Source organism: Ranitomeya imitator, chromosome 2 (assembly GCF_032444005.1).
Source record: "Ranitomeya imitator isolate aRanImi1 chromosome 2, aRanImi1.pri, whole genome shotgun sequence".
Classification (NCBI taxonomy): Eukaryota; Metazoa; Chordata; class Amphibia; order Anura; family Dendrobatidae; genus Ranitomeya; species Ranitomeya imitator.
Genome location: NC_091283.1, coordinates 301,196,553 through 301,484,910, shown reverse-complemented (window position 1 = coordinate 301,484,910; position 288,358 = coordinate 301,196,553). Strand labels below are relative to the sequence as shown.

General features: G+C 48.7%; 1 protein-coding gene, 6 long non-coding RNA genes and 1 pseudogene across 7 annotated transcripts; 5 read left to right on the top strand and 3 right to left on the bottom strand.

Moving 5' to 3' along the window:
• Positions 1–65,180: 65,180 nt before the first annotated feature.
• Positions 65,181–67,729, bottom strand: LOC138667402 (uncharacterized). Its single transcript, XM_069755623.1, has 2 exons — positions 66,614–67,729; positions 65,181–66,114 (listed from the first exon to the last, which is right to left on the bottom strand). Exons 1-2 carry the CDS (start codon positions 67,055–67,057, stop codon positions 65,314–65,316), a joined length of 1,245 nt encoding a protein of 414 aa, XP_069611724.1. The 5' UTR covers positions 67,058–67,729; the 3' UTR covers positions 65,181–65,313.
• Positions 67,730–72,282: 4,553 nt separating this feature from the next.
• LOC138667401 (uncharacterized) lies at positions 72,283–75,074 on the bottom strand. The gene is made up of 2 exons (XR_011318743.1): positions 74,921–75,074; positions 72,283–72,789 (listed from the first exon to the last, which is right to left on the bottom strand). It is a non-coding gene; the product is annotated as an uncharacterized lncRNA (long non-coding RNA).
• A 7,026-nt stretch (positions 75,075–82,100) lies between these two features.
• Positions 82,101–86,930, bottom strand: LOC138663365 (uncharacterized). Its single transcript, XR_011318176.1, has 2 exons — positions 86,704–86,930; positions 82,101–83,221 (listed from the first exon to the last, which is right to left on the bottom strand). It is a non-coding gene; the product is annotated as an uncharacterized lncRNA (long non-coding RNA).
• Positions 86,924–176,962, top strand: LOC138663364 (zinc finger protein 585A-like; annotated as a pseudogene).
• Positions 138,606–140,047, top strand: LOC138667400 (uncharacterized). Its single transcript, XR_011318742.1, has 2 exons — positions 138,606–138,910; positions 139,711–140,047. It is a non-coding gene; the product is annotated as an uncharacterized lncRNA (long non-coding RNA).
• A 14,904-nt stretch (positions 176,963–191,866) lies between the features above and the next one.
• LOC138663360 (uncharacterized) lies at positions 191,867–264,716 on the top strand. Its single transcript, XR_011318173.1, has 4 exons — positions 191,867–192,063; positions 209,818–209,972; positions 211,452–211,549; positions 264,634–264,716. It is a non-coding gene; the product is annotated as an uncharacterized lncRNA (long non-coding RNA).
• LOC138663359 (uncharacterized) lies at positions 192,704–195,767 on the top strand. Its single transcript, XR_011318172.1, has 4 exons — positions 192,704–193,306; positions 195,017–195,106; positions 195,178–195,306; positions 195,385–195,767. It is a non-coding gene; the product is annotated as an uncharacterized lncRNA (long non-coding RNA).
• On the top strand, positions 195,771–201,164 carry LOC138663358 (uncharacterized). The gene is made up of 5 exons (XR_011318171.1): positions 195,771–196,306; positions 199,394–199,483; positions 199,572–199,772; positions 199,864–200,023; positions 200,127–201,164. It is a non-coding gene; the product is annotated as an uncharacterized lncRNA (long non-coding RNA).
• Positions 264,717–288,358: the final 23,642 nt, after the last annotated feature.

The window sequence follows — 288,358 nt, the reverse complement described above, 5'->3', positions numbered from 1 at the left end:
CGGCTCCATGTTACAGCCCCCCGGTCCTCTCCTTACACGGCTCCATGCTGCAGCCCCCCGGTCCTCTCCTCACACGGCTCCATGTTACAGCCCCCCGGTCCTCTCCTCACACGGCTCCACACTGCAGCCCCCGGTCCTCTCCTCACACGGCTGCATGCTGCAGCCCCCCGGTCCTCTCCTCACACGGCTCCACACTGCAGCCCCCGGTCCTCTCCTCACACGGCTGCATGCTGCAGCCCCCCGGTCCTCTCACACGGCTCCATGTTACAGCCCCCCGGTCCTCTCCTCACACGGCTCCATGCTGCAGCCCCCCGGTCCTCTCCTCACACGGCTCCATGTTACAGCCCCCCGGTCCTCTCCTCACACGGCTCCATGCTGCAGCCCCCCCGATCCTCTCCTCACACGGCTCCACAATGCAGCCCCCCGGTCCTCTCCTCACACGGCTGCACGCTGCAGCACACCTGTCCTCTCCACACTGCAGCCCCCCAGTCCTCTCCTTACACGGTTCCATGCTGCAGCCCCTTGGTCCTCTCCTCACACGGCTCCATGCTGCGGCTCCTCGGTCCTCTCCTCACAGGGCTCCATGCTGCAGCTCCTCGGTCCTCTCCTCAAAGGGCTCCATGCTGCAGCTCCTCGTTCCTCTCCTCACAGGGCTCCACGCTGCAGCCCCCCCGGTCCTCTCTTCACACGGCTCCATGCTGCGGCTCCTCGGTCCTCTCCTCACAGGGCTCCATGCTGCAGCTCCTCGGTCCTCTCCTCACAGGGCTCCATGCTGCAGCTCCTCGGTCCTCTCCTCACAGGGCTCCATGCTGCAGCTCCTCAGTCCTCTCCTCACAGGGCTCCATGCTGCAGCTCATCGGTCCTCTCCTCACAGGGCTCCATGCTGCAGCTCCTCGGTCCTCTCCTCACACGGCTCCATGCTGCAGCTCCTCAGTCCTCTCCTCACACGGCTCCATGCTGCAGACCCCCGGTCCTCTCCTCACACTGCAGACCCCCGATCCTCTCCTCACACGGCTCCACGCTGCAGCCCCCCCGGTCCTCTCCTCACATGGCACCACACTGCAGCCCCCCGGTCCCCTTTACACTGCAGCCCTAGGTCCTCTCCTCACACGGCTCCATGCTGCGGCTCCTCGGTCCTCTCCTCACACGGCTCCACAATGCAGACCCCCGATCCTCTCCTCACACGGCTCCACACTGCAGCCCCCCGGTCCTCTCCACACTGCAGCCCCCCGGTCCTCTCCTCACACGGCTCCACACTGCAGCCCCCCGGTCCTCTCCACACTGCAGCCCCCAGGTCCTCTCCTCACACGGCTCCACACTGCAGCCCCCCGGTCCTCTCTTCACACGGCTGCACGCTGCAGCACACCGGTCCTCTCCACACTGCAGCCCCCCTGTCCTCTCCTCACACGGCTCCACGCTGCAGCCCCCCGGTCCTCTCCTCACACGGTTCCATGCTGCAGCCCCTCGGTCCTCTCCTCACACGGCTCCATGCTGCGGCTCCTCGGTCCTCTCCTCACAGGGCTCCATGCTGCAGCTCCTCGGTCCTCTCCTCACAGTGCTCCATGCTGCAGCTCCTCGGTCCTCTCCTCACAGGGCTCCATGCTGCAGCTCCTCGGTCCTCTCCTCACAGGGCTCCATGCTGCAGCTCCTCGGTCCTCTCCTCACAGGGCTCCATGCTGCAGCCCCCCGGTCCTCTCCTCACACGGCTCCATGCTGCAGCCCCCGGTCCTCTCCTCACACGGCACCACACTGCAGCCCCCCGGTCCCCTTCACACTGCAGCCCCAGCCCTCTCCACATACGGCTTTACACTTCAGCCCCCGGTCCTTTCCTCACAAGGCTCCATGCTGCAGCCCCCCAGCCCTCTCCTCACACGGCTCCACACTGCAGCCCCCCGGTCCTCTCCTCACATGGCTCCATGCTGCAGCCCACCGGTCCTCTCCTCACACTGCTCCACACTGCAGCCCCCAGGTCCTCTCCTCATACAGCTGCACACTGCAGCCCCCCGGTCCTCTCCTCACACGGCTCCATGCTGCGGCTCCTCGATCCTCTCCTCACAGGGCTCCACGCTGCAGCTCCTCGTTCCTCTCTTCACACGGCTCCATGCTGCAGTTCCTCGTTCCACCGGTCCTCTCCACACTGCAGCCCCCCGGTCCTCTCCTCACACGGCTCCACACTGCAGCCCCCCTGTCCTCTCCTCACACGGCTCCACGCTGCAGCCCCCCGGTCCTCTCCTCACACGGTTCCATGCTGCAGCCCCTCGGTCCTCTCCTCACACGGCTCCATGCTGCGGCTCCTCGGTCCTCTCCTCACAGGGCTCCATGCTGCAGCTCCTCGGTACTCTCCTCACCTCCATGCTGCAGCCCCCCGGTCCTCTCCTCACACGGCTCCATGCTGCAGCCCCCCCGGTCCTCTCCTCACACGGCTCCACACTGCAGCCCCCCGGTCCTCTCCTCACACGGCTCCATGTTACAGCACCCCGGTCCTCTCCTCACACGGCTCCATGCTGCAGCCCCCTGGTCCTCTCCTCACACGGCACCACACTGCAGCCCCCCGGTCCCCTTCACACTGCAGCCTCCCGGTCCTCTCCTCACACGGCTCCATGCTGCAGCTCCTCGGTACTCTCCTCACCTCCATGCTGCAGCCCCCTGGTCCTCTCCTCACACGGCTCCATGCTGCAGCCCCCCCGGTCCTCTCCTCACACGGCTCCACACTGCAGCCCCCCGGTCCTCTCCTCACACGGCTCCATGCTGCAGCCCCCCGGTCCTCTCCTCACACGGCTCCATGTTACAGCCCCCCGGTCCTCTCCTCACACGGCTCCATGCTGCAGCCCCCCGGTCCTCTCCTCACAAGGCTCCATGTTACAGCCCCCCGGTCGTCTCCTCACACGGCTCCATGCTGCAGCCCCCCGGTCCTCTCCTCACACGGCTGCATGCTGCAGCCCCCGGTCGTCTCCTCACACGGCTCCATGCTGCAGCCCCCCGGTCCTATCCTCACACGGCTCCATGCTGCAGCCCCCCGGTCATCTCCTCACACGGCAACATGCTGCAGCCCCCCGGTCCTCTCCTCACACGGCAACATGCTGCAGCCCCCCGATCATCTCCTCACACGGCAACATGCTGCAGCCCCCCGGTCCTCTCCTCACACGGCAACATGCTGCAGCCCCCCGGTCCTCTCCTCACACTGCTCCATGCTGCAGCCCCCTGGTCCTCTACTCACCTCCATGCTGCACCCCCCGGTCCTCTCCTCACAGGGCTCCATGATGCTGCAGCTCCTCGGTCCTCTCCTCACCTCCATGCTGCAGCCCCCCGGTCCTCTCCTCACACGGCTCCATGCTGCAGCCCCCCGGTCCTCTCCTCACACGGCTCAATGCTGCCGCCCCCCGGTCATCTCCTCACACGGCTCCATGCTGCAGCCCCCCGGTCCTCTCCTCACACGGCTCCATGCTGCAGCCCCCCGGTCATCTCCTCACACGACACCACACTGCAGCCCCCCGGTCCTCTCCTCACACTGCTCCATGCTGCAGCCCCCCGGTCCTCTACTCACCTCCATGTTGCACCCCCCGGTCCTCTCCTCACAGGGCTCCATGCTGCAGCTCTTCGGTCCTCTCCTCACCTCCATGCTGCAGCCCCCCGGACCTCCTCCTCACACGGCTCCATGCTGCAGCCCCTCGGTCATCTCCTCACACAGCACCACACTGCAGCCCCCCGGTCCCCTTCACACTGCAGCCCCCGGTCCTCTCCTCACACGGCTCCATGCTGCAGCATCCCTGTCCTCTCCTCACACGGCTCCATGCTGCAGCCCCTCGGTCCTCTCCTCACACGGCTCCATGCTGCAGCCCCCGGTCATCTCCTCACACGGCTCCATGCTGCAGCCCCCCGGTCATCTCACACGACACCACACTGCAGCCCCCCGGTCCTCTCCTCACACTGCTCCATGCTGCAGCCCCCCGGTCCTCTACTCACCTCCATGCTGCACCCCCCGATCCTCTCCTCACAGGGCTCCATGCTGCAGCTCTTCGGTCCTCTCCTCACCTCCATGCTGCAGCCCCCCGGTCCTCTCCTCACACGGCTCCATGCTGCAGCCCCTCGGTCCTCTCCTCACACGGCTCCATGCTGCAGCCCCCCGGTCATCTCCTCACACAGCACCACACTACAGCCCCCCGGTCCCCTTCACACTGCAGCCCCCGGTCCTCTCCTCACAGGGCTCCATACTGCAGCTCCTCGGTCCGGTCCTCCCCTCACCTCCCCTCCATGCTGCAGCCCCCCGGTCCTCTCCTCACAGGGCTCCACGCTGCAGCCCCCCGGTCCTCTCCTCACACGGGTCCATGCTGCAGCCCCCCGGTCCTCTCCTCACAGGGCTCCACGCTGCAGCCCCCGGTCCTCTCCTCACACGGGTCCATGCTGCAGCTTCCCTGTCCTCTCCTCACACGGCTCCATGCTGCAGCCCCTCGGTCCTCTCCTCACACGGCTCCATGCTGCAGCCCCCCGGTCATCTCCTCACACGGCACCACACTGCAGCCCCCCGGTCCTCTTCACACTGCAGCGGGGGCTCCATGCTGCAGCTCCTCGGTCCTCTCCTCACACGGCTCCACGCTGCAGCCCCTCGGTCCTCTCCTCACACGGCTCCATGCTGCAGCATCCCGGTCCTCTCCTCACACGGCTCCATGCTGCAGCCCCCCGGTCCTCTCCAACCTGCAGCCCCCCAATCCTCTCCTCACATGGCTCCATGCTGCAGCCCCCCGGTCCTCTCTTCACAATGCTCCACACTGTAGCCCTCCGGTCCTCTCCTCACAAGGCTCCATGCTGCAGTCAGGAAAGAGAAGGAGATCCAGCTCAACAAAATAGTGAAAAATCCATAGTTTATTTCACTTAAAATATAGTGAAAGGACAAAACATCAGCATACAGAAAAATTAAAACCAAGGTCAATGCGTTTCCGGTGACTAAGCACCCTTAATCATGATACCTGGTACAAGACATGTCTATACTTTTATGCTAGTATCAGGTCATCACTCCGGTGTTGCAATTGGTAGAATTGTCTACCAATTGCAACACCGGAGTGATGACCGGATACTAGCATAAAAGTATAGACATGTCTTGTACCAGGTATCATGATTAAGGGTGCTTAGTCACCGGAAACGCGTTGACCTTGGTTTTAATTTTTCTGTATGCTGATGTTTTGTCCTTTCACTATATTTTAAGTGAAATAAACTGTGGATTTTTCACTATTTTGTTGAGCTGGATCTCATTCTCTTTCCTGTTCGTCCACGCCCTGACACAGCGGTTCCGTGCTCCGAGCTCCTGGGAATGTCGGTATGGTGAGCTGGATTTTGTTTTTCCTCCATGCTGCAGTCCCCAGGTCCTCTCCTCACACGGCTCCACGCTGCAGCCCCCCGGTCCTCTGCTCACACGGCTCCACACTGCAGCCCCCCGGTCCTCTCCACACTGCAGCCCCCCGGTCTACTCACTGCAGCCCCCCGGTCCTCTCCTCACACGGCTCCATGCTGCGGCTCCTCGGTCCTCTCCTCACAGGGCTCCACGCTGCAGCTCCTCGTTCCTCTCCTCACATGGCTCCACGCTGCAGCCCCCGGTCCTCTCCTCACACCGCTCCACGCTGCAGCTCCTCGTTCCTCTCCTCACACGGCTCCACGCTGCAGCCCCCCCGTTCCTCTCCTCACACGGCTCCACACTGCAGCCCCCCGGTCCTCTCCTCACACGGCTCCACGCTGCAACCCCCGGCCCTCTCCTCACACGGCTCCACACTGCAGCCCCCCGGTCCTTTCCTCACACGGCTCCATGCTGCAGCCCCCCGGTCCTCTCCTCACAAGGCTCCATGCTGCAGCCCCTCGGTCCTCTCCTCACACGGCTCCATGCTGCAGCCCCCCGGTCATCTCCTCACACGGCACCACACTGCAGCCCCCCGGTCCCCTTCACACTGCAGCCCCCGGTCCTCTCCTCAAAGGCTCCATGCTGCGGCTCCTCGGTCCTCTCCTCACAGGGCTCCATTCTGCAGCTCCTCGTTCCTCTCCTCACAGGGCTCCACGCTGCAGCTCCTCGGTCCTTTCCTCACAGGGCTCCACGCTGCAGCTCCTCGGTCCTCTCCTCACAGGGCTCCACGCTGCAGCTCCTCGGTCTTCTCCTCACACGGCTCCACGCTGCAGCCCCCCGGTCTTCTCACACGGCTCCACGCTGCAGCCCCCCGGTCCTCTCCTCACACGGCTCCACCGTCCTCTCCTCACACGGCTCCACACTGCAGCCCCCCGGTCATCTCCTCACGTGGCTCCACACTGCAGCCCCCCGGTCCTCTCCTCACACGGCTCCACACTGCAGCCCCCCGGTCCTCTCCTCACATGGCTCCATGCTGCAGCTCCTCGGTCCTCTCCTCACAAGGTTCCACGCTGCAGCCCCCCGGTCCTCTCCTCACACGGGTCCACGCTGCAGCTCCCCGGTTCTCTCCTCACACGGCTCCACACTGCAGCCCCCCGGTCCTCTCCTCACACAGCTCCACACAGCAGCCCATCGGTCCTCTCCTCACACGGCTCCACGCTGCAGCCCCCCCGGTCCTCTCCTCACAAGGCTCCATGCTGCAGCTCCTCGGTCCTCTCCTCACACAGCTCCACACTGCAGACCACCGGGCCTCTCCTCACACGGCTCCATGCTGCAGCCCCCTGGTCCTCTCCACACAAGGCTCCATGCTGCAGCCCCCTGGTCCTCTACACCCAAGGCTCCATGCTGCAGCCCCTCGGTCCTCTCCTCACACGGCTCCACACTGCAGCCCCCTGGTCCTCTCCAAACTGCACAGCCCCCACCGATCCTTTCCTCACACGGCTCCACGCTGCAGCCCCCTCGGTCCTCTCCTCACAAGGCTCCACACTGCAGCCCCCCGGTCCTCTCCTCACAAGGCTCCATGCTGCAGCCCCCCGGTCCTCTCCTCACAAGGCTCCATGCTGCAGCCCCCCGGTCCTCTCCTCACACGGCTCCATGCTGCAGCCCCCCCGCTCCTCTCCTCACATGGCTCCACGCTGCAGCCCCCCGGTCCTCTCCTCACACGGCTCCATGCTGCAGCCCACCGGTCCTCTCCTCACACTGCTCCATGCTGGAGCCCCCCGATCCTCTCCACATACGGCTCCACACTACAGCCCCCCTGTCCATTCCTCACAAGGCTCCATGCTGCAGCCCCCCGGCCCTCTCCTCACACGGCTCCACACTGCAGCCCCCCGGTCCTCTCCTCACACGGGTCCATGCTGCAGCCCCCCGGTCCTCTCCTCACAGGGCTCCACGCTGCAGCCCCCCGGTCCTCTCCTCACACGGGTCCATGCTGCAGCATCCCTGTCCTCTCCTCACACGGCTCCATGCTGCAGCCCCTCGGTCCTCTCCTCACACGGCTCCATGCTGCAGCCCCCCGGTCATCTCCTCACACGGCACCACACTGCAGCCCCCCGGTCCTCTTCACACTGCAGCGGGGGCTCCATGCTGCAGCTCCTCGGTCTGGTCCTCTGCTCGCCTCCATGCTGCAGCCCCCCGATCCTCTCCTCACAGGGCTCCATGCTGCAGCCCCCCGGTCCTCTCCTCACACGGCTCCACACTGCAGCCCCTCGGTCCTCTCCTCACACGGCTCCATGCTGCAGCATCCCGGTCCTCTCCTCACACGGCTCCATGCTGCAGCCCCCCGGTCCTCTCCAACCTGCAGCCCCCCGATCCTCTCCTCACATGGCTCCATGCTGCAGCCCCCCGGTCCTCTCTTCACAATGCTCCACACTGTAGCCCTCCGGTCCTCTCCTCACAAGGCTCTATGCTGCAGTCAGGAAAGAGAAGGAGATCCAGCTCAACGAAATAGTGAAAAATCCATAGTTTATTTCACTTAAAATATAGTGAAAGGACAAAACATCAGCATACAGAAAAATTAAAACCAAGGTCAACGCGTTTCCGGTGACTAAGCACCCTTAATCATGATACCTGGTACAAGACATGTCTATACTTTTATGCTAGTATCACGTCATCACTCCGGTGTTGCAATTGGTAGAATTGTCTACCAATTGCAACACCGGAGTGATGACCGGATACTAGCATAAAAGTATAGACATGTCTTGTACCAGGTATCATGATTAAGGGTGCTTAGTCACCGGAAACGCGTTGAACTTGGTTTTAATTTTTCTGTATGCTGATGTTTTGTCCTTTCACTATATTTTAAGTGAAATAAACTATGGATTTTTCACTATTTCGTTGAGCTGGATCTCATTCTCTTTCCTGTTCGTCCACGCCCTGACACAGCGGTTCCGTGCTCCGAGCTCCTGGGAATGTCGGTATGGTGAGCTGGATTTTGTTTTTCCTCCATGCTGCAGTCCCCCGGTCCTCTCCTCACACGGCTCCACGCTGCAGCCCCCCGGTCCTCTGCTCACACGGCTCCACACTGCAGCCCCCCGGTCCTCTCCACACTGCAGCCCCCCGGTCTACTCACTGCAGCCCCCCGGTCCTCTCCTCACACGGCTCCATGCTGCGGCTCCTCGGTCCTCTCCTCACAGGGCTCCACGCTGCAGCTCCTCGTTCCTCTCCTCACATGGCTCCACGCTGCAGCCCCCGGTCCTCTCCTCACACCGCTCCACGCTGCAGCTCCTCGTTCCTCTCCTCACACGGCTCCACGCTGCAGCCCCCCCGTTCCTCTCCTCACACGGCTCCACGCTGCAGCCCCCCGGTCCTCTCCTCACACGGCTCAACGCTGCGACCCCCGGTCCACTCCTCACACGGCTCCACACTGCAGCCCCCCGGTCCTTTCCTCACACGGCTCCATGCTGCAGCCCCCCGGTCCTCTCCCCACACGGCTCCATGCTGCAGCATCCCGGTCCTCTCCTCACAAGGCTCCATGCTGCAGCCCCTCGGTCCTCTCCTCACACGGCTCCATGCTGCAGCCCCCCGGTCATCTCCTCACACGGCACCACACTGCAGCCCCCCGGTCCCCTTCACACTGCAGCCCCCGGTCCTCTCCTCACAGGGCTCCATGCTGCGGCTCCTCGGTCCTCTCCTCACAGGGCTCCATTCTGCAGCTCCTCGTTCCTCTCCTCACAGGGCTCCACGCTGCAGCTCCTCGGTCCTTTCCTCACAGGGCTCCACGCTGCAGCTCCTCGGTCCTCTCCTCACAGGGCTCCACGCTGCAGCTCCTCGGTCCTCTCCTCACACGGCTCCACGCTGCAGCCCCCCGGTCTTCTCACACGGCTCCACGCTGCAGCCCCCCGGTCCTCTCCTCACACGGCTCCACCGTCCTCTCCTCACACGGCTCCACACTGCAGCCCCCCGGTCATCTCCTCACGCGGCTCCACACTGCAGCCCCCCGGTCCTCTCCTCACACGGCTCCACACTGCAGCCCCCCAGTCCTCTCCTCACATGGCTCCATGCTGCAGCTCCTCGGTCCTCTCCTCACAAGGCTCCACGCTGCAGCCCCCCGGTCCTCTCCTCACACGGGTCCACGCTGCAGCTCCCCGGTTCTCTCCTCACACGGCTCCACACTGCAGCCCCCCGGTCCTCTCCTCACACAGCTCCACACAGCAGCCCATCGGTCCTCTCCTCACACGGCTCCACGCTGCAGCCCCCCGGTCCTCTCCTCACAAGGCTCCATGCTGCAGCTCCTCGGTCCTCTCCTCACACAGCTCCAAACTGCAGACCACCGGGCCTCTCCTCACACGGCTCCATGCTGCAGCCCCCTGGTCCTCTCCACACAAGGCTCCATGCTGCAGCCCCCTGGTCCTCTCCACCCAAGGCTCCATGCTGCAGCCCCCCGGTCCTCTCCTCACACGGCTCCACACTGCAGCCCCCTGGTCCTCTCCAAACTGCACAGCCCCCACCGATCCTTTCCTCACACGGCTCCACGCTGCAGCCCCCCCGGTCCTCTCCTCACAAGGCTCCACACTGCAGCCCCCCGGTCCTCTCCTCACAAGGCTCCATGCTGCAGCCCCCCGGTCCTCTCCTCACAAGGCTCCATGCTGCAGCCCCCCGGTCCTCTCCTCACACGGCTCCATGCTGCAGCCCCCCCGGTCCTCTCCTCACATGGCTCCACGCTGCAGCCCCCCGGTCCTCTCCTCACACGGCTCCATGCTGCAGCCCACCGGTCCTCTCCTCACACTGCTCCATGCTGGAGCCCCCCGATCCTCTCCACATACGGCTCCACACTACAGCCCCCCTGTCCATTCCTCACAAGGCTCCATGCTGCAGCCCCCCGGCCCTCTCCTCACACGGCTCCACACTGCAGCCCCCCGGTCCTCTCCTCACACGGGTCCATGCTGCAGCCCCCCGGTCCTCTCTTCACAGGGCTCCACGCTGCAGCCCCCCGGTCCTCTCCTCACACGGGTCCATGCTGCAGCATCCCTGTCCTCTCCTCACACGGCTCCATGCTGCAGCCCCTCGGTCCTCTCCTCACACGGCTCCATGCTGCAGCCCCCCGGTCATCTCCTCACACGGCACCACACTGCAGCCCCCCGGTCCTCTTCACACTGCAGCGGGGGCTCCATGCTGCAGCTCCTCGGTCTGGTCCTCTGCTCGCCTCCATGCTGCAGCCCCCCGATCCTCTCCTCACAGGGCTCCATGCTGCAGCCCCCCGGTCCTCTCCTCACACGGCTCCACACTGCAGCCCCTCGGTCCTCTCCTCACACGGCTCCATGCTGCAGCATCCCGGTCCTCTCCTCACACGGCTCCATGCTGCAGCCCCCCGGTCCTCTCCAACCTGCAGCCCCCCGATCCTCTCCTCACATGGCTCCATGCTGCAGCCCCCCGGTCCTCTCTTCACAATGCTCCACACTGTAGCCCTCCGGTCCTCTCCTCACAAGGCTCTATGCTGCAGTCAGGAAAGAGAAGGAGATCCAGCTCAACGAAATAGTGAAAAATCCATAGTTTATTTCACTTAAAATATAGTGAAAGGACAAAACATCAGCATACAGAAAAATTAAAACCAAGGTCAACGCGTTTCCGGTGACTAAGCACCCTTAATCATGATACCTGGTACAAGACATGTCTATACTTTTATGCTAGTATCACGTCATCACTCCGGTGTTGCAATTGGTAGAATTGTCTACCAATTGCAACACCGGAGTGATGACCGGATACTAGCATAAAAGTATAGACATGTCTTGTACCAGGTATCATGATTAAGGGTGCTTAGTCACCGGAAACGCGTTGAACTTGGTTTTAATTTTTCTGTATGCTGATGTTTTGTCCTTTCACTATATTTTAAGTGAAATAAACTATGGATTTTTCACTATTTCGTTGAGCTGGATCTCATTCTCTTTCCTGTTCGTCCACGCCCTGACACAGCGGTTCCGTGCTCCGAGCTCCTGGGAATGTCGGTATGGTGAGCTGGATTTTGTTTTTCCTCCATGCTGCAGTCCCCCGGTCCTCTCCTCACACGGCTCCACGCTGCAGCCCCCCGGTCCTCTGCTCACACGGCTCCACACTGCAGCCCCCCGGTCCTCTCCACACTGCAGCCCCCCGGTCTACTCACTGCAGCCCCCCGGTCCTCTCCTCACACGGCTCCATGCTGCGGCTCCTCGGTCCTCTCCTCACAGGGCTCCACGCTGCAGCTCCTCGTTCCTCTCCTCACATGGCTCCACGCTGCAGCCCCCGGTCCTCTCCTCACACCGCTCCACGCTGCAGCTCCTCGTTCCTCTCCTCACACGGCTCCACGCTGCAGCCCCCCCGTTCCTCTCCTCACACGGCTCCACGCTGCAGCCCCCCGGTCCTCTCCTCACACGGCTCAACGCTGCGACCCCCGGTCCACTCCTCACACGGCTCCACACTGCAGCCCCCCGGTCCTTTCCTCACACGGCTCCATGCTGCAGCCCCCCGGTCCTCTCCCCACACGGCTCCATGCTGCAGCATCCCGGTCCTCTCCTCACAAGGCTCCATGCTGCAGCCCCTCGGTCCTCTCCTCACACGGCTCCATGCTGCAGCCCCCCGGTCATCTCCTCACATGGCACCACACTGCAGCCCCCCGGTCCCCTTCACACTGCAGCCCCCGGTCCTCTCCTCACAGGGCTCCATGCTGCGTCTCCTCGGTCCTCTCCTCACAGGGCTCCATTCTGCAGCTCCTCGTTCCTCTCCTCACAGGGCTCCACGCTGCAGCTCCTCGGTCCTTTCCTCACAGGGCTCCACGCTGCAGCTCCTCGGTCCTCTCCTCACAGGGCTCCACGCTGCAGCTCCTCGGTCCTCTCCTCACACGGCTCCACGCTGCAGCCCCCCGGTCTTCTCACACGGCTCCACGCTGCAGCCCCCCGGTCTTCTCACACGGCTCCACACTGCAGCCCCCCGGTCATCTCCTCACGCGGCTCCACACTGCAGCCCCCCGGTCCTCTCCTCACACGGCTCCACACTGCAGCCCCCCAGTCCTCTCCTCACATGGCTCCATGCTGCAGCTCCTCGTTCCTCTCCTCACAAGGCTCCACGCTGCAGCCCCCCGGTCCTCTCCTCACACGGGTCCACGCTGCAGCTCCCCGGTTCTCTCCTCACACGGCTCCACACTGCAGCCCCCCGGTCCTCTCCTCACACAGCTCCACACAGCAGCCCATCGGTCCTCTCCTCACACGGCTCCACGCTGCAGCCCCCCGGTCCTCTCCTCACAATTCTCCATGCTGCAGCTCCTCGGTCCTCTCCTCACACAGCTCCACACTGCAGACCACCGGGCCTCTCCTCACACGGCTCCATGCTGCAGCCCCCTGGTCCTCTCCACACAAGGCTCCATGCTGCAGCCCCCTGGTCCTCTCCACCCAAGGCTCCATGCTGCAGCCCCCCGGTCCTCTCCTCACACGGCTCCACACTGCAGCCCCCTGGTCCTCTCCAAACTGCACAGCCCCTCCCGATCCTCTCCTCACACGGCTCCACGCTGCAGCCCCCCGGTCCTCTCCTCACAAGGCTCCACACTGCAGCCCCCCGGTCCTCTCCTCACAAGGCTCCGTGCTGCAGCCCCCCGGTCCTCTCCTCACAAGGCTCCATGCTGCAGCCCCCCGGTCCTCTCCTCACACGGCTCCATGCTGCAGCCCCCCCGGTCCTCTCCTCACATGGCTCCACGCTGCAGCCCCCCGGTCCTCTCCTCACACGGCTCCATGCTGCAGCCCACCGGTCCTCTCCTCACACTGCTCCATGCTGGAGCCCCCCGATCCTCTCCACATACGGCTCCACACTACAGCCCCCCTGTCCATTCCTCACAAGGCTCCATGCTGCAGCCCCCCGGCCCTCTCCTCACACGGCTCCACACTGCAGCCCCCCGGTCCTCTCCTTACATGGCTCCATGATGCAGCCCACCGGTCCTCTCCTCACACGGCTCCACACTGCAGCCCCCAGGTCCTCTCCTCATACAGCTCCACACTGCAGCCCCCCTGTCCTCTCCTCACAGGGCTCCACGCTGCAGCTCCTCATTCCTCTCTTCACACGGCTCCATGCTGCAGCTCCTCGATCCTCCCCTCACAGGGCTCCACGCTGCAGCCCCCCCCGGTCCTCTCGTCACACGGCTCCACGCTGCAGCCCCCCACCGGTCCTCTCCTCACACGGCTCCACGCTGCAGCCCCCCGGTCCTCTCCTCACACGGCTCCACGCTGCGGCTCCTCTGTCCTCTCCTCACACGGCTCCACGCTGCGGCCCCCCGTCCTCTCCTCACACGGCTCCATGCTGCAGCCCCCCCCCCCCGGCCCTTTCCTCACACGGCTCCACGCTGCAGCCCTCCGGTCCTCTCCTCACATGGCTCCATGTTGCAGCTCCTCGGTCCTCTCCTCACACGGCAGCCCCCCGGTCCTCTCCTCACTGGGTTCCACACTTCAGCCCCCCGGTCCTCTCCTCACACGGCTCCACACTGCAGCCCCCCCGGTCCTCTCCAAACTGCAGCCCCCCGGTCCTCTCCTCACACGGCGCCTTGCTGCAGCCCCCCGGTCCTCTCCACACACGGTTCCATGCTGCAGCCCCCCCTCCTCTCCTCACACGGATCCATGCTGCAGCCCCCTGGTCCTCTCCTCACACGGCTCCACACTGCAGCCCCCCCCCCGGTCCTCTCCTAACTGCAGCTCCCCGGTCCTCTCCTCACACGGCTCCACACTACAGCCCCCCGGTCCTCTCCACATACAGCTCTACACTGCAGCCCCCCGGTCCTCTCCTCACACGGCACCACACTGCAGCCCCCCGATCCCCTTCACACTGCAGCCTCCCGGTCCTCTCCTCACAGGGCTCCATGCTGCAGCTCCTCGGTACTCTCCTCACCTCCATGCTGCAGCCCCCGGTCCTCTCCTCACACGGCTCCATGCTGCAGCCCCCCGGTCCTCTCCTCACACGGCTCCATGCTGCAGCCCCCCGGTCCTCTCCTCACACGGCTCCACACTGCAGCCCCCGGTCCTCTCCTCACACGGCTGCATGCTGCAGCCCCCCGGTCCTCTCACACGGCTCCATGTTACAGCCCCCCGGTCCTCTCCTCACACGGCTCCATGCTGCAGCCCCCCGGTCCTCTCCTCACACGGCTCCATGTTACAGCCCCCCGGTCCTCTCCTCACACGGCTCCATGCTGCAGCCCCCCGGTCCTCTCCTCACACGGCTCCATGCTGCAGCCCCCCGGTCCTCCCCTCACACGGCTCCATGCTGCAGCCCCCCGGTCCTCTCCTCACACGGCTGCATGCTGCAGCCCCCCGGTCATCTCCTAACACGGCACCACACTGAAGCCCCCCGGTCCTCTCCTCACAGGGCTCCATGCTGCAGCTCCTTGTTCCTCTCCTCACCTCCATGCTGCAGCCCCCCGGTCCTCTCCTCACACGGCTCCACACTGCAGCCCCCCCGGTCCTTTCCTCACACGGCTCCATGCTGCAGCCCCCCGGTCCTCTCCTCACACGGCTCCATGCTGCAGCCCCCCGGTCATCTCCTCACACGGCTCCATGCTGCAGCCCCCCGGTCCTCTCCTCACACGGCTCCATGCTGCAGCCCCCCGGTCATCTCCTCACACTGCTCCATGCTGCAGCCCCCCATCCTCTACTCACCTCCATGCTGCACCCCCCGGTCCTCTCCTCACAGGGCTCCATGCTGCAGCTCCTCGGTCCTCTCCTCACCTCCATGCTGCAGCCCCCCGGTCCTCTCCTCACACGGCTCCATGCTGCAGCCCCTCGGTCCTCTCCTCACACGGCTCCATGCTGCAATCCCCCGGTCATCTACTCACACGGCACCACACTGCAGCCCCCCGGTCCCCTTCACACTGCAGCCCCCGGTCCTCTCCTCACAGGGCTCCATGCTGCAGCTCCTCGGTCCGGTCCTCCCCTCACCTCCATGCTGCAGCCGCCCGGTCCTCTCCTCACAGGGCTCCATGCTGCAGCCCCTCGGTCCTCTCCTCACACGGCTCCATGCTGCAGCCCCCCGGTCATCTCCTCACACGGCACCACACTGCAGCCCCCCGGTCCCCTTCACACTGCAGCGGGGGCTCCATGCTGCAGCTCCTCGGTCTGGTCCTCTCCTCACCTCCATGCTGCAGCCCCCCGGTCCTCTCCTCACAGGGCTCCATGCTGCAGCCCCCCGGTCCTCTTCTCACACGGCTCCATGCTGCAGCCCCTCGGTCCTCTCCTCACACGGCTCCATGCTGCAGCATCCCGGTCCTCTCCTCACACGGCTCCACGCTGCAGCCCCCCGGTCCTCTCCTCACACGGCTCCACGCTGCAGCCCCCCGGTCCTCTCCTCACACGGCTCCATGCTGCAGCCCCCCGGTCCTCTCCAAACTGCATGCAGCCCCCCAATCCTCTCCTCACATGGCTCCATGCTGTAGCCCCCCGGTCCTCTCTTCACAATGCTCCACACTGCAGCCCTCCGGTCCTCTCCTCACAAGGCTCCATGCTGCAGTCCCCCGGTCCCCTCCTCACACGGCTCCACGCTTCAGCCCCCCCGGTCCTCTCCTCACACGGCTACACACTGCAGCCCCCCAGTCCTATCCACACTGCAGCCCCCCGGTCTACTCACTGCAGCCCCCCGGTCCTCTCCTCACACGGCTCCATGCTGCGGCTCCTCGGTCCTCTCCTCACAGGGCTCCACGCTGCAGCTCCTCGTTCCTCTCCTCACACGGCTCCACGCTGCAGCCCCCGGTCCTCTCCTTACACAGCTCCACGCTGCAGCTCCTCGTTCCTCTCCTCACACGGCTCCACGCTGCAGCCCCCCCGGTCCTCTCCTCACTGGGCTCCACACTTCAGCCCCCCGATCCTCTCCTCACACGGCTCCATGCTGCAGCACCCCGGTCCTCTCCTCACAGGGCTCCATGCTGCAGCTCCTTGGTCCTCTCCTCACCTCCATGCTGCAGGCCCCCGTCCTCTCCTCACAGGGCTCCATGCTGCAGCCCCCCGGTCCTCCCCTCACACGGCTGCATGCTGCATCCCCCCGGTCATCTCCTCACACGGCACCACACTGCAGCCCCCCGGTCCTCTCCTCACAGGGCTCCATGCTGCAGCTCCTTGGTCCTCTCCTCACCTCCATGCTGCAGCCCCCCGGTCCTCTCCTCACACGGCTCCACACTGCAGCCCCCCGGTCCTTTCCTCACACGGCTCCATGCTGCAGCCCCCCGGTCCTCTCCTCACACGGCTCCATGCTGCAGCCCCCCGGTCCTCTCCTCACACGGCTCCACACTGCAGCCCCCCCCCCGGTCCTCTCCTAACTGCAGCTCCCCGGTCCTCTCCTCACACGGCTCCACACTACAGCCCCCCGGTCCTCTCCACATACAGCTCTACACTGCAGCCCCCCGGTCCTCTCCTCACACGGCACCACACTGCAGCCCCCCGATCCCCTTCACACTGCAGCCTCCCGGTCCTCTCCTCACAGGGCTCCATGCTGCAGCTCCTCGGTACTCTCCTCACCTCCATGCTGCAGCCCCCGGTCCTCTCCTCACACGGCTCCATGCTGCAGCCCCCCGGTCCTCTCCTCACACGGCTCCATGCTGCAGCCCCCCGGTCCTCTCCTCACACGGCTCCACACTGCAGCCCCCGGTCCTCTCCTCACACGGCTGCATGCTGCAGCCCCCCGGTCCTCTCACACGGCTCCATGTTACAGCCCCCCGGTCCTCTCCTCACACGGCTCCATGCTGCAGCCCCCCGGTCCTCTCCTCACACGGCTCCATGTTACAGCCCCCCGGTCCTCTCCTCACACGGCTCCATGCTGCAGCCCCCCGGTCCTCTCCTCACACGGCTCCATGCTGCAGCCCCCCGGTCCTCCCCTCACACGGCTCCATGCTGCAGCCCCCCGGTCCTCTCCTCACACGGCTGCATGCTGCAGCCCCCCGGTCATCTCCTAACACGGCACCACACTGAAGCCCCCCGGTCCTCTCCTCACAGGGCTCCATGCTGCAGCTCCTTGTTCCTCTCCTCACCTCCATGCTGCAGCCCCCCGGTCCTCTCCTCACACGGCTCCACACTGCAGCCCCCCCGGTCCTTTCCTCACACGGCTCCATGCTGCAGCCCCCCGGTCCTCTCCTCACACGGCTCCATGCTGCAGCCCCCCGGTCATCTCCTCACACGGCTCCATGCTGCAGCCCCCCGGTCCTCTCCTCACACGGCTCCATGCTGCAGCCCCCCGGTCATCTCCTCACACTGCTCCATGCTGCAGCCCCCCATCCTCTACTCACCTCCATGCTGCACCCCCCGGTCCTCTCCTCACAGGGCTCCATGCTGCAGCTCCTCGGTCCTCTCCTCACCTCCATGCTGCAGCCCCCCGGTCCTCTCCTCACACGGCTCCATGCTGCAGCCCCTCGGTCCTCTCCTCACACGGCTCCATGCTGCAATCCCCCGGTCATCTACTCACACGGCACCACACTGCAGCCCCCCGGTCCCCTTCACACTGCAGCCCCCGGTCCTCTCCTCACAGGGCTCCATGCTGCAGCTCCTCGGTCCGGTCCTCCCCTCACCTCCATGCTGCAGCCGCCCGGTCCTCTCCTCACAGGGCTCCATGCTGCAGCCCCTCGGTCCTCTCCTCACACGGCTCCATGCTGCAGCCCCCCGGTCATCTCCTCACACGGCACCACACTGCAGCCCCCCGGTCCCCTTCACACTGCAGCGGGGGCTCCATGCTGCAGCTCCTCGGTCTGGTCCTCTCCTCACCTCCATGCTGCAGCCCCCCGGTCCTCTCCTCACAGGGCTCCATGCTGCAGCCCCCCGGTCCTCTTCTCACACGGCTCCACGCTGCAGCCCCTCGGTCCTCTCCTCACACGGCTCCATGCTGCAGCATCCCGGTCCTCTCCTCACACGGCTCCACGCTGCAGCCCCCCGGTCCTCTCCTCACACGGCTCCACGCTGCAGCCCCCCGGTCCTCTCCTCACACGGCTCCATGCTGCAGCCCCCCGGTCCTCTCCAAACTGCATGCAGCCCCCCAATCCTCTCCTCACATGGCTCCATGCTGTAGCCCCCCGGTCCTCTCTTCACAATGCTCCACACTGCAGCCCTCCGGTCCTCTCCTCACAAGGCTCCATGCTGCAGTCCCCCGGTCCCCTCCTCACACGGCTCCACGCTGCAGCCCCCCCGGTCCTCTCCTCACACGGCTACACACTGCAGCCCCCCAGTCCTATCCACACTGCAGCCCCCCGGTCTACTCACTGCAGCCCCCCGGTCCTCTCCTCACACGGCTCCATGCTGCGGCTCCTCGGTCCTCTCCTCACAGGGCTCCACGCTGCAGCTCCTCGTTCCTCTCCTCACACGGCTCCACGCTGCAGCCCCCGGTCCTCTCCTTACACAGCTCCACGCTGCAGCTCCTCGTTCCTCTCCTCACACGGCTCCACGCTGCAGCCCCCCCGGTCCTCTCCTCACTGGGCTCCACACTTCAGCCCCCCGATCCTCTCCTCACACGGCTCCATGCTGCAGCACCCCGGTCCTCTCCTCACAGGGCTCCATGCTGCAGCTCCTTGGTCCTCTCCTCACCTCCATGCTGCAGGCCCCCGTCCTCTCCTCACAGGGCTCCATGCTGCAGCCCCCCGGTCCTCCCCTCACACGGCTGCATGCTGCATCCCCCCGGTCATCTCCTCACACGGCACCACACTGCAGCCCCCCGGTCCTCTCCTCACAGGGCTCCATGCTGCAGCTCCTTGGTCCTCTCCTCACCTCCATGCTGCAGCCCCCCGGTCCTCTCCTCACACGGCTCCACACTGCAGCCCCCCGGTCCTTTCCTCACACGGCTCCATGCTGCAGCCCCCCGGTCCTCTCCTCACACGGCTCCATGCTGCAGCCCCCCGGTCCTCTCCTCACACGGCTCCATGCTGCAGCCCCCCGGTCATCTCCTCACAAGGCTCCACACTGCAGCCCCCCGGTCCTCTCCTCACATGGCTCCATGCTGCAGCCCACCGGTCCTCTCCTCACATGGCTCCACACTGCAGCCCCCAGGTCCTCTCCTCATACAGCTCCACACTGCAGCCCCCCGGTCCTCTCCTCACACGGCTCCATGCTGCGGCTCCTCGATCCTCTCCTCACAGGGCTCCACGCTGCAGCTCCTCGTTCCTCTCTTCACACGGCTCCATGCTGCAGTTCCTCGTTCCTCTCCTCACAGGGCTCCACGCTGCAGCCCCCCGGTCCTCTCCTCACATGGCTCCATGCTGCAGCTCCTCGGTCCTCTCCTCACACGGCAGCCCCCCGGTCCTCTCCTCACTGGGTTCCACACTTCAGCCCCCCGGTCCTCTCTTCACACGGCTCCACACTGCAGCCCCCCCCCGGTCTTCTCCAAACTGCAGCCCCCCGGTCCTCTCCTCACACGGCTCCATGCTGTAGCCCCCCGGTCCTCTCCTCACACGGCTCTACGCTGCAGCCCCCCGGTCCTCTCCACACACGGCTCCATGCTGCAGCCCCCCCTCCTCTCCTCACACGGATCCATGCTGCAGCCCCCTGGTCCTCTCCTCTCACGGCTCCACACTGCAGCCGCCCCCCCCCCCCCCCCCCCGGTCCTCTCCTAACTGCAGCTCCCCGGTCCTCTCCTCACACGGCTCCACACTACAGCCCCCCGGTCCTCTCCTCATACAGCTCTAAACTGCAGCCCCCCGGTCCTCTCCACACTGCAGCCCCCCGGTCCTCTCCTCACACGGCACCACACTGCAGCCCCCCGGTCCCCTTCACACTGCAGCCCCCGGTCCTCTCCTCACAGGGCTCCATGCTGCGGCTCCTCGGTCCTCTCCTCACAGGGCTCCATTCTGCAGCTCCTCGTTCCTCTCCTCACAGGGCTCCACGCTGCAGCTCCTCGGTCCTTTCCTCACAGGGCTCCACGCTGCAGCTCCTCGGTCCTCTCCTCACAGGGCTCCACGCTGCAGCTCCTCGGTCCTCTCCTCACACGGCTCCACGCTGCAGCCCCCCAGTCTTCTCACACGGCTCCACGCTGCAGCCCCCCGGTCCTCTCCTCACACGGCTCCACCGTCCTCTCCTCACACGGCTCCACACTGCAGCCCCCCGGTCATCTCCTCACGCGGCTCCACACTGCAGCCCCCCGGTCCTCTCCTCACACGGCTCCACACTGCAGCCCCCTGGTCCTCTCCTCACATGGCTCCATGCTGCAGCTCCTCGGTCCTCTCCTCACAAGGCTCCACGCTGCAGCCCCCCGGTCCTCTCCTCACACGGGTCCACGCTGCAGCTCCCCGGTTCTCTCCTCACACGGCTCCACACTGCAGCCCCCCGGTCCTCTCCTCACACAGCTCCACACAGCAGCCCATCGGTCCTCTCCTCACACGGCTCCACGCTGCAGCCCCCTGTCCTCTCCTCACAAGGCTCCATGCTGCAGCTCCTCGGTCCTCTCCTCACACAGCTCCACACTGCAGACCACCAGGCCTCTCCTCACACGGCTCCATGCTGCAGCCCCCTGGTCCTCTCCACACAAGGCTCCATGCTGCAGCCCCCTGGTCCTCTCCACCCAAGGCTCCACACTGCAGCCCCCCGGTCCTCTCCTCACAAGGCTCCATGCTGCAGCCCCCCGGTCCTCTCCTCACAAGGCTCCATGCTGCAGCCCCCCGGTCCTCTCCTCACACGGCTCCATGCTGCAGCCCCCCCGGTCCTCTCCTCACATGGCTCCACGCTGCAGCCCCCCGGTCCTCTCCTCACACGGCTCCATGCTGCAGCCCACCGGTCCTCTCCTCACACTGCTCCATGCTGGAGCCCCCCGATCCTCTCCACATACGGCTCCACACTACAGCCCCCCTGTCCATTCCTCACAAGGCTCCATGCTGCAGCCCCCCGGTCCTCTCCTCACACGGGTCCATGCTGCAGCCCCCCGGTCCTCTCCTCACAGGGCTCCACACTGCAGCCCCCCGGTCCTCTCCTCACACAGCTCCACACAGCAGCCCATCGGTCCTCTCCTCACACGGCTCCACGCTGCAGCCCCCCGGTCCTCTCCTCACAAGGCTCCATGCTGCAGCTCCTCGGTCCTCTCCTCACACAGCTCCACACTGCAGACCACCGGGCCTCTCCTCACACGGCTCCATGCTGCAGCCCCCTGGTCCTCTCCACACAAGGCTCCATGCTGCAGCCCCCTGGTCCTCTCCACCCAAGGCTCCATGCTGCAGCCCCCCGGTCCTCTCCTCACACGGCTCCACACTGCAGCCCCCTGGTCCTCTCCAAACTGCACAGCCCCTCCCGATCCTTTCCTCACACGGCTCCACGCTGCAGCCCCCCGGTCCTCTCCTCACAAGGCTCCACACTGCAGCCCCCCGGTCCTCTCCTCACAAGGCTCCATGCTGCAGCCCCCCGGTCCTCTCCTCACAAGGCTCCATGCTGCAGCCCCCCGGTCCTCTCCTCACACGGCTCCATGCTGCAGCCCCCCCGGTCCTCTCCTCACATGGCTCCACGCTGCAGCCCCCCGGTCCTCTCCTCACACGGCTCCATGCTGCAGCCCACCGGTCCTCTCCTCACACTGCTCCATGCTGGAGCCCCCCGATCCTCTCCACATACGGCTCCACACTACAGCCCCCCTGTCCATTCCTCACAAGGCTCCATGCTGCAGCCCCCCGGTCCTCTCCTCACACGGGTCCATGCTGCAGCCCCCCGGTCCTCTCCTCACAGGGCTCCACGCTGCAGCCCCCCGGTCCTCTCCTCACACGGGTCCATGCTGCAGCATCCCTGTCCTCTCCTCACACGGCTCCATGCTGCAGCCCCTCGGTCCTCTCCTCACACGGCTCCATGCTGCAGCCCCCCGGTCATCTCCTCACACGGCACCACACTGCAGCCCCCCGGTCCTCTTCACACTTCAGCGGGGGCTCCATGCTGCAGCTCCTCGGTCTGGTTCTCTCCTCGCCTCCATGCTGCAGCCCCCCGATCCTCTCCTCACAGGGCTCCATGCTGCAGCCCCCCGGTCCTCTCCTCACACGGCTCCACGCTGCAGCCCCTCGGTCGTCTCCTCACACGGCTCCATGCTGCAGCATCCCGGTCCTCTCCTCACACGGCTCCATGCTGCAGCCCCCCGGTCCTCTCCAACCTGCAGCCCCCCGATGCTCTCCTCACATGGCTCCATGCTGCAGCCCCCCGGTCCTCTCTTCACAATGCTCCACACTGTAGCCCTCCGGTCCTCTCCTCACAAGGCTCCATGCTGCAGTCAGGAAAGAGAAGGAGATCCAGCTCAACGAAATAGTGAAAAATCCATAGTTTATTTCACTTAAAATATAGTGAAAGGACAAAACATCAGCATACAGAAAAATTAAAACCAAGGTCAACGCGTTTCCGGTGACTAAGCACCCTTAATCATGATACCTGGTACAAGACATGTCTATACTTTTATGCTAGTATCAGGTCATCACTCCGGTGTTGCAATTGGTAGAATTGTCTACCAATTGCAACACCGGAGTGATGACCGGATACTAGCATAAAAGTATAGACATGTCTTGTACCAGGTATCATGATTAAGGGTGCTTAGTCACCGGAAACGCGTTGAACTTGGTTTTAATTTTTCTGTATGTTGATGTTTTGTCCTTTCACTATATTTTAAGTGAAATAAACTATGGATTTTTCACTATTTCGTTGAGCTGGATCTCATTCTCTTTCCTGTTCGTCCACGCCCTGACACAGCGGTTCCGTGCTCCGAGCTCCTGGGAATGTCGGTATGGTGAGCTGGATTTTGTTTTTCCTCCATGCTGCAGTCCCCCGGTCCTCTCCTCACACGGCTCCGCGCTGCAGCCCCCCGGTCCTCTGCTCCACACTGCAGCCCCCCGGTCCTCTCCACACTGCAGCCCCCCGGTCTACTCACTGCAGCCCCCCGGTCCTCTCCTCACACGGCTCCATGCTGCGGCTCCTCGGTCCTCTCCTCACAGGGCTCCACGCTGCAGCTCCTCGTTCCTCTCCTCACATGGCTCCACGCTGCAGCCCCCGGTCCTCTCCTCACACCGCTCCACGCTGCAGCTCCTCGTTCCTCTCCTCACACGGCTCCACGCTGCAGCCCCCCCGTTCCTCTCCTCACACGGCTCCACGCTGCAGCCCCCCGGTCCTCTCCTCACACGGCTCCACGCTGCGACCCCCGGTCCTCTCCTCACACGGCTCCACACTGCAGACCCCGGTCCTTTCCTCACAGGGCTCCATGCTGCAGCCCCCCGGTCCTCTCCCCACACGGCTCCATGCTGCAGCATCCCGGTCCTCTCCTCACAAGGCTCCATGCTGCAGCCCCTCGATCCTCTCCTCACACGGCTCCATGCTGCAGGCCCCCGGTCATCTCCTCACACGGCACCACACTGCAGCCCCCCGGTCCCCTTCACACTGCAGCCCCCGGTCCTCTCCTCACAGGGCTCCATGCTGCGGCTCCTTGGTCCTCTCCTCACAGGGCTCCACGCTGCAGCTCCTCGGTCCTTTCCTCACAGGGCTCCACGCTGCAGCTCCTCGGTCCTCTCCTCACAGGGCTCCACGCTGCAGCTCCTCGGTCCTTTCCTCACAGGGCTCCACGCTGCAGCTCCTCGGTCCTCTCCTCACAGGGCTCCACGCTGCAGCTCCTCGGTCCTTTCCTCACAGGGCTCCACGCTGCAGCTCCTCGGTCCTCTCCTCACAGGGCTCCACGCTGCAGCTCCTCGGTCCTCTCCTCACACGGCTCCACGCTGCAGCCCCCCGGTCTTCTCACACGGCTCCACGCTGCAGCCCCCCGGTCCTCTCCTCACACGGCTCCACCGTCCTCTCCTCACACGGCTCCACACTGCAGCCCCCCGGTCATCTCCTCACGCGGCTCCACACTGCAGCCCCCCGGTCCTCTCCTCACACGGCTCCACACTGCAGCCCCCCGGTCCTCTCCTCACATGGCTCCATGCTGCAGCTCCTCGGTCCTCTCCTCACAAGGCTCCACGCTGCAGCCCCCCGGTCCTCTCCTCACACGGGTCCACGCTGCAGCTCCCCGGTTCTCTCCTCACACGGCTCCACACTGCAGCCCCCCGGTCCTCTCCTCACACAGCTCCACACAGCAGCCCATCGGTCCTCTCCTCACACGGCTCCACGCTGCAGCCCCCCGGTCCTCTCCTCACAAGGCTCCATGCTGCAGCTCCTCGGTCCTCTCCTCACACAGCTCCACACTGCAGACCACCGGGCCTCTCCTCACACGGCTCCATGCTGCAGCCCCCTGGTCCTCTCCACACAAGGCTCCATGCTGCAGCCCCCTGGTCCTCTCCACCCAAGGCTCCATGCTGCAGCCCCCCGGTCCTCTCCTCACACGGCTCCACACTGCAGCCCCCTGGTCCTCTCCAAACTGCACAGCCCCTCCCGATCCTCTCCTCACACGGCTCCACGCTGCAGCCCCCCGGTCCTCTCCTCACAAGGCTCCACACTGCAGCCCCCCGGTCCTCTCCTCACAAGGCTCCATGCTGCAGCCCCCCGGTCCTCTCCTCACAAGGCTCCATGCTGCAGCCCCCCGGTCCTCTCCTCACACGGCTCCATGCTGCAGCCCCCCCGGTCCTCTCCTCACATGGCTCCACGCTGCAGCCCCCCGGTCCTCTCCTCACACGGCTCCATGCTGCAGCCCACCGGTCCTCTCCTCACACTGCTCCATGCTGGAGCCCCCCGATCCTCTCCACATACGGCTCCACACTACAGCCCCCCTGTCCATTCCTCACAAGGCTCCATGCTGCAGCCCCCCGGCCCTCTCCTCACACGGCTCCACACTGCAGCCCCCCGGTCCTCTCCTTACATGGCTCCATGCTGCAGCCCACCGGTCCTCTCCTCACACGGCTCCACACTGCAGCCCCCAGGTCCTCTCCTCATACAGCTCCACACTGCAGCCCCCCTGTCCTCTCCTCACAGGGCTCCACGCTGCAGCTCCTCGTTCCTCTCTTCACACGGCTCCATGCTGCAGCTCCTCGATCCTCCCCTCACAGGGCTCCACGCTGCAGCCCCCCCCGGTCCTCTCGTCACACGGCTCCACGCTGCAGCCCCCCACCGGTCCTCTCCTCACACGGCTCCACGCTGCAGCCCCCCGGTCCTCTCCTCACACGGCTCCACGCTGCGGCTCCTCTGTCCTCTCCTCACACGGCTCCACGCTGCGGCCCCCCGTCCTCTCCTCACACGGCTCCATGCTGCAGCCCCCCCCCCCCGGCCCTCTCCTCACACGGCTCCACGCTGCAGCCCCCTGGTCCTCTCCTCACATGGCTCCATGATGCAGCTCCTCGGTCCTCTCCTCACACGGCAGCCCCCCGGTCCTCTCCTCACTGGGTTCCACACTTCAGCCGCCCGGTCCTCTCCTCACTCGGCTCCACACTGCAGCCCCCCCGGTCCTCTCCAAACTGCAGCCCCCCGGTCCTCTCCTCACACGGCGCCTTGCTGCAGCCCCCCGGTCCTCTCCACACACGGTTCCATGCTGCAGCCCCCTTTCCTCTCCTCACACGGATCCATGCTGCAGCCCCCTGGTCCTCTCCTCACACGGCTCCACACTGCAGCCCCCCCCCCCCCGTCCTCTCCTAACTGCAGCTCCCCGGTCCTCTCCTCACACGGCTCCACACTACAGCCCCCCGGTCCTCTCCTCATACAGCTCTACACTGCAGCTCCCCGGTCCTCTCCTCACACGGCTCCACACTACAGCCCCCCGGTCCTCTCCTCACACGGCACCACACTGCAGCCCCCCGGTCCCCTTCACACTGCAGCCTCCCAGTCCTCTCCTCACAGGGCTCCATGCTGCAGCTCTTCGGTACTCTCCTCACCTCCATGCTGCAGCCCCCGGTCCTCTCCTCACACAGCTCCATGCTGCAGCCCCCCGGTCCTCTCCTCACACGGCTCCATGCTGCAGCCCCCCGGTCCTCTCCTCACACGGCTCCACACTGCAGCCCCCGGTCCTCTCCTCACACGGCTGCATGCTGCAGCCCCCCGGTCCTCTCACACGGCTCCATGTTACAGCCCCCCGGTCCTCTCCTCACACGGCTCCATGCTGCAGCCCCCCGGTCCTCTCCTCACACGGCTCCATGTTACAGCCCCCCGGTCCTCTCCTCACACGACTCCATGCTGCAGCCCCCCGGTCCTCTCCTCACACGGCTCCATGCTGCAACCCCCCGGTCCTCCGCTCACACGGCTGCATGCTGCAGCCCCCCAGTCCTCTCCTCACACGGCTCCATGCTGCAGCCCCCCGGTCCTCTCCTCACACGGCTGCATGCTGCAGCCCCCCGGTCATCTCCTCACACGGCACCACACTGCAGCCCCCCGGTCCTCTCCTCACAGGGCTCCATGCTGCAGCTCCTTGGTCCTCTCCTCACCTCCATGCTGCAGCCCCCCGGTCCTCTCCTCACACGGCTCCACACTGCAGCCCCCCCCCGGTCCTTTCCTCACACGGCTCCATGCTGCAGCCCCCCGGTCCTCTCCTCACACGGCTCCATGCTGCAGCCCCCCGGTCATCTCCTCACACGGCTCCATGCTGCAGCCCCCCGGTCCTCTCCTCACACGGCTCCATGCTGCAGCCCCCCAGTCATCTCCTCACACGACACCACACTGCAGCCCCCCGGTCCTCTCCTCACACTGCTCCATGCTGCAGCCCCCCATCCTCTACTCACCTCCATGCTGCACCCCCCGGTCCTCTCCTCACAGGGCTCCATGCTGCAGCTCCTCGGTCCTCTCCTCACCTCCATGCTGCAGCCCCCCGGTCCTCTCCTCACACGGCTCCATGCTGCAGCCCCTCGGTCCTCTCCTCACACGGCTCCATGCTGCAGCCCCCCGGTCATCTCCTCTCACGGCACCACACTGCAGCCCCCCGGTCCCCTTCACACTGCAGCCCCCGGTCCTCTCCTCACAGGGCTCCATGCTGCAGCTCCTCGGTCCGGTCCTCCCCTCACCTCCATGCTGCAGCCGCCCGGTCCTCTCCTCACAGGGCTCCATGCTGCAGCCCCTCGGTCCTCTCCTCACACGGCTCCATGCTGCAGCCCCCCGGTCATCTCCTCACACGGCACCACACTGCAGCCCCCCGGTCCCCTTCACACTGCAGCGGGGGCTCCATGCTGCAGCTCCTCGGTCTGGTCCTCTCCTCACCTCCATGCTGCAGCCCCCCGGTCCTCTCCTCACAGGGCTCCATGCTGCAGCCCCCCGGTCCTCTTCTCACACGGCTCCACGCTGCAGCCCCTCGGTCCTCTCCTCACACGGCTCCATGCTGCAGCATCCCGGTCCTCTCCTCACACGGCTCCACGCTGCAGCCCCCCGGTCCTCTCCTCACACGGCTCCACGCTGCAGCCCCCCGGTCCTCTCCTCACACGGCTCCATGCTGCAGCCCCCCGGTCCTCTCCAAACTGCAGCCCCCCAATCCTCTCCTCACATGGCTCCATGCTGTAGCCCCCCGGTCCTCTCTTCACAATGCTCCACACTGCAGCCCTCCGGTCCTCTCCTCACAAGGCTCCATGCTGCAGCCCTCCGGTCCTCTCCTCACAAGGCTCCACGCTGCAGCCCCCCCGGTCCTCTCCTCACACGGCTACACACTGCAGCCCCCCGGTCCTCTCCACACTGCAGCCCCCCGGTCTACTCACTGCAGCCCCCCGGTCCTCTCCTCACACGGCTCCATGCTGCGGCTCCTCGGTCCTCTCCTCACAGGGCTCCATGCTGCAGCTCCTCGTTACTCTCCTCACACGGCTCCACGCTGCAGCCCCCGGTCCTCTCCTTACACAGCTCCACGCTGCAGCTCCTCGTTCCTCTCCTCACACGGCTCCACGCTGCAGCCCCCCCGGTCCTCTCCTCACTGGGCTCCACACTTCAGCCCCCTGACCTCTCCTCACACGGCTCCATGCTGCAGCCCCCCGGTCCTCTCCTCACACGGCTCCACGCTGCAGCCCCCCGGTCCTCTCCTCACACGGCTCCATGCTGCAGCCCCCCGGTCCTCTCCTCACTGGGCTCCACACTTCAGCCCCCCGGTCCTCTCCTCACACGGCTCCATGCTGCAGCACCCCGGTCCTCTCCTCACAGGGCTCCATGCTGCAGCTCCTTGGTCCTCTCCTCACCTCCATGCTGCAGCCCCCCGTCCTCTCCTCACAGGGCTCCATGCTGCAGCCCCCCGGTCCTCCCCTCACACGGCTGCATGATGCAGCCCCCCGGTCCTCTCCTCACACAGCTCCATGCTGCAGCCCCCCGGTCATCTCCTCACACGGCTCCATGCTGCAGCCCCCCGGTCCTCTCCTCACACGGCTCCATGCTGCAGCCCCCCGGTCATCTCCTCACACGGCTCCACACTGCAGCCCCCCGGTCCTCTCCTCACATGGCTCCATGCTGCAGCCCACCGGTCCTCTCCTCACACGGCTCCACACTGCAGCCCCCAGGTCCTCTCCTCATACAGCTCCACAGTGCAGCCCCCCGGTCCTCTCCTCACACGGCTCCATGCTGCAGCTCCTCGATCCTCTCCTCACAGGGCTCCACGCTGCAGCTCCTCGTTCCTCTCTTCACACGGCTCCATGCTGCAGTTCCTCGTTCCTCTCCTCACAGGGCTCCACGCTGCAGCCCCCCGGTCCTCTCCTCACATGGCTCCATGCTGCAGCTCCTCGGTCCTCTCCTCACACGGCAGCCCCCCGGTCCTCTCCTCACTGGGTTCCACACTTCAGCCCCCCGGTCCTCTCCTCACACGGCTCCACACTGCAGCCCCCCCGGTCCTCTCCAAACTGCAGTCCCCCGGTCCTATCTTCACACGGCTCCATGCTGTAGCCCCCCGTCCTCTCCTCACACGGCTCTACGCTGCAGCCCCCCGGTCCTCTCCACACACGGCTCCATGCTGCAGCCCCCCCTCCTCTCCTCACACGGATCCATGCTGCAGCCCCCTGGTCCTCTCCTCACACGGCTCCACACTGCAGCCCCCCCCCCGGTCCTCTCCTAACTGCAGCTCCCCGGTCCTCTCCTCACACGGCTCCACACTACAGCCCCCCGGTCCTCTCCTCATACAGCTCTACACTGCAACCCCCCGGTCCTCTCCACACTGCAGCCCCCCGGTCCTCTCCTCACATGGCACCACACTGCAGCCCCCCGGTCCCCTTCACACTGCAGCCTCCCGGTCCTCTCCTCACAGGGCTCCATGCTGCAGCTCCTCGGTACTCTCCTCACCTCCATGCTGCAGCCCCCCGGTCCTCTCCTCACACGGCTCCATGCTGCAGCCCCCCGGTCCTCTCCTCACACGGCTCCACACTGCAGCCCCCCGGTCCTCTCCTCACACGGCTCCATGCTGCAGCCCCCTGGTCCTCTCCTCACACGGCTCCATGTTACAGCCTCCCGGTCCTCTCCTCACACGGCTCCATGCTGCAGCCCCCCGGTCTTCTCCTCACACGGCTGCATGCTGCAGCCCCCGGTCGTCTCCTCACACGGCTCCATGCTGCAGCCCCCCGGTCCTCTCCTCACACGGCTCCATGCTGCAGCCCCCCGGTCATCTCCTCACACGGCAACATGCTGCAGCCCCCCGGTCCTCTCCTCACACGGCAACATGCTGCAGCCCCCAGGTCATCTCCTCACACAGCACCACACTGCAGCCCCCCGGTCCTCTCCTCACACTGCTCCATGCTGCAGCCCCCGGTCCTCTACTCACCTCTGTGAAGAGCAGAACAAAAATGATTACCTCAATGAACAAAAATAAAAAAAAAGAATTTGTGATAAATATTGACCTGTCCATTCAAGGACATTTTAGCTATAGTATGAAATCCTGTTTTTCTTGTCTGTGGAATTGCCTTTGTACTGTTTGTTGTGAAACGGCCGCCCACGAAACTGTTTTCTTTTCTTTTCTTTCTTTCCTGTTTTGTCTCTTTGTTTAAACATGCAAAACTTGTATAACCACTAAACCTACTGAAACAGCTATATAAAGAAGGGATAGCACATTGAAGGCAGGCGTGCTTCAGAGACTTCCCAGTGATACACTATACAAGACGTGTCTTGTGTATTATTTCTGGTGATTCACCACTTCCAAAGGCTGCTCCGACTGAGTGTGATCCTGACATTTCCTGGCGCCTGAACAGGGACCCGAGGTCTGTGTATTCCTTCAAGAACACCGGCAGAATACGAACAAAAAGAGAATCTGGGATAATGGACGGCAGATGAACAAAAACCTGGCCAGGTAAGAGACACTGTTAGATCTCTTATATCTGCCCTGCACTGTCCGTAAGATTTTCTGTGTCGTGTTCTTTAGCGGGTAGTTCTAGTAGAGGAGGATACCTATAGCTCGGGTTCTTGAACTATTTAGGAATTGATCACCTCACGGAGTACGGCATTGAATGAGAGTGAATGTGAATAGAAGGTGTGTGGAAGTTGGGAATAGCCCTATAAGCCGCCCAGGGGGTTGAAACAGAAGAAGTGACTGTCCCACTGGGCAACGTGGTTGCGTCCTTTCGGGGAGACCTCCGCGCCTATGTTCAATCTCTGATCCTGTCTTTGACAAAAACCTGGTGACGGATAAGTGTATGATAGTATGAGCCCAGGACAGATAAATTAGCCTGGGACAAGAATACGTTGTATGTGATAGTATAAGCCCAGGACAGATAAATTAGCCTGGGACAAGATACGTTGTATGTTCTTTTTCTTTTTCTGTCTGGTTGCATTTGTGTTGTTTGCTATAGGTGTAGGAATCAGGATTTTCTTACATCAACACAGTTTAAACATCCTAGCTCCTTAGGAAGAAGGTAACGAGGTATTCTCATACCCAAACGCCACCTAGGGCAAGAAAAAGACATCCTAGCTCCTTAGGAAGAAGGTAACGAGGTATTCTCATACCCAAACGCCACCTAGGGCAAGAAAGCTCAGGATAAGAAAATGGGGAATAAGCAAACAAAGTCGGAACCAGAAGAATTAGATATCTATACTATCATAAAGGAGAGAAGTGGTGAAGATGCCACTAAGGGGCTGAAAAAGATTTTTAGTAAGTTTGGAGTTACTAGGGCAGAAGCTTTTAGTAGAAAACTATGGGAAGGAATTCAGGAAAGGAAAAAAGGCATAATCAGAGACAAGAAATGGATAGATCAGATCCAAGCATTGATTGATGTCTCTAGGGTAGCAGAAAATGAGGGATGGACATATAATCAACAGAGTAAAAAGTGGTGTATTAGACCCACAGGCTGTGGAGAAAAACAAAATGTGGAATCTAAAAATACCCCACCCCCATACCTTAACCCACATGCCCCATCTTTTCTCCAAACACCACCTCAAAGTTTAGCCGGACCAGGAGGATGGGTATGTCCGCACTGTGGACAACAAAATCCAGACTGGAGAAATGATTGCCTAGCCTGTGGTACACCTAGACATGGCGCTGTACTTGCCCCTGTTAGGGTAGTACCAAGACCCTTTAGGGAACCTGGTGCTGACGGAGTAATGGGAACTAGATATCACCAAACTCGACAATATTTCCCTTGGTCCCCCGCTGAAGGCATGTCTCTCTTGCATAACGCACCAGATCCCACCCAGTGTCCAGTTAGATTTGCACAATATATACAGCAAATTATGCAGACTCACGCTGGAGTTTGGGCAGATGGAGAAGAATTATGTAGAATGAAAATGACTCCTGGACTCTTCCAGGAGCTATTAGCAAATCTACAGGTACATAGGCCCCAAGCAGGAGATGGTGCCTTACAAACGATAGAATCAAGTACACAATTTGTAGATCACTTAATGGTTTTCATGAAGGAGAGACAGAGGCAGAGAGGAACAACGGGAGTGGTGGCTCAGAAATCTGGACAATCAGTAGACGAATATTATCTAAGTGTAGAAAATAATTTCAGAGATGAAGGCATGGATCTAACCGCTCCAGGAATGATGAGGTTAGTTACAAAAACCTTTATAGATGGATTGTCTCCAAAAGTGAAGGAAAAGCTTAAGGCCGCAACCCCTGATTGGAGAACCTTGGAAGACCCACACCTGGCTAGACAGAAAGCTGTAGGGATAGAAATGGACTTAAGAGAAAATTCTAAGCCAGTAAGAATTGCACAGGCTAATACTGGCTCTGCTAATCATAAGTTTACTTGTCATTACTGTAAGAAGCCAGGACATTTCCAAAGGGAATGTAGGAAGAGAAAAGCAGATATAGATTCAGGAACCTTTGTACCCAAAAATAGGATAAATAACCCAGTGCCTGATCAAACAGACAGCTCAGAATGACTGAAAGTTATGCAGGTCTCTCTTCCTTCTAGAAGACCAATAATACAAGTTGAAGTTGAGGGTAAAAATGTACCTTTTCTGATAGATACGGGAGCAACATCCTCCATTTTAAATCAGGACTTTTTACCATATCCTGACAATATATCCTCAAAGGTTACATATGCAGAAGGGTATGATGGTAAAATTCAGGGGCAAAAGGAGACACTGATGTAGGATTTTTATCAGTAGCTCCTATACTGTTAGAATCTGCCCCGGGAACCATATTACCTCAGCTTAGGCAATACCCCATCAGCGCCCAGCAAGAACAGGCGATTTCTCAACAAATTCAGGATTATGTGTTACAAGGTGTTTTGGTAGAAATCAGGTCACCCGCCAATACACCCTTATATCCTGTTAAAAAGAAAGTGTCCTCCAAAGAAACTATGGTGAAATATCGCATGGTGCACGACTTACGGGAAATCAATAAGGTTTTGGCACCGGTCACCCCTGTGGTACCGAATCCTCATACCTTACTGTCTCAAATTCCCAGCACTGCTGCATATTTTACGGTAATTGACTTATCAAACGCATTTTTTTCTGTGCCACTACATAAGAACTGTTGGCATTTGTTTGCCTTTACATTCAAGGGTAAACAATTAGCATGGACAAGATTGCCACAAGGTATGGTACACTCACCAACTTTGTACTCTGAAGCAATGCAGACCGTGCTAAAAAATTTCATCCCAGAACCAGGAGTAGTCATTCTACAGTATGTAGATGACTTACTTATTTGTTGCCCTGATGAACAGACGGCAGTTACCTCAACTGTTAATTTCTTAATTTTCCTAGCGCAAGAAGGCTGTAAAGTAAATAGACAGAAACTCCAGGCTTGTCAACAAACAGTCGTGTTTTTAGGTCACTGCATATCACAGGGCATCAGACACCTCACACCTCAACGTACGGAAGCCATACGTAACATGCTTGAACCCAGGAATCACAAACAGCTGCGTGCTTTCCTAAGTATTGTTTCACACTGTAGACAGTGGATCATACATGCAAGTCAACTCATGCAGCCTTTATATGACTGTATTGCCAACACACCATATTCACTCAGTGAAGAGGCTAAACAGTCATTTTCCTCTTTGAAAACAGCACTGGTATCAGCTCCGACTGAGTGTGATCCCGACATTTCCTGGCGCCCGAACAGGGACTTGAACCCTGGAGCCGCACCTTCTTGTGTAAGAGTAGTAGCCGCAATTTCACTGTTATTAGATAAAGCTTCTGAGATTGTTCTTGATCACCCACTTCTAGTTCAGACCACTCATGATGTACATGGCATTCTTAACCAGGTCCAACCTAAACATATTTCAATGGCCAGACACCTCCGTCTCCAATGTTCCCTACTACTGCCGCCCAACATTTCCTTTGCCAGGATTCAGACTCTTAATCTCGCGTCTTTGCTCCCTTTAGAGTCTGAGGGGGGTACCATACCTGAGGAAACTGCACTCTCCAACTCCTTTGAAACTGCACTCTCCAACTCCTTTGACCCATCAAAGTCAATGCATGATTGTGTACAATTAATGGAACAAGAGACTCAGGGCTTATGTAATGTACGTGACAAGCCACTCTGTAATGCTACATTTGAACTTTTCATAGATGGCAGTAGATATGCAGATATGAATGGACAATTTCATACAGGTTATGCGGTAGTAACTCAGCATGAAGTGCTGAAAGCAGAACCTCTCCCTGCTAATCAGTCTGCACAAGAAGCAGAACTTACGGCATTAGTTGAAGCTCTAAAAATAGCCAAAGATCAGACAGCAAACATATACACTGATTCTAGATATGCACATGGCATTATTTTCGATTTTGGCGTAATATGGAGAGCCAGAGGTTATATGACTGCTTCAGGCCAACCTGTTAAACATGCCTCCCTCATTAGACAGATTCTGGAGGCAGCACAAGAAACTAAAGAAATAGCGGTGATAAAGGTAGCTGCACATGTGAGACTCGACACCGAGGAAGCCAGGGGTAACGATAAAGCCGATAAGGCAGCAAAACAGGCAGCACGTAAACCCTTACATCATGCCCACACACTAGATAGCTCTGAAGATGATGAGGAAAGATTGAAGGAAGCTCAGAAACAGGTAGACGACGAAGAACGAGGGCAGTGGCAGAAAAAAGGGGCAGAAGATCAGCAAGGATTATGGAAAAAAGGAACTTTGTTGTGTTTACCCAGAGCCTGGTACCCCGCAGTGGCAAGTGACCTCCACCTACCCACGCATGTGTCGGCAAATGGTATGACGCTCAAGGTAAAAGAAAGGTGGTTGGCTCCAGGCTTTGGTAATTTTGCTCAGAACATGTGTGCTGCATGCGCTATATGCCTGGCACACAATCCAGGTCAGGCCATTAAAACCCCAACCAAGCATCATGTAAGACCACTGTATCCCTTTCAAAGACTCCAGATCGACTACATCCAACTTCCTAGGTACAATGGATACGAATATGTGCTTGTGTGTGTGGACATGTTCTCAGGGTGGCCAGAGGCTTATCCAGTTCGTAAAGCCTCAGCAAAAACTACTGCCATTAAAATAGCACATGAACTGATACCCCGTTACGGCATGCCTGAGGTGATCGAGTCAGATAGGGGTACCCATTTTACTGGGGAAATATTCCAGAATGTTATGAAAATGTTGGGAGTAGAAAACCAGTTTCACACTCCATATCATCCACAGAGTTCAGGTAAAGTGGAAAGATTAAATGGGACAATAAAATTAAAAATCCAGAAGGCCATGGCAGAAACAGGAAAGCCTTGGACCGAGTGTCTACCACTTGCCCTGTATTCCATCCGAAACACCCCAAGGGGGAAGGCTAAGCTGTCACATGAGATTCTTTTTGGTAGAGCAGCAAATTTGGGTTATTTTCCACAACAACTGATGTTGAATACTGAGACTTTAACTGCTTATGTACAAGAATTACAAAAACGTTTAACTAAAGTGCATTCGCAAGTTTTTGCTTCCCTTCCAGATCCAGAAAATCTCGAAGGAGGCCACAAGTTGGAACCTGGTGATCAAGTCTACGTGAAAAGACACACCAGAAAGACTCTGGAACCGAGATTTGACGGACCTTTCCAAGTCCTGTTAACAACTCCAACAGCAGTCAAGCTTGAAGGAAAGGCATCATGGATACATGCAAGCCATTGCAAAAAAGCAGTATAAGACTCATGATATTGATGTTAATAATGTTAACCTCAACGGAGGCATGGGAAAGACTGGGTACTGTAGCCCCTTGGGACAAAAACCCTCTTGGTGTATGCTTCAGAATGTATCTAGTTTTGTGGATTTGGCTCACAGATTGGTATTGCAGCACTCAGCTTTGTGGGATCTGCCTGAGGGTACATTTTGGATATGCGGAGAAGGAGCATATAAATGGCTTCCCGTAGGTATAAAGGGTACTTGTACATTAGGACGCCTAACCCCGGCTACTTTCATAATTTCAAATAAACAAGTGAATATGCAAGCCGTGCCCAAGCACACACTGTATAAAAGAGCTGCAGATAACTCACCACGTCCCTCGGGGAGGCCGCATATAGTACAAATGGGAATTCCCAACAAAATTGCTAGTACCATTTTTATTTATCCTATGTTAACACAAATGTGGGATAAATTAGTTAGAGCCACGGATTATCTAGATGATCAGATTTGGGATATATTGGACATATTAAATACAATAATAGTCACTAACCAACATACCCTGGTATTGGATTACCTAACTGCCTCACAAGGGGGTATGTGTCAAATCATCGGACCCACCTGCTGTCATTATATAGACCCGAATAGTACTATGAGTATGAGATTTAAATTAAAAGACGTACAACGACTCAGGGATCAGTATGACAAAGACAAATACCAAAATAAGGATAGCTGGTGGTCAGATACCTTTTCTTTTCTTAACCCGGCCAATTGGTTCAGAGGGATCGGTGGGTGGGTTACCGGGATTATGCAAAGCCTAATACATACAGTTATGGTTATTGTAATTATATATGTATTATTCAAGGTTGTACTCAAGGGTATCTCGGTATGCACAAATAAATTTTGTGTAATGGATGCGAGAATATAAAGTTTTTTTTTTTTGTAATATCACAAAAAGAATGACTAAAATGATCGACAAGGTTTTGAATGGAATATGTCAAAGGGGGGATTGTGGAGAGCAGAACAAAAATGATTACCTCAATGAACAAAAATAAAAAAAAAGAATTTGTGATAAATATTGACCTGTCCATTCAAGGACATTTTAGCTATAGTATGAAATCCTGTTTTTCTTGTCTGTGGAATTGCCTTTGTACTGTTTGTTGTGAAACTGCCGCCCACGAAACTGTTTTCTTTTCTTTTCTTTCTTTCCTGTTTTGTCTCTTTGTTTAAACATGCAAAACTTGTATAACCACTAAACCTACTGAAACAGCTATATAAAGAAGGGATAGCACATTGAAGGCAGGCGTGCTTCAGAGACTTCCCAGTGATACACTATACAAGACGTGTCTTGTGTATTATTTCTGGTGATTCACCACTTCCAAAGGCTGCTCCGACTGAGTGTGATCCCGACACCTCCATGCTGCACCCCTCGGTCCTCTCCTCACAGGGCTCCATGCTGCAGCTCCTCGGTCCTCTCCTCACCTCCATGCTGCAGCCCCCCGGTCCTCTCCTCACACGGCTCCATGCTGCAGCCCCCCGGTCCTCTCCTCACACGGCTCCATGCTGCAGCCCCCCGGTCATCTCCTCACACGGCTCCATGCTGCAGCCCCCCGGTCCTCTCCTCACACGGCTCCATGCTGCAGCCCCCCGGTCATCTCCTCACACGACACCACACTGCAGCCCCCCGGTCCTCTCCTCACACTGCTCCATGCTGCAGCCCCCCGGTCCTCTACTCACCTCCATGCTGCACCCACCGGTCCTCTCCTCACAGGGCTCCATGCTGCAGCTCTTCGGTCCTCTCCTCACCTCCATGCTGCAGCCCCCCGGTCCTCTCCTCACACGGCTCCATGCTGCAGCCCCTCGGTCCTCTCCTCACACGGCTCCATGCTGCAGCCCCCCGGTCATCTCCTCACACAGCACCACACTGCAGCCCCCCCGGTCCCCTTCACACTGCAGCCCCCGGTCCTCTCCTCACAGGGCTCCATGCTGCAGCTCCTCGGTCCGGTCCTCCCCTCACCTCCCCTCCATGCTGCAGCCCCCCGGTCCTCTCCTCACAGGGCTCCACGCTGCAGCCCCCCGGTCCTCTCCTCACACGGCTCCATGCTGCAGCATCCCTGTCCTCTCCTCACACGGCTCCATGCTGCAGCCCCTCGGTCCTCTCCTCACACGGCTCCATGCTGCAGCCCCCCAGTCATCTCCTCACACGGCACCACACTGCAGCCCCCGGTCCTCTTCACACTGCAGCGGGGGCTCCATGCTGCAGCTCCTCGGTCTGGTGCTCTCCTCACCTCCATGCTGCAGCCCCCCGATCCTCTCCTCACAGGGCTCCATGCTACAGCCCCCCGGGTCCTCTCCTCACAAGGCTCCACGCTGCAGCCCCTCGGTCCTCTCCTCACACGGCTCCATGCTGCAGCATCCCGGTCCTCTCCTCACACGGCTCCATGCTGCAGCCCCCCGGTCCTCTCCAAACTGCAGCCCCCCGATCGTCTCCTCACATGGCTCCATGCTGCAGCCCCCCGGTCCTCTCTTCACAATGCTCCACACTGCAGCCCTCCGGTCCTCTCCTCACAAGGCTCCATGCTGCAGTCAGGAAAGAGAAGGAGATCCAGCTCAACGAAATAGTGAAAAATCCATAGTTTATTTCACTTAAAATATAGTGAAAGGACAAAACATCAGCATACAGAAAAATTAAAACCAAGGTCAACGCGTTTCCGGTGACTAAGCACCCTTAATCATGATACCTGGTACAAGACATGTCTATACTTTTATGCTAGTATCCGGTCATCACTCCGGTGTTGCAATTGGTAGAATTGTCTACCAATTGCAACACTGGAGTGATGACCGGATACTAGCATAAAAGTATAGACATGTCTTGTACCAGGTATCATGATTAAGGGTGCTTAGTCACCGGAAACGCGATGACCTTGGTTTTAATTTTTCTGTATGCTGATGTTTTGTCCTTTCACTATATTTTAAGTGAAATAAACTATGGATTTTTCACTATTTCGTTGAGCTGGATCTCCTTCTCTTTCCTGTTCGTCCACGCCCTGACACAGCGGTTCTGTGCTCCGAGCTCCTGGGAATGTCGGTATGGTGAGCTGGATTTTGTTTTTCCTCCATGCTGCAGTCCCCCGGTCCTCTCCTCACACGGCTCCACGCTGCAGCCCCCCGGTCCTCTCCTCACACGGCACCACACTGCAGCCCCCCGGTCCTCTCCACACTGCAGCCCCCCGGTCTACTCACTGCAGCCCCCCGGTCCTCTCCTCACACGGCTAAATGCTGCGGCTCCTCGGTCCTCTCCTCACAAGGCTCCACGCTGCAGCTCCTCGTTCCTCTCCTCACATGGCTCCACGCTGCAGCCCCCGGTCCTCTCCTCACACAGCTCCACGCTGCAGCTCCTCGTTCCTCTCCTCACACGGCTCCACGCTGCAGCCCCCCCGTTCCTCTCCTCACACGGCTCCACGCTGCAGCCCCCCGGTCCTCTCCTCACACGGCTCCACGCTGCGACCCCCGGTCCTCTCCTCACACGGCTCCACACTGCAGCCCCCCGGTCCTCTCCTCACACGGCTGCATGCTGCAGCCCCCCAGTCCTCTCCTCACACGGCTCCATGCTGCAGCATCCCGGTCCTCTCCTCACAAGGCTCCATGCTGCAGCCCCTCGGTCCTCTCCTCACACGGCTCCATGCTGCAGCCCCCCGGTCATCTCCTCACATGGCACCACACTGCAGCCCCCCGGTCCCCTTCACACTGCAGCCCCCGGTCCTCTCCTCACAGGGCTCCATGCTGCGGCTCCTCGGTCCTCTCCTCACAGGGCTCCATGCTGCAGCTCCTCGTTCCTCTCCTCACAGGGCTCCACGCTGCAGCTCCTCGGTCCTTTCCTCGCTGGGCTCCACGCTGCAGCTCCTCGGTCCTCTCCTCACAGGGCTCCACGCTGCAGCTCCTCGGTCCTCTCCTCACACGGCTCCACGCTGCAGCCCCCCGGTCTTCTCACATGGCTCCACGCTGCAGCCCCCCGGTCCTCTCCTCACACGGCTCCACACTGCAGCCCCCCGGTCATCTCCTCACGCGGCTCCACACTGCAGCCCCCCGGTCCTCTCCTCACACGGCTCCACACTGCAGCCCCCCGGTCCTCTCCTCACATGGCTCCATGCTGCAGCTCCTCGGTCCTTTCCTCACAAGGCTCCACGCTGCAGCCCCCCGGTCCTCTCCTCACACGGGTCCACGCTGCAGCTCCCCGGTTCTCTCCTCACACGGCTCCACACTGCAGCCCCCTGGTCCTCTCCTCACACAGCTCCACAGAGCAGCCCATCGGTCCTCTCCTCACACGGCTCCACGCTGCAGCCCCCCGGTCCTCTCCTCACAAGGCTCCATGCTGCAGCTCCTCGGTCCTCTCCTCACACAGCTCCACACTGCAGCCCCCCGGGCCTCTCCTCACACTGCAGCCCCCCCAGTCCTCTCCTCACAGGGCTCCACACTTCAGCCCCCCGGTCCTCTCCTCACACGGCTCCACACTGCAGCCCCCGGTCCTCTCCAAACTGCAGCCCCCCCAAACCTCTCCTCACACGGCTCCGTGCTGCAGCCCCCCGGTCCTCTCCTCACACGGCTCCATGCTGCAGCCCCCTGGTCCTCTCCACACACGGCTCCACACTGCAGCCCCCTGGTCCTCTCCAAACTGCACAGCCCCCACCCGATCCTCTCCTCACACGGCTCCACGCTGCAGCCCCCCCGTCCTCTCCTCACACGGCTCCACACTGCAGCCCCCTGGTCCTCTCCAAACTGCACAGCCCCCCCCCTGATCCTCTCCTCACACGGCTCAACGCTGCAGTCCCCCGGTCCTCTCCTCACAAGGCTCCACACTGCAGCCCCCCGGTCCTCTCCTCACAAGGCTCCATGCTGCAGCCCCCCGGTCCTCTCCTCACAAGGCTCCATGCTGCAGCCCCCCGGTCCTCTCCTCACACGGCTCCATGCTGCAGCCCCCCCGGTCCTCTCCTCACACGGCTCCACGCTGCAGCCCCCCGGTCCTCTCCTCACACGGCTCCATGCTGCAGCCCACCGGTCCTCTCCTCACACTGCTCCATGCTGCAGCCCCCCGATCCTCTCCACATACGGCTCCACACTGCAGCCCCCCTGTCCATTCCTCACAAGGCTCCATGCTGCAGCCCCCCGGCCCTCTCCTCACACGGCTCCATACTGCAGCCCCCCGGTCCTCTCCTTACATGGCTCCATGCTGCAGCCCACCGGTCCTCTCCTCACACGGCTCCACACTGCAGCCCCCAGGTCCTCTCCTCATACAGCTCCACACTGCAGCCCCCCTGTCCTCTCCTCACAGGGCTCCACGCTGCAGCTCCTCGTTCCTCTCTTCACACGGCTCCATGCTGCAGCTCCTCGTTCCTCCCCTCACAGGGCTCCACGCTGCAGCCCACCCCGGTCCTCTCCTCACACGGCTCCATGCTGCAGCCCCCCACCGGTCCTCTCCTCACACGGCTCCACGCTGCAGCCCACCGGTCCTCTCCTCACACGGCTCCACGCTGCGGCTCCTCTGTCCTCTCCTCACACGGCTCCACGCTGCGGCCCCCCGTCCTCTCCTCACACGGCTCCATACTGCAGCCCCCCCCCCCCCCCCCCCCGGCCCTCTCCTCACACGGCTCCACGCTGCAGCCCACCGGTCCTTTCCTCACACGGCTCCACACTGCAGCCCCCAGGTCCTCTCCTCATACAGCTCCACACTGCAGCCCCCCGGTCCACTCCTCACAGGGCTCCATGCTGCAGCTCCTCGGTCCTCTCCTCACACGGCAGCCCCCCGGTCCTCTCCTCACTGGGTTCCACACTTCAGCCCCCCGGTCCTCTCCTCACACGGCTCCACACTGCAGCCCCCCGGGTCCTCTCCAAACTGCATCCCCCCGGTCCTCTCCTCACACGGCTCCATGCTGTAGCCCCCCGGTCCTCTCCTCACACGGCGCCTTGCTGCAGCCCCCCGGTCCTCTCCACACACGGTTCCATGCTGCAGCCCCCCCTCCTCTCCTCACACGGATCCATGCTGCAGCCCCCTGGTCCTCTCCTCACACGGCTCCACACTGCAGCCCCCCCCCCGGTCCTCTCCTAACTGCAGCTCCCCGGTCCTCTCCTCACACGGCTCCACACTACCGCCCTCCGGTCCTCTCCTCATACAGCTCTACACTGCAGCCCCCCGGTCCTCTCCTCACACGGCACCACACTGCAGCCCCCCGGTCCCCTTCACACTGCAGCCTCCCGGTCCTCTCCTCACAGGGCTCCATGCTGCAGCTCCTCGGTACTCTCCTCACCTCCATGCTGCAGCCCCCCGGTCCTCTCCTCACACGGCTCCATGCTGCAGCCCCCCGGTCCTCTCCTCACACGGCTCCACACTGCAGCCCCCGGTCCTCTCCTCACACGGCTGCATGCTGCAGCCCCCCGGTCCTCTCACACGGCTCCATGTTACAGCCCCCCGGTCCTCTCCTCACACGGCTCCATGTTGCAGCCCCCCGGTCCTCTCCTCACACGGCTCCATGTTACAGCCCCCCGGTCCTCTCCTCACACAGCTCCATGCTGCAGCCCCCCGGTCCTCTCCTCACACGGCTCCATGCTGCAGCCCCCCGGTCCTCTCCTCACACGGCAGCATGCTGCAGCCCCCCGGTCATCTCCTCACACGGCACCACACTGCAGCCCCCCGGTCCTCTCCTCACAGGGCTCCATGCTGCAGCTCCTTGGTCCTCTCCTCACCTCCATGCTGCAGCCCCCCGGTCCTCTCCTCACACGACTCCACACTGCAGCCCCCCGGTCCTTTCCTCACACGGCTCCATGCTGCAGCCCCCCGGTCCTCTCCTCACACGGCTCCATGCTGCAGCCCCCCGGTCATCTCCTCACACGGCTCCATGCTGCAGCCCCCCGGTCCTCTCCTCACACGGCTCCATGCTGCAGCCCCCCGGTCATCTCCTCACACGACACCACACTGCAGCCCCCCGGTCCTCTCCTCACACGGCTCCATGCTGCAGCCCCCCATCCTCTACTCACCTCCATGCTGCACCCCCCGGTCCTCTCCTCACATGCTGCAGCTCCTCGGTCCTCTCCTCACCTCCATGCTGCAGCCCCCCGGTCCTCTCCTCACACGGCTCCATGCTGCAGCCCCTCGGTCCCCTTCACATTGCAGCCCCCGGTCCTCTCCTCACAGGGCTCCATGCTGCAGCTCCTCGGTCCGGTCCTCCCCTCACCTCCATGCTGCAGCCGCCCGGTCCTCTCCTCACAGGGCTCCATGCTGCAGCCCCTCGGTCCTCTCCTCACACGGCTCCATGCTGCAGCCCCCCGGTCATCTCCTCACACGGCACCACACTGCAGCCCCCCGGTCCCCTTCACACTGCAGCGGGGGCTCCATGCTGCAGCTCATCGGTCTGGTCCTCTCCTCACCTCCATGCTGCAGCCCCCCGGTCCTCTCCTCACAGGGCTCCATGCTGCAGCCCCCCGGTCCTCTCCTCACACGGCTCCACGCTGCAGCCCCTCGGTTCTCTCCTCACACGGCTCCATGCTGCAGCATCCCGGTCCTCTCCTCACACGGCTCCACGCTGCAGCCCCCCGGTGTACTCCTCACACGGCTCCACGCTGCAGCCCCCCGGTCCTTTCCTCACACGGCTCCACGCTGCAGCCCCCCGGTGTTCTCCTCACACAGCTCCACAGAGCAGCCCATCGGTCCTCTCCTCACACGGCTCCACGCTGCAGCCCCCCGGTCCTCTCCTCACAAGGCTCCATGCTGCAGCTCCTCGGTCCTCTCCTCACACAGCTCCACACTGCAGCCCCCCGGGCCTCTCCTCACACTGCAGCCCCCCCAGTCCTCTCCTCACAGGGCTCCACACTTCAGCCCCCCGGTCCTCTCCTCACACGGCTCCACACTGCAGCCCCCGGTCCTCTCCAAACTGCAGCCCCCCGGTCCTCTCCTCACACGGCTCCGTGCTGCAGCCCCCCGGTCCTCTCCTCACACGGCTCCATGCTGCAGCCCCCTGGTCCTCTCCACACACGGCTCCACACTGCAGCCCCCTGGTCCTCTCCAAACTGCACAGCCCCTACCCGATCCTCTCCTCACACGGCTCCACGCTGCAGCCCCCCTGTCCTCTCCTCACACGGCTCCACACTGCAGCCCCCTGGTCCTCTCCAAACTGCACAGCCCCCCCCCCCCGATCCTCTCCTCACACGGCTCAACACTGCAGCCCCCCGGTCCTCTCCTTACAAGGCTCCACATTGCAGCCCCCCGGTCCTCTCCTCACAAGGCTCCATGCTGCAGCCCCCCGGTCCTCTCCTCACAAGGCTCCATGCTGCAGCCCCCCGGTCCTCTCCTCACACGGCTCCATGCTGCAGCCCCCCCCGGTCCTCTCCTCACACGGCTCCACGCTGCAGCCCCCCGGTCCTCTCCTCACACGGCTCCATGCTGCAGCCCACCGGTCCTCTCCTCACACTGCTCCATGCTGCAGCCCCCCGTCCTCTCCTCACACGGCTCCATACTGCAGCCCCCCCCCCCGGCCCTCTCCTCACACGGCTCCATGCTGCAGCCCACCGGTCCTCTCCTCACACGGCTCCACACTGCAGCCACCAGGTCCTCTCCTCATACAGCTCCACACTGCAGCCCCCCGGTCCACTCCTCACAGGGCTCCATGCTGCAGCTCCTCGGTCCTCTCCTCACACTGCAGCCCCCCGGGTCCTCTCCAAACTGCATCCCCCCGGTCCTCTCCTCACACGGCTCCATGCTGTAGCCCCCCGGTCCTCTCCTCACACGGCGCCTTGCTGCAGCCCCCCGGTCCTCTCCACAAACGGTTCCATGCTGCAGCCCCCCCTCCTCTCCTCACACGGATCCATGCTGCAGCCCCCTGGTCCTCTCCTCACACGGCTCCACACTGCAGCCCCCCCCCCGGTCCTCTCCTAACTGCAGCTCCCCGATCCTCTCCTCACACGGCTCCACACTACCGCCCTCCGGTCCTCTCCTCATACAGATCTACACTGCAGCCCCCCGGTCCTCTCCTCACACGGCACCACACTGCAGCCCCCCGGTCCCCTTCACACTGCAGCCTCCCGGTCCTCTCCTCACAGGGCTCCATGCTGCAGCTCCTCGGTACTCTCCTCACCTCCATGCTGCAGCCCCCCAGTCCTCTCCTCACACGGCTCCATACTGCAGCCCCCCGGTCCTCTCCTCACACGGCTCCATGCTGCAGCCCCCCGGTCCTCTCCTCACACGGCTCCACACTGCAGCCCCCGGTCCTCTCCTCACACGGCTGCATGCTGCAGCCCCCCGGTCCTCTCACACGGCTCCATGTTACAGCCCCCCGGTCCTCTCCTCACACGGCTCCATGCTGCAGCCCCCCGGTCCTCTCCTCAGACGGCTCCATGTTACAGCCCCCCGGTCCTCTCCTCACACAGCTCCATGCTGCAGCCCCCCGGTCCTCTCCTCACACGGCTCCATGCTGCAGCCCCCCGGTCCTCTCCTCACACGGCAGCATGCTGCAGCCCCCCGGTCATCTCCTCACACGGCACCACACTGCAGCCCCCCGGTCCTCTCCTCACAGGGCTCCATGCTGCAGCTCCTTGGTCCTCTCCTCACCTCCATGCTGCAGCCCCCCGGTCCTCTCCTCACACGACTCCACACTGCAGCCCCCCGGTCCTTTCCTCACACGGCTCCATGCTGCAGCCCCCCGGTCCTCTCGTCACACGGCTCCACGCTGCAGCCCCCCGGTCCTCTCCTCAAACGGCTCCACGCTGCAGCCCCCCGGTCCTCTCCTCAAACGGCTCCATGCTGCAGCCCCCCGTTCCTCTCCATGCTGCAGCTCATCGGTCTGGTCCTCTCCTCACCTCCATGCTGCAGCCCCCCGGTCCTCTCCTCACAGGGCTCCATGCTGCAGCCCCCCGGTCCTCTCCTCACACGGCTCCACGCTGCAGCATCCCGGTCCTCTCCTCACACGGCTCCACGCTGCAGCCCCCCGGTGTTCTCCTCACACGGCTCCACGCTGCAGCCCCCCGGTCCTCTCCTCAAACGGCTCCATGCTGCAGCCCCCCGTTCCTCTCCAAACTGCAGCCCCCCGATCCTCTCCTCACATGGCTCCATGCTGCAGCCCCCCGGTCCTCTCTTCACAATGCTCCACACTGCAGCCCTCCGGTCCTCTCCTCACAAGGCTCCATGCTGCAGTCCCCCGGTCCTCTCCTCACACGGCTCCACGCTGCAGCCCCCCGGTCCTCTCCTCACACGGCTGCACACTGCAGCCACCCGGTCCTCTCCACACTGCAGCCCCCCGGTCTACTCACTGCAGCCCCCCGGTCCTCTCCTCACACGGCTCCATGCTGCGGCTCCTCGGTCCTCTCCTCACAGGGCTCCACGCTGCAGCTCCTCGTTCCTCTCCTCACACGGCTCCACGCTGCAGCCCCCGGTCCTCTCCTCACACGGCTCCACGCTGCAGCCCCCCGGTCCTCTCCTCACACGGCTGCACACTGCAGCCACCCGGTCCTCTCCACACTGCAGCCCCCCGGTCTACTCACTGCAGCCCCCCGGTCCTCTCCTCACACGGCTCCATGCTGCGGCTCCTCGGTCCTCTCCTCACAGGGCTCCACGCTGCAGCTCCTCGTTCCTCTCCTCACACGGCTCCACGCTGCAGCCCCCGGTCCTCTCCTTACACAGCTCCACGCTGCAGCTCCTTGTTCCTCTCCTCACACGGTTCCACGCTGCAGCCCCCCTGTTCCTCTCCTCACACGGCTCCACGCTGCAGCCCCCCGGTCCTCTCCTCACACGGCTCCACGCTGCGACCCCCCGGTCCTCTCCTCACACGGCTCCATGCTGCAGCTCTTCGGACCTCTCCTCACACGGCTCCACGCTGCGGCCCCCCGGTCCTCACCTCACACGGCTCCACACTGCAGCCCCCCCCCCCCCCCCCGTCCTCTCCTCACACGGCTCCATGCTGCAGCCCCCCGGTCCTCTCCTCACACGGCTCCATGCTGCAGCACCCCGGTCCTCTCCTCACAGGGCTCCATGCTGCAGCTCCTTGGTCCTCTCCTCACCTCCATACTGCAGCCTCCCGTCCTCTCCTCACAGGGCTCCATGCTGCAGCCCCCCGGTCCTCCCCTCACACGGCTGCATGCTGCAGCCCCCCGGTCCTCTCCTCACACAGCTCCATGCTGCAGCCCCCCGGTCCTCTCCTCACACGGCTGCATGCTGCAGCCCCCCGGTCATCTCCTCACACGGCACCACACTGCAGCCCCTGGTCCTCTCCTCACAGGGCTCCATGCTGCAGCCCCCCGGTCCTCTCCTCACACGGCTCCACACTGCAGCCCCCCGGTCCTTTCCTGACACGGCTCCATGATGCAGCCCCCCGGTCCTCTCCTCACACGGCTCCATGCTGCAGCCCCCCGGTCATCTCCTCACACGGCTCCATGCTGCAGCCCCCCGGTCCTCTCCTCACACGGCTCCATGCTGCAGCCCCCCGGTCATCTCTTCACACGACACCACACTGCAGCCCCCCGGTCCTCTCCTCACACTGCTCCATGCTGCAGCCCCCCGATCCTCTACTCACCTCCATGCTGCACCCCCCGGTCCTCTCCTCACAGGGCTCCATGCTGCAGCTCCTCGGTCCTCTCCTCACCTCCATGCTGCAGCCCCCCGGTCCTCTCCTCACACGGCTCCATGCTGCAGCCCCTCGGTCCTCTCCTCACACGGCTCCATGCTGCAGCCCCCCCGGTCATCTCCTCACACGGCACCACACTGCGGCCCCCCGGTCCCCTTCACACTGCAGCCCCCGGTCCTCTCCTCACAGGGCTCCATGCTGCAGCTCCTCGGTCCGGTCCTCCCCTCACCTCCATGCTGCAGCCGCCCGGTCCTCTCCTCACAGGGCTCCATGCTGCAGCCCCTCGGTCCTCTCCTCACACGGCTCCATGCTGCAGCCCCCCCCGGTCATCTCCTCACACGGGACCACACTGCGGCCCCCCGGTCCCCTTCACACTGCAGCCCCCGGTCCTCTCCTCACAGGGCTCCATGCTGCAGCTCCTCGGTCCGGTCCTCCCCTCACCTCCATGCTGCAGCCACCCGGTCCTCTCCTCACAGGGCTCCATGCTGCAGCCCCTCGGTCCTCTCCTCACACGGCTCCATGCTGCAGCCCCCCGGTCCTCTCCTCACACGGCTCCACGTTGCAGCCCCTCGGTCCTCTCCTCACACGGCTCCATGCTGCAGCATCCCGGTCCTCTCCTCACACGGCTCCACGCTGCAGCCCCCCGGTCCTCTCACACGGCTCCATGTTACATCCCCCCGGTCCTCTCCTCACACGGCTCCATGCTGCAGCCCCCCGGTCCTCTCCTCACACGGCTCCATGTTACAGCCCCCCGGTCCTCTCCTCACACGGCTCCATGCTGCAGCCCCCCGGTCCTCTCCTCACACGGCTCCATGCTGCAGCCCCCCGGTCCTCCCCTCACACGGCTGCATGCTGCAGCCCCCCGGTCCTCTCCTCACACGGCTCCATGCTGCAGCCCCCCGGTCCTCTCCTCACACGGCTGCATGCTGCAGCCCCCCGGTCATCTCCTCACACGGCACCACACTGCAGCCCCCCGGTCCTCTCCTCACAGGGCTCCATGCTGCAGCTCCTTGGTCCTCTCCTCACCTCCATGCTGCAGCCCCCCGGTCCTCTCCTCACACGGCTCCACGCTGCAGCCCCCCGGTCCTTTCCTCACACGGCTCCATGCTGCAGCCCCCCGGTCCTCTCCTCACACGGCTCCATGCTGCAGCCCCCCATCCTCTACTCACCTCCATGCTGCACCCCCCGGTCCTCTCCTCACAGGGCTCCATGCTGCAGCTCCTCGGTCCTCTCCTCACCTCCATGCTGCAGCCCCCCGGTCCTCTCCTCACACGGCTCCATGCTGCAGCCCCTCGGTCCTCTCCTCACACGGCTCCATGCTGCAGCCCCCCGGTCATCTCCTCACACGGCACCACACTGCAGCCCCCCGGTCCCCTTCACACTGCAGCGGGGGCTCCATGCTGCAGCTCCTCGGTCTGGTCCTCTCCTCACCTCCATGCTGCAGCCCCCCGGTCCTCTCCTCACTGGGCTCCATGCTGCAGCCCCCCGGTGTTCTCCTCACACGGCTCCACGCTGCAGCCCCCCGGTCCTCTCCTCACACGGCTCCAAGCTGCAGCCCCCCGGTCCTCTCCAAACTGCATCCCCCCGATCCTCTCCTCACAGGGCTCCATGCTGCAGCCCCCCGGTCCTCTCTTCACAATGCTCCACACTGCAGCCCTCCGGTCCTCTCCTCACAAGGCTCCATGCTGCAGTCCCCCGGTCCTCTCCTCACACGGCTCCACGCTGCAGCCCCCCGGTCCTCTCCTCACACGGCTACACACTGCAGCCCCCCGGTCCTCTCCACACTGCAGCCCCCCGGTCTACTCACTGCAGCCCCCCGGTCCTCTCCTCACACGGCTCCATGCTGCGGCTCCACGCTGCAGCTCCTCGTTCCTCTCCTCACACGGCTCCACGCTGCAGCCCCCGGTCCTCTCCTTACACAGCTCCACGCTGCAGCTCCTCGTTCCTCTCCTCACACGGTTCCACGCTGCAGCCCCCCCGTTCCTCTCCTCACACGGCTCCACGCTGCAGCCCCCCGGTCCTCTCCTCACACGGCTACACACTGCAGCCCCCCGGTCCTCTCCACACTGCAGTCCCCCGGTCTACTCACTGCAGCCCCCCGGTCTTCTCCTCACACGGCTCCATGCTGCGGCTCCACGCTGCAGCTCCTCGTTCCTCTCCTCACACGGCTCCACGCTGCAGCCCCCGGTCCTCTCCTTACACAGCTCCACGCTGCAGCTCCTCGTTCCTCTCCTCACACGGCTCCACGCTGCAGCCCCCCGGTCCTCTCCTCACACGGCTCCACGCTGCGACCCCCCGGTCCTCTCCTCACACGGCTCCACACTGCAGCCCCCCCCCCCCGGTCCTCTCCTCACTGGGCTCCACACTTCAGCCCCCTGACCTCTCCTCACACGGCTCCATGCTGCAGCCCCCCGGTCCTCTCCTCACACGGCTCCATGCTGCAGCCCCCCGGTCCTCTCCTCACACGGCTCCATTCTGCAGCCCCCCGGTCCTCTCCTCACTGGGCTCCACACTTCAGCCCCCCGGTCCTCTCCTCACACGGCTACACACTGCAGCCCCCTCCCCCCCGGTCCTCTCCTCACTGGGCTCCACACTTCAGCCCCCTGACCTCTCCTCACACGGCTCCATGCTGCAGCCCCCCGGTCCTCTCCTCACACGGCTCCATGCTGCAGCCCCCCGGTCCTCTCCTCACACGGCTCCATGCTGCAGCCCCCCGGTCCTCTCCTCACACGGCTCCATTCTGCAGCCCCCCGGTCCTCTCCTCACTGGGCTCCACACTTCAGCCCCCCGGTCCTCTCCTCACACGGCTCCATGCGGCAGCACCCCGGTCCTCTCCTCACAGGGCTCCATGCTGCAGCTCCTTGGTCCTCTCCTCACCTCCATGCTGCAGCCTCCCGTCCTCTCCTCACAGGGCTCCATGCTGCAGCCCCCCGGTCCTCCCCTCACACGGCTCCATGCTGCAGCCCCCCGGTCCTCTCCTCACACGGCTGCATGCTGCAGCCCCCCGGTCATCTCCTCACACGGCACCACACTGCAGCCCCCCGGTCCTCTCCTCACAGGGCTCCATGCTGCAGCCCCTCGGTCCTCTCCTCACACGGCTCCACGCTGCAGCCCCTCGGTCCTCTCCTCACACGGCTCCATGCTGCAGCATCCCGGTCCTCTCCTCACACGGCTCCACGCTGCAGCCCCCCGTTCCTCTCCTCACACGGCTCCACGCTGCAGCCCCCCGGTCCTCTCCTCACACGGCTCCATGCTGCAGCCCCCCGGTCCTCTCCAAACTGCAGCCCCCCGATCCTCTCTTCACATGGCTCCATGCTGCAGCCCCCCGGTCCTCTCTTCACAATGCTCCACACTGCAGCCCTCCGGTCCTCTCCTCACAAGGCTCCATGCTGCAGTTCCCCGGTCCTCTCCTTACACAGCTCCACGCTGCAGCTCCTCGTTCCTCTCCTCACACGGTTCCACGCTGCAGCCCCCCCGTTCCTCTCCTCACACGGCTCCACGCTGCAGCCCCCCGGTCCTCTCCTCACACGGCTCCACGCTGCGACCCCCCGGTCCTCTCCTCACACGGCTCCATGCTGCAGCTCTTCGGACCTCTCCTCACACGGCTCCACACTGCAGCCCCCCCCCCCCGGTCCTCTCCTCACTGGGCTCCACACTTCAGCCCCCTGACCTCTCCTCACACGGCTCCATGCTGCAGCCCCCCGGTCCTCTCCTCACACGGCTCCACGCTGCAGGCCCCCGGTCCTCTCCTCACACGGCTCCATTCTGCAGCCCCCCGGTCCTCTCCTCACTGGGCTCCACACTTCAGCCCCCCAGTCCTCTCCTCACACGGCTCCATGCTGCAGCACCCCGGTCCTCTCCTCACAGGGCTCCATGCTGCAGCTCCTTGGTCCTCTCCTCACCTCCATGCTGCAGCCTCCCGTCCTCTCCTCACAGGGCTCCATGCTGCAGCCCCCCGGTCCTCCCCTCACACGGCTCCATGCTGCAGCCCCCCGGTCCTCTCCTCACACGGCTGCATGCTGCAGCCCCCGGTCATCTCCTCACACGGCACCACACTGCAGCCCCCCGGTCCTCTCCTCACAGGGCTCCATGCTGCAGCCCCCCGGTCCTCTCCTCACACGGCTCCACGCTGCAGCCCCTCGGTCCTCTCCTCACACGGCTCCATGCTGCAGCATCCCGGTCCTCTCCTCACACGGCTCCACGCTGCAGCCTCCCGGTCCTCTCCTCACACGGCTCCACGCTGCAGCCCCCCGGTCCTCTCCTCACACGGCTCCATGCTGCAGCCCCCCGGTCCTCTCCAAACTGCAGCCCCCCGATCCTCTCCTCACATGGCTCCATGCTCCAGCCCCCCGGTCCTCTCTTCACAATGCTCCACACTGCAGCCCTCCGGTCCTCTCCTCACAAGGCTCCATGCTGCAGTTCCCCGGTCCTCTCCTCAAACGGCTCCATGCTGCGGCTCCTCGGTCCTCTCCTCACAGGGCTCCACGCTGCAGCTCCTCGTTCCTCTCCTCACACGGCTCCACGCTGCAGCCCCCGGTCCTCTCCTTACACAGCTCCACGCTGCAGCTCCTCGTTCCTCTCCTCACACGGCTCCACGCTGCAGCCCCCCCGTTCCTCTCCTCACACGGCTCCACGCTGCAGCCCCCCGGTCCTCTCCTCACACGGCTCCATGCTGCGACCCCCCGATCCTCTCCTCACACGGCTCCATGCTGCAGCTCTTCGGTCCTCTCCTCACACGGCTCCACGCTGCGGCCCCCCGGTCCTCACCTCACACGGCTCCACACTGCAGCCCCCCCCCCCGGTCCTCTCCTCACTGGGCTCCACACTTCAGCCCCCTGTCCTCTCCTCACACGGCTCCATGCTGCAGCCCCCCTGTCCTCTCCTCATACGGCTCCACGCTGCAGCCCCCCGGTCCTCTCCTCACACGGCTCCATGCTGCAGCCCCCCGGTCCTCTCCTCACTGGGCTCCACACTTCAGCCCCCCGGTCCTCTCCTCACACGGCTCCATGCTGCAGCACCCCGGTCCTCTCCTCACACGGCTGCATGCTGCAGCCCCCCGGTCATCTCCTCACACGGCACCACACTGCAGCCCCCCGGTCCTCTCCTCACAGGGCTCCATGCTGCAGCTCCTTGGTCCTCTCCTCACCTCCATGCTGCAGCCCCCCGTCCTCTCCTCACACGGCTCCATGCTGCAGCCCCCCCGGTCCTCTCCTCACACGGCTCCATGCTGCAGCCCCCCGGTCATCTCCTCACACGGCAACATGCTGCAGCCCCCCGGTCCTCTCCTCACACGACAACATGCTGCAGCCCCCCGGTCATCTCCTCACACGGCTCCATGCTGCAGCCCCCCGGTCATCTCCTCACACGGCAACATGCTGCAGCCCCCCGGTCCTCTCCTCACACGACAACATGCTGCAGCCCCCCGGTCATCTCCTCACACGGCACCACACTACAGCCCCCCGGTCCTCTCCTCACACTGCTCCATGCTGCAGCCCCCCGGTCCTCTACTCACCTCCATGCTGCACCCCCCGGTCCTCTCCTCACAGGGCTCCATGCTGCAGCTCCTCGGTCCTCTCCTCACCTCCATGCTGCAGCCCCCCGGTCCTCTCCATACACGGCTCCATGCTGCAGCCCCTCGGTCCTCTCCTCACACGGCTCCATGCTGCAGCCCCCCGGTCATCTCCTCACACGGCACCACACTGCAGCCCCCGGTCCCCTTCACACTGCAGCCCCCGGTCCTCTCCCCACAGGGCTCCATGCTGCAGCTCCTCGGTCCGGTCCTCTCCTCACAGGGCTCCATGCTGCAGCCCCCCGGTCCTCTCCTCACAGGGCTCCATGCTGCAGCCCCCCGGTCCTCTCCTCACACGGCTCCACGCTGCAGCCCCTCGGTCCTCTCCTCACACGGCTCCATGCTGCAGCATCCCGGTCCTCTCCTCACACGGCTCCACGCAGCAGCCCCCCTGTCCTCTCCTCACACGGCTCCATGCTGCAGCCCCCCCGATCCTCTCCTCACAGGGCTCCATGCTGCAGCCCCCCGGTCCTCTCCTCACATGGCTCCACGCTGCAGCCCCCCGGTCCTCTTCTCACACGGCTCCACGCTGCAGCCCCCCGGTCCTCTCCTCACACGGCTCCAGGCTGCAGCCCCCCGGTCCTCTCCTCACACGTCTCCACGCTGCAGCCCCCCGGTCCTCTCCTCACACGGCTCCACGCTGCAGCCCCCTGGTCCTCTCCTCACACGGCTCCACGCTGCAGCCCCCCGGTCCTTTCCTCACACGGCTCCACGCTGCAGCCCCCCGGTCCTCTCCTCACACGGCTCCACGCTGCAGCCCCTCGGTCCTCTCCTCACACGGCTCCACGCTGCAGCCCCCCGGTCCTCCCCTCACACGGCTCCACACTGCAGCCCCTCGGTCCTCTCCTCACACGGCTCCATGCAGCAGCCCCCCGGTCCTCTCCTCACACGGCTCCATGCTGCAGCCCCCCGGTCCTCTCCTCACACGGCTCCATGCTGCGGCTCCTCGGTCCTCTCCTCACACGGCTCCATGCTGCAGCCCCCCGATCCTCTCCTCACACGGCTCCACGCTGCAGCCCCCCGGTCCTCTCCTCACACGGCTCCACGCTGCAGCTCCTCGTTCCTCTCCTCACACGGCTCCACACTGCAGCCCCCCGGTCCTCTCCTCACACGTCTCCACGCTGCAGCTCCTCGTTCCTCTCCTCACACGGCTCCACACTGCAGCCCCTCGGTCCTCTCCTCACACGGCTCCACGCTGCAGCCCCTCGGTCCTCTCCTCACACGGCTCCACGCTTCAGCCCCCCGGTCCTCTCCTCACACGGCTCCACACTGCAGCCCCTCGGTCCTCTCCTCACACGGCTCCACACTGCAGCCCCTCGGTCCTCTCCTCACACGGCTCCACACTGCAGCCCCTCGGTCCTCTCCTCACACGGCTCCACACTGCAGCCCCTCGGTCCTCTCCTCACACGGCTCCACACTTCAGCCCCCTGAGTCCTCTCCTCACACGGCTCCATGCTGCAGCCCCCTGGTCCTCTCCTCACACGGCTCCACACTTCAGTCCCTCGGTCCTCTCCTCACACTGGCTCCATGCTGCAGCCCCTCGGTCCTCTCCTCACACGGCTCCACACTTCAACCCCCCGGTCCTCTCCTCACACGGCTCCACACTGCAGCCCCCTGGTCCTCTCCTCACTGGGCTCCACACTTCAGCCCCCCAGTCCTCTCCTCACACGGCTCCATGCTGCAGCCCCTTGGTCCTCTCCTCACACGGCTCCATGCTGCAGCCCCTCGGTCCTCTCCTCACACGGCTCCATGCTGCAGCTCCTCGGTCCTCTCCTCACACGGCTCCATGCTGCAGCCCCTCGGTCCTCTCCTCACACGGCTCCACACTTCAGCCCCCCGGTCCTCTCCTCACACGGCTCCATGCTGCAGCCCCCTGGTCCTCTCCTCACACGGCTCCACACTTCAGTCCCTCGGTCCTCTCCTCACACTGGCTCCATGCTGCAGCCCCTCGGTCCTCTCCTCACACGGCTCCACACTTCAGCCCCCTGGTCCTCTCCTCACACGGCTCCACACTTCAGCCCCCCGGTCCTCTCCTCACACGGCTCCACACTGCAGCCCCCTGGTCCTCTCCTCACACGGCTCCACACTTCAGTCCCTCGGTCCTCTCCTCACACTGGCTCCATGCTGCAGCCCCTCGGTCCTCTCCTCACACGGCTCCACACTGCAGCCCCCTGGTCCTCTCCTCACTGGGCTCCACACTTCAGCTCCTCGGTCCTCTCCTCACACGGCTCCATGGTTCAGCCTCTCATTTCCCGCTGTCTTCTCCAGCAGCAGCTTCCTTCCTTGCTATCGGCTCATCAATAAAGGAGGCCCCGCCCCTTCCGGTGACATCACGATTTCAAAGAATCACTCCTCCCCCTCAAGTGGATGCTTTACTGAAACGGAAAGTACTTGCAAGCAGCATAATACAAAGAATAGCATCTTTGTATTATGCTGCTTGCAAGTACTTTCCGTTTCAGTAAAGCATCCACTATGTATTTCCTTTAAGTAGAGGGCTTTTCGGTCTCTTTCGTCCCGCTACATTTAGCCCAACTTGGGTCTCTCCCTAAGGTGGCTAGCATATATGTATCCTCCCCCTCAAGAAATGGTTGTGGCTAAATCCAAGTCGGCTAAAGGACCTGGTCCTTCTGTGCACTGGGATTTAGCTTTCTCACACTGAGCCGGCTATTTCCTAGTTGGCAGAGGGACCAGGTCCTTTAGCCGACTTGGTTTTAGCCTGCTCTATATAAGAATGCTAAATCCCAGTAGACAGAAGGACCCTTATTGTATATAGATAGATATATATGAATACTGTCATGTCATTTTTTTGTAGTAATATTGAGCCGCAGACTAAATATGACATCTGATCACACATTTATTTATATGTGACAATTATACGCAAGAATTTTCCCCTTAATTCCAGTGTGTACAATATTCTGCGCCAATCTCATCCGCGTCCCGTTTTATTTTCTGGTGATCATTTTTGTAGATCACACAACCACAGATTTTTTTCCATGCATGCACCTAGGAGTGTTTTAACCCTCGGGCGATTTTCCGTTTTTTAACATTTTTTTTCCTTCCCATTACTTATTTTTCAATCCACATCGCCGTTGGGATTTTTTTATTTTGGCGGGACGTTCTTATTGATCCCATTTTGGCACGGATACATGTTTTGATCACCTCTTATTTCATTTTATTGCAATGTTGCGGCGACAAAAAAAAACGTAATTATGGCGTTTTGAGTTTTTTTCTCGTTATGCCGTTTAATGATCAGATTATTTTATATTTTGATTGGTCAGACCTTTCTGAACACGCCAATTCCCTTTTTCTTTTTTTTTTTTTTTAATGGAGCAAAAGCGATATTTTTTTTCTTATATTTTTATGATATATGACGTAACTTGTAGATCACACAACCACAGATTTTTTCCATGCATGCACCTAGGAGTGATTTAACTCTCTGGCGATTTTCATTTTTTTTACATTTTTTTTCCTGCCCATAACTTATATTTCCATCCACATCGCCTTTGGGATTTTTTTTTTATTTTGGCGGGACGTTCTTATTGATACCATTTTGGCACGGATACCATGTTTTGATCACCTCTTATTTCATTTTATTGCAATGTTGCGGCAACCAAAAAAAGTCATTATGGCGTTTTCGAGTTTTTTTCTCGTTATGCCGCTTACTGATCAGATTATTTTACATTTTGATTGGTCAGACCTTTCTGAACACGTCAATTCCAAATTTATTTATTTTTTTAAATGGAGCAAAAGTGATATTTTTTTTCTTATATTTTATGATATATGACGTAACTACATCATGCGTTGTGAAGGGGTCAATACTATAACTACTGGCCAAATGGACCAGGTCCTTCTGCCGACTTGGATTTAGCCTGCTCTCTGTGAGAAAGCTAAATCCCAGTCGGCTAAAGGACCTGGTCCTTCTGTGCACTGGGATTTAGCTTTCTCACACTGAGCCGGCTATTTCCTAGTCGGCAGAGGGACCAGGTCCTTTAGCTGACTTGGATTTAGCCTGCTCTATATAAGAATGCTAAATCCCAGTAGACAGAAGGACCATTATTGTATATAGATATAGATGAATACTGTGATGTCATTTTTTGCAGTAATATTGAGCCGCAGACTAGATCTGACATCTGATTACACATTTATTTATATGTGACAATTATACGCAAGAATTTTCCCCTTAATCCCAGTGCGTACAATATTCTGCGCCAATCTCATCTGCGTCCCGTTTTATTTACTGGTGATCATTTTTGTAGATCACACAACCACAGATTTTTTCCATGCATGCACCTAGGAGTTTTTTAACCCTCGGGCGATTTTCCTTTTTTTCAAAAAATTTTTTCCTTCCCATAACTTATTTATTTTTCCATCCACATCGCCGTTGGGAATTTTTTTTATTTTGGCGGGACGTTGTTATTGATGCCATTTTGGCGCGGATACCATGTTTTGATCACCTCTTATTTCATTTTATTGCAATGTTGCGGCGACCAAAAAAAAGTCATTATGGTGTTTCGAGTTTTTTTCTCGTTATGCCGTTTACAGATTATTTTACATTTTGATTGGTCAGACCTTTCTGAACACGTCAATTCCAAATTTGTGTATTTTTTTAATTGAGCAAAAGCAATATTTTTTTTCTTATATTTCTATGATATATATAACTGCATCATGCGTTGTGACGGGGTTAATACTATAATTATTGGCCAAATGGACCAGGTCCTTCTGCCAACTTGAATTTAGCCTGCTCTCTGTGAGAAAGCTAAATCCCAGTCGACTAAAGGACCAGGTCCCTGTGAGTGTTTTAATCCTAGACCTAGCAGGCTAAAGGACCAGGTCCCTGTGAGTGTTTTAATACTAGACCTAGCAGGCTAAAGGACCAGGTCCCTGTGAATGTTTTAATACTAGACCTAGCAGGCTGATGGACCAGGTCCTTCTTTCAACTTGAATTTAGCCTGCTGTCTGTGAGAAAGCTAAATCGCAGTTGGCTAAAGAACCAGGTCCCTCTTAGTGTTTTAATACTATAGGAGGCTAAAGGACCAGGTCCTTCTTTCAACTTGGATTTAGCCTGCTCTCTGTGAGAAAGCTAAATCCCATTTGGCTAAGGCCTCTTTCACACTTCCTTTTCCTGCAAATGTGCTTGCAGGATGCATTTTTTTTGCCCATAAACTTGTATTAGCGACGGATCGCGACGGATTGCCCCACGTCGCGTCTGTCGTCCGACGGATCCGTCGTGTTTTGGCAGACCGTCGTCACAAAAAAGGTTCAATGTAACTTGTTTTTGTACGTCGCGTCCGCCATTTTTGACCGCGCATGCACGGCCGAAACTCCGCCCCCTCCTCCCCAGACTGCAGAATTGGCAGCGGATGCGTCGAAAAACTGCATCCGCTGCCCACGTCGTGCAAAACTTTCACAACGTCCATCGGTACGTCGGCCCGACGCATTGCGACGAAAGATGATCTACTAGATCTAGCAGGCTAAAGGACCAGGTCCTTCTGCCAACTTGGATTTAGCCTGCTCACTGTGAGAAAGCTAAATCCCGGTCGGCTAAAGGACCCAGGTCCCTGTGAGTGTTTTAATACTAGATCTAGCAGGTTAAAGGACCAGGTCCTTCTGCCAACTTGAATTTAGCCTGCTCTCTGTGAGAAAGCTAAATCCCGGTCGGCTAAAGGACCAGGTCCCTGTGGGTGTTTTAATACTAGATCTAGCAGGTTAAAGGACCAGGTCCTTCTGCCAACTTGAATTTAGCCTGGTCTCTGTGAGAAAGCTAAATCCCGGTCGGCTAAAGGACCAGGTCCCTGTGAGTGTTTTAATACTAGATCTAGCAGGCTAAAGGACCAGGTCCTTCTGCCAACTTGAATTTAGCCTGCTCTCTGTGAGAAAGCTAAATCCCGGTCGGCTAAAGGACCAGGTCCCTGTGAGTGTTTTAATACTAGACCTAGCAGGTTAAAGGACCAGGTCCTTCTTTCAACTTGGATTTATCCTGGTCTCTGTGAGAAAACTAAATCCCAGTTGGCTAAAGGACCAGGTCCTTGTGAGTGTTTTAATACTAGACCTAGCAAGCTAAAGGACCAGGTCCTTCTGCCAACTTGGATTTAGCCTGCTCTCTGTGAGAAAGCTAAATCCCATTTGGCTAAAGGTACCGTCACACTAAGCGACGCTGCAGCGATACCGACAACGATCCGGATCGCTGCAGCTTCGCTGTTTGGTCGCTGGAGAGCTGTCACACAGACAGCTCTCCAGCGACCAACTATGCCGGTAACCAGGGTAAACATCGGGTTACTAAGCGCAGGGCCGCGCTTAGTAACCCGATGTTTACCCTGGTTACCATCCTAAAAGTAAAAAAACAAACACTACATACTTACCTACCGCTGTCTGTCCTCGGCGCTCTGCTTCTCTAGTCTGGCTGTGAGCACAGCGGCCGGAAAGCAGAGCGGTGACGTCACCGCTCTGCTTTCCGGCTGCCCGGCGCTCACAGCCAGACCAGAGAAGCACAGCGCCGAGGACAGACAGCGGTAGGTAAGTATGTAGTGTTTGTTTTTTTACTTTAACGATGGTAACCAGGGTAAACATCGGGTTACTAAGCGCGGCCCTGCGCTTAGTAACCCGAGGTTTACCATGGTTACCAGCGAAGACATCGCTGAATCGGTGTCACACACACCGATTCAGCGATGTCAGCGGGAGAGCCAGCGACGAAATAAAGTTCTGGCCTTTCTTCCCCGACCAGCGACATCACAGCAGGGGCCTGATCGCTGCTGCGTGTCACACTGGACGATATCTCTAGCCAGGACGCTGCAACGTCACGGATCGCTAGCGATATCGTCTAGTGTGACGGTACCTTAAGGCCTCTTTCACACTTCCTTTTCTTGCAATCCGTCGCAATCCGTCATTTTGGGCAAAAACGGATCCTGCAAATGTGCTCGCAGGATGCGTTTTTTTACCACACGTCGCGTCCGTCATGCTACGGATCCGTCGTGTTTTGGCGGACCGTCGTCACAAAAAAGTTCAATGGAACGTGTTTTTATACGTCGCGTCCGCCATTTTCGACCGCGCATGCGCGTCCGAAACTCCGCCCCCTCCTCCCCAGACTGCAGAATGGGCAGCGGATGCGTCGAAAAACTGCATCCGCTGCCCAGGTCGTGCAAAACTTTCACAACGTCCGTCGGTACGTCGGCCCGACGCATTGCGACGAAAGATGATCTACTAGATATAGCAGGCTAAAAGACCAGGTCCTTCTGCCAACTTGAATTTAGCCTGCTCACTGTGAGAAAGCTAAATCCAAGTGGGATAAAGGACCAGGTCCCTTGAAGTGGTTTAATACTTAGGCTAGGGTCACATTGCGTTATGTTGTATTGCGGCGTTCGCGGTCCGTTCCTCGCTAGCGCACATCGGGGATCTGCGCTAGCGGGATCGGCTAATGCGATCCCTTTTGGGACATTGCGTTAGCGCAGTCCATAGCGCTATGCGCCAAAACGGACTGCCCTAACGCAATGTGACCCTAGCCTTAGTAAGCTAAAACACCAGGTCCTTCTGCCCACTTAGATTTAGCTTGCTGTATGTAACAAATTCTAGTGGGCAACGCAGTCCAACAGTGATTCACCATCTGATGCACTGTAATGATTCCACTGGTTCACTGTCGGACTTCCGTACTGTAGTGCCCCTGTGTCACGCAGGGGGCAGTCCGGCAATCCAACCTACTACAATGTTTCCGCCAGGTTATGCATATTGCCGGTCACTGTGCTCCTTGAGTTCACCTCAAGTGACAGTTGACAGCTCAGAGGGTTCTGTGATAACCGCAAACTGTAATCTCCAGTGACCTCACAGGTGGTGGCTTCCATGCCACCCTTAGGCCAGCGTCACCCTCGGCGTAAGACAATACGGTCCGTAATTTACGGCCGTAATACGCAGAAAAGTCCCCCAAATAGTGGTCCGTATCTCCTCCGTAGGCAGGGTGTGTCAGCGTATTTTGCGCATGGCATCCTCCGTATGTAATCCGTATGGCATCCGTACTGCGAGATTTTCTCGCAGGCTTGCAAAACCGACATATGGACATACAATGGATCCATGTGCTCAAAAAATCGTAACAACATATATACTGTCTATATATATATATATATATCTATAATATAATGCTGGGAGCGTCACTCTGTCCGAAGCCTATATAGACTGCGCAAGCGCAAGCGCCGGCGCAGTCTGGGCCTCACAGAGTGACGCTCCCGGGAGATCGCGGTATGCGTTAACACTGAACGCACACCGCGATCTCCACCGGAGAGTCGGACCGCCAGGAGGGTGAGTATCGGCTATATTCAGCTGCGCGCCACCATCTTCCCGGTCCTCGGCCTGTGATCTTCAGTTCAGAGGGCACGATGACGCGCTTAATGCGCACCGGCGCCGCCCTCTGACTGAACAGTCACAGCCAGAGGACCGGGAAGATGGCGGCGCGCAGCGGTGGAACGGAGGACAGGTGAATATTGTAAGTGCTGGGGGGCCTGAGCTGGCGGCGATACCAGCACCTGACCCCCACAGCGCGCCGGTGTCCCCGCCTGCTCAGGCCCCCCAGCACTCGGCGCCGAGCGGGTCAGAGGCAGCGGGGCCGAGCGGGTCAGAGGCAGCGGGGCCGAGCGGGTCAGAGCAGAGTGTGGCAGATGTAGCAGGCAGGGTGTGGCAAACGTAGCAGAGCAGAATGTGGCAGATGTAGCAGAGCTGAGTGTGGCAGATGTAGCAGAGCAGAGTGTGGCAGAAGTAGTAGAGCAGAGTGTGGCAGATGTAGCAGAGCTGAGTGTGGCAGGATGGGAGCAGCCCATGTCAGAATGGGGGCGCAGGATGGAGCAGCGCATGACAGGATGGGGACGCAGGATATTAATAGCCTGGAGAGGGTCCATGGTTATTGGCCCCCCTGGCTAAAAACATCTGCCCCCAGAAAAGGCACATCTGGAAGATGCGCCTATTCTGGCACTTGGCCACTCTCTTCCCATTCCCGTGTAGCAGTGGGATATGGGGTAATGAAGGGTTAATGTCACCTTGCTATTGTAAGGTGACATTAAGCCAGATTAATAATGGAGAGGCGTCAATTATGACACCTATCCATTATTAATCCAATTGTATGAAATGGTTAAAAAACACACACATTATTACAAAGTCTTTTAATGAAATACAAACACAGGTTGTTGGAATATTTTATTATCCTGGTAATCCACCTGAAGACCCTCGCTCTGTAACAAAGGAAAAATAAAAAAACAACAATATCTCATACCTTCCGATGATCTGTCACGTCCCACGATGTAAATCCATCTGAAGGGGTTAAAATATTTTACAGGCAGGAGCTCTGCTATAATGCAGCTGTGCTCCTGCCTGTAAAACCCCAGCGAATGAATGGAAAGTAGGTCAATGACCTGTAGTTACCTTCATTCGCGGTGATGCGCCCTCTGCTGGTTGTCCTCATAAAACCTCGAGGCTGGGAAAATATTCTGAAAAGTTCCCACGCTCGAGGTCATATGAGGGCAACCAGCAGAAGTGTCTATCAGCCATATCCTCCTTCTTCACCTCTCGCTTCCTAAAACTCAATGTAGACAATACCGAACTCATCATCTTTCCTCCATCTCGCGTATCCCCCCTACCTGATCTATCTATTATGGTAAGCGGCATCACGCTCTCTCCCACACCTGAAATCCGCTGCCTCGCGGATGGGAAAATATTCTGAAAAGTTCCCAGGCTCGAGTTCATATGAGGACATCCAGCAGAGGGCGCATCACCGCGACTCGAGGTAACTACAGGTCATTCCCCTACATTCCATTCATTCCCCGGGTTTTTACAGCCACGAGCACAGCTGCATTAGCAGAGCTCCTGGGTGTAAAATGATTTAACCCCTTCAGATGGATTTAAAGCGTGGGACAAAACTGAACGACGGAAGGTATGGAATATTGTTGTTTGTTTTGTTTAACTTTGTTTCAGGTGACAAGTGTCTTCAGGTGGATTAAGAGTATAATAAAATACTAAAACAACCTGTGTCTTTATTTCATTAAAATTCTTTGTAATAATGTGTGTGTGTTTTATTAACCATTTCGTACTATTGGATTAATAATGGATAGGTGTCATAATTGACGCCTCTCCATTATTAATCTGGCTTAATGTCACCTTACAATAGCAAGGTGACATTAACCCTTCATTACCCCATATCCCACCGCTACACGGGAGTGGGAAGAGAGAGGCTACATGCCATAATAGGTGCATCTTCCAGATGTGCCTTTTCTGGGGTGGCTGGGGGCAGATGTTTTTAGCTGGGGGGGGGGGCAATAACCATGGTCCCTCTCCAGGCTATTAATATCTGCCCTCAGTCACTGGCTTTCCCACTCTGGCGGAGAAAATTGCGTGGGAGCCCACAACAATGTTTTCCGCGATTTTACCCTTTAAAGGGACTCTGTCACCTGAATTTGGCGGGACTGGTTTTCGGTCATATGGGCGGAGTTTTCGGGTGTTTGATTCACCCTTTCCTTACCCGCTGGCTGCATGCTGGCTGCAATATTGGATTGAAGTTCATTCTCTGTCCTCCATAGTACACGCCTGCGCAAAGCAATCTTGCCTTGTGCAGGCGTGTACTATAGAGGATAGAGAATGAACTTCAATCCAATATTGCAGCCAGCATGCAGCCAGCGGGTAAGGAAAGGGTGAATCAAACACCCGAAAACTCCGCCCATATGACCCAAAACCAGTCCCGCCAAATTCAGGTGACAGGTTCCCTTTAATTTAATAGACAGAGCCCCCAAATTGTACACCAAGACACTTCTTACATTACTAAAGAGGAATATGTAATAAAAGAAGAGATATGAGATGGTTTACTGTATGTAACCATGTCTTATATCATGTCGGGTTGGGAAGAAGATAGGAAAATCCGGCAATTGAATTACCGGCTTTTCTGCTATCTAGCGCTGCATGGAATATTAATATATATATATATATATATATATATATATATATATATATATATACACAGGTCCTTCTCAAAAAATTAGCATATACTGTTAAATTTCATTATTTACCATAATGTAATGATTACAATTAAACTTTCATATATTATAGATTCATTATCCACCAACTGAAATTTGTCAGGTCTTTTATTGTTTTAATACTGATGATTTTGGCATACAACTCCTGATAACTCAAAAAACCTGTCTCAATAAATAAGCATATTTCACCCATCCAATCAAATAAAAGTGTTTTTTAATAACAAACAAAAAAACCATCAAATAATAATGTTCAGTTATGCACTCAATACTTGGTCGGGAATCCTTTGGCAGAAATGACTGCTTCAATGCGGCGTGGCATGGAGGCAATCAGCCTGTGACACTGCTGAGATGTTATGGAGGCCCAGGATGCTTCAATAGCGGTCTTAAGCTCATCCAGAGTGTTGGGTCTTGCGTCTCTCAACTTTCTCTTCACAATATCCCACAGATTCTCTATGGGGTTCAGGTCAGGAGAGTTGGCAGGCCAATTGAGCACAGTAATACCATGGTCAGTAAACCATTTACCAGTGGTTTTGGCACTGTGAGCAGGTGCCAGGTCGTGCTGAAAAATGAAATCTTCATCTCCATAAAGCATTTCAGCCGATGGAAGCATGAAGTGCTCCAAAATCTCCTGATAGCTAGCTGCATTGACCCTGCCCTTGATGAAACACAGTGGACCAACACCAGCAGCTGACATGGCACCCCACACCATCACTGACTGTGGGTACTTGACACTGGACTTCAGGCATTTTGGCATTTCCTTCTCCCCAGTCTTCCTCCAGACTCTGGCACCTTGATTTCCGAATGACATGCAAAATTTGCTTTCATCAGAAAAAAGTACTTGGTACCACTTAGCAACAGTCCAGTGCTGCTTCTCTGTAGCCCAGGTCAGGCGCCTCTGCCGCTGTTTATGGTTCAAAAGTGGCTTTACCTGGGGAATGCGGCACCTGTAGCCCATTTCCTGCACACGCCTGTGCACGGTGGCTCTGGATGTTTCCACACCAGACTCAGTCCACTGCTTCCTCAGGTTCCCCAAGGTCTGGAATCGGTCCTTCTCCACAATCTTCCTCAGGGTCCGGTCTCCTCTTCTCGTTGTACAGCGTTTTCTGCCACATTGTTTCCTTCCAACAGACTTACCATTGAGGTGCCTTGATACAGCACTCTGGGAACAGCCTATTTGTTGAGAAATTTCTTTCTGGGTCTTACCCTCTTGCTTGAGGGTGTCAATGATGGCCTTCTTGACATCTGTCAGGTCGCTAGTCTTTGTTTGTGTGCATGGCAGAGCTTGGAATGGAAGGAAGTCAACATTTGACTTTGGAATGCAATATAGACCGACCGCTATAACGTAGTATCTAAAATGAACAATCAACAATAACGGGAGAAATAAATACAATTTAATTTTATTACAGAAAAGACAGTGACCTACTCGCAAATTTACATTGTGGACACGAAAGCATAACATACATATTGTTGAGTAAACAGCAAAACAAAAAGAAATATTTTTTTTATACGGCGCGATCCTGCCAGGGTACAGCTCCAGAACCATTAAAGTACTGACAGTATTTTTCTCGACAGTCCCTTGCATCGTCTGCCTGTCTGCCAGATCCAAGTGCTTGAAGAGCTGTTAAATTATCAGGTTGTGTACGCCATTCCCCGGGCACAATATCTCCGGTTCTTGGGTCCACTGCATCAATAAACGAAGGAGGAGAATAGGAGCTCGTATCATGATGTCTCAGGAAATTATGGAGCACACAGCATGCCAAAACCACAAAGTCTATAGACGGCAGCTTCAAGTTGATAGCTGTGTGGAACACTCTAAACCGATTAGCCATAATCCCAAAGGCATTTTCAACCACACGACGGGCCCTCGACAACCGGTAATTATAGATTCGGCGCTCCGGTGTGAGTGTTCTCTGTGCAAATGGCTTCAGCAAATGTGGATGAAGAGGGAAAGCTTCGTCTGCGATGAAAACAAAATTGAGGTTTGCTTTTGTGTCTTCATTTACTGGCAACTGCAGTTGATTGTTCCTTAAGCTTTCCCCAAATGAAGTGTGTTCAAAAACTCCACCGTCGGAGACTCGACCATTCATGCCAACATCCACATCGACGAACTCATAGTTCGCATTGACAAGGGCCATGAGGATCACACTGAAATATCCTTTGTAGTTGAAAAAAAAGGATCCAGAGTTGGCTGGTTGCGTGATGCGCACATGCTTTCCATCTAATGCACCACCGCAGTTTGGAAACTGCCACAGCTGATCAAAATCGGAAGCAATCTTCTTCCAGTCCTCCGCCGTCTTGGGAAACTGCAAGATGAGAAGGAAACATGTACAAATTAGGTCAAATATATTGTTGTGCACATACACTCTCATGTGGACATTCTAGAGTGATTGACGCACAGTTTTGATTAGTATAACAAAGTTATAGTCAACAATCCAGAATATGCAGGCAGCCATTTTATCAGACGGCTTCACTGACTGAGAGGGGGTGCAAAACAATATATCAAAATAATATAACCTATTAAATTACGTTGGGAGCAGCAAATAAAAGAAGGGTGGCGCAGGATTGGAGCAGCACATGTCAGAATGGAGCCGCAAAATGGGAGCAGCACATGTCAGAATGGAGGCGCAGGATGGCGCAGGATCGCAGCAGCACATGTCAGAATGGGGGCGCAGGATGGGAGCAGCACATGATAGGATGTAGAACATATACCAATAGAAATGCGCGCAACCAGGGCGTGGAATGGGTTAAATAGCTAGTATAATATATCGACATAACACAACAGCCAAAATAATATAGTAGTACCTCCATATAATGCCTTAAGCTGTGCACAATGGCCTCGCATGTCTCCGGAATCACAACGCTCAGGAAAGGTCTGGAAACAGCTGCGGAAAACTGCAAATCCTGAAGAGACCTTCCTGTTGCCAGGAACCGCAGTGTCACCGCCAACCTTTCATCCACGGGCACGGCTGCACGCATCGGCGTATCACGCCTTTGTATGAGTGGCGTAACAGCAGACAGTATTATTTGGAAGGATTCCTCTGACATCCGAAGGTAGTTTCGGAAATCATGAGGGTTATTGTCACGTAACTCTCTTATGAGACCCATGTGTGACAATGTGGATCTTTTCTGCAGCCAGCTCCGGGTCCACATGCGACGTTTTCGTTTAGGACGTCTCTCCTCTTGGAGACGTGCTGCCTCAAACACCAGGGCAGCAGCAACAACAGAACTCTCATCGGAAGTGAGCATAGTTCCTAAAAATAAAACAAATGTACAATAAATACACGTGCTTACAAAACAATGTTTTGACCATTGATCTAATAACTATATATGTTACTACTGGCATTAAATGGGGCAGTCAACCATCTCGATCTGTAAAAGGATTAATTAATTGGGCCACGCTACAGCTGTGTACCTGAGGTTCTCTGGCCTACCCTACCCTACTCTCCATAAAGGAACAATCGACCACGCTCCAGCGTTTATCCCCGTTGAAGCGCAACATCTGCTACGCTGTAGCGTTATGCATACCTTTTGCGGTAAAAGTCTGTAGTTATAGTAGTTATAAAAGTACAGGGAATCCAGCGAATTTAGGAGTTCTGTATCCAGCACGTGCTACAGAGAGAAATGAATAGAGCGCTCGACAGCTCCGGTTTTATCCGCTTGGAACAATAGTCCTTTGTCTGTCGAATGAGCGCACAGTATTGTACCGCCCAATCAGCACACGGGAGGTGGAGAATTTTGCGCTCCTACGTAGCCAGCTCCTCCGCCCTTTACATCGTATACAATATCGTGCACACCTTTGTTACACCATGCGATCATGCCGCCACAGCGGGACACTAGACGACGAAAGAAAGTTTCAAACGATGTGCTACGACGTACGATTCACAGCGGGGTCCCTGATCGCAGGAGCGTGTCACACACTGCGATATCGTAACTATATCGCTCGAACGTCACGAATCGTGCCGTCGTACCCTTACCCATGATGGGGGTTTTGAGTAATGAACCAGGCAGGGAGTTTATAAAAGCCTCAGGTATCTTTTGCATGTGTTTAGAGTTAATTAGTTGATTCAGAAGATTAGGGTAATAGGTCGTTTAGAGAACCTTTTCTTGATATGCTAATTTATTGAGACAGGTTTTTTGGGTTATCAGGAGTTGTATGCCAAAATCATCAGTATTAAAACAATAAAAGACCTGACAAATTTCAGTTGGTGGATAATGAATCTATAATATATGAAAGTTTAATTGTAATCATTACATTATGGTAAATAATGAAATTTAACACTATATGCTAATTTTTTGAGAAGGACCTGTATGTGTGTGTTTGTGTCTCACTGACACATATATATATATATATATATATATATATCCCTATACTATGTATAGACATTTATTTTAGCTATTCTATTCTAACCTGTCAGTGTGATTTAACTGTACACCGCACTGAATTGCCGGCTTTTCTATAGAACACCGCTGCGTATTTCTCGCAAGTCACACTGTTTGTCCGTGTGTAATCCGTATTTTTCTCGCCCCCATAGACTTTCATTGGCGATTTTTTTTTTGCGCAATACGCTGACAAACGCAGCATGTTGCGATTTTCTACGGCCGTAAAATACCGTATAATACGGATCTATAAAATACGGCAGATAGGAGCTGGGCCATAGAGAATCATTGTACCGTGTGCAATCCGTATTTTCTACACCTCTCATACATCCGTAAAACTCGCTAGTGTGACGCCGGCCTAACTCTCGACTCTGCTCTGTCCATCAAACCGCATGTCCAAACTCTTGCCACCTCCTGTCGCCTCCAACTCAAACATATTGCCAGAATCCGTCCCTTCCTCTGCCCTCAATCTACTAAAACGCTTGTGCATGCCCTCATCATCTCTCGCCTCGACTACTGCAACACCCTCCTCTGTGGCCTCCCTGCTAACTCTCTTGCACCACTCCAGTCTGTCCTCAACTCTGCTGCCCGGCTAATCCACCTCTCTCCTCCCCTCTGCAAATCCCTCCACTGGCTCCCAATTCCCCAACGAATCCAGTTCAAACTACTAACACTGATCTACAAAGCCATCCACAACCTGCCCCCTCCCTATATCTCTGAACTATTCTCCCAATATCTTCCCTCACGTAATCTTCGATCCTCCCAAGACCTCCTACTCTCCTCCACACTTATTCATTCCTCACACAACTGCCTCCAAGATTTCTCCCCAATATCCCCCATCCTCTGGAATTCAACACCTCAACACTTCTGATTAGCCACCAGTGCCACCACCCTCGGATCCTTCAGACAGAACCTGAAAACCCATCTCTTCAGGAAAGCCTACAGCCTGCAGCCACCACCAAAGCTGCTGCACCCCGACCTTCTGTCTCTTCCCCATTATCCCATAGAACATAAATCCGCAAGGACAGGGTCCTCTCCCCTCTGTACCCGTCTGTCATTGTAAATTTGTTCACTGTAAATGATATCTATAACCCTGTATGTAACCCCTTTCTCATGTACAGCACCATGGAATTAATTATGCTATATAATAATAATTCATGCCAGGCTGCCCAGAGGCAAAGACAAACTGTCGTCTGTGGGAGGTGTATGGTCTATGTCCTTCCTGCCATGCTCCAGTGATGCCCGTGAGCTACTTTGAGTGCCACCCTGTTGTGTTCACGACATGGTGAAGTGTTGTTCCACAAAGCTACTCGCCCGTGCGTGCTGCAGCTGGAACTCCAGTATTGCTTCTGCTCGCACAGCCTCTACAGCGTATTCAACTTTTGAGTTCCACCTTGTTGATATGTCGCATATGAGGCGCTGATCGAGAAGGTAGAAGTGAAGCTGCAGCGCAGACCGTCGAGCAGCTGCAGGGTGTGAACGCCATAATCGTGCACAGATGACCTCTCACATATGGGTAATTTTTAAGAAAGATTTGCACCACTAAACTTGACACATGTGCCAGGCAAGGGATGTGGTCAAACCAGCTAGGCCTAGAGCTGCTACCAGATTTCGCCCGTTATTGCACACCACCAGGTCTGGATTTAGGTCCAGCAGCACCAACCACTCATCAGTCTCGTTTATTCCTTGTCCACAGCTCTTGCGCAGTATGGAACTTGTCCCCCAAAATGATGAGTTTGAGAACAGCCTACTGTCTTTTCCCCCTGGCTGTGTTGAAGTTGCAGGTGCTAGTCTTACTGCTAGGTGATGGAGTAAGTGGAGTAGGCCACATGGGCAGAGCAATGTCCAACAATAGATGTAGGACATGCGCTAGAACGCCTTCCTCCTCTGTCCCAGCTGCCACATTTACCCAGTGTGCAGATAGGGAGATGTAATGTCCCTGCCCATACTTACTGGTCCACGTATCGGTAGTTATCTGGACCTTGCCACTGATGGCGTTGCACAGTGCACACCTGATTTTGGCTGCAACGTGTGCTGGGCAGGGATGGCCAACTTGAAACATTAGTGGTGGATGAGAACCACGTACTTCGCAACAGCCACCACCATCATTTTTTTAAAATGTTTTTTCTCCATCAGCTGGAATGGCAGTGTTTCAAAGGCCAGGAATTGGTAAATGCTGTTATTCAGGACCAGGGCCTGTGGGCGGGTAGTGGGGTATTTCCTCTTTATGGGGTTTGGGTGATGGAGAGATGAACACTTCCATGGGACAGGGTGGAGATGCTTGGTGACACTGCTGGTGGTGGTGCTGTCACATCCTGTCTTTGCGGGTAGGCTGTTGTTCGTGAGCTGGATGAAGAGGTCAAGACCGCAGCAGAAGAGGGAGCAGGAGGAAAGCTCACATCTGTCATGTTTTTTAAGGTGTCTACTCTACTGCAGCTCGTACTTAGAACTCAGATGCAGGTGGTGCTCAGGTTAAGAAAATGTAAAAAAAAAAAAAAAAAAAAAAAAATCAGAAGAGACTGCATCATGACTTTGGACTGATACTGCCTGGCCGATTTGCAAGGGGGTGAGGTGGTAGAAAGATGCCCACGGTCCTCAGGTGAAAACTGCGCTTTCAGCAGTGGACCCATTGGAAAGAACTAGAGGCGCTCTCAGCCATCCAATCAAACACCGTCTGCACATGTTCTTGCCTCACTATCCATCCAGCGGTGCTCGTGCCTAGGATATGGTGCACAACATCCCGTGGACTGTATGCACCAGAGGAACGTGTTTCATGTAGACACGTAACGGGCCAGATCAACTATGTCACCTCCATCACAACCTTCATTTGATGCTCTCCTCATGTTACTCCCCCAACAATAATTCCCAGTAGAGAAGAGGCTGAATTAGGGCACTCTGAACCATGCTTCATTACTGGCAGCGTGCATCAGGTTATTACAGCATGCTGCACAAGGGTGGTAAATAAACAGTATATGGTAATTGTCTAAATTTTTCTATTAAAAAAAAATAATTAAATTTTAAAATTTGAGAATCATTAGTGGTTGATATCCTTTTAAAGGAGAAGTGTAACAATGATTGCAGCCAGCGTCTTGGGAGTCTCCTCTGGTCTTTATCAGGCTCAGTATAGGAGGAGGCTTACAGCAGTGGATACAGAAAGCGCTCCCACTCTCATCCAGAACGGATCCACGATTTGTTCCCACTTCTCATTGGTGTACTAGCCCAGTTTTTATTAATCTTACAGGACCATTTCAAGTTTTCCATATTACAGAATTGTATCTTTATAAATGTCGCACTGATGGGCCGTACGGCATCCTATGTTTTCTGCTCACACCCATCTGATCTCAGTCACATTGCAGCTGAATACAGATCTGCCCGGCCTGATAGAAGAACATTGCTCTGAGGGCAGCCGACATTTACAGGATTGCCCTCATATGATTTTTATGCTAACAAAAGCGAGATAAAATGTGAAGAGTCACATATTATACAGAACTGGCCATAAATAAGACAAGTGATGCAGAACTATCAATATGGGAGCGGGAAACAGTTGTGGCCATAAATATTGGGGCAGCTCATAGATGAGGAGGGTGAGGTTTTATTGTCCTGTGATTTAGGTCTGATCCAGGGTTGAGAAGTCTCCAGGAGGTCTGAGGGGAACATTCCTTAATTGATAGAGCAAGACAAATACATGCGACATATTCATTCCAGCTGTGTCACAGGTCGTCAGAATTTTGTAAACCATTAGTACAAAAAAATTAAAATGTGAATATTGCCTAACATTCCAGAGATACATTATTCTTCTAGAAAATGTCACAGCCAGTCCCATCAGTGGTGGCAGCAGCAGTGAAACCCTCATAGAAAACCAGCTTATGTCTGTTAAAGAAAAAACAATTATGGACTTAAAAAAAACAACATACAGCTAGTCCGGCTGTATGGGCTACATGGAAGTGCGGGTCCGGTCTACTGGTGAGGACGTCCCTACAGATCGTTTCCCCAATAACCTGCAATGTGTAACTCAGCCTGATACAGATCCAACTCCTTACCCTCCACTAATACCACCCAGCGCTTAAGAATTATAGAAATGAAAACTCAACTCATAGCTGTCAAACAAGTTTATTACAAGTCAAATAGTTAGAAATAAAGAAGAGATATATAAATATATGCATACATACAAATGAATAATAAAGAGATTAAGAAATCAAAACAATAAATTAAACATTAAAGACAGATTAATGACAAAAAAGCAAAACACATTTTGTACCAAAATCCCCTGTGCTTTAGCTGCAAAAATTGTATTGTGGTGCTTAAAAGGAACCTGTCACCCCCAAAATCAAGGGCCGACGGGGCCGGGGAGGCGGAGGGACCCGACGGGGCCGGGGAGGCGGAGGGACCCGACGGGGCCGGGGAGGCGGAGGGACCCGACGGGGCCGGGGAGGCGGAGGGACCCGACATTATCAGACACCCACAGTGTCATCACTTTGGGTCCTCACATGGATTGTGGGGGCACAAGCATTCCACTTGGTGAAGAGAAGTCCAGTGATGAAATGACATCTGCAGGGAGGTCACTGCTCTGGAGGACACAGGATGGGGTAAAGCCACAATACCTAGAATAAAACAGAAAAAATCATGCAGAAAACTCAAGTAGTGGCTGACACCAGTGGCCACCAGGCTAATACTGAACAGAATAGCGTGCGAGGAGAGAATAAAGCCCGGGATCTGGAGACATTATCACGCAGTTTTGCTCCCAGAGGTCATAGGTCAGTCATCAACCTGACGTCATGTGCGCCCAATAATATTAATAAGAAAGTTTTATGTAAAAAACAAAACAAAAAAAAAACAAAACACACAACAGGACCGACTCACCATCAGGCAGAGATTCTCATGTTAAGTAATATCAATCCCTCAGATCTCCATCATCATTCATCCCCTCCCCTGTTCGCCCGCTCACACTATTCTTCCCTACACACCCCCCACCGCAAGTGACATCACACACTGACCTGCACAGTACGTGACAACAGCCCCCCCACACCATGCAGACCCATGCAAATAACATCAGCCCCACTCAGCAGTAGACCCCCCTGCACACAGATCCCCCATGCATGCAACATGACCCCTTCCCAACAGAGACTCCAGCACACAGCCTCTCTTCCCCAGAGACGCCCAGCACGCAGCCCCCCTTCCCAACAGACACACAGCCCCGCTCGCAAGGAACATGACCCCCTTTTAACAGAGACCCCCAGCATGCAGTCACCCTTCCCCAGGCAGGCCCCTCCAGCACGCAGTCCCAGGCAAGCAACGTCACCCCTTCCCCAGGCAGGCCCCTCCAGCGTGCAGTCCCATGCAAGCATCACCCCCGTCCCCAGGCAGGCCCCTCCAGCGTGCAGTCCCACGCAAGCATCACCCCCGTCCCCAGGCAGGCCCCTCCAGTGTGCAGTCCCACGCAAGCATCACCCCTTTCGCCAGGCAGACCCCCAGCACGCAGTCTCACGCAAGCATCACCCCCTTCCCCAGGCAGACCCCCAGCACGCAGTCCCACGCAAGCATCACCCCTTCCCCCAGGCAGACCCCCAGCATGCAGTCTCACGCAAGCATCACCCCCTTCCCCAGGCAGACCCCCAGCACGCAGTCCCACGCAAGCAATGTCACCACCTTCCCTAGGTAGCGCCCCCAGCACGCAGTCCCACGCAAGCAATGTACCCCCTTCTCCAGGCAGACCATCAGCACGCAGTGCCATGCAAGCATCACCAGCTTCCCCAGGCAGACCACCAGCACACAGTCCCATGCAAGCACCATCTCCCCTGGCAGACCCCCCCCTTCCAGCATGCACATGCAGCCCCATGCAAACATCACCCCCTCCTCCCCAGACAGACCCCCTCCAGCATGCACATGCAGCTCCATGCAAGCCCCCCTCCAGCATGCGCATGCAGCCCCATCCAGCATGCACATGCAGCCCCATGCAAGCATCACCACCCCTTCTCCCCAGGCAGACCCCCATCCAGCGTGCACATGCAGCCCCATGCAAGTATTACCCCCTTCTCTCCAGGCAGACCCCCCCCCTCCACTATACACATGAAGCCCCATGCAAGCATCAAAACCCCTTCTCCCCAGGCAGACCCCCATCCAGTGTGCACATGCAGCCCCATGCAAGTATCACCCCTTTCTCTCCAGGCAGACCCCCCCTCCACTATACACATGCAGCCCCATGCAAGCAACATTACCCCCTTCTCCCCAGGCAGACCCCCGTCCAGCATGCACATGCAGTCCCACACACATGCAGCCCCATGCAACATCACCCCTTTCTCCCCAGGCAGACCCCCCGTCCAGCATGCACATGCAGCCCCATGCAAACATCACCCCCTTCTCCAGAGACAGCCCCCCTCCAGCATGCACATGCAGCCCCATGCAAGCCCCCCTCCAGCATGCACATGCAGCCCCATGCAAGCCCCCCTCCAGCATGCACATGCAGCCCCATGCAAGCCCCCTCCAGCATGCACATGCACCCCCATGCAAGCATCGCCACCCCTTCTCCCCAGGCAGACCCCCCCCTCCAGCGTGCACATGCAGCCCCACACAAGCATCACCCCCTTCTCTCCAGGCAGACCCCCGTTCAGCATGCACATGCAGCCCCATGCAAGCATCACCCCTTTCTCCCCAGGCAGACCCCCCGTCCAGCATGCACATGCAGCCCCATGCAAGCAACATCACCCCTTTCTCCCCAGGCAGACTCCCACTTACCTGATCTGTGACTATGGAGAACGACCCAAAATCCTCGAAATCCCGCCATGACATCCACAGCTTCCTCCTGTCTGCTCTGTTCTATGGAGGAAGAGGCAAATCCTGCTCAAAACACTCAAAATCCAAATCCTGCACGAAATCCCGCCATGACATCCACAGCTTCCTCATGGGTTGAGCCTAGAGTGTATGGGCTCTTTCCAGGTCACCTGACTTCAGCCCATACAGTGTAGCCGGCTCACTGTGAAGATGCTAGAGTGTATGGGCTGCAGTCAGGTATATATTCTTGAAGATAGCAGACTTTATGGGCTGCTGCCTGGCCCTGACTGCAGCCCATACATGACACTAGAATGTATGTGCTCCTTCAAGGTATAAATTATTAAAACCAGTAGAATATATGGGCTCCTGCCAGGTCCTGACTGCAGCCCATACAGTCTAGTCAGCTCACTGGTGAAGACACTAAACTGTACGGGCCCCTGTCAGGTATATAGTATGGTAGATACAGACTGTACGGGCTCCTGTCAGGTGTATATTATTGTAGATACAGACTGTACGGGCTCCTGTCAGGTATATAGTATGGTAGATACAGACTGTACGGGCTCCTGTCAGGTATATATTATTGTAGATACAGACTGTACGGGCTCCTGTCAGGTATATATTATTGTAGATACAGACTGTATGGGCTCCTGTCAGGTATATATTATTGTAGATACAGACTGTACGGGCTCCTGTCAGGTATATATTATGGTAGATACAGACTGTACGGGCCCCTGTCAGGTATATAGTATGGTAGATACAGACTGTACGGGCTCCTGTCAGGTGTATATTATTGTAGATACAGACTGTACGGGCTCCTGTCAGGTCTATAGTATGGTAGATACAGACTGTACGGGCTCCTGTCAGGTATATATTATTGTAGATACAGACTGTACGGGCTCCTGTCAGGTATATATTATTGTAGATACAGACTGTACGGGCTCCTGTCAGGTGTATATTATTGATGTCAGAATGTATGGGCCCCTATCAGGTATATATTATTGATATCAGAATGTATGGGCCCCTGTCAGGTATATATTAGTGATGGTATCAGAATGTATGGGCCCGTCAGGTATATATTAATGATGGTATCAGAATGTATGGGCCCCTGTCAGGTATATATTAGTGATGATATCAGAATGTATGGGCTCCTGTCAGGTATATATTAGTGATGATATCAGAATGTATGGGCCCCTGTCAGGTATATATTACTGATGATATCAGAATGTACGGGCCCCTGTCAGGTATATATTAGTGATGATATCAGAATGTATGGGCCCCTGTCAGGTATATATTACTGATGATATCAGAATGTACGGACTTCTGTCAGGTATATATTATTGTAGATACAGACTGTACGGACTCCTGTCAGGTATATATTATTGTAGATACAGACTGTACGGACTCCTGTCAGGTATATATTATTGTAGATATAGACTGTACGGGCTCCTGTCACGTGTATATTATTGATGTCAGAATGTATGGGCCCCTGTCAGGTATATATTACTGATGATATCAGAATGTACGGACTCCTGTCAGGTATATATTATTGATGATATCAGAATGTATGGGCTCCTGTCAGGTATATATTAGTGATGATATCAGAATGTATGGGCCCCTGTCAGGTATATATTACTGATGATATCAGAATGTACGGGCCCCTGTCAGGTATATATTAGTGATGATATCAGAATGTATGGGCCCCTGTCAGGTATATATTACTGATATCAGAATGTATGGGCTCCTGTCAGGTATATATTAGTGATGATATCAGAATGTATGGGCCCCTGTCAGGTATATATTACTGATATCAGAATGTATGGGCTCCTGTCAGGTATATATTATTATTGATATCAGAATGTACGGGCCCCTGTCAGGTGTATATTACTGATATCAGAATGTATGGGCCCCTGTCAGGTATATATTAGTGATGATATCAGAATGTATGGGCCCCTGTCAGGTATATATTACTGATGATATCAGAATGTACGGGCCCCTGTCAGGTATATATTAGTGATGATATCAGAATGTATGGGCTCCTGTCAGGTATATATTATTGATGATATCAGAATGTACGGGCCCCTGTCAGGTGTATATTAGTGATGATATCAGAATGTATGGGCTCCTGTCAGGTATATATTACTGATATCAGAATGTATGGGCCCCTGTCAGGTATATATTAGTGATGATATCAGAATGTATGGGCCCCTGTCAGGTATATATTACTGATGATATCAGAATGTATGGGCCCCTGTCAGGTATATATTAGTGATGATATCAGAATGTACGGGCCCCTGTCAGGTATATATTAGTGATGATATCAGAATGTATGGGCTCCTGTCAAGTATATTATTAGTGATATCAGAATGTATGGGCCCCTGTCAGGTATATATGCTGCGATTGTTCTCGTATGCCGATTCGGCATGAAAAATAATCACAGATGTGATCTGCCCCATAGATTAACACTGGTCCGAGTGCCATGCGATGTTTTCTCACATAGCGCTCGTCCGTATTCTACGCTAGTGTGACCCCGGCTTTAAACTTATGAAGAGACACAGACCACCTGCAGCTCAGCCTTCATCAATATTTAAATTACATGTTTTTCACCATCCAAAAAATGCTATTTTTTACCTAGTTCCATAGGTTTCTTAAAGGGAACCTGTAACCAGGTTTTCCCCATATATAGTACCACCAGAACCTATATGCCCTTATACACACCCTTCTACAGTGCTGTACCGTACATACTCGAGTATAAGCCGAGATTTTCAGCCCACTTTTTTGGGCTGAAAGTGACCCTCTCGGCTTATACTCAAGTCATTGTCGGCGGGGGAGGGGCGGCTGTCACATACTCACCTGCTCCCGGCGCGGTCCCTGCATGTCCGATGGTCTCCGGGCAGCTCTTCCTTTGTTCAACGGTCACGTGGAACCGCTCATTAATGAATATGGATGCATATTCATTACTTTAATGAGCTGTTCGTGACAGCTGAACATAGGAAGACGCTGCCAACTCCCGGAGACCATCTGACAGTGGGAAGCTGCCAGGGACCGCGTCGGGAGCAGGTGAGTATGACGGGGGAGGTGAGCATTGCGCGATATTCACCTCTCCCCTTTCCACCGCTGCGGGCCGCTCTGTCCTCTGGCTGTGACTGTTTAGGTCAGAGGGCACAATGACGTAGTTAGTGTGCGCGCCGCCCTCTGCCTGAACAGTCAGTGCAGAGGATGGAAGACAGAGCAGCGCGCAGCAGTGGAAAGTGCCGGGGGCCTGAGCGAAGAGAGGCGAGTATGTTTTTTTTTTATTTTATTCGCAGCAACAGCAAATGGGGCATAATGTGTTGAACATCTCATGGGGCATAATCTATGGAGTAAAATCTATGGAGCATCTTATGGGGCCATCAACCTTTATGCAGCATTGTATGGGGCAAAAGTTTCTATGAAGCATCTTATGGGGCCATTATTAACATTTGTGCAGCATTATATGGGGCATATTTTAATATGGAGCATCTTATGGGGCCATCATAAACTTTATGGAGCTCCTCATTCAATATGGATATTCAAAAACACTTAACCTACTGATGGCTCAATTAATTTTACTTTTATTGGTATCTATTTTTATTTTTGACATTTACCAGTAGCTGCTGCATTTTCCACCCTAAGGCTTATACTTGAGTCATTAAGTTTTCCTAGTTTTTTGTGGCAAAATTAGGGGGGGTCAGCTTCTACTCGAGTATATACGGTATGTCCCTAAGCCAATGTGCATAATGTAAATAACTTCTTATACTCACCTACGGGGCGGTCCGGTGTTATGTTTGGCACTGGTCTTCATCCGGCACAGTCCTTCCCGTGGATGATGTGTTCTACATCATCCACACAACCTCCCTCATCACGCTTCTAACATAGTAACATAGTTAGTAAGGCCGAAAAAAGACATTTGTCCATCCAGTTCAGCCTATATTCCATCATAATAAAAACCCAGATCTACGTCCTTCTACAGAACCTAATAATTGTATGATACAATATTGTTCTGCTCCAGGAAGACATCCAGGCCTCTCTTGAACCCCTCGACTGAGTTCGCCATCACCACCTCCTCAGGCAAGCAATTCCAGATTCTCACTGCCCTAACAGTAAAGAATCCTCTTCTATGTTGGTGGAAAAACCTTCTCTCCTCCAGACGCAAAGAATGCCCCCTTGTGCCCGTCACCTTCCTTGGTATAAACAGATCCTCAGCGAGATATTTGTATTGTCCCCTTATATACTTATACATGGTTATTAGATCGCCCCTCAGTCGTCTTTTTTCTAGACTAAATAATCCTTTAGTTCCTTCTGTGCAGGAACACTTCTCTGCCGAGCACAAAGCAAAGTACTGCAACGAGCAGAAAGAAGTGCGATGCACAGCACGATGGAAGATACCATGTGGATGACATAGGACGCGTCATCGACTCAAAGAAAGAAGGACGGTGATAGAAGAGGAGAAGGCCCCGGATTAAGACTAGCAAAGCCCATTGTATGGGGCTAGGCAAGTCTTAAGGGCATACAGATAGTGGTTGTGCTTTATAAAATGCTGTATATAAGGGTATACAGGCAGTGGGCCTACTATATATACACAGCATTCTAGAATGCTGTATATAAAGGCATATAGATAGTGGTCGTACTTTATGTGTGTGGTGTGGGGGGGACAGAAACAATGATTGAATACCCTGTAGTAAGTGAACGGCTACAGTGCAGGAAAATAAAGGGTACTTAGTTAACACTTTTTTGGGGGCCTGAGAAAGGAGTCAGAAAAGAGCATCGGGGCGGACGCGCTGCTGTGAATGTCAGTGTCTATATCTAGCACGGCATAATTTTCATAACCAGCAGAGGGAAAGCTGACAGCTGATGTTAATATTCTGGAAAGGAGCCAATAACCATAAAGGTTCCCAGGCTATTAATATCAGCTCACAGCTGTTTGCTTAGCCTTTACTGGCTATTTTACAGTGGGACACAAAATATTGACATGGGGTCCCCCTATAAAAGCTGTAGGCTGATATTAATAGTCTGTGAAGAGGCCATGGATATTGGCAGCCGCAGAGGCTAAAAACCATCAGCTCTCAGCCATCCCATCCCAGAAATGGCGCATCTTATAGATCTGCCAATTCTGGTACTTAGCCTCGCTCTTCCCACTTGCCCTGTAGCAGTGGGGCTCAGATTTGTGGGGTTGATGTCACCATTTTGTCAAGTAACATCAAGCCCACAGGTTAGTAATGGAGAAGCATCTATCAGACACCTCTCCATTAGTAAGCTGGCCTACTGTCACCTTACAATACAAAGGTGACATTAACCCCTTATTACCCCATATGCCACCGCAACAGGGCAGTGAGAACAGAGGCTGAGTGCCAGAATTGGCGCATCTTACAGATGCACCTTTTCTGGGGTGGCAATAGCCATGGTCCCTCTCTAGGCTATAATAGCTGTCCTCAGTCACTGACTTTCCCTCTGTGGGAGCCCACGCCAGTTTTTTCAGTGAAAACATTTTTATTAAATACATACAGGTCCCAAATTTTACACACACACACACACACACACACACACACACACACACACACACACACTACTAACCGTATTAGTCACTGACCTATATAAATCTAACCGTTCTGCAATGGTTTACTGTATGTAAACCATGTCTCCTATCCTGCAATGATTTGACAGAAGCCGACAAATTAACTATTTGTAAATATTGTAAGCTGTCTGTGTGATTTTACTGTACACTGCACCTGAATTGCAAGCCTTTCAAAGGACACCGTTGCGTATTTCTCGCAAGTCACACTGATGGCCCGTGTGGTATGAGTTTTTCTTGCATAAACAGACTTTCATTGGGGATTCTCGGCTAATATACGGTGCAAATCGCAGCATAGTGCAATTTCACTCGCACATATAATACGGCCGTGAAAAAAAAAAAAAAAAGTGATGGGAGCTGCCCAACAGATTAACATTGGTCCGAGTGCTATGCAATTTTTTTTTTCTCGCATAGCACTCGTCCGTATTCCTCTCTAGTGTGACTCCGGCCTTAAAGGGAAAATCATTAAAAATTTGAAAATTTCTATTTTTTAAAATTTCTGATATTTTTACAAAATAAAGCAAAACATATTAACCCAAGTTTACCATTATCATACAGTCTAATATGTCAGGAAAAAAAACAACCTCAAAATCAATGGAATATGTTGAAGCATTCCAGAGTTATTACTACATAAAGTGACACTGGTCAGATTTTAAAAAATTGGCCCCGTCACTGAGGGGTTAAATGCTTGTACAAGTGAACATTGTTTCAAAAGTGGTTTACCTGTCTAAGACTGGTTTCACACCAGCGTTCGGCAGCCTTCTTCCTCCGTTAAGCCCCACCCACTGCTGCACCTCTTTCAGCTCCGCCTACGTCTGCATGCATCCCCTATCTTTAACATTGGGTACACAGGCACGTGTCGTTTTGACGATGCGCTGAACTGCGTCGAACGCAACATGTTGCATTTTATTGCGGTCGGCGCAGCGTTAAAACAACGCATGCAGAGGCATCCGCTTGGCCTGCGTACCCAATGTTAAAGATTGGGTATGCAGGACGCATGCAGACGTAGGCGGAACTGAAGGAAGAGGTGCGGCATTGGGCGGGGCTTAACGGAGGAAGAAGGCTGCCATCCGCAGCCCTGCCGAATGCTGGTGTGAAACCAGCCCAAGGCTGTTATTATAGCACCTTACGTCTTACGCTAGGTTCACATTGCGTTAGTGCAATCCGTTAAGCGCATAGCGCTAGCGGATTGCGCTAACGCAATGTTTCTAGAGGGTCGGCATTCACCCTCCCCGCTAGTGCAGATCCCCGATCTGCGGTAGCGAGGAACGGGCCTCGGACGCTGCAAGCAGCGTCCGAGGTCCGTCACAAAAGAACGGCACATCGCTAGCGCGTGCCGAAAATGGCATGCGCTAGTGATGCACTTCAGCTAAAAGTAACATTGCTGTCAATGGGTGCGCTAACGGACCCGTTGCACGGCGTTAATTTCGACATTTTCGCCGTGCAACGCAGTCCGTTAGCGTTAACCCATTAACGCAATGTGAACCTAGCTTTACACAGATACATCATGGGCTTGTCCTGCCCTACGCATGAAATGAAAGACAAATACAATGTGGAGACTTAATCAGAGCAATGTTTTATTTACATTCAGAACTGGTTTAAGAGGTAAACAATTACCATTTCTCACAGAAATCTCAGACTTTTACTTATAGAAATACTGGATAAATATCATTTTAACATTAGATATAGAAATATTTCAAATTTTATAAAACTGCCTTTTTTTGCATAGAAAAACTATGCCTTTCCTTGTTTCATTGTATGCCTTTGCTTGTTTCATTTTATGCATTTCTAAAGTATTGTAAAAATGTAATATGCTGTTGGTGCATGCGGGCAGGACTGTCGGTAGGGTATGCGGCTCTGAAGCCACCCCCCCCCCCCCCCCCCCCTCAGGCCTGCCTCCGGTGTCTGAGGTTTCGGTGTCCCGGACCAGAGATCATAATACCGGCCTTGAATTGTGAAGGACACGGCAGCCGATCCTGAGAAACATCCAAGGTGGGAATGCCCCATCATGTCGAAGAGAGTCTGCTAGATCCAGGCCTAGCAGACCAGTGCTGGTGGGTTCATGGATGCCAAGAGGGAGCTGGCCTAAAGGAAGGTCTTGTCTTTTCCTGGCGGGTCAGAGTAGTCCCGTCGTTTTTTTTTTTTGGACAGAATATTTCCAAAACAACCAAATTTGAACAGATCTCTTGGGAGGCAGACTTTAGTCCTCTGTTGCAGAAGCGAAGTACTCTTAAACTGATAGGCGCAGAGTAGGACGCACTAGAAAGTTGGCGTGCATGATTGTTCAGGGCGCTGGCGGTGTGGACCGGCCACCAGAGAAGGCCTAGACCAAAGCCTGGATATTTTAAGAGCAAGGTCACAGGAGCCTCAGGGGAAAACTAGGACATATTTGTCCTGTGTTTTTTTTTTAAGTAGCCCCCTTACTGCCTCGTAGGATATACCAGTCCTTAAGATCACAAATCCTTTTACGCAGAGCGATGATGAAGATGGGCATGGAATAACCTGGACGCAGAGAGGCGAGAGGGTAGGGCGATTCGTGGCATGAACGGTCCTCTGGGGAGCCCCAAACACTCTTGATGTGTTAGGGCCTTGCCTTGTAGACCACAGATGATATGGTAGTGACAATTCTAGGTGGGAGATTAGAGTGACAATTCCACTGTCGCCCTCAAAAGCCATATCTGGGAAGAAAAAAAAAAATTAAAAAGAAAAATCGTTAATAAAAAAACCTCCCAAAACCTAAGGCCTAAACTGGGCTGGGCGGTCCAGACCCATGTCTTCCTCCTACTGACATTAAGTTAAAACGGATTAGCTTCGTGCTAGTTGGTGGTGTACCCTCCTCTACAGGAAATACCTAAATTTTTTTTTTGCATAGCATAAGCAGCATACACCCATTTTTTTTTGTGTACCCCAATGAAGCATTAGCTCCCCCACATCAACCAGAAGGCCACACAGCATAACCTCGCTCCCCCAGTCAGAAACCTCCACCTCACATTAACCAGCGGACCCCAAAGGTTAAACCCAAAGCCCACCAGACATTCCCTCCCACAAGCGTAAATCCTCATATGACGCCCCCTGCCCCCAACCATAAATCCCATCAGACACCCCCCCCAATCGGATGCCACCCCAGCTTAACCCCCCAGCAAAAACCCCCATCGGACGTCCACCCCTCCTCCAAGCATTACTCCCATCGTACACCATGCCCACCCAATAATAAACCCCCACCAGACGGCCAAACCCCCACAGGACGTGGACCTCCCCCATCCAGCACACACCCCCATCAGACACGGACACCCCACCCAGCACAAACCCCCCATCGGACGTCCACCCCCGACCCAGCCTAAACTCTTATCAGACGTCCACTCCACCCAGCCTAAGCCCTCATCAGCCCCCCAAACCCAACCCATAAGCAGGTCGCCCCCCAATAAAGGGGATCCCTCCGTAAGTGGCAGGTCGCCTCAACACGTCCCACCACAGGCAGGTCGCCTCAACACGTCCCACCACAGGCAGGTCGCCTCAACACGTCCCACCACAGGCAGGTCGCCTCAACACGTCCCACCACAGGCAGGTCGCCTCAACACGTCCCACCACAGGCAGGTCGCCTCAACACGTCCCACCACAGGCAGGTCGCCTCAACACGTCCCACCACAGGCAGGTCGCCTCAACACGTCCCACCACAGGCAGGTCGCCTCAACACGTCCCACCACAGGCAGGTCGCCTCAACACGTCCCACCACAGGCAGGTCGCCTCAACACGTCCCACCACAGGCAGGTCGCCTCAACACGTCCCACCACAGGCAGGTCGCCTCAACACGTCCCACCACAGGCAGGTCGCCTCCCCACGTCCCACCACAAGCAGGTCACCACCACATCCCACCACAGGGGTCCCCCAATAGCCTGCAGCAGGTCTCCCCCCACATCCCACAAGCAGATAGCCCTCAAATCCCACAACAGGGGTCCCCCCCCAATAGACAGGTCACACACCCCCAAACCGAACCACAAGCATGTCACCCTCAAACCCCACCACAGGTCTCCCCCACTAAAAGGGGTCCACCCCGTAAGCAGGTCACCTCCAAACCCCACCACAGGGCCCCCCCCCCCCAACAGCCAGCAGGTGCCCCCCAAAATCCAACCACAGGGGTCCCCCACAATAGTCAGCAGCAGCAGGTGCCCCCCACAACAGCCCACCACAGGGGGTCCACAACAGCCAGCAGCAGTAGGTGCCCCCCCCCAAATATCACCACAGGGGTCTCCCCACAACATCCCACCACAGGGGTCCCCCACAATAGCCAGCAGCAGGTCCCCCCCAAAATCTCACCACAGGGGTCCCCCACAACAGCCAGCAGCAGCGGTGCCCCCCCCCAGAGCCCACCACAGGGAGCCCCCACAACAGCAGCGGTGCCACCCCCCAAAAAGCCCACCACAGGGGTTCCCGACAGCAGCAGCTGTGCCCCCCAAAAGCCCACCACGGGGGTCCCCCACAGCAGCAGCGGTGCCCCCCCCCCAGAAAGCCCACCACGGGGGTCCCCCACAGCCCACCACCAGCGGTGCCCACCCAAAAAGCCCACCACAGGGGTCCCCCACAACATCCAGCAGCAGCGGTGCCCCCCCAAAAGCCCACCACGGGGGTTCCCCACATCAGCCAGCCGCAGCGGTGCCCCCCAAAAAGCCCACCACGGGGTCCCCCACAACAGCCAGCAGCAGCGGTGCCCCCCCATAAAAGCCCACCACGGGGGTCCCCCACAACAGCAGCGGTCCCCCCCAAAAGCCCACCACGGGGGTCCCCCACAACAGCCAGCAGCGGTGCCCCCCCAAGAGCCCACCACGGTGGTCCCCCACAACAGCAGCGGTCCCCCCCAAAAGCCCACCACAGGGGTCCCCCACAACAGCCAGCAGCAGCGGTGCCCCCCCCAAAAAAGCCCACCACGGGGGTCCCCCACAACAGCAAGCAGCAGCGGTGCCCCCCTCAAAAAGCACACCACGGGGGACCCCCACAACAGCAGCGGTCCCCCCCAAAAGCCCACCACAGGGGTCCCCCACAATAGCCAGCAGCAGCGGTGCCCCCCCAAAAAAGCCCACCACAGGGGTCCCCCACAACAAGAGCGGTGACCCCCCCCAAAAAAGCCCGCCACGGGGGTCCCCCACAGCAGCAGCGGTGCCCCCCCCACAAAGCCAACCACGGGGGTCCCCCACAGCAGCAGCGGTGCCCCCCCACAAAGCCCACAACGGGGGTCCCCCACGGTGGTCCCCCACAGCAGCAGCGGTGCCCCCACACAAAGCCCACAACGGGGGTCCCCCACGGTGCCCCCCCCCACAAAGCCTACCACAGGGGTCCCCCACAGCAGCAGCGGTGCCCCCCCCCCCCCAACACGGGGGTCCCCCACAACAGCCGGCCGGCAGCAGCGGTGCCCCCCCCCCCCCACAAAGCCCACCACAAGGGTCCCCCACAGCAGCAGCGGTGCCCCCCCACAAAGCCCACCACGGGGGTCCCCCACAGCTGCAGCGGTGCCCCTCCCACAAAGCCAACCACGGGGGTCCCCCACAGCAGCAGCGGTGCCCCCCCACAAAGCCCACAACGGGGGTCCCCCACGGTGGTCCCCCACAGCAGCAGCGGTGCCCCCACACAAAGCCCACAACGGGGGTCCCCCACGGTGCCCCCCCCCCACAAAGCCTACCACAGGGGTCCCCCACAGCAGCAGCGGTGCCCCCCCCCCCCAACACGGGGGTCCCCCACAACAGCCGGCCGGCAGCAGCGGTGCCCCCCCCCCCCACAAAGCCCACCACAAGGGTCCCCCACAGCAGCAGCGGTGCCCCCCCACAAAGCCCACCACGGGGGTCCCCCACAGCTGCAGCGGTGCCCCTCCCACAAAGCCCACCACAGGGGTCCCCCACAGCAGCAGAGGTGGCCCCCCCCCCCCACAACAGCCGGCCGCAGCGGTGCCCCCCCACAAAGCCCACCACGGGGGTCCCCCACAGCAGCAGCGGTGCCTCTCACCACGACAGGGGTCCCCCACAGCAGCAGCAGCAGCGGTGCCCCCCCCCCACACAAAGTCCACCACAGCAGCAGCGGTGCCCCCCCCCACACAGACAAGCAGGTCGCCCACCACAGAGCCTCCCCCAATAGCGAGCAGCAAGTAGCATTTTTTCACCCTGAAACCACTAACCTCCATGTGCCATGCCGTCCACAAGCTATAATCATGCTGCTTTGCCGCCTTCATGATGTGACTGAAAACACGCCCCCTCCCGATAGGACACGCCCCCGGAAATGACGTCACACCTGGAAGGAGCCCACACACTCTAGCATTTACCCTTCCTCATGTCTGCTCTGTCTGCTCTATGGAGGAAGAAGCGCCGCCCCTTCCGGTCACATGGGCACGACGTCAGCAGAGGTCCCTTAGCCGACTTGGAGTTAGCCTCTACACTCAAGAAATCATCTCCAATCTAGACGCTACTGTGGCCTCGGTGGTCTCCCCCAACTTCTGCTCTTTCTCCTCCTTTTCTTGCAGGGGCCGCAGTGGATTTCATCCTAGATCCATAGATCCGAATAGAGGAGCGATGTTCCTTCAGTCTGAGGGTAATTGATGGTGATATTTGTACAACCTCCACTTTACCAAGTAAATCCCACCAGGGCTGTAGCAGGTAAAGACCCCAATATCCACAGGTGTCCCTTCTAATGGGGGGGAAAGTACCAAAGAAAAACCATCATATCCCGAGAAAAAGAAACTACATGGAGATCTAATATCTCCTGTCTTGTTCTTACCAACAATCTATATACATAATTGTCTAAGGGGTACTTCCGTCTGTCTGTCGGTCCTTCTGTCACGGATATTTATTGGTCCTGGCCTCTGTCTATCATGGAAAACCAAGTCACTGATGGGTTGCCGCAAAACAGCCACGACCAATCAGCGACGGGCACAGTCCGGAAGTAAATGCCCGCTCCTTACTCCCCGCAGTTAGTGGTCGGTACCCGCTCCATGCTCCCCGCAGTGTCCCTGGCGCTCCGCTATATACTCCCCGCAGTCAGTGTTCCCGGCGCTCCGCTCCATACTCCCCGCAGTCAGTGTCCCCGGCACTCCGCTCCATACTCCCCGCAGTGTCCCCGGCACTCCGCTCCATACTCCCCGCAGCCAGTGTCCCCGGCACTCCGCTCCATACTCCCCGCAGTGTCCCCGGCACTCCGCTCCATACTCCCCGCAGTCAGTGTCCCCGGCACTCCGCTCCATACTCCCCGCAGTCAGTGTCCCCGGCACTCCGCTCCATACTCCCCGCAGCCAGTGTTCCCGGCACTCCGCTCCATACTCCCCGCAGCCAGTGTCCCCGGCACTCCGCTCCATACTCCCCGCAGTCAGTGTCCCCGGCACTCCGCTCCATACTCCCCGCAGCCAGTGTCCCCGGCACTCCGCTCCATACTCCCCGCAGTCAGTGTCCCCGGCACTCCGCTCCATACTCCCCGCAGTCAGTGTCCCCGGCACTCCGCTCCATACTCCCCGCAGCCAGTGTTCCCGGCACTCCGCTCCATACTCCCCGCAGCCAGTGTTCCCGGCACTCCGCTCCATACTCCCCGCAGCCAGTGTCCCCGGCACTCCGCTCCATACTCCCCGCAGTCAGTGTCCCCGGCACTCCGCTCCATACTCCCCGCAGTCAGTGTCCCCGGCACTCCGCTCCATACTCCCCGCAGCCAGTGTTCCCGGCACTCCGCTCCATACTCCCCGCAGTCAGTGTCCCCGGCACTCCGCTCCATACTCCCCGCAGTCAGTGTCCCCGGCACTCCGCTCCATACTCCCCGCAGCCAGTGTTCCCGGCGCTCCGCTCCATACTCCCCGCTCCCCGCAGTCAGTGTCCCCGGCGCCCGCTCCATACTCCCCTCCAGTCACCGCTAACACAGGGTTAATGCCGGCGGTAACGGACCGCGTTATGCCGTGGGTAACGCACTCCATTACCGCCGCTATTAACCCTGTGTGTCCCCAACCTTTTACTATTGATGCTGACTATGCGGCATCAATAGTAAAAAAAAGTAATGTTAAAAATCGTAAAAAAAACAAAAAACCTGCTATACTCACCCTCCGTTGTCCGCTGAGGCGCTCGCGCCTGCCGCCATCTTCCTTTCCCAGCGATGCATTGCGAAATTACCCAGAAGACCTAGCGGTCTCGCGACACCGCTGTCATCTGGGTAATTTCGCAATGCATCCTTGGAACGCAAGATGGCGGCAGCCGCGCGCCCATCGGCACAGCGCCGTTGGATCCCAGGAGGCGGAGAGATGGGATGCTGAGGAGCAGCGACGAGATTGGTGAGTATGTTAAACTACAAGGGGCCCTCGGATCGTTAGGTGAGTATGTTTATTTTTTAACCTGTGACATACGTGGCTGGGTAATATACTACGTAGCTGGGCAATATACTACCTCACTGGGAAATATACTAAGTAGCTGGGCAATATACTACGTGGCTCTGTGCTGTATACTTCGTAACTGGGCAATATAATATGTCACTGTGCAATATACTACGTTGCTGGACAATATACTACGTTGCTGGGCAATATACTACGTTGCTGGGCAATATACTACGTGGCTGGGCTATATACTACGTGGCTGGGCTATATACTACGTGGCTGGGCAATATACTACGTCGCTGGGCAATATACTACGTGGCTGGACAATATACTACGTTGCTGGGCAATATACTACGTTGCTGGGCAATATACTACGTGGCTGGTCAATATACTATGTGTCTGGGCAATATACTATATGTCTGGGCAATATACTACGTGTACGTGGCTGGGCAATATACTATGTGTCTGGGCAATATACTACGTGTACGTGGCTGGGCAATATACTACGTCACTGGGCAATATACTACGTGACTGGGCAATATACTACGTAACTGGGCAATATACTACGTGTCTGGACAATATACTACGTGTCTGGGCAATATACTACGTGTCTGGGCAATATACTACGTGGCTCTGTGCTGTATACTATGTAACGGCAATATAATATGTCACTGCAATATACTACGTGGCTGGACAATATACTACGTTGCTGGGCAATATACTACGTTGCTGGGCAATATACTACGTGGCTGGGCAATATACTACGTGGCTGGGCAATATACTACGTGGCTGGGCAATATACTACGTGGCTGGGCTATATACTACGTGGCTGGGCTATATACTACGTGGCTGGGCTATATACTACGTAGCTGGGCAATATACTACGTGGCTGGGCTATATACTACGTGGCTTGGCTATATACTACGTGGCTGGGCAATATACTACTTGGCTGGGCAATATACTACGTGGCTGGGCAATATACTACGTGGCTCTGCTGTATACTACGTAACTGGGCAATATAATATGTCACTGTGCAATATGCTACTTGGCTGGACAATATACTACGTTGCTGGGCAATATACTGCGTGTCTGGGCAATATACTACGTGGCTCTGTGCTGTATACTATGTAACTGGGCAATATAATATGTCACTGCAATATACTACGTGGCTGGACAATATACTACGTGGCTGGACAATATACTACGTGGCTGGGCAATATACTATGTGGCTGGGCAATATACTACGTGGCTGGGCAATATACTATGTGTCTGGGCAATATACTATGTGTCTGGGCAATATACTACGTGTCTGGGCAATATACTACGTGTCTGGGCAATATACTACGTGTCTGGGCAATATACTACGTGTCTGGGCAATATACTACGTGTCTGGGCAATATACTACGTGTCTGGGCAATATACTACGTGTCTGGGCAATATACTACGTGTCTGGGCAATATACTACGTGTCTGGGCAATATACTACGTGTCTGGGCAATATACTACGTGTCTGGGCAATATACTACGTGTCTGGGCAATATACTACGTGTCTGGGCAATATACTACGTGTCTGGGCAATATACTACGTGTCTGGGCAATATACTACGTGTCTGGGCAATATACTATGTGTTTGGGCAATATACTATGTGTCTGGGCAATATACTACGTGGCTGGCCAATATACTACGTGACTGGCCAATATACTGCGTGGCTCTGTGCTGTATACTACGTGGCTGGGCAATATACTACGTGGACATATATATTCTAGAATACCCGATGCGTTAGAATCGGGCCACCATCTAGTCTCTTATAAAAGCCTCAAACTTATGTGTGTGAATCAGACCTGAGATCTAACGTGATAGAAGATTACAGTGCGGGGAAGACGGGAAACCTTCATATAGACGGCCGGTGGTGATGGAGTCAGTGACGGACTCTGGACAAATCTGTTTCTAGAGCCGTAGTAGAAGATGGAGATGTCGTCCTCATCATGAAGTAGTTAGTTCTCCTGTCACGTGTAATGAATATCTCCTGCAGTATTGCTAATGCCGATTCCAGTGTCGGTAAATGAGACGAGAATTAGCGTTATGGAAGATGAGTCTATGAGAAACGTATTCAGCTGCCGACTCCGAGGAATAAACTGCTTGTTGTCTGTGGCCTAAATATATAGGTTTTATTAGTAGATGTAAAGAAGAAAATTAAATACTGTAAAATAATAAATCTCATATGTTTCCCTTATTATCTCCAGTAATTGTATTATTAAACAGGATTTTATGATGTTACATCGGCTCATCTTCTTCTCATTCAGGTCTCTACAATATCGGATCCTCTCAGTGAAGATCTTCTATATAAGAGAATTTTCCTGACTTACCCATTAAGGATGGATATGGACAGAGACAAGATGGCGGAGAGGATAATACACCTCACCCTAGAGATCCTCTTCCGGCTTACTGGAGAGGTGAGAGATTCTGATGACGTCACATTACATCATTCTTATCTATGGGAATAACAGATGGACAGAACTGGAGAGGTGAGGACTCTGGAAATGTCTGTAGTGAAATTTATTAATGTGTCTCTCCATAACCAGGATTACACAGTAGTGAAGAAGACCTCTAGTGAACACTGTCAGGATCCTGTGTCTGAGGGATGGGGAAGACACCTGAGCCCAATCACGGGGCCTCCACCTCACCCCCTGATACATGAGAACATCAATGACCAGAAGATCCTAGAACTCACCTACAAGATGATTGAGCTGCTGACTGGAGAGGTGACACTGCTGGGAATGCTGGGACATTATACAGTAAAACTACAAAGGGATCTGGGGATGACGGTATCATTGTATGTGTCAGGTTCCTATAAGGTGTCAGGATGTCGCTGTCTATTTCTCCATGGAGGAGTGGGAGTATTTAGAAGGACACAAAGATCTGTACAAGGACGTCACGATGGAGCTTCCCCAGCCCCTCACATCACCAGGTAATAGACAGGACTAAATACACACAGCCTATAATTATCTGTATGTAAACAATGAACTCAGTCCCTGTATGTGTTTCCTCCAGATCTATCCAGTAAGAGGACAACACCAGAGAGAAGTCCCTGTCCTCCTCTTCCACAGGACTGTAAGCAAGAAGATCCCAATGTTCCTCAGGATCATCAGGTAGATGGAGAGAAGGTGTCATGAGATCTCCCTTAGGCCGATTTCACACTTCCATTTATTTCCGGTCCCGGAAAAAACAATACCAGAGATGTCCATGTCCGTGTGTGTAATACTTGCGGCACACTTGTGGCATCCGTGTGCTGCCTCAGTACCACACAGACGGCCGCCTGGGAAGAAGCTCTACTGTAAGCGCTGTTTCCTCGGTTGCAGGTGCTGAAGACGCCTCTCATCGTTCTTCCCTGCTCTTCCGGAGATCGGCAGGAGCAGAAGAGAATGATGAGAGTTATATTAAAGTCTGAACGATGACAGCAGGTGGGGGCTTTTGGGACTCTTACTCCCATCATCTGACACTTGCTGCCGCTAATAACAGTGACAGCAGGAGCGGATGATCGGGGTATTACTCAGCCGCCACTTGCGATATAATCAAATAAATGAATGAAAAACCCGGTGTGGGTTCCCCCCTATTTTCTTGACCAACCAGGCAAAACTCACAGCTGGGGGCTACAACCCTCAGCTGTCAGCTTCAGCAAGGTTGGTTATCAAGAATAGAGGGTGTGAAGATCTGAGGTTGTGGGTTATAAAAAATCACCTAGGCAAGTTATCGATGCAACTATTTTTTATTGCATGCATCCATGGTTGTGCAACAAATCCAGGTAGATGGCCAACACACAATGTCCTCAGTCCACAAGTTCCCAATCTGAGATCAGTAGTTCCACTGGCTCCATAACAGGCGATGCCCACTGTCTCCCAACTTTTGGTTGGCCCACAGATTTTGTATCTCCAGCTGGTATAGTGTGCAGTCACAGCCTATGTTCCTCCAGACGATGGCTATCCTGACCGTAGCTCATGGATACCCCTCCAGCCAACAATCTCCAAAGCTCCATAGATCATCCATCCATTCCAGCTTGGATCCTCTTCCATTGAAATCTCTCCAACGACTGCCTGATTCAACCCTATGTCTTTTTCTCCCACCTCCTTGAACATTTTCCTTTAGCTCACAGAACAAGGCATATTCCATCAGCTGGGACTGTATGTGAGACCTCCCGTGGTGACGGCTCCCCTGAGTCTACTATCCCCAACCACACAATGGCCTAGGTTTGGGAGTACAATGGGAGCGAGACCTTGATACAAATGAGATTAATAGAGTCTGTCCTAAAGGTACCGTCACACATAACGATTTTGTTAACGATATCGTTGCGTTTTGTGACGTAGCAACGATATCGTTAACTAAATCGTTATGCTTGACAGCGACCAACGATCAGGCCCCTGTTGGGTGATCGTTGCTCGCTGCGAATGATCAGGACCTTTATTTGGTCGCTGATCACCCGCTGTCATCGCTGGATCGGCATGTGTGACGCCGATCCAGCGATGTTTTCACTGGTAACCAGGGTAAACATCGGGTTACTAAGCGCAGGGCTGCGCTTAGTAACCCGATGTTTACCCTGGTTACCATTGTAAATGTAAAAAAAAAAAAAAACACATACTCCCATTCCGATGTCTGTCATGTCCCCCGGCGTCCGCTTTCCTGCACTCCTCCTGCATCCTGTGTCAGCGCCGACCGGCCGTAAAGCAGAGCACAGCGGTGACGTCTCCGCTCTGCTTTACAGCCGGCATTTACACAGGATGCAGGAGGAGTGCAGGAAAGCGGACGCCGGGGGACGTAACAGACATCGGAATGTGAGTATGTGTTTTTTTTTTTTTTACATTTACAATGGTAACCAGGGTAAACCTCGGGTTACTAAGCGTGGCCCTGCGCTTAGTAACCCGATGTTTACCCTGGTTACCCGGGGACTTCGGCATCGTTTGTCGCTGGAGAGCTGTCTGTGTGACAGCTCTCCAGAGTCCACACAACGACTTACCAACGATCACGGCCAGATCGTATCGCTGGTCGTGATCGTTGGTAAATCGTTTAGTGTAAAGGTACCTTTAAGGTACCTTCACACTCAGCAACTTTACAACGAGAACAACAACGATCCGTGACGTTGCAGCGTCCTGGATAGCGATCTCGTTGTGTTTGACATGCAGCAGCGATCAGGATCCCGCTGTGCCATCGCTGGTCAGAGCTAGAAGTCCAGAACTTTATTTCGTCGTCAGGTCGGCGTGTATCGTCATGTTTGACAGCAAAAGCAACTATGCCTGCAATTTTTTACATGGAGCTAACAACCAGCGAGAACGATAAGTGAGTCGCCGTTACGTCACTGGATCGCTCCTGCATCGTTCTGGAGTTGCTGTGTTTGACGTCTCTACAGCGACCTAAACAGCGACGCTCCAGCGATCGGCTCGTTGTCTATATCGCTGCAGCGTCGCTGAGTGTGACGGTACCTTTAGGTTCACATAAACTCTAGCCTGCTCGTCTTCCTCTGCTGACTGCCACTGAATAGAAACATTGATTCCTGAGCATGAACTGCTGAGCAAGAAAATCACTAATAAAATAAAGCAAGAAAATCACTAATAAAACACATCAAGCAAATTATCTATCAAAGTACAATAATATTGATGTAAGGGTATGTGCACACGTTCAGGTTTTTTCGCGGTAAAAACGCTATAAAAACTCAGAAAAACGCATACATTATGCATCCTATCATTTAGAATGCATTTTGCATGTTTTGTGCACATGATGCGTTTTTTTCCCCGAAACAAAAGCGTTGCGGTAAAAAAAGCAGCATGTTCATTAATTTTGCGGATTTTCTGCGTTTTTCCCGCTACTCTATGCATTTGGGAAAAAACGCATGCGGATTTCTGGCAGAAATGTCCGTTTTTTGTAAGGAAAATTTCTTCAAGAAATCCTGATGTGTGCACATACCCTAACCGGTGCTCCGTGCTGGAAAAAGTCTTTATGTCTTAGAGCTGTGGTCTCCGCTCTACGTCCATTTGTCCTATTATCTTCAGTAAGCGGCCATATCCTCACACTGGGGTCCCCATGCTATGTTTGTTTTTAAATAAGTAAATTAACAAAAATGGCATGGGGTCCCCTGCATTTTTGGCAACCTACCTCGCTAAAGCTCACAGCTGGGGCTGGTATTTTCATGCTGGAAAGGGGCCATTGCTTTAGGCCCCCTCCAGCCTAAAAACAGCAGCCCACAGCTGCCCAGAAAAGACGCATCTATTAGATGCGCCAATTATGGTGCTTTGCCTGGGTCTTCCCACTTGCCCTGTAGCGGTGGCAATTGGGGTTAATATTTGTGGGGTTAAAGGGAACCTGTCACCCCGTTTTTTGAGATTGAGATATAAATACTGTTAAATAGGGCCTGTGCTGTGCGTTACTATAGTGTATGTAGTGTACCCTGATTCCCCATGTATGCTGAGAAATACATTACCAAAGTCGCCGTTTTCGCCTGTCAATCAGGCTGGTCAGGTCGGATGGGCGTGTTCACAGCGCTCTTTTCTTCCCCAGCTTTCCGTTGGTGGCGTAGTGGTGTGCGCATGTCCAAGGTCCGGATTCCCTGCGCCCACGTGAAGACACAGCGCGCGATCTGCGCTGTCATCCCTTTCATCGGTGGGGGCGGCCATCTTCCTGGGGCCGCGCGTGCGCAGATGTAGTGCTCTGCTGCACGGGGCTTCAGGAAAATGGCCGCGGGATGCCGCGCGTGCGCAGAAGAGATCACGGCGGCCATTTTCCCAAAGCCGAGTTTGCATCTCGGCTTTGGGAAAATGGCCGCCGTGATCTCTTCTGCGCACGCGCGGCATCCCGCAGCCATTTTCCTGAAGCCCCGTGCAGCAGAGCACTACATCTGCGCACGCGCGGCCCCAGGAAGATGGCCGCCCCCACCGATGAAAGGGATGACAGCGCAGATCGCGCGCTGTGTCTTCACGTGGGCGCAGGGAATCCGGACCTTGGACATGCGCACACCACTACGCCACCAACGGAAAGCTGGGGAAGAAAAGAGCGCTGTGAACACGCCCATCCGACCTGACCAGCCTGATTGACAGGCGAAAACGGCGACTTTGGTAATGTATTTCTCAGCATACATGGGGAATCAGGGTACACTTCATACACTATAGTAACGCACAGCACAGGCCCTATTTAACAGTATTTATATCTCAATCTCAAAAAACGGGGTGACAGGTTCCCTTTAATGTCACCTTTATATTGTCAAGTGACATGAAGCCCATGGCTTAGTAATGGAGAAGTGTCTATAAGACACCCAGGGCCGCCATCAGGGCATTACTGCCCTGACTGGCGTATGGGGCAGAGGGGGCCCCGTCTCATCGGGCCGGGCCCCGAGATGCAGGTTCTATTGCTTTGCGGGCCCGTCAGGCAATAGTTAAAGCCGCCAGCCAATCGGAGGCTGGCAGCTGACATCAGCGCGCACGTCACCTTCGTATGACGTCATTGTCATTCGCCGGTGAGTCCGCGCTGAAATGTCTGGGATGGACGTCGGCGCTGGAGCCCGGCCAGGTAAGAAGAAAGCAGTTTTTTTTTTTTTGTTTTTTTTTTTTTACTGAATGCGGCAAGCGCGGGGCAGATTGGAGACACACGTGGGAAGAATGACAACACAGGGGACAGAATGAAAACACAGGGGGCAGAATGAAGAAAATTGGGCAGAATGAAGAAAACACGGAGCAGAATGAAAACACGGAGCAGAATGAAAACACGGAGCAGAATGAAAACACGGGGCAGAATGAAAACACAGGGGGCAGAATGAAGAAAACATGGGGCAGAATGAAGAAAACACGGAGCAGAATGAAAACACAGGGGGCAGAATGAAGAAAACACGGAGCAGAATGAAAACACGGGGCAAAATGAAAACAGGGGGCAGAATAAAAACACGGGACAGAATGAAAATGGGGCAGAATGAAAAGAACACGGGGCAGAATGAACACGGGGCAGGAATGGACCCAACACAGAAGCAGAATGAAAACAGGGAGAAGGAATGGAAACAACACGGGAAGAATGTGGGACATGGGGCAGCATGAGACACGGGGCAGGATGTGAGACACGGGGGCAGAATGTGAGACACGGGGAAGAATGTGAGACAGAGGGGGCAGGATGGGAGACACGGGGACAGGATGGGAGACAGCAGAATGTGAGACACGGGGGCAGGATGGGCGACACGGGGGCAGGATGGAGACAGATGGGACAGGATCATGGTGCAGGATGGATACGATGGAGACAGATGGGGCGGTAGGATCATGGGACAGATGGGGCAGGATCATGGTGCAGGATGGATATGATGGAGACAGATGGGGCGGTAGGATCATGGGACAGATGGGGCAGGATCATGGGGACAGATGGGGCAGAATCATGGGGACAGATGGAGCAGGATCATGGTGACAGATGGGGCAGGATCATGGTGACAGATGGGGCAGGATCATGGGGACAGATGGGGCAGGATCATGGGAACAGATGGGGCAGGATCATGGGGACAGATGGGGCAGGATCATGGGGACAGATGGGGCAGGACCATGGGGACAGATGGGGCAGGACCATGGGGACAGATGGGGCAGGATCATGGGGACAGATGGGGCAGGATCATGGGGACAGATGGGGCAGGATCATGGGAACAGATGGGGCAGGATCATGGGGACAGATGGGGCAGGATGGATACTCATGAGGGCAGAATGGGAAAACGTATGGCTGGAACCAGGAATGAGATACATGGGGCCAGGCTGGGGGATATTATTACCATAGGGGCTAATTAAGGGATATTATTACTGCAGTGATGTATTTATTTTATTTTTTGAGTATACTGTTTTAAATGAGGGGGAGGGTCCTGTTACTGTGCAGTGCGACACTATGTTAAGTAAAATTGAGTAATGTGTTCTGCAAGCAGAGCTCTAGATAACTGTTATTTCCTGCAGAGACGACTCCTGGCTAGAAGAAGTGATGGTGGTCTGTGCTGGATTAAGATGAAAAGCGAAGCTGAAGAAATACACCTAGAGACGTCACTGGTGAGTCAGTGTGTTACCTGTACACTGAGACTATACACTGTATACTATATACAGCGGTCCTGTGTACAATGTTACCAGTGATCACTGAATTACTTTTACACTGACACAATATACAGAGCTCCTGTGTACAATGTCACCAGTGATCACTATATTACTTTTACACTGACTATATACAGAGCTCCTGTGTATAATGTCACCGCTGATCACTGTATTAGCTGTAAGACACTGCATACTTAGTACAGATCTCCTGTGTATAATGGCCCTTTTGGTGATAGTATTGCGATTTTTTTTTTTTTTTATTAACCCCTTCATGACCCAGCCTATTTTGACCTTAATGACCTTGCCATTTTTTGCAATTCTGACCAGTGTCCCTTTATGAGGTAATAACTCAGGAACGCTTCAACGGATCCTAGCGGTTCTGAGATTGTTTTTTCGTGACATATTGGGCTTCATGTTAGTGGTAAATTTAGGTCAATAAATTCTGCGTTTATTTGTGATAAAAACGGAAATTTGGCGAAAATTTTGAAAATTTCGCATTTTTCACATTTTGAATTTTTATTCTGTTAAACCAGAGAGATATGTGACACAAAATAGTTAATAAATAACATTTCCCACATGTTTACTTTACATCAGCACAATTTTGGAAACAAAATTTTTTTTTGTTAGGAAGTTATAAGGGTTAAAATTTGACCAGCGATTTGTCATTTTTACAACGAAATTTACAAAACCATTTTTTTTAGGGACCACCTCACATTTGAAGTCAGTTTGAGGGGTCTATATGGCTGAAAATACCCAAAAGTGACACCATTCTAAAAACTGCACCCCTCAAGGTACTCAAAACCACATTCAAGAAGTTTATTAACCCTTCAGGTGCTTCACAGCAGCAGAAGCAACATGGAAGGAAAAAATGAACATTTAACTTTTTAGTCACAAAAATTATCTTTTAGCAACAATTTTTTTATTTTCCCAATGGTAAAAGGAGAAACTGAACCACGAAAGTTGTTGTGCAATTTGTCCTGAGTACGCTGATACCTCATATGTGGGGGTAAACCACTGTTTGGGCGCACGGCAGGGCTTGGAAGGGAAGGAGCGCCATTTGACTTTTTGAATCAAAAATTGGCTCCACTCTTTAGCGGACACCATGTCACGTTTGGAGAGCCCCCGTGTGCCTAAAAATTGGAGCTCCCCCACAAGTGACCCCATTTTGGAAACTAGACGCCCCAAGGAACTTATCTAGATGCATAGTGGCAACAGGATAAAATGGATCCTAAAATGTGTTGGGCAATTTCTCCTGAGTACGCCGATACCTCATATGTGGGGGTAAACCACTGTTTGGGCACATGGTAAGGCTCGGAAGGGAAGGAGCGCCATTTGACTTTTTGAATGAAAAATTATTTCCATCGTTAGCGGACACCATGTCGCGTTTGGAGAGCTCCTGTGTGCCTAAACATTGGCGCTCCCCCACAAGTGACCCCATTTTGGAAACTAGACCCCCCAAGGAACTTATTTAGATGCCTAGTGAGCACTTTAAACCCTTAGGTGCTTCACAAATTGATCTATAAAAATGAAAAAAATTATTTTCGCCTCAATTTTTTCATTTTCACATGGGCAGTAGGATAAAATGGATCATAAAATTTGTTGGGCAATTTCTCCCGAGTACGCCGATACCTCATATGTGGGGGTAAACCACTGTTTGGGCACACGGCAGGGCTCGGAAGGGAAGGCGCGCCATTTGACTTTTTGAATGGAAAATTAGCTCCAATTGTTAGCGGACACCATGTCGCGTTTGGAGAGCCCCTGTGTGCCTAAACATTGGAGCTCACCCACAAGTGACCCCATTTTGGAAACTAGACCCCCCAAGGAACTTATCTAGATGCATATTGAGCACTTTAAACCCCAAGGTGCTTCACAGAAGTTTATAACGCAGAGCCATGAAAATAAAAAATAATTTTTCTTTCCTCAAAAATGATTTTTTAGCCTGGAATTTCCTATTTTGCCAAGGATAATAGGAGAAATTGGACCCCAAATATTGTTGTCCAGTTTGTCCTGAGTACGCTGATACCCCATATGTGGGGGTAAACCACTGTTTGGGCGCACGGCAGGGCTCGGAAGGGATGGCACGCCATTTGGCTTTTTAAATGGAAAATTAGCTCCAATCATTAGCGGACACCATGTCACGTTTGGAGAGCCCCTGTGTGCCTAAACATTGGAGATACCCCAGAAATGACCCCATTTTGGAAACTAGACCCCCAAAGGAACTAATCTAGATGTGTGGTGAGCACTTTTAACCCCCAAGTGCTTCATAGAAGTTTATAATGCAGAGCCGTGAAAATAATAAATACGTTTTCTTTCCTCAAAAATAATTATTTAGCCCAGAATTTTTTATTTTCCCAAGGGTTACAGGAGAAATTGGACCCCAAAAGTTGTTGTCCAGTTTCTCCTGAGTACGCTGATACCCCATGTGTGGGGGTAAACCACTGTTTGGGCACACGTCGGGGCTCAGAAGGGAAGTAGTGACTTTTGAAATGCAGACTTTGATGGAATGGTCTGCGGGCGTCACATTGCGTTTGCAGAGCCCCTGGTGTGCCTAAACAGTAGAAACCCCCCACAAGTGACCCCATTTTAGAAACTAGACCCCCCAAGGAACTTATCTAGATATGTGGTGAGCACTTTGAACCCCCAAGTGCTTCACAGACGTTTACAACGCAGAGCCGTGAAAATAAAAAATAATTTTTCTTTCCTCAAAAATGATGTTTTAGCAAGCATTTTTTTAGATTCACAAGGGTAACAGGAGAAATTGGACCCCAGTAATTGTTGCGCAGTTTATCCTGAGTACACTGATACCCCATATGTGGGGGTAAACCACTGTTTGGGCACACTTCAGGGCTCGGAAGTGAGGGAGCACCATTTGACTTTTTGAATACGAGATTGGCTGGAATCAATGGTGGCGCCATGTTGCGTTTGGAGACCCCTGATGTGCCTAAACAGTGGTAACCCCTCAATTCTACCTCCAACACTAACCCCCCCACACCCCTAACCCTAATCCCAACTGTAGCCATAACGCTAATCACAACCCTAACCACAACCCTAATTCCAACCCTAACCCTAAGGCTATGTGCCCACGTTGCGGATTCGTGTGAGATATTTCCGCACCATTTTTGAAAAATCCGCGGGTAAAAGGCACTGCGTTTTACCTGCGGATTTTCCGCGGATTTCCAGTGTTTTTTGTGCGGATTTCACCTGCGGATTCCTATTGAGGAACAGGTGTAAAAAGCCGCGGAATCCGCACAAAGAATTGACATGCTGCGGAAAATACAACGCAGCGTTTCCGCGCGGTATTTTCTGCACCATGGGCACAGCGGATTTGGTTTTTCATATGTTTACATGGTACTGTAAACCTGATGGAATACTGCTGTGAATCCGCAGCGGCCAATCCGCAGCCAAATCCGCACCGTGTGAACATAGCCTGATTCTAAAGGTATGTGCACACGCTGCGGAAAACGCTGCAGATCCGCAGCAGTTTCCCATGAGTTTACAGTTCAATGTAAACCTACGGGAAACAAAAATCGCTGTACACATGCTGCGGAAAAACTGCACGGAAACGCAGCGGTTTACATTCCGCAGCATGTCACTTCTTTGTGCGGATTCCGCAGCGGTTTTACAACTGCTCAAATAGAAAATCGCAATTGTAAAACCGCAGTGAAATGCGCAGAAAAAAACGCGGTAAATCCGCCATAAATCCGCAGCGGTTTAGCACTGCGGATTTATCAAATCCGCAGCGGAAAAATCCGCAGAGGACCAGAATACGTGTGCACATACCGAAACCCTAACCCTACCCCTAACCCTAGCCCTAGCCCTAACCCTAGCCCTAACCCTAGCCCTACCCCTAGCCCTACCCCTAGCCCTAACCCTACCCCTAACCCTTCCCCTAACCCTAACCCTATTCTAACATTAGTGGAAAAAAAAAATTTCTTTATTTTTTTATTGTCCCTACCTATGGGGGTGACAAAGGGGGGGGGGGTCATGTATTATTTTTTTTATTTTGATCACTGAGATAGATTATATCTCAGTGATCAAAATGCACTTTGGAACGAATCTGCCTGCCGGCAGATTCGGCGGGCGCACTGCGCATGCGCCCGCCATTTTGGAAGATGGCGGCGCCCAGGGAGAAGACGGACGGGACCCCGGCTGGATCGGTAAGTATGATGGGGTGGGGGGGGGATCGGAGCACGGGGGGGATCGAAGCACGGGGGGGGGGGATCGGAGCACGGGGGGCGTGGAACGGAGCACGGGGGGGCTGGAACGGAGCATGGGGGGGGTGGAACGGAGCACGGGGGGGTGGATCTGAATGCAGGGGGGGTGATTGGAGCACGGGGGGGTGATTGGAGCACGGGGTGAGCGGACAAGAGCACGGGGGGGAGCGGAGCACTGGATGGAGGAGAGCCGGAGCAGTGTACCGGCCAGATCGGGGGGCTGGGGGGGCGATCGGTGGGGTGGGGGCACACTAGTATTTCCAGCCATGGCCGATGATATTGCAGCATCGGCCATGGCTGGATTGTAATATTTCACCCGTTATAATGGGTGAAATATTACAAATCGCTCTGATTGGCAGTTTCACTTTCAACAGCCAATCAGAGCGATCGTAGCCACGAGGGGGTGAAGCCACCCCCCCTGGGCTAAACTACCACTCCCCCTGTCCCTGCAGATCGGGTGAAATGGGAGTTAACCCTTTCACCCGATCTGCAGGGACGCGATCTTTCTGTGACACAGCATATGCGTCACAGGTCGGATTGGCACCGACTTTCATGACGCATACGCTGTGTCACAGGTCGGGAAGGGGTTAATGATCAGTATTTTAATATTCAGTCACCATGTGGTGGTAATATGTTGTCCGGCCATGGTGTAGCGGTATTTGTTCCCTGTATGTGGTATTATTCATCACTATGTGGTGGTAATATGTGGTCTGGTCATGGTGTGGCGGTATTTGTTCCTTGTATGTGGTATAGGTCACTGTGGTGGTAATATGTGGTCTGGTCATGGTGTGGTGGTATTTGTCTCTTGTATCTGGTATTATTCGGTCACTGTGGTGGTAGTATGTGATCTGGACATGGTGTGGCAGTATTAGTTCCTTGTATGTGGTATTACAGGTCACTGTGTGGTGGTAATATGTGATCTGGTCATGGTGCAGTGTATTTGTCCCTTGTATATGATATTATTGGTCATATTAAAAATTGAAAAATAAATAAAAATATACCTAAATTGGATTGCATATTTTAACAAATTTTTAATAGGTCAGCGTAGTGTAGAGCTCAGCCAAAAGAGTCTGCCTTGTTGTGGTGGCAGATTAGAAAAATATTTTGGCTAAAACAAAAGCTGCTGGCTATATGTGTGATCTGGTGATGGGAACTGTTAATGTATGATTGGTGAGAAGTGGAGTTTTTTCAAGAGAGAGCGGTGGGACTTTGGACAGTTTGAGGGGTGGAGGCGGGACTGGGGTGGAGCCTGGGCGGAGTCTCAAAGGGGCCCCGAAAATTTTGCCTGTATGGGGCCTGAAATTCCTAGTGGCAGCCCTGAAGACACCTATCCATTACTAATCCTATAGTTATACAGTATGTAAATAAAGACACAGCCAGAATAAAATCCTTTAATTGAAAAAATGACCGACTCCTTTATTAATCTCAATTAAACCATAGTTACTGCATCGTCTAATTCCACCGAAGCCCTCGATCTATAATAAAAGTAAATAAAAAAACCCAACAATCTACCATACCTGTCCGTCGTTCTGTCCCACGCTAGTGCTGCGCGTTCCCATTGCCTTGAATGGGCGCGCTAACGGACGCGTTGCACGGCGTTAATTTCGCCGTGCAACGCTGTCCGTTAAACGCGATCCCATACCGCAATGGGAACCCAGCCTTACAGGAGATCGAGGGCTTTGGTGGAATTAGTCAAGGTTCATAAGTATGGTTTAATTGAGAATCTTAGGAGTCTGTGTCATTTTTTCAATTAAAGGACTTTATTCTGGCTGTGTCTTTATTTACCATATACCTATAGGATTAGTAATGGAGAGATGTCTTAGACACTTCTCCATTACTAAACTGTGGGCTTGATGTCACCTGACAATACAAAGATGAAATCAACCCCACAAATATTAACCCCTCTTGCCACCGCTACAGGGCAAGTGGGAAGAGTCGGACAAAGCGCCAAAATTGGCGCATCTAATAGATGCACCCTTTCTAGGCAGCTGCAGGCTGCTGATTTTTAGGCTGGGGGGTCAATATCCATGGCCCCATACCAACCTTAGAATACCAGCCCCCAGCTGTGAGCTTTAGCAAAGCTGGTTGTCAAAAATGGGGGGGACCCCACACCATTTTTTAAAATGATTTATTTAAATAAATATAAAAATAGCGTGGGTGCCCCTCTATTCTTGGTAACCAACCTTGCTGCATCTGACAGCTGAGGGTTGCAGCCCCCAGCTGTGAGGTTTGCGTGGTTGGTTCAAGAAAATATGGGGAACCCACACCGGGTTTTTCATTCATTTATTTCGATATATTGCAGGTGGCGGGTGAGGAATACCCCTATCATCCCCTCCTGCTGTCACTGTTATTAGCGGCAGCAGGTGTCAGATGATGGAAGTAATAGTCCCCAAAGCCCCCACCTGCTGTCATCGTTCGGACTTTAATATCTTTCGGACTTTAATATAACTCTCATCATTCTCCTTTGCTCGCGCCGACCTCCGGCAGATCAGGGGAGAATGATGAGAGCCGTCTTCAGCACCTGCCGCCAGGAAACAGCGCTTACTGTAGCGCTTCTTCCCCGGTGCTGATGTGTGTCACACGGAGGACATCAATGTGTATTCTTAATTTGCACGTGTGCAGTACGTTTTGCCGTCCATGCTGACGGTGAAAAAACGGACATATCTACGTGTGGGTCATACAGACACACGGTCCATGGAAACACGGTGACACGTGCACAGACCCATTCATTCCGGTACGTGTGAAAACTCACCTCACGTACTGGAGACATGGATGTGTGAAAGGGGCTTTATGATGTTGTGGTAGTTCACTCACGTGGCGGCACACAGAGGTAGGAAAAATGGGAACACCGTCTCTTTAATGTAAGGCAGCATAAACCAACTTGTGGGGAAAACAAACTCAGCCTTTTTAGCTAAAACAGGAAAAAAACAGCAAAAGAAAACAAAATGCAGCACAGTCTGTATGTTGCAGGTGGCACCCCGCTCTGGAGCAGCACAGTCCGTATGTTGCGGGTAGCACCCCGCTCTGGAGCAGCACAGGTTCAGTCTGTACTCGACGAGCCACAAAGCCTCTGGAGGTTCCTCTCTCCAGGCTAGCTGAACCCAGACTGCCTGTAGAGCTCGGTTATTTCAACCCAAGCCTGTAACTTCCCCATCATGTGATTGATCACATGATCATGTCCTCATGCAGGTCCTGGCAAGTCTGCCAGGGGAGATAAAGTGGACCTTCTCCCACCCGCTCCAGCCCTTTTTATGCAACTTATCCCTCACAGCACGTAGTGTGCTGGAGAAAAAATGCTCTGGTTTCACATCACTGACGCCGTTAAGCGCAGTGACACATATCTCCCCTCTATCACCTTACCAGTGACCCTGTCACAATGTGTAGATGGCTGTGAACTTCTTGTGTTCAGTGTTGCTTTATCCACCAGTATTATATGTGTTATACTTGTGTAATGAGAATGGTGGAGATGGCAGGATTAGAGCTGATCATAGATGTGACTTCTCCATCTGTCTGTGACTTTAACAATATTTGTTTCAGGGTGAAGATCTGACCCATATTAATACTACAGAGACATATGTGAGGGGTGATGAGCAGTGTAAAGAGGAGATTCCTACATATGACTACCCAGGTGAGTAGTGACCACTAAATGCAGAGAAGTCACAGATTCTTCTCAGTCACCGGCTGTGGCTGCTTTATCAGTGGTGTAGTCCGGCCGTATCACAATCGTGTGATCACCATTTTGCCTCTAGACCACAACATTCTCCTCCACCCAAAACTGTGCAAATGACTTTGGGCATGGAAAGCCCTATTCTATAGAACTTATAACCTGGAAGATCCACCTACCCCCTGAGATTAGAAGACTCGGACCGTTACCTGCCCAGATCTGTAAACTACAAAGCCAAATGACAGCGTACGTAGAATGTGCTGACAAGTTAGAAAAATATTATGATGAGCCTTTTAGAGAAAACGGAGGGTAATGATGCTGTTGGCTTCCAACATCCCTGATATGAGAGGAAGGAAAAAATCAGGGCTTTGAAAAGCGCTGCCAAATGCTGAGCCATAAAATTGGCTATCAAAACAAATGAACGTAAAAAAAACCCAAACTTTTCATTTTAATATTCTACCCATTTCCGATGTGAACCAGCTCCTTCCTCAGGCATATACAAATGATACATTGTGGATGTTTTACAGGTCCTTCTCAAAAAATTAGCATATAGTGTTAAATTTCATTATTTACCATAATGTAATGATTACAATTAAACTTTCATATATTATAGATTCATTATCCACCAACTGAAATTTGTCAGGTCTTTTATTGTTTTAATACTGATGATTTTGGCATACAACTCCTGATAACCCAAAAAACCTGTCTCAATAAATTAGCATATCAAGAAAAGGTTCTCTAAACGACCTATTACCCTAATCTTCTGAATCAACTAATTAACTCTAAACACATGCAAAAGATACCTGAGGCTTTTATAAACTCCCTGCCTGGTTCATTACTCAAAACCCCCATCATGGGTAAGACTAGCGACCTGACAGATGTCAAGAAGGCCATCATTGACACCCTCAAGCAAGAGGGTAAGACCCAGAAAGAAATTTCTCAACAAATAGGCTGTTCCCAGAGTGCTGTATCAAGGCACCTCAATGGTAAGTCTGTTGGAAGGAAACAATGTGGCAGAAAACGCTGTACAATGAGAAGAGGAGACCGGACCCTGAGGAAGATTGTGGAGAAGGACCGATTCCAGACCTTGGGGAACCTGAGGAAGCAGTGGACTGAGTCTGGTGTGGAAACATCCAGAGCCACCGTGCACAGGCGTGTGCAGGAAATGGGCTACAGGTGCCGCATTCCCCAGGTAAAGCCACTTTTGAACCATAAACAGCGGCAGAGGCGCCTGACCTGGGCTGCAGAGAAGCAGCACTGGACTGTTGCTAAGTGGTCCCAAGTACTTTTTTCTGATGAAAGCAAATTTTGCATGTCATTCGGAAATCAAGGTGCCAGAGTCTGGAGGAAGACTGGGGAGAAGGAAATGCCAAAATGCCTGAAGTCCAGTGTCAAGTACCCACAGTCAGTGATGGTGTGGGGTGCCATGTCAGCTGCTGGTGTTGGTCCACTGTGTTTCATCAAGGGCAGGGTCAATGCAGCTAGCTATCAGGAGATTTTGGAGCACTTCATGCTTCCATCGGCTGAAATGCTTTATGGAGATGAAGATTTCATTTTTCAGCACGGCCTGGCACCTGCTCACAGTGCCAAAACCACTGGTAAATGGTTTACTGACCATGGTATTACTGTGCTCAATTGGCCTGCCAACTCTCCTGACCTGAACCCCATAGAGAATCTGTGGGATATTGTGAAGAGAAAGTTGAGAGACGCAAGACCCAACACTCTGGATGAGCTTAAGGCCGCTATTGAAGCATCCTGGGCCTCCATAACATCTCAGCAGTGTCACAGGCTGATTGCCTCCATGCCACGCCGCATTGAAGCAGTCATTTCTGCCAAAGGATTCCCGACCAAGTATTGAGTGCATAACTGAACATTATTATTTGATGGTTTTTTTGTTTGTTATTAAAAAACACTTTTATTTGATTGGATGGGTGAAATATGCTAATTTATGAGACAGGTTTTTTGGGTTATCAGGAGTTGTATGCCAAAATCATCAGTATTAAAACAATAAAAGACCTGACAAATTTCAGTTGGTGGATAATGAATTTATAATATATGAAAGTTTAATTGTAATCATTACATTATGGTAAATAATGAAATTTAACACTATATGCTAATTTTTTGAGAAGGACCTGTATATCCTCCAGAATGGCGTCACTGATCCAATTGCTTAATTCATTAATTAAACCGCCCCTATGGTGCAGTTTTTTTGTGTTAAAACCTTTCTTCATATACAAAACAATTCAAATAGATGTAAAATGCATATTGGATGCACAATAAAATCCATATAAAGAAAAATACAGTACATGGGAAATCCTCCGGTTTAAGGCCATGTTCACACAGTGCGTTTTTTACCGCGGAACCGCGGCGGTTTTGCCGCTGCGGTTCCGCAGCTGTTTTCCATGCAGGGTACAGTACACTGTACCCTATGGAAAACAGGACACACTGTGCACATGGTCCGGAAATTGTAAAAAAAAAGACGCGCTGAATAGCTCCCGGAAAAAAGAAGGAGCATGTCAATTCTTTTTCCGGAGCCGCAGCGGTTCTGCACCCATAGACCTCCATTGTGAGGTCCAAACCGCAGTAAAACCCGCAGATCAAAAATATATCTGCGGGTTTTACTGCGGTTTGATGTGCAGAACCGCTGCAGCAGGAAGTGCGGGGAGCGGGCGGAAGTGCGTGGGCGGAGTGTGGCTGCCCCCCCCGTGTTCCGATCCCGCCCCCCCGTGCTCCGATGCCCCCCCCCCAGTGCTCTGATGCCCCCCCCGTGCCCTAATCTCCCCCCCTTATACTCACCCGGCGTCCCGGTGTCCGTCCGGCCGTCTTCTCCCTGGGCGCCGCCATCTTGCAAAATGGCGGGCGCATGCGCAGTGCGCCCGCCGAATCTGCCGGCCGGCAGATTCGTTCCAAAGTGCATTTTGATCACTGAGATATAACCTATCTCAGTGATCAAAATAAAAAAATAGTAAATGACACCCCCCCCCCTTTGTCACCCCCATAGGTAGGGACAATAAAAAAAATAAAGAATTTTTTTTTTTTTTTTTTTTTCACTAAGGTTAGAATAGGGGTAGGGTTAGGGTTAGGGGTAGGGGTAGGGTTAGGGGTAGGGTTAGGGGTAGGGTTAGGGGTAGGGGTAGGGTTAGGGTATTTTCAGCCATTTTAACCCTAAAAAAATTCCTAGAAAACACACAGACTCTGGCTAGAAAACTGCATCAAAAAAACGCATCAAAAAACGCATCAAAAAACGCATCAAAAACGGACCAAAAAAGGACCAAAAAAAGGACCTGCGTTTTCTGCCAAGAGCTGCAGTTTTTTAAAAAACAGTCAGGAAAAAAAAAGGATGGAAATCCTGAACGTGTGAACATACCCTAAGAATGGATAGTTTAAAAATCCAATAGGATTCTCTATTCACAAGTCTTTGGGACCTATTAGACACACGTTCTGATATTTGTTCTAATAAATGGAGTCTTAATCTGGTGGGATCTTGTTCATATTTTGAAACGAAATGCCTAAACAGACAGTTTACACCTTTCCTAATATTATGTCTCTGGCTGGTCATCCTATTATGGATCGCTTGGGTCATTTTTAGATCCCTGATATTGGATGAATCTACCTTCTCCCCTTCTGTGCTGCTGAATGTGCTCATATGGTCCCTACAAGACCAGGTCCAGTCTCTCTGACCAAACTTCGATTTTTTGTTTGACAACATTAAATGTGCAGTGAGGTCAAGTGTGAATTTCTGTACAATAACAGCCATTTGGTAAATTCAAAAAAGCTAATTTTTTTCTCATTAATGTACACTCTGCACCCCATATTGACTGAAAAACAACAGGAATGTAGTAATTTTTGCAAATTTATTAAAAAAGAAAAACTGAAATATCACATGGTCATAAGTATTCAGACCCTTTGCTCAGTATTGAGTAGAAGCACCTTTACAGCTACTACAGCCATGAGTCTTCTTGGGAATGATGCAACAAGTTTTTCACACATGGATTTGGGGATCCTCTGCCATTCTTCCTTGCAGATCCTCTCCAGTTCCGTCAGGTTGGATGGTGAACGTTGGTGGACAGCCATTTTCAGGTCTCTCCAGAGATGCTCAATTGGGTTTAGGGCAGGGCTCTGGCTGGGCCAGTCAAGAATGGTCACAGAGTTGTTCTGAAGCCACTCCTTTGTGTTCTTAGTGTCATTGTCTTGTTGGAAGGTGAACCTTCTGCCAAGTCTGAGGTCCAGAGCACTCTGAAAGTGGATTTCATCCAGGATATCTCAGTACTTGGCCACATTCATGTTTCCTTCAATGACAACCAGTCATCCTGTCCCTGCAGCTGAAAAACACCCCCATAACATGATGCGGCCACCATCATGTTTCACTGTTGGGATTGTTTTGGGCAGGTGATGAGCAGTGCCTGGTTTTCTCCACACATACCGCTTTGAATTTTCACTAAAAAGGTCCATCTTTGTCTCATCAGACCAGAGAATCTTATTTCTCATAGTCTGAGAGTCCTTCATGTGTTTTTTAGCAAACTCTACGTGGGCTTTCATATGTCTTGCACTGAGGAGAGGCTTCCGGGCCACTGTGCCATAAAGGCCCGACTGGTGGAGGGCTGCAGTGATAGTTGACTTTCTCCCATCTGCCTACTGCATCTGTGGAGCTCAGCCACACTGATCTTGGGGTTCTTCTTTACCTCTCTCACCGAGGCTCTTCTCCCACGATTGCACAATTTGGCAGACGGCCAGGTCTAGGAAGACTTCTGATGGTCCCAAACTTCTTCCATTTAAGGATTATGGAGGCCACTGTGCTCTTAGGAACCTTGAGTACTGCAGAAATTCTTTTGTAACCTTGGCCAGATCTGTGCCTTGCTGCAATTCTGTCTCTGCGCTCCTTGGCCAGTTCCTTTGACCTTATGATTCTCATTTGGTCTGACATGCACTGTGAGCTATGAGGTGTGTGCCTTTCCAAATCAATTCCTATCAGTTTAACCCCTTACTGACATCGGGTGTAATAGTGCGCCGATGTCAGACTTCCTCCCTTTGATGTGGGCTCCGGTGGTGAGCCCACATCTTTCATCATGTTTTGAACAGCTGACATGTGCCCGCAATAGCCACGGGTGGAATCGAGATCCAGCCACGGCTATTAACCAGTTAAATGCCGCTGTCAAACTCTACACACACCGGTGACAACTCGTCAGGTGATCGCGGCTCACCGGTGTGTTGGCATGACAATCTGAGGTCTCCTGGAAACCTCTATGGTTATCAGTGCCGGCTTCCTGTGAGCGCCACCCAGTGGTCGGCGCTCATAGCAAGTGAGTAAATCAGCTACATAGAGATGATCTGAACATCGCCTCTATGTAGCAGAGCCAATCAGGTTGTGGCAGCTTCTAGTCTCCTATGGAGACTATTGAAGCATGCCAAAAGTAAAACCAAAAAAATTTTTTAAAAATATAAAAATTAAAATCCCCCTTTTTGCCCATTCAAAATAAAATAAAAATAAAATCAAACATACAATGAATTTTTATTGAAAATTTTCAATTTACATATGGTGCGATAATAAAGGTATCATTACAGAACTGTAAATACAATATGTGTACAAATGCATGTAAACAAATAGCACGCAATTCTTTGATCTAACAACAGCAGGGGATAGGGGGGAGAAGGAGTATAGACAAAAAGGGGAGGAAAAAAAGGAGAGGGGGGGAGGAAGGGAGGCCCGAGGGTGAAATTGCATTGGGTACGATAATTACGAAGAGTCATTCTGAATCGGATGGTTCAGGGTTAGTTAGGTAAAGTGTAGGTACAGCAAAGGGAGTGTGATTAGTATATTCCGCCCAGGGAAGCCATACTTTTTCGAATTTACCAACTTTGTCCATAAGAATAGCCGACAGTTTTTCATTAATCATATACCAGGAGAGACGTGATTTAACTGCGGAGAAATCTATGGTTGTTTTTTTCCAGGCCAAAGCTATTGTTTGCTTGGTTGCTAGAAATATAAATGATATAAGAGCCTGGGTGTGTTTGAGAATGTTGGGGATGCGTTTGTTGAGTAGGGCCTCCCAAGGGTTCTTTCTGAGGTTTATATTTGTGACAGAAAAAACTAAATGGTAAATTCTAATCCATAGTCTCCTAACAGTTGGGCATAGCCACCAGATATGGAACATGTCTCCAGTAGAGTTACATCCTCTAAAGCAGTTTGGGGAATAGTTGGCCACTGCTTTAGCCACTCTCGCTGGGGTCAGGTACCAGCGGGTTAACACTTTATAGTTAGTTTCCAGCATAAGGGTATTTAGGATTCCTCCAGTGGAGGAGGACCAGATTTGGGACCATTCAGAGTCAGTCAGGGTAGACCCAATATCCTACTCCCAGCGAGAAATGTATTTTAAACAATTCCTAAGTGAGGGGAAATTGATTTGTGAGTAGAGAAGAGATATAGTACCTGAGGCATGGGGATTTTGACGGCATCTTTGTTCAAATGGAGTAAAGGAGTATGGAGGGGTAGAATTTTTCAGTGAAGAGCTGACAAAGTTCTTAAGTTGCAAATATCGAAATATCTCTCCGGGGGGAAACCATATTTTTCTCTAAGGGCTGGGAATGGGATAATCCCGTCCACATTAAACAGATGGTGGACTTTAGTTATCCCTGCTTCAACTCACTTATGGAAGTATCTAAGGGGTCTCACACCTGGGGGAAATAGTGTTGCCCCAAATTGGGGCGAGGGGCAAAAAGGGTGAGATTAGTTGTGAGGAGTATTTATGAGAGTCCCAGATTGCGAGAGAATGTTTTATTTTGGGGTTTGAAATATGTTTGCGTTGGGTTGGGAGAATCCATAATATTGTATCTAGGGTGTCGGGTTGTAGCTCGGCGGCTTCTGGAGATAGCCATAATGGGGGGTTCAATCTAGGCATGATATAGGGTCAGTTGGTCCAATTGGGCTGCGCGGTAGTATTTAGAAAGGTTGGGAACTCCCAAACCTCCTTTTAGGCGGTGTCGGTAGAGAGTGGCTTTGTTTACTCTGGGGAGGCCTCCCCTCCAAACAAAGGCATCTATTGATCTTTGAGCCATTTTAAGGAAGTGCGAGGGGATGGGGATTGGCAGGACACGGGGAGATTGCACTTTTATTTTTTAAATTTCACCGCACTTGGAATTTTTTCCTGTTTTCTAGTACACAACATGGTAAAATCAATGGTGTCATTCAAAAGTACAACTCGTCCCGCAAAAACAAGTCCTCACATGGCCATATTGATGGAAAAATAAAAAAGTTATGTTTCTAAGAAGGGGAGTGAAAAACGAAAACGCAAAACTGAAAAAGGCTTCGGGGGTTAATTAAACACAGCTGGCCTCCAATGAAGGCGTAGAACCATCTCAAGGAGGATCGCAAGGAAATGGACAGCATGTGACTTAAATATGAGTGTCTGAGCAAAGGGTCTGAATACTTATGACCATGTGATATTTCAGTTTTTCTTTTATATTAAATTTGCAAAAATTTCTACATTTCTGTTTTGTTTTGTCAAGATGGGGTGCAGAGTGTACATTAATGAGAAAAATGAACTTTTTTAATTTACCAAATAGCTGCAATGAAACAGTGAAAAATTTAAAGGGGTCTAAATACTTTCTGTACCCACTGTACATTTATTCACGCCTGCAGGAGATGTGTTGGCATGGCTCGAGCCCTGGTTTCATGGATTCACTCCAGGTCATAAAATACATTATGTTTTCAATCCTAAATACCGTATATACTCGAGTAGAAGCCAAGAATTTAAGCCCATTTTTTTTAGGCTGAACTTGCCCGTCTCGGCTTATACTCGAGTCATACCCAGGGGTCGGCAGGAGAGGTGGAGTGGCAGCTGTCTAAGCATACTCACCTGCTCCTGGCGTGGTGTCCCTGGTTCTCCAGCGCTGGCATCTTCTTCCTGTAGTGAGCGGTCACATGGTACTGGTCATTACAGTAATGAATATGGACCCAATTCCACTCCCATAGGAGTGGTTACGCATATTCATTACTGTAATGAGCGGTACCATGTGACCACTCACTACAGGAAGAAGCTGCCGGCGTCAGGGAAGCAGGGACCGCGCCAGGAGCAGATGAGTATAAGCAGTGCTCGATATTCACCTGCTCCCCGTTCCACCGCCGCTACATTCCCTGTCCACTGCACTGATGCTCAGGTCAGAGGGCGCGCCGCCCTCTGCCTGAGCAGTCATTGCAGTGGACGGGGAACGTAGCGGCGGCTGGCGGCGGTGGAAAGAGAAGCAAGTGAATATAGAAAGTGCCGGGGGCCTGAGCGACGAGAGGTGAGTATGTGATTTTTTTTTTTTTTATCACAGCAACAGCATGTGGGGCAAATGACTGTATGGAGCATCTTATGGGGCCATAATCAGCATTTATGGACCATTACATGGGGCAAATGACTGTATGGAGCATCTTATGGGGCCATAATCAGCATTTATGGAGCATTATATGGGGCAAATGTCTGTATGGAGCATCTTATGGGGCCATAATCAGCATTTGTGCAGCATTATATGGGGTGTATTTTGTATGGAGCATCTTATGGGGACCATCATGAACTGTATGGAGCATTATATGGGGCTCCTGATTCAATATGGATATTCAAAAACATTTAACCTACTGATGTCTCGATTAATTTTTCTTTTATTGGTATCTATTTTTATTTTTGACATTTACCGGTAGCTGCTGCATTTTCCACACTAGGCTTATACTCGAGTCATTAAGGTTTCCCATTTTTTTGTAACAAAATAAGGGGGGTCGGCTTATACTCAGGTCGGCTTATACTCGAGTATATACGGTAATTCAGATTGTGCTGTAATCTCTCCTGAAATGGGGGCGCTAATACTTTCTCTACTTTTCTGGTCAGGACTCATAGTAGCTCCAGTAGTCCACCATAAATGAGTGCAACTCCGGTTTAGTGTTGGAGTTCTCCCCTCATACCTATGTTGTTGTTGAGGATGTAACTTTTTTTTTTATATACATGTTCATTCTGCATGATAGTTTGAATGTGGTGGGATCGGCCTGCCTCACTTATCTGAGTCTGTAACTCCCTGGTGGTGTTTAGAAAAAGGTTTCAGTTACCAAATGCCTGAGATCTAAATATAAGATTCCTCAGCTCTACGCTATTATAAAAAGTTCTATTTAAATGTCTAATATTTCTTCTTGACATTTATCTGACAGAAAATATTGGTCCTTACGATAGTTTATATTGCTTAGAGCCACCGAGTCCCATACTTCAGTTACTCCAGAGAAGTTTCACCGCTACTCATTTTTTTTTCCTGAGGATGATTGTTCAGCTTGATCATTTCAGTAGATGTGTTATTGTCTATAGTCACAGTTTTGCCCATTACCCTTTAACTTCTTTAACCCCTCTACATGGATTTGGACTTACACTGAGACCCCTAGGCTTGGGCCACAGTGTTACCTGCTGTTCTGTGGAGTAAGATGGGAAGAAGAATAGACCGATAACCGTGTCAGAACCAAGAGGCCAGAGAAAATACTAACTCAGGAGACATAGGAGTAGTCCGTAAACAGGCTGGGGTCACAGCAGGAAACAAATACACAAGCCGGGAGCTGAGCACAGAGGACTGAACTAGAGGAGATCAAGGCTGTATCTGGCAGATTCCAGCAATATTCTTCAAGCTTTAGTAAGGTTTGGTGCTTTCGAAGTCCAATTCTGATTGCCCAAGGTGTTCTCAATCTCAGGCGGACATATTGCATATGCTTTGGGATTGTCCCAGATTTTCTCCTATTGGATTGTAGTGTTGAACTTCATTGGAGTGGTGTATGGGTACATTATCCCTAGGGATCCGTTGATATCTATATTAGGGTATGTGGAGGAAATATTAACTGACAATACGGCTAAAATTGTAATTGCAAGATTATTGTTTGCTGCAAGGAAACTGATTGCAAAATATGGGGTTAGAGAGGAGCCTCCGAATTCATTGCTCAAATGAACCACATAATTCAACTTGAGATAAGTATTTACACCAGGAGAGACGAGCTGGATTTCTTCCATAAATTATGGCAGCCATGGTTGGATAGGATTAATTTATGGTATACCAGTATATAGTATTATAGAGTACAACTTATAATAAACTAGAACTCTGATATTGTCAACTATGGACGAATTATCCTGATATGGTTTCCACCAGGGGGTTAATTTACTGTAAAACATAAAATTAGTATGAACATGTGATCTGTTGTAAATCTTGTTATGGTTAATACAAATTTATCTGATTAAAAAGGTGTGGTGCTTTCCAATTGGCTAAAACAGGGAGCAGATTACTGCAGCTGGTAGCACACACCCATACTGCCAGACTGGATGGTACTACAGATGCCAGGCACCCTAATCTTAGTGGCTGGGAAGAGCCTGCACTGCCAAGAGCTTCCAACCCCACCTCTGTTACCAGCATCGCCTGCAGAATTAGTAAGCCGCGTCTGGTGTCCGAAGCAGACGTTGCAGGAGCAGATCCCAGAGGAGATGGGGCACACCATTTGCAGAATCCCTAATATGACAAAATTGCAGAAAACCAGATCACATGAAATCCCTATAAAGTGACTCCATTTTGTAAATTATAACCCTCAATAAATTAATCTATAGGAATAGTGACTATTTTGACTGCACTGCAGTTTCCAGATATTAGCACGCGCAGTGGATGTTGGAGAGTGAAAATTGCAAATTTCCCAAGTTATTACCCAACACATAGTGCCCAGATTGTGCTCCAGGAGATACACATGCCATAAAATAAGTGGTTTCTTCTCACTATAGTAATGCCAAAAGCATGGATGCTTAATGTGGTTTTGAGCACAGTCTGTAAACTGTCATTGTCTTGGTGAATAATTTAATAATTTTGCATAACTTACCATTTTTACAGACCGTTTAATTAGAAATGTTCAAAAATATAGAATTCAAGGATATTTTATTCTAAAATAATAATTGGTTTTATTCTTGGCAGATGACCGTACCAGGAGATCAGCAGGACAGCTGACATCTTCAATGTTTAAATCAGATAATCTTGAGATCCCACAGGATACAATTGAAGTGAATGCCATTACTCCAAATATACCATCATCCCTTCACAGCAAAGATCTGTCATCTGATCATTTGGAACAGGTCCTGTCTTCTGATTCATTGCCTAGTACTAATGAAAATCAAAGTTACAAAGTAAGCATTACAAATCGAACTGCTACTAAAGCAATGAAGACATTTTCATTTTCAGAATATGGAAATAGTTTTCCCCTAGAAAAGTCATTTCTCAAACAACAAAAACTTCACAAAGCAGACAATAGATTTTCTTGTTCCAAGTGTGGGAGATGTTTTAACCAGAAATCAGATTTTGTCAGTCACCAGAGCATTCACACAGGGAAGAAGCCATTTTCATCTTCAGAATGTGGGAAATGTTTTATTCGAAAAGTGCAGCTTGTTACCCACCAAAGAACCCACACAGGGGAGAAGCCTTTTTCCTGTTCAGAATGTGGGAAATGTTTTAACCAGAAATCGAGTCTTGTTAGCCACCAGAAAACCCACACAGGGGAGAAGCCTTTTTCCTGTTCAGAATGTGGGAAATGTTTTATTCGAAAAGTGCAGCTTGTTACCCACCAAAGAACCCACACAGGGGAGAAGCCTTTTTCCTGTTCAGAATGTGGGAAATGTTTTAACTACAAAGCGAATCTTGTTAGCCACCAGAAAACCCACAGAGGGGAGAAGCCTTTTTCCTGTTCAGAATGTGGGAAATGTTTTAAACAGAAAGTGAATCTTGTTAACCACCAGAAAACCCACAGAGGGGAAAAGCCTTTTTCCTGTTCAGAATGTGGGAAATGTTTTACCAGGAAAGCGTATGTTGATAGCCACCAGAAAACCCACACAGGGGAGAAGCCTTTTTCCTGTTCAGAATGTGGGAAATGTTTTAACCAGAAATCGAATCTTGTTAGCCACCAGAAAACCCACACAGGGGAGAAGCCTTTTTCCTGTTCAGAATGTGGGAAATGTTTTAACCACAAAGCGAGTCTTGTTAGCCACCATAAAACCCACACAGGGGAGAAGCCTTTTTCCTGTTCAGAATGTGGGAAATGTTTTAACCACAAAGCGAATCTTGTTAGCCACCATAAAACCCACACAGGGGAGAAGCCTTTTTCATGTTCAGAATGTGGGAAATGTTTTAACCAGAAATCGCATCTTGTTAGCCACCAGAAAACCCACACAGGGGAGAAGCCTTTTTCCTGTTCAGAATGTGGGAAATGTTTTAACCACAAAGCGCATCTTGTTAGCCACCAGAAAACCCACACAGGGGAGAAGCCTTTTTCCTGTTCAGAATGTGGGAAATGTTTTAACCAGAAATCGAATCTTGTTAGCCACCAGAAAACCCACACAGGGGAGAAGCCTTTTTAATTTTCAGAATGTGGGAAATGTTTCGTGAAGAAACCATCTCTTTCTAGCCACCAAAGAATTCACACAGGGGAGAAGCTTTTTTTAAGTTCTTAATTGTTTTTACATAGTTACATACAAGTGCTTCTAACTAAATTAGAATATTATCAATAAGTTAATTTATTTCAGTTCTTCAATGCAAAAAATGAAACTCTTATATTAGTCATTACAGAGTGATCTATCTCAAGCGTTTATTTCTGTTGATGACTATATCCTACAGCCAATGAAAACCCAAAAGTCATTATGTCAGTAAATTAGAATAAAAACACCTGCAGTGGTGGCTTCCTAAACATTTAAAAAAGGTCCCTAAGTCTAAGTTCACATTTGCGTTGTGCGCCGCAGCGTCGTCGCCGCAACGCACAACGCAAACAAAAACGCAGCAAAACGCATGCACATGCGGCGCCAATGTTAAAAGATAGGGCCGCACGACGCATGCGTTTTTGAAAAGGTCGGCGCCGCCCGAAAAATGCAACATGTTGTGTTTGACGCGCCCAGGCAGGTGCGCCCTAACACCGCATGCGGCGTAAAACGCAACAAAACGCAACACAACGCATGCACATGCGGCCCCAATGTTAAAGATAGGGCCGCACGACGCATGCGTTTTGTTGCGGCGGCGACGCTGCGGCGCAAACCGCAAATGTGAACGTACCCTTAGTCTGTTTCAGTAGGCTCCACAATCATGAGGAAGACTGCTGACTGGACAGATGTCTAGAAGGCAGTCATTGACACACTCCAGAAGGAGGGTAAGCCACTGTAAAATTTTAGTATTTCAATAATAAAAAAAATATAGATTACTTAACATATGCAGGTTCTAACTAGCAAATAGATACTCTGTATATCGAGAGAATGAGTTAATTCTGAGGATTTTGGCCGATACATCTGTTCTCTGTTTGTCAGAACTATAGGGCTTTTGTCAGAACTGTCAATATGTGGCTATTTGGAGATAGTAAATGGTTCTTAAAGGTCACAGGCTAGTATTTTTCGGACTATAAGACGCACCGGACTATAAGGCGCACCCAGGTTTTAGAGCTGGAAAATAGGGAAAAAAATATTTGAAGCAAAAAAATGTGGTAAAATATTTAATAACATACTATTATATGTGGTGTTATTATATATAATAGTATGTTATTATGTTGGAAGCTGCGGGACCAGTGTGGTGTCTGTGAAGTGTTATATGAAGATGCTGGAGGGTGAGTATAAGAATGGGGGCACAGGGCTTATATTGAAAGCACCACTCCAGCACTGCAAAATAACACTGGAGTGCTGCTTTAAAATCCCATGGGAGAACTATAACTCCCAGCATGTCCTGCAGATCCCATGACATGCTGGAAGTTATAGTTCACCAAAGTAGTGGCAGAGTGCTTTATTGTGTTTTGTAAAGTCTAACCTCTTAATTGTGGCAGCCAGCCAGCCACTGTGGTGAGGTAAAAGCTGGAGCAACCCATGACTGTACAAACAGAGCTTTCCCTCTTGTTGCCTTTCCACAGCACAGGTTATAAGAGGAAGCCTGCAGATTCTAGTGGGGAGTCTGAAGGACCTGTGATGATGTCAAGAAGAGGGAGGGCTCTGAGCTGCCATGTGATGCTCCAGTGTTATGAACAGGTGATTCAGAACCACAATTGATCTAGTGGTTAAGAGCACACAAGTGACCTGTTAGTTACTAACATAGGACGAGCTCTGAGACGTGGGAACTCTGCTGACCGCAATCCCTAATCCTATCATACCACACTAAAGGTAGCCGTGGAGCGCTCCTGACAAGACCTAGGCGCCTCGGCACAGCCTGAGAAACTAGCTAGCCCTGAAGATAGAAATATAAGCCTACCTTGCTTCAGAGAAATTTCCCAAAGGAAAAGGAAGCCCCCCACATATAATGACTGTGAGTTAAGATGAAAATACAAACACAGAGATGAAATAGATTTTAGCAAAGTGAGGCCCGACTTACTGAATAGACCGAGGATAGGAAAGATAGCTTTGCGGTCAGCACAAAAACCTACAAACAACCACGCAGAGGGGACAAAAAGACCCTCCGCACCGACTAACGGTACGGAGGTGCTCCCTCTGCGTCTCAGAGCTTCCAGCAAGCAAGTAAAACCAATATAGCAAGCTGGACAGAAAAAATAGCAAACAAAAGTAACACAAGCAAAACTTAGCTTATGCAGAGCAGACAGGCCACAAGAACGATCCAGGAGAAAGCAAGACCAATACTGGAACATTGACTGGAGGCCAGGAACAAAGAACTAGGTGGAGTTAAATAGAGCATCACCTAACGACTTAACCTCGTCACCTGAGGAAGGAAACTCAGAAGCCGCAGCCCCACTCACATCCACCAGAGGAAGCTCATAGACAGAACCAGCCGAAGTACCACTCATGACCACAGGAGGGAGCATGACCACAGAATTCACAACACTCCAGCCCGCCCACTTCTGACATCACACAGGTCCTCCTTGTGCACAGCACTCAGCTTCTAGCCCAGGCAGGTATGCAGCGATCTCCTCTCCCCTGGCCCATGCTGCTGCTGCCTCCTCCTCCCCCAGACACACAGGTCTCTCCAGCTGCTGCAGGAATTCGGCGCTGAGGAAACCATGTGTGTCCCGGCTTAAGTTGAGTATTCATTTGCTGCTCCTGGCTCACTGCTCAGCTGATAGGTGGGCGGGGAAGCAGCTAATGAATATTCACTGCACTTAATCATCGGGACCACATAGTTTCCCCAGTGCTGATTCCAGGCAGTGGGGACATTTTTCTGCCTCCTGAAGTGGGATAACAGTGCGATCCCACTCGCTGCTGCCCCCCTCCCCACATGCTACATCCCTACCATAAGACGCACCCAAACTTTCCTCCCAAATTTGGAGGAAAAAAAAGTGCGTCTTATGGTCGGAAAAATACGGTATATGCTTAAGCATTTCAAAATGAGGTAATGTACAAAAAACTAATATTCATATTCCGCAAGTTACTTGTGTTTTTCTAATATGGTAGAGGCTATGAACATAGGGGCAGAACATCTTATGTTGTTCTGAGACAGGAAAAATAGAAACCAATGTAAGTCTATGGGTCAAAATAGTATATAAGCCGACCTAACTCTTGTTCAGGAGATCTCTCATACTTTAAGAATCTCCAACCCGGACCACATCAACTTCAGGACCATATGTAAGAACCAATGAATGCTTGTTTTCTCTTTTATAATCTAATACTTATTTTTGGGTGCTATGAACTTTTCTTCATTTTTGTAATCACTTTTTGAATAAACATTAAACAAGATTTGTTTTATCCACATAATTCAATATTGCGTTCCTTTCTATCCTCACCGTGCTCTTACTTTTTTTTTTTTTTTTTTTTTTTTTTAAGTAAGAAAGTGTTAATTTTTTCTAACATTTTGGGGAGCTCAGCCAAATCTGTTTTTTGTGCTATTTTGGGTGGATTCCTTTTCCTTGCACACAGGGGGAGGAGAGCTCTGCTAAACACCTGTTGTTCAAGGTGCAGGAATTCCACTATTTCACTTCACAAGGATCAGACAGAGCCTGCAGAGGAGTGAAGATTTGTGTCTCCAACCATAAAGAGCTACATGTGTTCCATCCAGGCGGAGGTCTGAGGAGTCAGTAAAGATACGGAGGACCATCCATTGACCATTGGATCAATCCACTAGAGGAAAAGACATTCCATATGTGAGAAAATGGATTTTATTCATGATTATTCTAAGAAAAGTATTTCATAGCCATACAGATTCACAATTATGGTCTAGTTTGTATAGCCAATGTGAAGCAGAGAATCTTAAATTTGATAAGAGGTTTTTCTCCGTAAAACAAGTTACAGGGAAAGCTTCAAAATGGAATGCACATGGTCTGAGTGTATAATAATTTAGTCTTTGAGAAACTGAAACACAAACACATAAAGCATGTAATATCACACAAGACATTGGTTATACTGACACACAAGGTGACACACAAGAGTCTGACGGGGATTACTTCGATTGTCCAAATTGTTTGATATTGTCAACATAATGAACAATTGAAAGATCAAATTGATACTTAAACAGAATTCTTGTCCAAATTGCACCAAGATATAAAAAAGGCTTCTGTTGTTACACGATCAAACAAACAGGAAGACAATGCGCCACATCATTTTTACCAGACACACAAAATCCAGATGTTTCAGTAGAAGATTTACAAGCAGATGAACTACAACAGAAAAAAATTCCATGACAGAATAGCACAAATAATCTGAAAATACACGATCAGTTAATGAAAATTGTAAAAGACGTTCCAAACTTCAATGACAAGATGGATGCCTTTTATAATGTGGACATTTTTGAATTAAACACAGATGAATTCAATCTTAATGATGAACAAAAAAACAATATATTCAAAGTATGGTTACCCTCACATATGGGAAAAATGTTACAGACCACACCCAGATTAAATGATAATGAATTGACACATAGCACAAAAGGAGACAGACTTAGACAATACTGTTTACGACCGGTAAAGCCACTCCTACAATTGATGTCCTGGAAAATGTATGAACTAATATTAAAGGGACACTGTCACCTGAATTTGGAGGGAACAATCTTCAGCCATGGAGGCAGGGTTTTCGGGTGTTTGATTCACCCTGTTATGAACAGGTAATTCAGAACCACAATGGAGATAGAAGTACAGAGCACACAAGTGACCTGACAAAGACCAAAAATTAAGGACGAGCTCTGAGACGTGGGAACTCTGCTGACCGCAATCCCTAATCCTAACACACCACACTAGAGGTAGCCGTGGATTGCGCCTAACGCTCCCTATGCAACTCGGCACAGCCTGAGAAACTAACTAGCCCTGAAGACAGAAAAATAAGCCTACCTTGCCTCATAGAAATTCCCCAAAGGAAAAGGCAGCCCCCCACATATAATGACTGTGAGTAAGATGAAAATACATACACAGAGATGAAATAGATTTAGCAAAGTGAGGCCCGACTTACTGAATAGACCGAGGATAGGAAAGAGCTACAGGTCCTTCTCAAAAAATTAGCATATAGTGTTAAATTTCATTATTTACCATAATGTAATGATTACAATTAAACTTTCATATATTATAGATTCATGATCCACCAACTGAAATTTGTCAGGTCTTTTATTGTTTTAATACTGATGATTTTGGCATACAACTCCTGATAACCCAAAAAACCTGTCTCAATAGATTAGCATACTTCACCCATCCAATCAAATAAAAGTGTTTTTTAATAACAAACAAAAAAACCATCAAATAATAATGTTCAGTTATGCACTCAATACTTGGTCGGGAATCCTTTGGCAGAAATGACTGCTTCAATGCGGCGTGGCATGGAGGCAATCAGCCTGTGACACTGCTGAGATGTTATGGAGGCCCAGGATGCTTCAATAGCGGCCTTAAGCTCATCCAGAGTGTTGGGTCTTGCGTCTCTCAACTTTCTCTTCACAATATCCCACAGATTCTCTATGGGGTTCAGGTCAGGAGAGTTGGCAGGCCAATTGAGCACAGTAATACCATGGTCAGTAAACCATTTACCAGTGGTTTTGGCACTGTGAGCAGGTGCCAGGCCGTGCTGAAAAATGAAATCTTCATCTCCATAAAGCATTTCAGCCGATGGAAGCATGAAGTGCTCCAAAATCTCCTGATAGCTAGCTGCATTGACCCTGCCCTTGATGAAACACAGTGGACCAACACCAGCAGCTGACATGGCACCCCACACCATCACTGACTGTGGGTACTTGACACTGGACTTCAGGCATTTTGGCATTTCCTTCTCCACAATCTTCCTCAGGGTCCGGTCTCCTCTTCTCATTGTACAGCGTTTTCTGCCACATTGTTTCCTTCCAACAGACTTACCATTGAGGTGCCTTGATACAGCACTCTGGGAACAGCCTATTTGTTGAGAAATTTCTTTCTGGGTCTTACCCTCTTGCTTGAGGGTGTCAATGATGGCCTTCTTGACATCTGTCAGGTCGCTAGTCTTACCCATGATGGGGGTTTTGAGTAATGAACCAGGCAGGGAGTTTATAAAAGCCTCAGGTATCTTTTGCATGTGTTTAGAGTTAATTAGTTGATTCAGAAGATTAGGGTAATAGGTCGTTTAGAGAACCTTTTCTTGATATGCTAATTTATTGAGACAGGTTTTTTGGGTTATCAGGAGTTGTATGCCAAAATCATCAGTATTAAAACAATAAAAGACCTGACAAATTTCAGTTGGTGGATAATGAATCTATAATATATGAAAGTTTAATTGTAATCATTACATTATGGTAAATAATGAAATTTAACACTATATGCTAATTTTTTGAGAAGGACCTGTATGCGGTCAACACAAAAACCTACAAAGAACCACGCAGAGGGGCAAAAAGACTCTCCGCACCGACTAACGGTACGGAGGTGCTCCCTCTGCGTCTCAGAGCTTCCAGCAAGCAGAAAAACAAATATAGCAAGCTGGACAGAAAAAATAGCAAACTTAGCTTATGCAGGATAAACAGGCCACAGGAACGATCCAGGAGGAAGCAAGACCAATACTAGAACATTGACTGGAGGCCAGGATCAAAGCACCAGGTGGAGTTAAATAGAGCAGCACCTAACGACTTAACCTCATCACCTGAGGAAGGAAACTCAGAAGCCGCAGTACCACTCATGACCACAGGAGGGAGCTTGGCCACAGAATTCACAACAGTACCCCCCCCTTGAGGAGGGGTCACCGAACCCCCACCAGAGCCCCCAGGCCGACCAGAATGAGACACATGAAAGGCACGAACCAGATCGGCAGCATGGACATCAGAGGCAAAGACCCAGGAATTATCTTCCTGACCATAACCTTTCCACTTAACCAAATACTGGAGTTTCTGTCTCGAAACACGAGAATCCAAAATCTTTTCCACAATATACTCCAATTCCCCTTCAACCAAAACCGGAGAAGGAGGATCAATAGATGGAACCACAGGTGCCACGTATCTCCGCAACAATGACCTATGGAACACGTTATGGATGGAAAAAGAAGCCGGAAGAGTCAAACGAAAAGACACAGGATTAAGAACCTCAGAAATCCTATATGGACCAATGAAACGAGGCTTAAATTTAGGAGAGGAAACCTTCATAGGAATATAACGAGATGACAACCAAACCAAATCCCCAACACGAAGTCGGGGACCCACACAGCGCCTGCGGTTAGCGAAACGTTGAGCCTTCTCCTGGGACAAAGTCAGATTGTCCACTACATGAGTCCAAATCTGCTGCAACCTATCCACCACAGTATCCACACCAGGACAGTCTGAAGACTCAACCTGCCCTGAAGAGAAACGAGGGTGGAACCCAGAATTGCAGAAAAACGGCGAAACCAAAGTAGCCGAGCTGGCCCGATTATTAAGGGCGAACTCAGCCAAAGGCAAAAAGGACACCCAATCATCCTGATCAGCAGAAACAAAACATCTCAGATATGTTTCCAAGGTCTGATTGGTTCGTTCAGTCTGGCCATTTGTCTGAGGATGGAAAGCCGAGGAAAAAGACAAATCAATGCCCATCCTGGCACAAAAGGCTCGCCAAAACCTCGAAACAAACTGGGAACCTCTGTCAGAAACGATGTTCTCTGGAATGCCATGTAAACGAACCACATGCTGAAAAAACAATGGCACCAAATCAGAGGAGGAAGGCAATTTAGACAAGGGCACCAAATGGACCATCTTAGAGAAGCGCTCACAAACCACCCAAATGACCGACATTCTTTGAGAGACGGGGAGATCCGAAATGAAATCCATAGAGATATGCGTCCAAGGCCTCTTCGGGACTGGCAAGGGCAAAAGCAACCCACTGGCACGAGAACAGCAGGGCTTAGCCCGAGCACAAATCCCACAGGACTGCACAAAAGAACGCACATCCCGCGACTGAGACGGCCACCAAAAGGATCTAGCCACCAACTCTCTGGTACCAAAGATTCCAGGATGACCAGCCAACACCGAACAATGAACCTCAGAGATAACTTTATTCGTCCACCTATCAGGGACAAACAGTTTCTCCGCTGGGCAACGGTCAGGTCTATTAGCCTGAAATTTTTGCAGCACTCGCCGCAAATCAGGGGAGATGGCAGACAAAATTACCCCCTCTTTGAGAATACCCGCCGGCTCAGACAAACCCGGAGAATCGGGCACAAAACTCCTAAACAGGGCATCCGCCTTCACATTTTTAGAGCCCGGAAGGTACGAAACCACAAAGTCAAAACGGGAGCAAAACAGCGACCAACGAGCCTGTCTAGGATTCAACCGTTTGGCAGACTCGAGATAAGTCAAGTTTTTGTGATCAGTCAAGACCACCACGCGATGCTTAGCTCCTTCAAGCCAATGACGCCACTCCTCGAATGCCCACTTCATGGCTAGCAACTCTCGATTGCCAACATCATAATTTCGCTCAGCAGGCGAAAATTTCCTGGAAAAGAAGGCGCATGGTTTCATCACTGAGCAATCAGAACCTCTCTGCGACAAAACAGCCCCTGCTCCAATTTCGGAAGCATCAACCTCGACCTGGAACGGAAGTGAAACATCTGGTTGGCACAACACAGGGGCAGAAGAAAAACATCGCTTCAACTCCTGAAAAGCTTCCACAGCAGCAGAAGACCAATTGACCACATCAGCACCCTTCTTGGTTAAATCAGTCAACGGTTTAGCAATGCTAGAAAAATTAGCGATGAAGTGACGATAAAAATTAGCAAAGCCCAGGAACTTCTGCAGACTCTTCAGAGATGTTGGCTGAGTCCAATCATAAATAGCCTGAACTTTAACAGGGTCCATCTCGATAGTAGAAGGAGAAAAAATGAACCCCAAAAATGAAATCTTCTGAACACCAAAGAGACACTTTGACCCCTTCACAAACAAAGAATTAGCACGCAGGACCTGGAACACCATTCTGACTTGCTTCTCATGAGACTCCCAATCATCCGAGAAGACCAAAATATCATCCAAGTATACAATCAGGAATTTATCCAGGTACTCTCGGAAGATGTCATGCATAAAGGACTGAAACACTGATGGAGCATTAGAAAGTCTGAATGGCATAACCAGGTACTCAAAATGGCCTTCGGGCGTATTAAATGCTGTTTTCCATTCATCGCCTCGTTTGATACGCACAAGATTATACGCACCACGAAGATCTATCTTGGTGAACCAACTAGCCCCCTTAATCCGAGCAAACAAATCAGACAGCAAGGGCAAGGGGTACTGAAATTTAACCGTAATTTTATTTAGAAGGCGGTAATCAATACAAGGTCTCAGCGAACCATTCTTCTTGGCCACAAAAAAGAAACCCGCTCCCAATGGCGACGATGACGGGCGAATATGACCCTTCTCCAAAGACTCCTTCACGTAACTCCGCATAGCGGCGTGCTCAGGTACAGATAAATTAAACAGTCGACCCTTAGGAAACTTACTACCAGGAATCAAATCGATAGCACAATCACAATCCCTATGCGGAGGTAGGGCATTGGACTTGGGCTCATCGAATACATCCCGGTAATCAGACAAGAACTCTGGGACCTCAGAAGGGGTGGATGATGAGATAGACAGAAATGGAACATCACCATGTACCCCCTGACAACCCCAGCTGGACACAGACATTGATTTCCAATCTAATACTGGGTTATGGACTTGTAGCCATGGCAACCCCAACACGACCACATCATGCAGATTATGCAACACCAGAAAGCGAATATCCTCCTGGTGCGCAGGAGCCATGCACATGGTCAGCTGGGTCCAATACTGAGGCTTATTCTTGGCCAAAGGCGTAGCATCAATTCCTCTCAATGGAATAGGACACTGCAAGGGCTCCAAGAAAAACCCACAGCGCCTAGCATACTCCAAGTCCATCAAATTCAGGGCAGCGCCTGAATCCACAAATGCCATGACAGAACAGGAAGACAAAGAGCAGATCAAAGTAACGGACAAAAGAAATTTCGACTGTACCGTACCAATGGTGGCAGACCTAGCGAACCGCTTAGTGCGCTTAGGACAATCGGAGATAGCATGAGTGGAATCACCACAGTAGAAACACAGCCCATTCTGACGTCTGTGTTCTTGTCTTTCAGCTCTGGTCAAAGTCCTATCGCACTGCATAGGCTCAGGTTTATGCTCAGATAATACCGCCAAATGGTGCACAGATTTACGCTCGCGCAAGCGTCGACCGATTTGAATGGCCAAAGACATAGACTCATTCAGACCAGCAGGCATAGGAAATCCCACCATGACATCCTTAAGGGCTTCAGAGAGACCCTTTCTGAACATAGCTGCCAGCGCAGATTCATTCCATTGAGTGAGCACAGACCACTTTCTAAACTTCTGACAATAAATCTCTATCTCATCCTGACCCTGACACAGAGCCAGCAAATTTTTCTCTGCCTGATCCACTGAATTAGGTTCGTCGTACAGCAATCCGAGCGCCAGAAAAAACGCATCAATATTACATAATGCAGGATCTCCTGGCGCAAGGGAAAATGCCCAGTCTTGAGGGTCGCCACGTAATAAAGAAATAATGATTTTAACTTGTTGAACTGGGTCACCAGAGGAGCGAGGTTTCAGAGCCAGAAATAATTTACAATTATTTTTAAAATTCAAAAACTTTGCTCTATCGCCAGAAAATAACTCAGGAATAGGATTCTTAGGTTCTAACATAGGATTCTGAACCACTAAATCTTGAATATTCTGTACATTTATAGCGAGATTATCCATCAAAGAGAACAGACCTTGAATGTCCATGTCCAGACCTGTGTTCTGAACCACCCTGATGTAAAGGGGAAAAGAGAGACAGAACACAGTGCAAAGAAAAAAAAATGGTCTCAGAACTTCTCTTTTCCCTCTATTGAGAAGCATTAGTACTTTGGGCCTCCAGTACTGTTATGAACAGGTAATTCAGAACCACAATGGACATAGAAGTACAGAGCACACAAGTGACCTGACAAAGACCAAAAATTAAGGACGAGCTCTGTCATGATCCCAATGGCAGGGGATCACAAAAGGACAAGCACAAAAACAAAACAAGCTCTAGGGTGATGGAACCTGAGCTGACCGCGATCCTGAACCTAAACACACAACTAGCAATAGCCGGGGAACGTGCCTACGATGATTCCTAGACATCCCGCGCCAGCCGAAGGACTAACTTCCCCTATTAGAAGAAACACAGACCTCTCTTGCCTCCAGAGAAACACCCCACAGAAATAGCAGCCCCCCACATGTAATAACGGTGAAATGAGAGGAAAGCACATACGTAGTTATGAAAACAGATTCAGCAAAATGAGGCCCGCTAAAGCTAGATAGCAGAGGATACAAAAGTGAACTGCGCGGTCAGCGAAAAACCCTTCAAAAAACCATCCTGAAATTACTTGAACTCATGTGCCAACTCATGGAACATGAGGAGTAATTTCAGCCCACTAGAGCAACCAGCAGCAAGGAATCACATATCTGCAAGCTGGACTAAGACGAAAATAAAGCAAAACGTGGAACAGGAAAATCAAAACTTAGCTTGTCCTGAAGATAACAGAAGCGGGTAGCAGAGGTAAAAAGACACACTGATTACATTGATAGCCGGCGAGGAAATGACAAGAAAGCCAGGTTAAATAGGAAACTCCCATATCCTGATGGAACAGGTGGACACCAGAGACCGCAGAGAACACAAGTCACCCAGTACCACCAGTAACCACCAGAGGGAGCCCAAAAACAGAACTCACAACAGAGCTCTGAGACGTGGGAACTCTGCTGACCGCAATCCCTAATCCTAACACACCACACTAGAGGTAGCCGTGGATTGCGCCTAACGCTCCCTATGCAACTCGGCACAGCCTGAGAAACTAACTAGCCCTGAAGACAGAAAAATAAGCCTACCTTGCCTCAGAGAAATTCCCCAAAGGAAAAGGCAGCCCCCCACATATAATGACTGTGAGTAAGATGAAAATACATACACAGAGATGAAATAGATTTAGCAAAGTGAGGCCGGACTTACTGAATAGACCGAGGATAGGAAAGATAGCTATGCGGTCAACACAAAAACCTACAAAGAACCACGCAGAGGGGCAAAAAGACCCTCCGCACCGACTAACGGTACGGAGGTGCTCCCTCTGCGTCTCAGAGCTTCCAGCAAGCAGAAAAACAAATATAGCAAGCTGGACAGAAAAAATAGCAAACTTAGCTTATGCAGGATAAACAGGCCACAGGAACGATCCAGGAGGAAGCAAGACCAATACTGGAACATTGACTGGAGGCCAGGATCAAAGCACCAGGTGGAGTTAAATAGAGCAGCACCTAACGACTTAACCTCATCACCTGAGGAAGGAAACTCAGAAGCCGCAGTACCACTCATGACCACAGGAGGGAGCTTGGCCACAGAATTCACAACATCACCCTTTCCTTACCCGCTGGCTGCATGCTTGCTGCAATATTGGATTGAAGTTCATTCTCTGTCCTCCATAGTACATGCCTGCGCAAGGCGAAAGGGTGAATCAAACACCCGAAAACCCCGCCTCCATGGCTGAAGATTGTTCCCTCCAAATTCAGGTGACAGTGTCCCTTTAATGTTGACCCATTTGCATTTTTGGTAAAATTTGAACAGGCCTTTAGGATGGTGATGGATCTTAGGCCTCATCCGGAGCCAACATCCATGATCAGATTTTTTGTAAAAAACAGTTCAAATATTTAGAGCCTGCCTCAGAGCAATTGGCTAGTGCTCAGCCATCATTGCAAGAAGCAACAGTTTTTGACTAATAGCTGTAGTTCATGAGAAAGAAATCAGCTGAGACCTAGACCCACAGTAACATCCAAGAACAGAGATTATATTGATCATAGAGGTAAAAATACTACACAAAGCAACAATATCCATTGTTATTTTTGCGGTATACCTGGACACTTCAAATGGCAGTGCAGAAAATTCTTGAGAGCAGAATCAGACAGGTACACAAGGAACAGGTAAGCTTGGAAGGGAAAATGGACTCGTGCCAAAATCATCCACCAAACCTTCCGCACCTCCATTACATTCTTCTGCACCCACTCACACTGACAACAGACAAACGCAGTCACCGTATGCACAATTAATCAATCAGAGAGATGACCGTGAAGGAGACAGAGTCCAGGGACAGAATTCCAAGTGCTTTTAAAAAAAACATTGGTCTTCTCCCATCTTCTCCATTTTCTGACAATCACAGACCATTCCTACACCTCATCCATTGGAATTTGTGGCTCGTTACATTTGATGACTGTGGAAGACCATTTATCAAAGGAAATTTAGCAAGACCGAATGTTGTATTTCTTATTGATACAGGAGCTCAATTAAGTGTCACAAATCTTGATTTGAAGCTACAACCAGATTCACCAGTTTGTACAATTGTTGGTTTTAGTGGAAAGGTGGAACTAAAGCAACCTTGGTTACCAATGTGATGTTGGAAATACCTAGTGTTTTCAAAACAGGAATTGACATTTGGTATTGTCGTGATTCTGAAAATATATTTGGCACAGATTTTGTGCAGAAATTCGGATGGGTAGTCGATCTAGGAAATCAAGCGATCTGGAAAGATTCTAATGGTTGTAAACCTGAAGTCATTGACCCTAGTGATTATAGCCATGTTGGAAGTATTTGCTTAAATGATATTGTGTCAACAGATCATTTGTGGCCTGAAACTGGTGGTGATGAGGTATTGACAGAATTGTACAGCTTTTTCTTTGGGCTCTGTTCAGGAATGAGGTTGGTACAATGAAGGATGTTGTTGTAAATGTGGAACGGCGAGATCTTCCACCACAATGTCAGTATAAATTGCCTCCAGAATCAATTGATTCTATGTCAAAGATCATACAGAAATTGTTAGATCAAGGTGTAATCCGAAAGGCTAATTCTGTAAGTAACAACCCTTTGTGGTGTGTCTTAAAATCTGATGGTTCTTATCAAATGATATTGGATTTGTGCATGTTTAGCAAACATACTCCCAATGTAGCACCCATTGTTGCAGATACTCGTGACATGATGGCAAGGTTGAATGCAGAGGCAAAATACTCTGTACTGGACATCAGTAATGGTTTTTCAGTATACCTCTTGAAAAGAGTTGTCAGTACAAGTTTGAATTTACTTTCTTGGATGAACAATATCTGTTTTGCAGGTTACTTCAAGGAGCACATTTGTCGCCTAATGTTTTCCATCAGGCGTTGGAAAAGATATTATCTAGATTTTCTAGGCCAGATTGCAATATGTTGATGATATTCTGTTGTCTACTGATGATAATCACTTGTTTCTCTTTTGACAGAATTGTTTGAGCTGCTGCATGATGCAGGGTTGAAATTGAACACCAAAAAGGTCAAATTGATGCAAACCGAGGTCAGGTTTTTATGAGTTTTGTTGAGTCCAGGAAAAAGCTACTGCATGAAAGAATAGAGGCAATTGCTTCTCTACCATTTCCAACGTCACACAAGGCATTGTGACATTTTGTGGGTCTTTTAAAAGGTGAAAATGGTGATTACTTTGGTCCTTGGGGTGATGAACAACAAACTTCATTTGAACAATTGAAAATGAATTTGCAAAATGCACCTGCTTTGTCCACAGTAGATCCTTCGGCTTCATTTGCTTTGCAAGTGCACACATCAGAGACATCTGTGTCTGCTGTGCAGTTGTCATGAGAATAGTGGAGAATTTTGGGCTGTTTTTCTAAGCTTCTCACCTGTTGAAAGAGGTTTTGAGACCTGTGCAAGACACTTGGTAGATGAATACTTTGCAGTTAAAGTAACTGAACACATTGTTAGGTTCAACAAAATCACTTTGCAAACTCCTCATTCTACACTAAAACTTCTCTTTGAGAATAATATCATAGGTGTGTGACAGAGATTTACTCATTGGTTATTGTCATTGTCTCCCATACAAATTGAGGTAGATTTTAAAGCCAAATATGTTCTTCCTCAGTTGATGCAATACGAAGGGCAAACTCATGATTGTTTACAGTGTTTTCAGGATCCTAGTCCATCGCTTTTCAGACGGAAGCCAGAGGCAACAGATGAACCAATTTTTGTAGATGGTTCCAGATTTTATTCAGATCGGCACTACTATTCAGGATATGCCATTTTTTATCCCAAAAGAGGACAAGTTGTAAAACACAAATTACTGTGTCATTTTTCAGCTCAAAGGGCAGAGCTAGAAGTGATAAAAATGGTATTACAGCTGAACGAAGCTGATGATCAGTGTCCCATTGTAATCTACAGTGATAGCTCCTATGTTGTTAGATCACTGACAGATTATTTGCCAGTTTGGGGAAAAGAGGTTATGTAGATTCTTCTAATAAGACTCTTGTACATAGTGACACACTGAAAACAATTTTTGAAATGGCATCAAAAAACCCGAATGGTTTTGCTATTGTCAAAGTCTCTGCCCATTAAAAAATCTGATGAATTATCTGTTGGAAATGCAACCACAGATATTTTAGCCAAAGAGGCAGCCCTGACAGGAGAAGAAGTGTTTCACCCTGAAACTTTTGAGATTTTAGCAGTTCAAAGAACAGACACGCATATCCCTTCTTTTGTGGAAGCACAAGAAAAAGACACATCTCTTGTTGCTTCCCGGGTTGATCCAAAACCTCCCTTTGTTTGTGAAAACGGGGTTTTGTGCCATGACTTAAATGGGGAGTTGCGTCCTGTTGTACCAAAACATCTACAGGTTGAGTTCACAAAATATAATCATGGGTCAACAGAAATTGTTAGGCATACTCAGAGAGATATTTTACTGGGAAGAGACTGTATAAAGTATTGTTCAATTATGTCTCATTTGTGCCCAAATTTATCCAAGACCAAAAGGACAGAAACCGCCACTACTCCGAACCGCACCTGCAGATGGTCCTTGGTCAACGTTACAAATCAACTACATTGGTCCGTTACCATCAGGTAAAAATGCTCTCAGGTATGCATTGATTGTAGTAAATGTTTTTTTTATAAATGGGTTGAAATATTACCTGTCAGGAAAAATTATGCTTTGTCTACAATTAGCGCATTAGTTTATCATGTCTATTGTACTTGGGGATCCCAAGAATGATCTCCTCTGATCAAGGAAGTCACTTTACAGGAAAAATCATGCAAGCAGTTTGTACTAGTCTAGGGGAACAACAACAATTCCTTGTACCTTACCATCCACAGTCCACTGGTATTGTGGAAAGGATGAATGGAACAATAAAATCCAGAATTGTCAAGATGTTATTGGACAAAGGCAATACTTGGGTCAATGCCGTAACTTTGGTACTGTTGAGTGTGAGAGGAACAACTTCTTCCACAACTCAATTTACTCCTTTTGAACTAATGACAGGAAGAAAAATGCTATTGATTTTTCCACTTGAACCATTTTTGTTCACACCTCAAAAAGATGCTGTTGCAAGGTCCAAATGGTTGCAATTGTTGCCGTAAAACTATTCTTCCACATTTGCATCAAGAATGCAGAGAATGGAGCCACCATATGAATCCAAATTCAAGAAAGGGGCTCTAGTGATGATTAAAACTTTCAGGAAGAGTGGACCATGGGAAAGTAACTGGGAAGGTCAATTTGAGATATTCGAAACCATGGACAAGGTATGATTCTTGTACAACAAGCATCTAATGTGGTTAAAAATACCCGCAGACCACAAAGAGTGTGGGTACATCTCCATTACATTCTTCTGCACCCACTCACACTGACAACAGACAAACGCAGTCACCGTATGCACAATTAATCAATCAGAGAGATGACCGTGAAGGAGACAGAGTCCAGGGACAGAATTCCAAGTGCTTTTAAAAAAAACATTGGTCTTCTCCCATCTTCTCCATTTTCTGACAATCACAGACCATTCCTACACCTCATCCATTGGAATTTGTGGCTCGTTACATTTGATGACTGTGGAAGACCATTTATCAAAGGAAATTTAGCAAGACCGAATGTTGTATTTCTTATTGATACAGGAGCTCAATTAAGTGTCACAAATCTTGATTTGAAGCTACAACCAGATTCACCAGTTTGTACAATTGTTGGTTTTAGTGGAAAGGTGGAACTAAAGCAACCTTGGTTACCAATGTGATGTTGGAAATACCTAGTGTTTTCAAAACAGGAATTGACATTTGGTATTGTCGTGATTCTGAAAATATATTTGGCACAGATTTTGTGCAGAAATTCGGATGGGTAGTCGATCTAGGAAATCAAGCGATCTGGAAAGATTCTAATGGTTGTAAACCTGAAGTCATTGACCCTAGTGATTATAGCCATGTTGGAAGTATTTGCTTAAATGATATTGTGTCAACAGATCATTTGTGGCCTGAAACTGGTGGTGATGAGGTATTGACAGAATTGTACAGCTTTTTCTTTGGGCTCTGTTCAGGAATGAGGTTGGTACAATGAAGGATGTTGTTGTAAATGTGGAACGGCGAGATCTTCCACCACAATGTCAGTATAAATTGCCTCCAGAATCAATTGATTCTATGTCAAAGATCATACAGAAATTGTTAGATCAAGGTGTAATCCGAAAGGCTAATTCTGTAAGTAACAACCCTTTGTGGTGTGTCTTAAAATCTGATGGTTCTTATCAAATGATATTGGATTTGTGCATGTTTAGCAAACATACTCCCAATGTAGCACCCATTGTTGCAGATACTCGTGACATGATGGCAAGGTTGAATGCAGAGGCAAAATACTCTGTACTGGACATCAGTAATGGTTTTTCAGTATACCTCTTGAAAAGAGTTGTCAGTACAAGTTTGAATTTACTTTCTTGGATGAACAATATCTGTTTTGCAGGTTACTTCAAGGAGCACATTTGTCGCCTAATGTTTTCCATCAGGCGTTGGAAAAGATATTATCTAGATTTTCTAGGCCAGATTGCAATATGTTGATGATATTCTGTTGTCTACTGATGATAATCACTTGTTTCTCTTTTGACAGAATTGTTTGAGCTGCTGCATGATGCAGGGTTGAAATTGAACACCAAAAAGGTCAAATTGATGCAAACCGAGGTCAGGTTTTTATGAGTTTTGTTGAGTCCAGGAAAAAGCTACTGCATGAAAGAATAGAGGCAATTGCTTCTCTACCATTTCCAACGTCACACAAGGCATTGTGACATTTTGTGGGTCTTTTAAAAGGTGAAAATAGTGATTACTTTGGTCCTTGGGGTGATGAACAACAAACTTCATTTGAACAATTGAAAATGAATTTGCAAAATGCACCTGCTTTGTCCACAGTAGATCCTTCGGCTTCATTTGCTTTGCAAGTGCACACATCAGAGACATCTGTGTCTGCTGTGCAGTTGTCATGAGAATAGTGGAGAATTTTGGGCTGTTTTTCTAAGCTTCTCACCTGTTGAAAGAGGTTTTGAGACCTGTGCAAGACACTTGGTAGATGAATACTTTGCAGTTAAAGTAACTGAACACATTGTTAGGTTCAACAAAATCACTTTGCAAACTCCTCATTCTACACTAAAACTTCTCTTTGAGAATAATATCATAGGTGTGTGACAGAGATTTACTCATTGGTTATTGTCATTGTCTCCCATACAAATTGAGGTAGATTTTAAAGCCAAATATGTTCTTCCTCAGTTGATGCAATACGAAGGGCAAACTCATGATTGTTTACAGTGTTTTCAGGATCCTAGTCCATCGCTTTTCAGACGGAAGCCAGAGGCAACAGATGAACCAATTTTTGTAGATGGTTCCAGATTTTATTCAGATCGGCACTACTATTCAGGATATGCCATTTTTTATCCCAAAAGAGGACAAGTTGTAAAACACAAATTACTGTGTCATTTTTCAGCTCAAAGGGCAGAGCTAGAAGTGATAAAAATGGTATTACAGCTGAACGAAGCTGATGATCAGTGTCCCATTGTAATCTACAGTGATAGCTCCTATGTTGTTAGATCACTGACAGATTATTTGCCAGTTTGGGGAAAAGAGGTTATGTAGATTCTTCTAATAAGACTCTTGTACATAGTGACACACTGAAAACAATTTTTGAAATAGCATCAAAAAACCCGAATGGTTTTGCTATTGTCAAAGTCTCTGCCCATTAAAAAATCTGATGAATTATCTGTTGGAAATGCAACCACAGATATTTTAGCCAAAGAGGCAGCCCTGACAGGAGAAGAAGTGTTTCACCCTGAGGCCATGTTCACACAGTGCGTTTTTTACCGCGGAACCGCGGCGGTTTTGCCGCTGCGGTTCCGCAGCTGTTTTCCATGCAGGGTACAGTACACTGTACCCTATGGAAAACAGGACACACTGTGCACATGGTCCGGAAATTGTAAAAAAAAAGACGCGCTGAATAGCTCCCGGAAAAAAGAAGGAGCATGTCAATTCTTTTTCCGGAGCCGCAGCGGTTCTGCACCCATAGACCTCCATTGTGAGGTCCAAACCGCAGTAAAACCCGCAGATCAAAAATATATCTGCGGGTTTTACTGCGGTTTAATGTGCAGAACCGCTGCAGCAGGAAGTGCGGGGAGCGGGCGGAAGTGCGTGGGCGGAGTGTGGCTGCCCCCCCCCGTGTTCCGATCCCGCCCCCCCGTGCTCCGATGCCCCCCCCCAGTGCTCCGATGCCCCCCCCCCAGTGCTCTGATGCCCCCCCCGTGCCCTAATCTCCCCCCCTTATACTCACCCGGCGTCCCGGTGTCCGTCCGGCCGTCTTCTCCCTGGGCGCTGCCATCTTGCAAAATGGCAGGCGCATGCGCAGTGCGCCCGCCGAATCTGCCGGCCGGCAGATTCGTTCCAAAGTGCATTTTGATCACTGAGATAGGTTATATCTCAGTGATCAAAATAAAAAAATAGTAAATGACACCCCCCCCCCTTTGTCACCCCCATAGGTAGGGACAATAAAAAAAATAAAGAATTTTTTTTTTTTTTTTCACTAAGGTTAGAATAGGGGTAGGGTTAGGGGTAGGGTTAGGGTTAGGGGTAGGGTTAGGGGTAGGGTTAGGGTTAGGGGTAGGGTTAGGGTTAGGGGTAGGGTTAGGGGTAGGGTTAGGGTTAGGGGTAGGGGTAGGGTTAGGGGTAGGGTTAGGGTTAGGGGTAGGGTTAGGGGTAGGGTTAGGGTATTTTCAGCCATTTTAACCCTAAAAAAATTCCTAGAAAACACACAGACTCTGGCTAGAAAACTGCATAAAAAAAACGCATCAAAAAACGCATCAAAAAACGCATCAAAAACGGACCAAAAAAGGACCAAAAAAAGGACCTGCGTTTTCTGCCAAGAGCTGCAGTTTTTTAAAAAACAGTCAGGAAAAAAAAAGGATGGAAATCCTGAACGTGTGAACATACCCTTAAACTTTTGAGATTTTAGCAGTTCAAAGAACAGACACGCATATCCCTTCTTTTGTGGAAGCACAAGAAAAAGACACATCTCTTGTTTCTTCCCGGGTTGATCCAAAACCTCCCTTTGTTTGTGAAAACGGGGTTTTGTGCCATGACTTAAATGGGGAGTTGCGTCCTGTTGTACCAAAACATCTACAGGTTGAGTTCACAAAATATAATCATGGGTCAACAGAAATTGTTAGGCATACTCAGAGAGATATTTTACTGGGAAGAGACTGTATAAAGTATTGTTCAATTATGTCTCATTTGTGCCCAAATTTATCCAAGACCAAAAGGACAGAAACCGCCACTACTCCGAACCGCACCTGCAGATGGTCCTTGGTCAACGTTACAAATCAACTACATTGGTCCGTTACCATCAGGTAAAAATGCTCTCAGGTATGCATTGATTGTAGTAAATGTTTTTTTTATAAATGGGTTGAAATATTACCTGTCAGGAAAAATTATGCTTTGTCTACAATTAGAGCATTAGTTTATCATGTCTATTGTACTTGGGGATCCCAAGAATGATCTCCTCTGATCAAGGAAGTCACTTTACAGGAAAAATCATGCAAGCAGTTTGTACTATTCTAGGGGAACAACAACAATTCCTTGTACCTTACCATCCACAGTCCACTGGTATTGTGGAAAGGATGAATGGAACAATAAAATCCAGAATTGTCAAGATGTTATTGGACAAAGGCAATACTTGGGTCAATGCCGTAACTTTGGTACTGTTGAGTGTGAGAGGAACAACTTCTTCCACAACTCAATTTACTCCTTTTGAACTAATGACAGGAAGAAAAATGCTATTGATTTTTCCACTTGAACCATTTTTGTTCACACCTCAAAAAGATGCTGTTGCAAGGTCCAAATGGTTGCAATTGTTGCCGTAAAACTATTCTTCCACATTTGCATCAAGAATGCAGAGAATGGAGCCACCATATGAATCCAAATTCAAGAAAGGGGCTCTAGTGATGATTAAAACTTTCAGGAAGAGTGGACCATGGGAAAGTAACTGGGAAGGTCAATTTGAGATATTCGAAACCATGGGACAAGGTATGATTCTTGTACAACAAGCATCTAATGTGGTTAAAAATACCCGCAGACCACAAAGAGTGTGGGTACATGTCGATCAATGCAAATTGTATGTTGCAAAATAATGATACTGCATTTCTTTTAGTAAGAAATGGATTCCAATAAGAGCTGGAATATGAAACACCATGTCCTTGATGGAAGTGATTCAACATCAATCCTTCAGGAGAAGACATTTCCCAGGAAAAGCTACTATCTGATGGGAATTAAATTTCTGCTACTTTGTACTATTTCAACTGTGATCTATGCAGAAGATATTTTACATCATGGAACGAATACTAGTGAAATGAATGAACCTTTCAAAAGAACTCTACGCTCACAGAAACCAAAAGGATCTACACTGTGTTCCAAATTATTATGCAAATTGTATTTAAGTGTCATAAAGATTTAATTGTTTTGTTTTTCAAATAAACTCGTGGATAGTATTGTGTCTCAGGACTTTATGGATCACTGAAATCAATCTTAAACACATGATAATTAGTTTTCCAGGTGATTCTAATTAAAGGAAAACTACTTAAAAATGATGTTCCACCTTATTAAGCAAGCCAGAGTTTTCAAGTAACATGGGAAAGAAAAAGGTTCTCTCTGCTGCCGAAAAGCATCAAATAGTGCAATGCCTTGGTCAAGGGATGGAAACATTAGATATTTCCCGAAAACTTAAGTGTGATCATTGTACTGTTAAGAGATTTGTGGTTGAATCTGAGCACAGACGTGTTTGTGCTGATAAAGGCATAATGAGGAAGGTTTCTGCCAGGCAAGTTCATCGGATTAAGAGAGCAGCTGTTAAAAAGCCATTACAAACCAGCAAATAGATATTTGAAGCTGCTGGTGCCTCTGAAGGATCCTATACCTTCAGGTTCGAGGGACTCCAAAGGCTTGCTTTGGTTCATAAACCTACTATTCGGCTACCCCTAAATAGTGTTCACAAGCAGAAACGGTTGCAGTGGGCCCAGACATTCATGAAGACTAATTTTCCAACAGTCTTGTTTACTGATGAGTGTCAAGCAACCCTGGATGGTCCAGATGGATGGAGTAGTGGATGGTTGGTGGATGGCCGCCATGTCCCAACAAGGCTGCGACGTCAGCAAGGAGATGGAGGAGTCATGTTTTGCACTGGAATCATGGGGAAACAGGTGGTAGGGCCGGTTAAGGTTCCTGAAGGTGTGAAAATGACCTCGCTAAAGTATATAGAGTTTCTGACTGACAACTTTCCTCAATGGTATAAAAAGCAGAAACATGCCTTCAGGAGCAAAATCATCTTCATGCATGACAATGCACCATCTCATGCTGCAAAGAATACCTCTGAGTCATTAGCTGCTATGGGCATAAAAGGAGATAAACTCATGGTGTGGCCACCATCTTCCCCTGACCTCAACCCTATAGAGAACCTTTGGAGTATCATCAAGCAAAAGATCTATGAGGGTGGGAGGCAGTTCACATCAAAATAGCAGCTCTGGGGGGCTATTCTGACTTCATACAAAGAAATACAAGCAGAAACTCTCCAAAAACTCACAAGTTCAATGGATGCAAGAATAGTGACGGTGATATCAAAGAAGGGTTCCTATGTTAACATGTAACTTGGCCTGTTAGGAGGTTTTGGAGTTAAATAGCCTTTTTGTTAAGTGAATGTGACCTCCTAATGCTGCAAATTCCACAAATGAGCATTTTCAGTTCTTTAAAACATATAAAATGTTTAGAAATTCTACTGTACCTAATAATTTGGAACAGTTCATTTTGAGTTTTTATTCATTTTAGAGATTATACTGTTATCATTGGGAGGTTTCTTCAATAAAATTCGATGTATAATCTAACGGGTGATGACTTTTATTAGACTGACTGTCATTTGCACCGACCATTTAGGAAAATCCGAGAAAAATGTCATTTTCATAATAATTTGGAACATGGTGTAGTCTACAAAACCTAATAGATAAATACCGGATGATTCAGTAGATATTACCGGAAACATTTGCATGGGTTATGGTGTAAAATGCTGTATTGAGCTACACTTCATACATGACACTGACATAATATTACATGTTACCACAGGACCTAAGACTGGGTTTATATAGTTACAAGGAGATTATATACACAATAATAAGACAGGCACATGGGAATGTAATCCTACAGATGTGTTATACTGGAATATAGAGATAAGAGGTGAAGAAAAAGCTGTGTGCTCAGGTGATATTACAAATGATATGATCGCAAAACGGAAAGATGGAAGATCCATAACAGATATTTGGTTAACGACATAACTTTTTTGGAAAATTTTGGATCCTTCATTACTTTCTGTTGCAGAAGGAGATGAAGATTGGGTAAAAACATGGAACTTAAAGAGAACCAGTACAGGTATCTGTAGTTTTTACAGTAACAAATACTCTAGCTCCAGAAGTAAGGGTTACACCACAAGCAATACATAGTCAAGAAAATATGTCTCCTTTATTATTAAAATGCAACACAAGGTTAGAATTACCTACAGAATCTCTGTTGACATGGACCAAAGATAGATTCTTTTTGGGAAGTTTTTCAAATGGTCCAATAAATGTTATACACAGAGGTGAATCCGGTAATGTGAGTTGGTTGAATAAGAAATTTATTTTTTCTGTAGATAATCCACCTCCTTAGGATTCTGGACTTTACCAGTGTTGCGTTTTAAGTAAAAATAACTACAATGTAAAGATGTCAATGTGAAGTGGATGGTCAGCAGTAGACAAGGTTTCAACCATCAATTCCTTTCCAAATCAATCAATTCCAATCTAAACCATTATTACGAGATGGAGTGTTTATGACTATGATATGGACTTTTATCATGTCTAACTGGAAAAAATCTTCTAGATATCCCCAGTATCAATCACATCTCATTAACATGGAAATGGGAATAGAACAATGGTTGTTGGGAAGAGAAGAAACCCTGGTTCCTATAACTGTTCTGGGAATTCCTGTTAGTCAAACACAATTGCTATATTCTCAATTACGGGACACATATTTTGCATTTGATGGCACAAACACTGAACAATTAGACATTTAGTCATGCTTAAATGTTGTTTCTAAGGTAATGTGTCTACCTGGACAGGATAAAGTCATTAATAATTCATGTTTCCATAATCATACCTCATGACCTGCCAGAGTGGAGAATGTTCACACGATCCATGACTTGGTGACACCAGTAAGCGCTAAGAAGATTTGTTTCCAAGTTATGTAAAAAAAAGTTGTTTCTGCATTCTTTTCATCTTCTGTACATGCTGAAAGTCTGAAAATCGGTTTATATTGCATTGAGGAAAATTTGAAAACTCTCAAAAAAGGAAGGAAGTATCAATATTACATCAACAGGCACAAGAAATCTGAAAATCCTCCCGATACAGTTCAGTTTGTCACAAATAAATAATTTTCCTTGGGATATGTGGACAAATGAGATAAAGAAAGACAAGGGTTTGTTAAAGGGAACCTTTTACCCCCAAAATCGAAGGTGAGATAAGGCCACCGGCATCAGGGGCTAATCTACAGCATTCTGTAATGCTGTAGATAAGCCCCCAATTTAACCTGAAAGATAAGATAAAGAGGTTATATTATACTCACCCAGGGGTGGTCCCGCTGTGGTCCGGTCTGATGGGCGTCACGGTCCTTTCCTCCCAGCTTCTTACGATGATGTCCTCTTGTCTTCACATTGTGGCTCTGGCGCAGGCGTACTTTGTGTTCCCTGTTGAGGGCAGAGCAAAGTACTGCAGTGCACAGGCACCGGGAGATGTCAGAGAGGCCCAGCGCCTGGGTGCTGCAGTACTTTGCTCTGCCCTCAATAGGGAAGACAAAGTACGCCTGCGCCAGAGCCGCAGCGTGAAGACAAGAAGATGACGTCATTGTAAGAAGATGGGAGACCGGATCACGACGCCCATCGGACCGCCCGCCCAGATGAGTAGAATCTAACCTCTCTTTCTCATCTTTCAGGATACAAAGGAGGCTTATCTACAGCATTGCAGAATGCTGTAGATAAGGCCCTGATGCCGGTGGGCTTAGCTCACCTTCGATTTTGGGGGTGACAGGTTCCCTTTAAATGTGTACCATCAGCTATGGAGGGTTACCATTATTAAAACTTAACCTTTAATGAGGATAGCCTAAAATATATGAACCCAATGAACAAACACATATATATATATATATATATATATATATCTATATACAAAAGTGCCCAAAATAACCAGTGCTCAAAAAATATAAAAGAATGGAACGGTCTCACCACTCGGAACGGACACTTGGATCTTTCTCAGCCAGTGGGGCTATGATGAGTAACGGTCCAGGGGAAAAAGCAGCGGGCTAGGGCACAAATCCTGTCTACCCTGTAATCCCTGTGTAGCTCCTGTCCTTACAAGGACAGGCCCCAAGTGGACCCTGCTATGGACAACCACCAGATGAATGGGTGCAGGTAAATAGATTTCCTCTTCTCCCTACGCGTTTCATCACCAGTGTAGGAGACTCATCAGGGGAGTTTTAACAAATATGTGTGCTACAAGGCACAAAAGTCCAAGCAAAAGACAGAAAAAAGTCCGTATTTCAATGTGGGTCCCGCAGTGGCTGGGTACCCATCAGCAAGGTATGGCTGTCTGTGTGTTAGACTGACGGAACGCACTAAGAAAGAGGATATAGATGCGTTCGCAGTCCGGGGTCCACCGTACAGGTGAAAACCTGCTGCTAGTAAATTGCAGACTATATGGCGGTACTCTAAAGTACACACACGTGGGTTCAACCTCACCCAGCGTGGAGGAAGCAATCCTGTTACGTCACAGGACCACGGTACCGCACATAAAGCGCGAGCAAGTAGTCAGCGAACTTTACCCCAACTGGGATTGAAGTTCGATTAGACCCTTGCTGGCACTACACCGCAACTGGGTGTGTAAGGAAACAGAATAGTTAATTATAGGCACAGAAGTGCGAGCAATGCCGCACTGACTGACACCACTAACCACCCAGGCTTGGGTATGGAAAGCGCTAGACAAGCGCACGGTGCCGTACAGGCGGACACAGCAACAGGACGCTGTAATGTGTGTATTGCACAGATGGTTAGTCGGGCGATAGATAGCTACCAACATCCGCGAGCAGTCAACAACTCTAGGGAGGGATATTTAGGAGCTTTCATCCATCGACATACATCCATCTACACACACACATATAATTTCAAAACAATACTAGCGCATGGCCGTGCGGTCATGCGCAGTTTATATAGTTGCAGGACAGGAATTGGCTACAGAACTTTTGCCCTTCCAAGACCTGCCAAAAGGACCAATGGAATGTGCCGCAGAGCCTGACCACATGACCCTCGATCTCCAACGGGAGATCTTGCCCTGGGCATGCTCAGTGTGTGCAGACAAGGACTTAGTCCCAGAGAAGTCCGCTCGCTGCTGACCAGCACTGACTTTAATGGCAGAAGCTGGAGAAGCAGCAGCAACTCTTAGAACAGAGTGAGATTGAGCAAGACCCTGGGACCGACGTCTCTGCTGAGCAGACTCCACTGCGGCTGGATACGAATGGTAGACCGCAGCAGAGATGGCTCGAGATTCCCCCTGTGCAGAAGCGGGAACTCGACCCCTAACATTACCCCCCCTCCTAGGGCCTCGCTACGTTTGAAGGCAGCAATGAGCTGCGGAGCCCGAATGTGCTCAGCAGGCTCCCAGGATCTATCCTCAGGGCCGTAAGTCCACCAAATAAAATTTTTTGCCACGAACCACCTTAAACCCCAAGATAGCGTTCACCTCGTAATCGTCCGTAGACGAACCCGACGTCCCAGTAGAAGACTCAGAAAACCGGGACATGTAGACGGGCTTAAGGAGGGACACATGAAAGGTGTCGGTGATACCAAGGCGTGGAGGAAGGGCCAGACGGTAAACCACAGGATTAACCTGTTCGAGGACCTTAAAAGGACCTAAGTAGCGAGGTGCAAACTTGGTAGACTCAACTCGCAGCCTGATGTTATGGGCGGAGAGCCACACCAAATCGCCAGGAGCAAAGGTTGGAGCAGGGCACCGATGTCCATCGGCGGAGGACCTCATTCTCTCCTTGGAAGCCCGAATGGCATCCTGAGTGCGATCCCAAATGTCCCGTGCCTCCACAGCCCAGTCTGCCACCCTGGAATCGGCGGAAGACACAGGCATGGGCACAGGTACCCGCGGATGCTGACCATAGTTAAGGAGGAATGGAGTCTGTCCAGTGGAGTCAGCGACAGCATTGTTAAGAGCAAACTCCGCCCACGGTAGCAAAGATGCCCAGTCATCTTGCTTAGCAGAGACAAAATGTCGCAGATATGTGACCAAGGTCTGGTTGGCTCTCTCCACCAACCCATTTGTCACAGGATGATATGCCGAAGAGAGATTTAACTCGATACTGAGAAGATGACAAAGCTCTCTCCAGAACCGAGACGCAAACTGGGGACCCCGGTCACTGACAATTTTGTCTGGCATACCGTGAAGACGGAAGATGTGTTTAACAAACAGCGCTGCTAAGGCCCGTGCAGAAGGTAGCCGAGGAAGCGGCACCAAATGCACCATTTTAGAAAAATGGTCGGTGATTACACAAATAATGGTACAGCCACGAGACTTGGGCAGACCCACTACAAAGTCCATCCCAACCATCTCCCAGGGCCTGTCTGCCACCGGCAGAGGATATAACAAACCAGCAGGCCGTTGACGGAGAGACTTATTCTTGGCACAAGAGACATATGCTCGAACATAGTCTCCGACGTCACGAACCATATGTGGCCACCAGTACATTCTCGCCAGCAACTCAGCTGTCCTCTTTGCCCCAAAATGTCCACCCACTCTGGACGAATGAGCCCAAGAGAGAACCTCCGGTCGCAAATTGATGGGAACAAAAGTCTTGCCCGGGGGCACAGACTCCAGCGAAACCGGAGCTACGGTTCTCAGACTCTCCGAAGGGACAATGAGCCGAGGCTCGTCCTCCTCCTCCTCAGATGACACAAAGGAGCGAGAGAGAGAGCGTCAACACGAATGTTCTTCTCCCCGACGAGATAATGTAGAGTAAAGTGGAACCGGGAGAAAAACAAGGACCATCTGGCCTGACGACAATTCAGCCGCTGGGCTGTTTGTAAATAGACCAAATTTTTGTGGTCCGTGAACACTTGGAATGGAAATCGAGCACCCTCCAGGAGATGTCTCCACTCTGAAAAGGCCAACTTCATTGCCAGCAACTCCCTATCCCCGATGGAGTAATTTCTCTCCGCTGGTGTGAAAGTCTTTGAGAAGGAGAAGCATGGGTGCTTCCGACCTTGAGCATCCTTTTGATAGAGGACTGCTCCAGCACCAACGGATGAGGCATCCACCTCCAAAAGGAATGGCTTATCCACATTGGGACGATGTAGGATGGGAGCGCTAGCAAAATGAGGCTTTATAGAAGTAAAGGCCTTGGAGACCCCTTCGGACCACAATTTGGGATTTGCTCCCTTCTTGGTGAGGGATACCAAGGGAGCTACCAAAGTTGAGAAGTGGGGGATGAACTGGCGATAGTAATTTATGAACCCCATAAAGCGCTGCACCGCTTTAAGAGAATGGGGTTCCTGCCAGTCCATCACTGCCTGTAGTTTGGCAGGATCCATAGCCAATCCCTGGGCCGAGATGATATAGCCCAGGAAAGGTAAGGACTCCTGCTCAAACACACACTTCTCCAACTTTGCATATAAGGAATTCGCCCGTAGGAGTACGAAGACTCTGCCAACATCTCTCCGGTGGGAGTCAATATCTGGAGAGAAGATGAGAATATCATCCAGATAGACTACAACCGAGGTGGAAAGCATATCCCAGAAGATATCGTTGACAAAATCCTGAAAACCGGCTGGGGCATTACAGAGCCCGAAAGGCATCACTAGGTACTCATAGTGTCCATCCCTGGTATTGAAAGCCGTTTTCCATTCGTCCCCCTCACGGATGCGAATCAGGTTGTAAGCACCCCGCAGATCTAATTTGGTGAATATCTTAGCTCCCCTTAGTCTGTCAAAGAGCTCCGATATCAGAGGCAACGGGTATTTATTCTTGATAGTAATAGCATTAAGACCCCTGTAATCGATGCAAGGACGTAACTCCCCGTTCTTCTTCTGCACGAAGAAGAATCCCGCCCCTGCCGGTGACACCGACTTCCTTATAAACCCTCTTGCCAAATTCTCCTGAATGTATTGCGACATAGCCTCCGTCTCAGGGAGAGAGAGGGGATATACTCTTCCCCGAGGAGGTTCAGCCCCAGGCAAGAGGTCAATAGGACAGTCGTAAGGGCGATGAGGCGGTAGGATCTCAGCAGCCTTCTTAGAGAATACGTCTGCATAACACCAATAGTATCTTGGAAGAGATGAAAGATCTGCGGGTATCTCGGTAGTAGAAACCTGTACACACTCACTCACACACCTGCCCATACAAGACTTACTCCAACCCAATATTCTCCCTGAGGACCACTCAATATGTGGGGAGTGGAAACGGAGCCAGGGTATTCCCAGTAAGATCTCATCCATTCCGTCGGGAAGAACAAGAAGGGAAATAATCTCCTGGTGGGAAGGGGACATGGACAGCGAGAACGGAACTGTTTGGTGTGTGATTTGCAGTGGAAGTGTCGCTCCATTCACGACTCTAACTGTTACTGGTTTGGCGAGCATAACTAGTGGTATAGCATGACGTGAGGCAAAAGCAGAGGACATGAAGTTCCCCTCTGCTCCAGAATCCACATAAAGATCGACTGTTAGAGTGGAGGAGCCTAACAGGATTGTCCCTTTAAAGGACAGTTTGGAGGAGAATGCAGCTGTGTCTAGTGAACCTCCCCCAATGGTTACTAGACGCGATCGTTTCCCGACCGCCGCGGACACTTATTGGCGTAATGTCCAAGTTGTTGACAGTATTTACAAACCACGGGTACTCGAGCGGCCTGCGACTTAGGTCCCGCTCGAGAAACCTCCATGGCCTCATGGGAATCTGACACCAAGACAGGAGATTCAAGAGGTCTGGCGAAGGTTGGAGCCAGCCGGAACCTCTGCCTACACTGGGTCCGCTCCAACCTCCGCTCGTGAAAACGGAGGTCGATGCGGGTAGATACTGAAATAAGTTCCTCCAGTGTGGCGGGTATCTCCCTAGTGGCCAAGGCGTCCTTCACATGGTCTGCCAGTCCCCTCCAGATCACCGGAATAAGAACTTTGTCTGGCCACTCTAACTCTGAAGCTAGAGTCCGGAACTGGATGGCAAACTGGCTGACCACGGACGAACCCTGTGTAATAGACAACAGTTGGAGTGCGGTGTCGTGGGTAACACGAGGTCCTAAAAAGACCTGCTTCAGAGTGTCCAAGAAGAGAGGAGCACTCTGTACCACACGATCATCTCGCTCCCAAAGTGGCATTGCCCACTCCAGCGCCCTGCCCGACAAGAGAGATAGGATAAATCCCACTCTCGCCCGTTCCGTAGGGAAACGTGACGCCAGGAGCTCAAGATGTATGGAGCACTGGCTCACGAATCCCCGACATTGTTTACTGTCGCCAGCAAACTTGTCAGGAAGCGGGAGACGGGATAAAGTCGGAGCAGGGGTGGCAGCGGACAGACTGGCTGCAGCTACACTTGCAGCCTGAACAGCTACAGCAGTGACATCCACAGCTGAGGTTGTACGCTCAAGAGCCGCCAACCTTCCCTCCAGCTGCTGGATGTACCTCTGTAATCGCTGGTCGTCCGCCATTTACTAGCCAGACCCTGGCGCTAGTATTCTGTTAGACTGACGGAACGCACTAAGAAAGAGGATATAGATGCGTTCGCAGTCCGGGGTCCACCGTACAGGTGAAAACCTGCTGCTAGTAAATTGCAGACTATATGGCGGTACTCTAAAGTACACACACATGGGTTCAACCTCACCCAGCGTGAAGGAAACAATCCTGTTACGTCACAGGACCGCGGTACCGCACATAAAGCGCGAGCAAGTAGTCAGTGAACTTTACCCCAACTGGGATTGAAGTTCGATTAGACCCTTGCTGGCACTACACCGCAACTGGGTGTGTAAGGAAACAGAATAGTTAATTATAGGCACAGAAGTGCGAGCAATGCCGCACTGACGGACACCACTAACCACCCAGGCTTGGGTATGGAAAGCGCTAGACAAGCGCACGGTGCCGTACAGGCGGACACAGCAACAGGACGCTGTAATGTGTGCATTGCACAGATGGTTAGTCGGGCGCTAGATAGCTACCAACATCTGCGAGCAGTCAACAACTCTAGGGAGGTATATTTAGGAGCTTTCATCCATCGACATACATCCATCTACACACACATATAATTTCAAAACAATACTAGCGCATGGCCGTGCGGTCATGCGCAGTTTATATAGTTGCAGGACAGGAAGTGGCTACAGAACTTTTGCCCTTCCAAGACCTGCCAAAAGGACCAATGGAATGTGCCGCAGAGCCTGACCACATGACCCTCGATCTCCAATGGGAGATCTTGCCCTGGGCATGCTCAGTGTGTGCAGACAAGGACTTAGTCCCAGAGAAGTCCGCTCGCTGCTGACCAGCACTGACTTTAATGGCAGAAGCTGGAGAAGCAGCAGCAACTCTTAGAACAGAGTGAGATTGAGCAAGACGCTGGGACCGACGTCTCTGCAGAGCAGACTCCACTGCGGCTGGATACGAATGGTAGACCGCAGCAGAGATGGCTCGAGATTCCCCCTGTGCAGAAGCGGGAACTCGACCCCTAACACTGTGTTTGCAGTCAAAATGTGTCCTCACATGACAGGACACATTTTGACTGCAAACACAGACAGCCATACCTTGCTGATGGGTACCCAGCCACTGCGGGACCCACATTGAAATACGGACTTTTTTCTGTCTTTTGCTTGGACTTTTGTGCCTTGTAGCACACATACTTGTTCAAACTCCCCTGATGAGTCTCCTACACTGGTGATGAAACGCGTAGGGAGAAGAGGAAATCTATTTACCTGCACCCATTCATCTGGTGGTTGTCCATAGCAGGGTCCACTTGGGGCCTGTCCTTGTAAGGACAGGAGCTACACAGGGATTACAGGGTAGACAGGATTTGTGCCCTAGCCCGCTGCTTTTTCCCCTGGACCGTTACTCATCATAGCCCCACTGGCTGAGAAAGATCCAAGTGTCCGTTCCGAGTGGTGAGACCGTTCCATTCTTTTATATTTTTTGAGCACTGGTTATTTTGGGCACTTTTGTATATATATATATATATATGTGTTTGTTCGTTGGGTTCTTATATTTTAGGCTATCCTCATTAAAGGTTAAGTTTTAATAATGGTAACCCTCCATAGCTGATGGTATTTGTTTCCCCTGAGGGTGTTGTATAGTGTAGATTAGTCGACACTATTGCTTTTTCCCTTTAAATGTGTTAACAAATCAATTAAAATAAGCTGAAACTGTATTCAGACATGAGCAAGGGAATTAAAATTATATTGAGCATGAATGGACGAGTATGTCAGGCTCATCTTCGTGGAGAAATGTAGGAAAATCACTAACTAGTTGGTCACAGTCTTCAGCAAAAATGGCAGCAAGAAATGTATTATCTAATCTGATTATTATATTTATTGTAGTTTTGCTGTGTATAATATGTCAATTAGTTATGTGTAAAATTAAGAGAATTTATAAAAAGATAAAGACAGAAATGAAAAGAGATATTTTAAGAGAGATGATAAAACGGAAAAATATAACTCTGGTTTAATTTTTATATAATTTTCAAAGCTCAGATATCATTCAATACAGGTGTTGATACAAAGTTTTCAGAATAAAGAATGAATGTGATATGAATGGTGAGAGAATGAGTTTAGGATTGATTATAATATTTCTCAAATCATAATCAGGAGAACTGCAAAATATCTATTTCAATAATGAAAAGTATAGATTAGTTAACATATGCAGTTAAGTCTTAACACCTCGCACACACACGGCTCAGCTACATCCACACTGTAAACCCCTCCTGACCCCACACATAAACTTCCCCTCATCCAGCACCATGACAACCAGCACAGCAGAGTCCTGCATACACTGAGGCCCCTGATCATGTGACCCCTGACTCCTCCCCTCCTGTGACCTCATCACAGGTCCTGTGTGCACAGAGCAGCCGTAGAAATCTCAGGCCTCGGTGGTCTCCCCCAACTTCTGCTCTTTCTCCTTCTTTTCTTGCAGGGGCCGCAGTGGATTTCATCCTGGATCCATAGATCCGAATAGAGGAGCGATGTTCCTTCAGTCTGAGGGTAATTGATGGTGATATTTGTCCAACGGCCACTTTACCGAGTAAATCCCACCAGGACTGTAGCAGGTAAAGACCCCAATAGCCACAGGTGTCCCTTCTAATTGGGGGGAAAGTACCAAAGAAAAACCCATCATATCCCGAGAAAAAGAAACTACATGGAGACATTGGCCTACAATCTTACCAACAATCTACTTGTTCTTACCAACAATCTACTATATAATTGTCTAAGGGTCACTTCCGTCTGTCTTTCTGTCCGTAACGGAAATCCCAAGTTGCTGATTGGTCGTGGCTGTTTTGCCGCAACCAATCACTGACGGGCACAGTCCGGCGGCAAAATGGCCGCTCCTTCCTCCCCGCAGTCAGTGCTCGCTCCATACTCCCCTCCATTCAGCGTTCACACAGGGTTAATGGCAGCGCTAACGGACCGTGTTATGCCGCGATGTAACGCACTCCATTAACGCAGCTATTAACCCTGTGTGACCAACTTTTTACTATTGATGCTGCCTATGCAGCATCAATAGTAAAAAGATCTAATTTTACAAAGAAAAAAAGAAAAAAAAATCGTTATACGTATACTCACTGTCTGTCAGCCCCTTGGATCCAGAACCGGCCTTTCCTGCTCCTCGCGACGCTTCAGTGACCGCTCCATGCATTGCGGTCTCGCGAGATGATGACGTAGCGGTCAGTGAGTATATAACTATTTTTTATTTTAATTTGTTTCTTTAACAGGGATATGATGCCCACATTGCTATATACTACATGGGCTGTGCAATATACTGCGTGGGCTGTGCAATATACTGCGTGGGCTGTGCAATATACTACGTGGGCTGTGTTATACACTATGTGGCCTGTGTTATACACTACGTGGCCTGTTTTGTACACTACGTGGCCTGTGTTATACACTACGTGGCCTGTTATAAACTATGTGGCTGTGTTATAAACTATGTGGGCTGTGCAATATATTGTGTGGGCTGTGCAATATACTGCGTGGGCTGTGCTATATACTACGTGGGCTGTGCTATGTACTACGTGGGCTGTGCAATGTACTACGTGGGCTGTGCAATGTACTATGTGGGCTTTGCAATGTACTATGTGGGCTGTGCAATATACTGCGTGGGCTGTGCAATATACTGCGTGGGCTGTGCTATATACTACGTGGGCTGTGCAATGTACTGCGTGTGCTGTGCAATATACTGCGTGGGCTGTGCAATATACTACGTGGGCTGTACAATATACTACGTGGGCTGTACAATATACTACGTGGGCTGTGCAATGTACTACGTGGGCTGTGCATTGTACTATGTTAGCTGTGCAATATACTGCGTGGGCTGTGCTATATACTACGTGGCTGTGCTATTTACTACGTGGGCTGTTTTATACTACGTGGCTGTGCTATATACTATGTGGCCGGCCGCAAACAATCAGTGACCGGCGCAGTCTGGCCGCGAATTGGCACTGGATTTGAACCACACTTCGCTAATTGGTCGCGGCCGGCTGAATCCTGTGTATTCAATGTATTATTCTAAAATCTTCATAAATAAACTACATACATATTCTAGAATACCCGATGCGTTAGAATCGGGCCACCATCTAGTCTCTTATAAAAGCCTCAAACTTATGTGTGTGAATCAGACCTGAGATCTAACGTGATAGAAGATTACAGTGCGGGAAAGACGGGAAACCTTCATATAGACGGCCGGTGGGGATGGAGTCAGTGACCGACTCTGGACAAATAGGTTTCTAGAGCCGAAGTAGGAGATGAAGATGTCGTCCTCATCATGAAGTATTTATTTCTCCTGTCACGTGTAATGAATATCTCCTGCAGTATTGCTAATGCCGGTTCCAGTGTCGGTAAATGAAACGAGAATTAGTGCTATGGAAGATGAGTCTATGAGGAACGTATTCAGCTGCCGACTCCGAGGAAGAAACTGCTTGTTGTCTGTGACGTAAATATATAGGTTTTATTAGTAGACGTAAAGAAGGAAACTGAATGCTGTAAAATAATAAATCTCCTCATGTTTCCCTTATTATCTCCAGTAATTGTATTATTACACAGGATTTTTATGATGTTACATCGGCTCATCTTCTTCTCATTCAGGTCTCTACAATATCAGATCCTCTCAGTGAAGATCTTCTATATAAGAGAATTTTGATGATTTACCCATCAAGGATGGATATGGCCAGAGACAAGATGGCGGAGAGGATATTACACCTCACCCTAGAGATCCTTTTCCGGCTTACTGGAGAGGTGAGAGATTCTGATGACGTCACATTACATCATTCTTATCTATGGGAATAACAGATGGACAGAACTGGAGAGGTGAGGACTCTGGAAATGTCTGTAGTGAGATTTATTAATATGTCTCTCCATAACCAGGACTATACAGTAGTGAAGACCTCTAGTGAGCGCTGTCAGGACCCTGTGTCTGAGGGATGGGGAAGACCCCTAAGTCCAATCATGGAGCCTCCACCTCACCCCCTGATACATGAGAAAATCAATGACCAGAAGATCCTAGAACTCGCATACAAGATGATTGAGCTGCTGACTGGAGAGGTGACACTGCTGGGAATGCTGGGACATTATACAGTAACGCTATGAAGGGATCGGGGGATGACATTATCACTGTATGTGTCAGGTTCCTATAAGGTGTCAGGATGTCTCTGTCTATTTCTCCATGGAGGAGTGGGAGTATTTAGAAGGACATAAAAATCTGTACAAGGACTCCATGATGGAGGTTCCCCAGTCCCTCACATCACCAGGTAATAGACCGCACTAAATACACACAGCCTATAATTATCTGTATGTAAAGAATGAACTCAGTCCCTGTATGTGTTTTCTCCAGATCTATCCAGTAAGAGGACACCAGAGAGATGTCCCCGTCCTCTTTTTCCACAGGACTGTAAACAGGAAGATCCCAATGTTCCTCCGTATTATCAGGTAGATGGAGAGAAAGTGTCATGAGATCTCCCTTAGGCCGATTTCACACTTCCTTTTATTTCCGATCCCGGAAAAACCAATACCGGAGATATCAGTGTCCATGTGTGTAATACTTGCGGCACATGTGTGTCAACCGTGTGCTGCATCAGTACCACACAGATGGCCACCTGGGAAGAAGCGCTACTGTAAGCGCTGTTCCCCGGTGGCGGGTGCTGAAGTCGGCTCTCATCATTCGACACTTGCGGCCGCTAATAACAGTGACAGCAGGAGCGGATGATCGGGGTATTCCTCAGCCGCCACTTGTGATATAATGAAATAAATGAATGAAAAACCTGGTGAGCGTTCCCCCCTATTTTCTTGAACCAACCAGGCAAAACTCACAGCTGGGGGCTGCAACCCTCAACTGTCAGCTTCAGCAAGGTTGGTTATCAAGAATAGAGGGTGTGAAGATCTGAGGTTGTGGGTTATAAAAATCACCTAGGCAGGTTAACGATGCTACTAATTTTTTTTATTCCATACATCCATGGTTGTACAACAAATCCAGGTAGATGACCAACATACAATGTCCTCAGTCCACAAGTTCCCAATCTGAGATCAGTAGTTCCACTGGCTCCATAACAGGCGATGCCCACTGTCTCCCAACTTTTGGTTGGCCCACAGATTTTGTATCTCTAGCTGGTATAGTGTGCAGTCACAGCCTATGTTCCTCCAGACGATGGCTATCCTGACCGTAGCTCATGGATAGCCCTCCAGCCAACAATCTCCAAAGCTCCATAGATCATCCATCCATTCCAGCTTGGATCCTCTTCCATCGAAATCCCTCCAACAACTCACCTTAGGTTCACATAAGCTCTAGTCTGCTCATCTTCCTCTGCTGACTGCCACTGAATAGATACATTGATTCCTGAGCATGAACTGATGAGCAAGAAAATCACTAATAATACACATCAGGCAAAGTAACTATTAAAGTACAATAATATTGATGTAACCGGTGGTCCATGCAGGAAAAAGTCTTTATGTCTTCACTCTACATCCATTTGTCCTATAGTCTTCAGTAAGCGGCCATATTCTCACACTGGGGTCCACATGCTGTGTTTTTTTTAAAAAATATTTTAATAAATCATTTAAAAAAAATGGCATGGGGTCCCCCGCATTATTGGCAACCTGCCTTGTTAAAGCTCACAGTTGGGGGCTTGTATTCTCATGCTGGTAAGGGGCCATTGCTTTTGGCCCCCCTCCAGCCTAAAAACGGCAGCCCACAGCTGCCCAGAAAAGGCACATCTATTAGATGCGCCAATTCTGGTGCTTTGCACAGGTCTTCCCTCTTGCCCTGTAGCGGTGGCAATTGGGGTTAATATTTGTGGGGTTGATGTCACCTTTGTATTGTCAGGTGACATCAAGCCCATGGCTTAGTAATGGAAAAGTGTCTCTAAGACACCTATCCAATACTAATCCTATAGTTATACAGTACAGTCCAAAAGTTTGGACACACCTCATTTAAAGATTTTTCTGTATTTTCATGACTATGAAAATTGTTAATTCACACTGAAGGCATCAAAACTTTGAATTAACACATGTGGAATTATATAATTAACAAAAAAGTGTGAAACAACTGAAATTATGTCTTATGTTCTAGGTTCTTCAAAGTAGCCACATTTTGCTTTGATGACTGCTTTACACACTCTTGGCATTCTCTTGATGAGCTTCAAGAGGTAGTCACCTGGAATGGTTTTCACTTCACAGGTGTGCCCTGTCAGGTTTAATAAATGGGATTTCTTACCTTATAAATGGGGTTTGGACCATCAGTTGTGTTGTGCAGAAGTCTGGTGGATACACAGCTGATAGTCCTACTGAACAGACTGTTAGAATTTGTATTATGGCAAGTAAAAAGCAGGTAAGTAAAGAAAAACGAGTGTCCATCATTACTATAAGAAATGAAGGTCAGTCAGTCCAAAAAATTGGGAAAACTTTGAAAGTGTCCCCAAGTGCAGTGGCAAAAACCATCAAGCGCTACAAAGAAACTGGCTCACATGAGGACCACCCCAGGAAAGGAAGAGCAAGAGTCACCTCTGCTTCTGAGGATAAGTTTATCAGTCACCAGCCTCAGAAATCGCAGGTTAATAGCAGCTCAGATTAGAGACCAGGTCAATGCCACACAGAGTACTAGCAGCAGACATATCTCTAAATCAACTGTTAAGAGGAGACTTTGTGCAGCAGGCCTTCATGGTAAAATAGCTGCTAGGATACCACTGCTAAGGACAGGCAACAAGCAGAAGAGACTTGTTTGGGCTAAAGAACACAAGGAATGGACATTAGACCAGTGGAAATCTGTGCTTTGGTCTGATGAGTCCAAATTTGAGATCTTTGGTTCCAACCACTGTGTCTTTGTGCGACGCAGAAAAGGTGAACGGATGGACTCTACATGCCTGGTTCCCACCGTGAGGCATGGAGGAGGAGGTGTGATGGTGTTAGGGTGCTTTGCTGGTGACACTGTTGGGGATTTATTCAAAATTGAAGGCACACTGAACCAGCATGTCAACCACAGCATCTTGCAACGGCATGCTATTCCATCCGGTTTGCGTTTAGTTGGACCATCATTTATTTTTCAACAAGACAATGACCCCAAACACACCTCCTGGCTGTGTTAGGGCTACTTAACCAAGGAGGAGAGTGATGGGGTGCTACGCCAGATGACCTGGCCTCCACAGTCACCAGACCTGAACCTAATCAAGATGTTTTTCGGTGAGCTCGACCGCAGAGTGAACGCAAAAGGGCCAACAAGTGCTAAGCATCTCTGGGAACTCCTTCAAGATTGTTGGAAGACCATTCCCGGTGAATACTTCTTTAAGCTCATCAAGAGAATGCCAAGAGTGTGCAAAGTAGTCATCAAAGCAAATGGTGGCTACTTTGAAGAACCTAGAATATAAGACATATTTTCAGTTGTTTTACACTTTTTTGCTAAGTAAATAATTCCACGTGTTAATTCATAGTTTTCATGCCTTCAGTGTCAATTTACAATTTTCATAGTCATGAAAATATAGAAAAATCTTTAAATGAGAATGTGTCCAAAATTTTGATCTGTACTGTATGTAAATAAAGACACAGCCAGAATAAAATCCTTTAATTGAAAAAATGACACAGACTCCTTTATAATCTCAATGATACCATACTTACTGCATTGTCTAATTCCACCGAAGCCCTCGATCTATAATAAAAGTAAAATAAAAACAACAATATACCGTACCTGTCCGTCTTTCTGTCCCACGCTGTAATCCATGTCTGGGGGCTAAATAGTTTTCAACCTGGACGGTGCCAAGATGTGACCGTCCAGGCTGAAAACCACTGGTGAATGAGCTGCTGCGAGCGCAGCCTCAATGGCTAGCGGTGACCTCATCACTGGCATTTTCCCACTTATATAGTAATACTTGGCACACTTGGGTGGATGTGGTGAAAAAACAGTTTTAATGTATTGTGAGATACATACAGTAGTCACAACAAACATTTCGGTCTTTCAAGACCTTCATCAGTGTACTACAAAATAAAGCAGAATAAACAATAAAGAAACCATATAAAGAAATTAGCGACAATCATACAGGAAGGTCACAGTGAGTGACATAAATACCACAGTAAGGTTATCCAACATAATCGACCCATATCAACGTACAGAGGAGGTTGCAGCATGCATAAGAGAGCTAGAAGGTGGTAAGACATTGATATAACACCAACATACCTATTAGAAGTAAGAGCTGGGCATATGATTTTAACCCTTTAAGAGTGCGCTGGAATCTGGGGTAGGAAAAGGGGTGCATATGAAGTGATGTTTTGCCTCAATTAATAAGCCAGGTGTGTCAGCAAGGAGAGAAAAAACACCTACCAATTTATAGGGTAATCCAGGCGTACTGATTTGTGGGGGCCGTTTAATGGTCTATTTGTAGATAATATGTACAGTAGGTTAATATCACCGAGGTACTCAAAAAGATTGGGGCCTAACAGTGCATAAACTTACCAATACATCAGGAGCTATGTGCAGAGACACGGTATCCACCGCAGGTCTGGAGGGTGATCGTGGCGTGCCCGGGGTCCCTATTAATTCCTGGCTATGTGCGCGCCTTATTGCTGTGTTCGAGGGCCGGAAGCAGCTAACCAGAAGTGACGTTTGCGTGTCAGGAGCTGGAACAAGCGGCTCAATGCGTTCCACTTGCCGGGAGCGGCTGACCAGAAGTGACATTTGCGTGTCAGGAGCCGGAACAAGCGGCTCAATTCGTTCCACTTGCCGGAAGTGGCTAACAGGAAGTGACGTTTGCGTGTCAGGAGCCGGAACCAGCGGCGCTATGCGTTCCACTTGCCGGGAGCGGCTAACCGGAAGTGACGTTTGCGTGTCAGGAGCCGGAACCAGCGGCGCTATGCGTTCCACTTGCCAGAAGCGACTAACCAGAAGTGACGTTTGCGTGTCAGGAGCCGGAACCAGCGGCGCTATGCGTTCCACTTGCCAGAAGTGACTAACCGGAAGTGACGTTTGCGTGTCAGGAACCGGAACCAGCGGCGCTATGCGTTCTATCTGCCAGAACTAGGAGATGTGCGCTCCAGGTAGAGTGGTGATCGGTGTGTTACAGATTGGTGGGTGGAGACTTGAAAGTTGCAGTGGGGAATCTATGGATCCACAGTGAAGAAGTGACACAGTGGAGATGAAGTGCAGAAGATATTCAGTTCATGCGGCTCTGCAAAAAGAAAAAGATGCCAAAATTCTGATATATGTGCACGGCTGTAATAAGAAATAGATAACATATTGCATTAAATGATACTCTGGCATAAAGGCAAAATCAATATCAAACAATTACATGAAGGATTACATAAAGGATTGCAAATCATAGTCTCTGTTAAGTCCTTTTGGAGTCAGTGTTTAGCTCATGGATCGAGTACGCTTCCCTCTGTGTTATTATTGAGATGCGGTCGCTCCCCCTGTGGGGGAAGGGAGGGTGAGACATGGTCGATCACTTGAAACCTTAATTGTGCCACGTTATGGCCCTTAGAGAAAAGGTGTTGTGGAATGGAAAGTAAAAGGTTGTTGTACCTGATGGTAGACTTATGTTTTGAAATTCTGTCTTTGACCGATTGGGTAGTCTCACCCAGGTAAAGTAGGCCACAGGGGCAATTAATCAAATATACTACGAAATTGGAGTCACAGGTGAGAAATTGATTGATATTGTATCTCTTCCCAGTGTATGGATGATGGATAGTGTCTCCCTTCAGAACTTTGTTGCACTGATTGCAGTTGAGGCAGGGAAAAGTGCCCATTTTGGGATTCCGCAAGAAACGTTGTGTATTGGATGTACGAGTAGGGCCAGTGTCAGCTCTGACTAAGGTGTCCCGTATATTGCGTGCTCATCTGAAAAGGGTTTTTGAAATCTTCAATTGTGGGATCGGCTGTCTGTAAGAGATACCAATGTTTGCAAATGGTTCTATGGCTAATATAGGCTGAAGGGTGATAATGATGTACAAAAGGGACCGGGCTACTCATAGTGTTATTGCGACTCCTAGTGGGATCATGGGTTGTGTTAACGCTTTGTGGGGGTAACCCCTATTGAGGAATTTAGACTTCTTTTCCCCAGTATTGACATTTTCCCACTGTCCTGAGGTCACCGCAGTTCAGCCCGGCCTCGATGATGTCACCGCTGGTAAATGATGCTGCGCTCTCATCAGCTCAGTCACCAGTGGTTTTCAGCCTGGACGGTCGCATCTTAGCACTGTCCAGGTTGAAAACTAATTATCCTCCAGACATGGATTACAGCGTGGGACAGAATGACAGACAGGTATGGTATATTGTTGTTCTGTTATTTTATTTTTATTACAGGAGATCGAGGACTTCGGTGGAATTAGGGGAGGTCGTAAGTATGGTTTAATTGAGAATATTAAAGGAGTCTGTGTCTTTTTTTTTCAAATAAAGGACTTTATTCTGGCTGTGTCTTTATTTACCATATAAGTTTAGGATTAGTAATGGAGAGATGTCTTATAGACACCTCTCCATTACTAAGCTGTGGGCTTGATGTCACCTGACAATACAAAGATGAAATCAACCCTACAAATATTAACCCCTCTTGCAACCGCTACAGGGCAAGTGGGTAGAGTCGGGCAAAGCGCAAAAATTGACACATCTAATAGGTGCACCTTTTCTGGGCAGCTGCAGGCTGCTGTTTTTAGGCTGGGGGGGTCAATATCCATGACCCCTTAACAACCTGAGAATACCAGCCCCCAGTTATGAGCTTTAGCAAGGCTGGTTGTCAAAAATGGGGGGACCCCATGCCATTTTTTTAAATTATTTATTTAAATAATTTTAAATATAGCATGGGTACCCCTCTATTCTTGATAACTAACCTTGCTGAAGCTGACAGCTGAGGGTTGCAGCCCCCAGCTGTGAGTTTTGCTTGGTTGGTTCAAGAAAATAGGGGGGAACCCACACCGGGTTTTTCATTTATTTATTTCGATATATTGCAGGTGGCTGGTGAGGAAAATCCTCGATCATCCGCTTCTGCTGTCACTGTTATTAGCGGTAGCATTTGTCAGATGATGGGAGTAATAGTCCCAAAAGCCCCCACCTGCTGTCATCATTCCGACTTTAATATAACTCTCATCTTTCTCCTCTGCTCGCGCCGACTGCCAGCAGAGCAGGGGAGAATGATGAGATCTGTCTTCAGCACCTGCCGCCGGGGAAGAGCGGTTATTGTAGCGCTTCTTCCCCGGTGCTGATGTGTGTCACATGGAGGACATAAATGTGTGTTCTCCATGTGCACATGTGCAGTACGTTTTTCCATCCATGCTGAAAGTAAAAAACAGACATGACTACTTGTGGGTCACACGGTCCATGGAAACACACTGACGTGCACAGACCCATTCATTTGAATGGGTCTACGTGTGTACGTGTCTCCGCTACGTGTGAAAACTGTCACCTCACGTACCAGAGACAGGGACGTGTGAAAGAGGCTTTATGATGTTGTGGTAGTTCACTCACGTGTTGGCACACAGAGGTAGGAAAAATGGGAACAACGTCTCTTTAAATCCTCATTGAGTTATTGTAAGGCAGCATAAACCAACTTGTGGGGAAAACAAACTCAGCCTTCTTGGATAAAACAGGAACAAAACGATAAAGGAATACAAAAATGCTGCAGCACAGTCCGTATGTTGTGGGTGGCACCCCGCTCTGGAGCAGGCCAGGTTCAGTCTGTACTCGACGAGCCACAAAGCCTCTGGAGTCCTCTCTTCAGGCTAGCTGAACCCAGACTGCCTGTAGAGCTCGGTTATTTCAACCTAAGCCTGTAACTTCCCCATCATGTGATTGATCACATGATCATGTCCTCATGCAGGTCCTGGCAGGTCTGCCAGGGGAGATAAAGTGGACCTTCTCCCACCCGCTCTGTGAAGGTCCACATAAAACAAGGCCTGTTTATGCAACGTAACCCTCACAACACGTAGTGTGCTGGAGAAAAAAATGCTCTGGTTTCACATCACTGACGCCGTTAAGCGCAGTGACACATATCTCCCCTCTATATCACCTTACCAGTGACTCTGTCACAATGTGTAGATGGCTGTGAAAGTCTTGTGTTCAATGTTGCTTTATCCCCCAGTATTATATGTTTTATACTTGTGTAATGAGAATGGTGGAGATGGCAGGATTAGAGCTGATCATAGATGTGACGTCTCCATCTGTCTGTGACTTTTGCAATATTTATTTCAGGGTGAAGATCTGACCCATATTAATACTACAGAGACATATGTGAGGGGTGATGAGCGGTGTAAAGGGGAGATTACTACATATGACTACCCAGGTGAGTAGTGACCACTAAATGCAGAGAAGTCACAGATTCTTCTCAGTCACCGGCTGTGGCTGCTTTATCGGAGGTGTAGTGCGGCCGTATCACAATCGTGTGATCACCATTTTGCCTCTAGACCACAACATTCTTCTCCACCCAAAACTGTCCAAGTGACTTTGGGCATTGAAAGCCCTTTTCTATAGAACTTACAACCTGGAGGATCCACCTACCCTCTGGGGATGGAAGACGGTGACCGTTACCTGCCCAGATCTGTAAACTACAAAGCCAAATGACAGCGTATGTAGAATGTGCTGACAAGTTAGAAAAATATTATGATGAGCCTTTTAGAGAAAACGGAGGGTAATGATGCTGTTGGCTTCCAAAATCCCTGATATGAGAGGAAGGAAAAAATCAGGGCTTTGAAAAGCGCTGCCAAGTGCTGAGCCATAAAGTTGGCTATCAAAACAAATGAACGTAAAAAAACCCCAAACGTTTCATTTTAATATTCTACCTATTTCCGATGTGAACCAGCTCCTTCCTCAGGCATATACAAATGATACATTGTGGATGTTTTATATCCTCCAGAATGGCGTCACTGATCCAATTGCTTAATTCATTAATTAAACCGCGCCTATGGTGCAGTTTTTTGTATTAAAACTTTTCTTCGTATACAAAACAATACAAATAGATGTAAAATACATATTGGATGCACAATAAAATCCATATAAAGAAAAATATATGTACATGGAAAATTCTCCGGTTTAAGTGTGGATAGTTTAAAAATCCAATAGGATTCTTTATTCACAAGTCTCTGGGACCTATTAGACACATGTTCTGATATTTGTCCTAATATATTGAGTCTTAATCTGGTGGGATCTCATTTATATTCTAAAGTAACATGCCTAAACAGACTGTGACAGATTACACCTTTCCTAATATTATGTCTCTGGCTGGTCATTCTATTATGGATCGCTTGGGTCATTTTTAGATCCCTGATATTGGACGAATCCACCTTCTCCTCTTCTGTGCTGCTGAATGTGCTCATATGGTCCCTACAAGACCAGGTCCAGTCTCTCTGACCAAACTTCGCTTTTATGATTGACAAAATTAAATGTGCAGTGAGGCCAAGTGCGGATTTCTGTACAATAACAGCCATTTGGTAAATTAAAAAAAGCTCATATTTTTTCTCATTAATGTACACTCTGCACCCCATATTGACTGAAAAAAACAGGAATGTAGTAATTTTTGCAAATTTATCAATAAAGAAAAACTGAAATATCACATGGTCGTAAGTATTCAGACCCTTTGCTCAGTATTGATTAGAAGCACCTTTACAGCTACTATAGCCATGAGTCTTCTTGGGAATGATGTAACAAGTTTTTCACACCTGGATTTGGGGATCCTCTGCCATTCTTCCTTGCAGATCCTCTCCAGTTCCGTCAGGTTGGATGGTGAACGTTGGTGGACAGCCATTTTCAGGTCTCTCCAGAGATGTTCAATTGGGTTTAGGGCAGGGCTCTCGCTGGGCCAGTCAAGAATGATCACAGAGTTGTTCTGAAGCCACTAATTTGTGTGCTTAGTGTCATTATCTTGTTGGAAGGTGAACCTTCGGCCAAGTCTGAGGTCCAGAGCACTCTGAAAGTGGTTTTCATCCAGGATATCTCAGTACTTGGCCGCATTCATGTTTCCTTCAATGACAACCAGTCATCCTGTCCCTGCAGCTGAAAAACACCCCCATAACATGATGCGGCCACCATCATGTTTCATCATGTTGGGATTGTATTGGGCAGGTGATGAGCAGTGCCTGGTTTTCTCCACACATACCGCTTTGGCTACGTTCACATTGGCGTTCCGCCAATGTGCGTCGCTGTTGCGCCGGCGACGCAGCGGCGACGCAGCGGCGACGCGCCCCTATGTTTAACATAGGGGACGCGTGCGTCGTTTTGGTGGCGTTTTTCGCCATGTGCGTCGTTTCCGACGCTAGCGTCGGACGCAAGAAAACGCTACATGTAGCATTTTCTGTGCGTCCGATTTTCGTCGGAAAACGACGCACGCGTCGCAAAACGCGCGCGTTTTTGCGCGTTTTAGCGTGCGTCGCGCGTTGCGTCGCCGACGCACGGCGGCGCAACGCTAATGTGAACGTAGCCTTTGAATTTTCACTAAAAAGGTCCATCTTTGTCTCATCAGACCAGAGAATCTTATTTCTCATAGTCTTAGAGTCCTTCGTGTGTTTTTTTAGCAAACTCTATACTCTTTCATATGTCTTGCACTGAGGAGAGGCTTCCGGGCCACTCTGCGATAAAGGCCCGACTGGTGGAGGGCTGCAGTGATAGTTGACTTTCTCCCATCCGCCTACTGCATCTGTGGAGCTCAGCCACACTGATCTTGGGGTTCTTCTTTACCTCTCTCACCAAGGCTCTTCTCCCAAGATTGCTCAATTTGGCAGACGGCCAGGTCTAGGAAGACTTCTGATGGTCCCAAACTTCTTCCATTTAAAGATTATGGAGGCCACTGTGCTCTTAGGAACCTTGAGTACTGCAGAAATTCTTTTGTAACCTTGGCCAGATCTGTGCCTTGCCACAATTCTGTCTCTGCGCTCCTTGGCCAGTTCCTTTGACCTCATGATTCTCATTTGGTCTGACATGCACTGTGAGCTATGAGGTGTGTGCCTTTCCAAATCAATTCCTATCAGTTTAACCCCTTACTGACATCGGGCGTAATAGTGCGCCGATGTCAGACTTCCTCCCTTTGATGTGGGCTCCGGTGGTGAGCCCACATCTTTCATCATGTTTTGAACAGCTGACATGTGCCCGCAATAGCCACGGGTGGAATCGAGATCCAGCCACGGCTATTAACCCCTTTCTGACATCGGACGTACTATCCCGTCCATGTGGGGTGGGCCCCTATGACCATGGACGGGATAGTACGTCCAGCGCGATCGGCGGCGCTCACGGGGGGAGCGCCGCCGATCGCGGCCGGGTGTCAGCTGCCTATCGCAGCTGACATCCGGCACTATGTGCCAGGAGCGGTCACGGACCGCCCCCGGCACATTAACCCCCGGCACACCGCGATCAAAGATGATCGCGATGTGCCGGCGGTGCAGGGAAGCACCGCGCAGGGAGGGGGCTCCCTGCGGGGCTTCCCTGAGCCCCCCGCAGCAACGCGATGTGATCGCGTTGCTGCGAGGGTCTCACCTCTCTCCCTGCTCCCTCCAGCCCCGGATCCAAGATGGCCGCGGATCCGGGTCCTGCAGGGAGGGAGGTGGCTTCACAGAGCCTGCTCAGAGCAGGCACTGTGAAGGCTGCAGCGCTGCATGTCAGATCAGTGATCTGACAGAGTGCTGTGCAAACTGTCAGATCACTGATCTGTGATGTCCCCCCCTGGGACAAAGTAAAAAAGTAAAAAAAAAAAAATTTCAAATGTGTAAAAAAAAATAAAAAAAAATATTCCAAAATAATGAAAAAAAAATAAAAATATTATTCCCATAAATACATTTCTTTATCTAAATAAAAAAAAAACAAACAATAAAAGTACACATATTTAGTATCGCCGCGTCCGTAACGGCCCGACCTATAAAACTGGCCCACTAGTTAACCCCTTCAGTAAACACCGTAAGAAAAAAAAAAAAAAACGAGGCAAAAAACAACGCTTTATTATCATACCACCGAACAAAAAGTGGAATAACACGCGATCAAAAAGACAGATATAAATAACCATGGTACCGCTGAAAACGTCATCTTGTCCCGCAAAAAACGAGCCACCATACAGCATCATCAGCAAAAAAATAAAAAAGTTATAGTCCTGAGAATAAAGCGATGCCAAAATAATTATTTTTTCTATAAAATAGTTTTTATCGTATAAAAGCGCCAAAACATAAAAAAATGATATAAATGAGGTGTCGCTGTAATCGTACTGACCCGAAGAATAAAACTGCTTTATCAATTTTACCAAACGCGGAACGGTATAAACGCCTCCCCCAAAAGAAATTCATGAATAGCTGGTTTTTGGTCATTTTGCCTCACAAAAATCAAAATAAAAAGCGATCAAAAAATGTCACGTGCCCGAAAATGATACCAGTAAAAACGTCAACTCGTCCCGCAAAAAACAAGACCTCACATGACTCTGTGGACCAAAATATAGAAAAATTATAGCTCTCAAAATGTGGTAACGCAAAAAATATTTTTTGCAATAAAAAGCGTCTTTCAGTGTGTGACGGCTGCCAATCATAAAAATCCGCTAAAAAACCCGCTATAAAAGTAAATAAAACCCCCCTTCATCACCCCCTTAGTTAGGGAAAAATTAAAAAAATGTATTTATTTCCATTTTCCCATTAGGGCTAGGGTTAGGACTAGGGTTAGGGCTAGGGTTAGGGCTAGGGTTAGGGTTAGGATTAGGGTTAGGGCTAGGGCTACAGTTTGGGTTGGGGCTAAAGTTACAGTTAGGGTTTAGATTACATTTACGGTTGGGAATAGGGTTGGGATTAGGGTTAGGGTTGTGTCTGGGTTAGAGGTGTGGTTAGGGTTACTGTTGGGATTAGGGTTAGGGATGTGTTTGGATTAGGGTTTCAGTTATAATTGTGGGGTTTCCACTGTTTAGGCACATCAGGGGCTCTCCAAACGCGACATGGCGTCCGATCTCAATTCCAGCCAATTCTGCGTTGAAAAAGTAAAACAGTGCTTCTTCCCTTCCGAGCTCTCCCGTGTGCCCAAACAGGGGTTTACCCCAACATATGGGGTATCAGCGTACTCAGGACAAATAGGACAACAACTTTTGGGGTCCAATTTCTCCTGTTACCCTTGGGAAAATACAAAACTCGGGGCTAAAACATATTTTTTGTGGGAAAAAAAAAGATTTTTTATTTTCACGGCTCTGCGTTATAATCTGTAGTGAAACACTTGGGGGTTCAAAGTTCTCACAACACATCTAGATTAGTTCCCTGGGGGGTCTAGTTTCCAATATGGGGTCACTTGTGGGGGGTTTCTACTGTTTAGGTACATTAGGGGTTCTGCAAACGCAATGTGACGTCTGCAGACCATTCCATCTAAGTCTGCATTCCAAATGGCGCTCCTTCCCTTCCGAGCTCTGCCATGCGCCCAAACGGTGGTTCCCCCCAACATATGGGGTATCAGCGTACTCAGGACAAATTGGACAACAACTTTTGGGGTCGAATTTCTCCTCTTACCCTCGGGAAAATACAAAACTGGGGGCTAAAAAATAATTTTGGGGGGAAAGATTTTTTTTTTTAATTTTCACGGCTCTGCGTTACAAACTGTAGTGAAACACTTGGGGGTTCAAAGCTATCACAACACATCTAGATGAGTTCCTTAGGGGGTCTAGTTTCCAAAATGGTGTCACTTGTGAGAGGTTTTTACTGTTTAGGTACATTAGGGGCTCTGCAAATGCAATGTGACACCTGCAGACCATTCCATCTAAGTCCTCATTCCAAATGGAGCTCCTTCCTTTCCGAGCCCTGCCATGCGCCCAAACAGTGGTTCCCCCCCACATATGGGGTATCAGCGCACTCAGGACAAATTGGACAACAAATTGTGGGGTCGAATTTCTCCTGTTACCCTCGGGAAAATACAAAACTGGGGGCTAAAAAATAATTTTTGTGGGAAAAAATTTTTGTTTTTTTTTTACGGCTCTCCATTATAAACTTCTGTGAAGCCCTTGGTGGGTCAAAGCGCTCAGCACACATCTAGATAAGTTCCTAAGGGGGTCTACTTTCCAAAATGGTGTCACTTGTGGGGGGTTTCTACTGTTTAGGTACATTAGGGGCTCTGCAAACGCAATGTGACACCTGCAGACCATTCCATCTAAGTCTGCATTCAAATGGCACTCCTTCCCTTCTGAGCCCTCCCATGTGCCCAAACAGTGGTTCCCCCCACATATGGTGTATCATCGCACTCAGGACAAATTGGGCAACAAATTTTGGGGTCCAATTTCTCCTGTTACCCTCAGGAAAATACAAAACTGGGGGCTAAAAAAATAATTTTTGTGGGAAAAAAATTTTGTTTTATTTTTACGGCTCTGCATTATAAACTTCTGTGAAGCACTTGGTGGGTCAAAGTGCTCACCACACCTCTAGATAAGTTCCTTAGGGGGTCTACTTTCCAAAATGGTGTCATTTGTGGGGGGTTTCAATGTTTAGGCACATCAGTGGCTCTTCAAACGCAACATGGCGTCCCATCTCAATTCCTGTCAATTTTGCTTTGAAAAGTCAAACGGCGCTCCTTCCCTTCCGAGCTCTCCCATCCGCCCAAACAGTGGTTTACCCCACATATGGGCTATCAGCGTACTCAGGACAAATTGTACAACAACTTTTGGGGTCCAATTTCTTCTCTTACCCTTGGGAAAATAAAAAATTGGGGGCGAAAAGATAATTTTTGTGAAAAAATATGATTTTTTATTTTTACGGTTCTACGTTATAAACTTCTGTGAAGCACTTGGTGGGTCAAAGTGCTCACCACACCTCTAGATAAGTTCCTTAGGGGGTCTACTTTCCAAAATGGTGTCACTTGTGGGGGGTTTCAATGTTTAGGCACATCAGGGGCTCTCCAAACGAAACATGGCGTCCCATCTCAATTCCAGTCAATTTTGCATTGAAAAGTCAAATGGCACTCCTTCGCTTCCGAGCTCTGCCATGCGCCCAAACAGTGGTTTACCCCCACATGTGGGGTATTGGCATACTCAGGACAAAATTTACAACAATGTTTGGGGTCCATTTTCTCCTGTTACCCTAGGTAAAATAAAACAAATTGGAGCTGAATTAAATTTTTTGTGAAAAAAAGTTAAATGTTCATTTTTATTTAAACATTCAAAAAATTCCTGTGAAGCACCAGAAGGGTTAATAAACTTCTTGAATATGGTTTTGAGCACCTTGAGGGGTGTAGTTTTTAGAATGGTGTCACACTTGGGTATTTTCTATCATATTGACCCCTCAAAATGACTTCAAATGAGATGTGGTCCCTAAAATAAAATGGTGTTGTAGAAATGAGAAATTGCTGGTCAACTTTTAACCCTTATAACTCCCTAACAAAAAAAAATTTTGGTTCCAAAATTGTGCTGATGTAAAGTAGACATGTGGGAAATGTTACTTATTAAGTATTTTGTGTGACATATCTCTGTGATTTAATTGCATAAAAATTCAAAGTTGGAAAATTGCGAAATTTTCATAATTTTCGCCAAATTTCCGTTTTTTTCACAAATAAATGCAGGTACTATCAAAGAATTTTTACCATTGTCATGAAGTACAATATGTCACGAGAAAACAATGTCAGAATCACCAGGATCCATTGAAGCGTTCCAGAGTTATAACCTCATAAAGGGACAGTGGTCAGAATTGTAAAAATTGGCCCGGTCATTAACGTGCAAACCACCCTTGGGGGTAAAGGGGTTAGCCAGTTAAATGCCGCTGTCAAACTCTGAAGCGGCATTTAAATTTCGCTTCTGGCAATCGCGAAGGAAATACGCACACCGGTGACAACTCGTCAGGTGATTGCGGCTCACCGGTGTGTTGGCATGACAATCTGAGGTCTCCTGGAAACCTCTATGGTTATCAGTGCCGGCTTCCTGTGAGCACCACCCAGTGGTCGGCGCTCATAGCAAGTGAGTAAATCAGCTACATAGAGATGATCTGAACATCGCCTCTATGTAGCAGAGCCAATCAGGTTGTGGCAGCTTCTAGTCTCCTATGGAGACTATTGAAGCATGCCAAAAGTAAAACAAAAAAAAGATTTTAAAAATATAAAAATTAAAATCCCCCCCTCCTTTGCCCATACAAAATAAAATAAAAATAAAATCAAACATACACATATTTGGCCCTGCTGCGCTCAGAATCGCCTGATCTATCAATAAAATAAAGGATTAATCTGATCGCTAAACGACATAGCGAGAAAAAAAGTCAAAACCAGAAATATGTTTTTTTGGTCGCCGCGACATTGCATTAAAATGCAATAACGGGCGATCAAAAGATCGTATCTGCACCAACATGGTATCATTAAAAATGTCAGCTCGGTGCGCAAAAAATAAGCGCTCACCCAACCTCAGATCACGAAAAATGAGACGCTAAGGGTATCGGAAAATGGCACAAATTTTATTTTTTAACAACTTTTTTTTTTTCACCACATACCGTATATACTCGAGTATAAGCCGACCTGAGTATAAGCCGACCCCCCTAATTTTGCCACAAAAAACTGGGAAAACTTCTTGACTCGAGTATAAGCCTAGGGTGGAAAATGCAGCAGCTACCAGTGAATTTCAAAAATAAAAATAGATGCTCCATACCGTTCATTATGGCCCCATAGCTGTGCCATATAGTGCTCTGCACCGTTCATTATTGCCCCATAGCTGTGCCATATAGTGCTCTGCACCGTTCATTATTGCCCCATAGCTGTGCCATATAGTGCTATGCACCATTCATTATTGCCCCATAGCTGTGCCATATAGTGCTCTGCACCATTCATTATTGCCCCATAGCTGTGCCATATAGTGCTCTGCACCGTTCATTCTTGCCCCCTAGCTGTGCCATATAGTGCTCTGCACCGTTCATTCTTGCCCCCTAGCTGTGCCATATAGTGCTCTGCACCATTCATTCTTGCCCCATAGCTCTGCCATATAGTGCTCTGCACCATTCATTCTTGCCCCATAGCTCTGCCATATAGTGCTCTGCACCATTCATTCTTGCCCCATAGCTCTGCCATATAGTGCTCTGCACCGTTCATTCTTGCCCCATAGCTCTGCCATATAGTGCTCTGCACCATTCATTATTGCCCCATAGATGCTCCATATAGTGCTCTGCACTGTTCATTTTTGCCCCATAGCTGTGCCATATAGTGCTCTGCACCGTTCATTATTGCCCCATATATGCTCCTTATAAATCTGTGCCATTGCTGCTGCTGCTGCAATAATAAAAAAAAAAAAAAAGCCATACTCCCCTCTCTTGGTTGCAGCTCCCGGCGTCCGGTCCCGGCGTCTCTCCACTCTGACTGATCAGGCAGAGGGCGCCGCGCACACTATATGCGTCATCGCGCCCTCTGACCTGAACAGTCAGAGCGCAGAGACGCCGGGAAGATGGAGCGACGCCGGGAAGATGGAGCGACGCCCGGCGTGTGGAATGCGGACAGGTGAATATAAAATACTTACCTAGTCCCGGCGCTCCTGACGCTGCCCCTGCCTGTCACACTGTCTTCGGGTGCCGCAGCTCTTCCTGTCAGCGGTCACTGGCACCGCTCAGAGAAATGAATATGTGGCTCCACCCCTATGGGAGTGGAGTCCATATTCAGTTCTCTAATGAGCGGTCCCAAGTGACCGCTGACAGGAAGAACTGCAGCACCGAAGACAGTGTGACAGGCAGGGGCAGCGTCAGGAGCGCCAGGACTAGGTAAGTATGCCTCAGCGCCCTCTCCCCCTCACCCGCCGACCCTGCTGCCCACCGTGACTCGAGTATAAGCTGAGGGGGGCACTTTCAGCCCAAAAATTTGGGCTGAAAATCTCGGCTTATACTCGAGTATATACGGTAATTTGGATTGTGCAGCAATCTCTCCTGAAATGGGGGCGCTAATACTTTCTCTACTCTTCTGGTCAGGACTCATAGTTGTTAGGGCTAGCGGAACGCACCGAGTAAAAATTGATGTTTATTATAAATGGTGCGTTCACAGCCCGGGGTCCACCGTGCAGGAGAACCTGCTGCTAGTGAATGGTGGCACTGTTTAGCGGTATAGACTAGCTCTGTTACCTCACAGAGCAGCCGCGAGAGGAAAGCACTGCGCCCTGTTAGCCTCACAGGAGCACAAGCTTACTGCTGAACTGATAGCAGTCAGTGGTTAAGCACACACGCAATCTCCTCACCGGAGGTGTCGGTATTCTAGGGGCTTATTTCAGCCGGGACCCTGAATCACGCTCACACAATCTCCTCGCCGGAGGTGCCAGCATTCTAGGGGCTTATTTCAGCCGGGTCCCTGAACAGATACATGCATAACCACACTGGCGCAAAGCACATATTAGAATTGATACTGGCGCATGGCCGTGCGGCCATGCGAGCCTTATATAGCTGCAGCAAGTAAAAGATCTTCCTAGAAGGACCAATGAGAGACTGCCATACCTGAGCATGTGACCCTAAATCTCCACTGAGAGATCTTGCCCTGGGCATGCTCAGTGTGTGCAAAGCAGGACTTAGTCCTAGCACTTACAGGACCTTCCTGAAACGACCAATGGACTTAGCTGCAGTATCTGACCATGTGACCCTCGATCTCCACTGGGAGATCTGACTCTGGGCATACTCAGAACAAGAAAAGCAGGACTTAGTCCTAGAAGCGTCTGCTCGCCGCTGCCCAGCACTGACTTCAATGGCAGAAGCAGGAAAAGCAGCTGTAACTCTTTGTACAGAGTGGGACTGAGCAAGATGCTGGGACCGACGTCTCTGCTGAGCAGGCTCCACTGCGGCAGGAGAAGAATGGGAGACCGCAGCAGAGACGGACCGGGATTCCCCCCGTGCAGAGGTGGGAACTTGACCCCTAACACATAGTAGCTCCAGTAGTCCACCATAAACTCCGGTTTAGTGTTGGAGTTCTCCCCTCATACCTATGTTGTTGTTGAGGATGTAACATTTTTTTTTTTATACGTGTTCATTCTGCATGATAGTTTGAATGTGGTGGGATCGGCCTGCCTCTCTTATCTGAGTCTGTAGCTCCCGGGTAGTGTTTAGAAAAAGGTTTCAGTTACCAAATGCCTGAGATCTAAATTTAAGATTCCTCAGCTCTACGCTATTATAAAAAGTTATATTTAAATTTCTAATATTTCTTCTTGACGTTTATCTGACAGAAAATATTGGTCCTTACGATAGTTTATATTGCTTAGAGCCACCGAGTCCCATACTCCAATTACTCCAGACAAGTTTCACCACTACTCATTTTTTTTCCTGAGGATGATTATTCAGCTTGATCATTTCAGTAGATGTTTTATTGTCTATAGTCACAGTTTTGCCCATTACCCTTTAACTTCTTTAACCCCTCTACATGGATTTGGACTTACACAGAGACCCCTAGGCTTGGGCCACAGTGTTACCTACTGTTCTGTGGAGTAAGATGGGAAGAAGAATAGACCGATAACCGTGTCAGAACCAAGAGGCCAGAGAAAATACTAACTCAGGAGACATAGGAGTAGTCAGTAAACAGGCTGGGGTCACAACAGGAAACAAATACACAAGCCGGGAGCTGAGCACAGAGGACTGAACTAGAGGAGATCAAGGCTGTATCTGGCAGATTCCAGCAATATGCTTCAAGCTTTAGTAAGGTGGGGTGCTTTCGAAGTCCAATTCTGATTGCCCATGGTGTTCTCAATCTCAGACGGACATATTGCATATGCTTTGGGATTGTCCCAGATTTTCTCCTATTGGATTGTACTGTTGAAATTCATTGGAGTGGTGTATGAGTACATTATCCCTAGGGATCCGTTGATATCTATATTAGGGTATGTGGAGGAAATATTAACTGACAATACGGCTAAAATTGTTTGCTCCTGATATGGTCTCCATCGGGGGGTTAATTTACTGTAAAACATAAAATGAGTATAAACATGTGATCTGTTGTAAATCTTGTTATGGTTAATACAAATTTATCTGATTAAAAAGATGTGGTGCTTTCCAATTGGCTAAAACAGGGAGCAGATTACTGCAGCTGATAGCACACACACCCATAGTGCCAGACTGGATGGTACTACAGGTGCCAGGCACCCTAATCTTAGTGGCTGGGAAAAGCCTGCACCGCCAAGAGCTTCTGGCTCCAACCCCACCTCTGTTACCAGCATCGCCTGCAGAATTAGTAAGCCGCGTCTGGTGTCTGAAGCAGACGTTGCAGGAGCAGATCCTAGAGGAGATGGGGCACACCATTTGCAGAATCCCTAATATGACAAAACTGCAGAAAACCAGAGCAGATGAAATCCCTATAAAGTGACTCCATTTTGTAAATTATAACCCTCAATAAATTAATCTATAGGAATAGTGACTATTTTGACTGCAGTGCAGTTTCCAGATATTAGCACACGCAGTGGATGTTGGAGAGTGAAAATTGCAAATTTCCCAAGTTATTACCCAACACATAGTGCCCAGATTGTGCTCCAGGAGATACACATGCCTTAAAATAAGTGGTTTCTTCTCACTATAGTAATGCCAAAAGCATGGATGCTTAATGTGGTTTTGAGCACAGTCTAGTAAACTGTCATTGTCTTGGTGAATAATTTAATAATTTTGCATAACTTACCATTTTTACAGACCGTTTAAATAGAGATGTTCAAAAATATAGAATTCAAGTATATTTTATTCTAAAATAATAATTGGTTTTATTCTTGGCAGATGACCGTACCAGGAGATCAGCAGGACAGCTGACATCTTCAATGTTTAAATCAGATAATCTTGAGATCCCACAGGATACAATTGGAGTGAATGCCATTACTCCAAATATAACATCATCCCTTCACATCAAAGATCTGTCATCTGATCATTTGGAACAGCTCCTGTCTTCTGATTCATTGCCTAGTACTAATGAAAATCAAAGTCATAAAATAAGCATTAAAAATCGAACTGCTCCTAAAGCAATGAAGACATTTTCATTTTCAGAATATGGAAATAGTTTTCCCCTAGAAAAGTCATTTCTCAAACAACAAAAACTTCACAAAGCAGACAATAGATTTTCTTGTTCCAAGTGTGGGAGATGTTTTAACCAGAAATCAGATTTTGTCAGTCACCAGAGCATTCACACAGGGAAGAAGCCATTTTCATGTTCAGAATGTGGGAAATGTTTTATTCGGAAAGCGCAGCTTGTTACCCACCAAAGAACTCACACAGGAGAGAAGCCTTTTTCCTGTTCAGAATGTGGGAAATGTTTTAACCACAAAGCGAATCTTGTTAGCCACCAGAAAACCCACAGAGGGGAGAAGCCTTTTTCCTGTTCAGAATGTGGGAAATGTTTTAAACACAAAGCGAATCTTGTTCGCCACCAGAAATCCCACACAGGTGAGAAGCCTTTTTCTTGTTCAGAATGTCGGAAATGTTTTCTAGCTAAATCATTTCTTGTCATACATCATAGATCTCATACAGGGGAGAAGCCTTTTTCCTGTTCAGAATGTGGGAAATGTTTTAACCTCAAAGCGAATCTTGTTCGCCACCAGAAATCCCACACAGGTGAGAAGCCTTTTTCTTGTTCAGAATGTGGGAAATGTTTTACCAGGAAAGCGAATCTTGATAGCCACCATAAAACCCACACAGGGGAGAAGCCTTTTTCCTGTTCAGAATGTGGGAAATGTTTTAACCACAAAGCGAATCTTGTTAGCCACCAGAAAACCCACACAGGTGAGAAGCCTTTTTCCTGTTCAGAATGTGGGATATGTTTTAACCACAAAGCGAGTCTTGTTAGCCACCATAAAACCCACAGAGGGGAGAAGCCTTTTTCCTGTTCAGAATGTGGGAAATGTTTTAACCAGAAATCGCATCTTGTTAGCCACCAGAAAACCCACACAGGGGAGAAGCCTTTTTCCTGTTCAGAATGTGGGAAATGTTTTAACCACAAAGCGAATCTTGTTAGCCACCAGAACACCCACACAGGGGAGAAGCCTTTTTCATGTTCAGAATGTGGGAAATGTTTTAACCAGAAATCGCATCTTGTTAGCCACCAGAAAACCCACACAGGGGAGAAGCCTTTTTCCTGTTCAGAATGTGGGAAATGTTTTACCAGGAAAGCGAGTCTTGATAGCCACCATAAAACCCACACAGGGGAGAAGCCTTTTTCATGTTCAGAATGTGGGAAATGTTTTAACAGGAAAGCGAATCTTGATAGCCACCAGAAAACCCACACAGGGGAGAAGCCTTTTTCCTGTTCAGAATGTGGGAAATGTTTTAACCATAAATCGAATCTTGTTAGCCACCAGAAAACCCACACAGTGGAGAAGCATTTTTCCTGTTCAGAATGTGGGAAATGTTTTAACCACAAAGTGCATCTTGTTAGCCACCAGAAAACCCACACAGGGGAGAAGCCTTTTTCCTGTTAAGAATGTGGGAAATGTTTTACCAGGAAAGCGAATCTTGATAGCCACCATAAAACCCACACAGGGGAGAAGCCTTTTTCCTGTTCAGAATGTGGGAAATGTTTTAGCCAGAAATCGAATCTTGTTAGCCACCAGAAAACCCACACAGGGGAGAAGCCTTTTTCATTTTCAGAATGTGGGAAATGTTTCGTGAAGAAACCATCTCTTTCTAGCCACCAAAGAATTCATACAGGGGAGAAGCTTTTTTTAAGTTCCTAATTGTTTTTACATAGTCACATACAAGTGCTTCTAACTAAATTAGAATATTAACATTTAATAATTTTCTTTATAATAAAAAACACATACCACATACAACCTAAAACCAGTATCTACTGTTTGACACAGAGATATAAGATAAAGATACAGGGTGCTCTCAATCCCTAGGGTCCTGACTATCTGTCCCCTACCTTGCTGCGGAGGTTGGCACCCTATATATCCTGCGCAATGGCGCCCCCGCTCAACGCAGACTATCCCTAAATCGCCCTAATAGACCCTTACGTGCAAGAAAATAGAAAAAATCAAACAGCAGAGCATACACTCATAAACTAATAGTTACTAAAGATAACCATATTGCACTTGCCCAGATACTAAAGTGCAAACCATAACACTCGTTTGGCTGTTGCATAAGTGATAATAAGCAACAAATTAGGGAAGCCTATATAAGCACCCTATTTTTACCCTACCTGCCAGTGGGGGTTGGCACCCTAAAATCCTGCGCAGATGGCGCCCCCACTCCACGTAGTCTACCCCTAGTAAGACCCTAGGCTACTTGTAAGGGGATAACAAAATACTATACAAAATGTACAGTTAGGGGCAAAAACAATACTTAGAAATAGAAATAGTACACAATAAAGCCCAATACAGTACTCCAAACAGTGTTAATACATAGACAGAATCAAACACGTGCAATTTTCAAGTATGAAATTCTCTTTAAAGTATGAAGATCTCGACGCGTTTCCCTGAAATCAGTTCATCAGGAGACATACTTATAGGCATTTAAGAGAACTTATCTGAGTGACGATTCAGGAGGATAAGGATCTTATGCTCTTATGCGACTGCGCACTTTGGAACGCAGTGGTGAATCGCATATTGAGGAGCTCATAACCCCGGAAGTGATGACACCGGCTTACTGTTCCGCGCTTTTGTAGTATGCTCCAAATTAAAGGGAGTATGGTCTCGCTTATAACGCACTAGCGCATTAAATATGTGAGAGACCAGAGCGCTGGAATATTTGAAGGCGCTCTAGGGTCCACTATAGGGATGAGTCACATGATGTGGTGAGGCTAAACTATGACCCCGTAAGTACCATTGATGCCGGAATTAGCGGGGAAATCAGAGCTAACAAGAAGGTATTTGTTCTATATAAGCTGGTCACTTTGCCTGCAACATAGGGCTGATTTAGTTCTGTGGTACTGGATGGACATTGTTCCCCACCGCATGTAAATGGCGTAGAGTGTGATCCTTATCCTCCTGAATCGTCACTCAGATAAGTTCTCTTAAATGCCTATAAGTATGTCTCCTGATGAACTGATTTCAGGGAAACGCGTCGAGATCTTCATACTTTAAAGAGAATTTCATACTTGAAAATTGCACGTGTTTGATTCTGTCTATGTATTAACACTGTTTGGAGTACTGTATTGGGCTTTATTGTGTACTATTTCTATTTCTAAGTATTGTTTTTGCCCCTAACTGTACATTTTGTATAGTATTTTGTTATCCCCTTACAAGTAGCCTAGGGTCTTACTAGGGGTAGACTACGTGGAGTGGGGGCGCCATCTGCGCAGGATTTTAGGGTGCCAACCCCCACTGGTAGGTAGGGTAAAAATAGGGTGCTTATATAGGCTTCCCTAATTTGTTGCTTATTATCACTTATGCAACAGCCAAACGAGTGTTATGGTTTGCACTTTAGTATCTGGGCAAGTGCAATATGGTTATCTTTAGTAACTATTAGTTTATGAGTGTATGCTCTGCTGTTTGATTTTTTCTATTTTCTTGCACGTAAGGGTCTTTTAGGGCAATTTAGGGATAGTCTGCGTTGAGCGGGGGCGCCATTGCGCAGGATATATAGGGTGCCAACCTCCGCAGCAAGGTAGGGGACAGATAGTCAGGACAGGACCCTAGGGATTGAGAGCACCCTGTATCTTTATCTTATATCTCTGTGTCAAACAGTAGATACTGGTTTTAGGTTGTATGTGGTATGTGTTTTTTATTATAAAGAAAATTATTAAATGTTAAGTTTTATTGGGTATCTTATTCTATCCGTATATGGTGTTCCTTCGCTGTGAATTTGTGTTTTTTGTTGGCACCTTTATTATTTGTTCTGTGATATAAATTAGAATATTATCAAAAAGTTAATTTATTTCAGTTCTTCAATGCAAAAAATGAAACTCTTATATTAGTCATTACAGAGTGATCTATCTCAAGCTTTTATTTCTGTTGATGACTATATCCTACAGCCAATGAAAACCCAAAAGTCATTATGTCAGTAAATTAGAATAAAAACACCTGCAGTGGCTTCCTAAACATTTAAAAAAGGTACCTTAGTCTGTTTAAGTAGGCTCCACAATCAAGAGGAAGACTGCTGACTGGACAGATGTCTAGAAGGCAGTCATTGACACACTCCAGAAGGAGGGTAAGCCACTTTAAGATATTAGTATTTCAATAATAATAAAATGTAGATTACGTAACATATGCAGGTTCTAACTAGCAAATAGATACTCTGTATATTGAGGGAATTAGTTATTCTGAGGATTTTGGCCAATACATCTGTTCTCTGTCAGAACTATAGGTCTTTTGTCAGAACTGTCAATATGTGGCTATTTGGAGATAGTAAATGGTTCTTAAAGGTCACAGGCTATATGCTTAAGCATTTCAAAATGAGGTAATGTACAAAAAACTAATATTCATATTCCGCAAGTTACTAGTGTTCTTCTAATATGGTAGAGGCTATGAACATAGCGGCAGAACATCTTATGTTGTTATGAGACAGGAAAAATAGAAACCAATGTAAGTCTATGGGTCAAAATAGTTTTTAAGCCGACCTAACTCTTGTTCAGGAGATCTCTCATACTTTAAGAATCTCCAACCCGGACCACATCAACTTCAAGACCATATGTAAGAACCACTGAATGCTTGTTTTCTCTTTTATAATCTAATACTTATTTTTGGGTGCTATGAACTTTTCTTCATTTTTGTAATCACTTTTTGAATAAACATTAAACAAGATTTGTTTTATCCACATAATTCAATATTGCGTTCCTTTCTATCCTCACCGTGCTCTTACCTAAAAAAAAAAAGTAAGAAAGTGTTATTTGTTTCTAACATTTTGGGGAGCCCAGCCAAATCTGATGTTTGTGCTATTTTGGATGGATTCCTTTCGATTGCACACGGGGGAGGAGAGCTCTGCTAAACACCCGTTGTTCAAGGTGCAGGAATTCCACTATTTCACGTCACAAGGATCAGACAGAGCCTACAGAGGAGTGAAGATTTGTGTCTCCAATAGTGTTGAGCATTCCGATACCGCAAGTATTGGGTATCGGCCGATATTTGCGGTATCGGAATTCTGATACCGAGTTCCGATATTTTTGTGATATCAGGAATCGGTATCGGGATTAAGATTCATGTGTAAAATAAAGAATAAAAATAAAAAATATTGATATACTTACCCTCGGACGCGCCCTGGTTGTCACCGCTGCAACCGCCATGCTTCTGTTCCTAAGAATGAGTGCGTTAAGGACCTTTGATGACGTTGCGGCTTGTGATTGGTCGCGTGAGTGGTCACATGACCGCTCACGCGACCAATCACAAGCCGCGACTTCATCGAATGTCATTAACGCGCTCATTCCCAAGAATGAGCGCGTTAATGACATTCGATGACGTTGCAGCTTGTGATTGGTCGTGTGAGCGGTCACATGACCACTCACGCGACCAATCACAAGCCGCAACGTCATCAAAGGTCCTTAACGCACTCATTCTTAGGAAGGGAATCATGGCGGTAGCAGCGGTGACAACCAGGGCACGTCCGAGAGTAAGTATATCAATATTTTTTATTTTTATTCTTTATTTTACACATGAATATGGATCCCAGGGCCTGAAGGAGAGTTTCCTCTCCTTCAGACCCTGGGAACCATAGAGGATACCTTCCGATATTTGTGTCCCATTGACTTGTATTGGTATCGAATATCGGTATCGGCGATATTTTTCGGATATCGTCCGATACCATCCGATACCTATACTTTCAAATATCGGACGGTATCGCTCAACACTAGTGTCCAACCATAAAGAGCTACATGTGTCCCATCCAGGCGGAGGTCTGAGGAGTCAGTAAAGATACGGAGGACCATCCATTGACCATTGGATCAATCCACTAGAGGAAAAGACATTCCATATGTGAGAAAATGGATTTTATTCATGATTATTCTAAGAAAAGTATTAGAGTTTAAGTGTGTTCATAGCCATACAGATTCACAATTATGGTCTAGTTTGTATGGCCAATGCGAAGCAGAGAATCTTAAAATTGATAAGAGGTTTTTCTCAGTAAAACAAGTTACAGAGAAAGCTTCAAAATGGAATGCACATGGTCTGAGTGTACAATAATTTAGTCTTTGAGGAAACTGAAACACAAACACATAAAGCATGTACTATCACACAAGACATTGGTCATACTGACACACAAGGTGACACACAAGAGTCTGACGGGGATTACTTCAATTGTCCAAATTGTTTGATATTGTCAGAACATAATGAACAATTGGAAGATCAAATTGATACTTATAAAAACCAAAAGCAAACAAGGATACCTAAAATGTAACTTTTATTTATAACTACTAAAAAATGCTCTTTCCATGAACTACAAAAATAATAAAGACAACATATAATTATGTACCTGTAGGGCCCTAGGGAGTACCTACACTGAGTACTACCTGGCAGTGGAGGTTGGCACCCTAAGTTACTGCGGTAGGCGCCCCCACTCAACGTCGACTTACCCTAGGGAATCCCTAGAAGACCCTAAATAAGGAACCCTAGGAAAAACCTAGAGAATCCCTATCGGAAACCCTGCCTGGCAGTGGGGGTAGGCACCCTAATGTGAAGCGGTAGGCGCCCCCACTCCACGTCGACTGACCCTAGAAACCCTAAAGAATCCCTACATAGGGATAGAATAAAGTAAATGTCCCAAAACCAAACCCAAACACCCAAGAGAAAAAAAAAAAGGAAAAAATACCTATAGTAAATAGCAAAAGAAAAAAATATATTTACAATGAATCTTTGCTATTGCATAAGTATGCATATGTTTTGTATGATAAAAGATTATACATGTAGCAGTATCTGCCTGCAAAAGATTCCAGAAAGTAGCAAACATACTCCCAATGTAGCACCCATTGTTGCAGATACTCATGACATGATGGCAAGGTTGAATGCAGAGGCAAAATAATTCTCTGTACTAGACGTCAGTAGTGGTTTTTCAGTATACCTCTTGAAAAGAGTTGTCAGTACAAGTTTGCATTTACTTTCTTGGATGAACAATATCTGTTTTGCAGGTTACTTCAAGGAAATAAACACCTAGAGACAAAGGCACCACACACTAATGATATAAAAGATTACTTTATTGATAGAAAAAAAGGACCACAACATGGTCATTAAAAAGCCAAAGCAGGCAGAAAATGAGACATAACAGACACAGAACAATGATGGACAAAACCTGGTAGTCACTGTAGAACAATATATATACGCACTTAGTGTGACAATGTAACTCACATTACATAACAGGCATAGTATGTATAGTGATAAGGCAAAGATGGCATTAATATAATTACTCCTAGGCAGTGATATAGTCACTGCTCACAAAATAAATATATAATGGTATTGGAGTAAAAGAAACTCCACATACTGTATATTATTATAAAAAATTCTTGGCAAGACCAGCATACATTACAAAATAAGGCTAAATAAGCCATGTACTACCAATATGCATGATATCCAAGAACCGCCAAACCCTAAGTATAACCGCTAAAATATATACAAAAACATGTGTATACCCGTGTAATGGAGAGAAACCAGGAATCCACCACACCCGTGTAATGTATGCTGGTCTTGCCAAGAATTTTTTATAATAATATATGTGGAGTTACTTTTACTCCAGTACCATTATATATTTATTTTGTGAGCAGTGACTATAGCACTGCCTAGGAGTAATTATATTAATGCCATCTTTGCCTTATCGCTATACATACTATGCCTGTTATGTAATGTGAGTTACATTGTCACACTAAGTGCCTATATATATTGTTCTGCAGTTACTACCAGGTTTTGTCCATCATTGTTCTGTGTCTGTTATGTTTCATTTTCTGCCTGCTTTTGCTTTTTAATGACCATGTTGTGGTCCTTTTTTTCTATCAATAAAGTAATCTTATATATCATTAGTGTGTGGTGCCTTTGTCTCTAGGTGTTTATTTAATATTTGGCTAACCACGTAAGGATATGTCATAGGTGTTATAGGTTACTTCAAGGAGCACATTTGTCGCCTAGTGTTTTCCATCAGGCGTTGGAAAATATATTATCTAGATTTTCTAGGCCAGATTGTATTTTGCAATATGTTGATGATATTCTGTTGTCTACTGATGATAATCACTTGTTTCTCTTCTGACAGAATTGTCTGAGCTGCTGCATGATGCAGGGTTGAAATTGAACACCAAAAAGGTCAAATTGATGCAAACCGAGGTCAGGTTTTTAGGAGTTTTGTTTAGTCCAGGAAAAAGCTACTGCAGGAAAGAATAGAGGCAATTGCTTTTCTACCAATTCCAACATCACACAAGGCATTGTGACATTTTGTGGGTCTTCTGAACTTTTCAAGGGACTTCATTGAATATTTTGCAGACAAGGCCAGGCCTTTGTATGATCTTTTAAAAGGTGAAAATAATGATTACTTTGGTCCTTGGGGTAATGAACAACAAACTTCATTTGAACAATTGAAAATGAATTTGCAAAATGCACCTGCTTTGTCCACAGTAGATCCTTCAGCTTCATTTGCTTTGCAAGTACACACATCAGAGACATCTGTGTCTGCTGTGCTGCTACAGTTGTCAGAAGAAGAGTGGAGAATTTTGGGCTGTTTTTCTAAGCTTCTCACCTGTTGAAAGAGGTTTTGAGACCTGAGCAAGACACTTGATAGATGAATACTTTGCAGTTAAAGTAACTGAACACATTGTTGGGTTCAACAAAATCACTTTGCAAACTCCTCATTCTACACTAAAACTTCTCTTTGAGAATAATATCACAGGTGTGTCACAGAGATTTACTCATTGGTTATTGTCATTGTGTCCCAAATAAATTGAGGTAGATTATAAGGCCAAATATGTTCTTCCTCAGTTGATGCAATACGAAGGGCAAACTCATGATTGTTTACAGTGTTTTCGGGATCCTAGTCCATCGCTTTTGAGACGGAAGAAAGAGGCAACAGATGAACCAATTTTTGTAGATGGTTCCAGATTTTATTCAGATCGGCACTACTATTCAGGATATGCCATTTTTTATCCCAAAAGAGGACAGGTTGTAAAACACAAATTACTGTGTCATTTTTCAGCTCAAAGGGCAGAGCTAGAAGTGATAAAAATGGTACTACAGCTGAACGAAGCTGATGATCAGTGTCCCATTGTAATCTACAGTGATAGCTCCTATGTTATTAGATCACTGACAGATTATTTGCCAGTTTGGGGAAAAGAGGTTATGTAGATTCTTCTAATAAGACTCTTGTACATAGTGACACACTGAAAACAATTTTTGAAATAGCATCAAAAAACCCTAATGGTTTTGCTATTGTCAAAGTCCCTGCCCATAAAAAATCTGATGAATTATCTGTTGGAAATGCAACCACAGATACTTTAGCCAAAGAGGCAGCCCTGACAGAAGAAGTGTTTCACCCCAGTTGCGTAGGAAGGGAGTGCGGGGGGGCGGGCCGCCCCAGGCGGTACAATGCGGGGTGTGGGTTACTGGGCCGCGGCCGGCGCTGGCTGAAGAAAAAGAGCGCGATCTGCGCTATACAAAGGATTATCGCTGGCGGCGATATCGGCATCAGGAAAATGGCCGACGCGATCTCCATCTGCGCACGCGCGGCATCCCTCGGCCATTTTCCTGAAGCCCCGGGAAGCCGAGCACTACCATCTGCGCACGCGCGGCCTCCGGAAGATGGCCGCCGCCAGCGATAATCCATTGTATAGCGCAGATCGCGCTCTTTTTCTTCAGCTGCGCAGTGGATTCGGCTGTTGGGCATTCGCAAACCACTACGCCGCCAACGGAAAGATGAGCAAGATCTGGGGGAGAAACAGCGATTTCAGCATGCCCATATGACCAGACCAGCATGAGTGACAGCCCAAAACGGCGACTTTACAAAGGTATTTCGGCAGCATAGATGGGGAATAAAGGCACAAAAAATACACTAATGTAAAGCACAGCTCTGCCCCTATTTAACGCTATTTTTATCTCATCTTGAAAAAATGGGGTGACAGGTTCCTTTTAACGCTATTGAAGTGCGGGCCCGCGCCCGCACGTCAATAGTTAACAGCCGCCAGCCAATCTGAGGCTGGCAGCTGACGTCAGTCCCAGCGTGCATGTCGCCGGCATCGCCAGTTAAACAGCGTGCATGTCGCCAGTTAAAGACTTTTGTCTCTGTGCGTGTTGTCTTGACTATTTTTGGTAACCTTTGTGTGTATTGAGCAAGGAAGGGGGGGACAAAAGCTGTAGCTACGCCTCTGTTTCACCCTGAAACTTTTGAGATTTTAGCAGTTCAAAGAACAGACATGCATATCCCTTCTTTTGTGGAAGAACAAGAAAAAGACACATCTCTTGTTGCTTCCGGGGTTGATCCAAAACCTCCCTTTGTTTGTGAAAACGGGGTTTTGTGCCATGACTTAAATGGGGAGTTGCGTCCTGTTGTACCAAAACATCTACAGGTTGAGTTGACAAAATATAATCATGGGTCAACAGAAATTGTTAGGCATTCTCAGAGAGATATTTTACTGGGAAGAGACTGTATAAAGTATTGTTCAATTATGTCTCATTTGTGCCCAAATTTATCCAAGACCAAAAGGACAGAAACCGCCACTACTCCGAACCGCACCTGCAGATGGTCCAAATCGACTACATTGGACCGTTACCATCAGGTAAAAATGGTCTCAGGTATGCATTGGTTGTAGTATATGTTTTTTCTAAATGGGTTGAAATATTACCTGTCAGGAAAGATGATGCTTTGTCTACAGTTAGAGCATTAGTTTATCATGTCTTTTGTTCTTGGGGATCCCAAGACTGATCTCCTCTGATCGAGGAAGCCACTTTACAGGAAAAATCATGCAAGCAGTTTGTACTATTCTAGGGGAACAACAATTCCTTGTACCTTACCATCCACAGTCTGCTGCCATTGTGGAAAGGATGAATAGAACAATAAAATCCAGAATTGCCAAAAGTTATTGGACAAAGGCAATAATTGGGTCGATGCCGTAACTTTGGTACTGTTGAGTGTGAGAGGAACAACTTCTTCCACAACTCAATTTACTCCTTTTGAAGTAATGACAGGAAGAAAAATGCCATTGATTTTTCCACTTGAACCATTTGTGTTCACACCTCAAAAAGATGCTGTTGCAAGGTCCAAATGGTTGCAATTGTTGCCGGAAAACTATTCTTCCACATGTTGCATCAAGAATGCAGAGAATGGAGCCACCATATGAATCCAAATTCAAGAAAGGGGCTCTAGTGATGATTAAAACTTTCAGGAAGAATGGACCTTGGGAAAGTAACTGGGAAGGTCCCTTTGAGATAATCGAAACCATGGGACAAGGTATGATTCTTGTACAACAAGCATCTAATGTGGTTAAAAATACCTGCAGACAACAAAGAGTGTGGGTACATGTCGATCAATGCAAATTGTATGTTGCAAAATAATGATACTGCATTTTTTTTAGGAAGAAATGGATTCTAATAAGAGCTGGAATATGAAACACCATGTCCTTGATGGAAGGGATTCAGCATCAATCCTTCAGGAGAAGAGATTTCCCAGGAAAAGCTACTCTCTGATGGGAATTAAATTTCTGCTACTTTGTACTATTTCAACTGTGATCTACGCAGAAGATATTTTACATCATGGAACGAATACTAGTGAAATGAATGAACCTTTCAAAAGAACTCTACGTTCACAGAAACCAAGAGGATCTAGTCTACAAAACCTAATAGATAAAGAAATACCGGACGATTCAGTAGATATTACTGGAAACATTTGCATGGGTTATGGTGTAAAATGCTTACATCTTCTTACGATGACGTCCTCTTCTTGTGTTCACGCTGTGGCTCCGGCACAGGCGTACTTTGTCTTCCCTGTTGAGGGCAGAGCAAAATACTGTAGTGCGCAGGCGCCGGGAAAGGTCAGAGAGGCCCGGCTCCTGGGTGCTACAGTACTTTGCTCTGCCCTCAACAGGGAAGACAAAGTACGCCTGCGCCGGAGTCGCAGCATGAAGTCAAGAAGATGGCGTCATCGTAAGAAGATGGGAGGCCCTGGACCGCGACGCCCATCAGATCGGACCGCCCACCCAGGTGAGTATAATCTAACCTCTTTTTCTCATCTTTCCAGATACAAAGGAGGCTTATCTACAGCATTGCAGAATGCTGTAGATAAGCCCCTGATGCCGGTGGGCTTAGCTCAACTTCGATTTTGGGAGTGACAGGTTACCTCTAAATGTGTTAACAAAACAATTACAAGAAGCTGAAACTGTATTCAGACATGAGCAAGGGAATTAAAATGATATTGAACATGAATGGACGAGTATGTCAGGCTCATCTTCGTGGAGAAATGTAGGAAAATCACTAACTAGTTGGTCACAGTCTTCAGCGAAAATGGCAGCAGGAAATGTATTATCTGATCTGATTGTTATTAGATTGTAGTTTTGCTGTATATAATATATCAAATAGTTATGTGTAAAATTAAGACAATTTATAAAAAGATAAAGACAGAAATGAAAAGAGATATTTTAAGAGAGATGAAAAAATGGAAAAATATAACTCTGATTTAATTTTTGTATAATTTTCAAAGCTCAGATGTCATTCAACACAGGTGTTGAGAAAAATTTTTCAGAATAAAGAATGAATGTGATATGAATGGTGAGAGAATGAGTTTAGGATTGATTATAATATTTCTCAAATCATAATCAGGGGGACTGCAAAATATCTATTTCAATAATGAAAAGTATAGATTACTTACCATATGCAGTTAAGTCTAACTCTGGTTAGTGGGCGACTGAGTTATTCTGAGGACTTTGGTAGATACATCTGTTCTCTGTCAGAACTATAGGGCTTTTGTCAGAACTGTCAATATGTGTCTATCAGGAGATAGTAAATGGTTCCCAAAGGTCATAGGCTATAGGCTTAAGTATTTCAAAATGAGGTAATGTACAAATAATTAAAAATCATATTCCATAAGTTACTAGTGTTGTTCTAATATGGTAGAGGGTATGAATATAGCGGCAAATCGCCATATGTGGTTAAGAGACAGGAAAAAGAGCAACCAATGTAAGTCTATGGGTCAAAATAGTACATAAGCCGACCTAACTCCTGTTCAGACAGATCTCTCATACCTTGAGAATCTCCAACCCAGACCACAACAACCTCAAGACCATATGTAAGAACCAATGAATGCTTGTTTTCTCTTCTATAATCTCATACATATTTTTGTGTGCTATGAACTTTTCTTCATTTTTCTAATGGATCCAATCATTGTTTTATAAAAAAAATCTACTTATTAAACGAACAAAGCTCAGCTCCATACACCTCATACACACACGGCTCCGCTCCATACACCTTGTACACACACGGCTCCGCTCCATACACCTCATACACACAGCTCTGCTCAGTACATGTCGTAGACACACAGCTTCGCTCTGTACAAACATGGCTTCTGTCCATACACAAACAACTCTGCTCTGTACATACAGTACACGCACGGCTCCGCACCGTACACCCTGTACACACACAGCTCCACTCAACACACCCTGTACACAGGTGGCTTTACTCCATATATGACACATGGCTCCGCTCCGTACACCCTGCACACACACAGCTCCACTCAACACACCCTGTACACAGGTGGCTTTACTCCATATATGACACATGGCTCCGCTCCGTACACCTCGTACACACACGGCTCAGCACCGTACATCCTGTACACACACCGCTCCACTCGACACACCCTGTACACAGGCGGCTTTACTCCATATATCACACATGGCTCCGCTCCGTACACCTCGTACACACACGGCTCCGCTCCGTACACCCTGTACACATGCAGCTCCACTCAACCCACCCTGTACAAAGGCGGCTTTACTCCATATATCACACATGGCTCCACTCCGTACACCCCGTACACACATGGCTCCGCTTCATACACCTCGTACACACACGGCTCCACTCCATACACCTCGTACACACACGGCTCCACTCCATACACCTCGTACACACACGGCTCCGCTCCGTACACCTCGTACACACACGCCTCCGCTCCGTACACCTCGTACACACATGGCTCCGCTTCATACACCTCGTACACACACGGCTCCACTCCATACACCTCGTACACACACGGCTCCACTCCATACACCTCGTACACACACGGCTCCGCTCCGTACACCTCGTACACACACGCCTCCGCTCCGTACACCTCGTACACACATGGCTCCGCTTCATACACCTCGTACACACACGGCTCCACTCCATACACCTCGTACACACACGCCTCCGCTCCGTACACCCCGTACACACATGGCTCCGCTTCATACACCTCGTACACACACGGCTCCACTCCATACACCTCGTACAGACACGGCTCCACTCCATACACCTCGTACACACACGGCTCCACTCCATACACCTCGTACACACACGGCTCTGCTCCGTACACCTCGTACACACACGGCTCCGCTCCGTACACCTCGTACACACACGGCTCCACTCCATACACCTCGTACACACACAGCTCCGCTCCGTACACCTCATACACACGCGGCTCCGCTCCGTACACCTCGTACACACACACGGCTCTGCTACATCCACACTGTAAACCCCTCCTGACCCCGCACATAAACTTCCCCTCATTCAGCACCATGACAACCAGCACAGCAGAGTCCTGCATTGCTCAACAGGAAAAAAAAGGCATTTAAAGTAGGTGACAAAGAGGAAATTAAAATGATACAGCATGAATTGAAGCATAAAATAAAGGAGGCCCAGGAAGCCTTCAGAATTAAACTTGAAAATAAACTGTCCCACAATAATACCAGAGAGGTTTGGGCAGGAATGAAATTACTGACTGGGCTTAAGCTGAGGCCTGAAAATGATCCAGGAACAATGGACAAGGCTAATGAGATGAATGAGTATTTCAACAGGTTCAGCAGTACATGTGTACATGTGCCAACTGATAGTGGAGGGGACCTGGGTGCAAATTCTGCAACATCGATATTGGAGGATGAGCAGACTAATTTTAGAGTATCCGAAAATGATGTGAGGAGGCAGTTTAAGTCACTTAACATTGGTAAAGCTGCAGGACCTGATGGACTCAGCTCACGTGTCCTTAAAGTTTGTGCAGACCAGCTGTGTACTGTCTTTACGCGCCTATTTAATGGAAGTATACAAACACAGAGGGTACCTGTGCTATGGAAAACTTCCTGTCTGGTGCCGGTACCCAAGACTTCTTCTCCTGCAACCCTAAATGACTATCGTCCTGTAGCCTTAACATCTCACGCTATGAAGGCCTTGGAAAGATTAGTGCTTGCTCACTTAAGACCAAGGGTCAATGCTTTTATCGATCCCCTTCAGTTTGCCTACCGACATAGATTGGGGGTGGATGATGCTATCCTTTCTCTGCTACATAGGGTACATTCATTTCTGGAGATTGACGGAACCACGGTGCGAGCGATGTTCTTCGATTTCTCGAGTGCATTTAACTCCCTGCAGCCACTTTTACTACACAAAAAGATGACTGATATGAAGGTTGAGGAGGGGATGAGAAATTGGATAACTGACTACCTATCAGATCAGCCACAGTTTGTACAGATGGGAGCAGTTGTGTCAAGCAGATTATTGAGCAGTGTAGGTGCCCCCCAGGGAACGGTGCTTGCACCCTTTCTATTCACACTGTATACTTCAGACTTTCAGTATAAATCTGAACTTTGCCACCTTCAAAAATTTTCGGATGACTCCGTGGTTGTGGGATGCATTAGGGGGGATCAGGGGGATGAGGAATACAGAAGTGTGGTGTCGAATTTCGTGGATTGGTGCAATGGTAACTATCTGCAACTAAATGTTAAGAAAACTAAGGAGTTGGTGGCCAACTATAGCAGGATTAAGTTGGAATGCTTACTGATCACTATTGCTGGTCAGGAGGTAGAGCAGGTGGAGAGTTACAAATATTTGGGGGTCCATTTGGATAGCAAACTGGACTGGAGATGCCACTCAGAGTTTGTCTACAAGAAGGGGATGAGCAGATTGTATTTCCTAAGGAAACTGAGGTCTTTTAATGTGTGCAGCAAAATGTTAGAAATGTTCTACCAATCTGTGGTGGCAAGTGCCATCTTTTTTGCAATCACGTGCTGGGGTAGTAGTGTGCGGGTCTCTGATGCTAATAAGCTGAATAAGATTATCAAGAAGGCAAGTTCTGCTGTGGGCTGTAATCTGGACTCTTTTGGGGAGGTAGTGGAGAGAAGAACTCTGAAAAAGTGTATGGCAATTATGAATAATAATGCACATCCATTATATGAGCTATTCATGAGACAGAAGAGCACCTTCAGTAACCGGCTAATACTTCTGAGGTGTAAGAAGGAAAAATATAGGAAATCGTTTGTGCCAACTGCTATGGGAATGTACAATAATAACATTAGGGTTAAACCACCAAGGTGAATGTCTACTTATTTCTCTACATTTCAGTTCACTCGTTGTGTATGTCCTATTCTAATGTATAATGTTCTTCTGTCAACAAACTGTCATGTCAACTATGTAATTCCTTTATGATTTTTATGATTTAAGTTGTGCTGCTGTGATACCATAATTTCCCACGGGATCAATAAAGTGTATCGTATCGTATCGTATCGTATCGTACACTAAGCCCCTGATCATGTGACCCATGACTCCTCCCCTCCTGTGACCTCATCACAGGTCCTGTGCGCACAGAGCAGCCGTAGAAATCTCTGGCCATTGTGGTGTCACCCAACTTCTGCTCTTTCTCCTTCTTTTCTTGCAGGGGCCGCAGTGGATTTCATCCTGGATCCATAGATCCGAATAGAGGAGCGATGTTCCTTCAGTCTGATGGTAATTGATGGTGATATTTGTCCAATGGCCACTTTACTGAGTAAATCCCACCAGGACTGTAGCAGGTAAAGACCCCAATATCCACAGGTGTCCCTTCTAATGGGGGGAAAGTACCAAAGAAAAACCATCATATCCCGAGAAAAAAAAACCCAGTACATGGAGACATTGGCCTCATATATCTCCTGTCTTGTTCTTACCAACAATCTATATATATAATTGTCTAAGGGTTTTTCCGTCTGTCTGTCTTTCTCTCTGTCCTGGAAATCCCGCCTCTCTGATTGGTTGAGGCCGCCAGGCCTCGACCAATCAGCGACGGGCACAGCGACGATGATGTCATAAAGGACGTAGATATCTCGCGTCTCTGATTTGTCGAGGCCGCCAGGCCTCGACCAATCAGCAAGGGGCACAGCGACGATGATGTCATAAAGGACGTAGAAATCCCACGTTTCTGATTCAGCGACGGGCACAGTATCGACGTAGATGTCATAATGGTTGCCATGGCGACGATGATGTCATAAAGGTTGCCTTGACCAATCAGCGATGGGCACAGTCTGCCGCGAATTCTGGAATCATCATTGTCCATATACTACGGGGACATGCATATTCTAGAATACCCGATGCGTTAGAATCGGGTCACAATCTAGTCTACTATATAAATGTCTAAGGCTACTTTCACACTAGCGTTAACTGCAATACGTTAAAATGCGTCGTTTTGCCGAAAAAACGCATGCAGCAAAATATTTTGCTGCATGCGTTTTTTTCCCCATAGACTTGTATTGGCGACGCATTGCGACGGATTTGCATTCGTCGGTATACGTCTTTCGACGGATGCGTCGAAAAGAGGCGACACGTCGTCTGGAAAAACGTAGATTGTAACGTTTTTTGGCTCCGACAATAAAACGTGTCTCGGCGCATCCGTCGGCATGCGTCTTTTGCTACAATGAAAGTCTATGAGCGACGGATGCGTCGAGACACGTCGTACGACGCAATGCAGCGCTGCAATACGTTTTTTTCTACTGAGCATGCTCAGAAACAGGATTTTTTATCTAATTGGCCAGACATCCCCAAATCTATATAAACCTGGTCTGGGCCTTCAACCCCCACATATGCCAGCAAGACCCAGAGAAAGAAGAAGCCTCCAGCCGGACACCAAGACCCCAGCCGGACACCAAGACCCCAGCCTGGCAGCAAGACCCCAGCTGGACACCAAGACCCCAGCCTGGCAGCAAGACCCCAGCCGGACACCAAGACCCCAGCCGGACACCTAGACCCCAGCCTGGCAGCAAGGACCAGACACACTCCAACAGTGTGAGTATATTGCCATTTTTGTGTGTGTGTGCGCATTTGTGTATGCCGTACTGACTACAGCAAGAGCTTTTAAAACCTGAATCCAACCTGTGGCCTGCCGTCGTCCTGCAACAGCCAGTGCCCTGCTACAGTCCAGATCCACCCCGAGGCCTGCCACTGTGAAGATATCAAGCTCCAGCCGGAGGACTGATGGCCGTGTGTGTGTGTGTGTGTGTGTGTGTGTGTGTGTGTATTTTTGTACTGCTGTGTGCTTTTGTATGTATGTGTTCACGTGCCTGCACCTTATTATGCCTTCGTCAATATTACGCCTGTTCATGTGTTATGCTTGCGTTATGACTCTGCTTGCAGGTATGTTTGTGTGCGTCTTGTTGGTTGCATGTGCATTTGTCAATGCCATATTGGTTAATGTTGATTTTTGATGTATTTACTAAAGGTACCGTCACACTGAGCAACGCTGCAGCGATACCGACAACGATCCGGATCGCTGCAGCGTCGCTTTTTGGTCGCTGGAGAGCTGTCACACAGACAGCTCTCCAGCGACCAACGATGCCGGTAACCAGGGTAAACATCGGGTTACTAAGTGCATCGCTTAGTAACCCCATGTTTACCCTGGTTACCAGCGTAAAAGTAAAAAAAAACCAAACACTTCATACTTACCTTCCACTGTCTGTCCCTCGGCGCTCTGCTTCTCTGCCCTGTGTAAGCGCCAGCTGGAAAGCAGAGCGGTGACGTCAGGGCAGAGAAGCAGAGCGCCGAGGGACAGACAGCGGAAGGTAAGTATGAAGTGTTTTTTTTTTTTTAACTTTTATGCTGGTAACCAGGGTAAACATCGGGTTACTAAGTGCGGCCCTGCGCTTAGTAACCCGATGTTTACCGTAGTTACCAGTGAACACATCGCTGAATCGGCGTCACACACGGCGATTCCGCGATGTCTGCAGGAAGTCTAGTGACGAAATAAAGTTCTGGACTTTCTGCAGTGACCAACGACATCACAGCAGGATTCTGATCGCTGCTGTGTGTCAAACTGAACGATATCGCTAGCCAGGACGCTGCAACGTCACGGATCGCTAGCGATATCGCTCAGTGTGACGGTACCTTTAGTATAGTGGTTTGTGCAGCATGTGTGAATTTTTTTTTTTTTTTTTAATCTGATGTATTATTGCAAAGCCTAGTGGTCTGCAGCTTGGTTAGAATGTGTGAGTGCTTTTTGTTTAAAAAAAAGTGTTGATTTTTTTAATTTACGGTTGAAACCATTCCCAGTTGATGTACTTGTATTTAAAATAAATCTGCTCCATTGTGATTTAAAAAAAAAAAAAAAATAATAATAATTAATAAAAGGTTTATTAAAAAATTGTCCGTAGTATAATTTCATAAAGGTAAATTTAAAACAGGTGTATGTACCAATGGTTACACATGCAATACAGAGTTGGTTGAGGGCTCATTTTTTAGTAAAAGTTATCCTTTGAAAGGTTTTTTGGGGGAGGTAATTTATTTTTTTTTTTTTTAAATAACTTAAATATTTTTAAAGGTGTCTAACATTTTAAAATTATTTTTTTTTTTTGGGACATGGAAAAGAATGGTATAACGTGCACCTATTTTTGGGTTTTGGTGTTCACCTATTTCTCACATTTTAACAGGGTGTTTATTGTTAAACATTACCTAGTTCTGCGGTGGTCTAACTATAAATCCTTTATCTTTATTATATTGCAGATAGAGTAGGGACCATACCAACCGGCAGTAGCCACCAGGACCACAGCCACTGGCCATAGCCACCAGGACCGCATCCTTAAATTCTTAAAAGTAAGTTTTGAGGACCCCAAATCTGCTACTTCAATGTGTAGAGCAGATTGCAAGTGTCTTTTAACTTACAGACCCACCAGGACCACAGCCACCAGGTCCACAGCCACCAGGACCATAGCCACCAGGACCACAGCCACCAGGACCACAGCCACACAATGTCCTCTTCTGACAGCCCTCCTCCACAGCAACAGCGGGTATCGGTAAGTAAAACTTTTTTTTTTTTTTTTATTAATTTGCATCATTTTTATACAATACATGCATTTATTATGTTTAAACAGGAATCAAAATCCGATGAGGAGCTGTCAGAAGGGACCGAGACGGGTGGAGACATGCAAGTGGAGGAGGAACCAAGTGTAAGTAGACAGAACAGAAGCATCTCTACTGGTCACAGAAGGTGAAAAAAGTGTCAGAGAACCTCCAAAAGCAGATGAGTGGAAGCATGTGACCAAAAGAAGCAAGAAGACCATGGAGAAATCACCAACCACACAACTAAAGAACCGATATCAAATCTTTGTAGAGGATGAAGATGGCACACCTAAGGATGAAGCAATACCAGCAAGCAAAAAAGAAAAGGGCACACAGCAACAAGTGACAGCTAAAAGTACAGCCAAGAAGCAACGAAGAGTGGTGGTGGTGGGAGACTCACTACTGAGAGGCACAGAAGCAGCCATCTGTAGACCGGACATAACTGCAAGAGAAGTATGCTGCCTTCCAGGTGCGATGATCAAGGATGTGACCGATAGGATACCAAAGCTCTTTAGCTCCAAGGACGTCCACCCATTTCTTCTGATATATGTTGGCACCAATGACACGGCAAGGAAGGACCTACCGACAATCTGCAAAGACTTTGAAGAGTTGGGGAAGAAAGTAAAGGAACTGGATGCACAGGTAGTTTTTTCTTCTATCCTTCCAGTAGACGGGCATGGCACCAGGAGATGGAACAGGATCCTTGATGCAAACAACTGGCTAAGACGATGGTGCAGACAACAAGGATTCGGATTCCTGGACCACGGTGTGAATTACTTGTACGATGGACTCCTCGCCAGAGACGGACTACACCTCAACAAACCTGGGAAACACACATTCGCCAGAAGACTCGCTACACTCATCAGGAGGGCGTTAAACTAGAAGAAGAGGGGACGGGAAGAAAAACATTAGACTTGAACAAAGAAGATCCAGGAAAACATACTCAGAAGGGAGGTAAGAACATTTCTAAAACAATCCACAGTGAGGAGATTGGAACAAAACAAAATCCTCTAAACTGCATGCTCGCAAACGCCAGAAGCCTGACAAACAAAATGGAAGAACTAGAAGCAGAAATATCTACAGGTAACTTTGACATAGTGGGAATAACCGAGACATGGTTAGATGAAAGCTATGACTGGGCAGTTAACTTACAGGGTTACAGTCTGTTTAGAAAGGATCGTAAAAATCGGAGAGGAGGAGGGGTTTGTCTCTATGTAAAGTCTTGTCTAAAGTCCACTTTAAGGGAGGATATTAGCGAAGGAAATGAGGATGTCGAGTCCATATGGGTCGAAATTCATGGAGGGAAAAATGGTAACAAAATTCTCATTGGGGTCTGTTACAAACCCCCAAATATAACAGAAACCATGGAAAGTCTACTTCTAAAGCAGATAGATGAAGCTGCAACCCATAATGAGGTCCTGGTTATGGGGGACTTTAACTACCCGGATATTAACTGGGAAACAGAAACCTGTGAAACCCATAAAGGCAACAGGTTTCTGCTAATAACCAAGAAAAATTATCTTTCACAATTGGTGCAGAATCCAACCAGAGGAGCAGCACTTTTAGACCTAATACTATCTAATAGACCTGACAGAATAACAAATCTGCAGGTGGTCGGGCATCTAGGAAATAGCGACCACAATATTGTACAATTTCTCCTGTCTTTCGCTAGGGGGACTTGTCAGGGAGTCACAAAAACACTGAACTTTAGGAAGGCAAAGTTTGACCAGCTTAGAGATGCCCTTAATCTGGTAGACTGGGACAATATCCTCAGAAATAAGAATACAGATAATAAATGGGAAATGTTTAACAACATCCTAAATAGGCAGTGTAAGCGGTTTATACCTTGTGGGAATAAAAGGACTAGAAATAGAAAAAACCCAATGTGGCTAAACAAAGAAGTAAGACAGGCAATTAACAGTAAAAAGAAAGCATTTGCACTACTAAAGCAGGATGGCACCATTGAAGCTCTAAAAAACTATAGGGAGAAAAATACTTTATCTAAAAAACTAATTAAAGCTGCCAAAAAGGAAACAGAGAAGCACATTGCTAAGGAGAGTAAAACTAATCCCAAACTGTTCTTCAACTATATCAATAGTAAAAGAATAAAAACTGAAAATGTAGGCCCCTTAAAAAATAGTGAGGAAAGAATGGTTGTAGAAGACGAGGAAAAAGCTAACATATTAAACACCTTCTTCTCCACGGTATTCACGGTGGAAAATGAAATGCTAGGTGAAATCCCAAGAAACAATGAAAACCCTATATTAAGGGTCACCAATCTAACCCAAGAAGAGGTGCGAAACCGGCTAAATAAGATTAAAATAGATAAATCTCCGGGTCCGGATGGCATACACCCACGAGTACTAAGAGAACTAAGTAATGTAATAGATAAACCATTATTTCTTATTTTTAGGGACTCTATTGCGACAGGGTCTGTTCCGCAGGACTGGCGCATAGCAAATGTGGTGCCAATATTCAAAAAGGGCTCTAAAAGTGAACCTGGAAATTATAGGCCAGTAAGTCTAACCTCTATTGTTGGTAAAATATTTGAAGGGTTTCTGAGGGATGTTATTCTGGATTATCTCAATGAGAATAACTGTTTAACTCCATATCAGCATGGGTTTATGAGAAATCGCTCCTGTCAAACCAATCTAATCAGTTTTTATGAAGAGGTAAGCTATAGGCTGGACCATGGTGAGTCATTGGACGTGGTATATCTCGATTTTTCCAAAGCGTTTGATACCGTGCCGCACAAGAGGTTGGTACACAAAATGAGAATGCTTGGTCTGGGGAAAATGTGTGTAAATGGGTTAGTAACTGGCTTAGTGATAGAAAGCAGAGGGTGGTTATAAATGGTATAGTCTCTAACTGGGTCGCTGTGACCAGTGGGGTACCGCAGGGGTCAGTATTGGGACCTGTTCTCTTCAACATATTCATTAATGATCTGGTAGAAGGTTTACACAGTAAAATATCGATATTTGCAGATGATACAAAACTATGTAAAGCAGTTAATACAAGAGAAGATAGTATTCTGCTACAGATGGATCTGGATAAGTTGGAAACTTGGGCTGAAAGGTGGCAGATGAGGTTTAACAATGATAAATGTAAGGTTATACACATGGGAAGAAGGAATCAATATCACCATTACACACTGAATGGGAAACCACTGGGTAAATCTGACAGGGAGAAGGACTTGGGGATCCTAGTTAATGATAAACTTACCTGGAGCAGCCAGTGCCAGGCAGCAGCTGCCAAGGCAAACAGGATCATGGGGTGCATTAAAAGAGGTCTGGATACACATGATGAGAGCATTATACTGCCTCTGTACAAATCCCTAGTTAGACCGCACATGGAGTACTGTGTCCAGATTTGGTCACCGGTGCTCAGGAAGGATATAATGGAACTAGAGAGAGTACAAAGGAGGGCAACAAAATTAATAAAGGGGATGGGAGAACTACAATACCCAGATAGATTAGCGAAATTAGGATTATTTAGTCTAGAAAAAAGACGACTGAGGGGCGATCTAATAACCATGTATAAGTATATAAGGGGACAATACAAATATCTCGCTGAGGATCTGTTTATACCAAGGAAGGTGACGGGCACAAGGGGGCATTCTTTGCGTCTGGAGGAGAGAAGGTTTTTCCACCAACATAGAAGAGGATTCTTTACTGTTAGGGCAGTGAGAATCTGGAATTGCTTGCCTGAGGAGGTGGTGATGGCGAACTCAGTCGAGGGGTTCAAGAGAGGCCTGGATGTCTTCCTGGAGCAGAACAATATTGTATCATACAATTAGGTTCTGTAGAAGGACGTAGATCTGGGGATTTATTATGATGGAATATAGGCTGAACTGGATGGACAAATGTCTTTTTTCGGCCTTACTAACTATGTTACTATGTTACTATGTTACTATGTAAGTAGTGGTGAAACACTTGCTTCACACATCACACTGCACCATACACAAAACATAATTTCATATATAACGTAACACAGAAAACATATACATACATTAAAGCTAATTTTTTTTATCCTTTATTTCAGTCTCCTGCTGCTGCTGAACTTCCAGCACAGCATGAAGGTTCTCCCAGGCGCTCCCAGAGTCGGCGGAATCGACGCCGCGGTCGGCCATCAGTGAGTTGGTTTTTTGGGGGGCTTCGATTGGTAATTATTTTGTTTCAGTCTACTAATTTTTATTTTTTTATTTTTTTTTTCTCACAAGCTTCACAGTGTGCTCCCGCAGAAGATTCGGACATTGATATAGAAGCCCTAATCGAGGAGGTTCGCGAGCGGGAGCCGCTGTGGAACATGGCTGACCGCAGGCATGCTGATACCAGTGTCACCCGTCGGCTCTGGTTGGAAGTATGCCATAATATCTTTACAAGGTGGGAGGACCTTCTTCCACAGCAGCAGAGCAAACTATGTAAGTATTCAGTTTTCAGTGATGTTTAGAGCTGAATGTAATGTCTTGTATTTACCTTTTTTTTTTTTTTCCTTCATTCCTGTCTTCACAGGTTGCAAGGTTAGGAAGCGATGGCGGTCACTGAGGGATCGTTTTAAGAGAGAATTTAACCAGGAGATGCAGGCCCCGAATTGCTCAGCAGGAAGGAAGAAGAGGAGGTATAGATATGCCCCTAACCTCACCTTCCTAAGGGAAACCATGCTGAGTAGAGTGTAAGTATTCAACATCCCAGTAAGAACCTGTCTAATCACAAAACTTTTGTTTCAGTCCGGGCTTTTTCATATCAATATATTAAATTTTTTTTTTCTTTCACAGCACCTTCTCCAGCCACCGTGCGCCTGCATCTACCTCTGCGCCCTCTGAAGCGATCCTTCCTGAGTCCGCCACCGGGGACCACGTCGGTAGGCCCCACACCTCTCACCCCTCTGTCCCCTCCACTTCATCCACCTCAACCACTGGAGCGCAGCCTTCCTTACTCGCATCTGATGGTCAACAGATAGCGTTCCCTTTACCCCACCCCTCTGACCCTGCCACCTCTACACCACCGTTAGGTTCGTGGCGGCAGCGTCAGAGGGGTCAGGAAAGGAGCTATGCTCCTGAGTTCTTGCATCTAAATGCAGGCTTCCAAAATTCTTTTAAAATTTTGGGAGAACAAGTGACTGCTGGTTTCAGCATGGTGCAATCACGCATGAGTGAAAACCACCATGAAATCAGCAGTCACTTGGATAGGCTGCATTTAGATGTAAGTCAAGCTCCAGCAAATCTTTTTTTTTCAATCCATGCTCAGGAGCATGGAAAAGCTTTCTTTTGATCAGCAGATGCGGGTAATGAATAGCTGCCATAACGCTCTTCTCAAGGACATCAACGAACCACAATCTACCCCCACACCTCCTCACACATCCCAGTCCCAATTTCAACACCATGCCCCCCAATAGCACCGCCAGTCCCAATATCAACATCAGTCCCAATATCAACATCAGTCCCAATACCCAACCCGGCCCACAACCCAAATGTATTCCCCAGTGTTTTCTTCTTCCTTGCCCAGCTTTCCTTCCCCAGGAAGTTTTCCACCTACCCCAACACAACCCCCCTCTGGTCAGCCTCCTGCTTTTCACCCCCCTTCCACTGCAGACCAAACAAGTAGGGTTTCCCCAATCCCACCTACCGACGTGGTCCAACATTCCAGCCCCTCCTCCCATAGTTACTCCACCCGACACTACCAAGACCTGTAAACTTTTGTATTTGCAAATTAACATGTTATAACAAAATTATATTTTGAAAAGAAAAAAAAGTTTTTTGAAAATTACAAAAAAAAGAAGGTTTTAAATAAAAATCTTTCTGGTTTAAAATCTACTGTGTGTGTGTTGATTCATTAAGGTAAATATTAACCCCTTCATGACCCAGCCTATTTTGACCTTAAAGACCTTGCCGTTTTTTGCAATTCTGACCAGTGTCCCTTTATGAGGTAATAACTCAGGAACGCTTCAACGGATCCTAGCAGTTCTGAGATTGTTTTTTCGTGACATATTGGGCTTCATGTTAGTGGTAAATTTAGGTCAATAAATTCTGCGTTTATTTGTGATAAAAACGGAAATTTGGCGAAAATTTTGAAAATTTCGCAATTTTCACATTTTGAATTTTTATTCTGTTAAACCAGAGAGATATGTGACACAAAATAGTTAATAAATAACATTTCCCACATGTTTACTTTACATCAGCACAATTTTGGAAACAACATTTTTTTTTGTTAGGAAGTTATAAGGGTTAAAATTTGACCAGCGATTTCTCATTTTTACAACGAAATTTACAAAACCATTTTTTTTAGAGACCACCTCACATTTGAAGTCAGTTTGAGGGGTCTATATGGCTGAAAATACCCAAAAGTGACACCATTCTAAAAACTGCACCCCTCAAGGTGCACAAAACCACATTCAAGAAGTTTATTAACCCTTCAGGTGCTTCACAGCAGCAGAAGCAACATGGAAGGAAAAAATGAACATTTAACTTTTTAGTCACAAAAATTATCTTTTAGCAACAATTTTTTTATTTTCCCAATGGTAAAAGGAGAAACTGAACCACGAAAGTTGTTGTCCAATTTGTCCTGAGTACGCTGATACCTCATATGTGGGGGTAAACCACTGTTTGGGCGCACGGCAGGGCTTGGAAGGGAAGGAGCGCCATTTGAGTTTTTGAATCGAAAATTGGCTCCACTCTTTAGCGGACACCATGTCACGTTTGGAGAGCCCCCGTGTGCCTAAAAATTGGAGCTCCCCCACAAGTGACCCCATTTTGGAAACTAGACGCCCCAAGGAACTTATCTAGATGCATAGTGAGCACTTTGAACCCCCAGGTGCTTCACAAATTGATCCGTAAAAATGAAAAAGTACTTTTTTTTCACAAAAAAATTCTTTTTGCCTCAATTTTTTCATTTTCACATGGGCAACAGGATAAAATGGATCCTAAAATGTGTTGGGCAATTTCTCCTGAGTACACCAATACCTCACATGTGGGGGTAAACCACTGTTTGGGCACATGGTAAGGCTCGGAAGGGAAGGAGCGCCATTTGACTTTTTGAATGAAAAATTATTTCCATCGTTAGCGGACACCATGTCGCGTTTGGATAGCTCCTGCGTGCCTAAACATTGGCGCTCCCCCACAAGTGACCCCATTTTGGAAACTAGACCCCCCAAGGAACTTATTTAGATGCCAAGTGAGCACTTTAAACCCTCAGGTGCTTCACAAATTGATCTGTAAAAATGAAAAAGTACTTTTTTTTCACAAAAAAATTCTTTTCGCCTCAATTTTTTCATTTTCACATGGGCAGTAGGATAAAATGGATCATAAAATTTGTTGGGCAATTTCTCCCGAGTACGTCGATACCTCATATGTGGGGGTAAACCACTGTTTGGGCACTCGGCAGGGCTCGGAAGGGAAGGCGCGCCATTTGACTTTTTGAATGGAAAATTAGCTCCAATTGTTAGCGGACACCATGTCGCGTTTGGAGAGCCCCTGTGTGCCTAAACATTGGAGCAACCCCACAAGTGACCCCATTTTGGAAACTAGACCCCCCAAGGAACTTATCTAGATACATATTGAGCACTTTAAACCCCCAGGTGCTTCACAGAAGTTTATAACGCAGAGCCATGAAAATAAAAAATAATTTTTCTTTCCTCAAAAATGATTTTTTAGCCTGGAATTTCCTATTTTGCCAAGGATAATAGGAGAAATTGGACCCCAAATATTGTTGTCCAGTTTGTCCTGAGTACGGTGATACCCCATATGTGGGGGTAAACTACTGTTTGGGCACATGCCGGGGCTTGGAATTGAAGTAGTGACGTTTTGAAATGCAGACTTTGATGGAATGCTCTGCGGGCGTCACGTTGCGTTTGCAGAGCCCCTGATGTGCCTAAACAGTAGAAACCCCCCACAAGTGACCCCATTTTGGAAACTAGACCCCGAAAGGAACTTATCTAGATGTGTGGTGAGCACTTTGAACCCCCAAGTGCTTCATAGAAGTTTATAATGCAGAGCCGTGAAAATAATAAATACGTTTTCTTTCCTCAAAAATAATTATTTAGCCCAGAATTTTTTATTTTCCCAAGGGTTACAGGAGAAATTGGATCCCAAAAGTTGTTGTCCAGTTTCTCCTGAGTACGCTGATACCCCATGAGTGGGGGTAAACCACTGTTTGGGCACACGTCGGGGCTCAGAAGGGAAGTAGTGACTTTTGAAATGCAGACTTTGATGGAATGGTCTGCGGGTGTCACGTTGCGTTTGCAGAGCCCCTGATGTGCCTAAACAGTAGAAACCCCCACAAGTGACCCCATTTTAGAAACTAGACCCCCCAAGGAACTTATCTAGATATGTGGTGAGCACTTTGAACCCCCAAGTGCTTCACAGACTTTTACAACGCAGAGCCGTGAAAATAAAAAATCATTTTTCTTTCCTCAAAAATTATGTTTTAGCAAGCATTTTTTTAGATTCACAAGGGTAACAGGAGAAAATGGACCCCAGTAATTGTTGCGCAGTTTGTCCTGAGTATGCTGGTACCCCATATGTGGGGGTAAACCACTGTTTGGGCACACGTCAGGGCTCGGAAGTGAGGGAGCACCATTTGACTTTTTGAATACGAGATTGGCTGGAATCAATGGTGGCGCCATGTTGCGTTTGGAGACCCCTGATGTGCCTAAACAGTGGTAACCCCTCAATTCTAACTCCAACACTAACCCCCCCACACCCCTAACCCTAATCCCAACTGTAGCCACAACCCTAATTCCAACCCTAACCACAACCCTAATTCCAACCCTAACCCTAAGGCTATGTGCTCACGATTCGTGTGAGATATTTCCGCACCATTTTTGAAAAATCCGCGGGTAAAAGGCACTGCGTTTTACCTGCGGATTTTCCGCGGATTTCCAGTGTTTTTTGTGCGGATTTCACCTGCGGATTCCTATTGAGGAACAGGTGTAAAACGCTGCGGAATCCGCACAAAGAATTGACATGCTGCGGAAAATACAACGCAGCGTTTCCGCGCTGTATTTTCCGCACCATGGGCACAGCGGATTTGGTTTTTCATATGTTTACATGGTACTGTAAACCTGATGGAACACTGCTGCGAATCCGCAGCGGCCAATCCACTGCGGATCCGCAGCCAAATCCGCACCGTGTGCACATAGCCTAATTCTAAAGGTATGTGCACACGCTGCGGAAAACGCTGCGGATCCGCAGCAGTTTCCCATGAGTTTACAGTTCAATGTAAACCTACGGGAAACAAAAATCGCTGTACACATGCTGCGGAAAAACTGCACGGAAACGCAGCGGTTTACATTCCGCAGCATGTCACTTCTTTGTGCGGATTCCACAGCGGTTTTACAACTGCTCCAATAGAAAATCGCAGTTGTAAAACCGCAGTGAAATGCGCAGAAAAAACGCGGTAAATCCGCCATAAATCCGCAGCGGTTTAGCACTGCTGATTTATCAAATCCGCAGCGGAAAAATCCGCAGAGGACCAGAATACGTGTGCACATACCGAAACCCTAACCCTACCCCTAACCCTAGCCCTACCCCTAACCCTAGCCCTAACCCTAGCCCTAACCCTAGCCCTAGCCCTAACCCTAGCCCTACCCCTAGCCCTACCCCTAGCCCTAACCCTACCCCTAACCCTAGCCCTAACCCTACCCCTAACCCTAGCTCTAATCCTAACCCTAACCCTAGCCCTAACCCTACCCCTAACCCTACCCCTAACCCTATCACATTAGTATTTCCAGCCATGGCCGATGATATTGCAGCATCGGCCATGGCTGGATTGTAATATTTCACCCGTTATAATAGGTGAAATATTACAAATCGCTCTGATTGGCAGTTTCACTTTCAACAGCCAATCAGAGCGATCGTAGCCACGGGGGGGTGAAGCCACCCCCCCTGGGCTAAACTACCACTCCCCCTGTCCCTGCAGATCGGGTGAAATGGGAGTTAACCCTTTCACCCGGCCTGCAGGGACGCGATCTTTCCATGACGCCACATAGGCCTCATGGGTCGGATTGGCACCGACTTTCATGACGCCTACGTGGCGTCATGGGTCGGGAAGGGGTTAAAGGTTAAGTGAAAAGAAACACCAGACGTTTTAAAGGTATAACAAAATGGTTTTATATTACCAAGCAAACCACACTTTGTGGATTTTTTTTTTTTTTGTTGCTACAAACACAATTTTGACAAACAACAAAAGCCATGAAAAACATGTCACACAATCATGTCTTGCCATGGAATCCGCCCAACAGGTGACAAAAAATAATCCGCAAACTGGTCCCTCATCATAGTAACAGAACTGGTGGAGCGAACAGAGGCATTGTGGTAATCCCACAAGGATGTCTCCAATTGTTCGTCATCCAAGGTAACGGGCTCCTTTGAAATAACAAAGTTATGGAGCACCACACATGCCTTGACAACATCGTCTACAGTTTTTGTTTCCAGTTTTATTGCCGTCAGCAGAACTCTCCACTTTGCCGTCAATATACCGAAAGAGCACTCTACTACTCTTCTTGCTCTAGTAAGACGGTAATTAAATACCCGCTTGGTACGGTGTAATTCACGGCTGCTGTATGGTTTCAGTAGGTGCGGCGACAGTTGAAAGGCTTCATCACCTACACACACATATGGCATGGCTGGTTCACTTGTTCCTGGGAGCGGTCTTGCTGGCGGGAAATTGTATGTATCTCCATACAGGCAGCGACCCATTGGAGAATTTTTAAACACTTGTGAGTCGTTGGACCGGCCATACGCTCCTATGTCCACAGCAAGGAATCGGCAGTTGGCGTCAGCAATAGCCATGAGTACAATGGAGAAGTATTTTTTATAGTTATAGTACTCTGATCCTGTTCCTGCCGGTTTAGCAATCCTTATGTGTTTGCCGTCCACGGCACCAACACAATTTGGGAAATTGCAAATTGTCTCAAATTGTTCGGAACTTCTCAACCAGATTTCCATTGTTGGTTGTGGGATATACTCCGGCTGTAAAGTGTCCCAAATCGAACGACATGTGTCCTTCACAATACCGCCAATAGTGGAAATCCCCAGCCTGAATTGGAAATGGAGTGAAGTCAAAGACTCACCCATAGCTAGGAAGCTGCAGGAAAAAAAAAAATGTAAAAAAAAATTGCACAGACCATCAACCAAAAAAAAACACCAGTGGAATGGCCTCAAACAAACCAAAAAATTACATGCTGCAGAAAATGCTGCGCAATGTGTCAGCGCAGTTTTTTCTGCAGCATTTAATAACATTCAATATGAGCAATGACACAAGAAAAAAAAACAGTGGAATGGCCTCAAACAAACCAAAAAATTACATGCTGCAGAAAATGCTGCGCAATGTGTCAGCGCAGTTTTTTCTGCAGCATTTAATAACATTCAATATGAGCAATGACACTAGAAAAAAAAACAGTGGAATGGCCTCAAACAAACCAACAAATTACATGCTGCAGAAAATGCTGCGCAATGTGTCAGCGCAGTTTTTTTTGCAGCATTTAATAACATTCAATATAAGCAATGACACAAGAAAAAAAAAACAGTGGAATGGCCTCAAACAACCCAAAAAATTACATGCTGCAGAAAATGCTGCGCAATGTGTCTGCGCAGTTTTCTCTGCAGCATGTAATAACATTCAATATGAGCAATCACATAAAAAAAAGATGCTTACCGCAGTGTCACCAGGAGCCGCTCCGCCGGTGTGATGGCAAGCCTCATCCTTGTGTCCTGCCTTTGGATGACATCCTCTAGTTTTCCAACCAAATAATCGAAATGTTCCATTCTCATCCGTACATAATTAAAGAATTTCTGTGGGTTGCACCGCAACTCCAGATAGAGAGTGGACTGGACACCCCTGGTCACCCGCAGCTCATTGATTGGATGTATCCAGAATCGTCGCACTCTCCGTTGCATCCTCCGTCTTTCTGCTGCCGCCTCCTTCTCCCGCACTATGATATCCAGGCGATTCGTCTCAAATATAACTTCAGTAACCAAACTCGAAATCCTCCCAATTACACCATCCATCCTTGCCACTAAACTAAAACCCTCAAAGATGGGCTGTAAATACAGTCAGTATATAGATTTCCCTTAGTTTCCAGTAGCCAATCAAATTTTGGTGCCTCCCATTTTAACAACGGATCCGTCGTAAAAACGGATGCAACGGATGGTAAAAACGTATGCAACGCATCCAGCATTTCAACGCAACCGTTTATCGGATTTGCGACGGATCCGTCGAAATGCTGTATGCGTTGCATACGTTTTGCAGTTTTTTGACGCATCCGTTTTTTCGGGAAAAAGACGTTTTTGTGACGGTTTGCAGTTAACGCTCGTTTGAAAGTAGCCTTAGAGTCACTTCCGTCTGTTTTTCTGTCCGTAACGGAAATCCCAAGTTGCTGATTGGTCGCAGCTGTTTTGCCGTGACCAATCAGCGACGGGCACAGTCCGGCGGCAAAATGGCCGCTCCTTACTCCCCGCAGTCAGTGCTCGCTTCATACTCCCCTGCAGTCAGCACTCACACAGGGTTAATGGCAGCGCTAACGGACCGCGTTATGCCGCGATGTAACGCACTCCGTTAACGTGGCTATTAACCCTGTGGGACCAACTTTTTACTATTCATGCTGCCTATGCAGCATCAATAGTAAAAAGATCTAATTTTAAAAATAATAATAAAAAAAAAAATCGTTATATACTCACTGTCCGTCAGCCCCTTGGATCCAGAACCGGCCTTTCCCGCTCCTCGCGATGCTCCAGTGACTGCTCCATGCATTGCGGTCTCGTGAGATGATGATGTAGCTGTCTCGCGAGACCGCAATGCACTCTTGAGACCGAAGCGTCGCGAGGAACATCGTTAAACGCTTCGGTTGGATCCGGGGGCCTACGGAAGGTGAGTATATAACTATTTTTTATTTTAATTTGTTTCTTTAACAGGGATATAATGCCCACATTGCTAAATACTACATGGGCTGTGCAATATACTGTGTGTGCTGTGCAATATACTTCGTGGGCTGTGCAATATACTACGTGGGCTATGTTATACACTACGTGGCCTGTGTTATACACTACGTGGCCTGTTATAAACACTACGTGGCCTGTGTTATACACTACCTGGCCTGATATAAACTATGTGGCTGTGTTATATGCTATGTGGGCTGTGCTATATACTACGTGGCTGTGCAATATACTACGTGGGCTGTGCTATATACTGCGTGGGCTGTGCTATATACTACGTGGGCTGTGCAATATACTGCGTGGGCTGTGCAATATACTACGTGGGCTGTGCAATGTACTGCGTGTGTGGTGCAATATACTGTGTGGGCTGTGCAATCTACTGCGTGGGCTGTGCTATATACTACATGGGCTGTGCAATATACTACGTGGGCTGTGCAATATACTGCGTGGGCTGTGCAATATACTGCGTGGGCTGTGCTATATACTACGTGGGCTGTGCTATATACTACGTGGGCTGTGCAATGTACTGCGTGTGCTGTGCAATATACTGCGTGGGCTGTGCAATATACTGCGTGAGCTGTGCAATATACTACGTGAGCTGTGCAATATACTGCTTGGGCTGTGCAATATACTGTGTGGGCTGTGCTATATACTACATGGGCTGTGCTATATACTACGTGGGCTGTGCAATGTACTGCGTGTGCTGTGCAATATACTGCGTGGGCTGTGCAATGTACTACGTGGGCTGTGCAATGTACTATGTGGGCTGTGCAATGTACTACGTTAGTTGTGCAATATACTGCGTGGGCTGTGCTATATACTATGTGGCTGTGCTATATACTATGTGGCCGGCCGCGAACAATTTGCGACCAGTGCAGTTTGACCGCGAATTGGCGTGGGATTTGAACCACACTTCGCTAGTTGGTCGCGGCCGGCCGAATCCTGTGTATTCAATGTATTATTCTAAAATCTTCATAAATAAACTACATACATATTCTAGAATACCCGATGCGTTAGAATCGGGCCACCATCTAGTCTCTTATAAAAGCCTCAAACTTCTGTGTGTGAATCAGACCTGAGATCTAACGTGATAGAAGATTACAGTGCGGGGAAGACGGGAAACCTTCATATAGACGGCCGGTGGTGATGGAGTCAGTGACCGACTCTGGACAAATAGGTTTCTAGAGCATAGTAGTAGATGAAGATGTCGTCCTCATCATGAAGTAGTTATTTCTCCTGTCACGTGTAATGAATATCTCCTGCAGTATTGCTAATGCCGATTCCAGTGTCGGTAAATGAGACGAGAATTAGCGTTATGGAAGATGAGTCTATGAAAAACGTATTCAGCTGCCGACTCCGAGGAAGAAACTGCTTGTTGCCTGTGGCCTAAATATATAGGTTTTATTAGTAGATGTAAAGAAGGAAACTAAATACTGTAAAATAATAAACCTCCTCATATGTTTCCCTTATTATCTCCAGTAATTGTACTATTACACAGGATTTTTATGATGTTACATCGGCTCATCTTCTCATTCAGGTCTCTACAATATCAGATCCTCTCAGTGAAGATCTTCTATATAAGAGAATTTTGATGATTTACCCATCAAGGATGGATATGGCCAGAGACAAGACAAGATGGCGGAGAGGATATTACACCACACCCTAGAGATTCTCTTCCGTCTTACTGGTGAGGTGAGAGATTTATTAATGTGTCTCTCCATTACCAGGACTATACAGTAGTGAAGACCTCTAGTGAGCGCTGTCAGGACCCTGTGGGATGGGGAAGACCCCTGAGTCCAATCATGGGGCCTCCACCTCACCCCCTGATACATGAGAACATCAATGACCAGAAGATCCTAGAACTCGCATACAAGATGATTGAGCTGCTGACTGGAGAGGTGACACTGCTGGGAATGTGGGACATTATACAGTAACGCTATGAAGGGATCGGGGGATGACATTATTACTGTATGTGTCAGGTTCCTATAAGTAGGGTTGAGCGACCTTTACTTTTATAGGATCGGGTCGGGTTTCACGAAACCCGACTTTTTCAAAAGTCGGGTCGAGTGAAATCGGCCGATCCTATAAAAAAGTCGGGGTCGGGGTCGGCCGAAACTCGAAACCCAATGCAGTGCATTGGGTTTCCAATGGTTCCCAGGGTCTGAAGGTGCGGAAACTCTCCTTTAGGCCCTGGGATCCATATTTAAGTGTAAAATAAAGAATTAAAATAAAAAATATCGCTATACTCACCCTCTGACGCGGACTGGTAATAACCGGGAACCTTCCTTCCTTCGAATCAGCGCTTGCAGGACCTTGCGGTGACGTCGCGGCTTGTGATTGGTCACGTGGCCGCCCATGTGACCGCTCGCGCGACCAATCACAAGCCGCGACGTCACCACGACGTCACCGCGACGTCACGCAAGGTCCTGCAAGCGCTGATTCTTAGGAAGGAAGGCTGCCGGAAAGAAGCAGGGCGCGTCCGAGGGGGAGTATATTCCTATTAGGTATATACTCCCCCTCGGACGCGCCCTGCTTCTTTCTGGCAGCCTTCCTTCCTAAGAATCAGCGCTTGCAGGACCTTGCGTGACGTCGCGGCTTGTGATTGGTCGCGCGAGCGGTCACATGGGCGGCCGAGCGACCAATCACAAGCCGCGACGTCACCGCAAGGTCCTGCAAGCGCTGATTCGAAGGAAGGAAGGTTCCCGGTTAGTACCAGGGTGCGTCAGAGGGTGAGTATAGCGATATTTTTTATTTTAATTCTTTATTTTACATTAAATATGGATTCCGATACCGATTTCCGATATTGCAAACATATCGGAACTCGGGATCGGAATTCCGATACCACATTCAGAAGATCGCCGACTTCATGGCCGACCCCACACAGGGGTCGGGTCGGGTTTCATGAAACCCAACTTTGCCAAAAGTCGGCGACTTCTGAAAGTGGCCGACCCGTTTCGCTCAACCCTACCTATAAGGTGTCAGGATGTCGCTGTCTATTTCTCCATGGAGGAGTGGGAGTATTTAGAAGGACATAAAGAGCTGTACAAGGACGTCATGATGGAGGTTCCCCGGCCCATCACATCACCAGGTAATAGACAGGACTAAATACACACGGCCTATAATTATCTGTATGTAAAGAATGAATTCAGTCCCTGTATGTGTTTCCTCCAGATCTATCCAGTAAGAGGAGAACACCAGAGAGATGTCCCCGTCCTCTTCTTCCACAGGACTGTAAACAGGAAGATCCCAATGTTCCTCCGTATTATCAGGTAGATGGAGAGAAAGTGTCATGAGATCTCCCTTAGGCCGATTTCACACTTCCTTTTATTTCCGATCCCGGAAAAACCAATACCGGAGATATCAGTGTTCATGTGTGTAATACTTGCGGCACATGTGTGGCAACCGTGTGCTGTATCAGTACCACACAGATGGCCACCTGGGAAGAAGCGCTACTGTAAGCGCTGTTCCCCGGTGGCGGGTACTGAAGACGGCTCTCATCGTTCTCCCCTACTCTGCCGGCGATCGGCGTGAGCAGAAGAGAATGATGAGTTATATTAACCCCTTCCCGACCTGTGACGCCACGTAGGCGTCATGAAAGTCGGTGCCAATCCGACCTGTGACGCCTATGTGGCATCATGGAGGGATCGCGTTCCTGCAGATTAGGTGAAAGGGTTAACTCCAATTTCACCCGATCTGCAGGGACAGGGGAAGTGCTACTTCAGCCCAGAGGGGGTGGCTTCACCCCCATGTGGCGACGATCGCTCTGATTGGCTGTTTCACTTTCAACAGCCAATCAGCGATTTGTAATATTTCACCTATGAAAACTGGTGAAATATTACAATCCAGCCATGGCCGATGCTGCAATACCATCAGCCATGGCTGGAAACCGTGATCTGCCCTCCCCCACGATCTCCCCAGTCCTCCGTCCTGTGCTCCGCTCCCCTCCGTCGTCCTGTCTGCTCCCCCGTCCTCCTGTCTGCTCCCCCCGTGCTCCGATCAACCCCCCTCATACTTACCGAGCCTCCCGGTGTCCATCCGTCTTCTCCATGGGCGCCGCCATCTTCCAAAATGGCGGGCGCATGCGCAGTGCACCTGCCGAATCTGTTGCCCGGCAGATTCCTTCCAGGTACATTTTGATCACTGTGATAGGTTTTATCACAGTGATCAAAATTAAAAATATAGTAAACGAACCCCCCCCTTTATCACCCCCATAGGTAGGGACAATAATAAAATAAAGAAAATATATATATACTAGATGGTGGCCCAAATCTAACGCATCGGATATTCTAGAATATGCATGTCCACGTAGTATATTGCCCAGCCACGTAGTATATTGCCAAGTCACATAGTATATTGCCCAGCCACATAGTATATTGCCCAGTCACGTAACCATATAAAGCAAAAATGACACAGACACATGATCCAAATAACTAGCCATATATTAACCCACATCATGTGTCTGCTAGGACTACCGAACCCATCATCATAAACCTTACATGAATACCACCGAAAAAAAGATGATGCAATGGTCAATTTATAGAAACAATCAATATAAACTTTATTAACACCAATTAAAAACTACATCACACCAAATTGGGACAGAGGGTGAAAATGGAACAACACATACGATCTGTGTGGTGCATAGGTAGCTGACACAATCACCCGGTACAACAGCTAAACTCCATGGCATCTATATCAAGGGGGCCTGAAAAAGGAAAAGGTCCGAAACGTGCGTCGGGGCAGACGCTTTCGCCCGGACTACAGCTTTACTCTGGTATCCCCGCCATACAGGTAATACTATCGACCGATTATACGGTCTCTGCTGTGAATCGGCAGTTAGGATATGCGGGTGTACTTGTCCTAGTTTTTGCCAGTGAGTAGTGACAGGATATCGGTATATTGTGGAGTAATTAATAGAGTATATAGTGGCTACAGCTGGTAGTGGTCCATACACAGGACTAAACATACATATAGATGCCATGGAGTTTAGCTGTTGTGCCGGGTGATTGTGTCAGCTACCTATGTACCACACAGAGCGTATGTGTTGTTCCATTTTCACCCTCTGTCCCAATTTGGTGTGATATAGTTTTTAATTGGTGTTAATAAAGTTTATATTGATTGTTTCTATAAATTGACCATTGCATCATCTTTTTTTCAGTGGTATTCATGCCCAGTCACGTAGTATATTGCCCAGGCACGTAGTATATTGCCTAGCCAAATAGTATACAGCACAGAGCCACGTAGTATAGAGACGCTGGGCAGTGAGTGCAGGGGAGTAGAGGAGGGACTAATCCGACTGTGCCCGTCGCTGATTGGTCGTGGCAGCCATGACAGGCAGCTGCTGAGACCAATCAGCGAATGAATAACCGTGACAGAAGGACAGACAGACAGACGGAAGTGACCCTTAGACAATTATGTATATAGATATTTTTTCCACTAGGGTTAGGGTTAGAATTAGGCTATGTGCACACGGTGCAGATTTGGCTGCGGATCAACAGCGGATTGGCCGCAGTTTTCCATCAGGTTTACAGTACCATGTACACCTATGGAAAACCAAATCCGCTGTGCCCATGGTGCGGAAAATACCGCGCGGAAACAATGCGTTGTATTTTCCAAAGCATGTCAATTGTTTGTGCGGATTCTGCAGCGTTTTACACCTGTTCCTCAATAGGAATCCGCAGGTGAAATCCGCACAAAAAACACTGGAAATCCGTGGGAAATTTTTCAAAAATGGTGCGGAAAAATCTCACACGAATCCGCAACGTGGGCACAGAGCCTTAGGGTTAGGGTTGGAATTAGAGTTAGGGTTGGAATTAGGGCTAGGTGTTAAGACCTGGTGGTCAGGACAATAATGGACCTGGTGGTTAAGAGCACACGGAATGACCTGATAGTTACTGATAATAAGGACGAGCTCTGGGACGTGGGAACTCTGCTGACCGCAATCCCTAAACCTATCAAACACACTAGAAATAGCCGTGGATTGCGCCTAACTCTCCCTATGCAACTCGGCACAGCCTAAGAAACTAGCTAGCCCTGAAGATAGAAAAATAAAGCCTACCTTGCCTCAGAGAAATTCCCCAAAGGAAAAGGCAGCCCCCCACATATAATGACTGTGAGTAAAGATGAAAATACAAACACAGAGATGAAATAGATTTAGCAAAGTGAGGCCCGACTTACTGAACAGACCGAGGATAGTAAAGGTTACTTTGCGGTCAGCACAAAAACCTACAAAAAGACCACGCAGAGGGCGCAAAAAGACCCTCCGCACCGACTCACGGTGCGGAGGCGCTCCCTCTGCGTCCCAGAGCTTCCAGCAAGCAAGACAACAAATTAAATAGCAAGCTGGACAGAAAAATAGCAAACCAAAGAAATACAAGCTGGAACTTAGCTTCTGATGGGAAGACAGGTCACAAGAATGATCCAGGAGTTAACTAGACCAATACTGGAACATTGACAGGTGGCATGGAGCAAAGATCTAAGTGGAGTTAAATAGAGCAGCAGCTAACGAATTAACCTCGTCACCTGTGAAACTCAGAAACACCCACCAGAGGAAGTCCATGGACAGAACCAGCCGAAGTACCATTCATGACCACAGGAGGGAGCCCGACAACAGAATTCACAACAGTACCCCCCCCTTGAGGAGGGGTCACCGAACCCTCACCAGAGCCCCGAGGCCGACCAGGATGAGCCAAATGAAAGGCACGAACCAGATCGGCAGCATGAACATCAGAGGCAAAAACCCAAGAATTATCTTCCTGACCATAATCCTTCCACTTGACCAGGTACTGGAGTTTCCGTCTCGAAACACGAGAATCCAAAATCTTCTCCACCACATACTCCAACTCCCCCTCAACTAACACCGGGGCAGGAGGATCAACGGATGGAACCACAGGCGCCATGTATCTCCGCAATAACGACCTATGGAACACATTATGGATGGCAAAAGAAGCAGGAAGGGCCAAACGAAATGACACAGGATTGATAACCTCAGAAATCTTATACGGACCAATGAAACGAGGCTTAAACTTAGGAGAGGAAACCTTCATAGGAACATAACGAGACGACAACCAAACCAAATCCCCAACACGAAGTCGGGGACCCACACAGCGCCGGCGGTTAGCGAAACGTTGAGCCTTCAAATTGTCCACCACATGAGTCCAAATCTGCTGCAACCTATCCACCACAGTATCTACACAAGGACAGTCTGAAGACTCAACCTGCCCTGAAGAGAAACGAGGATGGAAACCAGAATTGCAGAAAAACGGCGAAACCAAAGTAGCCGAGCTGGCCCGATAATTAAGGGCGAACTCAGCCAACGGCAAAAAGGACACCCAATCATCTTGATCAGCAGAAGCAAAGCATCTCAGATATGTTTCCAAAGTTTGATTAGTTCGTTCGGTTTGGCCATTTGTCTGAGGATGGAAAGCCGAGGAAAAAGACAAATCAATGCCCATCCTAGCACAAAAGGATCGCCAAAACCTTGAAACAAACTGGGAACCTCTGTCAGAAACGATGTTCTCCGGGATACCATGTAAGCGAACCACATGCTGGAAAAATAATGGCACCAAATCAGAGGAGGAAGGCAATTTAAACAAAGGTACCAAATGGACCATCTTAGAAAAGCGATCACAAACCACCCAAATGACCGACATCTTTTGAGAGACGGGGAGATCCGAAATAAAATCCATAGAAATATGCGTCCAGGGCCTCTTCGGGACCGGCAAGGGCAAAAGCAACCCACTGGCACGAGAACAGCAGGGCTTAGCCCGAGCACAAGTCCCACAGGACTGCACAAAAGAACGCACATCCCGCGACAAAGACGGCCAAGAGAAGGATCTAGCCACCAGAAGGATCTAGCCACCAAATCTCTGGTACCAAAGATTCCAGGATGCCCAGCCAACACTGAACAATGAATCTCAGAGATAACTCTACTAGTCCATCTATCAGGGACAAACAGTTTCTCCGCTGGGCAACAGTCAGGTCTATCAGCCTGAAATTTTTGCAGCACCCGCCGCAAATCAGGGGAGATGGCAGACAAAATTACCTCTTTGAGAATACCCGCCGGCTCAGGAACACCCGGAGAGTCAGGCACAAAACTCCTTGACAGGGCATCAGCCTTCACATTCTTAGAGCCCGGAAGGTACGAAATCACAAAATCAAAACGGGAGAAAAATAACGACCATCGAGCCTGTCTCGGATTCAACCGTTTGGCAGACTCAAGATAAGTCAAATTCTTGTGATCTGTCAAGACCACAACGCGATGCTTGGCTCCTTCCAGCCAATGACGCCACTCCTCGAATGCCCACTTCATGGCCAACAATTCACGATTACCAACATCATAGTTACGCTCAGCAGGTGAAAACTTTCTAGAAAAGAAAGCACTTGACTTCATCACCGAGCCATCAGAACTTCTTTGCGACAAAAAAGCCCCAGCTCCAATCTCAGAAGCATCAACCTCAACCTGAAACGGAAGCGAAACATCTGGCTGGCACAACACAGGGGCAGAAGAAAAACGACGCTTCAACTCCTGAAAAGCTTCTACAGTCGCAGAAGACCAATTGACCACATCAGCACCCTTCTTGGTCAAATCAGTCAACGGTTTAGCAACAGTAGAAAAATTAGCGATGAAGCGCCGATAAAAATTAGCAAAACCCAGGAACTTTTGCAGGCTCTTCACAGATGTCGGCTGAGTCCAATCGTAAATGGCCTGGACTTTAACAGGGTCCATCTCGATAGTAGAAGGGGAAAAAGTGAACCCCAAAAATGAAACCTTCTGAACTCCAAAGAGACACTTTGACCCCTTCACAAACAAGGAATTCGCACGAAGGACCTGGAACACCATTCTGACCTTCTTCACATGAGACTCCCAATCATCCGAAAAGACCAAAATATCATCCAAATACACAATCAGGAATTTATCCAGGTACTCTCGGAAGATGTCATGCATAAAGGACTGAAATACTGATGGAGCATTGGAAAGCCCGAATGGCATAACCAGGTACTCAAAATGGCCCTCGGGCGTATTAAATGCTGTTTTCTATTCATCGCCTTGTTTAATACGCACAAGATTATACGCCCCTCGAAGATCTATCTTGGTGAACCAACTAGCCCCCTTAATCCGAGCAAACAAATCAGACAGCAGCGGCAAAGGATATGGAAATTTGACTGTAATTTTATTAAGAAGGCGGTAATCAATACAAGGTCTCAAAGAACCATCCTTCTTGGCCACAAAAAAGAACCCTGCTCCTAACGGTGATGACGACGGGCGAATATGGCCTTTCTCCAAGGATTCCTTTATATAACTCCGCATAGCGGCGTGTTCTGGCACAGATAAATTGAACAATCGGCCCTTAGGAAACTTACTACCAGGAATCAAATTAATAGCACAATCGCAATCCCTATGAGGAGGTAGGGCACTGGCTTTGGGCTCATCAAATACATCCCGATAATCCGACAAAAACTCTGGAACTTCAGAAGGAGTGGAAGACGAAATAGACAAAAATGGAACATCACCATGTACCCCCTGGCAACCCCAGCTGGACACAGACATAGATTTCCAGTCCAATACTGGATTATGAACCTGTATCCATGGCAACCCCAAAACGACCACATCATGTAGATTATGCAACACCAGAAAGCGGATATCCTCCTGATGTGCAGGAGCCATGCACATGGTCAATTGGGTCCAATACTGAGGCTTATTCTTGGCCAAAGGCGTAGCATCAATTCCTCTCAATGGAATAGGATACTGCAAGGGCTCCAAGAAAAAACCACAGCGCCTAGCAAACTCCAAGTCCATCAAATTCAGGGCAGCGCCTGAATCCACAAATGCCATAACAGAATAGGATGACAAAGAGCAAATCAGAGTAACAGACAATAGAAATTTAGACTGTACCGTACCAATGGTGGCAGACCTAGCGAACCGCTTAGTGCGCTTAGGACAATCGGAGATAGCATGAGTGGAATCACCACAGTAAAAACATAGCCCATTCCGACGTCTGTGTTCTTGCCGTTCAGCTCTGGTCAAAGTCCTATCACATTGCATAGGCTCAGGCCCATGCTCAGATAGTACCGCCAAATGGTGCACAGCTTTACGCTCACGCAAGCGTCAATCGATCTGAATGGCCAAGGACATAGACTCATTCAGACCAGCAGGCATGGGAAACCCCACTATGACATCCTTAAGGGCTTCAGAGAGACCCTTTCTGAAGATTGCTGCCAGGGCACATTCATTCCACTGAGTGAGCACAGACCACTTTCTAAACTTCTGACAATATATCTCCGCTTCATCCTGACCCTGACACAGAGCCAGCAAGATTTTCTCTGCCTGATCCACTGAATTAGGTTCGTCATAAAGCAATCCAAGCTCCAGGAAAAACGCATCAACATCACGCAATGCCGGATCTCCTGGCGCAAGGGAAAATGCGCAGTCTTGAGGGTCACCACGTAACAAAGAAATAATGATCTTTACTTGTTGAACAGGGTCACCTGAGGAGCGAGGTTTCAAGGCAAGAAACAATTTACAATTATTTTTGAAATTCAAGAACTTAGATCTATCACCAAAAAACAAATCAGGAATTGGAATCCTAGGCTCTGACATCGGATTCTGAACCACAAAATCTTGAATGTTTTGTATCCTTTTAGTAAGATTATCCATCCAAGAGGACAGACCTTGAATGTCCATGTTTACACCAGTGTCCTGAACCACCCAGAGGTAAAGGGGAAAATAGAGACAAAACACACTGCAAAGGAAAAAAAATGGTCTCAGAACTTCTCTTATCCCTCTATTGAGATTCATTAGTACTTTGGGCCACCTGTACTGTTAAGACCTGGTGGTCAGGACAATAATGGACCTGGTGGTTAAGAGCACACGGAATAACCTGATAGTTACTGATAATAAGGACGAGCTCTGGGACGTGGGAACTCTGCTGACCGCAATCCCTAAACCTATCACACACTAGAAATAGCCGTGGATTGTGCCTAATGCTCCCTATGCAACTCGGCACAGCCTAAGAAACTAGCTAGCCCTGAAGATAGAAAAATAAAGCCTACCTTGCCTCAGAGAAATTCCCCAAAGGAAAAGGCAGCCTGTTGTGAATTCTGTGGCTGAGTTCACTTCTGTGGTCACAAGTGGTATTGCAGTCTCTGGGCTTCCTCCCTCAGGTGTTTTGGTGAGCTCGTTGGCTGCCTTGCTATTTAGCTCCACCTGAGTCTGTCTTCCTTGCTCCTTGTCAATGTTCCAGTGTTGGATCTGAGCTACTGCATCTTTCCTTGGGCCTGCTGCTCTGCTAGATAAGTGCTTCTAGTTTGTTTTCTGTTTTTTCTGTCCAGCTTGCTATTAACTTTTGCTGGAAGCTCTGAGAAGCAAAGGGGTGCACCGCCGTGCTGTTAGTTCGGCACGGTGGGTCTTTTTGCCCCTTTGCGTGGTTTTCGTTTTAGGGTTTTTTGTAGACTGCATAGTTCTCTTTGCTATCCTCGCTCTGTCTAGAATATCGGGCCTCACTTTGCTGAATCTATTTCATTCCTACGTTTGTCTTTTCATCTTGCTAACAGTCATTATATGTGGGGGGCTGCCTATTCCTTTGGGGTATTTCTCTGAGGTAAGTCAGGCTTGTATTTCTATCTTCAGGCTAGTCAGCTCCTCAGGCAGTGCCGAGTTGCATAGGTAGTTATAGGCGCAATCCACTGCTGCTTATAGTTGTGTGAGGATAGATCAGGTACTGCAGTCTACAGAGATTCCACGTCTCAGAGCTTGTCCTATTGTTTTTGGTTATTGCCAGATCTCTGTATGTGCGCTGATTACTGCACGCTGTGTTGCCTGATTGCCAGCCACAACAGTACAAGGAGCCACACCAATGATTCCCAATAGAGGGAAAAAAGAAATCCTGACATCATTTTTTTTTCTTAGCTCTGTCTTCAGTCTTTTTTTTCCCCTAGACATTAGAGTGCTTCAGGACACAGCTGTGGACATGGATATTCAGGCTCTGTGCTCCTCAATGGATAATCTCGTTGTAAATGTACAAAAGATTCAAGATACTATTGATCAGAAATCGATGCTAGAACCAAGAATTCCGATTCCTGATTTGTTTTTTGGTGACAGAACTAAGTTCCTGAGCTTCAGAAATAATTGTAAGCTATTTTTGGCCTTGAAACCTCATTCTTCTGGTAATCCTATTCAACAGGTTTTGATTATTATTTCTTTTTTGCGCGGCGACCCACAGGACTGGGCGTTTTCTCTTGCACCAGGAGATTCTGCTTTGAGTAATGTTGATGCATTTTTCCAGGCGCTGGGATTGCTTTACGATGAGCCTAATTCAGTGGATCAGGCTGAGAAAAATCTGCTGGCTTTATGCCAGGGTCAGGATGATATAGAAGTATATTGTCAGAAATTTAGAAAGTGGTCAGTACTCACTCTGTGGAATGAATCTGCACTAGCGGCTTTGTTCAGAAAGGGTCTCTCTGAAGCTCTTAAGGATGTAATGGTGGGATTTCCTATGCCTGCTGGTTTGAATGAGTCCATGTCCTTGGCCATTCAGATCGGTCGTCGCTTGCGCGAGCGTAAATCTGTGCACCATCTGGCGGTATTGTCTGAGAGTAAACCTGAGCCTATGCAGTGCGACAGGACTATGACTAAAGTAGAACGGCAAGAACACAGACGTCTGAACAGACTGTGTTTCTATTGTGGTGATTCTACTCATGCTATTTCTAATTGTCCTAAACGCACTAGGCGGTTCGATAGCTCTGCCGTTATTGGTACTGTACAGTCCAAATTCCTTTTGTCCATTACCTTAATGTGCTCTTTGTCATCGTATTCTGTCATGGCGTTTGTGGATTCAGGCGCTGCCCTGAATCTGATGGATTTGGATTATGCTAAACGTTGTGGATTTTTCTTGGAGCCTTTGCGGTGTCCTATTCCGTTGAGAGGAATTGATGCTACACCTTTGGCCAAGAATAAGCCTCAGTACTGGGCCCAGCTGACCATGTGCATGGCTCCTGCACATCAGGAAGTTATTCGCTTTCTGGTACTGCATAATTTGCATGATGTGGTCGTGTTGGGGTTGCCATGGCTACAAACCCATAATCCAGTATTGGATTGGAACTCTATGTCGGTAACCAGCTGGGGTTGTCAGGGAGTACATGGTGATGTTCCATTTTTGTCTATTTCGTCATCCATTCCTTCTGACATCCCAGAGTTCTTGTCGGACTTTCAGGATGTATTTGAAGAGTCCAAGTCTGATGCCCTACCTCCGCATAGGAATTGTGATTGTGCTATCGATTTGATTCCTGGTAGTAAATTCCCTAAGGGTCGTTTATTTAATTTGTCCGTACCTGAACACACCGCTATGCGCAGTTATGTGAAGGAGTCCCTGGAGAAGGGACATATTCGCCCATCGTCGTCACCATTGGGAGCAGGGTTCTTTTTTGTAGCCAAGAAGGATGGTTCGCTAAGACCGTGTATTGATTACCGCCTTCTTAATAAGATCACTGTTAAGTTTCAGTATCCCTTGCCATTGATTTCTGACTTGTTTGCTCGGATAAAGGGGGCTAGTTGGTTCACCAAGATAGATCTTCGTGGTGCGTATAATCTGGTGAGAATCAGGCAAGGAGATGAATGGAAAACGGCATTTAATACGCCCGAGGGTCATTTTGAGTATCTGGTGATGCCGTTCGGACTTGCCAATGCTCCATCTGTTTTTCAGTCTTTTATGCATGACATTTTCCGTGAGTATCTGGATAAATTCTTGATTGTTTACTTGGATGACATTTTGATCTTCTCAGATGATTGGGAGTCTCATGTGAAGCAAGTCAGAATGGTTTTCCAGGTACTGCGTGCTAATTCCTTGTTCGTGAAGGGATCAAAGTGTCTCTTCGGTGTGCAGAAAGTTTCATTTTTGGGGTTCATCTTTTCCCCTTCTACTATCGAGATGGATCCGGTTAAGGTTCAGGCCATCCAGGATTGGACTCAGCCGACATCTCTAAAAAGTCTGCAGAAATTCCTGGGCTTTGCTAATTTTTATCGTCGCTTCATCTGTAATTTTTCTAGCATTGCCAGACCATTGACCGATTTGACCAAGAAGGGTGCTGATTTGGTTAATTGGTCTTCTGCTGCCGTGGAAGCTTTTCAGGAGTTGAAGCGTCGTTTTTGCTGTGCCCCTGTGTTGTGTCAACCTGATGTTTCTCTTCCGTTCCAGGTCGAGGTTGATGCTTCTGAGATTGGTGCAGGGGCGGTTTTGTCACAGAGAGGTTCTGGTTGCTCAGTGTTCAAACCATGTGCTTTCTTTTCCAGGAAATTTTCTGCTGCTGAGCGTAATTATGATGTGGGCAACCGAGAGTTGCTGGCCATGAAGTGGGCATTCGAGGAGTGGCGTCATTGGCTTGAGGGTGCTAAGCATCGCGTGGTGGTTTTGACTGATCATAAGAACCTTACTTATCTTGAGTCTGCCAAGCGCTTGAATCCTAGACAGGCCCGTTGGTCGTTATTTTTTGCTCGTTTTGATTTTGTGGTTTCATACCTTCCGGGCTCTAAAAATGTGAAGGCGGATGCTCTGTCTAGGAGTTTTGTGCCCGACTCTCCGGGGTTATCTGAGCCGGCGAGTATCCTCAAGGAAGGAGTCATTGTGTCTGCCATCTCCCCTGATTTGCGGAGAGTGTTGCAGAAATTTCAGGCTAATAAACCTGATCGTTGTCCGGCCGAGAAACTGTTCGTCCCTGATAGGTGGACTAGTAAAGTTATCTCTGAACTTCATTGTTCGGTGCTGGCCGGTCATCCAGGAATCTTTGGTACCAGGGAGTTGGTTGCTAGATCCTTCTGGTGGCCATCTCTGTCACGGGATGTGCGTGCTTTTGTGCAGTCCTGTGGAATTTGTGCTAGGGCTAAGCCCTGCTGTTCACGTGCCAGTGGGTTGCTTTTGCCCTTGCCGGTCCCGAAGAGGCCTTGGACACATATTTCGATGGATTTCATTTCTGACCTTCCCGTTTCTCAAAAAATGTCGGTCATTTGGGTGGTCTGTGATCGCTTTTCTAAAATGGTCCATCTGGTGCCCTTGGTTAAATTGCCTTCCTCCTCTGATTTGGTGCCTTTGTTCTTCCAGCATGTGGTTCGTTTACATGGCATTCCTGAGAATATTGTTTCTGACAGAGGTTCCCAGTTTGTCTCGAGGTTCTGGCGAGCCTTTTGTGGTAGGATGGGCATTGACCTATCTTTCTCCTCGGCCTTCCATCCTCAGACTAATGGCCAGACCGAACGAACCAATCAGACCTTGGAAACATATCTGAGATGTTTTGTTTCCGCTGACCAGGATGATTGGGTGTCATTTTTGCCGTTGGCTGAGTTCGCCCTTAATAATCGGGCCAGCTCGGCTACCTTGGTCTCTCCATTTTTCTGCAATTCTGGGTTCCATCCTCGTTTCTCTTCAGGACAGGTTGAGTCTTCGGACTGTCCTGGTGTGGATTCTGTGGTGGACAGGTTGCAGCAGATCTGGACTCAGGTGGTGGACAATTTGACCTTGTCCCAGGAGAAGGCTCAGCTTTTCGCTAATCGCAGACGCCGTGTGGGACCCCGACTTCGTGTTGGGGATCTGGTTTGGTTATCTTCTCGTCATATTCCTATGAAGGTTTCCTCTCCTAAATTTAAACCTCGTTTTATTGGTCCGTATAGGATTTCTGAGATTCTCAATCCGGTGTCTTTTCGTCTGACCCTCCCAGACTCCTTTTCCATACATAATGTATTCCATAGGTCGTTGTTGAGGAGATACGTGGCACCTATGGTTCCATCTGTGGAGCCTCCTGCCCCTGTTTTGGTGGAGGGGGAATTGGAGTATATTGTGGAGAAGATTTTGGATTCTCGTGTCTCTAGACGGAAACTCCAGTATCTGGTCAAATGGAAGGGTTATGCTCAGGAAGATAATTCCTGGGTTTTTGCCTCTGATGTCCATGCCCCAGATCTTGTTCGTGCCTTTCATGTGGCTCATCCTGGTCGGCCTGGGGGTTCTGGTGAGGGTTCGGTGACCCCTCCTCAAGGGGGGGGTACTGTTGTGAATTCTGTGGCTGAGTTCACTTCTGTGGTCACAAGTGGTATTGCAGTCTCTGGGCTTCCTCCCTCAGGTGTTTTGGTGAGCTCGTTGGCTGCCTTGCTATTTAGCTCCACCTGAGTCTGTCTTCCTTGCTCCTTGTCAATGTTCCAGTGTTGGATCTGAGCTACTGCATCTTTCCTTGGGCCTGCTGCTCTGCTAGATAAGTGCTTCTAGTTTGTTTTCTGTTTTTTCTGTCCAGCTTGCTATTAACTTTTGCTGGAAGCTCTGAGAAGCAAAGGGGTGCACCGCCGTGCTGTTAGTTCGGCACGGTGGGTCTTTTTGCCCCTTTGCGTGGTTTTCGTTTTAGGGTTTTTTGTAGACTGCATAGTTCTCTTTGCTATCCTCGCTCTGTCTAGAATATCGGGCCTCACTTTGCTGAATCTATTTCATTCCTACGTTTGTCTTTTCATCTTGCTAACAGTCATTATATGTGGGGGGCTGCCTATTCCTTTGGGGTATTTCTCTGAGGTAAGTCAGGCTTGTATTTCTATCTTCAGGCTAGTCAGCTCCTCAGGCAGTGCCGAGTTGCATAGGTAGTTATAGGCGCAATCCACTGCTGCTTATAGTTGTGTGAGGATAGATCAGGTACTGCAGTCTACAGAGATTCCACGTCTCAGAGCTTGTCCTATTGTTTTTGGTTATTGCCAGATCTCTGTATGTGCGCTGATTACTGCACGCTGTGTTGCCTGATTGCCAGCCACAACAGCAGCCCCCCACATATAATGACTGTGAGTAAAGATGAAAATACAAACACAGAGATGAAATAGATTTAGCAAAGTGAGGCCCGACTTACTGAACAGACCGAGGATAGGAAATGTTACTTTGCGGTCAGCACAAAAACCTACAAAAAGACCACGCAGAGGGCGCAAAAAGACCCTCCGCACCGTGAGTCCCTCTGCGTCCCAGAGCTTCCAGCAAGCAAGACAACAAATTAAATAGCAAGCTGGACAGAAAAATAGCAAACCAAAGAAATACAAGCTGGAACTTAGCTTCTGATGGGAAGACAGGTCACAAGAACGATCCAGGAGTGAACTAGACCAATACTGGAACATTGACAGGTGGCAAAGATCTAAGTGGAGTTAAGTAGAGCAGCAGCTAACGAATTAACCTCGTCACCTGTGAAACTCAGAAACACCCACCAGAGGAAGTCCATGGACAGAACCAGCCGAAGTACCATTCATGACCACAGGAGGGAGCCCGACAACAGAATTCACAACAGCTAGGGTTGGAAATCGGGTTAAGATTAGGCTTGTGGTTAGGGTTATGGTTAGGGGTGTGTTGGGGTTAAAGTTGTGGTTAGGGTTGGGATTAGGGTTAGGATTAGGGTTAGGGTTGGGATTAGGGTTACGGGTGTGTTGGGGTTAGGCTTGTGGTTAGAGTTATGGTTAGGGGTGTGTTGGGGTTAAAGTTGTGGTTAGGGTTGGGATTAGGGTTAGGGTTGGGATTAGGGTTACGGGTGTGTTGGGGTTAGGGTTGTGGTTAGGGGTGTGTTGGGGTTAGGGTTGTGATTAGGGTTGTGGTTGGGGTTGTGATTAGGGTTATGGCTACAGTTGGGATTAGGGTTAGGGGTGTGTTCGGGTTAGTGTTGGAGGTAGAATTGAGGGGTTTCCACTGTTTAGGCACATCAGGGGTCTCCAAACGCAACATGGCACCACCATTGATTCCAGCCAATCTTGCGTTCAAAAAGTCAAATAGTGCTCCCTCCTTTCCGAGCCTTGACGTGCGCCCAATCAGTGGTTTACCCCCACATATGGGGTATCAGCTGTTATGGCTGGCAATCAGGCAACACAGCGTGCAGTAATCAGCGCACATACAGAGATCTGGCAAAAACCAAAAACAATAGGACGAGCTCTGAGACGTGGAATCTCTGTAGACTGCAGTACCTGATCTATCCTCACACAACTATAAGCAGCAGTGGATTGCGCCTATCACTACCTATGCAACTCGGCACTGCCTGAGGAGCTGACTAGCCTGAAGATAGAAATACAAGCCTGACTTACCTCAGAGAAATACCCCAAAGGAATAGGCAGCCCCCCACATATAATGACTGTTAGCAAGATGAAAAGACAAACGTAGGAATGAAATAGATTCAGCAAAGTGAGGCCCGATATTCTAGACAGAGCGAGGATAGCAAAGAGAACTATGCAGTCTACAAAAAACCCTAAAACGAAAACCACGCAAAGGGGCAAAAAGACCCACCGTGCCGAACTAACAGCACGGCGGTGCACCCCTTTGCTTCTCAGAGCTTCCAGCAAAAGTTAATAGCAAGCTGGACAGAAAAAACAGAAAACAAACTAGAAGCACTTATCTAGCAGAGCAGCAGGCCCAAGGAAAGATGCAGTAGCTCAGATCCAACACTGGAACATTGACAAGGAGCAAGGAAGACAGACTCAGGTGGAGCTAAATAGCAAGGCAGCCAACGAGCTCACCAAAACACCTGAGGGAGGAAGCCCAGAGACTGCAATACCACTTGTGACCACAGAAGTGAACTCAGCCACAGAATTCACAACAGTACCCCCCCCTTGAGGAGGGGTCACCGAACCCTCACCAGAACCCCCAGGCCGACCAGGATGAGCCACATGAAAGGCACGAACAAGATCTGGGGCATGGACATCAGAGGCAAAAACCCAGGAATTATCTTCCTGAGCATAACCCTTCCATTTGACCAGATACTGGAGTTTCCGTCTAGAGACACGAGAATCCAAAATCTTCTCCACAATATACTCCAATTCCCCCTCCACCAAAACAGGGGCAGGAGGCTCCACAGATGGAACCATAGGTGCCACGTATCTCCTCAACAACGACCTATGGAATACATTATGTATGGAAAAGGAGTCTGGGAGGGTCAGACGAAAAGACACCGGATTGAGAATCTCAGAAATCCTATACGGACCAATAAAACGAGGTTTAAATTTAGGAGAGGAAACCTTCATAGGAATATGACGAGAAGATAACCAAACCAGATCCCCAACACGAAGTCGGGGTCCCACACGGCGTCTGCGATTAGCGAAAAGCTGAGCCTTCTCCTGGGACAAGGTCAAATTGTCCACTACCTGAGTCCAGATCTGCTGCAACCTGTCCACCACAGAATCCACACCAGGACAGTCCGAAGACTCAACCTGTCCTGAAGAGAAACGAGGATGGAACCCAGAATTACAGAAAAATGGAGAGACCAAGGTAGCCGAGCTGGCCCGATTATTAAGGGCGAACTCAGCCAACGGCAAAAATGACACCCAATCATCCTGGTCAGCAGAAACAAAACATCTCAGATATGTTTCCAAGGTCTGATTGGTTCGTTCGGTCTGGCCATTAGTCTGAGGATGGAAAGCCGAGGAGAAAGATAGGTCAATGCCCATCCTACCACAAAAGGCTCGCCAGAACCTCGAGACAAACTGGGAACCTCTGTCAGAAACAATATTCTCAGGAATGCCATGTAAACGAACCACATGCTGGAAGAACAAAGGCACCAAATCAGAGGAGGAAGGCAATTTAACCAAGGGCACCAGATGGACCATTTTAGAAAAGCGATCACAGACCACCCAAATGACCGACATTTTTTGAGAAACGGGAAGGTCAGAAATGAAATCCATCGAAATATGTGTCCAAGGCCTCTTCGGGACCGGCAAGGGCAAAAGCAACCCACTGGCACGTGAACAGCAGGGCTTAGCCCTAGCACAAATTCCACAGGACTGCACAAAAGCACGCACATCCCGTGACAGAGATGGCCACCAGAAGGATCTAGCAACCAACTCCCTGGTACCAAAGATTCCTGGATGACCGGCCAGCACCGAACAATGAAGTTCAGAGATAACTTTCCTAGTCCACCTATCAGGGACGAACAGTTTCTCGGCCGGACAACGATCAGGTTTATTAGCCTGAAATTTCTGCAACACTCTCCGCAAATCAGGGGAGATGGCAGACACAATGACTCCTTCCTTGAGGATACTCGCCGGCTCAGATAACCCCGGAGAGTCGGGCACAAAACTCCTAGACAGAGCATCCGCCTTCACATTTTTAGAGCCCGGAAGGTATGAAATCACAAAATCAAAACGAGCAAAAAATAACGACCAACGGGCCTGTCTAGGATTCAAGCGCTTGGCAGACTCAAGATAAGTAAGGTTCTTATGATCAGTCAAAACCACCACGCGATGCTTAGCACCCTCAAGCCAATGACGCCACTCCTCGAATGCCCACTTCATGGCCAGCAACTCTCGGTTGCCCACATCATAATTACGCTCAGCAGCAGAAAATTTCCTGGAAAAGAAAGCACATGGTTTGAACACTGAGCAACCAGAACCTCTCTGTGACAAAACCGCCCCTGCACCAATCTCAGAAGCATCAACCTCGACCTGGAACGGAAGAGAAACATCAGGTTGACACAACACAGGGGCACAGCAAAAACGACGCTTCAACTCCTGAAAAGCTTCCACGGCAGCAGAAGACCAATTAACCAAATCAGCACCCTTCTTGGTCAAATCGGTCAATGGTCTGGCAATGCTAGAAAAATTACAGATGAAGCGACGATAAAAATTAGCAAAGCCCAGGAATTTCTGCAGACTTTTTAGAGATGTCGGCTGAGTCCAATCCTGGATGGCCTGAACCTTAACCGGATCCATCTCGATAGTAGAAGGGGAAAAGATGAACCCCAAAAATGAAACTTTCTGCACACCGAAGAGACACTTTGATCCCTTCACGAACAAGGAATTAGCACGCAGTACCTGGAAAACCATTCTGACTTGCTTCACATGAGACTCCCAATCATCTGAGAAGATCAAAATGTCATCCAAGTAAACAATCAAGAATTTATCCAGATACTCACGGAAAATGTCATGCATAAAAGACTGAAAAACAGATGGAGCATTGGCAAGTCCGAACGGCATCACCAGATACTCAAAATGACCCTCGGGCGTATTAAATGCCGTTTTCCATTCATCTCCCTGCCTGATTCTCACCAGATTATACGCACCACGAAGATCAATCTTAGTAAACCAACTAGCCCCCTTAATCCGAGCAAACAAGTCAGAAATCAATGGCAAGGGATACTGAAACTTAACAGTGATCTTATTAAGAAGGCGGTAATCAATACACGGTCTTAGCGAACCATCCTTCTTGGCTACAAAAAAGAACCCTGCTCCCAAAGGTGACGACGATGGGCGAATATGTCCCTTCTCCAGGGACTCCTTCACATAACTGCGCATAGCGGTGTGTTCAGGTACGGACAAATTAAATAAACGACCCTTAGGGAATTTACTACCAGGAATCAAATCGATAGCACAATCACAATTCCTATGCGGAGGTAGGGCATCAGACTTGGACTCTTCAAATACATCCTGAAAGTCCGACAAGAACTCTGGGATGTCAGAAGGAATGGATGACGAAATAGACAAAAATGGAACATCACCATGTACTCCCTGACAACCCCAGCTGGTTACCGACATAGAGTTCCAATCCAATACTGGATTATGGGTTTGTAGCCATGGCAACCCCAACACGACCACATCATGCAAATTATGCAGTACCAGAAAGCGAATAACTTCCTGATGTGCAGGAGCCATGCACATGGTCAGCTGGGCCCAGTACTGAGGCTTATTCTTGGCCAAAGGTGTAGCATCAATTCCTCTCAACGGAATAGGACACCGCAAAGGCTCCAAGGAAAATCCACAACGTTTAGCATAATCCAAATCCATCAGATTCAGGGCAGCGCCTGAATCCACAAACGCCATGACAGAATACGATGACAAAGAGCACATTAAGGTAATGGACAAAAGGAATTTGGACTGTACAGTACCAATAACGGCAGAGCTATCGAACCGCCTAGTGCGTTTAGGACAATTAGAAATAGCATGAGTAGAATCACCACAATAGAAACACAGTCTGTTCAGACGTCTGTGTTCTTGCCGTTCTACTTTAGTCATAGTCCTGTCGCACTGCATAGGCTCAGGTTTACTCTCAGACAATACCGCCAGATGGTGCACAGATTTACGCTCGCGCAAGCGACGACCGATCTGAATGGCCAAGGACATAGACTCATTCAAACCAGCAGGCATAGGAAATCCCACCATTACATCCTTAAGAGCTTCAGAGAGACCCTTTCTGAACAAAGCCGCTAGTGCAGATTCATTCCACAGAGTGAGTACTGACCACTTCCTAAATTTCTGACAATATACTTCTACATCATCCTGACCCTGGCATAAAGCCAGCAGATTTTTCTCAGCCTGATCCACTGAATTAGGCTCATCGTAAAGCAATCCCAGCGCCTGGAAAAATGCATCAACATTACTCAATGCAGAATCTCCTGGTGCAAGAGAAAACGCCCAGTCCTGTGGGTCGCCGCGCAAAAAAGAAATAATAATCAAAACCTGTTGAATAGGATTACCAGAAGAATGAGGTTTCAAGGCCAAAAATAGCTTACAATTATTTCTGAAGCTCAGGAACTTAGTTCTGTCACCAAAAAACAAATCAGGAATCGGAATTCTTGGTTCTAGCATCGATTTCTGATCAATAGTATCTTGAATCTTTTGTACATTTACAACGAGATTATCCATTGAGGAGCACAGAGCCTGAATATCCATGTCCACAGCTGTGTCCTGAAGCACTCTAATGTCTAGGGGAAAAAAAAGACTGAAGACAGAGCTAAGAAAAAAAAATAATGTCAGGATTTCTTTTTTCCCTCTATTGGGAATCATTGGTGGGCTCCTTGTACTGTTATGGCTGGCAATCAGGCAACACAGCGTGCAGTAATCAGCGCACATACAGAGATCTGGCAAAAACCAAAAACAATAGGACGAGCTCTGAGACGTGGAATCTCTGTAGACTGAAGTACCTGATCTATCCTCACACAACTATAAGCAGCAGTGGATTGCGCCTATCACTACCTATGCAACTCGGCACTGCCTGAGGAGCTGACTAGCCTGAAGATAGAAATACAAGCCTGACTTACCTCAGAGAAATACCCCAAAGGAATAGGCAGCCCCCCACATATAATGACTGTTAGCAAGATGAAAAGACAAACGTAGGAATGAAATAGATTCAGCAAAGTGAGGCCCGATATTCTAGACAGAGCGAGGATAGCAAAGAGAACTATGCAGTCTACAAAAAACCCTAAAACGAAAACCACGCAAAGGGGCAAAAAGACCCACCGTGCCGAACTAACAGCACGGCGGTGCACCCCTTTGCTTCTCAGAGCTTCCAGCAAAAGTTAATAGCAAGCTGGACAGAAAAAACAGAAAACAAACTAGAAGCACTTATCTAGCAGAGCAGCAGGCCCAAGGAAAGATGCAGTAGCTCAGATCCAACACTGGAACATTGACAAGGAGCAAGGAAGACAGACTCAGGTGGAGCTAAATAGCAAGGCAGCCAACGAGCTCACCAAAACACCTGAGGGAGGAAGCCCAGAGACTGCAATACCACTTGTGACCACAGAAGTGAACTCAGCCACAGAATTCACAACAATCAGCGTACTCAGGACAAACTGGGCAACAAATATTGGGGTCCACTTCTCCTGTTACTCATGTGAAAATAAAAAATTGCTTACTAAAACATAATTTTTGAGGAACGAAAAATGATTTTTTTATTTTCACGGCTCTGCGTTATAAACTTCTGTGAAGCACTTGGGGGTTCAAAGTGCTCACCACACATATAGATAAGTTCCTGGGGGGGTCTAGTTTCCAAATTGGGATCACTTGTGGGGGGTTTCTACTGTTTAGGCACATCAGGCGCTCTGCAAGCGTAACATGATGCCCGCAGACCATGCCATCCAAAGTCTGCATTCCAAAACGTCACTACTTCCCTTCCGAGCCCCGACGTGTGCCCAAACAGTGGTTTATCCCCACATATGGGGTATCAGCGTACTCAGGACAAACTGGACAACAACTTTTGGGGTCCAATTTCTCCTGTTACTCTTGTGAAAACAAAAAATTGCAGACTAAAAAATAATTTTTGAGGAAAGAAAAATGATTTTTTATTTTCCCAGCTCTGCGTTATAAACATCTGTGAAGCACTTGGGGGTTTAAAGTGGTCACCGCACATCTAGATTAGTTCCATGGGAGGTCTAGCTTCGAAAATGGGGTCACGTGTGGGAGCTCCAATATTTAGGCATACAGGGGCTCTCCAAATGCGACATGGTGTCCGCCAACTATTGGAGCTAATTTTTCATTCAAAAAGTCAAATGGCGCTCCTTCCCTTCTGATCCCTGCTGTGTGCCCAAACAGTGGTTTACCCCCACATGTGAGGTAGCAGTGTACTCAGGAGAAATTGCCCAATAAATTTTAGGATCCATTTTATCCTGCTGCCCATGTAGAAATGAACAAATTGTGGCTAAAACAAATTTTTTGGGAAAAAAAGTACTTTTTCATTTTTACGGATCAATTTGTGAAGAACCTGGGGTTCAAAGTGCTCATTATGCACCTAGATAAGTTCCTTGGGGGGGTCTAGTTTCTAAAATGGGGTCACTTGTGGGGGAGCTCCAATATTTAGGTACACAGGGGCTCTCCAAACGCGACATGGTGTCCACTAAAGATTGGAGCCAATTTTTCATTGAAAAAGTCAAATTGCGCTCCTTCCCTTCCGAGCCCTGTCGTGCGCCCAAACAGTGGTTCCCCCCCACATATGGGGTATCGGCGTACTCAGGAAAAATTGTACAATAACTTTTGGGGTCCAGTTTCTGTTTTTACCCTTGCAAAAATAAAAAAATTGTTGCTAAAAGATCATTTTTGTGACTAAAAAGTTAAATGTTAATTTTTTCCTTCCATGTTGCTTCTGCTGCTGTGAAGCACCTGAAGGGTTAATAAACTTTTTGAGTGTGGTTTTGAGCACCTTGAGGGGTGCAGTTTTTAGACTGGTGTCACTTTTGGGTATTTTCAGCCATATAGACCCCTCGAACTGACTTCAAATGTGAGGTGGTGCCTAAAAAAAATGGTTTTGTAAATTTCGTTGTAAAAATGAGAAATCGATGGTCAAATTTTAACCCTTATAACTTCCTAGCAAACAAAATGTTGTTTCAAAAATTGTGCTGATGTAAAGTAGACATGTGGGTAATGTTATTTATTAACTATTTTGTGTCACATAACTCTCTCGTTTAACAGAATAAAAATTCAAAATTTGAAAATTGCAAAATTTTCAACATTTTCACCAAATTTCCATTTTTTTCACAAATAAACGCAAAAATTATTGACCTAAGTTTACCACTAACATGAAGCCCAATATGTCACGAAAAAACAATCTCAGAACCGCTAGGATCCGTTGAAGCGTTCCTGAGTTATTACCTCATAAAGGGACACTGGTCAGAATTGCAAAAAACGGCCAGGTCATTAAGGTCAAAATAGGCTGGGTCATGAAGGGGTTAAAGTCTGAACGATGACAGCAGGTGGGGGCTTTTGGGACTCTTACTCCCATCATCCGACACTTGCTGCCGCTAATAACAGTGACAGCAGGAGCAGATGATCGGGGTATTCCTCAGCCGCCACTTGTGATATACCGTAATGAAATAAATGAATGAAAAACCTGGTGAATGTTCCCCCCTATTTTCTTGAACCAACCAGGCAAAACTCACAGCTGGGGGCTGCAACCCTCAGCTGTCAGCTTCAGCAAGGTTGGTTATCAAGAATAGAGGGTGTGAAGATCTGAGGTTGTGGGTTATAAAAATCACCTAGGCAGGTTAACGATGCTACTAATTTTTTTTATTACTACCAAAATATGAGTGCATCAAAGCACTCACAGACCACTATGGCACACAAAGATGTAATAAAATCAATAAAGTTTATTGAAATTTTATAGGCTGAACTGGATGGACAAATGTCTTTTTTCGGCCTTACTAACTATGTTACTATGTTACTATGAAATACCATGTGAGGACGCTCCACCAAGACGCCAGGTGCATTAAGTTCGGTACTCCATTCCAGCGCGTGTTAGAGGAAATGCCTCATAGACGTCATTAAACGCGTGCCGGAAATTGCAGGAGACCTTCATCAATGCAAGGGACAAGGTGCGCGAACACGCATGCGCACATCGGCGCCATTTTATAGAAGCCCATAAGGAACTGCCATCTTTCCTTGTCCTAAAACAATCAACTGCGCTTGCGCACCCGAGCACTATCTTACATACGGTACCACCAAAATAACAAGTGAGTGCGCGTGCGTGTTTCAGCGCCATTTACACAGAGTCCACCAGAGCACACCAGGAGGTGATTAACCAGGTGCGCTTTTCGCGTATATGTGTAGGCTTTGAAGAGGGTATTAGTAAATTAACAAAGAATGAGGTGCACAAACACGCATGCGCATATCAGCGCCATTTTAAAGGAGCCCATATGGAGCTATAATCTCTCGTCCTAAGCTGGTAAACTGCGCTTGCGCGCCCGAACGCTATCCTACATACGATACTCCATAATGTGTGATCTCAAAAGATGGTGTTACCTAATCTAAAGAAAAGTTGGTTGACATTGGTAGATGTTTAAACGTGTATACAGTTATTAAGAGAAATACACATGTCATGTGCAATACATTAATTCATATAACAACCTAAAAAGAAGAGGCATATACAAAAAATAAAAATAAAAGTACTGACTAATTCCCTGGTACAGAAGTGCCCCACTATCCAGATAACACACACAAGTGCAATATACTTGATATGGTACTAATAAAATGTAAACAAATATATAGAAAAAGATAATAATATCAAAAATTATTATCATATGAAAAACATATAAAAATACAATATACATTATATAATATAATGCTGACAAAAATTATTATAGCAATTAGTGAGGACATCCAATAAGTGAGCACTTATGTTAAAAATATTACTTTCGTGCATCAGCACCATCAATATCAATAGTGATGGTATAGAAAAAAGCATACACTAAGTGATCACTAGTGTTTAAAATATTGATTTAATGCATCAGCATCGTCCATATTAACCAACGGGTTGGTACGCCGTGTTATTAAACACAAACGTCCCTCGCGGAGTACGTACAGGCGAGGCCAAATGTCTATTCCTTAATTGTCTGAACACAGGAATAAGGATAGCTATTCTATACTTCCCAGAAACCCATTGCAAGGATTTGCTGAAGGATTATATGATATATTGCAGCGGGCCTTTGAAATGGGTGTAATCCCTAAGAAAGTGTTGGACGGACTTTTGGTTAAATTTCCCAAAATTCCGACTCTATACATGCTCCCAAAAATCCACAAAGACCCTGTGGACCCACCGGGGCGTCCGATAGTCTCTGGCATGGGAGGGCTATGCGATCCGGTCTGTAAATTTATTGATTATTACCTAAAACCATTGGTTGAGACCCTGCCCTCTTATGTCAGGGACTCTTCGGACGTCCTGGTGAGAGTGGATGGAATCACCCTGGAACCTGAAGTATGGCTGGTGACCGCAGACGTCGAGTCCCTATATACCTCTATTGGACATGAGGACGGAATAAGAGCTGTCCGCTTTTTCCTCGAGATAGGTTATTAATTGAGTTGATTTTGGAGTTATTGGATTTTGTTTTAAAACATAATTTTTTTACTTTTAAGGATCGTTTTTATTTGCAGGAGCGCGGCACTGCCATGGGTGCAGCATGCGCGCCGTCGTATGCCAACCTCTTTCTCGGATATTGGGAGAGGGAGGTTGTGCATTGTGACGGCGCGTGTGCCACTGACCATGTGCAGTGCTGGCTCCGTTATATTGACGATCTTTTAATTTTTTGGAATGGGCCCAAAACTGAACTAGAAAATTTCTTCGTTGAATTAAATCAGAATCCATATAATATCAAATTAACATACAAAATCGAAAAAAGTGTTATAGATTTTTTGGACATCTTAATATCCGTAGACCATGATGGGACTATCCAAACGGATATTTTCCGCAAAAAGACATCGGTGAACTCGGTGTTACATGCATCATCTTCTCATACACAGGCAACGAAAAAAGCAATCCCTATCGGTCAGTACTTAAGGGCAAAACGCACGTGCTCTACTGAAGGTAAATTTGAAGCACAGGCTCTTGACCTAAAGGAAAGATTCTTAGACAGAGGTTATAGTCACAGGATGATTAAGCACGGATATCACAGAGCCAAAAATACCTCTAGGGAGAAACTTCTAGTTACAACTAGGAAGGTGAAAGAGGAGGATTTTAAGACCAGATTCATCTCAACCTTCAATTGTCGTTGGCATTCTGTCCGAAAAATTCTCACCAAGCATTGGCCAGTTCTGATGACCGACCCAGTGTTACAAAAAGAGATCTCACCAGCTCCTCTGATGACAGCTAGACGGAGCAAAAATTTAAAAGACCATTTGGTTAGGAGCCATTACACTGTTAAACCTAAAAATCCATTTGGGGCAGGGAAACAAAGATGGGGATGTTTTCCATGTGGCGATTGCCTTGCATGCAACAGGGGCAATATAGTGAGAGGGAATTCCTTCTCTTCAGTTGATGGGACTCGATCCTTTGCGGTCACAAGCTATATATCATGTAGTATGACCTATGTCATATATCACGCAATCTGCCCTTGCCATAAGGTCTATATCGGATTAACATCAAGAGAGCTGCGTATCCGGACCAGAGAGCATGTGAGAGATATTGTTGCGGCAGGAGAGGTGGATGACCTTTCAGTTTTGAAGACCATACCGAAACACTTCAGAGTTTTTCATAACTCTGATCCAAGAGGTTTCAAAGTCATTGGTATTGATAGGCTTGATTGTGGCATTAGGGGAGGCAACACCAAACAAACCTTAGCCCAAATGGAATCCAAGTGGATTGTTGAGTTGGGAACCATGTTTCCAGATGGATTAAACGAAAAAATCAGTTTTGTACCATTTCTGTAATCCCTGTTTTTTAGAATGTGTGTTTCTGTGTGTTTTTAATTTTCTTCTTTTTCATATGTTTTATTAGCATTAATATCATCTTTGTGAGATTTTGGCAACTCCTGTTCCTATTTCTACTTAAAAGAAGATCTACCCCCGACCTCTCTACCTCCTGCGGTTATGTTCCGGATCAAGTCTTGTGACAATAATTATAACAATAATCACCGTGTATAGTAACAGTATGGACATTTTTGAAAAATTCTACATGTCCATGTGAACATCTCAAGGATTTGAGGATGCCCTGAATGGAAAATCTGGGTGTCCCCCTGTTAAGGATGGAATCCCTTGTTTAATGTATATTTTTCATATTTTTTATGTGCTATATTTGTTTCTATCAGCACTTTATTGGCCTCACCTGTACGTACTCCGCGAGGGACGTTTGTGTTTAATAACACGGCGTACCCACCCGTTGGTTAATATGGACGATGCTGATGCATGAAATCAATATTTTAAACACTAGTGATCACTTAGTGTATGCTTTTTTCTATACCATCACTATTGATATTGATGGTGCTGATGCACGAAAGTAATAATTTTAACATAAGTGCTCACTTATTGGATGTCCTCACTAATTGCTATAATAATTTTTGTCAGCATTATATTATATAATGTATATTGTATTTTTATATGTTTTTCATGTGATAATAATTTTTTATATTATTATCTTTTTCTATATATTTGTTTACATTTTATTAGTACCATATCAAGTATATTGCACTTGTGTGTGTTATCTGGATAGTGGGGCACTTCTGTACCAGGGAATTAGTCAGTACTTTTATTTTTATTTTTTGTATATGCCTCTTCTTTTTAGGTTGTTATATGAATTAATGTATTGCACATGACATGTGTATTTCTCTTAATAACTGTATACACGTTTAAACATCTACCAATGTCAACCAACTTTTCTTTAGATTAGGTAACACCATCTTTTGAGATCACACATTATGGAGTATCGTATGTAGGATAGCGTTCGGGCGCGCAAGCGCAGTTTACCAGCTTAGGACGAGAGATTATAGCTCCATATGGGCTCCTTTAAAATGGCGCTGATATGCGCATGCGTGTTTGTGCACCTCATTCTTTGTTAATTTACTAATACCCTCTTCAAATCCTACACATATATGCGAAAAGCGCACCTGGTTAATCACCTCCTGGTGTGCTCTGGTGGACTCTGTGTAAATGGCGCTGAAACACGCACGCGCACTCACTTGTTATTTTGGTGGTACCGTATGTAAGATAGCGCTCGGGTGCGCAAGCGCAGTTGATTGTTTTAGGACAAGGAAAGATGGCAGTTCCTTATGGGCTTCTATAAAATGGCGCCGATGTGCGCATGCGTGTTCGCGCACCTTGTCCCTTGCATTGATGAAGGTCTCCTGCAATTTCCGGCACGCGTTTAATGACGTCTATGAGGCATTTCCTCTAACACGCGCTGGAATGGAGTACCGAACTTAATGCACCTGGCGTCTTGGTGGAGCGTCCTCACATGCGACATATGATTGGCCAACCGGAACATGCAGGGGTTATTTAAGGAGGTAAGGTGGGGGCACAGTACACACTCCCCTTGAGAAAGCACGTCATTGGCGAAACGCGCGTCGGGGTATTCCTGCAGCGGTATTCATCATGGGTAAGCATTAAATTTATTCACTACTACTCCATAGGTGTTCAGTGCAATTGAGCTCTCACTATCCGGGTTGTATACATGAGATTAGGACCTTAAAGGATATGTATATGAGTCTTCTTTTGCTTGATCAAATGTATAATGGATATGGTATTAATATGCTCTCCATAAGACACTTTATTACATTTGCTGCTTAAATATGGAATTTTGTCTGAGTCTTTTTGATATCCTCATATGGTATTTTTGTATTGTTTTTAAATGGTATTTCAATAAACTTTATTGATTTTATTACATCTTTGTGTGCCATAGTGGTCTGTGAGTGCTTTGATGCACTCATATTTTGGTAGTAGTATTTGTTTGTCCACTATTCTTGAAATTGCTATATAATACTGGAGAAGCAAGTATAGCGATGCTTCTGGCTGAGACCGGTTACTTATGCTTGTTGTATCTATGTTTTGATGTAATTTTTTTTATTTTGTACATCCATGGTTGTACAACAAATCCAGGTAGATGACCAACATACAATGTCCTCTGTCCACAAGTTCCCAATCTGAGATCAGTAGTTCCACTGGCTCCATACCAGGCGATGCCCACTGTCTCCCAACTTTTGGTTGGCCCACAGATTTTGTATCTCCAGCTGGTATAGTGTGCAGTCACAGCCTATGTTCCTCCAGACTATGGCTATCCTGACCGTAGCTCATGGATACCCCTCCAGCCAACAATCTCCAAAGCTCCAAAGATCATCCATCCATTCCAGCTTGGATCCTCTTCCATCGAAATCCCTCCAACAACTGGCCTTAGGTTCACATAAGCTCTAGTCTTCTCATCTTCCTCTGCTGACTGCCACTGAATAGAGACATTGATTCCTGAGCATGACCTGATGAGCAAGAAAATCACTAATAAAACACAGCAAGAAAATAATTAATAAAACACATCAATCAAAGTAACTATTAAAGTACAATAATATTGATGTAACCGGTGGTCCATGCAGGAAAAAGTCTTTATGTCTCCACTCTACATCCATTTGTCCTATAGTCTTCAGTAAGCGGCCATATCCTCAGCCATATCCTCACACTGGGGTCCACATGCTGTGTTTTTTTTTTTAAATATTTTTATAAATCATTTAAAAAAAATGGCATGGCGTCCCCCGCATTATTAGCAACCTGCCTTGTTAAAGCTCACAGTTGGGGGCTTGTATTCTCATTGCTTTTGGCCCCCCTCCAGCCTAAAAACGGCAGCCCACAGCTGCCCAGAAAAGGCACATCTATTAGATACGCCAATTCTGGTGCTTTGCCCAGGTCTTCCCACTTGCCCTGTAGCAGTGGCAATTGGGGTTAATATATGTGGGATTGATGTCACCTTTGTATTGTCAGGTGACATCAAGCCCATGGCTTAGTAATGGAGAAGTGTTGTGAATTCTGTTTTTGGGCTCCCTCTGGTGGTTACTGATGGTACTGGGTGATTTGTGTTCTGCTGTCTCTGGTGTCCACCTGTTCTATTAGGATTTGGGAGTTTCCTATTTAACCGGGCTTTCTTGTCATTTCCCCGCTGGCTATCAAGGTTATCAGAGTGTTTTGTTACCTCAGCTTCTGGCTTCAGTAATCTTCAGGACAAGCTAAGTTTTGATTTTCTTGTTCCACGTTTTGCTTTATTTTTGTCTTGTCCAGCTTGCATTTAATTGTCTCTTTGCTGCTGGTTGCTTTAGTGGGCTGTAATTGCTCCTCATGTTCCATGAGTTGGAACATGAGTTCAAGTAATTACAGGATGGTTTTTTGAAGGGTTTTTTGCTGACCGCGCAGTTTACTTTTGTATCCTCTGCTATCTAGTTTTAGCGGGCCTCATTTTGCTGAATCTGTTTTCATACTGTGTATGTGCCTTCCTCTCATTTCACCGTCATTATATGTGGGGGGCTGCTATTTCTGTGGGGTATTTCTCTGGAGGCAAGAGAGGTCTGTGTTTCTTCTAATAGGGGAAGTTAGATCTTCGGCTGGTGCGAGACGTCTAGGATCAACGTAGGCACGTTCCCCGGCTATTGTTATTTGTGTGTTCAGGTTTAGGGTCGCGGTCAGCTCAGGTTCCATCATCCTAGAGCTCGTTGGTGCTTGTCCTTTTGTGATTCCCTGCCATTGGAATCATGACAGTATAGCCGGCCAAAATGTTTGGGCTGAAGTAGGAGGAAAAGTAGTCTGAGGAAGTTTTTTTTTTTCTCTCCTCTGAGGTTGCTGCCTAGCCTTAATTGCAGCCAGGCTGATTTTTTTTTTTTCCTCCTCTTAATCCTTGAATGGCTCTGACCTTAGCTGTTTATCATGGACGTCCAGAGTTTAGCTTCCAGCTTGAATAATCTTGCTGCTAAGGTTCAAAATATACAAGATTTTGTTGTACATGCTCCTATGTCTGAACCTAGAATTCCTATTCCAGAGTTCTTTGCTGGAGATAGATCTAGTTTTCTGAATTTTAGGAACAATTGCAAGCTGTTCCTTTCTTTGAAATCTCGCTCTTCTGGAGACCCTGCTCAGCAGGTTAAGATTATTATATCTTTCCTGCGGGGTGACCCTCAAAATTGGGCATTTGCATTGGCACCAGGGGATCCTGCGTTGCTCAATGTGGATGCGTTTTTTCTGGCATTGGGTTTGCTCTATGAGGAACCTAACCAGGAGATTCAGGCTGAAAAAGCTTTATTAGCTCTCTCTCAGGGGCAAGATGAAGCAGAAATATATTGTCAAAAATTTCGGAAATGGTCAGTGCTTACTCAGTGGAATGAGTGCGCCCTGGCTGCAAAGTTCAGAGATGGCCTTTCTGAGGCCATTAAAGATGTTATGGTGGGGTTCCCTGCGCCTACGGGTCTGAATGAGTCCATGACTATGGCTATTCAGATTGATCGGCGTTTACGGGAGCGCAAACCTGTGCACCATTTGGCGGTGTCTTCTGAACAGGCACTTGAGACAATGCAATGTGATAGAGTTCAGTCTAGAAGTGAACGGCAAAACTATAGGCGGAAAAATGGGTTGTGCTTTTATTGTGGTGATTCAGCTCATGTTATATCAGCATGCTCTAAACGCACAAAAAAGGTTGATAAGTCTGTTGCCATTAGTACGTTACAGTCTAAGTTCATTCTGTCTGTGACTCTGATTTGCTCATTATCATCCATTTCCGTCGATGCCTATGTAGATTCAGGCGCTGCCCTGAGTCTTATGGATTGGTCATTTGCCAAGCGATGTGGGTTTAGTCTTGAGCCTCTGGAAGTCCCTATTCCTTTGAAGGGAATTGACTCTACACCTTTAGCTATGAATAAACCTCAGTACTGGACACAAGTGACCATGCGTATGACTCCCGTTCATCAGGAGGTGATTCGCTTCCTGGTATTGTATAATTTACATGATGTTCTAGTACTTGGTCTGCCATGGTTACAAACTCATAATCCAGTCCTTGACTGGAAAACAATGTCTGTGTTAAGCTGGGGATGTCAGGGGGTTCATGATGATGCACCTCCGATTTCTATCGCTTCATCTACTCCTTCTGAGGTTCCTGTATTTTTGTCTGATTATCGGGATGTTTTTGAGGAGCCTAAGCTCAGTTCGCTTCCTCCTCACAGGGATTGCGATTGTGCTATAGATTTAATTCCTGGTAGTAAATTTCCTAAAGGTCGTTTGTTCAATCTGTCAGTGCCAGAGCATACTGCTATGCGGGATTATGTTAAGGAGTCCTTGGAAAAGGGACATATCCGTCCATCTTCGTCCCCTTTGGGAGCAGGTTTTTTTTTCGTGGCCAAAAAAGATGGGTCCTTGAGGCCTTGTATAGATTATCGTCTTTTGAATAAGATTACCGTAAAATATCAGTATCCTTTGCCTTTGTTGACTGATTTGTTTGCTCGCATTAAGGGGGCTAAATGGTTCACTAAGATTGATCTTCGGGGTGCGTATAATCTTATACGAATAAAGCAAGGTGATGAGTGGAAAACCGCATTTAATACGCCTGAGGGCCATTTTGAGTATTTGGTAATGCCTTTCGGACTTTCTAATGCTCCTTCAGTCTTCCAGTCCTTTATGCACGATATTTTCCTTGAATATCTGGATAAATTTATGATTGTGTATTTGGATGATATTTTGTTTTTTTCTGATGACTGGGAGTCTCATGTTCAGCAGGTCAGGAAGGTGTTTCAGGTCCTGCGGGCTAATTCCTTGTTTGTAAAGGGCTCAAAGTGTCTCTTTGGAGTCCAGAAGATTTCTTTCTTGGGGTATATTTTTCCCCTTCTACTATTGAGATGGATCCCGTCAAGGTTCGGGCTATTTGTGACTGGACGCAGCCTGCATCTCTTAAGAGTCTGCAGAAGTTCTTGGGCTTTGCTAATTTCTATCGTCGTTTTATAACTAATTTTTCCAGTGTTGTTAAGCCTTTGACGGATTTGACTAAGAAGGGTGCTGATGTTGCTGATTGGTCTCCTGCGGCTGTGGAGGCCTTTCGGGAACTTAAACGCCGGTTTTCTTCTGCTCCTGTGTTGCGTCAGCCTGATGTTTCGCTTCCTTTCCAAGTTGAGGTTGATGCTTCCGAGATTGGAGCGGGGGCGGTTTTGTCACAGAGAAGCTCCGATTGCTCGGTGATGAAGCCATGTGCGTTCTTTTCTAGAAAATTTTCGCCCGCTGAGCGGAATTATGATGTGGGTAATCGGGAACTTTTGGCCATGAAGTGGGCATTTGAGGAGTGGCGTCATTGGCTGGAGGGTGCTAGACATCATGTGGTGGTCTTGACTGATCACAAAAATCTGATTTACCTTGAGTCTGCCAGGCGTCTGAATCCTAGACAGGCTCGTTGGTCACTGTTTTTCTCTCGTTTCAATTTTGTGGTTTCATACCTGCCAGGTTCAAAGAATGTGAAGGCGGATGCTCTTTCTAGGAGTTTTGTGCCTGACTCCCCTGGAAATTCTGAGCCCACTGGTATCCTTAGGGATGGGGTGATTTTGTCGGCTGTCTCCCCAGACTTGCGACGTGCTTTGCAGGAGTTTCAGGCGGATAAACCTGATCGTTGTGCGCCTGAAAGACTGTTTGTTCCGGATAGTTGGACCAGTAGAGTCATCTCCGAGGTCCATTCTTCTGCGTTGGCAGGTCATCCTGGAATATTTGGTACTAGAGACTTGGTGGCCAGGTCTTTTTGGTGGCCTTCCTTGTCGAGGGATGTGCGTTCTTTTGTGCAGTCTTGTGAGGTTTGTGCTCGGGCTAAGCCTTGCTGTTCTCGAGCCAGTGGATTGTTGTCACCTTTGCCTATCCCGAAGAGGCCTTGGACGCACATTTCCATGGACTTTATTTCGGATCTCCCTGTCTCTCAAAAAATGTCTGTCATCTGGGTTGTGTGTGACCGCTTTTCTAAAATGGTTCATCTTGTACCCTTGCCTAAGTTGCCTTCCTCCTCTGAGTTGGTCCCTCTGTTTTTCCAGAACGTGGTTCGTTTGCATGGGATTCCGGAGAACATCGTTTCTGACAGGGGATCCCAGTTTGTGTCTAGATTTTGGCGGACGTTCTGTGCTAAGATGGGCATTGATTTGTCCTTTTCGTCTGCATTCCATCCTCAGACAAATGGCCAGACGGAGCGAACTAATCAGACCTTGGAAACTTATTTGAGGTGTTTTGTTTCTGCTGATCAGGATGACTGGGTTACCTTTTTGCCGCTGGCCGAGTTTGCCCTTAATAATCGGGCTAGTTCTGCTACTTTGGTTTCTCCTTTCTTTTGTAATTCGGGGTTTCATCCTCGTTTTTCCTCTGGTCAGGTGGAGCCTTCTGATTATCCTGGAGTGGACATGGTGGTGGATGGGTTGCATCGGATTTGGAGTCATGTGGTGGACAATTTGAAGTTGTACCAGGAGAAGGCTCAGCAGTTTGCTAATCGCCGTCGCCGCGTGGGTCCTCGACTTCGTGTTGGGTACTTGGTGTGGTTGTCTTCTCGTTTTGTTCCTATGAAGGTCTCTTCACCTAAGTTCAAGCCTCGGTTCATCGGTCCTTATAGGATCTTGGAAATTCTTAACCCTGTGTCGTTTCGTTTGGATCTCCCGGCATCGTTTGCTATTCATAATGTGTTCCATCGGTCGTTGTTGCGGAGGTATGACTTACCTGTTGTTCCTTCGCTTGAGCCTCCTGCTCCGGTGCTGGTGGAGGGAGAATTGAAGTATGTTGTGGAGAAGATCTTGGATTCTCGTGTTTCCAGACGGAAACTCCAATATTTGGTCAAGTGGAAGGGTTATGGTCAGGAGGATAATTCTTGGGTGGTTGCCTCTGATATTCATGCTGATGATTTGGTCCGCGCTTTTCATAGGGCTCATCCTGGTCGCCCTGGTGGTTCTCGTGAGGGTTCGGTGACCCCTCCTCAAGGGGGGGGTACTGTTGTGAGTTCTGTTTTTGGGCTCCCTCTGGTGGTTACTGATGGTACTGGGTGATTTGTGTTCTGCTGTCTCTGGTGTCCACCTGTTCTATTAGGATTTGGGAGTTTCCTATTTAACCTGGCTTTCTTGTCATTTCCCCGCCGGCTATCAAGGTTATCAGAGTGTTTTGTTACCTCAGCTTCTGGCTTCAGTAATCTTCAGGACAAGCTAAGTTTTGATTTTCTTGTTCCACGTTTTGCTTTATTTTTGTCTTGTCCAGCTTGCATTTAATTGTCTCTTTGCTGCTGGTTGCTTTAGTGGGCTGTAATTGCTCCTCATGTTCCATGAGTTGGAACATGAGTTCAAGTAATTACAGGATGGTTTTTTGAAGGGTTTTTTGCTGACCGCGCAGTTTACTTTTGTATCCTCTGCTATCTAGTTTTAGCGGGCCTCATTTTGCTGAATCTGTTTTCATACTGTGTATGTGCCTTCCTCTCATTTCACCGTCATTATATGTGAGGGGCTGCTATTTCTGTGGGGTATTTCTCTGGAGGCAAGAGAGGTCTGTGTTTCTTCTAATAGGGGAAGTTAGATCTTCGGCTGGTGCGAGACGTCTAGGATCAACGTAGGCACGTTCCCCGGCTATTGTTATTTGTGTGTTCAGGTTTAGGGTCGCGGTCAGCTCAGGTTCCATCACCCTAGAGCTCGTTGGTGCTTGTCCTTTTGTGATTCCCTGCCATTGGAATCATGACAGAGAAGTGTCTATAAGACACCTATCCATTACTAATCCTATAGTTATATGTAAATAAAGACACAGCCAGTATAAAATCCTTTTAATTGAAAAAATGACACAGACTCCTTTATAATCTCAATGATACCATACTTACTGCATTGTCTAATTCCACCGAAGCCCTCGATCTATAATAAAAGTAAAATAAAAAAAACAACAATCTACCATACCTGTCCGTCTTTCTGTCCCACGCTGTAATCCATGTCTGGGGGCTAAATAGTTTTCAACCTGGACGGTGCCAAGATGTGACCGTCCAGGCTGAAAACCACTGGTGAATGAGCTGCTGCGAGCGCAGCCTCAATGGCTAGCGGTGACATCATCACTGGCATTTTCCCACTTATATAGTAATACTTGGCACACTCGGGTGGATGTGGTGAAAAAACAGTTTTAATGTATTGTGAGATACATACAGTAGTCACAACAAACATTTCAGTCTTTCAAGACCTTCATCAGTGTACTACAAAATAAAGCAGAATAAACAATAAAGAAACCATATAAGGAAATTAGCGGCAATCATACAGGAAGGTCACAGTGAGTGACATAAATACCACAGTAAGGTTATCCAACATAATCGACCCATATCAACGTACAGAGGAGGTTGCAGCATGCATAAGAGAGCTAGAAGGTGGTAAGACATTGATATAACACCAACGTACCTATTAGAAGTAAGAGCTGGGCATATGATTTTAACCCTTTAAGAGTGCGCTGGAATTTGGGGTAGGAAAAGGGGTGCATATGAAGTGGTGTTTTGCCTCAATTAATAAGCCAGGTGTGTCAGCAAGGAGAGAAAAGACACCTACCAATTTATAGGATAAGCCAGGCGTACTGGTTTGTGGGGGCCGTTTAATGGTCTATCTGTAGATAATATGTACAGTAGGTTAATATCACCGAGGTACTCAAAAAGGTTGGGGCCTAACAGTGCATAAACTTACCAATACATCAGGAGCTATGTGCAAAGACACGGTATCCACCGCAGGTCTGGAGGGTGATCGTGGCGTGCCCGGGGTCCCTATTAATTCCTGGCTATGTGCGCACCTTATTGCTGTGTTCGAGGGCCAGAAGCAGCTAACCAGAAGTGACGTTTGCGTGTCAGGAGCCGGAACAAGCGGCTCAATGCGTTACACTTGCCAGAAGTGGCTAACAGGAAGTGACGTTTGCGTGTCAGGAGCTGGAACCAGCGGCTCAATGCGTTACACTTGCCGGAAGCAGCTAACCAGAAGTGATGTTTGCGTGTCAGGAGCTGGAACAAGCGGCTCAATGCTTTCCACTTGCCGGGATCGGTTAACCAGAAGTGACGTTTGCATGTCAGGAGCCGAAACAAGCGGCTCAATGCATTCCACTTGCCAGGAGCGGCTAACCAGTAGTGACGTTTGCATGTCAGGAGCCGGAACCAGCGGCGCTATGCGTTCCACTTGCCAGAAGTGGCTAACAGGAAGTGACGTTTGCTGTTGTGAATTCTGTTGTCGAACTCCCTCCTGTGGTCGTGAATGGTACTTCGGCGAGTTCTGTCCATGGACTCCCTCTGGTGGCTGTGAGTGAAGCTGCTGCTTCTGAGGTTCCTTACACAGGTGACGTGGTTTATCCTTTGGTTGGCTGCTCTATTTAACTCCACTCAGATCGTTACTCCATGCCAGCTGTCAATGTTCCTGCATTGGTTCAGTTCGCTCTTGGATCTTTCTGGTGACCTGTCTTCTCCAGCAGAAGCTAAGTTCCTGATAGTTATTATTTGTTCATTGTTTCCTTGTCCAGCTGGTTATCATGATTTTGTCTTGCTAGCTGGAAGCTCTGGGATGCAGAGTGGCACCTCCGCACCGTGAGTCGGTGCGGAGGTCTTTTTGCACACTCTGCGTGGTCTTTTGTAGTTTTTTGTGCTGACCGCAAAGATACCTTTCCTATCCTCTGTCTGTTTAGTACAGGGGTGGGCAATTAATTTTGCCAATGGGGCCGCATGAGAAATTTGGATGGTTTTAGAGGGCCGGACTAATATAATTAACTAATTTTTACCCAATACTGTAGTATACATATGCTATATTTTCATGAACAAACAGTATGTTAAACAATGCAGAGATTTACAATACAAAGAAAATACGGAAGACATACTTACATCATTATTTAATGATGAGATGATGAACTGCACTGCAACGAGCTTGTGTTAACTGTAGAAAACTGTAGAAAACTTGCTGTTGTTACAACAGTGTTGTAGATCAAGATATGTTAGTTTTTTTTAACCGGCATCCCTTTAACTTGGTAAATAACAGTACATTAACCATTTCAATAACATGAGAATCTTCAATGAGAGTAATCTAGCCTGTTTTGGGCCCGAACAAGTTCACTGAAGTTAGGTTCAATATCTGAGGTGGATATGCGAAGAACAGCACACAAGTGATCATCACTGAGAGAGGATCTGTATCTGGATTTGTTGAACTTCATCAGTGAGAATGTTTGTTCACATACGTAGGTAGATCCAAAGAGAACTAACATCCTCTGAGCATGCCTCCTTATGTGTGGAAAGTTTTCCTCTTTGAGAGAAGAATAAAACTCCAGCAGTGATACGGATTTAAAAAGCTCTTTCAGTAGATTGTCAGACTGCAGATCAATGAGTTCTAACTGGATATCACTGGGGGCATTATCCACACAGCATGTAAAAGGAGAAGAAACCATGTGCATTTCACTCTCCACTGCTTTAAAGTCTTCAAATCTTCTGGAAAATTCATCATGTAAAGCCGCAAACATGGATGAATACTTGTCGAGGTGATCAGCTGATGGTGTGACTTCTTTCAGTGTTGGCATGTGAGTGAGAATATTGATCTTCAATTGGCTAGAAAGAAACTTCAATTTTCTCATGAAAGCTGTCACCAAGGAGAACATTTCATGTGCAAAGAGGCCTTTGCCTTGCAGCTTGGTATTCAGCTCATTCATTAGTGTAGTCACATCAATGGCAAAGGCCAGATCTGCTATCCAGTGCTTATCTGAGAATTCAGGGATGTCTTTGCCTTTCATTTGACAAAATGTCTGAATCTCAGCTCTCAGGTCCCATACTCTTTTAAGCACCTTTCCAAGGCTGAGCCACCTCACAGCTGTGTGGTAGCCTATGTCACTATGGTCACTTTCTTGTTCCTCCAACAGTGAAACAAATTGTCTGTGATTCAGTGCTCTTGCCCTGATGAAATTAACTGTTTTAGTTACAACATCAACAACATGGCTGATTTGTAGCACCGACTTGCACAGCACTTCTTGATGTATAATGCAATGCAAAAATATCAATTTCTGTTCTGGGTTTATTTCATTCACTTTATCTTGCATCCGCTTCAAAAGTCCAACATTTTTCCCTGTCATATTTGGACATCCATCGGTTATAACACTTACTAATGTGTTCCATTTTAAGCCCAGTTTGTCCACGGATGCATTTACTTCGGTGAACAAATCACTCCCTTTCGTGGTACCTTTCAATGATCGCAAAGCTACCAGCTCTTCAGTCATCTCAAAGTTATTTGTTATTCCGCGTACAAAGATAAGTAACTGGGCAGTATCATGGACATCACAGCTCTCGTCCAGAGCCAGGGAAAAAAAAAATAAAATGATCAACTTTGTTTTTAAGCTGCAACTCCAAATTCCCCGCAATGTCTTCTACCCGTCTTGTTACGGTTCGCCTGGAGAGGGGCACATGTGAAAATGCTTCTTTTTTCTCAGGACAAATTATTGCTACAGAGTCCACCAAACATTCTTTCACAAACTCCCCATCAGAGAATGGCTTACTGTTTCTAGCAATTTTGTGGGATATTACAAAGCTTGTCCTGATGGCTGCATCCCTGGATGCGTGGAGCTTTGTAAAAAATCTTTTTTGCGTTTGCAGTTTTGATAGCAAATCTTCAGATGCCCGTGCCCGCTCTGCCTCTGTCAAGTTCTTGTATTTCTGTGCATGTTTTGTTTCGTAATGGCGATTTAAATTATAATCTTTAAACACAGCTATTTGCTCTCCACAAACTAAGCACACAGCTTTGCCTTTGGTTTCAGTAAATAAATATTTAGAAGTCCATTCCTTGTTAAAAACTCTGCATTCTCCATCAATCTTTCTTTTTTTTAGCAGACATATGTAAGGGCTAATTCTTCTGATGGGAGTCACGATTCTCTGCAGAAGGAGAAAATGCAGTTTTATACAATAAATATTGCAAGGTTTCTTTTCTTCATGAGTACTATTAATTTATGGCGGGCGGGTTACATGATACATATAATACGGATCCGTACATTCCTAAACCAAGAATCTGCAAAGACCCTAGTCCATGCCCTCATCATCTCCCGCCTTGACTACTGTAACCTCCTGCTCTGTGGCCTCCCCTCTAACACTCTTGCACCCCTCCAATCTATTCTAAACTCTGCTGCCCGACTAATCCACCTGTCCCCCCGCTATTCCCCGGCCTCTCCCCTCTGTCAATCCCTGCACTGGCTCCCCATCACCCAGAGACTCCAGTACAAGAGCCTAACCATGACATACAAAGCCATCCACAACCTGTCTCCTCCATACATCTGTGACCTCGTCTCCCGGTACTTTCCTGCACGCAACCTCCGATCCTCACAAGATCTCCTTCTCTACTCCCCTATTATCTCCTCTTCGCACAATCGCATACAAGATTTCTCTCGTGCATCCCCCCTACTCTGGAATTCTCTACCACAACATATCAGACTCTCGCCTACCATCGAAACCTTCAAAAAGAACCTGAAGACCCACCTCTTCCGACAAGCCTACAACCTGCAGTAACCACCGATTGACCAAACCGCTGCACGGCCAGCTCTACCCTCACCTACTGTATCCTCACCCATCCCTTGTAGATTGTGAGCCCTCGCGGGCAGGGTCCTCTCTCCTCCTGTACCAGTTGTGACTTGTATTGTTCAAGATTATTGTACTTGTTTTATTATGTATACCCCTCCTCACATGTAAAGCGCCATGAAATAAATGGCGCTATAATAATAAATAATAATAATAATAATGATGGGCATTCATTTTGGTGCCCCCATAATGTCCAGATTTCATTCATTAGTGCCCCCATAATGTCCAGATTTCATTCATTAGTGCCCCCATAATGTCCAGATTTCATTAGTGCCCCCATAATGTCCAGATTTCATTTGTGCCCCCATAATGTCCAGATTTCATTAATTAGTGGCCCCATAATGTCCAGATTTCATTAGTGCCCCCATAATGTCCAGATTTCATTCATTAGTGCTCCCATAATGTCCAGATTTCATTAGTGCCCCCATAATGTCCAGATTTCATTTGTGCCCCCATAATGTCCAGATTTCATTAATTAGTGGCCCCATAATGTCCAGATTTCATTCATTAGTGCCCCCATAATGTCCAAATTTCATTCATTAGTGCCCCCATAATGTCCAGATTTCATTAGTGCCCCCATAATGTCCAGATTTCATTTGTGCCCCCATAATGTCCAGATTTCATTAATTAGTGGCCCCATAATGTCCAGATTTCATTAGTGCCCCCATAATGTCCAGATTTCATTCATTAGTGCTCCCATAATGTCCAGATTTCATTAGTGCCCCCATAATGTCCAGATTTCATTTGTGCCCCCATAATGTCCAGATTTCATTAATTAGTGGCCCCATAATGTCCAGATTTCATTAGTGCCCCCATAATGTCCAGATTTCATTCATTAGTGCCCCCATAATGTCCAGATTTCATTAGTGCCCCCATAATGCCCAGATTTCATTCATTAATAACCCAGTGCACAAGTACTGAGGAGCAGATAATAACCCAGTGCACAAGTACTGAGGAGCAGATAATAACCCAGAGCACAAGTACTGAGCAGATAATAACCCAGTGCACAAGTACAGAGGAGCAGATAATAACCCAGTGCACAAGTACTGAGGAGCAGATAATAACCCAGAGCACAAGTACTGAGGAGCAGATAACCCAGAGCACAAGTACTGAGGAGCAGATAATAACCCAGAGCACAAGTACTGAGGAGCAGATATTAACCCAGTGCACAAGTACAGAGGAGCAGATAATAACCCAGTGCACAAGTACAGAGGAGCAGATAATAACCCAGTGCACAAGTATAGAGGAGCAGATAATAACCCAGAGCACAAGTACTGAGGAGCAGATAATAACCCAGAGCACAAGTACAGAGGAGCAGATAACCCAGAGCACAAGTACTGAGGAGCAGATAATAACCCAGAGCACAAGTACTGAGGAGCAGATAATAATCCAGTGCACAAGTATTGAGGAGCAGATAATAACCCAGAGCACAAGTACTGAGCAGATAATAACCCAGTGCACAAGTACAGAGGAGCAGATAATAACCCAGAGCACAAGTACAGAGGTGCAGATAATAACCCAGTCCACAAGTACAGAGGAGAAGATAATAACCCAGTGCACAAGTACTGAGCAGATAATAACCCAGTGCACAAGTACTGAGGAGCAGATAATAACCCAGTGCACAAGTACTGAGGAGCAGATAATAACCCAGAGCACAAGTACTGAGCAGATAATAACCCAGTGCACAAGTACTGAGGAGCAGATAATAACCCAGTGCACAAGTACAGAGGAGCAGATAATAACCCAGTGCACAAGTACTCAGCAGATAATAACCCAGTGCACAAGTACTGAGGAGCAGATAATAACCCAGTGCACAAGTACTGAGGAGCAGATAATAACCCAGAGCACAAGTACTGAGCAGATAATAACCCAGTGCACAAGTACTGAGGAGCAGATAATAACCCAGTGCACAAGTACTGAGGAGCAGATAATAACCCAGAGCACAAGTACTGAGGAGCAGATAATAACCCAGAGCACAAGTACTGAGCAGATAACCCAGTGAACAAGTACAGAGGAGCAGATAATAACCCAGTGCACAAGTACTGAGGAGCAGATAATAACCCCGAGCACAAGTACTGAGGAGCAGATAACCCAGAGCACAAGTACAGAGGAGCAGATAATAACAAAGTGCACAAGTACAGAGGAGCAGATAATAACCCAGTGCACAAGTACTGAGGAGCAGATAATAACCCAGAGCACAAGTACTGAGGAGCAGATAACCCAGAGCACAAGTACAGAGGAGCAGATAATAACCCAGTGCACAAGTACTGAGCAGATAATAACCCAGTGCACAAGTACTGAGGAGCAGATAATAACCCAGTGCACAAGTACTGAGGAGCAGATAATAACCCAGAGCACAAGTACTGAGGAGCAGATAATAACCCAGAGCACAAGTACTGAGCAGATAACCCAGTGAACAAGTACAGAGGAGCAGATAATAACCCAGTGCACAAGTACTGAGGAGCAGATAATAACCCAGAGCACAAGTACTGAGGAGCAGATAACCCAGAGCACAAGTACAGAGGAGCAGATAATAACAAAGTGCACAAGTACAGAGGAGCAGATAATAACCCAGTGCACAAGTACTGAGGAGCAGATAATAACCCAGAGCACAAGTACTGAGGAGCAGATAACCCAGAGCACAAGTACAGAGGAGCAGATAACTCAGAGCACAAGTACTGAGGAGCAGATAACCCAGAGCCCAAGTACAGCGGAGCAGATGACCCAGTGCGCAAGTACTGAGGAGCAGATAACCCAGAGCCCTTACCACCGACCACCGGCACCGTCCGACTCCACAAGTGACCTCAGTACAGCACTGCAGTGCCACACAGAACACCGGCGCAAAAGAGCAGAGCAGCAGCATGTGTCACGCTGAGGGACATCACCTGCTGCTGGCACTTCCCTGATGCGGTCAGCGCCTCTCAGCGGACAGGAGTTTGAATGCAGGGCGCACAGGCGCAGGCGTGGCTGAAGGGAAGAGGAGCCGAGCGGTGCCTGGGGCGGCGGGTGGCGGGCCGTTTACAACCGTCAGGCGGGCCGGATGCGGCCCGTGGGCCGCATCTTGCCCAGGTCTGGTTTAGTAAGTCTGGCCTCCCTTTGCTGAAACCTGTTTCATTTCTGCGTTTGTGACTTTCATCTTTACTCACAGTCAATATATGTGGGGGGCTGCCTTTTCCTTTGGGGAATTTCTCTGAGGCAAGGTAGGCTTTATTTTCTATCTCTAGGGCTAGCTAGCTCTGAGGCTGTGAAGAGGCGTCTAGGGAGAGTCAGGAACGCTCCACAGCTATTTCTAGTTGTTGTGATAGGATTAGGGCCTGCGGTCAGCAGAGCTCCCACATCCCAGAGCTTGTTCTGCGTGAGTTTAACTATCAGGTCGTGCCAGGTGCTCCTAACCACCAGGTCCATAACAGTTTGCGTGTCAGGAGCCGGAACCAGCGGCGCTATACGTTCCACTTGCCGGGAGCGGCTAACCGGAAGTGACGTTTGCATGTCAGGAGCCGGAGCCAGCGGCGCTATGCGTTCCACTTGCCGGGAGTGACTAACCGGAAGTGACGTTTGCGTGTCAGGAGCCGGAACCAGCGGCTCTATGCGTTCTATCTGCTGGAACTAGGAGATGTGCGTTCCAGGTAGAGTGGTGATCGGTGTGTTACAGATTGGTGGGTGGAGACTTGAAGGTTGCAGTGGGGAATCTATGGATCCACGGTGAAGAAGTGACACAGTGGAGATGAAGTGCAGAAGATATTCAGTTCATGCGGCTCTGCAAAAAGAAAAAAGATGCCAAAATTCTGATATATGTGCACGGCTGTAATAAGAAATAGATAACATATTGCATTAAATGATACTCTGGCATAAACGCAAAATCAATATCAAACAACAATTACATGAATGATTACATAAAGGATTGCAAATCAGAGTCTCTGTTAAGTCCTTTGGGAGTCAGGGTGTTTAGCTCATGGATCCAGTACGCTTCCCTCTGTGTTATTATTGAGATGCGGTCGCTCCCCCTGCGGGGGAAGGGGGGGTGAGACATGGTCGATCACTTGAAACCTTAATTGTGCTACGTTATGGCCCTTAGAGAAAAGGTGTTGTGGAATGGAAAGTAAAAGCTTCTTGTACCTTATGGTAGACTTATGTTTCGAAATTCTGTCTTTGACTGATTGGGTAGTCTCACCCAGGTAAAGTAGGCCACAGGGGCACTTAATCAAATATACTACGAAATTGGAGTCACAGGTGAGAAATTGATTGATATTGTATCTCTTCCCAGTGTATGGATGATGGATAGTGTCTCCCTTCAGAACTTTGTTGCACTGATTGCAGTTGAGGCAGGGAAAAGTGCCCATTTTGGGATTCCGCAAGAAACGTTGTGTATTGGATGTACGAGTAGGGCCAGTGTCAGCTCTGACTAAGGTGTCACGTATATTGCGTGCTCATCTGAAAAGGGTTTTTGAATTCTTCAATTGCGGGATCGGCCGTCTGTAAGAGATACCAATGTTTGCAAATGGTTCTATGGCTAATATAGGCTGAAGGGTGATAATGATGTACAAAAGGGACCCGGCTACTCATAGTGTTATTGCGACTCCTAGTGGGATCATGGGTTGTGTTAACGCTTTGTGGGGGTAACCCCTATTGAGGAATTTAGACTTCTTTTCCCCAGTATTGGCATTTTCCCACTGTCCTGAGGTCACCGCAGTTCAGCCCGGCCTCGATGATGTCACCGCTGGTAAATGATGCTGTGCTCTCATCAGCTCATTCACCAGTGGTTTTCAGCCTGGACGGTTGCATCTTAGCACTGTCCAGGTTGAAAACTAATTATCCCCCAGACATGGATTACAGCGTGGGACAGAATGACAGACAGGTATGGTATATTGTTGTTCTGTTATTTTATTTTTATTACAGGAGATCGAGGACTTCGGTGGAATTAGGCGAGGTCGTAAGTATGGTTTAATTGAGAATATTAAAGGAGTCTGTGTCTTTTTTTTCAAATAAAGGACTTTATTCTGGCTGTGTCTTTATTTACCATATAAGTATAGGATTAGTAATGGAGAGATGTCTTATAGACACCTCTCCATTACTAAGCTGTGGGCTTGATGTCACCTGACAATACAAAGATGAAATCAACCCCACAAATATTAACCCCTCTTGCCACCGCTACAGGGCAAGTGGGAAGAGTCGGGCAAAGCACCATAACTGGCGCATCTAATAGATGCGTCTTTTCTGGGCAGCTGTGGGCTGCTGTTTTTAGGCTGGAGGGGGTCTAAAGCAATGGCCCCTTTCCAGCATGAAAATTCCAGCCCCAGCTGTGAGCTTTTCTGGGCATCTGCAGGCTGCTGTTTTTAGGCTGGGGGGTCAATATCCATGACCCCTTAACAGCCTGAGAATACCAGCCCCCAGCTATGAGCTTTAGCAAGGCTGGTTGTCAAAAATGGGGGACCCCACGCCATTTTTTTAAATTATTTATTTAAATAATTTAAAAAATAGCGTGGGTACCCCTCTATTCTTGATAACTAACCTTGCTGAAGCTGACAGCTGAGGGTTGCAGCCCCCAGCTGTGAGTTTTGCTTGGTTGGTTCAAGAAAATAGGGGGGAACCCACACCGGGTTTTTCATTTATTTATTTTGATATATTGCAGGTTGCTGGTGAGGAAAATCCCCGATCATCCGCTTCTGCTGTCACTGTTATTAGCGGCAGCATTTGTCAGATGATGATAGTCCCAAAAGCCCCTGTTAGGGTTGGCGGAACGCACCAAATATATAATTTATTAAATGGAATTGGTGCGTTCGCAACCCGGGATCCACCGTGCAGGAAAGCACCTGCTGTTAAATAATGGCGGCTCTATATGGCGGTATATACCAACTCTGTTAGCTTCACAGAGTAACCGCGAGAGGAAAGCTCTGTGCCCTGTTAGACTTTCACAGAGGCACAGGCCAACTACCCAGATGTGAGCAGTGAGTGGTCATGCATGCATACAAAACTCCTCGCCGGAGATGCCAGCATTCTAGGGGCTTATTTCAGCCGGGTCCCTGAACACACTTAAACACAATCTCCTCGCCGGAGGTGCCAGCATTCTAGGGGCTTATTTCAGCCGGGTCCCTGAACACATTCAAACACATGACCACATTGGCGCAAAGCATATAGCATAAGACGATACTAGCGCATGGCCGTGCGGTCATGCGCAGTTTATATAGTTGCAGCACAGGAAGCTGCTACTGAAGTTTTTGCCCTTTCAGGACCTTCCAGAAGGACCAATGGAAAGTGCTGCAGTACCTGAGCATGTTTTGCCCTTTCAGGACCTTCCAGAAGGACCAATGGAATGTACTGCAGCACCTGAGCATGTGACCGAACATGTGGCCCTCGACCTCCAATGGGAGACCCTGCCCTGGGCATGCTCAGTGTGAGTAAACAAGGACTTAGTCCCAGAGAGGCTCGCTCGCCGCAGATCAGTGCAGGGTACCATAGGAAAGCCAGAAAAGGCAGTAGTGAACCTATGCACCGAATCAGCCCCAGCGAGACGCTGGGAGCGACGTCTCCGCTGAGCAGAGCCCACTGCGGCCGATACCGAATGGGAGACCGCAGCAGACACGGATCGAGATTCCCCCTGTGCAGCAGAGGAAACTCGACTCCTAACATTACCCCCCCCCCCCCCAGGGTCCCCCCCTCCTTGAGCCTCACTACGCTCAAAAGCTGCGATAAGCAGCGGAGCCCGAATGTGCTCCACAGGCTCCCAGGTTCTATCCTCTGGGCCGTGACCCTTCCAGTCAACCAGATAAAATTTCTTGCCACGTACCACCTTGCACCCCACAATAGCATTCACCTCAAACTCATCCGTGGATGAACCCGATGTCCCAGCAGATGACTCGGAAAACCGGGACAAATGAACGGGCTTTAAGAGGGAAACGTGGAAAGTATCGGTGATACCAAGGCGTGGAGGAATAGCCAAACGGTAGACCACAGGGTTGACCTGTTCCAGAACCTTAAACTGGCCAATGTAGCGAGGAGCAAACTTAGTGGACTCAACTCGCAGCCTAATGTTACGGGCGGAGAGCCACACTAAGTCGCCAGGAGCAAAGACCGGAGCGGGGCGCCGGTGTGTATCAGCCGAAACCCTCATTCTCTCCTTGAAGGCCCGGATGGCATCCTGTGTGCGGTCCCAGATGTCACGTGCCTTCACCGCCCAGTCTGCCACCCTAGAATCGGTGGATGACACGGGCATGGACACAGGGACACGCGGATGCTGGCCGTAATTAAGGAGAAAAGGAGTTTGACCAGTGGAATCGGCTACGGCGTTGTTCAGGGCAAATTCCGCCCAAGGTAGCAAAGATGCCCAGTCATCCTGCCTAGCAGAGACGAAATGTCGCAAATATGTCACCAGAGTCTGGTTGGTTCTCTCCACCAACCCATTCGTCTCGGGATGGTATGCAGAGGAGAGGTTTAACTCTATGCTGAGTAAACGGCAGAGCTCTCTCCAAAACCGAGATGCGAACTGGGGACCCCGATCACTGACAATCTTATCAGGCATACCATGCAAACGGAAAACGTGTTTAATGAACAACACCGCCAAGGCCCGTGCTAAGGGTAACCGAGGAAGCGGCACCAAATGTACCATCTTGGAGAAATGGTCGGTGACAACCCAAATAATGGAGCAGCCACGCGACTTGGGTAGACCCACCACAAAGTCCATCCCGACCATCTCCCAGGGCCTGTCTGCCACCGGTAGAGGGTAAAGCAACCCAGCAGGCCGTTGCGGAGGAGACCGATTCTGGGCGCAAGAAACGCACGCCTGAATATAGTCCTTGACATCTCGGGCCATATGCGGCCACCAGTATTTTCTCGCCAGAAGCTCAGATGTCCTCTTGGTCCCAAAATGCCCACCCACTCTGGAGGAGTGAGCCCAAGAGAGAACCTCCGGTCGCAAGTTAGCTGGTACGAAAGTCTTGTCCGGGGGCACAGACTCTAGCGAAACTGGAGCTACAGTTCTCAGGCTCTCAGAAGGGACAATAAGCCGAGGCTCCTCCTCCTCCTCCGATGACACCACGGAGCGGGAGAGAGCGTCAGCACGAACGTTCTCCCCGGAGAGGAAATGGAGAGTAAAATGGAATCGGGAGAAGAACAGGGACCATCTAGCCTGGCGAGAATTCAGCCGCTGGGCCGTTTGCAGATACACCAAGTTCTTGTGGTCAGTGAAAACTTGGAAGGGAAAGCGAGCTCCCTCCAAGAGATGTCTCCACTCCGAAAAAGCCAACTTCATGGCCAGCAACTCCCTGTCCCCGATGGAATAATTCCTCTCCGCTGGTGTGAAGGTCTTGGAGAAGAAGAAGCAAGGATGCTTCCGACCTTGAGCATCCTTTTGGGAAAGGACTGCTCCAGCACCAACGGATGAGGCATCCACCTCCAAGATAAATGGCTTATCAACATCGGGGCGATGTAGGATGGGAGCGCTAGCGAAGTGTGACTTGATCGAGAGAAAGGCTTTGGAGACCTCCTCTGACCACAACTTGGGATTTGCTCCCTTCTTGGTGAGGGCAACCAAGGGAGCTACCAAGGTTGAGAAGTGTGGAATGAACTGGCGATAGTAATTAATGAACCCCATAAAGCGCTGCACCGCTTTAAGAGACTGGGGTTCCTGCCAGTCCATTACAGCCTGTAGCTTGGCAGGATCCATAGCCAAACCCTGGGCAGAGATGATATAACCAAGGAAAGGCAAGGACTCCTGCTCAAACACACACTTCTCCAACTTGGCGTAGAGGGAGTTTGCCCGTAAGAGGTCGAAGACTTTGCGAACATCTCTCCGATGGGAGTCAATATCTGGAGAGAAGATGAGAATATCATCCAGATAGACTACGACCGAGGTGGTGAGCATATCCCGGAAGATGTCGTTCATAAAGTCTTGGAAAACGGCTGGGGCATTACAGAGCCCGAAGGGCATCACCAGATATTCATAGTGCCCATCCCTGGTGTTAAAAGCCGTCTTCCATTCATCCCCCTCACGGATGCGAATCAGGTTGTAAGCACCCCGCAGATCTAACTTTGTAAATACCCTCGCTCCCCGTAGCCTATCAAACAGCTCAGATATCAGGGGTAGTGGGTACTTGTTCTTAACCGTGATGGTGTTAAGACGCCTGTAGTCTATGCATGGACGTAAGTCTCCAGTCTTCTTCTGTACGAAGAAGAACCCTGCCCCTGCCGGTGACACTGACTTCCTAATGAATCTTCTTGCCAGATTCTCCTGGATGTACTGGGACATTGCCTCCGTCTCCGGGAGAGATAACGGATAGACTCGACCCCGGGGAGGCTCAGCACCAGGCAAGAGGTCAATAGGACAGTCATAGGGGCGGTGAGGCGGAAGGGTCTCCGCAGCTCTTTTGGAGAACACGTCTGCATAGGGCCAATAGTGCTTGGGGAGAGAGGAAAGATCTGCGGGTACCTGTGTAGTAGCAACCTGAACGCACTCCCTCAGACATCTACCCTCGCAAGATTTACTCCAACCCAAAATTCTCCCAGAGGACCACTCAATATGAGGAGAATGGTAGCGAAGCCATGGTATCCCCAACAGGACCTCATCAATTCCCTCAGGAATGACTAATAGGGAGATTATCTCCTGATGTGATGGAGACACAGATAGCGTGAAAGGAATGGTTTGGTGGGTAATCTGTGAAGGTAGTGTTGACCCATTTATCACTCGAACGGTTACCGGCTTGGCGAGCATCACCAAGGGTATTGCGTGACGCTGGGCAAAAGCGGAAGACATAAAGTTACCCTCTGCCCCAGAATCCACGCATAGCTCGACCATAAGAGTGGATGGGCCTATGGTAATTGTCCCCTTGAAGGACAACTTTGAGGCAAACGTCGCCATGTCTAGTGTACCTCCTCCAACTGCCACTAGACACTGACGTTTCCCCGACCGCTGAGGACCCTTGGAGGCAAGGTGTCCTGACTGCTGGCAAACATGATGGACCTTATGTGCACGGGCAGACTGAGACTTGGATCCCGCTCGTGTCACCTCTAAGGCCTCATGTGACTCGGATGCCTGGACTGGAGATTCCAAAGGTTTGGCGAAGGTGGGAGCCAGCCGAAACCTCTGCCTACACTGGGCTCGCTCCAACCTCCGCTCGTTAAAACGGAGGTCAATACGAGTAGATACGGCTATGAGCTCCTCCAGTGTGGCGGGAATCTCCCTAGTGGCCAAAGCATCCTTCACATGGTCAGCCAGCCCCCTCCAAAATACGGGAATGAGGGTTTTATCTGGCCATTCCAACTCAGACGCTAATGTCCGGAAGTGAACAGCAAAATGGCTGACCATGGTTGAACCCTGAGTCAAAGCCAGCAGTTGGAGCGCTGTATCATGGGTGACTTGAGGTCCTAAAAAGACCTGTTTCAGAGTGTCCAGAAACCTAGGAACACTCCGCACCACATGATCGTTGCGCTCCCACAGCGGCGTAGCCCACTCCAACGCTCTGTCCGACAGGAGAGAGATTATGAATCCCACCTTTGCCCGCTCAGTAGGGAAACGTGCAGCCAGAAGCTCGAGGTGTATACCACATTGGCTCACGAAACCCCTACAGGACTTACTGTCCCCAGAGTATCTCTCAGGCAAAGGAAGGTGAGATAGGGTCGGAACAGAGGTGGCAGTGGGTAAAGCTGCTGCAGCCACGCTAGCAGCCTGAACAGCTATTGCGGTAACATCCACCGCCGAGGTTGCACGCTCAAGAGACGCCAACCGGCCCTCCAGCAGCTGGATGTACCCCTGCAATCGCTGTTCATCCGCCATTACTTAGCCAGATCCTGGCGCTAGTACACTGTTAGGGTTGGCGGAACGCACCAAATATATAATTTATTAAATGGAATTGGTGCGTTCGCAACCCGGGATCCACCGTGCAGGAAAGCACCTGCTGCTAAATAATGGCGGCTCTATATGGCGGTATATACCAACTCTGTTAGCTTCACAGAGTAACCGCGAGAGGAAAGCTCTGTGCCCTGTTAGACTTTCACAGAGGCACAGGCCAACTACCCAGATGTGAGCAGTGAGTGGTCATGCATGCATACAAAACTCCTCGCCGGAGATGCCAGCATTCTAGGGGCTTATTTCAGCCGGGTCCCTGAACACACTTAAACACAATCTCCTCGCCGGAGGTGCCAGCATTCTAGGGGCTTATTTCAGCCGGGTCCCTGAACACATTCAAACACATGACCACATTGGCGCAAAGCATATAGCATAAGACGATACTAGCGCATGGCCGTGCGGTCATGCGCAGTTTATATAGTTGCAGCACAGGAAGCTGCTACTGAAGTTTTTGCCCTTTCAGGACCTTCCAGAAGGACCAATGGAAAGTGCTGCAGTACCTGAGCATGTTTTGCCCTTTCAGGACCTTCCAGAAGGACCAATGGAATGTACTGCAGCACCTGAGCATGTGACCGAACATGTGGCCCTCGACCTCCAATGGGAGACCCTGCCCTGGGCATGCTTAGTGTGAGTAAACAAGGACTTAGTCCCAGAGAGGCTCGCTCGCCGCAGATCAGTGCAGGGTACCATAGGAAAGCCAGAAAAGGCAGTAGTGAACCTATGCACCGAATCAGCCCCAGCGAGACGCTGGGAGCGACGTCTCCGCTGAGCAGAGCCCACTGTGGCCGATACCGAATGGGAGACCGCAGCAGACACGGATCGAGATTCCCCCTGTGCAGCAGAGGAAACTCGACTCCTAACATTACCCCCCCCCCCAGGGCCCCTCCCTCCTTGAGCCTCACTACGCTCAAAAGCTGCGATAAGCAGCAGAGCCCGAACGTGCTCCACAGGCTCCCAGGTTCTATCCTCTGGGCCGTGACCCTTCCAGTCAACCAGATAAAATTTCTTGCCACGTACCACCTTGCACCCCACAATAGCATTCACCTCAAACTCATCCGTGGATGAACCCGATGTCCCAGCAGATGACTCGGAAAACCGGGACAAATGAACGGGCTTTAAGAGGGAAACGTGGAAAGTATCGGTGATACCAAGGCGTGGAGGAATAGCCAAACGGTAGACCACAGGGTTGACCTGTTCCAGAACCTTAAACTGGCCAATGTAGCGAGGAGCAAACTTAGTGGACTCAACTCGCAGCCTGATGTTACGGGCGGAGAGCCACACTAAGTCGCCAGGAGCAAAGACCGGAGCGGGGCGCCGGTGTGTATCAGCTGAAACCCTCATTCTCTCCTTGGAGGCCCGGATGGAAAGGGGGGTGATTTAAACTTTTATATTTTTTTTTATTTTTTTAACATTTTTTTCAACTTTTTTTTTTACTTTTGCCATGCTTCAATAGCCTCCATGGGAGGCTAGAAGCAGGCACAACGCGATTGGATCTGCTACATAGCAGCAATCTGCTGATCGCTGCTATGTAGCAGAAATGGAGGTGTGCTGTGAGCGCCGACCACAGGGTGGCGCTCATAGCCACCGGTGATCAGTAACCATAGAGGTCTCAAGGACCTCTATGGCTACAATGGAGACGCATCGCCGACCCCGATCATGTGACAGGGTTCGGCGATGACGTCATTTCCGGCCGCCCGGCCGGATGCGGTAGTTAAATGCCGCTGTCTGCGTTTGACAGTGGCATTTAACTAGTTAATAGGTGCGGGCAGATCGCGATTCTGCCCGCGCCTATTATGGGCACATGTCAGCTGTTCAAAACAGCTGACATGTCCCGGCTTTGGTGCGGGATCACCGCGGAGCCCTGCATCAAAGTAGGGGATCTGACCTCGGACGTACTATCCCGTCCGAGGTCAGATAGGGGTTAATATAACTCTCATCTTTCTCCTCTGCTCGCGCCGACTGCCAGCAGAGCAGGGGAGAAGGATGAGAGCCGTCTTCAGCACCTGCCGCCGGGGAAGAGCGGTCACTGTAGCGCTTCTTCCCCGGTGCTGATTTGTCACACGGAGGACATAAAAGTGTGTTCTCCATGTGCAGTACGTTTTTCTGTCCATGCTGACAGTAAAAAAAGGACATGACTACTTGCGGGACACACGGTCCATGGAAACACACTGACGTGCACAGACATTCATTTGAATGGGTCTACATGTGTACGTGTCTCCGGTACGTGTGAAAACTGTCACCTTACGTACTGGAGACATGGACGTGTGAAAGAGGCTTTATGATGTTGTGGTAGTTCACTCACATGGTGGCACACAGAGGTAGGAAAAATGGGAACACTGTCTCTTTAAATCCTCATTGAGTTATTGTAAGGCAGCATAAACCAACTTGTGGGGAAAACAAACTCAGCCTTCTTGGATAAAACAGGGACAAAACGATAAAGGAATACAAAAATGCTGCAGCACAGTCCGTATGTTGTGGGTGGCACCCCGCTCTGGAGCAGGACAGGTTCAGTCTGTACTCGACGAGCCACAAAGCCTCTGGAGGTTCCTCTCTCCAGGCTAGCTGAACCCAGACTGCCTGTAAAGCTCGGTTATTTCAACCCAAGCCTGTAACTTCCCCATCAAGTGATTGATCACATGATCATGACCTCATGCAGGTCCTGGCAGGTCAGCCAGGGGAGATGGACCTTCTCCCACCCGCTCTGTGAAGGTCCACATAAAACAAGCTCTATTTATGCAACTTAACCCTCACAACACGTAGTGTGCTGGAGAAAAAATGCTCTGGTTTCACATCACTGACGCCGTTAAGCGCAGTGACACATATCTCCTCTATATCACCTTACCAGTGACTCTGTCACAATGTGTAGATGGCTGTGAAGGTCTTGTGTTCAGTGTTGCTTTATCCACCAGTATTATATGTTTTATACTTGTGTTATGAGAACGGTGGAGATGGCAGGATTAGAGCTGATCATAGATGTGACTTCTCCATCTGTCTGTGACCTTTACAATATTTGTTTCAGGGAGAAGATCTGACCCATACTACAGAGACATGTGAGGAGTGATGAGCGGTGTAAAGAGGAGATTCCTACATATGACTACCCAGGTGAGTAGTGACCACTAAATGCAGAGAAGTCACAGATTCTTCTCCGTCACCGGCTGTGGCTGCTTTATCGGTGGTGTAGTTTGGCCATATCTCAATCGTGTGATCACAATTTTGCCTCTAGACCACAACATTCTTCTCTACCCAAAACTGTTTAAGTGACTTTGGGCATTGAAAGCCCTTTTCTATAGAACTTACAACCTGGAGGATCCACCTACCCCCTGAGATTAGAAGACTCTGACCGTTACCTCCCCAGATCTGTAAACTACAAATGACAGTGTACGTAGAATGTGCTGACAAGTTAGAAAAATATTGCGATGAGCCATTTAGAGAAAATGGAGGGTAATGATGCTGTTCCCTGATATGAGAGGAAGGAAAAAATAAGGGCTTTGAAAAGCGCTGCCAAGTGCTGAGCCATAAAATTGGCTATCAAAACAAATGAACTTAAAAAAAACAACAAACTTTTCATTTTAATACTCTGCTCATTTCCGATGTGAACCAGCTCCTTCCTCAGGCTCCTTCCTCAGGCATATACAAATGATACATTGTGGATGTTTTATATCCTCCAGAACGGCGTCACTGATCCAATTGCTTATTTCATTAATTAAACCGTGCATATAATAATAATCTTTATGTAGCACTAACATATTCCGCAGCGCTTTACAGGTTGCACACATTATTATCGCTGTCGCGATTTGGGCTCACAATCTAAATTCCCTATCAGTATGTCTTTGGAATGTGGGAGGAAACCGGAGTACCCGGAGGAAACCCACGCAAACACGGAGAGAACATACAAACTCTTTGCAGATGTTGTCCTTGGTGGGGTTTGAACCCAGGACTCCAGCTGTTGTGAATTCTGCTTTTGGGCTCCCTCCGGTGGTTGTAGATGGTAATGCAGTTGGGCCTGGACTGCAGGATTGGACAGCTGTATCTGCTAATTGCAAAGCTGACTGGGGTATTTAGCTTTGCAGGACTCATTAGTTCCTGCCAGTTGTCAATGTTCTATTTCCAGTAATGGTTCTCTGCCTTGCCTCTCCTGCCTGCTGCCATTTCAGCTAAAGATAAGTGTCTTATTCTTTTTCTTAGGCTCACAGGCTGTGTGTCTATTTTTTCGTGCTGTTCATAGTTTCTATTTTTTCCAGCTTCGACTGTCCTGTTGTTTTCTCAGTCTGGTTGGATTCGCTGGAGTTGCAGATATACTCTCCACACCTTTAGTTAGGTGGTGGATTTTTTGTATTTTTCTGCTGTGGATATTTTGTAGATTTTGTGCTGACCGCTCAGTATCCTGTACTATACTTCCCTATCTAGGTAGAAGTGGCCTCCTTTGCTAAATCTGTTTTCCTCCTGCGTGTGTCTTTTCCTCTCCTACTCACCGTCATTATTTGTGGGGGGCTGCCTATACTTTGGGGGTCTACTCTGAGGCAAGTCAGTTTTCCTATTTTCCATCTTTAGGGTTAATTAGTCCTCCGGCTGTGTCGAGGTGTCTAGGTCTGGATAGGTACACGCCACGGCTACATCTAGTGTCTGTGATAAGTTCAGGGTTAGCGGTCTGTATAGTTACCACTACTCCAGCGAAGGTTTTTTCATGTTGTTCCAAGGCCGCCTGATCATAACATCCAGCGCTCCAAGGCTGCTGTGCTAACCACCGTGCCACCGTGCTCCCCATGCATATGGTGCAGTTTTTTGTGTTAAAACTTTTCTTCGTATACAAAACAATACAAATAGATTTAAAATACATATTGGATGCACAATAAAATCCATATAAAGAAAAATATATGTACATGGAAAATCCTCCGGTTTAAGTGTGGATAGTTTAAAAATCCAATAGGATTCTCTATTCACAAGTCTTTAGGACCTATTAGACACATTTTCTGATATTTGTTCTAATATATTGAGTCTTAATCTGGTGGGATCTCGTTTATATTCTAAAGCGAAATGTCTAAACGGACTGTGACAGATTACACCTTTCCTAATATTATGTCTCTGCCTGGTCATCCCATTATGGATCGCTTGGGTCATTTTTAGATCCCTGATATTGGATGAATCCACCTTCTCCCTTTCTGTGCTGCTGAATATGCTCATATGGTCCCTACAAGACCAGGTCCAGTCTCTCTGACCAAACTTTGATTTTTTGTTTGACAACATTAAATGTGCAGTGAGGGCCAAGTGCGAATTTCTGTACAATAACAGCCATTTGGTAAATTCAAAAAAGCTCATTTTTTTCTCATTAATGTACACTCTGCACCCCATATTGACTGAAAAAAAACAGGAATGTAGTAATTTTTGCAAATTTATTAAAAAAGAAAAACTGAAATATCACATGGTCGTAAGTATTCAGACCCTTTGCTCAGTATTGAGTAGAAGCACCTTTAGGGTACGTTCACATTAGCGTCATGCGACGCAGCGTCGCCGACGCAACGCACGATGCATCAAAAACGCACGCAAAAACGCACCATTTTTGACGCATGCGTCGAACGGATGCGTCGTAAAACGCTGCGTTTTTTGTGCGTTTTTGTTGCGTTTTTCCGAAAAACGCAGCGTTTTCCAACGCATGCGTTGTCAAACAATGATGTCATTTTTCAACACAATTTAGTGTCTAGACACTAGCTAATACCACCAATGAATAGAAGAGGGTGGGTCTAGTGTCTAGACGCTAGATAATGCCACCAATGGATAGATGAGGGTGGGTATAATGGAATTGTGGTATATATACCCCGGCATAGATAAATTCCTACCATACAGCATCAAGATGGAGCGTCCCATGGAGAGTATCTACCTCAATATGGAGCTGGATTTTGCCATTGCTATTGCTTACGCTATTGCCTGTCATGAACAGAGGAAAAGAGAAAAACTACGGAGGAGTCGTCGGCATTTTTGGCTACACCCTATAGTGGAAGTCCGAGAGAGTCGTGGAGCCTACCATTGTTTGTTTGGCGAGTTAAATGACAACCAGGAGAAATACTTTGAGTATACCAGGATGTCTCAAAACAGCTTCCGATATCTGCTGCGTCTGGTGGAAGGAGCCATTTCCAGGCAGGACACGCAGCTCCGTAAATCAATTTCCCCCGAGGAACGTCTGCTGGTGACTCTACGGTACGTAATGCAATGTGAAGGATTTATATGTTCTTGCCATTTTTTAAAGTAACGTGTTTTGGTTTTGTGGGGTGGGAGATTGGAATTAAAAATGAAAATTTATTTCATAACAATGTAATTAATTAAATTTATTTATTTTTCTTCTTGTCAGTTTCCTGGCTACCGGAGAGACCTTGAGATCACTGCATTTCCAGTTTCGGATTGGAGTCTCCACACTTTCTGGTATTATTGCCGACACATGCCGCGCATTGTGGGACAACCTCCGGGAGGAATTTTTACCAATGCCAACGACAGCGTCATGGGAGGCCAACGCCCAAAAATTTGAAAAACTGTGTTCTTTCCCTAACTGTATTGGAGCAGTGGATGGGAAGCACATTAGGATTACAAAGCCTGCAAGAAGTGGATCTCTGTTTTTTAATTATAAAAAATACTTTTCCACCGTGCTCATGGCAATTGCAGGTGCGGACTGCAGGTTTCTCGCCGTGGACATTGGAGCGTTTGGCCATGCAAATGATTCACGGACATTTAAGGAGTCTGACATGGGCTGAAGATTGAGAACAATTTTAATTTCCCCCAGCCACGACCTCTTCCCAACACCGAAGGCCCGGCCATGCCATTTGTTGTGGTTGGGGATGAGGCTTTTCAAATGAGTGGCAACCTACTTAAACCGTACTCCAGTCGGGGGTTGGACCGCACAAAAAGTATTTTTAATTATAGACTGTCCAGGGCCAGAAGAACTGTGGAGTGCGCCTTTGGAATCCTTGTCTCCAAATGGCGTATCTTAGGATCCGCTATAAATTTGAAAATTGAGACAGTGGATGAGGTGGTGAAGGCTTGTGTGGTTCTCCACAATTATATTATTGATAAAGAGAGAGTCAACGTGGAACTCGATGAACCCATACCAAATCCAATGCCTGATTATCAAGATCATCCTCTGAGGACAACTTTGGACATTGCTCATATGAGGGACCGATTTGCTGCATACTTTGTTTCAGATGTTGGGCGTGTTTCATGGCAAGATCAAATGGTTTAATTCATCTTTGTATTATGATACAATAAAAACACTGTCATGTAAACACTGTTGAGTCCATGACATTTTACCAGCCTATGTAATGTTATTTAAATGTTGTTAATGTCCCCTGAATTTCTAATGCGTTGTGTTTTGAAATAAAGTTCTTGTGCCTTTCCGTTTTAACAAAACAAATCTCCCATATGTTTTTCCAAAGTAAACAAAATTTAAAATCCAATGTTCTAGAAACTAATGTGTGTCCCACAAAATTTATGTGAGCACCAGTACCCAAATTGACTGTGACAAAACAAAAAAATTGTTCAGCCGTGTGTTCCATAGTTTTGAAATATAACATGATCGGCTCCCACCTTGTCAACCATTTTTAATCTTGCAGACTATTTGCATATGGAACCTGGCTTGACAAGGAGGGAGACGATCATGTTTGCAAAACTCTACTGAGTTAACACTATTGGACTCAGGATGCTAGAATACGTCCAGAGTCAAATAGTGGCGACACTGTGAACATTGCTACCACCTCACCTGACCAATATTCTTAAGGTACCGTAATAAAACGATTAGCCAACGATCCCCACCAGTGATACGACCGGACCATGATCGTTGTTAGTCGTCGCGTGGTTGCTGGAGAGCTGTCACACAGACAGCTCTCCAGCGACCAAAAAATAGCAAGTCCCCGTGTAATCTGGGTAAACATTGTGTTATGAAGCGCATGGCCGCACTCACGATGTTTTCCCTGTTTACCATTGTAAATGTAAAAAAAAATATAAAAATACCCTTACATTCCGGTGTGTGACACGTCCATCGCCGTCAGCTTTCCGTACTGTACCAGCCCTAAAGCACAGCACAGCGTTTATTATTAAGTCAACGGTGTGCTCTGCTTTACTTTACGGCCGGGAATGACAGTGTCAGTCACTGCGGGAAGATGACGGCGAGGGACGTGGTTGACACCGTAATAAGTATGTATTTTTTTTTGGTATTTTTCACTTTTTTGATTGTTTAAAACACTGCGCTAGTAACCCAATATTCCCTTGTTTACAGCAAAGACATCGCTGGATCGGTGTCAAACACGCCGATCCAACAATGACAGCGTGTGATCAGTTACCCAAAAAAGTTCCTGATCATTCGCTGAGACCTACAATCTCCCAGCAGGGGCCTGATCGTTGGACGATTTCAGAAAAGATAACGTTGCTAAGTGACAAAAACCAACTATATCGTTAATGAAATCGTTGTGTGATGGTACCTTTTAAAATTGATATATTGTGCAATGCTCTCTGTGTTTGTAACATCTCATAGTACAATGAGCGACAGCCCGAAAAAAAATGTTAAAAAATATTGATAAAATAGTGTCAGACATTGCACATCAGGTGTTACAAACACAAGATTTGTTTATACGGCGCACGGTGTGATTTGGTGCAAACTTTATTTTAGACAAAGAAAAACGCAGTATTTTTGAACAAATTAACAAATTTATTTGGGACACAAAAATAAAAAATGGGTAAATGTTATGGGGTATCAATGTCAGCGATTAAGGGGGATTGATATCCTCCACTTTGGGTGTGTGTTGAGGAGACCGAGGAGGAGGACGAGGGGGAGGAACCAGCATACTCTATTACACTAGACGGGATGCCGACGTCAATCCAGCCAGTAGACGGTGGCGATACTGCCAACGCAGGAGGTGAGGGAGGAGGGACGACCAGTGTCCTAGGCTGGCTACTCCTGCTCCGGGTAGACCCAGGCTGAGTACTGGGTGTGCTCCGTGTAGACCCAGGCTGGGTACTGGGTGTGCTCCGGGTAGACCCAGGCTGGGTACTTTGTGTGCTTGTTTTTGGAGCAGCCATAGCCGACGTTGTAGTGCTGGTCTTCTTCTTTTTTTCCCTCCTCTCTCCCTCTGGGTGTGGGTCGGCTTCCCATCTTTGTGCCCTTGAAGGCCTGGCAGGAGCAGAAGTTTGGGGCTCTGTTCTGTGGTGGCGGTGGCGGCGGCGGTGGCCCTCGGCACGCGGAGCTCTGTGTTGGTGTTGTGCAGCAGGAGTCGGAGCCATGGTAGCCAGCGATGGTACTGCTGGCATTGTAGTCGCTGACTGCATGACCCGAGCCTGCTGCAGAGCAGTGACGTATGCGTTGTTGCAGGCCTGCATCACCGAACTCTGGAGTTCCGGCGTAAGATGTTCCACCATGCCCTTCTCAATGGCACTAAAAAAATGTTTGGCCGGTCTCGAGAGCTCCGATTCCATTGTTTCAAGACGCCGGTCGATATTGGACAGAGCTGTGTCCATTCTATCGCCCAGCGCCTTGAAACAATTCTGGAAGACCGTGCTCAAATGTAAAAATTCGGGCAGGTCCGCCCTGTCCGAGGCCCGCTGACGCTGTCGGGAAGACCCGAAGGAAGGAGCGACAGAGGCCTCGGCCAGGGGAACATCTGATGGACCGGCTGCCGGTTCGCCAGATTGTGGTGGTGCAGACCTGCTCTCGCTGTGGGATGGCTGTGACGGGTCAGATGGCGATTCACGAAGGACCGCTCCAGAGGGTCGGACAGGCTCGCGGGTGCTGCTGTGTGTTCTGTGAAAACATAAGGAAACCATTAGTATACAAAATATAACATTTCACATTCGTCACCACCTGTGTAAAAGTAAACATTGCATCACGCACTATTAATATATACATATGAGGGCAGGGCACACAGCAAACCGTTACGACTGACTGAACTAACCCTTAACAGTACTGTTAAGGGTTCAGTCAGTCGTAACGGTTTGCTGATTGAACCGGCCAGCTGCCTGACATGGCTGATGCGACCAATCAGCGTGGGTGACAGGCCTGATTAAAATGCCCGCTCCTTACTCCCCGCAGTGAAGGCCCGTCGCCCGCATACTCCCCTGTCATTAATTAACTTTACTGGCGGTATCCATTGCCGCCGTTAATGTTAACCAATTTTTAATATTGACACTGCATATGCCGCATCAATATTAAAAATAGAATACATTTATTTATTTCAAATTAGTCACCCATGTTTGCCATTTTTAACGCCCGACAATTACGCTTATCGTCGGAACTGCCATGACGTCACGGTCATGTGACAGAGACGTCATCACAGGTCCTGCGAGCTGAGCAACCATGGGAACATAACCTGCCTTGGAGTATAAGGTATGCCGTGTCTACTATATTTTTCCTTTTTTTAAAAAAATCTGGGATACACCTGGATGGGCAATATACTACTCCACTATGAAATATTGCCCGGGCATGGCCAATCGACTATATTTCTGTGTTCTGTATACTTCGTACTTGCCAAAATAAATGGCTGGGCAATAAACTACGTGGCTGTATAGTACGTGAATATGCATGTTTTCTAAACTAGGTGTGTGAATAGGTACTATACTTACTCTCGGCTTTCAAAGACCGGTCGCAGGAATTGCAAAATACGATTGTATTTGTAGATTGAGGTCCTTGAAGCTGCAGCACCACTACGAGTCTGTCCCTCCTTTTTCAGGCCCCTCTTGAAACTGTCCTTCATGGAGCGCCATCTGGTCTTCAATTGTTTAACTGTGTATAAAGTAAAAAAAAAAAAATTAGTTTGAGAGAAAATATTGAAATTGATAACGCAACCGTGTGCAATCCCAATAGAAGACATCACAGACGGTTGTGTATCCTGACATGATGGGTCAGAGCAGCATTATGGAAATACTTACGAAATTTATCTTTGCCCGCGGGGGAAGCGCTGTCGAAGCCATCCCACAGCGATTTTGCCACCTCAATCCACAAACGGCGCAACACGCCCTGGTCCACGTGCCGGGGGTCACGGCTGTCCCACAACGGGCCTCGCTCCTGAATGGATGCCACCATGAGGTCTATGTCCAGTGGGTCATCATGGGCCCGTTGTGAAACCTAGAATAATTGGAAAATATTAATGTTTGCAAGATAAAAATTGTTCTCCCTACCTCCTCCACCACCACCTACCACCTTCAATTTCAATTCTGAAATAAAAAACAAAATAAAATTTATCCTATGCACAATACAGCGGAACATAGTAAAATATAAAAAAAAAATACATTTACATTTCAACCACAAAGAACATTGCACTAATGCCAACTGAACTAACGCTGAGCAAACAACACTGCCACATTGAAACAAAAAACAATGGCAGAGACAACACAATGCCAGAGTAAACAAAAGCCTAAAGATAACAAAACAAATACACAACAGACCCTATGTCGTAATCCAAAAAGACAGTTTTGTTTAAAAAAATGTTTACTACATTGATTGCAAAAAGTCAAAAGAAAAGCAAAACCATACCGCCATACGTGACAATTTAAAAAAAAAACAAACAAAAAAAAAAACCTAAATATAAAGACCTTAAATACCAAACTGATTAAAAAAGCAAACATTTATATTTAAAAAAGCAAAAAAAAAATTGGAACAACAGTATGCAGGGAGCAACCCAAAAAACACAATAGATTTTTGAAAGAAAAAAATTAACAACCCCAAAAAATTAAGGACAGAAACGGCAATCCTGGATACACCACCATACTTTACAATAAAACCGACAGGGCCGGAGACAATAAAAGGCCATACAACGCCATACATCACAACCAGAAACATACAACAATGTCTTTACACAACCACAGTGCAGAACATAATACACAACTTGCAATATAAATTATTACATTTAATAAAAGGGCGCAGAATCATTCTATACTACCATACTTTACAATAAAACCGACAGGGCAGGAGACAATAAAAGGCCATACAACGCCATACATCACAACCAGACTAAAAATACAACAATTACACAACCACAGTGCAGAACATAATACACAACTTGCAATAAAAATTATTACATTTAATAAAAGGGCGCAGAATCATTCTATACTACCATACTTTACAATCAAACCAACATGGCCGGAGACAATAAACGCCATCATATAACGCAAGAAAAACACATCACAAATGAATACAAAAAACACCCCCAAACCAATAAATGGAAAAGAAAAATCTATCCTGGAAAGAACAATAATCAAGGCCGGAGACAATGAAACGCCATCCTATACAACGCCATACATCACAACCAGACTAAAAATACAACAATGTCTTTACACAACCACAGTGCAGAATATAATACACAACTTGCAAAAACAATTTAAAAATAAAACATGTAGAAAATGCACAGAATCATTCTATACTTACATCTCTGGACAGCAGATGAAGATGTCTGGTCTGGTGTGTTGTCTGTAGATGCTGCAGCAGAAGTGACAAACAATCCAAACATTTTCTTTATATATGGGGGATGTTTTTATCACTGTCTTCACTGTCTAGACACTGTCTAGACACTTTTTTGTGTAATTTTATTTAACGACGCATGCGTCGCACGACGCACGCACTTGCGTCACGTGCGTTGTCAATTGGTTTCAATGGGAGATTGTAACGCAATGACGACGCACGAGCGACGCAAGTGCGACGCATGCGTTTTTTAGACGCTACAAAAATGCAACATGTAGCGTCTCCGACGCCACCCAGGTGCGGTGAAACGACGCATGCGTCGTGCGTTTTCACAAAAACGCATGACAACGCAACGCATGCGTCCCCAATGATAAAGATAGGGGCGCATGACTCATGCGTCGTTGTGCGTCGACGACGCTGCGTCGCATGACGCTAATGTGAACGTAGCCTTACAGCTACTACAGTCATGAGTCTTCTTGGGAATGATGTAAGTTTTTCACACCTGGATTTGGGGATCCTCTGCCATTCTTCCTTGCAGATCCTCTCCAGTTCCGTCAGGTTGGATGGTGAACGTTGGTGGACATCTATTATGATCCAGTGACGTTGGAGCTGCATGAGAACTTTCAATGGAGAAGGTGGCCACTGTTATGACCTGGTGGTCAGGACAATAATGGACCTGGAGGTTAAGAGCACACGGAATGACCTGATAGTTACTGATAATATAGGACGAGCTCTGGGACGTGGGAACTCTGCTGACCGCAATCCCTAATCCTATCAACCACACTAGAAATAGCCGTGGATTGCTCCTAACGCTCCCTATGCAACTCGGCACAGCCTAAGGAACTAGCTAGCCCTAAAGATAGAAAAATAAAGCCTACCTTGCCTCAGAGAAATTTCCCAAAGGAAAAGGCAGCCCCCCACATATAATGACTGTGAGTAAAGATGAAAATACAAACACAGAGATGAAATAGATTAAGCAAAGTGAGGCCCGACTTACTGAACAGACTGAGGATAGGAAAGGTAGCTTTGCGGTCAGCACAAAAACCTACAAAAAGACCACGCAGAGGGCGCAAAAAGACCCTCCGCACCGACTCACGGTGCGGAGGCGCTCCCTCTGCGTCCCAGAGCTTCCAGCAAGCAAGACAACAATCCAAATAGCAAGCTGGACAGAAAAATAGCAAACCAGAGAAAAACAAGCAGTCACTTGGCTTCTGCTGGGAAGACAGGTCACAAGAACGATCCAGGAGAGAACTAGACCAATACTGGAACATTGGCAGGTGGCATGGAGCAAAGATCTAAGTGGAGTCAAATAGAGGAGCCAGCTAACGATTTAACCTCGTCACCTGTGGAAGGAAACTCAGAAACACCCACAGCCACCAGAGAAAGTCCATGGACAGAACCAGCCGAAGTACCATTCATGACCACAGGAGGGAGCCCGACAACAGAATTCACAACAGTACCCCCCCTTGAGGAGGGGTCACCGAACCCTCACCAGAGCCCCCAGGCCGACCAGGACGAGCCAAATGAAAGGCACGAACCAGATCGGCAGCATGAACATCAGAGGCAAAAACCCAGGAATTATCTTCCTGACCATAACCCTTCCACTTGACCAGGTACTGGAGTTTCCGTCTCGAAATACCAGAATCCAAAATCTTCTCCACCACATACTCCAACTCCCCCTCAACCAACACCGGGGCAGGAGGATCAACAAATGGAACCACAGGCACCACGTATCTCCGCAACAACGACCTATGGAACACATTATGGATGGCAAAAGAAGCAGGAAGGGCCAAACGAAATGACACAGGATTGATAACCTCAGAAATCTTATATGGATCAATGAAATGAGGCTTAAACTTAGGAGAGGAAACCTTCATAGGAACATAACGAGATGACAACCAAACCAAATCCCCAATACGAAGTCGGGGACCCACACAACGCCGGCGGTTAGCGAAACGTTGAGCCTTCTCCTGGGACAATGTCAAATTGTCCACCACATGAGTCCAAATCTGCTGCAACCTATCCACCACAGTATCTACACCAGGACAGTCCGAAGACTCAACCTGCCCTGAAGAGAAACGCGGATGGAAACCAGAATTGCAGAAAAACGGCTAAACCAAAGTAGCCGAGCTGGCCCGATTATTAAGGGCGAACTCAGTCAACGGCAAAAAGGACACCCAATCATCCTGATCAGCAGAAACAAAGCATCTCAGATATGTTTCCAAAGTCTGATTAGTTCGTTCGGTTTGGCCATTTGTCTGAGGATGGAAAGCCAAGGAAAAAGACAAATCAATGCCCATCCTAGCACAAAAAGATCGCCAAAACCTCGAAACAAACTGGGAACCTCTGTCAGAAACGATGTTCTCCGGGATACCATGTAAACGAACCACATGCTGGAAAAATAATGGCACCAAATCAGAGGAGGAAGGCAATTTAGACAAAGGTACCAAATGGACCATCTTAGAAAAGCGATCACAAACCACCCAAATGACCGACATCTTTTGAGAGACGGGGAGATCCGAAATAAAATCCATAGAAATATGCGTCCAGGGCCTCTTCGGGACCAGCAAGGGCAAAAGCAACCCACTGGCACGAGAACAGCAGGGCTTAGCCCGAGCACAAGTCCCACAGGACTGCACAAAAGAACGCACATCCCGTGACAAAGACGGCCACCAAAAGGATCTAGCCACCAAATCTCTGGTACCAAAGATTCCAGGATGCCCAGCCAACACTGAACAATGAATCTCAGAGATAACTCTACTAGTCCATCTATCAGGGACAAACAGTTTCTCTGCTGGGCAACGGTCATGTCTATCAGCCTGAAATTTTTGCAGCACCCGCCGCAAATCAGGAGAGATGGCAGACAAAATTACCCCCTCTTTGAGAATACCCGCCGGCTCAGGAACACACGGAGAGTCAGGCACAAAACTCCTTGACAGGGCATCAGCCTTCACATTCTTAGAGCCCGGAAGGTACGAAACCACAAAATCAAAACGGGAGAAAAATAACGACCATCGAGCCTGTCTCGGATTCAACCGTTTGGCAGACTCAAGATAAGTCAAATTCTTGTGATCTGTCAAGACCACCACGCGATGCTTGGCTCCTTCAAGCCAATGACGCCACTCCTCGAATGCCCACTTCATGGCCAACAACTCTTGATTACCAACATCATAATTGCGCTCAGCAGGCGAAAACTTTCTAGAAAAGAAAGCACATGGCTTCATCACCGAGCCATCAGAACTTCTTTGCGACAAAACAGCCCCAGCTCCAATCTCAGAAGCATCAACCTCAACCTGAAATGGGAGCGAAACATCTGGCTGGCACAACACAGGGGCAGAAGAAAAACGACGCTTCAACTCCTGAAAAGCCTCTACAGAAGAAGACCAATTGACCACATCAGCACCCTTCTTGGTCAAATCAGTCAACGGTTTAGCAACACTAGAAAAATTAGCGATGAAGCGCCGATAAAAATTAGCAAAGCCCAGGAACTTTTGCAGGCTCTTCACAGATGTCGGCTGAGTCCAATCGTAAATGGCTTGGACTTTAACAGGGTCCATCTCGATAGTAGAAGGGGAAAAAATGAACCCCAAAAATGAAACCTTCTGAACTCCAAAGAGACACTTTGACCCCTTCACAAACAAGGAATTCGCACGAAGGACCTGGAACACCATTCTGACCTGCTTCACATGAGACTCCCAATCATCCGAAAAGACCAAAATATCATCCAAATACACAATCAGGAATTTATCCAGGTACTCTCGGAAGATAGCATGCATAAAGGACTTAAATACTGATGGAGCATTGGAAAGCCCGAATGGCATAACCAGGTACTCAAAATGGCCCTCGGGCATATTAAATGCTGTTTTCCATTCATCGCCTTGTTTAATACGCACAAGATTATACGCCCCTCGAAGATCTATCTTGGTGAACCAACTAGCCCCTTTAATACGAGCAAACAAATCAGACAGCAACAGCAAAGGATACTGAAATTTGACTGTAATTTTATTGAGAAGGCGGTAACATAGTAACATAGTTAGTAAGGCCGAAAAAAGATATTTGTCCATCCAGTTCAGCCTATATTCCATCATAATAAATCCCCAGATCTACGTCCTTCTACAGAACCTAATAATTGTATGATACAAAATTGTTCTGCTCCAGGAAGACATCCAGGCCTCTCTTGAACCCCTCGACTGAGTTCGCCATCACCACCTCCTCAGGCAAGCAATTCCAGATTCTCACTGCCCTAACAGTAAAGAATCCTCTTCTATGTTGGTGGAAAAACCTTCTCTCCTCCAGACGCAAAGAATGCCCCCTTGTGCCCGTCACCTTCCTTGGTATAAACAGATCCTCAGCGAGATATTTGTATTGTCCCCTTATATACTTATACATGGTTATTAGATCGCCCCTCAGTCGTCTTTTTTCTAGACTAAATAATCCTAATTTCGCTAATCTATCTGGGTATTGTAGTTCTCCCATCCCCTTTATTAATTTTGTTGCCCTCCTTTGTACTCTCTCTAGTTCCATTATATCCTTCCTGAGCACCGGTGCCCAGAACTGGACACAGTACTCCATGTGCGGTCTAACTAGGGATTTGTACAAAGGCAGTATAATGCTCTCATCATGTGTATCCAGACCTCTTTTAATGCACCCCATGATCCTGTTTGCCTTGGCAGCTGCTGCCTGGCAGTGGCTGCTCCAGGTAAGTTTATCATTAACTAGGATCCCCAAGACCTTCTCCCTGTCAGATTTACCCAGTGGTTTCCCGTTCAGTGTGTAATGGTGATATTGATTCCTTCTTCCCATGTGTATAACCTTACATTTATCATTGTTAAACCTCATCTGCCACCTTTCAGCCCAAGTTTCCAACTTATCCAGATCCATCTGTAGCAGAATACTATCTTCTCTTGTATTAACTGCTTTACATAGTTTTGTATCATCTGCAAATATCGATATTTTACTGTGTAAACCTTCTACCAGATCATTAATGAATATGTTGAAGAGAACAGGTCCCAATACCGACCCCTGCGGTACCCCACTGGTCACAGCGACCCAGTTAGAGACTATACCATTTATAACCACCCTCTGCTTTCTATCACTAAGCCAGTTATTAACCCATTTACACACATTTTCCCCCAGACCAAGCATTCTCATTTTGTGTACCAACCTCTTGTGCGGCACGGTATCAAACGCTTTGGAAAAATCGAGATATACCACGTCCAATGACTCACCGTGGTCCAGCCTATAGCTTACCTCTTCATAAAAACTGATTAGATTGGTTTGACAGGAGCGATTTCTCATAACCCCATGCTGATATGGAGTTAAACAGTTATTCTCATTGAGATAATCCAGAATAACATCCCTCAGAAACCCTTCAAATATTTTACCAACAATAGAGGTTAGACTTACTGGCCTATAATTTCCAGGTTCACTTTTAGAGCCCTTTTTGAATATTGGCACCACATTTGCTATGCGCCAGTCCTGCGGAACAGACCCTGTCGCTATAGAGTCCCTAAAAATAAGAAATAATGGTTTATCTATTACATTACTTAGTTCTCTTAGTACTCGTGGGTGTATGCCATCCGGACCCGGAGATTTATCTATTTTAATCTTATTTAGCCGGTTTCGCACCTCTTCTTGGGTTAGATTGGTGACCCTTAATATAGGGTTTTCATTGTTTCTTGGGATTTCAGCTAGCATTTCATTTTCCACCGTGAATACCGTGGAGAAGAAGGTGTTTAATATGTTAGCTTTTTCTTCGTCATCTACAACCATTCTTTCCTCACTATTTTTTAAGGGGCCTACATTTTCAGTTTTTATTCTTTTACTTTTGATATAGTTGAAGAACAGTTTGGGATTAGTTTTACTCTCCTTAGCAATGTGCTTCTCTGTTTCCTTTTTGGCAGCTTTAATTAGTTTTTTAGATAAAGTATTTTTCTCCCTATAGTTTTTTAGAGCTTCAATGGTGCCATCCTGCTTTAGTAGTGCAAATGCTTTCTTTTTACTGTTAATTGCCTGTCTTACTTCTTTGTTTAGCCACATTGGGTTTTTCCTATTTCTAGTCCTTTTATTCCCACAAGGTATAAACCGCTTGCAGTGCCTATTTAGGATGTTCGTAAACATTTCCCATTTATTATCTGTATTCTTATTTCTGAGGATATTGTCCCAGTCTACCAGATTAAGGGCATCTCTAAGCTGGTCAAACTTTGCCTTCCTAAAGTTCAGTGTTTTTGTGACTCCCTGACAAGTCCCCCTAGTGAAAGACAGGTGAAACTGCACAATATTGTGGTCGCTATTTCCTAGATGCCCAACCACCTGCAGATTTGTTATTCTGTCAGGTCTATTAGATAGTATTAGGTCTAAAAGTGCTGGTTGGATTCTGCACCAATTGTGAAAGATAATTTTTCTTGGTTATTAGCAGAAACCTGTTGCCTTTATGGGTTTCACAGGTTTCTGTTTCCCAGTTAATATCTGGGTAGTTAAAGTCCCCCATAACCAGGACCTCATTATGGGTTGCAGCTTCATCTATCTGCTTTAGAAGTAGACTTTCCATGGTTTCTGCTATATTTGGGGGTTTGTAACAGACCCCAATGAGAATTTTGTTACCATTTTTCCCTCCATGAATTTCGACCCATATGGACTCGACATCCTCATTTCCTTCGCTAATATCCTCCCTTAAAGTGGACTTTAGACAAGACTTTACATAGAGACAAACCCCTCCTCCTCTCCGATTTTTACGATCCTTTCTAAACAGACTGTAACCCTGTAAGTTAACTGCCCAGTCATAGCTTTCATCTAACCATGTCTCGGTTATTCCCACTATGTCAAAGTTACCTGTAGATATTTCTGCTTCTAGTTCTTCCATCTTGTTTGTCAGGCTTCTGGCGTTTGCAAGCATGCAGTTTAGAGGATTTTGTTTTGTTCCAATCTCCTCGCTGTGGATTGTTTTAGAAATGTTCTTACCTCCCTTCTGAGTTTGTTTTCCTGGATCTTCTTTGTTCAAGTCTAATGTTTTTCTTCCCGTCCCCTCTTCTTCTAGTTTAACGCCCTCCTGATGAGTGTAGCGAGTCTTCTGGCGAATGTGTGTTTCCCAGGTTTGTTGAGGTGTAGTCCGTCTCTGGCGAGGAGTCCATCGTACCAGTAATTCACACCGTGGTCCAGGAATCCGAATCCTTGTTGTCTGCACCATCGTTTTAGCCAGTTGTTCGCATCAAGGATCCTGTTCCATCTCCTGGTGCCATGCCCGTCTACTGGAAGGATAGAAGAAAAAACTACCTGTGCATCCAGTTCCTTTACTTTCTTCCCCAACTCTTCAAAGTCCTTGCAGATTGTCGGTAGGTCCTTCCTTGCCGTGTCATTGGTGCCAACATGTATCAGAAGAAATGGGTGGACGTCCTTGGAGCTGAAGAGCTTTGGTATCCTATCGGTCACATCCTTGATCATCGCACCTGGAAGGCAGCATACTTCTCTTGCAGTTATGTCCGGTCTGCAGATGGCTGCTTCTGTGCCTCTCAGTAGTGAGTCTCCCACCACCACCACTCTTCGTTGCTTCTTGGCTGTACTTTTTGCTGTCCCTTGTTGCTGTGTGCCCTTTTCTTTTTTGCTTGCTGGTATTGCTTCATCCTTAGGTGTGCCATCTTCATCCTCTACAAAGATTTGATATCGGTTCTTCAGTTGTGTGGTTGGTGATTTCACCATGGTCTTCTTGCTTCTTTTGGTCACATGCTTCCACTCATCTGCTTTTGGAGGTTCTCTGACACTTTTTTCACCTTCTGTGACCAGTAGAGATGCTTCTGTTCTGTCTAGAAAGTCTTCATTCTCTTTGATGAGTTTCAAAGTTGCTATTCTTTCTTCCAGACCCCGCACCTTTTCTTCTAAAAGGGCCACTAGTCTACACTTCTGACAGGTGAAATTTGATTCTTCTTCTGGTCGATCTGTGAACATGTAGCACATGCTGCAGCTCACCATGTAGGTTGTCACATCTGCCATGTTGCTCCTAGATCCTGCTGACTTGCTGTGTGTTTTCCTTCTTGTGTAATCTACTCAGCCAAGCTCTCTTGCAATAATATCCTACAGGCAAAAATTCGCGCGCCGTACGGCGCGCGGTTTGGTGATGCTTTCCAAGCAGCTGGTCCCGGCTGTTCCCAACGATCTTCTAGCTTAGGGAGACTTCGCTTTTCCCAGAAGGCACCTGGAATATGCAAATTAGCCTCCTCAAGCTTGAATCCCTGGTTTGGTGATGCTTTCCAAGCAGCTGGTCCCGGCTGTACCCAACGATCTTCTAGCTTAGGGAGACTTCGCTTCGTAATCAATACAAGGTCTCAAAGAACCATCCTTCTTGGCCACAAAAAAGAACCCTGCTCCTAACGGTGATGACGACGGGCGAATATGGCCTTTCTCCAAGGATTCCTTTATATAACTCCGCATAGCGGCGTGTTCTGGCACAGATAAATTGAACAATCGGCCCTTAGGAAACTTACTACCAGGAATCAAATTAATTGCACAATCGCAATCCCTATGAGGAGGTAGGGCACTGGCTTTGGGCTCATCAAATACATCCCGATAATCCGACAAAAACTCTGGAACTTCAGAAGGAGTGGAAGACGAAATAGACAAAAATGGAACATCACCATGTACCCCCTGGCAACCCCAGCTGGACACAGACATAGATTTCCAGTCCAATACTGGATTATGAACCTGTAGCCATGGCAAACCCAAAACGACCACATCATGCAGATTATGCAACACCACAAAGCGGATATCCTCCTGATGTGCAGGAGCCATGCACATGGTAAATTGGGTCCAGTACTGAGGCTTATTCTTGGCCAAAGGCGTAGCATCAATTCCTCTCAATGGAATAGGATACTGCAAGGGCTCCAAGAAAAAACCACAGCGCCTAGCATACTCCAAGTCCATCAAATTCAGGGCAGCGCCTGAATCCACAAATGCCATAACAGAATAGGATGACAAAGAACAAATCAGAGTAACGGACAATAGAAATTTAGACTGTACCGTACCAATGGTGTCAGACCTAGCGAACCGCTTAGTGCGCTTAGGACAATCGGAGATAGCATGAGTGGAATCACCACAGTAAAAACATAGCCCATTCCGACGTCTGTGTTCTTGCCGTTCAGCTCTGGTCAAAGTCCTATCACATTGCATAGGCTCAGGCCCATGCTCAGATAGTACCGCCAAATGGTGCACAGCTTTATGCTCACGCAAGCGTCGATCGATCTGAATGGCCAAAGACATAGACTCATTCAGACCAGCAGGCATGGGAAATCCCACCATGACATCCTTAAGGGCTTCAGAGAAACCCTTTCTGAAGATTGCTGCCAGGGCACATTCATTCCGCTGAGTGAGCACAGACCACTTTCTAAACTTCTGACAATATATCTCCGCTTCATCCTGACCCTGACACAAAGCCAGCAAGATTTTCTCTGCCTGATCCACTGAATTAGGTTCGTCATAAAGCAATCCAAGCGCCAGGAAAAACGCATCAACATCACGCAATGCCGGATCTTCTGGCGCAAGGGAAAACGCCCAGTCTTGAGGGTCACCACGTAACAAAGAAATAATGATCTTTACTTGTTGAACAGGGTCACCTGAGGAGCGAGGTTTCAAGGCAAGAAACAATTTACAATTATTTTTGAAATTCAAGAACTTAGATCTATCACCAAAAAACAAATCAGGAATTGGAATCCTAGCCTCTGACATCGGATTCTGAACCACAAAATCTTGAATGTTTTGTACACTTATAGTGAGATTATCCATCAAAGAGGACAGACCTTGAATGTCCATGTCTACACCTGTGTTCTGAACCACCCAGATGTAAAGGGGAAAAGAGAGACAAAACACACTGCAAAGAAAAAAAAATGGTCTCAGAACTTCTCTTATCCCTCTATTGAGATGCATTAGTACTTTGGGCCACCTGTACTGTTATGACCTGGTGGTCAGGACAATAATGGACCTGGAGGTTAAGAGCACACGGAATGACCTGATAGTTACTGATAATATAGGACGAGCTCTGGGACGTGGGAACTCTGCTGACCGCAATCCCTAATCCTATTAACCACACTAGAAATAGCCGTGGATTGCTCCTAACGCTCCCTATGCAACTCGGCACAGCCTAAGGAACTAGCTAGCCCTAAAGATAGAAAAATAAAGCCTACCTTGCCTCAGAGAAATTCCCCAAAGGAAAAGGCAGCCCCCCATATATAATGACTGTGAGTAAAGATGAAAATACAAACACAGAGATGAAATAGATTAAGCAAAGTGAGGCCCGACTTACTGAACAGACTGAGGATAGGAAAGGTAGCTTTGCGGTCAGCACAAAAACCTACAAAAAGACCACGTAGAGGGCGCAAAAAGACCCTCCGCACCGACTCACGGTGCGGAGGCGCTCCCTCTGCGTCCCAGAGCTTCCAGCAAGCAAGACAACAATCCAAATAGCAAGCTGGACAGAAAAATAGCAAACCAGAGAAAAACAAGCAGTCACTTAGCTTCTGCTGGGAAGACAGGTCACAAGAACGATCCAGGAGAGAACTAGACCAATATTGGAACATTGACAGGTGGCATGGAGCAAAGATCTAAGTGGAGTCAAATAGAGGAGCCAGCTAACGATTTAACCTCGTCACCTGTGGAAGGAAACTCAGAAACACCCACAGCCACCAGAGAAAGTCCATTGGCAGAACCAGCCGAAGTACCATTCATGACCACAGGAGGGAGCCCGACAACAGAATTCACAACAGGCCACTATACTGACCGCAATCCTGAACTTAACACCGCAACTAGAAGTAGCCGTGGAGTGTACCTAACACCTAGACACCTCGTCACAGCCGGAGGACTAAATACCCCTAAAGATGGAAATAGGAATACTAACTTGCCTAAGAGAAAATCCCCAAAAGATAGACAGCCCCCCACAAATATTGGCGGTGAGTCGGAGAGAAAAAAACATACACAGGCAGAAAAACAGGATTTAGCACCGGAGGCCACTCTAGCTAAATAGGACAGGATAGGACAGAGTTCTGTGCGGTCAGTATTAAAACCCTTCAAAAACATCCACAGCAGAATATACAAAAACTTCCTACATCTAACTAAAGATGTAGGAGCGTAAATCTGCAACTCCAGTGAATCCTACAATCAGACCAGGAATAAAACTGAAACAAGCACACAGCAGTGTGCCACAGATACAAAAACCAAAAACTTATCCTTTGCTGAATTTGGCAGCAAGCAGGAGAAGCCAGAAAGTGATCCAACACTTCACAAGGAACATTGACAACTGGCAAGCGCTAAAGGATCCTGCACACCTAAATATCCCAGTCAGAATTGTAATCATCAGATACACCTGGCCAGGACTGCGACTCAGAGACAACTGCATTCCCACCTACAACCACTGGAGGGAACCCAAGAGCAGAATTCACAACAGTACCCCCCCCTTGAGGAGGGGTCACCGAACCCTCACCAGGGCCCCCAGGACGATCAGGACGAGCCAGATGAAAGGCACGGACCAAATCAGCAGCATGGACATCAGAGGCAAAAACCCAAGAATTATCCTCCTGGCCATAACCCTTCCATTTGACCAGGTACTGAAGCTTCCGCCTCGAAAAACGGGAATCCAAAATCTTCTCAACAACATATTCCAACTCCCCATCAACCAACACAGGGGCCGGTGGATCAACAGAGGAAACAACAGGCTCCACATATCTCCGCAACAAAGATCTATGGAAGACATTATGGATAGCAAAAGAGGCAGGAAGCGCCAGTCGAAAAGACACCGGATTAATAATCTCAGAAATCCTATAAAGACCAATAAACCGAGGCTTAAACTTAGGAGAAGAAACCTTCATAGGAACATGACGGGAAGACAACCAGACCAGATCCCCAACCCGAAGCCGGGAACCAACACACCGACGACGATTAACAAAACGTTGAGCCTCCTCTTGAGACCACACCAACTTGTCCACCACATGAGCCCAAATCTGCTGCAACCTGTCCACCACAGAATCCACACCAGGACAGTCAGAAGGCTCAACCTGCCCAGAAGAAAAACGAGGATGAAAACCAAAATTACAAAAGAAAGGCGAAACCAAGGTAGCAGAACTAGCCCGATTATTAAGGGCAAACTCGTCCAATGGCAAGAAGGCCACCCAATCATCCTGATCAGCAGACACAAAGCATCTCAAATAAGTCTCCAAGGTCTGATTAGTTTGCTCGGTCTGGCCATTTGTCTGAGGATGAAATGCAGAAGAAAAAGACAAATCAATGCCCAGCCTAGCACAAAAGGCCCGCCAAAACCTAGAAACAAACTGGGAACCTCTGTCGGACACAATATTCTCCGGAATACCATGCAAACGAACCACATGCTGAAAAAACAACGTAACCAAATCTGAAGAGGAAGGCAATTTAGGCAAGGGCACCAAATGAACCATCTTAGAGAACCGGTCACAAACAACCCAGATAACAGACATCTTCTGGGAGACCGGAAGATCAGAAATAAAATCCATCGAAATATGCGTCCAGGGCCTCTCAGGGACTGGCAATGGCAAAAGCAACCCACAGGACTGCACAAAAGAACGCACATCACGTGACAATGAAGGCCACCAAAAGGACCTACCAACCAAATCTCTGGTACCAAAAATGCCAGGATGACCAGCCAACACGGAACAGCGAACCTCAGAAATCACTCTACTAGTCCATCTGTCAGGAACAAACAATTTCCCCACAGGACAGCGGTCAGGTTTGTCAGCCTGAAATTCCTGAAGAACCCGTCGTAAATCAGGGGAAATGGCAGAAAGGACCACCCCCTCTTTCGGAATACCGACCGGCTCTAAGACCTCAGGAGAATCAGGCAAAAAACTCCTAGAGAGGGCATCAGCCTTAATATTCCTAGAACCCGGAAGGTACGAGACCACGAAATCAAAACGGGAAAAAAACAAGGACCATCGAGCCTGTCTAGGATTCAGCCGTTTAGCAGACTCGAGGTAAATCAAATTCTTATGATTGGTCAAGACCACAATACGGTGCTTAGCATCCTCAAGCCAATGTCGCCACTCCTCAAATGCCCACTTCATAGCCAACAACTCCCGATTGCCGACATCATAATTGCGTTCAGCAGGCGAAAACTTACGGGAAAAGAAGGCACACAGTTTCATTAAGGAACCAACAGGATCCCTCTGAGACAAAACGGCCCCTGCCCCAATCTCAGAAGCGTCAACCTCAACCTAAAACGGAAGAGAAACATCCGGTTGGCGCAACACTGGAGCAGAAGTAAATCGACGTTTAAGCTCCTGAAAGGCAGGAGGACAAATTCGCCACATCAGCGCCTTCGTCAAATCGGTCAAGGGTTTAACCACGCTGGAAAAATTAGCAACACTTCACAAGGAACATTGACAACTGGCAAGGGCTAAAGGATCCTGCACACCTAAATATCCCAGTCAGAATTGTAATCATCAGATACACCTGGCCAGGACTGCGACTCAGAGACAACTGCATTCCCACCTACAACCACTGGAGGGAACCCAAGAGCAGAATTCACAACAGACAGCCATTTTCAGGTCTCTCCAGAGATGTTCAATTGGGTTTAGGGCAGGGCTCTGGCTGGGCCAGTCAAGAATGGTCATAGAGTTGTTCTGAAGCCACTCCTTTGTGTGCTTAGTGTCATTGTCTTGTTGGAAGGTGAACCTTCGGCCAAGTCTGAGGTCCAGAGCACTCTGAAAGTGGTTTTCATTCAGGATATCTCAGTACTTGGCCGCATTCATGTTTCCTTCAATGACAACCAGTCATCCTGTCCGTGCAGCTGAAAAACACCCCCATAACATGATGCGGCCACCATCATGTTTCATCATGTTGGGATTGTATTGGGCAGGTGATGAGCAGTGCCTGGTTTTCTCCACACATACCGCTTTGAATTTTCACTAAAAAGGTCCATCTTTGTCTCATCAGACCAGAGAATCTTATTTCTCATAGTCTGAGAGTCCTTCATGTGTTTTCTAGCAAACTCTATGCGGGCTTTCATATGTCTTGCACTGAGGAGAGGCTTCCGGGCCACTCTGCCATAAAGGCCTGACTGGTGGAGGGCTGCAGTGATAGCTGACTTTCTCCCATCCGCCTACTGCATCTGTGCAGCTCAGCCACACTGATCTTGGGGTTCTTCTTTACCTCTCTCACCAAGGCTCTTCTCCCACGTTTGCACAATTTGGCGGACGGCCAGGTCTAGGAAGACTTCTGATGGTCCCAAACTTCTTCCATTTAAGGATTATAGAGGCGACTGTGCTCTTAGGAACCTTGAGTACTGCAGAAATTCTTTTGTAACCTTGGC

Excerpts from the sequence above, each read along its gene's own strand:
- LOC138667402 (XM_069755623.1), bottom strand. The coding sequence starts at position 67,057 with ATGCTCACTTCCGATGAGAGTTCTGTTGTTGCTGCTGCCCTGGTGTTT. Across the intron at positions 66,115-66,613 it reads GCTTAAGGCATTATATGGAG|TTTCCCAAGACGGCGGAGGA; the intron begins GTACTACTATAT and ends CTCATCTTGCAG.